The sequence below is a fragment of the Rhinolophus sinicus genome, chromosome 17 (genome assembly GCF_057876585.1).
Source record: "Rhinolophus sinicus isolate RSI-liver-muscle chromosome 17, RSI-T2T, whole genome shotgun sequence".
NCBI lineage: Eukaryota > Metazoa > Chordata > Mammalia > Chiroptera > Rhinolophidae > Rhinolophus > Rhinolophus sinicus.
In genome coordinates, this window is record NC_142517.1 from 102,960,068 (window position 1) to 103,248,425 (window position 288,358).

At 38.7% G+C, this 288,358-nt stretch overlaps 2 protein-coding genes, 2 long non-coding RNA genes and 2 pseudogenes across 23 annotated transcripts; 2 read left to right on the plus strand and 4 right to left on the minus strand.

The window, feature by feature from the left end:
- Positions 1-35,347: 35,347 nt before the first annotated feature.
- Positions 35,348-39,807, plus strand: LOC141570175 (chondroitin sulfate N-acetylgalactosaminyltransferase 2 pseudogene; annotated as a pseudogene).
- A 20,064-nt stretch (positions 39,808-59,871) lies between these two features.
- Positions 59,872-60,369, minus strand: LOC109456522 (small ribosomal subunit protein eS10 pseudogene; annotated as a pseudogene).
- A 6,434-nt stretch (positions 60,370-66,803) lies between these two features.
- LOC109456544 (uncharacterized) lies at positions 66,804-186,627 on the minus strand. Of its 12 annotated transcripts, none has more exons than XR_012496855.2 (4): positions 186,166-186,625; positions 91,991-92,073; positions 79,869-79,943; positions 66,804-79,401 (listed from the first exon to the last, which is right to left on the minus strand). It is a non-coding gene; the product is annotated as an uncharacterized LOC109456544 (long non-coding RNA). The 12 variants fall into 12 exon arrangements; XR_016019883.1 differs by lacking the exons at positions 91,991-92,073; positions 186,166-186,625 and adding exons at positions 86,378-86,549; positions 87,190-87,637 and having other exon boundaries at positions 66,804-79,015; XR_012496853.2 differs by lacking the exons at positions 91,991-92,073; positions 186,166-186,625 and adding exons at positions 86,378-86,549; positions 87,190-87,636.
- A 6,407-nt stretch (positions 186,628-193,034) lies between these two features.
- Positions 193,035-198,292, minus strand: ZIC1 (Zic family zinc finger 1). Its single transcript, XM_019748893.3, has 3 exons — positions 196,538-198,292; positions 194,881-195,044; positions 193,035-194,258 (listed from the first exon to the last, which is right to left on the minus strand). The coding sequence occupies exons 1-3, from the start codon at positions 197,517-197,519 to the stop codon at positions 194,061-194,063; spliced, it is 1,344 nt and encodes a 447-aa protein (XP_019604452.1). The 5' UTR covers positions 197,520-198,292; the 3' UTR covers positions 193,035-194,060.
- A 2,645-nt stretch (positions 198,293-200,937) lies between these two features.
- Positions 200,938-221,522, plus strand: ZIC4 (Zic family zinc finger 4). 9 transcript variants are annotated; one of them, XM_074333943.2, is made up of 7 exons: positions 200,938-201,024; positions 201,099-201,352; positions 205,025-205,109; positions 211,103-211,720; positions 215,043-215,327; positions 216,266-216,584; positions 218,709-221,522. In XM_074333943.2, exons 3-7 carry the CDS (start codon positions 205,040-205,042, stop codon positions 218,752-218,754), a joined length of 1,338 nt encoding a protein of 445 aa, XP_074190044.1. In that variant the 5' UTR covers positions 200,938-201,024; positions 201,099-201,352; positions 205,025-205,039; the 3' UTR covers positions 218,755-221,522. The 9 variants fall into 9 exon arrangements, with proteins under 9 accessions (XP_074190044.1, XP_074190049.1, XP_074190052.1 ...); XM_074333948.2 differs by having other exon boundaries at positions 200,952-201,024; positions 201,218-201,352; XM_074333951.2 differs by lacking the exons at positions 200,938-201,024; positions 201,099-201,352 and adding an exon at positions 201,715-202,045.
- LOC141571804 (uncharacterized) lies at positions 204,795-210,991 on the minus strand. Its single transcript, XR_012496861.2, has 2 exons — positions 210,851-210,991; positions 204,795-209,612 (listed from the first exon to the last, which is right to left on the minus strand). It is a non-coding gene; the product is annotated as an uncharacterized LOC141571804 (long non-coding RNA).
- Positions 221,523-288,358: the final 66,836 nt, after the last annotated feature.

Genomic DNA, 288,358 nt, shown 5'->3' on the forward strand with positions numbered 1-288,358 from the left:
ATTTTAATAAAATTTATTACAAAAAAAAACTCATTCAACTCAACACCAAATATTAAACACTTTGGGTTTAATAAACCCAAAGTGGTTGGGTTATCACTTTGTAAGGGTATAAATGTCTAACTATTACATTGTTTTGTACACCTGTAACTAAAAAAAAAAAAAAGAAGAAGAATGGGTATAACAGAAGAAGAAGAGAGGAAGATGGGCACAAAGAATCTATTCAAACAGTCAACGAGAATATCTCCAATCAATGGAAAGAAGTGGATCCTCGAAAGTAAGAAGCATATAGAACAAGTAATTACTTCAATCCTAAAAGGACTTCTTGAAGGCACATAATACTGTAACTTTCAAAAATGAATGACGAGATAATTCTCAAGGCAGCCAGAGAAAAGAAGATGGTAGCCTACAAGAAAAAGCCCATTATATTATCATCATCAGACTTTTCAGCAGAAACTTTACAAGCCAGGAGAGAGTGGAATCAAATATTCAATCAATTGAGAGAAATTACCAGCCAAGACTAATATATCCATCAAAGTTATCTTTTAGATGTAAAGGAGAAATTAAGACCTTTCCAAATACACAGAAGCTGAGGGAATTATCCACCACAAGGCCTGCATTACAAGAAATACTGAGGGGGTTATTCTACCTGAAATAAAAAGACAAAAGAATACATAACTATGAGTAGAAGGACCAACATACACACAGAAGCAGGTAATGGCAAACCCTACTCAGAATAGAGCACTATACACTTAAATATAACATAAAAGTTAAATGATATTTTTTAAAATTTTTTAAAAAGAGAAGAGGAAGACAGTTTGCTACTGCAACTCAAAAATGAACTCACAGCATAAATAGGGATAATTTGTACAACAAAAGAAAAAAGATAGAGGCCTGAATTTGCAAAGAGGAATGGAGATAAGATGCAGGCTGTAGGAAAAGGACTAGTGTATGTGCAAAACTTTCTTTTACATAAACTTAATGGTAACCATTAAAAAAAAAAAAGTCCAGAATTGAGACACCTAACATAAAAAAAAAAAAAAAGAGGAAATGGAGGGGAAAAAAATCATAGAATACCACCAAACTAAAATAACAGACAGAAACAAAAAGGCAAAGAAACAATGGAGACACTGAGCTACAGAAAACAAAAAATGGATACAGGAAATTCTCATATATCAGTGACCACCCTAAATGTAAATTGACAGAATTCACCAATAAAAATGCACAGAGCAGCAGACTGGATCAAAAAACAAAATCCAACCATATGCTGCCTTCAAGAGATAAATCTAAGCTACAGAGACAAATATAGCTCGAAGTGAAAGGGTAGAATATGATACTCCAAGAAAATAGCATCCAGAGAAAAGTGGATGTAGCCATACAGATAGCTGACAAAATACACTTCATGATAAAAAAGGTAACAAGACAGAAAGAGAAACATTTCATAATGGTAAAAGGGACAATACATTAAGAAAACATAACACTTATCAATATATATGCTCCCAATCAAAATATACAAGGTAACTCCTAACAGAACTAAAGGGAGAAACTGACAAAAACGCAATTATAGTAGGGGACCTAAATACACAATTGACAGTTATGGATAGATCATCAAAACAGAATTTTTGTTACTTTATTTGCTTGTCTTGTTCTTTTGTTGCCTTCAGTTTTATATCCCACATATGAGTGAAGTCATACGGTTCTCGGCTTTTTCTGTCTGACTTATTTCACTTGGCATAATAATCTCAAGATCTATCCATGTTGTTGTAAATGGCAGTATTTCAATTTTTCTTATTCTATTGTGACATATACCACATCTTCTTGATCCAATCATCTATCGAAGGACACTTTTGTTGTTTCCATGTCTTAGCCACCATACATAATGCTGTAATGAACATTGGAGTACATGTATCTTTACGGATAAATGTTTTCAGATTTTTGGGGTAGATACCCAGGAGAGGTATTGCTGGGTCATATGGTATTTCTATTCTTAATTTTTTGAGGAACCTCCATACTGTCTTCCAAGTAACTGTACCAATTTACATTCCCACTAATAATGTATGATGGTTCCTTTCTCTCCATAGCCTCTCCAACACTTGTTATTATTTGTCTTATTGATGATAGCCAAACTAAGAGGGAAATTTATATCATTACAGGCCTATCTCAAAAAACAAGAAAAATCCCAATTAAACAACCTAACATTACATCTTAAAGAACTAGAAAAAGAAGAATAAATGAAACCCAAGGTTAACAAAAGGAAGGAAATAATACAAATTAGAACACAATTAAATTCAACAGGAACAAAAAGACAATAGAAAAATTAATGCAACAAAGAGCTGGTTCTTTGAAAAGATTAATAAAATTGACAAACCTCTGGCTTGACTCACTAAGAAAAAGAGAAAACACAAATAAACAAAATCAGAAATGAAAAAAGGGAAGTTACAACAGATACCACAGAAATACAAACAATCATCCAAGAATACTATGAAAGACTATATTTCACCAAATTCAATACCCTAAAAGAAATGGACAAGATCTTACAAATATGTAATCCTCCTAGACTGAATCGTGAAGAACTGGAAAATCTAACTATCCTGATCAACAGTAAGAAAATTGGAACAATCATCTAAAACCTTCCCAAAAGCAAAAGTCCAGGACAGATGCCTTCGCTAGTGAATTCTACCAAACAGTCAAATGATTTACTACCTGTTCTGCTCAAGCTTTTCCAAAAAATTGAGGAAGAGGCAATACTCCCTAACTCATTTTATGAAGCCAACATTACCCTGATACCAAAACGTGGTAATGGTGACATGAAAAAAGAAAACTGCAGACCAATATGTCCAATGAATATAGATGCAAAAATCCTTTAAGAAATACTAGCAAATCAAATACAAGACATTATAAAGATTATACATCACAATCAAGTGGAATTCATTCTAGGGACACCAGGATGGTTCAACAAATGTAAATTGACCAATGTGATACACCACATAAACAAAATAAAGGATAAAAATCATATGATCATATCAATAGATGCAGAAAAAGCATTTGACAAGATACAACATCCATTTATTATTAAAACACTTAAGAAAATGTATATAGAAGGAAAGTACCTCATCATAATAAAGCCTATATATGACAAACCCTCAGCTAATATCATACTTAATGGTGAAAAACTGAAAGTTTTTCCGCTAAGATTAGGAACAAGACAGGGATACCCCCTGTCACCACTGCTATTTAACATAATATTGGAAGTCCTACCCAGAGCAATCAGGGAAGAGAAAGAAATAAAATGTGTCTAACGAGTGAATGAAGAAGTTAAATTGAAATTTTTTGCAGATGACAGGATTCTTTATATAGAAAACCCTAAACATTCCACCAAAAAGACTGTTAGAAACAATAAACAAATACAGTAAAGTTGCAGGATACAAAAATCGATGTACAAACATCCATTTTGTTCCTATATACTAACAATGAAATTTCAGAAAACAAAATGAAGGAAAAAAAAACTTGCAATTGCAACAAAAAGAATAAAATCCCTAGGAATAAATTCAACAAAAGATGTGGAGGAGCTATACACTAAAACTATGACATTATTAAAAAGAAATTGAAGAAGACACAAAGAAATGGAAAGATACCCCATGTTCAAGGATTGGAATAATCAACATAGTTAAAATGGCCATGTTACCCAAAGCAAAATACAGATGTAGTGCAATCGCCATCAAATCTCAATGACATTTTTTAAAGAAATAGAACAAAAAATCTTCAGATATGTATGGAATCACAAAAGACCACAAATAGCCAAAGTGATGCTGAGAAAAAGAACAGGCTGGAAGTATCACATTCCCTGACTTCAAATTATACTACAAAGCAATAATAATCAAACAGCATAGTATTGGCAGAAAAACAGAGAGTGGAATAGAATTGAGAACTTACAAATAAACCCACATATATGTGAGCAGATAATTTTCAACAAAGGAGCCAAAAACATATAATGGAGAAAATAAAGTCTCTTTAATAAATTGTGTTGGGAAAATTGGAAAGCCACATGCAAAAGAATGAAACTAGACTGCTATCTGTCACTATGTACCAAAATTAACTCAAAATGGATCAAAGACCTAAACATAAGACCTGAAATAATAAACTGCATAGGAGAAAGTATCAGTATTAAACTTATGGACCTTGAGTTCAGAGAGGATTTTATGAATTTGACCTCAAAGGCAAGAGAAGTAAAAGCAAAAATAAATGGATGGGACTATATCAAACTAAAAAGCTTCTGCATACAAAATTAATCATCAGCAAAACAGTAAGTCAACCAACTGAATGGGAGAAGATATTTGCGAACAACAACTCTGATAAGGGGCTAATGTCCAAAACATATAAAGAACTCACACAACTCAACAACAATAAAACAAACAATCCAATTAAAAATGAGCACAGGACCTGAACAAACACTTCTCCCAAGAAGACATACAAACAACCAACAGACATATGAAAAAATGAATGTTCAACGTCACTAGTTATTAGGGAAATGCAAATCAAAATACAATGAGATACCACCTCACACCTATTAGAATGGCTATCATTAACAAGACAAGTAATAACAAGTGTTGTGGGGGAAAAGGAACCCTCATACACTGCTGGTGGGAATGTAAATTGGTACAGCCACTATGGAAAACAGTATGGAGGTTCCTCAAAAAATTAAGAATAGAATTACCATAGGACGCAGCAATCCCTCTTTTGGGTATCTACCCACAAAATCTGAATGCATTTATCTCTGAAGATATATTTACCCTTATATTTATTGCTGCATTATTCAAGGTGGCTATGGAATCAACGGAAGTATCTTTCATCGATGATTGGATAAAGAAGTTGTGGTACATACTTGTATATACAACGAAATATTACTTGGCCTTAAGAAAAAATGAAATACTGCCATTTGCAACAACATGGATGGACCTTGAGATTATTATGCTAAGTGAATTAAATCAATCAGAAAATGTCGAGAACCATATCACTTTACTTACGTGTGGGATATAAAACTGAAAGCAACAAGCAAACAAGACAAACAAACAAACAAAAACTCCTAGATGCAGACAATAGTTTAGTGGATAAGAGGATAGGGGTGGTGGTAGAAGAGGGTAAAGGGGATCAAATATATGGTGATGGAAGAGAACTGACTCTGGATGGTGAACACACAATGTGATATATAGATGATGTGTTACAGAATTGTACACTTGAAACCTATATAAATTTGCAAACCAATGTTACCCCAATAAATTTAATAAAAAAGGAATCCCTATCTAATTTACCAAAGAGCATGACAAATTACATCAAAGATTGATCAAAACTATGATTAATTTTGTCAAACAAGCAAGTAATGATAAAACTTTGACTGTTATTGAAAAACAGAAGTCTTTATTACATTGGAATGCATTTAAATTATGTTATTATATATATTTTTTTAATTTATTGGGGTGACAATTGTTAGTAAAATTACATAGATTTCAGGTGTACAATTCTGTGTTACATCATCTATAAATCCCATTGTGTGTTCACCAACCAGAGTCAGTTCTCCTTCCATCACCATATATTTGATCCCGTTTACGCTCATCTCCCACCCCACACAGCCCCCTTACCCTCTGGTAACCACTAAACTATTGTCTGTGTCTATGAGTTTCTGTTTCTCATTTGTTTGTCTTGTTCTTTTGTTGTTTTTGGTTTATATACCACATATCAGTGAAATCACATGGTTATCTGCTTTTTCTGTCTGACTTATTTCGCTCAGCATTACACTCTCAAGATCCATCCATGTTGTCACAAATGTTCCTGTATCATCTTTTCTTACCGCCGAATAGTATTGCATTGTGTATATATACCACAACTTCTTTATCCATTCATCTATCGAAGGACATTTTGGTTGTTTCCATGTCTGCAATGAACATTGGAGCACACGTGTCTTTATGGATAAATGTTTTCAGATTTTTTGGGTAGATACCCAGGAGAGGGATTGCTGGGTCATATGGCAATTCGATTCGTAATTTTTTGAGGAACCTCCACACTGCCTTCCATAACAGCTGCACCAATCTGCATTCCCACCAACAGTGTATGAGGGTTCCTTTTTCTCCACAGCCTCTCCAACACTTTTTACTATTTGTCTTGTTGATGATAGCCATTCTGACTGGGGTGAGGTGATATCTCATTGTGGTTTTGATTTGCATTTCTCTGATGATTAGTGATGTTGAGCATTTTTTTCATATGTCTATTTGCCATTTGTATGTCCTCTTTGGAGAAATGTCTCTTCAAGTCCTCTGCCCATTTTTCAATTGGGTTGTTTGTTTTTCTGTTGTTGAGTTGCATGAGTTCCTTGTATATTCTGGATATTAGCCCCTTATCGGAGGCACTATTTTCAAAAATCTTCTCCCATTCACTTGGTGGTCTCTTTATTTTGTCAATGGTTTCTTTTGCTGTGCAGAAGCTTTTAAGTTTCATATAGTCCTATTTGTTTATTTTAGCTTTTACTTCCATTGCCTTTGGAGTCAAATTCATAAAATACTCTTTGAACCCAAGGTCCATAAGTTTAGTACCTATGTTCTCTTCTATGCAGTTTATTGTTTCAGGATTTATGCTTAAGTCTTTGATCCATTTTGAATTAACTTTGGTACATGGTGACAAATAGCAGTCCAGTTTCATTCTTTTGCACGTGGCTAACCAATTCTCCCAGCACCATTTGTTGAAGAGGCTGTCTTTCCTCCATTGTATGTTTTTAGCTTCTTTGTCAAAAATTATCTGTCCATATTTATGTGGTTTTATTTCTGGTATTCTATGCTGTTTCCCTCTGTTTCTTCTTTTATTATAGTATATATTTCAGTTCTGGATTCTTTTTGAGTGGTTACCCTTAAATTTATGTAAAAGAAAGTTTGATATTTAGAGTATTCCATTTTCTTCAGCATGCTTACTTTCTCGATTCCCATATTCCGGTTCAGGCCTTTACTCTCCCCCTTTTTGAGTTTTGGTTGCAACAAATTGTCCCTGTTAATGGTGGTCGAATAGCCTCCTTTAGTATTTCTTGTAGTGCAGGTCGTGTATTAGAAAATTCCCTCAGCTTTTTTACGTCTGGAAAGGTCTTTATTCCTCCTTCATATCTAAAGGATATCTTTGCTGCATATATTATTCTTGGCTCATAATTTCTCTCTTTCAATAGTTTGAATATTTGGTTCCACTCCCTCCTGGCTTGTTGAGTTTCTGCTGAAAAATCTGATGATAATCTAATGGGCTTTCCTTTGTATGTTACCGTCTTCTTTTCTCTGGCTGCCTTGAGGATTCTTTCTTTGTCGTTGATTTTAGACAGCTTCAATACAATGTGCCTTGGAGAAGGCCTGCTGGGATTGAGGTAATCAGGTGTTCTATTTGCTTCTTGGATTTGAGGGTCCAGTTCTGTCCACAAGTTTGGGAAGTTCTCATCAACAATTTGTTTGAATATATTCTCTGTTCCCTTCTCTCTTTCTTCTCCTTCTGGTATGCCCATTATTCTTATATTGCTCTTTCTGATGGCGTCAGAATGTTCTTGTAGAGTTCTTTCATTTCTTTTAAGTCTCAAGTCTCTTTCTTCTTCCATCAGTGTAATTTCCAGGTTTCTATCTTTGATGTCACTGATTCTTTCCTCCATCTGGTCAACTCTACTACCTAAACTGGTTATTTCATTCTTAATTTCTTCTATTGAGTTCTTCATCTCCAGAAATTCTATTGGTTCTTTTTTAAAATTTCAATCTGTTTCGTAAAATGCTCGTGCTGTTCTTTGATTGTGTTTCTGAGTTCATTTAACTGCCTATCTGTGTTTTCTTGCATCTCGTTGAGTTTTTTCAGAACTGCAATCTTGAATTCTCTGTCATTTAAGTCACATATTTCTATATCTTTAAGTGCCTTTTCTGGAGAGTTTTCACTTTCTTTCTGAGCTATCTTGCTGCCTTGGATATTCATGGCAATTACTGATTTACTATTTCTCTTCCTAGACATCTACAGGAGTGGCTTCTGCAACAGGTTGATAGGAAGAGGTCTTTCTTTTGTTTTCCAGTACTTGTTGGTAGAATGTTTTATTTTTTCTCTGACTGCAGCCTATTTTTCTTCTGCCGCACGGTAGTGCTGTGTTTTCTCTGCACTATTCCAGCTTCTCACACAATCGGGGGATTCCCTGGGAGACGGGCTTCTCCTCTGTTAATAGTTCATCTAGGTCACAGGGCGCAGTGTCCCGGTGGGTATGCGGAGAGCTTTTGATGTTCCAAAGCTCTTCCAGCTCTAGACTCAGCACCCGTGTGTTTCAGCAGTTCTGTTTACTCCTGTACGTGAATTCAGTAGTGGGCCTCTTCATCTTCCCTGGCTGCTGTGCAGGGAGTCCTTTGTGGAGTTATTGTTGTTCGATTCATTTTAAATTCCAGGGGAGCTTTACAGAGGCTCACCTCATACCGCCATTTTTATCCGGAAGTCCGTTATTATATTTTTTAATATCACAAGAAAATTTCTTTTAATAATTCCTTTTCTGAGTGAGAGATAATAGAAAATATATACAATAGTTTAGTGGTTAACAGAGGGTAAGGGGAGGGGGTTGTAGATGAGGGTAAAAGGGATCAAACTTATGGTGATGGAAAGAGAACTGACTCTGGGTGGTGAATACACAATGTAATATATATATAGATGATGTGTTACAGAATTGTACATCTGAAACCCATGTAACTTTATTAACAATTTTAATCCCAATAAACTTTAATTTAAAAAAAAGGAAGAAAATATATACAGGTCTCTGTCCCTGTTTTCTAACAAAACACTCCTGAAGCCCTTGTAATTTTCTGGGTAATATGAGTGTTTCTTGTTCTATTGCGGTGACACTAGGTGGGCCCCTGGGTGGCTCCTAGATAAGGGCTGGTCACTGGAAAAACCAAGACATGATTAAAAGTTAGGAATTTTCAGTTCCATTTTCTTGAGAATGGAGAAAGTTTGAAAATGGAGTTAATGATCAATCATGCCTACATAATAAAGCCTCCATAAAATCCTCAAAGTATGGGATCGAGAGAGCTTCCAGGTTGGCAAACACATGCACACTGAGAGAGTGACATCCCCAAACCCTCAGGGAGAGAAGCTCGTGTGCTCAGGACCCTCCTAGACCTCACCCTGTGTATCTCGTCATCTAGCAGTTCATCTGTATCCTTTATCATAGTCTTTAATAAACTGGTAACTATAAGTAAGCATTTCTCTGAGTTCTGTGAGCTGCACTAGCAAATTAGTTGAACCCAAGGAAGGGGTCATTGGAACCACCCATCTACAGCTAGTTGGTCAGAAGTATAGGTAATAACTAGGGCTTGCGACTGGCTTCTGAATGGGGTGGCCGGGGTTGGGGGGAGGGGATGGCGCAGTCTTGTGAGATCTGATGCTCGCTCCAGGTAGATAGTGTGAAAATTTAGTTAAATTGTAGGACACCCAGCTGGTGTAGGGGACTTGCTTATTGTTCGGGGTGGGTGTCCCCACACATTTGATGACCATAAGTGTCAGAAGTGAAGTGTGCTGTGTGAATGTGGTAGTAGTGTGGAAGTAAGGGAGACACATAGGGGAAGGAAGATACAGAAGGTGGAAAACTGATTTTTGTTCTTTTTACTTGGTATCTGTCAAAATACTACTTCATTTTGGAGGCAAGCAGGGGAGAACACTTTACCTTTAGATCTTTGAATGATATTTTTACAAAATTCTGTAATATCATAAAAAAAAACCTTTCAAAGTAAAGTTCTATTGAATTAGCCCAATAATTGATAAGGGGAAAAAAACATTAATGTGAAAAAAGGTATTGTTGTAAAGGTCTTTTCTTTCTTTCTTTCTTTCTTTCTTTTAATTGGGGAATACTGGGGAACAGTGTGTTTCTCCAGGGCCCATCAGCTCCAAGTATGTGTCCTTTAATCTAGTTGTGGAAGGCACAGCTCAGCTCCAAGTCCAGCTGCCATTTTCAATCTTTAGTTGCAGGGGGTGCAGCCCACCATCCCATGCAGGAATTGAACCAGCAACCTTGTTGTTAAGAGCTCAGGCTGTAACGAACTGAGCCATCAGGCCACCCCTCCAGCAGCTCGTCTCCAATCTAGTTGTGGAGGGCACAGCTCATTGGCCCATGTGGGAATCTAACCTCAATCCTGTTGTTCAGAGCTCGCGCTATAACCAACTGAGCCATCTGGCAGACCCTTGTTGTAAAGGTCTTTTGAATGCAATTCTATCTGTATGTTCTTAGTGTATTCTACTAATGCTGGACTCATTTTATTTTTGGTAGCAATGATGTAAGAGACAGACTGTATGTTATATTATTCCTTTATGTTTGTGCCTTAATTTAGCTTCAAAGTACACAATGTTCCTTCTTTAGAAAATAACTCAAAAAACTTTGTCTAAATAATCACTTTTTGAAAATATTTTGGTAAACATCAAAAATTCACATTAGAAAGTATGGAATAATAGAATCACAGAATTTTGACCATGCCATAATATAATTTGTGTATATTATGTACACAGAATCAATTGTATTTTTGGAAAAGTTTGTTTTACATTCTTTTGTGATTTTTATACTACTTTCTCTTTTCACACTAAAAGTGATTTTTCATAAAATGATATTATTCTTCCTGTTGGGAAAGATGATATTGATTCTCTATCATTCAGAACACTCCTTAAGTTATGTTTCTCATAGCAGCTTAGGTTTTCTGCTATGAGAGGTTTTCTTACAACGTAGCTTTTATCTACTCATTATTTGTATGAATATTTATTGAGCATTATTTATGCATGACAAACTGTGCCAATTGTTGGACAGGACACAAAACGTTCTCCCTGCCACCAAGAGTCCTAAAATCTCTTAAAGGAGATTAAACAGTGCTCAGATAAATTCCAGACGAAGTAATTTGTGGTAGATGTCATGTGAGTGAGACTAACCAGAGCCACAAGAGTTCATTGTTTCTGGAAGGGAATATCTAGTCTTACATTTGTCTCTTTAATCTCCTATAAGGATGTGATTTATGTTCAAAATTAGCACCATTATTTAACCAATTAAATGATGAGAACATAAATGGGAGGAAAAAAACAAACAAAAAAACTCAAGGATCTCCTAAGAAATACAGGTACCTGTTCACTTTTGAACTCCAAAGATCAGAGGTTTTATAACCGCCCTTTATGCTTAGTCCTAGCATATAAGCAAATACATAACAATGAAGTCTTCATAATGTCTGGCTGATTTCAATTACTGGAATATAAACCTACAAGAGGAATTTCTGTCCAAGTGGAAAACAACTGGGCAGCATTCTACAACAACCTTCTCTTCTGTGGCTAAACGGCCCTTATCTCCAAAGAGCTCATTCTGTATTTATTTAATTACTGTTGTCACTTTCCCCAAACCACTTTCTTAAATCCCGTTATGCATCTCTTAAAATTCTGTGACTGAACATAATATATTAAACACTAATAAAAGCCTCTGCCCACTAGAAATATCAGAATCATTATATAACTCTATTATTTACAATTATTTAAAACTGCATTTGCATTTCAACTCCTGGTAGTTTATCCTATAGAAATTATCACTTAAGGACAAAATAGTTTATTTATGGTATTTTTGTCATAATATCATTTTTGTAATTAAATCTTTTTTGATAAGTATGTAACAATAAGAATAATTTATTTCTGCTGTATGCGTGTTAAAAATAATGAGATAAATCTATATATGTTCACGTGGAGAGCTCTTAAATACATACAAAACTATATGCATTTTATAGAGCTACATGTTTGTGTATATAAACATGGAAAAGGCCTGTGATATCCTTACCAACCTAACATTGCTTTTCTATGGGGAAAAGCGTGTGATTGAGAGAAATGGTGAAGATTGACCTATTTTGACTTTAATATTTGCATATATTTTGACCATTTAACATCAAACATATATTCGTTGTGTTGTATTTTACAAACACATTCAAAAGACCGATTTGGGAGAAATCTTTTCATTCACAAATATAAATTGCAGTTTACTGTTTACAGACTAGGACTATGTATATTCCCAATAGCTTAAAACAGAGTTGTGAGAAAATATTTTATGTATTTCATAAGTAGCTTAAAAGGTCTTCAAAGCAAAATTTCCTTGCCACTCTAGAATTTTCTAATTCTCTACTTCTAAAGAAAAAAATTCAATATGAATTGAGTTCAGGAATGTAGACTAGTGATTAAAGTGGGGTCAGGTTAATTGGAAAACTCTGGATTCATTTTAAAAATGTAAGTATATGTTGGAAAGTCACTTCTTCAAACAGTTTACAAATTCTTCTGAAAATAAAAAACTTGTTCAAAAGCTGGTCCCTTAAGGAAGCCAGGGTATGAGGGCTGGGAGAAGGAGGTGTACAGAGAAGAGAATGAGAAATACTTTGGAAGAATGTATGACTGACATCTGGGTGTCTTAACAGTTCTTGGAAGTTAGTCTAGGTCCAATCCTTGGGATATGACCTGACTTGAGCTGTTGAGTAAGAGGAGTAGAGAGAAACAGGTATCTTTTCAATTTGAGGAAGAATTCTTGACTGTAGAGATGCTAGTGGCATTGACACAATCTTCTTTTTTGGTGATTGCTGTTTGGTAGTAGCAAGCTGCTTTAGCCCCAACTCAGGAAGGATAAGCATTGACTGCCACACAACAGCAAATATAGGGCATGACAGAAGATGGAGCAGATTTCTAATGGGATTGTCATTGAGAGTCAACAAGTCTACTCGTCAGCCAGAGTGAAAATCCTGGAGAACTTTATAAAGGTAATTACGTGATAAGTTTGCTACCTCAGAAGGGGATCAAAGAAAAAAAAATGATGGTGTTTGTGTTTCTTGCTTCTTCACATCTTTTATTTTCTTGTGCTCAACCACTCCTTACTGTGCAGTTATTTAAAGATTTTTGTTGAAATGAAACATCTTACTATAAAGAAACAACCAATTTCTGTATGTTATCCATCTGTGTTTGGAGAACTACATTACTAGGATATGGGACACCATGTGGCAACACCATTACCGAGGGGTCATTGCCTTAACTTCCAGACAAAGCATTGAGAGATACAAGCCTATTTTCTTCTTATTTATTTATTTATTTATTTATTTATTTATTTATTTATTACGTGTTTATAAGCCTATTTTCAAGGCTAGCCAACCCTGAAGACGTACATGCTCAGTCATCCACGTGATTGTCACGTGGCTGATGTATAACCACAACCCATGCACGATCTGAGTGATTCCCGGCTGTAAAGGAGTATCAAGGTCACTTCCATCTTTTGTTTGGTGCCTTTGCTACCAGAATACACTTTTATTGGATTCATTAACTTTGCTGTTAACAGTGAGGGTGGAGGGGCAGAGAGAGCTTGAAACCTGGTGATCATAAGGCTTTGGGGAAGTTAAGATTAGCCTCTAAAAACCTGAGAAAACCCACACCTGCTTATCTGGCTAATTTAATCAATTTTTATCAATGGTCACAGCACATAGTATGGGAGAAAATACATGTGCAAGTCCTGGCTATTTTATCACTATTTGAAATGGGAGTTGTACACAAGGTCTATCCCAGATACCCAAAGTCACTCAATTCAACTCAATTTTGATCAACTTCATTACAAGACATGGTGGGAAGAGGGAGCTTATGCAAGTTTCCTGTTATTTTATCACTATTTCACATGGAAATTACACTCAAGTTTATTACAAATAAGCAAAACTATGTAATAAAAATAATGTAAGAGGATTTAAATGTGAGTTTCTAAAGCTTTCTTAGTTTATCTTAAAGGAAGAGTAGAAGAAAGCTGTTGCCTATAACAATAAAACAGCTTGTAAATGAAGAGGTCAGGTACCAATAGTATGGAATGACACAAATCCCTTTTTAGTACTGGGAAGAGGAAAGTTATGGTAAGGGTACTACTCCTTTTATGCTAAGCTCTAGGAAACAGCTTTGATTGTGATTCATTGTTGGTGTGGAACTTGAAATAAACATGTAAACTATCATATAAAAGTACAGCTTTGGACTATGAATCAACATATTTCTGAAAGAACATGCATACAAATTCAATTCAACAAATGTTTTATAACCTCGCAGCTTTTTTTTTTTAACTCACAGCTTTTTAATTTGTTAAATATTTTCTGAACATTGTGAGACACTTGTCATCAAAAATACTTTCAATTTATGCTATAGGCATTGCCTCCAAAAATTCTTCAAAAAGCCTTTTGTGACTTCAACAATTTTAATATAGTTTGAATTTCCACTGGGTAAAATACAACATTTTTTAAAGGATGAAAGAGAAGAGTTACTCCAAACATCTCAGTCTCTCCTCAGTGACCTTCAGTTTTTAAACTATGGCTGTAAACCATGTAATCTGGAATTTACAAAAGAAGGTTATGAAAAAAAAATTGAGGCTACTTCCACACTAATTCAGTGAGCTGTTATCTAGCAAAACTTCCAAAGAACACAGCCTGTTTCACAAAAGTAACAGTTATAAAGATGATTTGGGGAAAATATCCTTAACCTTTCCACTGTAGAAACAAACTCCAAACAGCAATAAGAACTAATACTTTGAAACATAGGATTAGGATAGTTATATAGAAAGCACCATAACATGTTTCTGCCTCATAGACGATTCCATCTAGGCCTCAAAATAAGTAAATTGCTAGGTCTTTGTGTTTAAAAAAAAAACAAAAACAAAAAAAAAACAACAGGAAAATATAACTTTTAAACTCATCTGTATCAAAAAACATAAATTTACCATCTGTTTTTCATTCATTTCGTTCAATTAATCAAATAATAATAAAAATAATAAGTTCCTTGTCAGCAAAGGGCATAGGAGATTTTCAAAATAAACATTTAAGACTTTATTTTTGCAACCTAGTGGAAGAGGACGTGTTTCAGTCAGCAAGTATGGTCTGCCCTAATATAGTTTTCTGTTTTTACACTGCAAGACAATACAGAGCATTATTTTTTTCATATAAATTTAAAATAATAATCAACTCAAAAAACAATGAGCACTTGCTCTATTTTAGCTTTCATTATCAAAATTAGCAAGTGACATTTTACGTACCTCACTTTGAGTGCACATCTTTTTTAAAAAGAGAAAAAAAATTGTAGGCAATCTGGAATGTTTACCACAAAAATTAATGAATGATTAAACACTGGATAGCCACATAGCATCAGAAGAACATATTCTGACTCATACATAGTATAAAGTAGAAAATTAATATGACACATGGATAACACTTTTTATAAAATATTCTTTCTATCTCTTAGATCCCATGCAATGTTGCAGTTGGTATAGTAACTATACTTTTGTTCAGTAAGAAAATAGTTATGTACAGAATGCTTACATTTACTCACCAAATTCTCAGTGAAAATGATATCAAATAAAAGTGATGAATTAAAATTCTCAGTGGATAAGCAGTTCTCATCCCTTAACTTTAAAATTACCATCAAATAATTCTACCAAGCACATTTTTAATGTAAATATTTCTGCTCTTCATTAAATTTATTATCTTATAAAACATGGCTGAGCTGAAAATAATTTTGAATTTCTCATAATTTGGTCATTTGAGTGGAGTGCCCTCTGTTAAAAAGATTAATTACTTTAATCAATTGTGAACCATTAAATAAAAATCATATGAACATTTTAAAATTTTGGTTTTAAACACTCAGTGGGCTGGTTTCCACCCTCCCACATAATGAGTCTTGCAAACCTCCTCAATGGCACATACATTGAATAAATACCTCAACACTCTACATCTGCCAAGTTCCAAAATCAACTTTGTAAATGTCATGATCCTTAATGCTATTGTCGTATAAATGAAGAGCGTTCCTTGAGTCCATTTGGCTAGGATCGTGAACGTACTTTGTTTCCCCAAGAGAAGAAAGAAGAGTGGTAAACCATTTTTGCAGAATGTCATTCTCCCACAACAGTTTATGAAAGAAACATCTGTGACAAGAATCTCTAATGCTTTCCTCAAAGCCACAGCTGACAGTAAAAGAGCATTGCTAAAAGTGGCAAATCAATTCCATTCCACCCTTCCCAGAGCATGACACCTAATTTGCTATGTATCACATGTATTTTCCTCACATGTGCTGAGACTGTGACATTGATGTGGTGGCTTTCATCCAAGCCTCAGCTGAATAAACACTTGGGCCATGCAGTGGGCAAACTGGCATCCTTAAAAAGTCTTCTGTCCTAGGCAAGTTAACTTCACCTCAGGGAAGCATTTTTCTAAGTTTTAGTTTGCAATTTGGGTACATAAATGGAATCTCTAGCACTGTTTGGAAAACCTTAAATCACCTGAAACACATAGAGGACATTCTGTATTTTTTAAAACAGTTTTCTTGGTGTAATGCAATTTTTATGTGAATACCTGAAAACATACACAAATCCAAAAGACTAAAATGAGTACTGGGATGTAGGATTTCTAATCAAATTAGTCCATCACAGAACATGTACTTTAAAACAGAAGCATAAGAAATGACCACATTATGTAAGTCTGAAACATGTACCATTGTTTTTGTTTTCTTCTTAGTAAAGGTTTTATGGATGTATAAAATACAACCTGAAACACTCACAAATCTTAAGTGTACAGCTTGATCAATTTCACAAAATGAATACAGTTGTGACCAAGTGCAGAACATTATCAGCACCACAGACGTCCCATTCTACCTCCCCGAAACATAAAATTGCTTTTAAATTTGACACTAGAATCTTTAAAACCAGGAAGACTCCATTTAAATGATATCAAGCCAATAATAAAAGTTCTAGTAAAGAGAATGGATAACATCAAGACCCTTATGGTTAATGAAATTCTCTCTTTTTTGTGTGTCTTCTATGGGGCTTTATTATCTTCTAATAATCTGAGAAATCACCAATTACTATTACCCCCAAATTACTCCCTCCCCCCATTTTTTTATACCATGGAAGTTTTGTGAAAATACAGGGGTAGAAAAAGAATACAAGGGTTTATGCCATCTCTGCCATGAATTGTTCTGATTATTCCATTTCCTTTCCTTCTAACTAACTTTAACGTAATTCCTTTTTTCAATTTAAATTTTACTTAATAAAGGAGAATACATATTCTATAGTGTTCTCCACTTCTCATATTTCTCTTTAATATGATCATTCCCAAAGCCAAAAAAAAAGAGAGAGAGAAAGGAACTTTTCTTTAAAATCTGAAAGTAATGTAGAGTAAACATGTTCTATCTATCATGCTGTCTGACCCACAGAGTCACTTAGATGCTCTGTCAACTACAGCAAGTATGTGGTGCGGACCCATGATCACAGGAAGCAGTCCCAACATACCAGTGGCCCCACCCTGGATCTCAGAGTAGAATTTTAGTAACCTGCAGGTAAGTTTTGTATACTCCCCTCAAGAACTCAATGTGTTCAAAACTAAACAGTCCCTGTCTTGATTAACTAGCCCAGCATCTCAAACTTCAGAGTCATCTATGGCAATGTCATTTTGTCAATTTTTTTAAATTAAAGTTTATTGGGGTGAAACTTATTAGTAAAGTTACATAGGTTTCAGATGTACAATTCTGTAATACATCATCTATATATCACATTGTGTGCTCACCACCCAGAGTCAACTCTCCTTCCATCACCATGTATATGACCCCGTTTACTTTCAGCTACCACCCTCCTTCCCCCCTTACCCTCTGGTAACCACTAAACTATTGTCTGTGTCTATGAGTTTTTGTTTCTTCATTTGTTTGTCTTGTTCCTTTGTTGTTTTAAGTTTTACATACCACATATCAGAAATCCTGTGTTTCTCAACATTTTCTATCTGATTTACTTCACTTAGAGTAATAATCTCAAGATCCACCCATGTTGTCATAAATGGCACTATTTCATCTTTTCTTATGGCAGAATAGTATTCCATTGTGCATATATACCATATCTTCTTTATCTAATCATCTATTGAAGGATACTTTGATTGTTTCCATGTCTTGGCCACTGTAAATAAAGCTGCAATGAACATCAGAGCACGTATATCTTTACAGATAAATGTTTTCAGATTTTTTGGGTAGATACCCAACAGAGGGGTTGCTGGATGACATGGTAATTATATTTTTAATTTTCTGAGGAACCTCCACACTGCCTTCCATAGCAGCTGCACCAATCTTCATTCCCACCAACTCATATTCAAATGAATAGCACATTTTATAAATTCTTCCAAAATGTATTTTAAATCTGTCTGCTACTCTCATTTCTCATGCCATTTAAATCTCTACTCTTTTCTGAACATAAACTATTGCACATGCCATTGTATCTCTCTGGAATGAGTTTTCCTTCTTCTTTGCATTATAAATATGTCCTTAGTCTTCAAAGCCATCTTGAAATGGTTCCTCTTCCAGGTGTCATCTTTGACCCAGCCCACACCCTGGCAAAAAACCAATCCATCCCTTCCTTCTCTTATAGCGTATATCACCTTGTGTGATCACACAGTCTTTTGTGTCCTCAACTGCAGCAATAACACCTTGGAGTAAAACAAGTCTTCATCTTTTTATTTCCAAAGCCTGATATATCACCTGGCATGTAATGTATGCTTAACAAACAATGAAAGAATGAAATAATAAAATACAAATGCTCTTAAAGGCATGGAACATCCAGTAAATTACTTAAATAGTAAATAACCACAATCTGTCTGGGTCTACTTCCTTACCTCAAAATTAGATGGTATGTAACATGGATATAAGGGGTGGGTCACTGCAAAAATGAATTCCAGTCTAACAGATAGCACCCAATAAATACTAGGAGTTCAGAGTCATCAGGGTCTGGGAGCAACATGAGGCAGGGAATGGAAGATGAGATAATTACTAAATAACAGCCAAAGTTTCAGGACCAGTGTTGTACTCAAAGGACCCAATGCCATGTTTACTCTCTCAAATGATGGAAATGTCTATTACACAGTAGGAAGGCTTGACTTATAGCAGTTCTTAAAATGAAAAGTTCTTTTTAAAATGGAAAAAGTGAATGAGTTCAATTAATCATGTCTCTTATATTTGATGTATTGCTGTCATTAGAAAAGAAATGATCTTAGAAAACACTCATGCTTCACATATGCCACACTGTTTGTGTTATTGTTCTGGGGTGCTTTCATTTCATAACTGTATCATAACAGTCCTAGTCATCAATGTGAATATGCAGTGCTAGTGAAAATAACTTACTATTGCACATGTGTGCCTTAGAATGCCCTATGTCAAGGTAATGGGTCTAAAGGTACATATTAGACATGATATAATTGTGTTTGAAAGATCTAGTATGAATATGTTTGAAAGGGATTTATTACTCATACAAAAAAAAAAAAAAAGAACAAAACATGTCAGAGATAAAAGGTCAGAGAATGTTTGTAGTTGCAATCTGGAGCTCTTGTCCACCTGTGACATTTGAAAGTGTGTAAAAATCATTAGGCTTCCTACCCATGCCCACTAGCCCTGATTAATAACAAGAGGTCTTCAAAGGGTTTGACAGAGATCTTTCCATTCCATGTACAGTCTCTTCATCAAGGGATCCCAGGAGTCTGCAATGTCCAATTCGGAATCCTTTCTTCCCAAAAGAGAGGACTAAGCAAAAGGAAATGTACTGAATGCACTGAGAACTTCATCTGGATCACTTTTTACCCATTAATGGGCCATTATTTTCTGATCCTCAACATCAAGCCTTTTGATTTGTTATATATATATATATATATATATATATATATATATATATATATATTTTTTTTTTTTTTTTTTTTTTTTTTTTTAAAGGCTTGTGGAGGGGGGAGATGGGTTGAAAGCCTTAGGTATTCATCAGCAACACGAGCCCAGCCTGAGATGACTTCTCAGAGACACGCTAGCTTTTGAGTGACAGATAAATCTCTAGACCTATTTCACAACAAAATGACTAGTTCATATTCAAACAATACAGTCATATTTATTTTAGGAGACTCATGGTCCCTGAATTCCATGCATGTGCTCATGTTAAAAACCTTTAGTATAAAGGACTTCAAAATATCTTTCAGCAATTATTGTATGATGCTATACATGACAGGAACCTTTAATCTCTGTTCAAAGAAGAAAATGTTGCCTAAAAATTTTTTTCTTAAAGTTAAAACAAATTTGCCTTATCCTTTCTGGGACTCTGTTTCTATATATATAGAGAGAGAGTGGATGATACTTGATGTCTTTCTAATGCCAAGATTTAGTGAACTGCAAAGCATAACTCTAAGGACTGTAATAGAATCAGCCTATAAAAATAATTAAATTAAAAGCTCATTAACAGCAAAGATCAGTTCTTTTTGTATTCACTGAACAAAAATTTAGTGAGCATCTAATATATGCCAGACACTGTTCTAGATAATGAGAATACAGGAGGGAGCAGTAGTAAAAAGAAAAACCCAAAATACCTCACAATGTGGGGGGAGGTAAAGAAGAGGGAAGATAAGCAATAAACAATATAAGTAAAGGATATCATTTGTTAGATAGTAATAACTGCTATGGAAAAAATAATAAACAAGGAAAGGGAAATATGAAATGCATAAGGGTTGAAAATGTAAACACCTGAAGGATAGCAACATATAATTTCAGTAAAGGCAGATGAGATAACTCAGATCAACCTCTTTCTGAGGACATCTAAAGGGCAGAAATAAAATTGTAAAATATGTTCTGAAAAACGTCATGTTAGAAAATAAAGAATTTCCAGGCCAAAATATAGAAGATCCTGAAATATGAAAGAAGTAAGCTCAGGAAAGGAAAGCACTCTCTTGAAGAAGACACAATGATCTTGAGCCACAGATTACTTCTATAAATAATTTAAAAGTATTATAGGAAGACATTTATTATAAGTAATATAATGGCAATAAATGTGAAGATGCCAATGAAATGAGCTAATTCCTAGAGAGAAAAAAAAATGGGACTACGTTGATTTGTTTAAGAAATCAAGTCTGTGATCAATTATTTTTCCACAACAGAAACCAGATCTAAATGGCATCACTGCTAAATTCTACCACTCAAGGCAGAAGTAATTCTAAATATAGAGAATTCTCTTCCAGGGAATAGAAAAATACCCTTCTCAGCTCATTCTATGAGCCCAACAAAACCTTGATAATGACAGCACAGGAAAAAAAAATTAAGGCTAATTTCACTCGTATACCTAATTGGGAAAATCCTAAACAAAATATTAGCAAACTGAAACCTAATTATATAAAAATGATAATACATCATGATTAAGCTGGTTTTATATCAGAAATGTACAGTTAACTTACAATAGATATTCAATGCAATTTACCACATAAACAGATTAAACAATAAAATTATGCAATTACCTTAATAGATGTAGAAAATGCATTAGGCAAAATTTACTATCTGTTCGTGATTTAAGGAAAAAACAGGAAAGAAAAAAAAACTTCTAGTCTGCCAAATAAAAGGGAACTTTGAACATAATTATGTCACAAACAGTAAAATAAAGCAAATAATAATAACAATAATAATAATAATTAACTGGTGTATGATTTCCAGTCAAGATGGCAGAGTAGGTAAACGCTGTGCTTGCCTCCTCTCATAACCACATCAAAATTACAAGAAAACTACAGAACAACCATCATTGAGAATCACCTGAAGTCTAGCTGAACTAAAGTCCTACAAATTAGGACATATAGAAGAAGCCACCATGAGACTGGTTTGAGGGTTGGAGATCTGGAATGGGCTGGTCCCACACCCGAGTGTGAGCATTATAGATCGGGAGGGATATCTTGGCTGTGGAAGTGTCCCACAGGAGCGAAGGAGAACCAGCCCCACACCAGGCTCTCCAGCCCAGGGTTCCGTGCCAGGAAGAGAAATCCCCACAACTCCTGGCTGTGAAAACCAGTGGAGATTGTGACTAGGTGAGATGGAGAATGGCTAGAGTCACAGGAGTTCCTCTTGAAAGGCTCATGCATGGACTTACTTGCTGATAGACTCACTCACTCTGAGCCCCATCTCTGGGGAAGAAGCTCAAAAGGCAGCAGGGACATATAGGAAGGAACTGAGTTGTCTGGCTTCAGGGCAAGGGCTTGAGTAGCAGCTTTTTCCCAGACAGAAGTGTTGGCAGAAGCCATTATTTCTTTGTTGACCCTGGCCCCTCCAAGGAAGCAGAATCAGAGGGATCCTGTATCTGAGTCTCCATCAACCTAGGTAACACCATTCATTTGCCCCACCCTGGTGATTCTCTGAGACTTAACCCCACCCAACTTGCTGGATCACCTAAGCAACTTCCAGTGCTTTTCCATATAAATGGTTAACGCTGTGGACTTTCCTAAAATTTCTCAAAGGTACACAAAACCCTAACAAGCAGTATCTGCCCTCAGCATGCCCTGTACCATTTGCTAAGGAGCCCCAAACCTGGCATTAGTGACAGATATCTGGGTTTGTGGCTTAGCCTCTCCCAGGCACCTGAAAGCTAAATGTGAGTGGAATACTGCAGATGGTTTTGTGGCTCATACCAGGTGACCCTGGGAGGACACAGGCCAAGGCTGAACTTAGCCTGTGGCCTGACCCCTCCCAGGAAACCCCAAAGCTGAAACACCCAGTGGCTGGCTTGGACAATGCCTAAGCACCACCATCATGCCTCCACAGATGACACACCCAAAATGCACATTGAGCAGGCACCAGAGCCCTGCTAAAGGGAATTCTGCTCCATAGGGTCAGCCCCTGCCAACAGCTCCTCAACTGTTGTCATGGCCAGTCCTCACAATCAATCAGTCCAAGAGTCAGTCTTTCCCACTGACATGCAAACAGTAACCAAGGCTCAATTACAACAGGAGGGCCCACACAAGGGACACACCTGGAGCACCCAGCTCAGGGGATCAAGGAGACTGTGCAACTGGCCCCACAGGGCACCTAGTACATAAGGCCGCTCTGCAAAGACAAGGAGATATAGCAGCCCTATCTAATACATAGAAACAAACACAGGAAGGCAGCCAAAATGGGGGGACAAACATGTCCCAAATGGAAGACAAAACAAAGCTCCAGTAAAAGAACTAAACAAAATGGAGACAAGCAACCTATCAGATGCAGAGTTCAAAACATTGGTTATAGGGATGCTCAATGATCTCAGGGAGAACTTCACAAAGAGATAGGATACATGAAAAAAAAAAAAAAAAGACAGAAAACGTAACGAAGAACCAGTCAGAAATAAAGAATATAATAACTAAAATGAAGAAAACATAGAGAGAATCAGGAATAGATTAGATAAAGCGAAGGTTCGAATCTATGCTTTAGAAGATAAGGCAACAGAAAACATCCAATCTGAATAGCAAAAAGAAAAACAAATTAAAAAAAAACACAATTGGGTATAGTTTAAGCGGCCTCTAGGACAACATCAAGTGTACAAAAATTTAATCATTGGTGTACCAAAAAGAGTAGAGATAGAGCAAGGAATTGAAACCTTATTTGAAGAAATAATGATGGAAAACTTCCATACCCTGGTGAAGGAAATAGATATACAAGCCCAGAAAGCACAGAGAGTCCCAAACAAGATGAAACCAAACAGGCCCACACCAACACACTGATCATAATTAAGATGCCACAGGTCAAAGGCAAAGAGAAAATCTTAAAAGCAGCAAGAGAAAAGCAGTTGGTTACTGACAAGGGAGCACCCTTAAGACTGTCAGATGATTTCTCAACAGAAACTTTGCAGGCAGAAGGTATATATATATATATATATATATATATATAGTGATGAAAAGCAAGGACCTACCACCAAGATTACTCTACCCAGCAAAGCTATGGTTTGGAATTAAAGGACAGATAAAGAGCTTCCCAGACAAGAAAGAGTTAAAGAAGTTCATTGCCACCAAACCATTATCACAAGGATTGTTAGAGAAACCCCTTTAAGACAGAAAAGAAAAAGAAAAAAGTCAAAAATATGAATAATATAATGGCAATAACTACATATCTATCAATAATCACTTTCAGTGTAAATGGATTAAATGCTCCAATCAAAGGATACAGTGGCTGAATAAGGATAAGAAAACAAGACCCTTACATATGCTGCCTACAAGAGACTCACTTCACATCAAAAGACACACAGAGACTGAAAGTAAAGAGATAGAAAAAGATATTTCATGAAAATGGAAACAAACATACAAAAAAGCTTGGTAGTAATACTTATACCAGACAAAGCGACTTTAAAACAAAGGCTATAATAACAGACAAAGAAAGATCTAGTAATTTCACTTCTGGATATTTAGTTGAAGAAATGCAAAACACTGCTTTGAGGAGACATGTGCATCCATATGTTCACTGCAGCATTGTTTACAATGGCCAAGATGTGGAGGCAGCCTGGTTGTCTGTTGATGGATGAATGGATAAAGAGGAGGTGGTACATATATACAATGGAATATTGCTCAGCCACGGAAGGAAATGGTTTCTTGCCATCTGCAGTGGCATGGATGGACCTGGATGGCCTTGTGATGAATGGAATATGTCAGACAGAGAAAGACAGATAAAATGTGATTTCATTCATATGTGAAATCTAAAGAACAAAATAAACAAACAAGCAAAACAGAAACAAACTCATAGAGATGGGGAACTCTTTTTTACCATCTGATTTTTTTATTCTCAGACGTAATCAGACCTAGATCCATATTTATCCAAAAAATGTTTCTATGCATACATAGATGCATATCTATCCACTACAATTTTCACTACAAAATGAGATCACATGTATACTTACTAATCACACTTATTTTAAGCAACTATACAAGATTTTGCATTCAAATTATTGCAACTAAGACATATTATTGGAAAGTTTGATCTAAAGTTGGACTACTGAAAATGCAAAAAAAGAAAAAATAACCTGAAAACTATTAAGAAACAATAAATCCAAAGATAAAATATTTCTGAAGAATCCAGAAGCAAAATCATAAGAGATTACATCATGCCCACCCGAATCTCCAAAGTCACCATTACACAGAAACTCAGCAATTAGGAAATACCCATTTTGACAAAATTTTCTTTTTCAACCAAATTGCCATGTTAGTTACACTGCTTTCAGACAAACTGCCCTAAGGGCAGTTTTTTGGCCCTAAGGGCAAAAGTGTTGTCTACCTAATCACCTGGAAACAATCAGCATCATGTGACACCCATGATGTAAACTCTCCAACTGCTCCTGAATGCAGTGGTAGCTGCCTGGGAAACAGGATGATGCAGGGAACATTTTGATGTTTGCCAGATGGAAGAGTGGTTGGGTGAAAAGGGAGCAAGGATAAGAAGTACAAATCAGTTGTTACAAACTAGTCATGTGGATGGAGGAAATAACATAAGGAATATAGTCCATAATATTGTAATAACTATGTATGGTTTGAGATGGGTACTAGATTTATTGGGGTGATAGATGGGATGGGAGTTGGGACACGGGGTGCAAAAGGTGAAGGGATTAAGAAATATATGTTGGTAGTTATAAAGTAGTCATGGTTATGTAATGTAAAGCATAGAAAATATAGTCAATAATATCATGACAGCATGGTATGGTGTCAAATAGTTGCTGGAATTATGGTGATCACTTCCTGAGGTATATAAATGTTGAACTACTAGGGTGTACACTGAGGCTAATATAATATAGTATGTTAGCTAATTTTAATAAAAATCTAAAAAAAAAGAATGAAATAACAGCTGTAAAAATTGAAAAGAACAAGTAAGATTGTCATTATTCTAAGATGTCATGATTATTTACACTGAAAATCCGACAGAATTGACACATAAATTACTGTAATTAATAAGAGATTTAGTAAATTTTCTGAATAAAAAAATTAATACCTAAATTCAGTGCACTTTTATATAATAGCCACAAACAGAAAATACAATTTTAAATGATCCGCATACAATAGCATATAAATATATGAGTTACTTAGAAATAAATCTAAGAAAATGTATGTATGACTTCTACAGGAAATATTTCAAAATGCTATTGAGAAACATTAAAAAAGACAAAAATTGACATCTATCTGTGTTTCCATATTGGAAGACTGTATATTGAAACTATGTTCATTTTTTTCACGTTATTCTACAGATTCAATACAATCCAAATCAGATACCAACAAGGTATTTTGTGCAACTTTATATGTTAATTCTAAAATTTATATGGAAATGCAAAATACCATGTTTAGCTGAAACACCCTTGAAGAGGAAGAACAAAGTGGAAGCACTTGCTCCATCACTTCTGAATTAAAAAAGTATTAATGCATAAATTAGACAAATAGGCCAATAGAACAGAGCAGAACTTTTATGACAAAGGTAGCATGCAGAGCAATGGAGCAGAATCATCTTGAATAAATTGTACTATGACAATTGGAAATCTATATTTAAAAAATTGAACCCTGACCTTACATTATACACAAAATAAAAATCAAATGAAGTCATAGATATTTTTGTGTCTGGTTTAAGAAATTTTTCTACCCCCTGATCATAAAGAGACAGTTCTTAATTATTTCCTGGAAGATTTTAGTTCTCCTTTTTAGGTTATAGGGCTAACAAAGAAGGGCATTTTCTTGACATTGTGATAGAAAATATTTTTTAAACAAACACACACTCAAAACAAACAAACAAACAAAAACTCACCAAAAATAGAAATAAACAAAAGTTAAAAATTGATAAATTCCACTTCATTAAAATTAACAAATTCTGCTTTCAAAGACACTATTAAGAGAGTAATAGATAATCCACAGAAGTGGAGAAGATATTTACAACAAACATAACAGGCAAAAGATTAGTATCCACAACATATAAATAACCACAAATAAACATTTTTTAAAAAGAACTAGATGGAAAGATGGGCAAATTACTTCAATGTGTACTTTATAAAATAAGACATGCAAATGGCTCATAAGCAAAAGAAAAACTGCTCAACTTAATTAGAAATCAGGTAAACTCTAATTAAAATATAATGAAAAACATTATACACTCATCAGGTTATTTTAAAAAATGAAAAGTCCTACAATATCAAAGGTTAGCAAGGATATGGAGTAGTAGGAACTATCATACGTGACTGCTATGAATGTAATTGACACACTTTGGCAAACAATTTGTCATCATGTAGTCAAGGGCAATAATCAGTCTATACACTGTAACACAGCAATTCCAGTTTGGTGTGTACTGTACTCTGAAAAAAAAAAAAATGTGAACTGAAAACAACTCAAGTCCATCTAGAGTAGTATGAATAAATACAATTTGGTATATTCATGGAATGGGCCATTGCAGAGCAAATGAAAACAAATAATTTACATTTACAACAACACAGATGAATCTTACAAACAATGCTGGATAAAAGATTAAAAAAAAAAAAAGCAAAGAATACTTACACTGTGAGTACACTCACATATAGTTTGAAAATAAGAACATACAAAACTATAATATATTACCAAAGATTCATGTGTAAATCTTGAAACTTAAAAAAAAAAAAAAAAAAGGTTCAAAATACCTATGGAAGAGCTCCAAGATGGTGGCGTAGATATACATTGTGCCTGCTTCCTTCCCCAAAAACATTAAAATTACAACTAAATTATAGAACAATCAACCTGGAGAACCATCTAAAGTCTGGCTGAACAGAAGTTTTATAACTAAGGATATAAAGAAGAAGCCACATCAAGACTGGTAGGAGGGGTGGAGATGCAAAATGGGCTGGACCCAAACCTCCGTGTGGCAGTTGAGAACTGGAAAGGATATCTAGGCCATGGAGTTTCCCTCCTAGAGGAGCTAAAGACCCAAGCTCCACACTGGCCTCCCCAGTGCAGAGTACTTGTGTCAGGAAAAAGAGCCTCCAGGACATCTGGCTGTGAGAAACAGTGGGGATTCTGACCATCTGGGTGGGATAGAAGGCTGCAAGAAAACCAGATGTCCTTTTAAATGGCTCGAGCACAGACTTTCATTCACAGGTACTCATCTTGGGCTCTGGCAGAGGGACAGTAATTTGGGGGGCATGGGAGCAAGGGCTGGAGGTAAGCCATCTTATTATCCCTGTATGGGGTCCTTTTCCACTGAAGCCAGCAGGCAGGAGCCATCTTTCCTATGTTGAGTTCACCCCCATAGGCTAAATCTGAATCTGATTAGACTGGTTAACTCCACTGCTTTGCCCAGCTGACTCACTAAGACTCTGCCCCACCCAACTCGCCCAACACCAGGGGGACTTTCTCCGAGAGCAGCCAGCCCTGACCACATCGCACACTTTCTTGAAAAACTTTTAGGGTCTGTAGGATGCAGGTGGGCACCACCTTGCCTTGGTGAGCTCTCAAAATTTTGCTGAGTCACTCCAAGCTCAGCACTGGCACCAAACCGGAGTCTACATTAACCTGTTGACCACAACTCTTCCCACTCTAGTGACTCCCTGAGACCCTATCTCACTCAATTCATGTACTAAATGAGGCTTTATCAGGGGCTGAACATTAAGGGAGCTGGCAGGTGGCAGCAGGCCTCCGGGTGTTCTCGCTTTTTGCAGAACTACCCCAGGTCTATTACTGCTGGGAGCCATCCTCAGTTCACAGTGTGGCCTCTCCCATGTACCTCTAGGTTTAGCAAAGGCAGCAAACAACCACGGATTGCTTTGTAGCTCCTACTGGGTAATCACAGGCCAGTCACACATAGTGGGTGATCTGGGCCTGCACCTGAGCCCCTCCCAAGAGGCCCCAGAATGAACATACATGGAGGTGTCTTCTGACCACAGCAGAGCACCACCCAACTAGCCCCACAAGTGTCACACCCAAAGGGTAACCTCAACAGGCACCAGAATCCCACTCAGTGTGGTAAGCCCCCCACACTGCAGCCTGTAAGTTATGGATGTGGCCAAATCCTACAGCCAATCAGCCTGAGTGTCAATCCCATACATTGATGTTCCAATAGCAATCAAGGCCCAATGATAAGAGGAGGGCACACACAACCCACACAAGGGATACTCTTGGAGCACCTGGAGCAGGTGACCAGGGAGACTGTGCCAGGGCCCCACAGGGCACCTCATAAAGCCACCCAGCGAAAACTGGGAGACACAGTGGATCTACCTAACACTTAGGAACAAACAGAGAGATAGCCCAAATGAGGAAATAAAGAAACACATCCCAAAAGAAAGAACAGGAGAAAACTCCAGAAACAGAACGAAACAAAAATGGAGGCAAGCAACCCAACAGATACAGAGTTCAAAACAATGGTTATAAGGATGCTTAAGAAATTTAATGAGAACTTCAACAAAGAGATAGCCAGCATAAAACAGGATATAGACAACATAAAAAAGAATCAATCAGAAATGAAGAATACAATAACTGAAATGAAGAATACACTAAAGGAATCACCAGCAGACTACATGAATCAGAGGACAGAATCAGCGATTTGGAGGAGAAGATAACAGAAAACACCCAATCAGAACAGCACAGGAAAAAAGAATTTTTATGAACAACGATAGTTTAAGAGACATCTGGGACAACATCAAATGTAACAACGTTCATGTCATAGGAGTACCAGAAGGAGAAGAGAGAAAGCAAGGGATTGTGAATCTCTTTGAAGAATTAACAACTGAAAACTTTCCTAATGTGGCAAAAGAATTGAACATACAAGCCCAGGAAGCACAGAGAGTCCCAAACAAGATGAATCCAAACATGCCCACACCAAGGCACTTTATAATTAGAATAGCAAAGGTTAAAGACAAAGAGAGAATCTTAAAAGCAACAAGAGAAAGGCAACTATTAACTTATAAAGGAGCTACCATATGATTGTCAGCTGATTTCTCAATAGAAACTTTGCAACCCAGAAGGGATTAACACAAAATATCCAACATGATGAAAAGCAATGATTGCTCTACCCAGCAAAAGCTAGATTTGAAGGACAGATAAAGAGCTTTACAGACAAGAACAAAACTACAGGAGTTCATCACCAGCAAACCATTATTACAAAGAATATTAGAGAAATTCTTTAAGATAGGGAAAAAAAATCAAAATTATGAATAATAAAATGGCAATAGCTACATATCTATCAGCAATTTCTTTCATTATAAATGGATTAAATGCTCGACTCAAAAGACATAGGGGGGGCTGAATGGAACAAAACACTTACATATGCTGCCTACAAGAGACATACTTCAGATTAAAAGACACGCACAGACTGAAAGTAAAGGGATGAAAAAAGATATTTCATAAAAATGGAAATTAATAAACAAAAATAGCTTGGGAGCAATACCTATATCAGACAAAATAGACTTTAAAACATAGGCTATAACAAGAGACCAAGAAGAACCCAGTAATCCCACTTCTCGATATTTATTCAAAGAAATGCAAAACACTACTTCAAGGGGACATGTGCATCCATATGTTCATTGCAGCATTGTTTATAATGGCCAACATGTGGAGACAACCTGGTTGTCTGTCGATGGATGAATGGATAAAGAGGAGGTGGTACATATATACAATGGAATATTGCTCAGCCATGGAAAGGAATGGGTTCTTGCCATCTGTGGCAACATGGATGGACCTGGAGGGTACTGTGCTGAGTGGAGTATGTCAGACAGAGAAAGACAGATGCAATGTGATTTCACTTATATGTGGAATCTAAAGAACAAAATAAACAAACAAAACAGGAAAAAACTCAGAGATACAGAGAACATATTGATGGTTGCCCCATGGGAGGGGGTTGAGGGTGAGTGAAAAAGGGGAAATGATTGAGAAGTACAAATTGGTCTTTACAAATTAGTCATGGGGATGTAAGTTATAGCATAAGGAATATAGTCAATAATATTGTAATAATTATGTATGATGTCAGATGGGTACTAGATTTGTTGGGGTTATAGATGGGAGGGGGTTGGGGGCAGGGTTAAAAAGGTGAAGAAATTAAGAAGTACAAATTGGTAGTTATAAAATAGTCATTCTGGATGTAAAGTGTAGGGAATATAGTCAATGATATGGCAATAACTATGTATAGTGCCAGGTAATTACTAGACCAATCAGGGAGATCATTTCTTAAATTATATAAATGTTTAACCACTATGGTGTACACTTGAAATTAATATAAAATAATATTGAATGACAACTGAAATTAAAATTTTTTAAACGGGGGAAAGATGAAGGGGAATAAGAGGTCCAAATTTCTAGGTATAAAACATAACTCATGGGGATGTATTGTACAGCATGTGGAATATAGTCAATAACATGACAACATGGTACAGTGTCAGATCGTTTCTGGACTTATCATGGTGATCACTTATTTAGGTATATAAATGTTGAATAACTATGGTATACATCTGAAGCTATAATAATGTTGTAGGTTAGCTATACTTTAATAAAAATATTAAAAAATAACATTTTTTAAAGTTTCAGAGTAGTGATTAAAATAAAAGCCAAAATAATCGTTACTTCTAGTGGGGTGCATGACCAAGAAGGTACATACATGTAGCTTCTGGATGATCAAAAATTCAATTTTGTATTTGAGTGGTAGTGACATTAATTTTTTTTACTTATTGTTTGTTTATTTTATTTTATTTTTTAATTAAAGTTTATTAGGGTGACAATGGTTAGTAAAGTTAAAAGTAAGGGGTAAGAGGGTGGTAGATGAGAGTAAATGGGGTCAAATATATGGTGAGGCAAGAACTGACTCTGGGTGGTGAACACACAATGTGATATATAGATGATGTATTACAGAATTGTACACCTGAAACCTATGTAATTTTTTACACTTTATATACTTTTCAGTATATGAGGTCTGACAATTAAGTTTGTGAACTTGCCACCATGTGCTTACATTGGCAGCACTGTACAAACAGTTCGGTAAGGTTTCGTAACCTTGGTATATCAGTTGTTATATACTCACAACTATGTTCGTGTTGACATGTGTCGGTGTCTTGCTGAGTGGCGTTCATTATTGTTGCGTGTTTTTGTGTGTCATCGGGAGAATGTCTGAGCTTGAATTAGAGCAACAAATATTAAATTTCTTGTTACACTTGGCAAGAGTAGAAGTGAAATCAGGCACATGTTAGTCCAAGTTTATGAGGATAATGCCATGAAGAAAATGGCAGTGTACAAATGGATTAAACGTTTTTTTTTAGGGAAGAGACATCACTGATGAAGAGAGGTCAGGGCAGCCAGAAACGAACAGAACTGATGAAACATTGCAAACATTTGTCAAATTGTGCATCAAAATTATTGGCTGACTGTGAGAAGCATTGCAGACCAAGTAAACATCGATAGAGAAACAGGAAAATCTTAACTGAAAATCTTGGCATGAGAAAGTTGTGTGCAAAAATGGTCCCAAAGGAGCTCACTGATGAACAAAATCAAAGGAGAGTCAAAGTTTGCCAAAACTTTTTGGAGAGGCAAGGCAATGTTATGGGCCATGTTATCACTGGTGATGAAACATGGGTATACCAGTACGACCCTGAAACAGAGTCAAAGTGCACAATGGAAGTCAGACAATTCTCCATGACCAAAAATGTCTCATCAGTCCAAATCAAGAGACAAAATGATATTGTAACCTCTTTTGATATCAGAAGGATCATTCATTTTGAATTTGTACCAACTGGACAAACAGTTAACCAAGTTTACTACTTGGAAGTGCTGAAAAGGCTGCGTGAAAAAGTTAGATAACCTGTACTTTTTGCCAACAATTCATGGCTCTTGCATCACAACAATGCACCAGCTCACACGGCACTGTCTGTGAGGGAGTTTTTAGCCAGTAAACAAACAACTGTATTGGAACACCCTCCCTACTCACCTAATCTGACCCCCAATGACTTCTTTATTTACCTGAAGATAAAAGAAATATTGAAAGGAATACATTTTGATGACATTCAGGACATCAAGGGTAATACGATGACAGCTCTGATGATAGAACATTCCAGAAAAAAAGTTCCAAAATTACTTTGAAGGGTGGACTAGGTGTTGGCATTAGTGCATGGCTTCCCAAGGGGAGTACTTCAAAGGTGACCATAGTGATATTCAGCAACGAGGTATGGAGCACTCTTTCTACGATGAGTTCGTGAAACTTCATTGTCAGACCTCATATGCTATACTTTACAATTATGCAGAACTATATAGGAAAAGCATTCCCCTCAAAAGTTTCCTTTATTGATCTGTTTTCCAGGACTCTAAAAGGGAATCTTGTCCTTCCTAATTGTCCTGTGCTCTCTGAGGTATCCATCTCCTTTCATGTATTCAATCATCACCACTTCTATAATCATCTCTCCATAGAGCCAGCTAACAATTAACTGTCTATCTAGCTCACCATCTATGTCGAATATTACCAATTAGATTGTCTCCAAAAGCAACAGGTTCAAAACAAGCCAGTCACTTCTCCCTGAATCTACTTTCCTCATTAGCTTCTCCCAAAACTTATTTTACCTTCGTTTTTGGTTAATAGAGAACCTGACCCAAGCAGAGCAAATCAGAATGATCCTTTGGAATTTTTCTGAAATAGAAATAAGAGGATCAGTCCTTTGGAGTGGGTGGGTGTCAGAGGTGGTAAGACTTAGGAATGCCCAGTAACCATGTATCCTAACAGAGGAAGCCAGTCTGCAGTATGAGCGCTCTGAACTGACAGAGAAAAGAAGAGAGAAACAGAGACCTACAGCATTTAAGTTCCATAGTCTAGCTAAGGTCTAGTTTTTTTCCTTTCCCTTTTCACAAATATGCAAGTGGTGGTTTTTTTTTACCCAAGCTAGATTAACTTGCATTTTAATATAATAAATATAATCTCATTCAGAAGATCTAGGTAACCTGCCCCTACTCACACTCCTCTCTATGTGTATGACAACAACCAGAAGATTTCTGCATTGACAATCAATTATAATAATGTATATATAAAATAATGATGATTTTATAATTTATGTGTGGTTTATACCTGATACATCTAGTAAATTAATATTATATTTTTTAGACTGGTGAACTACATATAATGCTTAGATCTATTAAATTGTGTATGTAATATTTAACATGCATGAAAAAGAAGGAAATCCTACCACTTTGAACAGCATGATGAACATGATGGTCATTGTGCTTAGTGAAATAAGTCAGACAGAGAAAGACAAATACTGCATGGTATCACTTATATGTGGAACATCCAAAAAAAAAAAAAAAAAAGTCAAACTCATAGAAACAGAAAGTAGAATGGTTACCAGGGTGAGAGGAAAGGGGAGATGAGGAGATATTGGTCAAAGGGTACAAAGTTTCAGTTTTAAGATGAATAAGTTCTGAGCATCTAATGTACAGCTTGGTTACTGTAGTTAATAATACTGTATTATATACTTGAAACGTGCTAAGAGAGTAGACATTAGGGGTTGTTGTCATTAAAAAGGTAACTATGTGAGGTGATATATGTGTTAAGCAACTTGATTGTCGTAATCATCTCACAACATATACATATATCAAGTCATCATCACATTGGACATTTTAGATATATTACAATTTTATTTGTCAATTATACTTCAATAAAGCTGGGGAAAATAGCATACATATTTTTCAGATTGAATACAGCCTCTAAATAATGTTAATTCACTTAAGGTAACTTTCTAAAATTTGTCTAACAATGATTTCATACAATTTATATTGATTTCAACAATTTGAAAAGAGTAGGAAATAAAGTTTCCTTTTTTTTAGAGACATTTTAATATGTATATAAAATGTGTGTCAGTCTAACATCTGAAAAGTTCTATAGGGCACAAGGAGATGAAGTAAGAGTTCAAGCTAAAGCAAAGCAACAAAAGGAAAAGACACATTTTTAAGGAATAATAGACATCAGAACACATGCCCATTCACATCACATCATCTTATGTAGAGCCATATACTACCTAATATTTACTTAAAATGGGTGATCTCCATAACAGCCAGTGGATCAAATGATACATGAGCTGACTGTGAAGTGCAGACATTTGTATTTCTTACAGTAAAATTGATTATAAAATAAGCACAATTAATTATGGATTTCTATTAGTTTAACCTAAATATATGTGGGTAATAGATTTTTAAATATGTGATATCTAGACTGCAGTTGATGATGTCAATATTATTTTTCTCTATATTTCTTCTTCCTTTTTAGCCTCCCATTTTTGCTTTGGTGATTTAAAAGTAAAGGTTAGCAAAACTAAAGTCAATGAGAGTTAAGGTGAATGTATTACACAGAAAAATGGCTTCCAAAGATGTCTGTGCTCTAGTCTCTGGAACCTGAGAAGATGTTACTTTACATAGCAAAAGGGACTTTGCAAATGTAATTAAGGGCACAGACATTGAGATGGAAGAATTATTATGAATTATTTGAGTGAGCCCAATCTAATCACATGAGTCCTTAAAAACAGAAAAGCTTTCCTAGATGAGGTCAGAAAAAGGCTCAGAGTGATGCTACACTAATGGCTTTGAAAATGATGGCTGTGAAAATGAAGGAAGGGAACATGAGGCAAAGAATGCAGTTGGCCTCTAGGAGCTGGAAAAGGTAAGGAAAATGAGTTTCTATAAAGCAAGGCAGCCACGCTGACACCTTGATTTTAGCCCAATGCAACCTGTTGCAGACTTCTGACCTACAGAACTGCAAAATACTAAATCTGCATTGTTTAAGTCACTAAATTATAGCAGCAGTAGGATATTAATAAACTAGCTGTGATATTGTGTGCCTTAACAAAACCAATCAAAACAAGAGAGAGGAAGAGTCCCACACTCCCTCATCCCTACTGCATAGGATGTGATTTGACATATCTAAGCAAAGCAAATGTCCCTTCAAAACATTTGTGGGCCCAACCATGAATTAGCAGGCTACAACCAGCATACAAGAGCCCTGGGAATATTCCAAGGGCTTCATGAAACATTGTGTGCTCTGCCAGGCTCTGTTTTATGCCACATCAAGCCTCCTTCAACTGCATACACTATACTAAATCATAATTAAATGTGAAAACAGGCCCAAGCCTGCATGTTTTCTTTAAACAAACTACCAGGTCAGTTAAACAGAAAATGTATTTTTCCTAAGACATTTTTTGGGTGTAGATGTGTGTATATATTTACATATATTTTTAATAAGAAAAACATTTCCTAAAAAGATTATTTTTCTTTCCAAAGGGCCTTGCTCAGAATGGCTGTGATGAGAAGGGGGAGATGGAAAATTTTCACATGTATCTCATTTATATATGACATTACTTTTAACTAAAGGCATTTTCTTTTCTGAAATTAAGCATACAGTGGGTGTTTTATGTATGATATTGGATAGAACACTCTTCTTTCTCAGAATTGTATAAACAAGATTTACATCCTGGGCCCTCATTTTAAACAGAAGCATACAGGTACCAGTATAACAAAACATGCTCTATAAGCTGGTTAAATTGAGTCTTCAAAACATATATAAAATGTTTATTGACACAATTTTTTTGTTTCACTCCACAATAAAAGGAATCAAATTTGGCTTTCTCTGTTGGTTTTTAATATTTTGTAGCTATATATTACTTCATCTCAGTAATTCTCAAAGTATGGTCCAAGGACACCTGGGGTCCTAAGCTTTTTTAAGGGATCTAAGAAGTATTACCTTTTCCAGTGACATATCCTCATGAAGCCAGATTTTCTGCATTTACTTCAGTCTAAACAAAATATCCCAACAGACTAAATGCAGAAGCATATACATGAACCCAGTTCTGCAGTTTAGACAAGCATTAAAGAAATTGCAAAAATGTAAAACAATGACACTCTTATCACTATTTTTTAAATTTTGGATAATATAGATGCTGTCTTAAAGATTTTATTATATTTCAATATGTAATGGTTTATTAACGTCATTTTAAAATGAGTTAATATGAAATGATATTAATGTCACAGTGTTAACTTCTAATACGATAACTATTTCTAGGTAGAATCCACAAAAGCAAACGTTGTTTGGGGTCCTCAATCACTGTTAAGAGTGTAAACAAATTCTGAGGCCAGAAAGTTTGAAAACAACAGCTTAACCTCAACAATCTTCCCAACTCTCTGGGAAGACTTTACATTACTTTAAATGTAAACAAATTAAACATTCCAATCAGAAGACATAGGGTAGCTGAATGGATAACAGAAAACAAGACCTATACCTGTACTATATACAAGAGACTCATTTCAGATCAAAAGACACACACAGACTGAAACTGAAGGGATAGAAAAGGTATTTCATGTGAATGGAAATGAGAATAAAGCTGGGGTAGCAATATACATGAGGTCTGACAATTAAGTTCACAAACTTGTTGCAACAATGTTGCTAACATTGTTTATTCATTGAGGGATTATTCATTGTGAATTTGTACCAACTGGACAAACAGTTAACCAAGTTTACTATTTGAAAGTACTGAAAAGGCTGCGTGAAAAAGTTAGATGAAACAACCTAAACTTTTCACTGACAATTCATGGCTCTTGCATCATGACAATGCACCAGCTCACACAGCACTGTCTATGATGGAGTTTTTAGTCAGTAAACAAATAACTGTATTGGAACACCCTCCCTACTCACCTGATCGGGCCCCCACTGACTTTTTTCTTTACCCGAAGATAAAGGAAATATTGAAAGGAATACATTTTGATGACATTCAGGACATCAAGGGTAATACGATGACAGTTCTGATGGCCATTCCAGAAAAAGGACTAGGTGCTGGCATCAGTGCATAGCTTCCCAAGGGGAGTATTTCAAATGTGACCATCATGATATTCAACAATGAGGTATGTAGCACTTTTTCTAGGATGAGTTCATGAACCTAATTGTCAGACCTCATATATCAGACAAAATGCACTCTTAAAAAAAGGCTATGATAGGAGACAAGAAGGAGATTACATAATGATAAAGGGATCAATCCAACAAGAGGATATAAACCTTGTAAACATTTATGCACCCAACATAGTAGCACAGAAATACATAAGCAAATATTAACCAACATAATGGGAGAGATTGACAGTAATACAGTCATAATAGGGGACTCCAACACCCCATTGATACCAATGGACATTTCTTCCAAACAAAATCAGCAGGGAAATGGCAGCCTTAAATGACACACTACACTAGATGGATTTAATTAATATTTTTAGAGCATTTTACTCCAAAGCAGCAGAATATATATTCTTTTCAAGTGCACATGGAACATTTTCCAAGATAGACCACATGTGAGGACACAAAACAAGTCTCAATAAATGTAAGAAGATTAAAATCATATGAGGCATCATCTCTGGCCACAATGGTATGAAACTAGAGATCAATCACAAGAAAAAAAACTGAAAAACACACAGACACATGGAGACTAAATAACATGCTAGTAAATAATGAATCGGTCGACAATGATATCAAGGAAGGAATCAAAAAATACCTTGAGACAAATGAAAATGAAAACACAGTGACCCCCAAATCTATGGGACACAGGGAAAGCAGTCATAAGAGGGAAATTCATAGCAATATAGGCCTACATTAAGAAATAAGGAAAACCTCATATAAACAATCTAACATTATACTTAAAAGAACTAGAAAAAGAACAGCACTCAAAGCCCAAAGTAAGTAGAAGGAAGAAAATAATAAAGATCAGAGCAGAAATTAGAGAAATAGGGTCTAAAAAAATCAATACAAAAGATCAATGAACAAAATTGATAAGCCTTTTAACCAGATTTATCAAGAAGAAAAGAGGACCCAAATAAATACAATCTGAAAGTGAAAGAACGTAAGTGACAACTGACACCACAGAAATACAAAAGGATTATAAGACAATATTATGGGGTTGTCTGCACGGCAGTGTGCCCATCGTGGGGGCGGTGAAGCCGCCCAGCCCTGTAGGTCAGCACACCCTCAGGCTCCTACCGTGCCTGGGCGGAGGCTGCTGGCAACCCCTGTGGTTTGCAGACTGGGGAGTTGTTGATTATTGCACCGAGAGAGACAAGGGTACACAGTTTGAACTCCTCTTTAAGAAGCAGACTTTATGGAGTTTAGACTCCATAAAGTGACCTCTTCCACTCCTTTGGACCTCTCATGGAAGTGAAGAGCAAGACGATTGACATTAGATTAGTTATTAACATTATTGTGCCGCTTGCTAGCTGAAAGAACTGAAGCATTTGTGCAATTCATGCAGAACTTCAGGGATGTATGCATTCATAAGGACAAGAGGATTCGTCTTACAGTGGTGTATTTTGGCCAAGAAGGACTGTCTAAAGTCAAGTCCATCCTAGAATCTGTCACAAGTGAGTCTAATTTTCACAATTACACCTTGATCTCATTGAATGAAGAATTTAACTGCGGACGAGGACTAAATGGGAGTGTGTGAGCTTGGGACAATGGAGAGGTCTTGATGTTTTTCTGTGATGTTGATATATATTTCTCAGATGAGTTCCTTAACAGCTGCCAGTTAAATGCTGAGCCACGTGAAAAGGTGTCTTACCCTGTGGTGTTCAGTCTTTACAACCCTGCCATTGTTTATGCCAGTCAGGATGTGCCCCTCCTGTGGAGCAGCAACTGGTTCACAAAAAGGATTCTGGCTTTTGGCGAGATTTTGGCTTTGGAATGACTTCTGAGTATCAATCATATTTGCTGACCGTTGGTGGATTTGACATGGAAGTGAAAGACTGGGGTGGAGAAGACGTCCACCTTTTCCAAAAACACCTGCAAGGCGACCTGATTGTGATCCGGAGCCGTGTCCCTGGCCTTTTCCACCTCTGGCACGAGAAGCGCTGTGCCCACAAGCTGACACCGGAGCAGCACCGCATGTGCATACAGTCCAAGGCCATGAGCAAGGCCTCTCACTCGCACCCGGGGACGCCGGTCTTCCGGGAGGAGACAGAGGCCCATCTCCGCAAGCAGGCGTACAGGACAGACAGCGCCGCTGGGGGCTGATACCGCCGTGATACCTGGCCTGACACAACCAGCCCTACGTATTTAGCCTTAATCCCAGTTCCAGACACAGTGCCTGCCTCCTTCAGAGAAGTCACGCTGACCTTTTGTGTTCTTTCTGACTGGGTTTTGGCGGGGCCTCCTGTAGGGAGTGATTCCGAACAAAGAGGGTAGCATGGGTTTATGCTTTTGCTTTGTAGCATCTCTTTGTAGCATGGATCCCTATGTATTTATTATCATTTTTCCTGGTATGTTAATATATGCCACATCTGTATTTGCATTGTTATAATACTTGGAGAATTTCACTGAAGGGAGAAAAAACAAAATTTAATGAGGTATACCACAAAATCACATTGATTTAAGAAAAGGGGAGGAGGGAGATAGTATAAATGGAAATCTGAATTACAGAATATTTTAGAGATATATATTAGTTTCAGATAGAATGGTTTTAATTGAGGTATAAATTATATTAATGAAATAAGATGAACACGAAATTATATTCAGATAGGACTATACTATATTATTTTTCACACATGGATCTTTTACCATAGGATCAATTGCTAGATCCAGAAATTGGTGATATGGTAAAAAAGAATGCATAGATTTTTGAACCTTTGGATTTTAAAAAGGACCTCTGTGTATAAACCCCTGAAAATTCACAGAAGAAAAAGCATTACTCTTTTGGCTCAGTAAATCATATCACCTGAAATACAAATGCCAAATCTCTCAGTGCTACCTGAATTCAATTTTACAATAACTCTTACTAATTATTATTACAAGTTTCTTAAATTGGGGTAGCACTTAGGCTTTTTTTAAAGATGTGTAAAATGTTCTCTGCAAAATTATTCAGGTCATTGTCGCCTTTTATTATATATACAAGTATTTATTAAGAAGATCAGTGAATTACAGTATTTAAAGTGAGGTAACCTAATTATTTTTAAAGGAAAGTTGCAGCTTATTTTTTGACAGTATTAAAGGGTTGTGCCTTTTCTCCTGTTTTTTTTGCTTGTTTGTTTGTTTTTTGTTTTGTTTTTTAACTATCATAGCTTTTAGTTTAAAGATGGAAGCTAAGCAATGGAAACATTAATACGTATTTGACATTAAACAGTACCAATAAAGTATTTTATTACCAAAAGTTTAAAAAAGAAAAAGAAAATATTATGAACTTTATGTGCCAACAAATTGGACAACCTGGATGAAATAGATAAATTCCTAGAAATATACAGTCTTCCAAGACTGAGTTAAAAAAAAACAGAAATTCTGAACTGACCAATTACTACTAACGAAATTGAATCAATAATCAACAAGCTCCCAACAAAATACGTCCTACACCAAATGGCTTCACAGATGAATTTTACAAAACATTCAAAGAAGAATTAATACCTATCCTTTCCAAAAAATTCAAGAGAAGGGTCCTAAGCTTATTTTATTATGCCAACATTACAGTGATTCAAAACCAGACAGATATTACATAAAAAGATAATTTTAGGCCAGTATCTCTGATGAACAGAGATGCAAAAATCATCAACAAAATATTAGCAAACTGAATTCAGCAATACATCAAAAAGATCATACACCATGATCAAGTGGGATTTATTCCTAGGGTGCAAGTTGATTCAATATCCAAAAATCGATTAACATGATGCACCACATTAACAAAATAAAAGATAAAAATTATAAAATTATATCAATAGATGCAGAAACAGTGTTTGACAAAATCCAGCATCCATTTATGATAAAAACTCTCAGTAATATGGGAATAGAAGGAATATACCTCCACATAATAAAAGCCATATTTGCCAGTGATACATCTGATAAAGAGTTAATATCTAAAATTTATGAAAAACCCATACAACTCAACACCAAAACAACAACCAACCCAATTAAAAATTGGGCAGAGGACATGAAGAGATAATTCTCTAAAGAGGACATACAGATGGCCTAGAGACATATGAAAAAATGCACAACATCACTAATCATTAGAGAAATGCAAATAAAAACCACAATGAGATACCACCTCATTCCAGTCCGAATGGATATAATGAATAAATCAACAAACAACAAGTGCTAGTGAGGATGTAGCGGAAAAGGAACTCTCATGCACTGTTGGTGGGATTGCAGATTGGTGCAGCCACTATGGAAAACAGTATGGAAGTATCTCAAAAAAATGAAAATGGAACTACTTTATGACCCAGCAATTCCACTCTTGGGTACTTATCCAGAGAAATCCAAAACACTAATTCGAAAAACATATGCACCCCTATGTTTATTGCAGCACTATTCACAATAGTTAAGACATGGAAACAACTGAAATGCTCATCAGGAGATGACTGGATAAAGAAACTGTGGTATATTTATAGACTGGAGTATTACTTGACCATAAAGAAGAAAGAAAGCTTACCATTTGCAAAAATATAGATGGACCTAGAGAACATTATGCTAAGTGAAATAAGTCAGACAGAGAAACACAAATACCATATGATCTCACTTACATGTGTAATCTAAAGAAAAGAATAAACGAACAAACAAACTGGAAAAAAATCTGATGGTTTCTAAATGAGAGAGAGTGGGGATGGGGGAGAAAGTAAAGGGATTACAAAGTACAAATTAATAGTCACAATATTGCCAGGGAGATAATAAAGACAGTTTGGGGAATATAATCAATAATGTAAAGATTTTGTAGGGTGTCAGATGGGCACTTGTCTTATTAGGGAGACCACTTCATGGACTGCGTAGATGCCTGACCACTGCGTTGTACACCTGAAGCTGAATAATATTAAATGTCAAATATATATATGTATGTGTATATACATATATATATATATATATATATATATATATATATATATATGTATATATAAATATATATATAGTCACGGGATGTGGAGTACAACATAGGGAATATAGTCAGTGGAATTGTAATACTTATATACAATGTCAGAGGGATAGTAGACTGGGGGGCTATCACTTTGGGAGGGGTGTAAATGTCTATTACATTGTTTTATACACCTGAAACAAATAAAAAATAAAACAGTATGAAGAGAAAAAAAAACTATATATATATATATATATATATATATATATATATATGCACACATACATGTATATGCAGAGGACCTGAATAGACTTTTCTCCAGAGAGGACATACAGATGGGCAATAGACACATGAAAAGATGCTCATCATCACTAATCATCAGAGAAATGCACATTAAAACACAATGAGATATCACCTCACACCTGTCAGAATGGCCATCATCAATAAATCAACAAATAACAAGTGTTGGCAAGGATGCAGAGAAAACGGAACCTTCATGCAGTGTTGGTGCAATTGCAAATTGGTGCAGCCACTGTGGAAAATTATTTGGAGGTACCTGAAAAAATTAAAAATAGAACTATCTTATGGCTCATCAATTCCACTTCTGGGTATTTATTCAAAGAAATCCAAAACACAAATTTGAAAAGATGTATGCACCCCTATGTTCATTGCAACACTATTTTTAATAGCCAAGATATGGAAGCAACCCAAATACCCATCAACAGATGATTGCATAAAGAAGATGTTGTACATATATACAATGGAATATTACTCAGCCATAAAAAAGTGAAATCTTACCATCTGCAACAACATGGATGGATCTAAAGAGCATTACGCCAAGTGATATAAGACAGACTGAGAAAGACGAATACCATATTATCTCATTTACATGTGGAATCTAAAGAACAAAATAAATGAACAAACAAAACATAAACAGACTCATAGATACAGAGAACAAACTGATGGCTGCCAGAGGAAGTGTTGTGGGAAGCTGGGTGAAAAAAGTGAGGGGATTAAGAAATACAAATCCGTAGTTACAAAATAGTCCCAGGGATGTAAAATACAACATAGTGACTATAGTCAATAATGTCGCAACAACTATGTATAGTGCCAGGTGGGTACTAGACTAATAGGGGGATCAATGCATAAATGATATGTGTCTAACCACTATGCCATACATCTGAAACTAATATAAAATAATATTGAATGTCAACTGTAATTGAAAAAATAAATAAATAAATAAATAATTAAAAAAAAATAAAAATAAAAACTTGGAAACTACTGATTTGTTCTCAATAGATAAAGTGGTGACCAAAATTCTCAAATGCTCTTAAAAGACTTTTAGTATGAGGACTTTGATATAAAAAAATAAACAACTATTTTAATGAAGCAAACAAAAATCACAGTAGATTTTTGAAGATTCCAAAAGAGTAGTTTTGTATAAAATGTCAAATGTGTAAAATGTCTGTTTTCTTTGTGCTCCATTTTATCTCTTTGAAGAAAATGTTCCGTATGAAAGGGTCATTTCTTTGTGTGGACTTTCTGATTTTGCATAGCTAATTTTCCTTATTTCCCAGTTTGCTTTGGATAGTTCAATAACATATCCACTCACTCCCCTTGGGGAAAAGGAGGCTGCTACGTGTCACTGCATTCACATATAAATTTCAAACTGTCTTAATTATCCTTAGAAATTGAAGTAAATGCTTATAACTTTTAAAAATGGCATTTTTATTTACTCTTCCTCACTTTTATAATCTAGTGCTAATCCACATTGCCTTTTTTATCACCCAGTACTTCATCGCACATGCTCTTTGATCCCAACCAGTTCACTGTCTTCATAGACTTCATTAATTCCATTAACCATTCATAAGCTCTGGCCCTTGTCCTCTAAAAATTAGGGTCTGGTTGAAGGAAATAAACACTGTCCCAAATAACTGACATGCAAAGAAAATGATAAAAATGTCTCAAAAAAAAAAAAAAAAACATGCAAAGAATGTGCTTGTGGTAAAGACGGACAACTATCCATACCATATCCATGCTTCTCTTCTTCTTAATCTCTTAATTCCAGAATGTTATTCTGGCCCAAAATGTTCTTAGCTGTCGTTGTAGCTATGTGAGCCTTTTTACTAAGTTGACTTGCAGCTGATGTGGCCTTAAAACTCTCTGATTAATGAAATAAAAGCCAAAGTTTAGTTGAATTTTTTGGCAACCTCTTTATGGGGGCCCATCACTTTTTTGGTGTGTTTCCTGCTGCCTAAAACTTGAACAAGATGGTCAGAGCACCAGCAATCACCTTGGATGATGAGATAATCCAAAACGGAAAGTAGGAAGAGGCAGAAAAATAAAAGGAGTCTGAATCTTTGATGATTTTGACATCATAAAAAATAAACACCTATACTGCTCAGGTTATTAAGTGGTGGCAGGGGGTTCTGTTATATAAAGTAAACCTGATCCTAAATGCTATGATACTCTTGGAAATTCAAAGTCTAGAAAAAAAGCAATACTTCTATACTGGATGTGTTTAGTAACATTTAAGGTAAACCTTAAAGACTGAACCAAATTTTATCACGTGCTCAATGTCAGAGAAATCCATATAAGAGAGGATTTCAAAGAAGTTGTATGCACAATATATCAAATTTAATAAAAAAGACTCCTTCCTAAACATTTGTGCACCCCTCCTCAATTAAAAGGCCGTTATTCTTCACATCTCATTCTCCCTGTGACCTAGTTCAAAATCACCTTCCTCACAACTGCCTTCCCACTGGATTCTCAGTAGTAGCTCCTATGGAGCCAAAAGCCCACTCACTCATATGCAATCCTGCATCATTTGTTATTCAAAGATTTTGGTTTTTTTCATGTCTTATCCCACAATGTAGATAATAGGCTTTCTGATGTCAGACAGTGATCTTTAAATCCCCATCTTCATAGTCTTTGCACATCCTACAAGCTCAATCATGAAAATGCATAATTTTCAACCCTCCTCAAAATGTCTTTATGAGCAATCAGCCTGGCTTGCATGCTGAGCATTTAAGTAGAAAATAAATACATAAATAGCAATTCTATAGTGTCTGATAGCTTACAAAGTGTTTCATACCCATTGTTTTACAGCAACTTTGTGAGTTTGGTATCATCCATGCACCTTTCTGTTTAAGAAAATATAAAGTTGAACCTGATCCGTTGTGCCAGGCTTAAGTAGTACTAAGCATGTAAATAATTACAGTACAATGGAGAAGTATTCATATATTAATATTAGGTTGGTGCACCAACCTAACAGAAACCAGAGTAAGGTCCCAGGAGAGCTTAAAGGACTGAGAATAGAGCAGCTTTCTGTTGGTGCAGGCCTGAGAGCTCCAAAGACAGAATGATAGGTGAGTGGAGTTGTAAAGGATAAAAGATACCTGGAAGTTCGGAAGAAAGGGCATTACAGATGAACCGAACATCATTTGTAAATACATTGAGCTGACACAGCATGGCCCATTTGAGGAAAAGCAAGTCATTGGGCGTAGCCAAAAGGCAGAGGCAGTATGGAGAGTTTAAAGTGAGACTGGAGAATTAGCCAGAGGCTGGAGAGAAAAGACAGACACTGTGTTCTTACCAGCTCTATCATTTCTGTTTTACCAGAAGGTAAAGAAAAGTTGCAAATGGATTTTAAGCAAGGGAGCTCTGTGGTCAGATTTACAATTTGGAACGTTAATTCTGAATTCAGTGTCACAACTTATACAAGTAAACAACAGTAAAATTTTCACAAGACGTTATGACACATACGAGAGCAAAGTAGTGTTGAGTGTCCAAGCACTGAGGCACATAATTCTGCAGCTGATTTTGTATATTAAAAAATTTTACTGAGGTGCTAGCAGTACAATGAAATGCAGCTACATAAATATGATTTTTCAGGATTTCAAAACAACTGTATCCCTGCCTCTCAGAGAGAGAGAGAGAGAGAGAGAGAGAGATAGAGAGAGAGAGAGAGAGAGAGAGAGAGACTATGATTCACGAAATGGCAGTATCTGTTAACAAATCATATATATTTGCTCCTTTTTCATATTTTAGGTTGACTTGTTTATTTGTCTTTATGCCCCTCCATTAAAACTGAGAATCAATTATTTAAACTATTACAAGCTGACTAAAAAGAAATAATTGTATTTTTCTTTCTCAATTGCTCTTTCTTATTTCTTCTTTAAAAAATATAAAAACTGCACTTGTATCAATTTCAAAGGTCAATAATACTTTAGTAGCAGCAACATTAATCAAATAGTGAAAAGTATCTTACTTTTTTTATCCAGAAGTATTCAAAGGTATTTTATGTCCTTTCACCCATAAAAATAGCTTAGTGCACCATGAGAATTTATTCAAGACTGGATAAAATGAATTAACTGTCTAAATGAACCAGGCAAGTTAGAGCTACTTCCTTTGCCAACAACTGTATCTATGCTAACATGTTAATGTACTTTTTGGGAAAATGCCAAAGATGATACTATGGACCTTATTTCTTCTTTCTGCCCATATGTTTAAAAAACAACAACAAAAAAAAGTTACACTCTAAACATGTTGAATAAGTCTCTTTGCCTCAGGGGAGTGGAGATGAGTTTGTCATCTGGTATGATACTGTAGGTTTTTGAGGAACTGAAAATGAATTTTACCTCTACTATTAGCCAATTGTGAGATTGGGTAAGTTGCTTGACCTCACATAACCTGTCTGTTTGTTTTTTTAACAGTAAAATGAGGATAATATATTTTAAGGATTAAATAATATATTCTATATTAAGTTTAGCAGTGCCTTGGAGACAATAAGTGTTCAATGTAAAGTACTATTACTATTATAATATTTCTATTATTAGAAATATTTTACTTGTTTTTCTTCTGCCTACTGGGTAATCAGGCCTTCCTTGCTGGGGAGAAATTCCACTTACCACAAAACTCCTGTCAATCCATCATTTTATTTTTCAAAATTATTTTTTAAGGACAAACTATGTCATACTGGTTAAGAAATCTACTACCCTAAAATCTCATCCTTGGTTTTTGTGCGGATTTATAACTTTAAGCTCCACAACCAGTTTAAGGTGATCTTAGATGGTTACTATCCACTGAAGTATAATCAAATGATCTCAGGGTGGCCGGGTGGCTCAGTTGGTTAGAATGCAAGCTCTGAACAATAGGGTTGCGGGTTTGATTCCCACATGAGCCAGTGAGCTGCACCCTCCACAAGTAGATTGAAGACAAAAAGCTTCCGCTGAGCTTCTGGAGGGGTGGCTGGATGGCTCAGTTGGTTAGAGTGCAAGCTCTCAACAACAAGGTTGCTGGTTCAATCCCACCCAGTGGGATGGTGGGTTGTGTCCCCGGCAACTGGCGACTGGACTTGGAGCTGAGCTGCGCCCTCCACAACTAGATTGAAGGACACTGACTTGGAACTGATGGGTCGTGGAGAAACACACTGTTCCCCAATATGCCCCAATAAAATATTTTTTTTAAAAAATGATCTCACAAAAGATATCTAGACCCTAAGCTTTGAGGAATTTCAAAAATGATTTTTTCAAAATCAATGAGGTCAAAGATAGCCAAACACACACAGAAAACAATAAATAAATTGTGAGTAAAAACCAGAAGTATAAAAGTAGACTTTACATATTTATATTATCACAGATTACAGCATGACTATGCTTGCTGTGCATAAAAAAAATATTCAACAAACTCACAAGTATCGGCACATCATAGGAAACTAGAAAAATGGACAAAGCAGACTTGAAAAATAACCAAATGCAATTTGAAGAAAAAAATTACAAAAATATAATACAATAAAAATATAAAATACAAAATAATTACTAAAATTCAATACAATTAAATAAAGTATAAAAATCAAATATGAAAATTTTAAAATGTGCTCAGTGGACATGTTTGGAAGCAAACCAGGAACAGCAATAATCTGAAAGATAGGTCAAGAGAAAATATCCAGAGAGCTGCAAGTAGATATAAAAATATTAGAAAATAAAACAGAATGTAAAAGACAAGAAGATTTTAGTGAAAAATTCCAGAAGGAATTGATAATATTTCTAAATTTGTATGTACCTAATTACATAGCCTCAAAAAACAAACAAACAAACAAACAAACAAAAACCACATATTGATGGAACCTAAAAAAGGACAAATCCATACAATAGTGGGAGATTGTGATATACCTCTTTTAATGTTTGGTAGAATAAACAGAAAAATAAGTAAGGAAATAAATTATTTTAAAATATAATTAATGAAATTGACCTATGGACATGATACCCTACAATTGTAGAATACATATATTTTCAAGCACACATTGGACATTCACAAAATTGACTATATACTTGCCATAAAGTCCATGTCAACAATATCAAAGGATTGGAATTACAAAGAAAATTAGAAAGGGACACAAAATAACTTCTGAGTTTTGGAGTTTTATAGCTTACCCTGAATAGTAGTAACATGAACAACCATTTTATAATTTGTTAAGCTATATAGCCAAGTTTTATGTACTTTTTAAATATGTGATTCCTATTTCACAATATTCTGTGAACTTTGATAATTGATTTTACTTTTCAATTACAGTCTCTTTGTCAATTTTTTGGAAGAGTTTGAGGAGGATAATTATTAAATCATCATTGAATGTTTAATAGAATTCACTAGTGAAGCCATCTGGTCCTGAATTTTTGCTTTTGTGGAGGTCTTGGATGATTGTTTCAATTTCCATACTGTTGAATGGTCTGTTTAGATTTTTCCATTTCTTCGTGATTCAACCTACGAAGGATATATGTTTCTCAGAACTTGTCCATTTCTTCTAGGTTATTGAATTTGATGGCATATAGTCCTTCATAGTATTCTCATATGATTCTTTGCATTTCTGTGGTATCCATGGTAACTTCTCTTCTTTCATTTCTGATTTTTAGTTGTGTCTTTTCTCTTTTTACCTTAGTGAGTCTAGCCAAGAGTTTGCCAATTGTATTAATCTTTTCAAAGAACCAGCTCTTTGTTGTGTTAATTTTTTCTATTCTCTTTTTGTTCTCTATTTTTATTTAGTGCTACTCTAATTTTTATTATTTCCTTTGTTCTGACTTTAGGCTTCATTTATTCTTCTTTTTCTAATTCCTTAAGATATAATGTAAGGTTGTTTATTTGGCATTTTTATTGTTTCTTTAGAGAGACCTGCAATGATATAAATTTCTCTCTTCGTACTTCTTTCACTTCATCCCAATAATTCTGGTATGACATATTTTCATTCTCATTTGTTTCTATGCATCTTTTGATTTCTACTCTTATTTCTTCTTTGACCCAGTGGTTCTTTAATAGTATGTTTTTTAATCTCCACTTATTTGTGGTTTTTCCTACTTTCTTTTTGCAGTTGATACCTAATTTCAAAGCCTTGTGGTCAGAGCATATGCTTGGTATGATTTCAATCTTCTTAAATTAGCTGAAGCTAGTTTTGTGCTTCAATATATAATCTATCCTTGAGAATGTTCCATGTACACTAGAAAAGAATATATAGTCTGGTGTTCTAGGATGAAGTTCTCTGTAAATATCAATTATGTCAATTTGTTCTAATGTGTCATTTAAGGCAGATACTTCACTGATTTTGTTTTGATGATCTATTCATAGTTGTCAATGGTGTATTTAGGTCCTCTACTATAATTGTGTTTTTTTCAATTTCTTTCGTTAGTTCTGTTAGTAGTTGCTTTGTATATTTTGGTGCTCCCGGATTGGGGACATAGATATTGATAAGTGTTATGTCTTCTGGTTGTACTGTCCCCTTTATCGTTATGAAATGTCTATATTTGACTCTTGTTATCTTTTTTATCCTGAAGTCTGTTTTGTCAGTATGTACACACCCACTTTTCGCTGGATGCCATATGAATGGAGTATCGTTTTCCACCCTTTCACTCTGAGTTTATATTTGTCCTTGTAGCTGAGATGTGTCTCCTGGAGGCAGCGTATGGTTGGGTTTTGTTTTCTAATCCAATCTGCCATTTTGTTCCTTTTTATTGGTGAGTTCAGTCTATTTATATTTAGGATGATTATTGATATATGAGGATTTCCTATAGCCATTTCATCTTTTGTTTTCTGGTAGCTCAGTGTTTTCATTGTTTCTTTACCTTTTTGTTTCTGTCTGTTATTTTAGTTTGGTGGCATTATATGATTCTTTCTTCTGTTTCATCTTTTTTAACTTATGTGTTTCTGTTTTGGAATTTTTTTTGTTTTTTGAGTTTATGTAAAAGAATTTTTACATAAAGTTTATGTAAAAGAATTTTTTTTTTGAGTGGTACCATTGAGTTTATGTAAAAGAAAGTTTCAGTAGTACTTTTATGTAAAAGAAATATACAGTAGTCCTTTTTCTTCAGCATGCTTATCTCCAGTCTCCTTTGCTAGTTTACTCCTCTCTCCTTTTATGTTTTTGTTGTCACAGATTATCCCTATTTATGCTGTGAGTTCATTTCTGAGTTGCAGTAGCAGATTGTCTCCTTCTTATTATTTTCTATGTATTCTTTTTGTCCCTTACATTTTAGATTATGTTTAAGTGTATAGTACCCTATACTGTATAGGCGTTGCCATTTCCTGCTTCTGTCTGTTAGTAATCTTACTCATGGTTTTGTATCCTGTTGTCTTTTTGTTTCAGGTAAAATAACCGCCAGGTAATTATTTCCTGTAATGCTGGCCTTGTGGTGGAAATTCCCTCAGCTTCTGTATTTTTGGAAAGGACTTTATTCCTTCTTCATATCTAAAGGATAACTTTATTGGATATATTATTCTTGGCTGGTAATTTCTCTCTTTCAATAGTTTGAATATTTGATTCCACTGCCTCCTGGCTTATAGAGTTCCTGCTGAAGAATCTGATGATAACCTAATGGGCTTTCCTTTGTAGGTTACCATCTTCTTTTCCCTTGAGAATTCTTTCTTTATCATTAATTTTGGTTGCTTAATACAATATGCCTTGGAGAAAAAAAAGCCTGTTGGGATTGAGGTAATCAAATGTTCGGTTTCCTTCTTGAATTTGAGAGTTTGTTTTTTCCATAGGTTTGGGAAGTTCTCATCAACTATTTGTTTGAATAGGCTCTCTGTACTATTCTCTCTCTCTCTCTCTCTCTCTCTCTCTCTCTCTCTCTCTCTCTCTCTCTCTCTCTCACTTCTGGTATACTCAATATTCTTATATTACTCTTTCTGATGGAGTCAGATATTTCTTGTAGAATACCTTCATTTCTTTTAACTCTCAAGTCTCTCTCTTCTTCCATCTCTGTCATTTCAAGATTTCTATTTTCAATATCACTAATTCTTTCCTCTATCTTGTCAGCTCTATTTCCTAAACTGGCTATTTCATTCTTCATGTCTTTTATTGAGTTATTCAGCTCCAGAATTTTTATTTGGTTCTTTTTTAAAATTTCAATCTCTTTGGTAAAATATTCTTTTTGTTCATTGACTTTATTTCTGAGTTCATTAAACTGCCGACCTGAGTTTTCTTGCATCTCGAGTTTTTTCAGAACTACAATCTTGAATTCTCTGTCACTTAAGACACATATTTCCACGTCTCTAAAATCATTTTATGGAAAGATTTCATTTTCTTTTTTTTTTTTTTAATAAATTTATTGGGGTGACAATTGTTAGTAAAATTACATAGATTTCAGGTGTACAATTCTGTATTACATCATCTATAAATCCCATTGTGTGTTCATCACCCAGAGTCAGTTCTCCTTCCATAACCCTCATCTCCCACCCCCCACCCCCCACCCCCCTTACCCTCTGGCAACCACTAAACTATTATCTGTGTCTATGAGTTTTTGTTTCTCATTTGTTTGTCTTGTTCTTTTGTTGTTTTTGGTTTATATACCACATATCAGTGAAATCACATGGTTCTCTGCTTTTTCTGTCTGACTTATTTCGCTCAGCATTACACTCTCAAGATCCATCCATGTTGTCACAAATGTTCCTATATCATCTTTTCTTACCACTGAATAGTATTCCATTGTGTATATATACCACAACTTCTTTATCCATTCATCTATCGAAGGACATTTTGGTTGATTCCCATGTCTTGGCCACTGTAAACAAAGTTGCAATGAACATTGGAGCACACGTGTCTTTATCTCTAAATGTTTTCAGATTTTTTGGGTAGATACCCAGGAGAGGGATTGCTGGGTCATATGGCAATTCGATTCGTAATTTTTTGAGGAACCTCCACACTGCCTTCCACAACGGCTGCACCAGTCTGCATTCCCACCAACAGTGTATGAGGGTTCCTTTTTCTCCACAGCCTCTCCAACATTTGTTACTATTTGTCTTGTTGATGATAGCCATTCTGATTGGGGTGAGGTGATAGCTCATTGTGGTTTTAATTTGCATTTCTCTGATGATTAGTGATGTTGAGCATTTTTTCATATGTCTATTTGCCATTTGTATGTCCTCTTTGGAGAAATGTCTCTTCAAGTCCTCTGCCCATTTTTCAATTGGATTGTTTGTTTTTCTGTTGTTGAGTTGCATGAGTTCCTTGTATATTCTGGATACTAGCCCCTTATCGGAGGCACTGTTTGCAAAAATCTTCTCCCATTCAGTTGGTGGCCTCTTTATTTTGTCAATGGTTTCTTTTGCTGTGCAGAAGCTTTTAAGTTTCATATAGTCCCATTCGTTTATTTTAGCTTTTACTTCCATTGCCTTTGGAGTCAAGTTCATAAAATGCTCTTTGAACCCCAGGTCCATAAGTTTAGTACCTATGTTTTCTTCTAGGCAGTTTATTGTGTCAGGTCTTATGCTTAAGTCTTTGATCCATTTTGAATTAACTTTGGTACATGGGGACAAATAGCAGTCCAGTTTCATTCTTTTGCACATGGCTATCCAATTCTCCCAGCACCATTTATTGAAGAGGCTGTCTTTCCTCCATTGTATGTTTTTAGCTTCTTTGTCAAAAATTATCTGTCCATATTTATGTGGTTTTATTTCTGCGTTCTCAATTCTATTCCATTGGTCTATGTGTCTGTTTTTCTGCCAATACCATGCTGTTTTGATTATTGTAGCCCTGTAGTACAAGCCAAAGTCAGGAAGTGTGATACCTCCATTATTGTTCTTTTTTCTTAAGATTGCTTTGGCTATTCGGGGTCTTTTGTGGTTCCAAACAAATCTGATGATTTTTTGTTCTATTTCTTTAAAATATGCCATTGGGATTTTGATGGGGATTGCGTTGAATCTGTATATTGCTTTGGGTAATATGGCCATTTTAACTATGTTGATTCTTCCAATCCATGAGCACGGAATGTCTTTCCATTTCTTTGTGTCTTCTTCAATTTCTTTCAAAAATGTCTTATAGTTTTCAGCATATAAGTCTTTCACATCCTTGGTTAAGTTTATTCCTAGGTATTTTATTCTTTTTGCTGCAAATGCAAAAGGAATTGTTTTTTGTATTTCTTTTTCTGAGATTTCATTGTTAGTATATAGGAAGGCAATGGACTTTTGTGCGTTGATTTTGTAGCCAGCAACTTTACTGTATTCGTTGATTGTTTCTAATAGCTTTTTGGTGGAGTCTTTAGGGTTTTCTATATATAACATCATGTCATCTGCAAAGAGTGATAATTTAACTTCTTCATTCCCAATTTGGATGCCTTTTATTTCTTTCTCTTGCCTGATTGCTCTGGCAAGGACTTCCAACACTATGTTGAAAAGCAGAGGTGATAGGGGACAGCCCTGTCGTGTTCCTGAACGTAGAGCAAAGGGCTTCAGTTTTTCTCCATTAATTATGAGATTAGCAGAGGGCTTGTCATATATGGCCTTTATTATGTTAAGGTATTTTCCTTCTATACCCATTTCATTAAGTGTTTTAAACATAAATGGATGTTGTATCTTGTCAAATGCTTTTTCTGCATCAATTGATATAATCATATGATTTTTGTCCTTTATTTTGTTTATGTGATGTATCACATTGATGGATTTGCGTATGTTGAACCATCCTTTTGCCCCGGGGATGAACCCCACTTGGTCGTGATGAATAATCTTTTAAATGCATTGCTGTATTCGATTTGCTACAATTTTATTTAGGATTTTTGCATCGGTATTCATTAGAGATATTGGTCTGTAGTTTTCTTTTTTGTGCTGTCCTTACCAGGTTTTGGTATCAGGGTAATGTTGGCCTCATAAAATGAGTTAGGGATTACTGTCTCTTCTTCAATTTTTTGGAAGAGTTTGTGCAGAATTGGTATTAGATCCTCTTTGAAGGTTTGGTAGAATTCACTAGTGAAGCCAACTGGTCCTGGACTTTTGCTTTTGGGAAGGTTTTGGATGACTGATTCAATTTCGTTACTGGTGATCGGTCTGTTTAGATTTTCCAGTTCTTCATGGTTCAGCCTTGGAAGGCTATATGTTTCTAAGAACTTGTCCATTTCTTCTAGGTTGTTGAATTTGGTGGCATATAGTCCTTCATAGTATTCTTGGATGATCCTTTGTATTTCTGTGGTGTCCGTGATAACGTCCCCTTTTTCATTTCTGATTTTGTTAATTAGTGTCTTCTCTCTCTTTATCTTAGTAAGTCTAGCCAAGGGTTTGTCAATTTTGTTAATCTTTTCAAAGAACCAGCTCTTTGTCACATTAATTTTTTCTATTGTCTTTTTGTTTTCTATTTCATTTAGTTCTGCTCTAAGTTTTATTTCCTTTCTTCTGCTGACCTTGGGTTTTACTTGTTCTTCTTTTTCTAGTTCTTTAAGGTGTAACATGAGGTTATTTATTTGGGAGTTTTCTTGTTTCTTGAGATAGACCTGTAATGAGATAAATTTCCCTCTTAAAATTGCTTTCGCTGCATCCCAAAAATTTTGGTAGGATGTATTTTCATTGTCATTTGTTTCTATGTATCTTCTGATCTCTCCTCTAATTTCTTCTTTGACCCAGTCCTTCTTTAAAAGTATGTTGTTTAATCTCCATGTATTTGTGTTTTTTTGCGCTTTCTTTTTACAGTTGATATCCAATTTCAAAGCCTTGTGATCAGAGAATATGCATGGTATGATTTCAATCTTCTTAAATTTGTTGAGACTGATTTTATGTCCCAATATATGGTCTATCCTTGAGAATGTTCCATGTACACTAGAAAAGAATGTATAGTCTTATGCTTTAGGATGAAGTGCTCTATAAATGTCAATTATGTCCATTTCATCTAATGTGTCATTTAGGGCTACTATTTCGTTATTTATTTTCTGTTTGGATGATCTATCCATAGCTGTCAATGATGTATTTAAGTCCCCTAGTATAATTGTGTTTTGGTCAATTTCTCCCTTTAGTTCTGTTAGTAGTTGCTTGGTGTATTTCGGTGCTCCCTGATTGGGGGCATAAATATTGATGAAGGGGACTGTACAACAAGAAGACTGTTATGTCTTCTTGTTGTACAGTCCCCTTCACCATTATGAAATGTCCATCTTTGTCTCTTGTTATCTTTTTCATCTTGCAGTCTGTTTCATCTGATATCATTATGGCTACACCTGATTTTCTCTGGGTACCATTTGCTTGGAGTGTCAATTTCCACCGTTTCACTTTGAGTCTATGCTTGTCCTTGTAGCTGAGATGTGTCTCTTGGAGACAGAATATGGTTGGGTTTAGTTTTTTGATCCAATCTGCTACCCTGTGCCTTTTTATTGGTGAGTTCAGTCCATTTACGTTTAGGGTGATTATTGATATGTGAGGATTTCCTGTCATTCTATCTTTAGTTTTCTGGTAAGGCTGTGTCTCCATTGTTTCTTTGCCTTTTTGTTGTTGTCTATTATTTCTGTGTGGTGGTATTCTATGATGTTTCCCTCTGTTTCTTCTTTTATTTCAGTATATATTTCAATTCTGGATTTATTTTGAGTGGTTACCCTTAAGTTTATGTAAAGGAAAGTTTGATATTTAGAGTATTCCATTTTCTTCAGCACGCTTACTTTCTCCATTCCCATATTCCGGTTCAGGCCTTTACTCTCCCCCTTTTTGAGTTTTGGTTGCAACAAATTGTCCCTGTTGATGGTGGTAGAATAGCCTCCTTTAGTATTTCTTATAGTGCAGGTCATGTATTAGAAAATTCCCTCAGCTTCTGTATGTCTGGAAAGGTCTTTATTCCTCCTTCATATCTAAAGGATATCTTTGCTGGATATATTATTCTTGGCTCATGATTTCTCTCTTCAATAGTTTGAATATTTGGTTCCACTCCCTCCTGGCTTGTAGAGTTTCTGCTGAAAAATCTGATGATAATCTAATGGGCTTTTCTTTCTAGGTTACTGTCTTCTTTTCCCTGTCTGCCTTGAGGATTCTTTCTTTGTCGTTGATTTTAGACAGCTTCAATACAATGTGCCTTGGAGAAGGCCTGTTGGGATTGAGGTAACTAGGTGTTCTATTTGCTTCTTGGATTCGAGGGTCCAGTTCTGTCCACAAGTTTGGGAAGTTCTCATCGACAATTTGTTTGAATATATTCTCTGTTCCCTTCTCTCTTTCTTCTTCTGGTATGCCCATTATTCTTATATTGCTCTTTCTGATGGAGTCAGAAAGTTCTTGTAGAGTTCTTTCATTTCTTTTAAGTCTCAAGTCTCTTTCTTCTTCTATCTGTGTCATTTCCAAGTTTCTATCTTCAATGTCACTGATTCTTTCCTCCATCTGGTCAACTCTACTACCTAAGCTGGTTATTTCATTCTTAATTTCTTCTATTGAGTTCTTAATCTCCAGAAATTCTATTTGGTTCTTTTTTAAAATTTCAATCTCTTTCGTAAAATGCTCATGCTGTTCTTTGATTGTGTTTCTGAGTTCATTTAACTGCCTATCTGTGTTTTCTTGTATCTCGTTGAGTTTTTTCAGAACTGCAATCTTGAATTCTCTGCCAATTAAGTCACATATTTCTGTATCTTTAAGTGTCTTTTCTGGAGATTTTTCACTTTCTTTCTGAGCTATCTTGTTGCCTTGGTTATTCATGGCGATTACTGGTTTACTATTCTCTTCCTAGACATCTACAGGAGTGACTTCTGCAACAGGTTGATAGGAAGAGGTCTTTCTTTTGTTTTCCAGTACTTGTTGGTAGAATGTTTTATTATTTCTCCAACTGCAATTTATTTTTCTTCTCCCACACGGTAGTGCTGTTTACTCTGCACTATTCCTGCTTCTCACACAATGGGGGGATTCCCTGGGAGACGGACCTCTCCTCTGTTAATAGTTCGTCTAGGGCACAGGGCGCAGTGTCCCGGTGGGTATGCGGAGAGCTTTTGATGTTTCAAAGCTCTTCCAGCTCCTGATTCAGAGCCCTTATGTTTCAGCAGTTCTGTTTACTCCTGCAGGGATCCACCCAGATAGGTGGGGTCAGGGGCGGGGTGAGTTGTGAGAGGTGGCCCAGAGCAATGGCGGCGACCACCACCACAGCCGGTCCTGCTTCCACAGCTCCCTCCCATTTGCCGGAACTAGTTGGGCTGTGAATTTGTGTCTGCGGTCCACAGTTCTCAAAACAACAAATTTTCTGTTGTTTTGATCTGACACCTCTATTGTTCCGTTTCTAGCACCAGGCAGGTGGGGGCGGGGCGAGCTCTGGGAGGGGAGGGAGGGGGCGGCTGGTCTCAGTGCCTAAGGCTCTGTTCTCTGCTCGGCAGTGCGGGCTTAAACCACCGTTTTCAGCCTTTTTCCCTCAGTCTTTTCTCCGAGGTCTCTGCTGTGAGCGTTGGGTTCAGCTGTGTTATATGCTGTCCCCTCAGCCCTGTGGAGCCCTGGCGGAGCCCTAGCAGTCCGAGTTCTTCCCTCTCCCGCAGCTGCGGTGGTTCCGGGAAGCAGCGAGCTCGGCGCACTGAGCTAGGTCTGCGTCCTGCGCCCGCGCGGCTCCGTCTCCGCGCACTTCTCCCCTCCTCCCACCCCCCCCACTCACGCGAATCTCCCACCTGTAGATGATTTCAGTCGGTAGTGGGCCTCTTCGGCTTGCCTGTCTGCTGTGCAGGGAGTCCTTTGTGGAGTTTTTGTTGTTCGATTCTTTGTAAATTCCAGGGGAGCTTTACAGAGGCTCACCTTGCGCCGCCATTTTTCCGGAACTCCTCATTTTCTTTTTAATCTGCCTTGTTACCTTGGTTATTCATGGCAATTAATGAATTATTCTCTTCATGGGCATCTACAGGAGTCAATTCTACAGCAGGTTGATATGAAGAGGTTTTTTTGTTTTGTTTTGTTTTGTTTTGTTTTGTTTTGTTTTGTTTTGTTTTGTTTTGTTTTGCTTTGCTTTGCTTTGCTTTGCTTTGCTTTGCTTTCCAGTAGGTGATGCTGGAGCATTTTTTCTCTCACGTGCACTATTCCAGTTTCTCACAGGGTGGGAGATTTCCTCCATAGGTGGGTTTCTTCTCTGTGACCAGGTCACCTTGCTCTCAGGATACCACCCCAGTGGGAGGATGTGGTGGGCAATGGAAAGGTGGGGGGAAGTGGCCAGGCTCTGTGGCTTGGTTTTCTGCCTGGCGGTAAGGACTATTACACTACAGTTGTAGGAGCCCTTCTGTATTTGGTCTTTGCTCCCAGGTCTCTGCCCCAATCACTGGGTTCAGCCATATTATGTGCTGATTCTCTCAGGCAGAATTGCTGGAGCCACAGAAAGTACTCCTGCAGTTTCAATCCTCCCCTTTCCCAAAGTGAGCTTCGGGCTGCATCCTGCAGCCCCCATCTGTGTGCTTCTCCTTTCCCTTCTTCCCTTCTCCCCAATTTGCCCACCATCAGATGTTTCAATGTGCAAACTTCTCAGACATGTTTGTGTGTTAAATAAGGAATCCTTTGTTGAATTATAGCTGTTCAATTAGTTGTAACTTCCAGGGGAGATTTCAAAGAGCATCCCTCATGCTGCCATGTTTCTGACGTTACTCTTGTTTCCATTTTCTTGAAAAATCTTTTTCCATCCCATTACTTTCCGTCTCTGTCTGTGTCTTTCAATCTCAAGGAGGTCTCTTGTGGGCAGCATATGTAAGGGTCTTGTTTTCTTATCCATTCAGCCATCCTATATATTTTTTTAAATTTTCTTTCCACAAGTTTATTCAACACCAAACAATTGCACCCAGTTTTCTGAGCTTATTTTCTGTCTACAAGTTTATTCAATACCCAATCATCGCTTCAACTTTACTGAGGTGGTAGACCCATCCACCAGTTGTGAGACGCCCCCCACCAACCAATCCAGCCTTGCTCAATTTATATTATGACTTTTAAAACATTCCTGTTCAGGCTACATTATGTAAAACCAGGGGCACACATGATTATTTTCTCGCCACAAGCTTATTCAATACCAAATAATTGCTCCTACTTTACTGAGGTGGTTGACCACATCCACAACAAAATCCGCTTCTAAAGTGGAATTCGGTTGTTGAGCCAGCCCTGACCTCAGCTTTCGTTTCAGCACCAGGAGGTATAGCGCTCCATCTGCAGGTGTCTCTGTCAGCTTCCCCACATGTGAGTCTTGCAGGTCACTCACCCGCCAGAACTTTGGGCATTGTCCTGCCCGTCTTAGGCCTTCTATGGCACAAAGTGTCAGGCATGATCTCAGGGGGCAGGTGAAGATAATCACAGAAATACTGGATACCCTTCTTGGTAAGGTACCAGTAGAAGTGTCTCCAAGCAAACTGTTCCTACACATAGCTTCATGATTTGAGAGACTGCATGCCTTTCATGATGTGAAGATTAGACACATTCTTGTCTGTCAGCTCAGGGTGTTTAGGCATGTGAACATTCTTCTTAGCCACCATGTCTCTCTCCTTAAAAAGGAGCTCATAAATGGCAATCCGGTTCTTCTTGGGTATCAACATCATTACAGCTACTGCAGACATCCTATATTTTGATTGAAGCATTTAATCAATTTACATTTGAAGTAACTGTTCATAGATATGCATTTATTGCCATTTTATGATTCATATTTTTTTTATCTTTCTTTTCTTCTTCTCCTTAAAGAAGCCCCATTAACATTTCTTGTAACACTGCCTTGGTGGTGATAAATTCTTTTAGCTTTTTCTTGTCTGGGAAACTCTTTATCTCTCCTTGAATTCTCAATGATAGCTTTGCTGAGTGGAGTAATATTGGTTGTAGGTCCTTGCTTTTCATCATTTTGAATATCTTGTGCCACTCCCATCTGGCCTGCAGTTTCTGTTGAGGAATCAGCTAACACTCTCATGGGAACTGTATTATAGGAAACTAATTGCTTTTCTCTTGCTTCTTTTAAGATTCTTTCTTTGTCTTTAACCTTTGGCATTTTAATTATGATGTGTCTTGATATGGGCCTGTTTGGGTTCATCTTGTTTGGGACTCTATACTTCCCAGACTTGTATGTCTATTGCCTTCACCAGGTTAAGGAAGTTTTCCATCAGTATTGCTTCAAATAAATTTTCAATTCCTTGCTCTCTCTCTCTTCTCCTTCTGATATCCCATGATGTGAATGTTGTTATGCTTGATGTTGTTCCAGAGGCTCCTTAAACTATACCCATTTTTTTTATTCTTTTTTCTTTTTGCTATTCTAACTGGCTGTTTTCTGCCACCTTATTTTCTAAAGAGTTGATTTGAACCTCTGCTTCATCTAATCTCCTGCCGATTCCCTCTAATGTATTCTTCATTTCGTTATTGTATTCTTCTATTCTGACGAGTTCTTTTTTATGTTTTCTGTCTCTGTTTTTATGTTTCCTAGCTCTTTGTTGACGTTCTTCCTGAGATCATTGAGCGTCCTTTTAACCAGTGTTTTGAGCTCTGCATCTGATAGATTGCTTGTCTCCATTTTCTTTAGTTCTTTTTCTGGAGCCTTGTTCTGTTCTTTATTTGGGACATGTTTTTTGTCTCCCCATTTTGGCTGCCTCCCTGTGTTTGTTTCTATGTATTAGGTATGTTTCCTGATCCTAGTTGAGTGGGCTTATGTAATAGGTGTCCTGTGGGGCCCAGTGGTGCAGTCCCCCTGGTCACCTGAGCTGGGTGCTCCAAGTGTGTCCCATGAATGGGTTGTATGTACCGTCCTGTTGTAGTTGAGCCTTGGTTGCTGTTTGCATGTCAGTGGGATGAATTGCCTCTTGTGCTGATTAGTTGTGAGTACTGGCCATGACTACAGTGGAAGTTCTTTTGTGCAGGGGCTGACCCTACAGAACAGAATTCACTTTAGCAGAGCTATGGTGTGTGCCCAGTCAGAACTTTGTGTGTCACCCATAGAAGTAGCTGTGTAGTGTCCACGGTTGGTGCTTGGTCCAAAGCTGGCCATCAAGTGTGCTGGACCTGGGGCCTCCTAGGAAGGGCCCCACCCCAGGCCAAGTTCACCTGCAGCTTGTACCCTGTTAGGAGCCACATGGCTCCTAACAGATGCACACCACCTACTCTGGTCTTGGAGTTGCCTCAAGACACCAAGTCTCGAACCGAGACTGGCTGCCACTAGTGCCAGACTTGAGGTTGCTGAGGAAGAGGAATGGGGCATGCTGAGGCCAGATGCTAGTTGTTTGGGTATTGTGCAACCTTGAGAGACTTTAGAAAAGTTTGCAGCATCAGTCAACACATGCCATTTGGATGGAAAAGCCCCTGGAAATGGTGTCAGTGGGCCTGCGAGTTGGGTGAGCCAGTCTCTCAGAGAATCACCAGGGTGAGGCGAACAGTGTTAGCCAGGTTGGTGGAGACTCATATATGTGCCTTCCTGTGTCTGCATACTGGAAGGGGGAGGGTACAGGAAAGAAACAATGGATTTGGCCAGCACTTATGTCGGGGAGAAAGCTGCTTCTCCAGCCCTTGCCCTGATGCCAAACAACTCAGTTCCTCCCCATGTGTCCCTGGCACCTTTCGAGCTGCTTCTCCAGTGCTGCAGCTCAGAGCAAGTAAGTCTGTCAGACAGTATGCTCCAGTCTAAAACATAGAGTAGGTGAATAGATAAGAAAACAAGACCCTTACATATACCACCTCTAATAGACTCACATTAGATTGAAAGACACACACAAACTGAAATAAAGGAATGGAAAAATATAATTTATGAAAATAAAAACAAACAAATAAACAAAAAAATCTGGGACAGCTATACTTACCAGACAAAATAGACTCTAAAATAAAGACTATAACAAGTGACAAGAAGGACCCAGTAATCCCACTTCTGGGTAATTATCCGAAGAAATCTAAAACACCAGTTCAAGTGGACATGTGCATCCATATGTTCACTGCAGCATGGTTTACAATGGCCAAGATTTGGAGGCAGCCTGTCTGTCCTTTGATGGATGAATGGACAAAGAGTAGGTGGTACATGTACGTGTATACAATGAAATATTGTTCTGCCATAGATGGGAGGGTTCTCGCCATTGGTGGTGGCATGCATGGACCTGGAGGGTATTGTGCTGAGTGGAGCATGTCAGACAGAGAAAGACAGATGCAATGTGATTTCATTTTCATGTGGAATCTGAAGGACAAAATAAGCAAACAAATAAAACAGACACAAACTCATAGACAGAAAAAACATTTTGATGGTTGCCAGATGGGAGGGGGGTTGGGAATGGGTAAAAAAGGGAAAGGGATTAAGCAATACAAATTGGCTGTTACACAGTAGTCATGGGAATGTAGCATAAAGTATATAGTCAATAATATTGTAATAACTATATATGGTGTCAGATGGGTATTAGATTTATTGGGGTGGTAGAAGGGAAAGGGGTTGAAAAGCAGTGTGAGAAAGGTGAATGCATTAAGAAGTACACATTGGTAGTTTCAAAATAGTCATGATGATGCAAAGTAGGGCATAGGGAATATAGTCAATGATATGGTAATAACTATGTGTAGTGCCAGGTGGGTACTGGACTAGTCAGGGGATCACTTCTTAAATTATAAAAATGTCTAACTACTATGCTATTGCCTGAAATTAATATGAAATAATATTGAATGTAATTGAAATTTTTTAGAAGGGAGAAAAGGTGATGGGGAATAAGAGGTCCAGATTTCCAGGTATAAAACAAATAAGTCATGGGGATGTAATATACAGCCTAGGGAATACAGTCAATAATATTGTGATAACAATAATATTGTGATAAGTCCAGCAATCATCTGACACCATATTATCACAATATTATTGTGATAATATGGTGTCAGATGATTGCTGGACTTATCATGGTGATCACCTCTTTAGGTATATAAATGTTGAATAAATATGGTGTATCCCTGAAACTAATATTGTATGTTAACTATATTTTTAATAAAAATATTTTATAAATAATAATACAATGTGATATATAGATGATGTATTAAAGAATTATATACTTGAAACCTATGTAAATTTACTAACCATTTTGACCCCAATAAACTTTAATTAAAATAGTAATAATACATACATACATACATACATACATACAACATGGTACCCTGTGCTTGATCCTGGATAGTAAGAGGACACTAGTGGAAAAACTGGTGAACTCTGAATGAACTTTGGAGTTCAGTTAATAGAATATATACCAATGTTAATTGCATAGATTTAACAAATGTACCAAAGTTATGTAAGATGTTAATATTAGCTAAAACTGGGTGAAGGAAATATGGGAACTCACTGTGCTATCTTAGGAACTTTTCTGTACGTCTAAAACTATTTCAAAATAAAGTTTATTAAAAAAATAAAATTTAAAAAGAAAATACAGCAATAAAAATAAATGAACTAGAGCTATTCAACACAACATGGATAAATTTATAAACAACATATTGAGCAAACATGAAATACAAAGGTACAGTTTATTGGTGGGGGTTGTAGTTGTATGTTTGCTTAAAAACAATTCATTAAACATACATAATTATTAAATTTCACTATTTGAAAATATGTTACATTTTGCAATAAAATATTAAAATAAAGGAGTAGAAGGAGAAGGTAAACAAGAAGAGAAGGAGAACAAGAGAAAAAGTTAACCTAAGAAATCAGATTCAATAATTCCTATGTTCACAGAATAATATAACGTTTATAAGGTGCAAGATATCAACCACAAACATTTTCTACAAATAGTTTTTCAAATACCATGACCAACATACAATCAAAGATAACCAGATATTTTTGAAGACAGAAAACTATTTGATAGGTGTAACTACCATTCTTGTTATCTGTAAAACTAAAAGAGGATGTCAATGGAGAAAAAACAACACAAAACTAAATCATAAGTCTTGCCAGTACCTTGATTTGTTTTAAAAATTTCCATTATTGTTGTCAAAGAAAGCCACAAAGTATATCAACTGAGGCCTTCAGACAGAGTACCTACTAGCTTTAAATAGTAAATAGAACGATCTAAGTTTCTCAGTTACATAGAAAGAGTGCTGGAATATGTCATTACTGTTACATTTCTATCATAAGATAAAATCTTCAGTCTCTGTTTCAAAATAAAACTGAGCTTCAGTTGAAAATTTGCAAATTTTCAAATGAAGCAAGAAATTTTCCTCTACATTTCAAAGAAACTAAAATAAAATCAAAAGTTTTCATGAGCATTCTATATATGAGCATGAAAACTTTTGATTTTATTATAAAAGTTTCATGGGTAGACAAAGAATTCCGTACTTGGTTATGCTAGGCAAATAATTACTTGATAACAGTTTTAGAGAATCCTATTTTCCCCTTCAGTTTATAAGATAATAAAGTAAATATACTTAGCATGGAATTTGTTTGTGGTGATTCTATGATTAATATTATTTCCTACTTTTGCTAAATTGTAATTGCAATTTATTTTACTTCATGTTATAAATGAGTTTAGTTATCTATGATCTATGGAAATAACACTTAGAAATCAATAAATATAAAGTAAAACCTATCATAAGTTTCCACGGCAAGCTATTTTCTTAAACAATAAAAAAAAAGAAAGAGAAGAGAAGAAAAGGATAATTTGGTTTGCTCTCTAAAAGTGACAAGTAAGTAAAAGAAAACCAACCTTTCGACAGGAGACTGACCCTAACAATTTCATCTTCTGTTAATTCAGCTTAATTAAACTTAATGTTAATTTGGCTCATGAAAATAACATGTCGATTAGTCAACTGAGTGCTTACAAATCTTTTTTTTTTTTGGCTAGTAAATTAACAAATGACACTCAGAAGTATTACTGAGTCAGAGTGCTTAAATTTTTTATGTCATTTCACTCATAGGACAATTAATTTCCTTCCTATTCAAAAGACTTTGTTTATAATGGCATGTTGTTTCAGTCCCATTGTCAAAGTCTCTATGTCACCCTATTTTCATGCACAGAGTCAATCTTTTCACCAAGGATATACCCTAAACAGTTCAATTTCTTTAGAAAGAAGTGACTATGGTATAAATAGAACAAGGTATGTTATCAACCCAGAAGTAATTAGTAAAAACCCAAAGTGGAAAAAATTTGAAGAATTAAATTTATCAACAAAACATGAGAAATTTTCCATATACCCCAGAAATATTAAAATGCAAACTACTCAGTAGTTGCATTACCTCACAAGATTTACCTCAAATCACTTCATTTTCATTTTGGAGTAGAATTTCTCTTCAAAGAAGTTGTCATTAAAAAAAGAAGATGAAACAAGATCTAAAAAGTTAATTAAATACTTCTCTTTTTTTCCTAAAAAAATAAAAATTAAATAGTAATTATTTGCCTAGCATAACCAAGTAAAGAATTCTTTGTCTACCTATGAAACTTTCATAATTTGCATCATAAAAGTGTATGTCATTCATGTTGAATGATATCTACTGTTAGTCTTCATTGTAAGTTTCATTATTCATAATATGAAATTGTTTAAGAAATTTTTGAAAATTATGATTCCAATCTGCTGTTTTCAGTCATTCCATTTTTTATAAGGCAGTGAGTATTTAATTTTGTAGTTTGCAGAGATGTAACAGCTGATAGATTCTGAGCTCAAAAACAAGAAAAACAACTTCCATTTGCTGCAAGCTGTACATATATTCTTGGAATTTATTACTATCATACCTATTATTATTTTTTATTTTAGGTTGTCATTTGTATATATTTTTGTTACTGTTTTTAAAAAACAAACACAATATCATTATCATGTGTGAAAAAAGCAAATTACAATTACTCAAATTCATCAAAACTAGTTAGTGCCCAGTTTTCCCCAATCATCTTTTTTTTTTTTTCAGTTTAAATTGGGATCTAAATAAGGTGCAATATGTACTAATAATCCATATTACAATTGGTTTTTGTATTTCTTAAGTCTCTCTTTAAAAACTTTTTGTTTTGAAATAACTTGAGGATCCCTTAGAAGTTGCAAAGATAGTACAGAGAAGTCTGTATCTTAGGTTGTGTTTTGTTTTGTTTTGTTTTGTTTCATTTTAAATCTGCAGATTCCATTCAAGAAATCAGGTCGTTCACCTGTAGGGTTTCTCCCATTTGCTGACTGCATCCTTCTGGAGTCCTTTAATATACCTTTGTCCTCTGAATTTGCAGTAAAGGGTAATTAGAACATTCTAATGGCTTGATCACAGGTTAAATTTTTTTTTGGCAAGACTACTTCATAAATGGTGTTGGGTAATTCCATCAGGAGATTCTATTATTTGTCTTTTTGTGATGTTAATTACCAGCCATTGATGAAATTGCCTAGATAATCAATCCATCCATCCATCCACCCATCCATTAACATGTTTTAATCCTACCATTTCTGCTTTGCTTATTAGAGGAAATACTTCTATAATGAGAAATTCTTCTCCACTGTTTGGTTACTGTTTTGTAAAATTTATAATGAAAAGCAGGATAAATGTTTGATTCTTTTCCTTCATTAACCAGTCAAAAAAATCTGAGTGTTTCTCAGCATCCTCCAAAAGTGAACAAAGAACTTTAAAATATACTATAATGAATAATGGATTTAAACACATGAGTATTTTCAATTAACTTGAATTATTCTTATTGATGCTCAAATATTTATCTTTTTTCAGCAATGAGAATCTCTTCAGTTAGGCTCCAAAGTTTTTCTGGCAAGACACTAACAGTCTCTCTGTTTTATGATACATTTCCATGTTCATTTTCCACTTCAGACCTGAAATCAGTCTTTTCTCTATGAACCAAGCAAAAAAGGTCTTCCTCCGGCAATGTCTCTCTAGCACTCTGTATTGACAAAGCTTAATATTACACCAGAAAGCACAGCAAAAATAGGGGGCTCAGATCCATTTTCATAGAGCAGGCAATGAAGTTTGGAATTGAGAGCTGAGATATAATATAATGCATTGGTAATTGGCACAGTATACAGATTTTATTCACTCAGCCCCCCACTTATGGATATTGTATTTACTTCCAGTCTTTTGCTATTACCAATTTCAGCAGGATTTTAACTAATTCAGATATCATTTGTTCACTTATTTAGTATTTGTAGAATGCCAGTGCAGGCTTCATCTTTAAATGATTCATAATCTAGTAGGAAAGTGTAATTATGCAAAGTAGAATTTTCTGGGTTTGAACTCAGTTCTACCTAAATTCAGAAGAATAAGATCACTTCCAGCTGCTTCAAGCAGGAATGACTTAAAGGAAGTGTTAACAATTAAAACGGACCTTCAAGATGGTGTAGGATCTTAACAGAGGGGGGGCCATTTTAAGGAGAAAGAATGTGAGCTGAGCGTACCTACCATGTTCAGGCACAGCCCAGTTTTGCTGCAGCTTAGAGCAGAAGATCTCAAAGTATGGTTTCTGAACCAGAAGCATCAGCAACATCTGAGTTTTCAGGCCCCACCCACTTCTGGGAACAGGATCCAGCAGTTTGTGTTTTCAACAAGCCCATCAGGTGATTCTAATGCACGCTTAGGTTTGGGAACCACAGGCAGAGAGTATCTATCTGAAGTCCACAGGTAAAGAAGAAAAGTTGTCTCCAAAATTTTTATCATGTGCCTATATTGGTAAAACTTCTGGTGTTATGCTTACTAATCTATGTATATTTCTTTATAAGGCAATATTATGCACTGTTGTATTAATCTATGTAAATTATAAAACAAGTAAAATAGATATTAAAAGGAAAATAAATAGTAATATAAGCTCTTGTATATTCTTCCAGCACCTCACAGGTCATCTTACTCATCCCACTTTGGAGACCACTGAAGTAAGCATTGGCTGTGTGGTGGAGGCTCTCCTGTTCCAGATAGGGCTCGTTTCCTTCATCTTCCAACCCTTCAGTTACCCAGACGTTCTCAGGACAGGGACCAGGCCTCCCCACCACGTAGCCATCACTGCCCAGACGACCCGCTCTCCGATTGCGTTTGCTGGCTCTGCTTGTTCTACAACCACGCCAGGGTTGTTCTTATTGTCAGGGATCATTTCTTATTGTCCCAGGTTGGAGTGTTTAAATGGGAGGTCCAGAAGTAACGGTCGCCTCCAGTCCCAAAGTCAGCGCCCTCACGCCCCCTTTCCTCCATTCACTCCGCTAGAGTCCAACTATTTGTAGGATGCACCCTATCATACCTATTATTAAAACCAGACTTTTATTGGAAGCATTTGAAAAGAAATAAGCTCAATTTGTAACTTTATTTAGCACATAAGTATCATTAAAAAGCTAAATTCAACACTCAACAACTTCAAGTATTTATCATTTTATTTATCAAAAATATATTCCCAAGATAAAAGAATGAATAAACAAGTTTGAAAATAAAATATAGTATTTTGGTTTTGATATGGGGGGACATTCCCTAAGGACATTGTAGTAACAAGAAGAATAATGTAGCGATGTTACTTTAAGAAATGAGACAAAACAACGAGCTAAATTTCATAGAAACTAAAGCCAAAAAATAAAAAATCTCATTGTAGTCTATTATACAACACTACTCATGTTTAAATTGTATCTGAACAAATGCCATACAACAAGAAATATTTGTAATTTAATGTACCTTTTGTTTCACTTTGGGGATGGAATTAATTTAAAACCCTATAGAAGTTTTACAAAAAAGTTTACATCCTCATGGAAACACTGAAAGGAGAAGTGGGGAGCTGGTAGAGCAAATGAATAAGTGTCTTAATTCTAGATAAATATACTTATATTCAATGTAGAAAATAAAGCATATTATAGTTCCAACATTTAAGAAGAATTTGTTTTACAAAATTAAAATAGGTGTACATTTTCTGAAATTTTAAGCACATGCTTATTGTACAAAGTTTAAATAGAAGAGTACAGCAAAGGACGTTAAACATCACCTACCACCCCACTAGCAAGGAAGATTCACTCAATGTTTTGGGGAACGTGATTCCAAACATATTTTGTATGTATCACTCAGTACATACAAATGTAATTTTCAATGGGCTTAATCTAAATGGTACATTTTAATCTGCACGGCTCACTCAAAAACATTTTGCAGAGAGCTTTTGTTGTCAACAAATATATAGAATGACACTTGTAGTTACCAGAGTTTTGTGTTATATGAATGCATCACAATTTATTTGGCCAACTCGTAAATATTTAAGTTGTTAGTAATTACAATGTTGTTGTTCTGATATTTAAGTCATCTTTGTACATTTGCCCAATCATTTTCTAAGAATAAATTTCAACAAAGAAAATTGCTGGATCAAAGTGTGTACAAAAGTGAAATTTTGATATAGGTTGTCAAAAAGGTTATACTAATTTATATGCTCTGCAGCTCTGGAGAGTGCACATTTTCCTTTATTTTTGCTGAAACCAGATTTTTAAAATGTCTATCTTAATGGGTTTTTTCCCTAAACTGAGAGTCAAAACCTTTTTTGTTAATTTCATTCTTTTTTTTTTTTTTTAGAAATGTTAAACATGTTTTCAAATGTATATTGTCCATCTGCATGTCTTCTCTTGAAGTTTTAAAAGAATTTTTTGATGCGCATTTTGCCTAGGCAATTCTGAAATTTAATTGTTAAAAAATTTACAGAAATGGTATACAATCTGGCTTTAATAGAATAACACAACTGTATACTACTGAAACATATGGGTAGACCATAGTTGCATCTGATTGCCCTATAAATTCTGTTTTGAATCAGTTACTTACAAATTAGTTTATTTCATTCACACTTCTTCCTCACTAACTTCACAGGCAATTTTTAAAAAGAAGAAACGTGTGACTCTATTTTCAACTTTTTTTTTTAAAGTATTTCACAATTGAAGGCATCCCCCTCAGTATTTCTACTGAGGTTTTTCACTACATTTCCTTTACAATGCCATAGAACTATCTCTTGTGTGTGATTCTTGCATAGAGTCATATTAATAGCCAATTTGACACACAGTCCCCAAAGCCAGAATGACATCTTTTTATCTATCTCAAGCTGGAGTCAGAGACATCTAGAAGAGACACATCATTTCCATGCCATCTGGATGATCTTTAGCATTGCTCACCCTCACCTAGCTATGTGCAAGTCTGGGGGCTTCTAATGAACCTATTTTCTGTATAGTGCAGATGTCCTCTTGCTTCAAGACCTGAAATAATGCTGTACTAACCACAGTCCAAACGAGGTCCCTGATATTTCTTGGATGTCTTCTGCTTAACCAATACCTAGAAAATATGTATCTTCTAAAGGGTAACAACTATTAATAGTTGAAATGTTTGAACTACTAACTTCATCTGTTTTAGTTTCAAGCCTTTAAAAATAATTCTGCCTCATCTGAGGAAGGGAACAAAAAGAGCATCTTCCTGGATGCAGGGCCCTGAATAACTTTTGTTCTTAGTCTCCCTCTTTCTACACCAGACAGACATAAGAAGAAGCAAGATTCGGCCCCTGCTCAAGGTTTCTGAAGATATTGCCCCTGGAAAGCCCTGAGAAAATCAGAATGCACAGAGGAAAATCTCATTCTCCTGCCATTGTTGTTTGTACCATGACCTTAAGGCTCTAACCCAGACTCAATTGCCTCCTGGGGTTCTTTTGTTATGGGGGGGGGGGGGGGGGAACGTGTAGAATAGAATTCTCTCTTTCCAAAATCTCATTTTAAGTAAAACATGCCTGTTTTAGCAGACGTCTTTTTCTGAAACAAAGTAAATACTGTTCAAAGTTTGCCTTCTATTCACCTCCCCTGTGAAAAGAGAGATAAAGAGTCACTATATCACAGACACTTGGTTAAAATTTAGTATTTAAAATATAATTTCTACTATCCATACTTTTTATCTCCTTTCTCTACCTATTTATATTGAAGTAAGTATCTATCTTGCTTGGATTTATTTTACTCTCATCCTTGAAAGTTCCAATAAAATTAAGAAATGTATATATTTTAAAATGTATCCTTTTTTATTGCCAGGAATATACATTTTATGTGGAAGAAGGTTAGATACTAAAACTGTGAATGACTAATTTCCCTCAAGTCAGAAATAAACTTTTAAAAATTGATTGCTTAACTAAAATTAACTGAAATATAAATTTCAATTAACCTGGATTCTTCATTGAACTGCCTGGCTGCTTCATGAGAAATGATCCCCTAGAGAAGGGGAAAACAAGTTTTCTTTATTCACGTAGTATGAAGAAAACCCTGGTTTCTGAGTTCTTACTCCCAAGAACATGAATGTTCATTTTGACTTCATAGAATGCTCTACTGTGTCTGTTTAGTCATGTGGCTTAGTTTAATTGCTAATTCAGGGCTGTTTCTGAGGTACTTAGAATTTAGTAATGAAGACTCACATAATGAAGTATTATGGAGACTAATTAATGAATATATAATGCCACATAAAGCCACATAAAGTTATTGTAAATGCCAACTGCTATCATCATACATGTCAGACTTAATTTTGATTCTGAATCCACTGAGCTGGGTACTTCATTTGGTATGGAAATAGCCCACAGCTCTTCCCGAGCTCCTCGGAATAGGAACCTTCTATTTAGCAGAAAGTCAGAGACAAGTTGGATTTTGAATAAGGAAATCCACACATTTAATTAATTTTTTTAAATTAAAGTATGGTTGACATACAATATTATATGATTTTCAGGTGTACAACATAATCATTCAACATTTATATGTCTTACGAAATGATTGCCGCAATAATAATCATCTGTCACCATACGAAGTTATTATAATACTATTGACTATATTCCATATGCTGTACATTACATCCCCATGACTTATTTATTTTATAACTGAAAGTTTGTACCATACCTCTCCCCTCTGTCAAGTTTGTTTTCTATTATGTTGGTGCAAAAGTAATTACGGTTTTCTCAATTATTTTTAACCTTTTAAACCGCAATTATTTTTGCACCAACCAATCCATATTTACTTTGTTTCTGTTTTCTTTTGTGTTTTAGATTCCACATATAAGTGAAATTATATGGTATTTATCCTCTGTGTGACTTATTTCACTTAGCATAATAACCTCTAGGTCCGTCCATGTTGTCACAAATGGTAAGATTTCATTCTTTTATACAGCCGAGTAATATTTCATTATACACACACACACATGTACACACACACACACACACACACACCACATCTTCTTTATCCATACATCCATTGATGTACATTTAGGTTGCTTCCATATCTTGACTATTGTGACTAATGCTGCAATTCAAATATCTTTTTGAATTATTGTTTTCATTTTCTTCAGATAGTTACCCACAAGTGGAACTGATTGGCCATTTGGATAGTTCGATATTTAGTTTTTCGAGTAACTACCATACTGTTTTCCATAGTGGAAATTACTATGGAATTACTTCACCAGTTTGTAATTCTACCAGCAGCACATAAGGCTTCCCTTTTCTCCACATTCTCATCAACATTTGTTATTTCTTGTCTTTTTGATAATAGCTAATCTGACAGGTGTGAGGTGGTATCTCATTGTAGTTTTGATTTGCATTTCCCTGATGATTAGTGATGTTGAGCATATTTTCATGTATCTATTGACCATCTGTATGTCTTCTTTGGAAAAAAAATGTTTATTCAGGTTATTTGCCATTCTTTAATCAGATTGTTTTTATGTTGAGTTGTATCAGTTCTTTATATATTTTGCACATTAACTCCTTATTGGATATATTATTTGTAAATGTCTTCTCCCATTCAAGTGGTCACCTTTTTGTTTTGTTGATGTTTCCTTCACTGTGCAAAAGTTGTGTTTAGTTTGATGTAATCCCATTTAATTGTTTTCGCTTTTGTTGTTTTTGCCTGGAAAGACACATCCAAAAAGTACTATGTAGGCTGATGTCAAAAAGTTTACTGTCTATATTCTCTTCTAGGAGTTTTATACTTTCTGGTCTTATATTTAAGTCTAATTCATTTTGAGTTTAATTTTTTTGTATATAGTGTGAGAAGGTGGTACAGTTTTATTTTTTTTTTTTTTTGCATGTGTCTGTCCAGTGGGAAAACCATTTATTTAATTTATGATAGTTCTGCCATTTACTAGCTCTGTGATCATGCCTAACCCCTTTGAAATTCAGTGTCATGAACTTAAAATGAGAATAGCAATATTCTCCTAATCAACGAATATTGGTTGAGTATATGTCATGTTTCAACCCTTCTCTAGGCACTGGATATGACAGTGAACACAACACAACCCATGTCTCAAAGGATCAAGTGTGAAGTAGATCAATTTTCACCAATATGCCAAAATATATGCATTTGTATGGATTTGTTCCCTCAAATCTGAGGTCAAAGGAGAGTTACTTAAGTACAACTCAGTTTCATTGACTTGGAGGTATTTTCTTTCCAGATTTCCACTTCATTTGCCAAGCCTGGCCAACAAATGACTTCTGACATTTCTAAAAATTGAATCCACCATCTGTAATGACAAGCAGGGAAGAGAAAGAGGTAGGATTAATTTATTTATTTAGCAATATCTAATCAATTTATTTAGCAATAGTGAAAGACAAAAGCACTTAAAAGAATGTGCTAATGACAGAAAGTAAAGGCAGTTAAGACTAAACTATATACATTGATAACAATGTCATGTCAAAAGAGTATACATACATATAAATTTAAGAGATCCCAACATATGTTTACTATTGATCAAAAATCACTTGGCTAAGTACACAAATAACATCAATAAGGATTATCCAAAAGCAGTAATAAACTCTATAGGATAGCAACTATTATAGTAGATGCCAAAAGCTCATCAAACCTTAGGAAAAACAACAGTGGAAAGGTCAGGAATCAAAACCTTGCCAGGTCTGCAGCTGGGAAAGCTAAGGCATCTCTCACTGCTGCTTGCTAGTTCCCAAGAATGCTGCTGTTGTTGCCGTTGCTGTTGCTGTTGTTGTTGTTGGAAGTCAAGACGTCTTCTGATGTTGTAAGCTGCAAGCTACATACAAATTTCCAAAATGCTAACAAGTTCTTAAGAAGGCTAACCATGGGGAACAACACTGGAGAGGTAAGGAACCAGCCAGACCTCATTAGGTTCGCAGTTGGAAGTCAGGGTGTCTCCTGGTGTTATAAGCTGCATGTTGCTGGAAGTTTCCCAAAATGTTAGAAAGATGAAGAATCACCAATGACAAATGACAAAATTACACTGCCAACTAATGTCTGTCTTATGTATTTTTTCAGATGTACCTTAGAGCCAACCTCCTTGTTCCTACCTCCGCCTCAGGGAATGGCGCGTTCCACGAGGGTCTGAGAGTTACTGTGATAAAAATATTGTTTATCCAGCTGAAGGGCCAGTTCATTCGGACAAACAATACTTACTGTTTTTGCCTGGGACCACTGGCCCAAGGCCTTCCAATGCTTGGCAATATGCCTGTCACATCACTCTGATATAACCTAGTTACTTCTCTACCTCATCTGCTGATGTAGACAAAATAGACAAAAAATCATCTGAAAATTAGTCTGGGACAAACCGCACATGCAGTCCTTCACATGCGAGGGAACAAAAAGCACACCAGTACCTCATGTGCAGTCTCTCACATGAGGGAACTGCAAACGCAGTCTCTCCTGTGGGGGAACAAAAAGCTACCAGACAAAAGACAACATCAGCCAATGATGGCAAATTTTCTCAACATCTTCCCTACACCATCCAAACACACAACTGTATCATAAGTCATCAGATATACGTCAGAAGTTTGGAAAGGAATTAAAAAAAAAAAACTGAAACTATTAAGTTGGTGCAAAAGTAATTGTGGTTTAAAAAGTTGAAAATAATTGCAAAAACCACAATTACTTTTGTACCAATTTAAAATCTGGAGCCAATTTGTAGTATCTGCTTTCAGCTAGGCATTGTGTCAGTTTCTCTATAAACAATATTTAACTTAATTTTCCCACAATGCTATGATTAGACACTTTAATATGTTTCCATAGTAACTGGTTCTTGTCTTTGTCATGGCCCTTAACATACTCTACCTCCCACTAGATTCCTTGAGACAGGGGCTGTGTTGTATCCTCTGTTGTACCCACAGCGTCTAGAGCACAGGATAGAATACAACATATACTCAGCTAATTCTTGTTGAGTAGAAGAATATTATTATCCTTGTTTTAAAATTCATGACATTGAGTTTCAAAGGAAGGTAGTAAATGACAGAACTGTCATTTAAGTTAAATATATGGTTTTCCTTATTCAAAATCCAGCTTCTCTCTGATTTTCGGCTAAATAGAGGTCCCTATATTGAGAAGCTAGGGAACAACCGTGGGCCATTGCCATAAACTGAATGAAGTAGTAAAGATAGAAGTAGGTATCTGGTATTACGGCTAATTCAATAATGAAGACTCTAGTTGGGATACAACCAGAGCTCTACTATCTTGCTGTGGGAACACCAAATGGTACAACCACTAAGGAAAACAATGTGGTAGTTTCATATAAAGTATTTGCATACCTCGTGACCTAGCAGTCCCATTTCTAAGTATTTACCCAACTGAAACGAAAAACTATGTTTACATAGAAACCTGTACATGAATACTTATAGCAACTCTATTCAAATTCACCAAAACCTGGAAATAACTCAAATATCCTTTAACTGCTGGATAGATAAATGGCTATATCCCTACTCATGAATAAAAAGGAACAAATTACTAATAGGTACACAAAATGGATAAATCTCAAAGGCATTATACAATGTGAAAAAAATCAGATTCAAAAGGCTACTTACATATTATATAATTCCATTTATACGACATTCTGGAAAAGACCTACAGGAACAGAAACCAGAAAGAAATTGCCAGGGGCCAGGGTAGGGGGAAGGGTTGATTACAATGTAGTATAAAAAAATTGGGGGGAACAGTAGAACAATATCTGAATTGTGATGACTGTATACATTTGTTGGTGATCACAGTACTGTGAAATAACAAGGGTCAATTTTACTATAGTTTTTAATTTAAAAAGAGCAAAAAATTGAAAGAAGTAGAAAATAATAATTAGGCAAACACTTCCCATAAGACCCAGCAATTCCACTTGTAGGTATTTACCCAAGGAAAATAAATATGTATGTCCCCAAAATGCCATTATAAGGAGTGTTGGAAGAATGAAAAATAATAATATTTGTCCAGGGAGATAGGAAGATTGGCTTGGTGTGAGCTAATCCTAATCTCTCATAATGGAAAGATGATACTGTTTTAAGTTGATTAATCAAGAAATTATAGGTACCTGCAAATTATTCAGTATTAATGGAGCTAAATAAGAGAAGAACTAAACAGGAACAATTAAAAATGTTGCCTCTAGGGAGTGAGATTGAAGGCAGGGAAGGGTGGGGCAGGAAAACATTTTTTAAAATTATGTGCTCATCATTATTTGACTTTTTTTGTCTGGTCCCGATATTAATTAAATTAAAAGCCTTAAAAATCAAGAAAATTTGATATGTTTATCAAACGTAATACTAGATTAAATAGTATTTTTCCAAATTAAATCACATCATTACCAAATATTTTAATGTGTAGGATATATTTTTTTAAATGATAAAACAAATTATACACATTAAGTTTTCAGCTGCCCTTGAAACATAAATTGGGAATCATACTATTTATGAGTGTCTCTATGTCTTTAAAATTTTACTAGGCACCATACAGTGAAGTAACTACAGAGTCGAATGTAACCCCTTCAAGGAGCTCACTTTCTGACAAAGAAAACGTTTTAGGCAAACATAGGAATGCTTGCTGAGCAACATTCTCAACCAAGGTGATTAATGTCAAGGAAGAACAAACTTTCTCTTAAACTGGAAGGATGAGTAAGGCAAGTTTCTTTTTCCATCAAAACAAGCCAAGACCAGAAGAGAAGGAAAATGGGTTCCAGGTGAGAATGCTCTTAGGGAGTTTTATATGACACAAAGGAAAGCAGAGCCCATTCATTTTCCTCTCCTACCAGCTGTTCTAATGGCATAAAGTGCTGCTGTCCTACCCATATACATCTGCTTGCAGACTGGCATCTGCAGATGATTGTCTCCAGGTGTTTGCCTGAAGAAAGATCCTGAAAGTCAATGCAAGCTGGAAGCCTGGCCTCCAAGAACAGATGCTGGCCTGCAGGTTTCTGCAGACCTCTGCAGATATATTTTGAGAAATAAAGTTGACATCAAGTTCTGAAAAATAAAGATGGCATAAATTAAGAAATTGAAAAATTACCTTTAGAACACTTTATCTTTACATACTTAAAACATTTTCTTTGTATAAAGCTTCTGTGTGGTTCATGAATACAAACCTTGGATTCTATTTCTTCTCAAAGAAGAAATAGCCTGCCATTTATGCTAAACATTTTCTATTTGCTTTGACAACTGGTCTAGATACTAAGAACTTAGAGATTCCAAAGGTGCAAAATCCATACAGAATGAAGCTACTGTGAAAAACTCATAGGCCGAATGATACTAGGGATCACTACAATATTTTCCATCAAGGACTTGCTTCACTGAAAAAAAAAAAAGAAAGAAAAAAGCAAACCAACAACAACAACAAAAAAAAGGAAGAAATATCAAGTGTCACATTTACAAGCACTTTAATGAAAAATATTTCTCTAAAGAGCACTCCTGAAATGACCCAGATTAAGCTGGAGAGAATAAAGGTGAATAGATGATTAAGTCTCCTACTAAATAGAGATGAATGACATTTATTTGTGCATCCTCGTTGTCCCCATGAGGGTGCTCTTGTACTGTCTTTCTATTCTGTCAAGTGTTCTAGTAGAGTTAATTAATCAAAAATCACAATGGCAGTCAAATTTTTACTTTGTTACAAAATATTAATTATATGTATGTATACTCATGGCCACACACATTTTTTTAAAAGAATGATAGCAAGCTATTACAAAAGAATAAGAATGTTCCTGGTTTTGTGCTCTTCCCTAATAAGCTTTAGACCTTTCTCATATTAAATTTCAGATATTATTTATTCTTTCATTTATTTATTTACCATTTGTTGAGTATGACTTTTGCTCGTAGTAGCAGAAAAGGAAACTCAAAATGAACGGATGTTAATCCTGACCTCAAAAATATTAGGATCTGGGGCCGGGCCGTGGCTCAGGCGGTTGGAGCTCCGTGCTCCTAACTCCGAAGGCTGCCGGTTCGATTCCCACGTGGGCCAGTGGGCTCTCAACCACAAGGTTGCCGGTACAACTCCTGGAGTCCCGCAAGGGATGGTGGGCTGCGCCCCCTGCAACTAACAACGGCTGCTGGACCTGGAGCTGAGCTGCACCCTCCACAACTAAGACTGAAAGGACAACAACTTGACTTGGAAAAATAAAAAAGTTCTGGAAGTACACACTGTTCCCCAATAAATTCCTGTTCCCCTTCCCCAATAAAATCTTAAAAAAAAAAAAAAATATTAGGATCTGTGAAGGGACAATAAAACATGTATAAAACCTATAATGTAAATTAGAGTACAAATAAGAGAGAATCTTATGAAGCATTAAGAGATAAGGAACTGGAAACCTAACTTCCAGCTAGAAAAATTTACAGGTTTTATGCAGGAGGCAGCATTGAGAGTGGGTCTTGAAGATCGGTAGGATTTAGGGAAATGACTGTGACAGAAATGACATTACAAGCAGAAGGAAAGTTTGATATGTGGTTCCATGTCATGTTTTGTTTCCAAAATACCTTAAAAAAGCAGAAAGAGTAGATTACAACTTTCATGGTAATTAAACATTAATAAAAGAAGAAACTAACATAAATGTTCTCTAAAAGTCTAATTTGTTTAAGTAAAGATGTAGCAATGCACTTATATGCAGCATTATATTAGAGGTCCTAACTAACACAATAAGACAAGAAGAAGAACTAGAGTATAAGAATTTAAAAAGAAAAATAAAATAGTCATTATTTATAGATGATATGATTTTCTATTAGGAAACTACCAGAGTAACTACAGAAAAACATACAAAAATCAATATTATCCTTTGTAACAGCAAAAACTAAGGAGTAGTATTAAAAGGAATTGGAGTAGTGCTAATAACTCAAATATACTAAGTTCTATATCCTAAGCATGTATTATCTCAATTATTCTTTACGATAACCCATTGAATATGTGCTATTATTCCAAAATTAGAGTGAAATAAATTGAGACATACCTAGTAAGTGATAGAGCCAGGATTGGAATTCAGGGACTTGGATCCAGAAACCAGACTCTTTAACCCCTATATATTCTATACCAGGGGGAAAAACAAACAAACAAACAAAAAACATTAACCATACCAGTATAGTCAATAAGGCTGTTAGAAATAAGTCTAACAAAAGAAGGGTGGGGTGTGTATAAATAAAACTATAAAATTCTGAAGAATGATATAAAAAAGCATTTAAAAACAAGAGAGAGAAAGAATGTTCAGAGTTGGAAAGATTCAATAGCATCAAGGTACCATTTTCTCCATAATTGATCTGTGGATCAATGCAAATCCAGTCAAAATACCAAGAAGTTTTAATTTAATAGGCTTATCATAAAATTCATATAAAAGAGTAAATGGCCAATAATTACCAACACAAAAAGGTAGAACATGCTCTAGTATATATTGAGACAATATAATAATACATTCATTAAAACAATGTGACATTTGTGTACAAATAGATCAATAGGCCAATGAAACAGGACTGAGAGGCCAAAAACAACCCCACACATACATGAGAATTTGGCATATAGCATTACAGTGCAACGAATCAAGGATGTTCTACTCAAGGAAAAATTGGTTATTCACATGGGACAAAATAAGATCTCTAACACACTCCATACATCAAAATAGATTTCAGATGGGAAAGACTTAAATGCACCTTTTGCATGAGAAAAGAAGACAATTTTTGTGACCTCACGATATATAAATTTTGTTTAAATAAAACAAAAAGATCTCATATCAGAAAAAAGATTGATAATTTTGTCTCCTTTCAAATTAGGATATCTGTACAATAAGACACTATAATTATTTATACACAAAATATAGGAAGAGGATATTGGCAATGCATATAACTTAGGGGTTTTTTTGATAGAAAAATGGACAAAGGATGTGAATAGGCAATTCACAGAAGAGAAAGTTCACAGGGCAAATAACCCTATATTACTTTGCTCGATCTCACTAGAAATTAGAGAAATATAAATGTAAATTAAAATAACAATGAGATAAGATTTTATACACTTTAAGTTCACCAGATACAGAAGGACACATACAGTATAATACCACTGATATAAATTTTAAGCATGAAAACCGATATACTATTTTGTTTATAGATTGTATCCTTAAATGTATTTAAAAACATGAAAAGGAAGTAAACACATCAACATCAGAACAGTGATTGCCTTATGGGGAGGAAGGGAGACGAAGGAAATTGAAGAAGGTAAAAAAGCAATTTTAATTACTTTTAAAAATGATTTGAAGCAAACCGTCAACATCCATTGTATTTGTGTGTTGGCTACATGCATGTTTGTTATAATATTTCTATACTGTTCTGTAACTTTGAAAAAAAATTAAAATACATTTTAAATTCAGTGATGATTTTCCAAAACCATTGTATTTCCAAAGTACATACGTATTCTGATTGTTTCAGTGAATATTTCAGTGAATGTGCTTGTTACTTCAGGTCACACTGTCCAGGGAATATAAAGAATGAAATTTAATTCGTGCTCTCAGAATTCATATGGTCGTTAGATAGTTACACATGTAAAAAAGAGAAGACAATTAGTCAGTGGGAAGTTCCTGAGGTAATAAAAACAAAAAGGAAATTTTAGGAGTTAGCTTAATATATATTACCTATAGTTTTTCTCTACGTGTCTTTAAATTTCTTAAAGGAACTATATTTATCTACTATCTCTCTCCTCACTCTAATATCTTAATTTTAAGTACCATCTACGTTTTTCTGCATCTACAGCCTAAATACTGACTCCTTTTGAAAGTCTAGTACCACTGGGCCTTAAGGATGCCCACATTATTTTTTCTCCATTCACATTTTTGCTTGACTGGACCAAACCAGACTCACTAGAAGTAAGACAGATGTTTTGCAAAATAGTGAGTCATTTCCATGTGTATGAGCAATAAGGGATTACTTTTTATAATTTAACAGTAGTTTCATTCTCCAACTAGAATGATAAATGATAGCCACCATACTTCAAAGCACCACTTCAGTTATTCATTGGTCATTCCCTTTTAGAGTAAGTTCAAAATGGAGACAAATATTTTTAAAGGCAACTTAATGTGCATTTGTAGCATACATAGAATTATAACTAGAGAAAGGGAGAAGTAAATTATTTTAAATAATTTTGCAATGATATTTTATTTTTCCAAGCACAAGTGGGTGTTCATGTTCATAAGAATAAAAAGTGCCAGGAAAATATTCCAGAAGGAAAGGAAGAAAGAAACTAAAAAGAGAAAATTGAGGACAGCTAATCTAAGAATACTGAATAGGATTTTAGGAATAGATGTGGACATTTGTTATAAAAGTTTGTGGTCTAAATACATGTGTCCCTTGCGTGTTGGTTTTTGAAACTGCTTCTCAGAGAAACTGAAAGGTATTCTTTGAAATCATGGTATTATGGAACAAGATACATAAAGTTTTTTTGTTGACAGACTCTTAATAATGGTGACATGCTTCAATATAGAGCAAGTCTATTTCTTTGAAGTTATAAATATGTTCGTAACAGTTTGGTCTCCAACAAAGAACATATTGATGTTACTAAAGTGTAAAATAGACCTAAGAATTTAAAACTACTGTATAGTGCAAATTATATACTTAGCTCACTAAACCACAGCTTTCACAACTTACTTTTTAAAAACAAAAGTTGGAGGATGTTTTTAAATATGTTAACACTTGGCATAGAATTTGTACCTGGCCCTTGGTAAAAAATTGTTGTTACTAAAACTTCTCTGTATCTATATTTATGGAGATACATGAAAGATATTCCAAAAACTAAGATAAGAAGGTATTTAAAAGATAAACTTAGAAACTGATTCCTGATATTTTCACTTCTCAAATTACACAAGGTACACAATACATCAATATTCACAAAGAGATGAATATTGTTATGGCTCTTCCCTTCCCCACCTCATGTTGCACTGTATTACAAAAACAACAGACTTTCTTATGCTGGAGGGACAAAGGCCATCATGACAAGTCCTCTCTCCAGGGCTCTGGCTCAAGCCTCACGGTGTAGGGAAGAAGGCCACTGAGGACGAAATGAGAAAATGTCCTACTTACACTGTATTCAGAACTACACTTTGCACTCTCAACTAACCACAGTCCTTAGATGGAGGTAACACTTCTTTTCCATGAGATGTTGTGATTCCCTCGGGGGGGCCGGGGAGGGAACATGGCCTAGTGGACCTGTCTTCTGGAAATTTACTGTCAGCCCAAATACAATTGAATTTAATGGAATCTTAGCTGAAAATTTGTAAAAGACATACAATAGAAATAAAGATAGATAGAGTTCAATCTGGGAGAGGAGAAAGCAGGTAAAATACTTCAACATAAAATATTTAAATTAGTTATGTTCCTAAAATATGCAAAATTAAGAAACTGCCTCAATTTTTATTTTCTTTCTGCCTAATAAAATACATATGATTTCTATAACTTTTCTACTGACTTTTTCTTCCAAGTTCTCTGCTTTCAAACCACAAAAGAAAGTAGTTGATAAAAGGAGAAATCTATGTAATAAAACATATGCTCATTAAATAAATATTCAGGAAAATAGGACAATATAATTTCTATAAGAAAAATGCAATATTTCACAATCTACACAAAATTTTACGAAATTTTGTAAAAAGGAAAAATTATATACATTATTTAGATTTTTAAAAAGATTTTCTATTTCCTAAACAAAGAGTATTTTGGGATTCTTCCTGTTCAACTGTGTGACTATGGATTTGATGTAATTCAGGGTTTCTCAATTTTGGCACTATCAAAAGTTTGAGCTGTATAATTTTTTTGTTGTCTTAGGATCTACCTTTTTTACTTTTCCATTTTTCTTTTTTTTTCCCCAAATGACCTAAAATTCCAGAAGGAAAAAAATGGATGGGAGCATTAGAACCTGATGAGTTTATGAAAGAGTATGACAGGGAAACAAGTGGGTCATCCTGTACATTGTGGGATGTTTAGTGACATCCTGGACATGCCAGTAGCACCTCCGCTACTCTGCCACACCTCACCACCACCAATTTTAATAAGAGGAAATGTCTCCAAATGTTGCCAAATTTCCACTGAGGGGCATATCCAGCCCTGGCTGGGAATTCACTGATGTGAATCTTTGTCATGGATAGAGAAGGAACAAATATTTATTGTATGCTATCATAAAGCTGTGAATTATGAGCTATCCAATTGTGAAAATACAGTTTCTGCTTTTAAGGAAGTTACAATGTAACTGGAATTACAAACTGTACTTATATGATTATCTAAAGAGCAGAAGATTAAAAATATAAACTCAAAACTACACACATATCACATATATACATAGATATACAATGTCATATAGATAGATACAGATATAGATATAGAGTTGTCTAAGAAATTATCGAGACAATCTCAGTGCTGCAAGTCCAAAGGTGAGAGGACCCATAATGGAAGCATCAAGAAAGGCTTTATGGAATAATACAATTTTAGCTGAGACTTCAAGGTTAGGTATGGAGAGAAAACGCTGAATAAAAACATTTTGCCCATCTCTCTAGAAGCACAGGTAATGCAATTCTGGAAAGGAAGATTGTGAAAGAAAGAAAAAAGAGAGAGAGAAAGGATCCTTCTCTTTTCATTTTTAAAAATAATTTATGCTTTGATTATATTGGGAAATAAAAAAATATTTCTCCATAATTACTGACATTCATTTATCTGTCAAGTTTCAATCATATGATTTTCAAAGAGCCTGAAGCAATATTTTGTATTTTACATATTTTAAGTTGTAAAGTTTTGACCTTAGAAAAAAAGCAAGCTAAGAAATAGATATGTTGGATAGTTATTAAAATAGAATATAGTGTAAACTCTCAGGTAATTTTTTTTTTTATTTCTCATAGGCAGAACTCATACACAACAACTATTGCTCTGTTTTGACTCAACAAAATTTCCTTAACTTTCTGAATCTTACTGTTCTTAACCTTATATTAAATAATAATTAAAAGTTAATTATTAATGTCCCAAAAAAAGTGATAATACTATAATAGAAAGCTACTTCATCATTTGGGCTTAATAGCTACCATTATTGAGTCCTTAAGTCTAGGCCCAATACTAAAAATTTTAGTTCTTTACTCCATCCTCAATTCTGATAGATAACCAGTGTGAAAACATAAAATTTTTGAAGAAAGTAAACATAACATGTTCCACATGAAGAAAAGTTACTTTGGAAAAATAACTTACTAAATTTTACTGACCTCCTTCTATGCTGGTAGATGAATTTAGAAATAAGCATTTAATGGGAGAAAAATAGAAGTTTAGGAAAATATTATCTGGTAAATTTTGTCAATTTTTAATAAATTTTAATAGATTTACATCTTCTATTTTGTCTCTATCTTTCCTTACTTCTATTTTTCATTGAACCTCAAATTATGCTACAAATAAATATTTAATTTGCAGAGATACTAAAGCAGGCTTCCTTTTTTCTGAATTGATTAAGTAACATAAAAGTGCAATTTTTTAAAAAGAAAAAAAGGACTGAGACCTTAGTAACTTAAAATTTTAATCTGTTTTAAAGAACCAATGTGCAAAAACCTAAACAATAGCATCTTTCAGTTTAAATCTTAAATAGTTGGATTAACATATATCAAATGATGCATTATATCCTGTAAATATTGTCAACATTCTTCTTATCTGCCCAGTCTTTCAATTTTAATATGACCAAAACAACTGCAAAAAAGTGGGTAAATTATGTGTGTCCTGGCTAAATGCAAAACATCTACTAAAAAGAGTTGGCAGTAAACAATAATTTTGATCAATTTACATAATAAATTCAGGGAGAGATTGGAATGTGCTGACAAGCATTATCCCAATCTTTTAAAATTCTATTTATGGTTACACATTTATTTTGTATTTGAGACTATTCCTCCACGAAAGCAAAGGAATAGTAAAATAACTTCTTAAATTCCAGTTTATACATGAGACTTCAGATACTAGTTACATGGAAGGGCTGATAAAGAATTTATTCAAAGAGAAAACTAATTTTTTGCAATAGGCAAAATAATGAGGGAGTGAACTGTGCACATCACCATACATTTGTCAATAAAAAAAGAATTTACTATCATTATCAATGAAATTTTAAACTTTAGAATAAGTGACTATGTTTATAATTGTACATCTACTAAGTTTATATTATTAAGAAAATTTAAATATAAACTTGCTGTTGCCTATTCTGTTTTAAATGAACCAAACAAACATCACTCCAAAATTAGGAAAGTTTTGAGTATTTGATACCAAACTCATTGATCGTCAATCATTATTTTCTAATTATAACTAGAATGTACCAACAATTTTGCTAGACATGTATAAAATGTTTCATGTAAAATGCTGTCTTGCTGTTGCATCTTTATTCAACATCAAATTCCAGATGGGAACTATATTTCATGGTTCATAAAGCCAAATCCAGCTGCTACATTTGGACCTACATAAGGAATCCACATTTTATTACCTTCTCAGTGCTTATAAAACAATTGCTGTTGTTTCTTTAGCCGTGGTGTAAGTCATTCTTCTCAGTGCAAATGAGATATCCAAAAAGAACTTTTAATGTCTTTATAGTTGATTACTTGGCAGTGCTGTGGGTAATAGGATCCTGGGTTTACACCAGTTTCTAGATCTCTAAGCTAGTTAAAAAAAAAAAAAAAAAAATCTTCAACGGTAACCGTAGATTGAGCGAATTACCAAAAGTGTTCATACAATTTCCTATTAAAACCCACAATGGTTATTAAATACTTCTGTAATCTTAGCTTTATTAAGAGACAGGAAGTGCACAGTTTCCTTTCTCTCCTCACTCAGCTAATCTGGCTCTTTGATGGTCATGCGTTTGGAATAACCACGGGGGTTTCCACCACAGCATAGTCTTCCCACAGCTAAATGGAATTAACCCTGTCAAGCCAAAAAAAAGAAAGAAAGAAAAAGAAAGGAAAGAAAAGAAAAAATGTATCTCATTGTTAGAATAGCAATACACTTGGAACTTTGAGTTAGTAGCTGTTATATTAAAATACAGTCAATTTGTGCTTAGGACATTTTTAGTAGGGCCATTGATAAAAAAAAGAAAAATCAATTTCAGAAAATTGGTATTACTCAACTTGAAAAATTACCCATGGTTATGCCTTATTACTATCTATAGATGTCAAATTTGGTATCTTCTCAATCATGTTCATTAAATACTCTTTTTTTAGCTTCAGAATTAACATCTGCTACTCTTTTTAGCCAAAAGACCTAAAATACTAGAAGAGGTACAAATAGATGAAAAGTCAGTACCTGGTGAGTTAACGTAGCCGTATGACAGAGAGGCAAGTTTTCTATGAATTGGGAAGCAAGACTGTAGTGAACCACTGGATAATCCCTGTCCCGCTGAGTGGATTGCCCCCAGGTCTGATACAGCGCCAAAGCCTCTTATGCATATTGAGACAAAGCTTATTTCAAGCCGAACTCAGCTCTTCAAGCTACCATACCACTCTCTGACAACCTCCAGTAGCGCTGCCTCTGTGTTTGTGTTTCCTGCTGTTTATATTTACTTGTTCCCAAAGCCACAATAGCTACAAAAACAAATACTTGTTAAGCAGAGCTTTGCATCGATACAGGTAAAGTGCTCTGTTCTCTTTCTTACGTGTGCATAGCTTGTGCAAATAGGTTTTTAACATATTCTGAGATTAATTTGGTAATTATAAACTAGTTTGGAAACACGTGTTAAACAACAGGTCATACAGTCACCATTTCAGTTCCAGAATAATTCTGTTTTGACCCTTGAGCAAAGATGAGCAAATGTGTATTCAAATAGAAATTTATTTGACTCGTCCACTTTCTTTGCCTTGTCAGGTCCCAATTGATATTCTGTTTGGATTTTCACTGCAATCTTTTTGACCTCTGGCAAGGGATTGTGCCTGATTACCTGATTTAAATGTTTGCAATGCGCTTTTAAGTTATTCTTTTAAATTGCACTAAATAGTATATAGGTGATTTCATGAAGGTATTTTTAAGTTAATTTCTACTTATTCTTCATAAAAATAGGATTATGCTCATTGTGGCTGCATGAATACATAGCCTATAATAGTGTTTGTAGTTTCTCTAGTACAAGAATGTAACCAAAATCCTCTAATATAATCTGACAGAGGTAATAAAGTACCTTTTAATAAAAGGAAAACAAAGAAGATTAAGTTAAGTGTAATCATATGTAAAATCGTGAAATTCAAAAATGGAAAAATGGACTTTAAGCTTTCTATGATTTAAGGTTAATAAAAGCACTAAGAATAACTGGGTGGTGAATGTATTTCATATCATTTTAAAACTCTATATTCAAAAAAAATCTTTACAAAGCAAAAAGGAAATAATATTCCTGCTATTAAGATATAGTTTTCTTCAGGGCTCATCGTTCTACTTATGTTATTACTAGACAGATTATTTAAAATCAGAAAATATATAATTGAATATTAATTAAACAGAATATGTTATGTCAAAATGTTAAGGTATTCCATGAGTACATCATGGATATAAGCTTTGAGAATCTAATTGGTTATCAGGACGTACATGTCTTCTTTTTCTTTTTAGTTATTTCTCTTTTTTTCCTTCAGAGAGTTACTCAAATCCTGTATAAGTTGATATAAATTTTAAAATTCACCATGTTCCTTTCCAAAAGTAAATGTTCAATACTAGAGACTCAAGACAAAAGTAAACATAAATAATGATCAAAATAATAATCTTGTAATTCACACTTTTAGCCTCAATTTGTACTGAAAAACCCCAGGCTTATCTTCAGTTACTCTCTTTACTAAACTATCATGGACAGCTTCATAGTCTTATAACAGATACCCAAATATCATATGAAAGATGAACACTATTGAAATAGAAACAGAAAAATAGGTGTGAATTTATAGCCCAAAATAATTGAAAAATATAAATAAGCAAGGCACTGTATGTCATTCCATTTCATTTGGTTTTTAGCTTTAACCAATATATTTGGCAATTACTCATTTTATTTAAATGAATAATGTTTGTTAATTCCAGGAAGTTTACACCGACCAGGAAATATTTCAAGCCACAGTTTTAGTAATTTCCTTCTTAAACCTTTTAAGATTAAAAGTGAATGTTTTGCTAATATTCTTTTAAGTGGAAATAGCACTCAGTCAGGACAGAAGGATGAAAAATAAGTCAGCTAATAGGAGATTGGAAAGTGGTCCTATACTTCCAGAGTGAGACAGAAAACACAGTAAAGAATTGTTATTCCTTTAGAACTTATTTGCACTTTTACAGTATTACTCACATGAACATATATAGTATGATACCCTTCGATTTTCTATATCCATCTTTTCATACCAAAGGGGGGAAATACGGTGGGAAAGCAGTAAAACCAATGGTTCTCACCTGGAGGTGATCTTGCCCCCTCGAAGACATTCACAGACACTTTTTGGTGATGACAAGTAGAGAATAAGGTGCTATGGAATCTGGTGGGTAGGGGTCAGGGATGCTGCTAAACATCCTGCAGCACAAGACAATCCTCTACAACAAAGAATTATCTGGCCCAAAATATCAACAGGGTCAAGGTTGGAAGACTATAACAATAGAAACAAAAACAAACAAAGCAAAAGGGATTCTCCATTGAGATTTTCTTTCTCTATTGTTTCCCTCCTTTCTGGTGGAAGATGGATAAAATCCAGGAGTAAATAATCATCGTTATCACCATCATGATTTCATGGATGCCTCCAATTTTCCCTCTAAAATAATATTTCAAAGTTCCAAGGCTATCCTTGTGGGTATCAACTTCTGTTTGGAGTGTCATCTCTTCCTCTTGGTACATTAAATCACAAATGCTACTCAGGATCAGACACTCAAAAGCAATACTAGCATTTTTCTGGACCTAGCCCATGGGAATAATATGTACTTTTAAAATGGGAGAAAGAAGAAACGGAGAAACCAGGAGCCACAGTCCCTTAATCTCTACAAATTGCCTGGTAAACTAGGTTTACAAGGATGTCACCAAAGGAAATAAACCCTAAGGTGGGAAAAGTGGTAGAAAATTCTAAACTCATCCGCCATCCTGGGGTTTGGATGAAATTTGTTTCCCCTCATTTAAAAATGAAGAAATGAAACACAATAATCCTTTAGTCCAGCACCTCCCACAGTATATTTCTTAATAGCACCTCAAGAAAAGAATTCAATGGTCAAAACAATACTAGCAAAAATACTACTGTCATCCTTAGAGATTCTCAATAAACATTATATAGTAAAGAGTCTGAGAAATGTAGTAAAGTCTTATTTTAGAATTTTGATTAATCTAGTGCTTCTCAAACGTGACCAAAGGAATTATTTGTAGTAGGTTTTATTATCCTCATTGTACCTGTTAACATTTAGGAAGAACTAGCCCATTTTCCCTAATGTAGAATAAAACCATGCCCTTTCACACCATCTTAAGGAGCATATGAGCTTGCATATTTTACATATATCATAAAACAAAATGCTTTTCAGTTAAGATAATAAACAGTATCTCAAAGTGCTCAAAAGCCATCTAGCTAATGTGACACACACTAATTAGTAAAAGTGATAGAGAAGTTAAGTTCCCAAAACACCCTCCAATTAAAAGGAGCAATTCCAGCCAAAGCCAGGAAGACTTTCTAAAGCCATCTACTTTGTGCTAACATGAGCCTGTCCAAAGCATATCCAAATCTCAATAATCAAAATTATTTCTTTAATATTGCTGTAATTGAAATATTACCACATTATAGACGACATCATGCACTGGGTAAAAAAGAAACAAGAAATATTACCCCATTACATGTAGAACTTAAATATTGCTTATTCACACACCTTATGTGGTTATTCTTTTCATTGCCTTTTTTTTTTTTTTTTTTTTTTTTTAAAGATTTTATTGGGGAAGGGGAACAGGACTTTATTGGGGAACAGTGTGCACTTTCAGGACTTTTCTCCAAGTCAAGTTGTTGTCCTTTCAATCTTAGTTGTAGAGGGTTCTGTTCAGCTTCAAGTTGTTGTCCTTTCAGTCTTAGTTGTGGAGGGCGCAGCTCAGCTCCAGGTCCAGTTGCCGTTGCTAGTTGCAGGGGGCGCAGCCCACCATCCCTTGCGGGAGTCGAACCGGCAACCTTGTGGTTGAGAGGACATACTCCAACCAACTGAGCCATCTGGGAGCTCAGCGGCAGCTCAGCTCAAGGTGCCATGTTCAATTTTAGTTGCAGGGGGCGCTGCCCACCATCCCTTGCGGGACTCGAGGAATTGAACTGGCAACCTTGTGGTTGAGAGCCTGTGCTCCAACCAACAACTGAGCCATCCGGGAGGCAGCTCAGCTCAAGGTGCCGTGTTCAATCTTAGTTGCAGGGGGCAGAGCCCACCATCCCTTGCGGGACTCGAGGAATTGAACTGGCAACCTTGTGGTTGGGAGCCCACTGGCCCATGTGGGAATTGAACCGGCAGCCTTCGGAGTTAGGAGCACGGAGCTCTAACCGCCTGAGCCACCGGGCCGGCCCCTTCATTGCCTTTTTTAAAATTGATTTCATTTCTTTATCATTCTTGTGATCTATGTCAAGTATATCCATTTGGTCTGTTTCTGAGTAAAAACAAGGGTTACTGGATTAATAATATTAAAAAAGCATTAGGGGAGAGATGCAAGATGGCAGATTAGGTAAATGCTATGCCTACTGTCTCCCAGGACCACACCAAAATTGCAAATAAATTATAAAACAATCAACCTCAAAAATCATCCGAAAATTAGCTGAACAGAACCCCTATAATGAAGGAAATAGAGATGAAGCCAAACTGACACTGGTAGGAGGAGCAGAGACTCAAAACAGGCTGACCCCAAATCCACAGACAAAGGTTAAACACCCAGAGAGACAACTCAGTGGCAGAGGTCCCCCCTGAAGAGGGAGGGGTCCCAGCCCCACACTGGGCTCCCCAGCCCAGAAGTCCTGTGCCCAGAAGAGGAGTTTCCATGACATCTGGCTGTGAAAATCAGTGAGGACTCTGTCTGCCCATGCTGGTGGAGTGAGGGTGGCAGGAAACCCAGATGCCCTCTTGTAGAGCCAGAACATGGACTCACTCACTCACTGGCACTCACCTGGTCTCTGGTGGAGGGGTGGCAGCTTGGAAGGCCCACGGACATCAGGGAAAGGGCTGAGTTGTGTGACTTCAGGACAGGAGCTGGAGGGACAGGAGCCATTGTTGGTCCTGTGTGGAGCCTGACACATGCGTGGCTTACAGGAGGACACCATCTTTTCAGAGTCAAGTCCTCCCCCAAGGGACCAAGTGTGGGACCCCTTTGATCTGGTGGAATCCATGCATGCACACTACCTTGGTGAGTCCCTGGGTCCCCACCCCTCACACAGATGATGCTACATTGCCAGGGAAACTCTTGACTATTGGGCTGCTGGCCCCACCCCATAGGCTGTAAAAGCCTGTTTGCAGCAGGTGGATGGCACGTGAAGGCCCAGGAAATGTTTGCTGGTGGGAAGTAACTCAAGACCTGCACTGCAGTGTCTCTTGGGCAGCTCTTGGGAACTTGCATGCCTGAGAAGGGTGGTGGCTGTCCATTGTGTTCTCAGGGCATTTTGGCAGGGAAGTTGTGGGTCCAGCACAGAGACTGAGACTGCATTGACTTTGTAGAAACCGCTGTCCACACCCCTTAGCTCCCTGGAACTCTGCCCCCCTGCAGCTGAATTGCCAGTGGCACTCTGGGTGCCTGGTTGGCCGGTCCTGCCCTACAAGCCATGGAGGTCTTTTATAGCAGATGACAGTCAGCGATGGTCTGGGGAGATTTTGATGGTAAACAGTGATCCAAAACCTACAACACAACCACTCTTGGGCAGCTCTTGGGAATTTGCAAGCCTGAGGCAAGTAGTGACTGGCTCTAAGGGCATTGTGAGAAGTGGTCATAGGCCAGGCATTGCCCCAAGGGGAATAGTGGCTGGATGCAGTGTTGTTGGGGCAATGTGTGAAGTGATCACAGTCCAGGCACTGGTGTAAGAACTGAATCTGCATCAGCTTTGTAAAAACCACAAGCCAAGTCTCATGACTCCCTGGGACTCCACCCCACCCAGGTAGTGCTGCATCACTGGGGACACTCTCAACACCAGGTCAACCAGCTCAACCCATGTACCTAGAGAGGCTCTTTGGGTGGCCTGCATGGGAGCTCCACCCAAAAGACACCAGAAACAACACATATAGAGGCCAGCTTATGGGCAGCTGGCAGGTAGCAATAGGCCTAGGGAGCCCTGAGCCTTTTGCTAAGCTTCCCCAGGCCAAATACTGGTGGCAGCCAGACTCTGTTCACAGTGAGGCCATCCCCACGTGCCTCCAGGTCCAGCACAGGCAGCAACCAACAACATATAGTTTTGTAGCTTCTACCAGCACAGGTCATTGGCAAGCTTGAAATTTGACTGTACGGGAGCTCCACCCAAAAGACACCAGAAACAACACATACAGAATCCAGCTTCAGACCACACCAGAGCACTACACAGCCCCACAAGCAGCACAAAAAAGGGGGGTCTCAACAGGCACAAGAGCCTGCAGGGGCAAACCCTCCTCTGAAGGGTCAGCCCCCACACAGCAGCTCATATACTGTGGGTATTGCCAATCCTCATAGCCAGTCAGCCTGGGAGTCAATTGCACCCACTGATGGGCCAAAAGCAGTCAAGGCTCAACTATAATATGAGAACACCCAACACACTCAAGGGACACTCCCAGAACACATGTACAGGAGATGAGGGAGACTGTGCCACAAAACCACACAGGACACATACTACATATGGCCACCCAGCAAAGACTGAGAGACTTAGGAGACCTACCTAACACAGAAGCAAAAAAAAAAGAGAGAGTGAGAGAGAGAGGCAGCCAGAATGAGGAAACAAAAAAACAGGTCCCAAATAAGAGAACAGAAACCTCCAGAAATAAAACTCAACAAAATGGAGGCAAACAGTCTACAAGAGACTCTGGTTATAAGAATGGTTATTAGACTTAGGGAAAATTTCAACAAAGAGATAGCAAGCATAAAGAGGACATAGAAACCATAAAAAAGAACCAGTCAGAAATAAAGAATACAATAATTGAAATGAAGGATACACTAGAAGGAATCAACAGCAGATTACATGAAGCAGAAGAGCAAATCAGCAATTTAGAAGACAATGTAGCAGATTTTGGGTAGAAGCTCCTTAACAAACTGTGCTGTACAAACGTACAGTTCTCAGAGCTAAAGGGAGACGCTCTATGAGGATATGTTTCCTGTCATATTTTTTCTAAGGGACACTTAGTTCATTCCATGGGACTGGAACCACCCCAGGACTCATCTCTTACAGAATTACGTGCTGCTTCAGGCATCCAAGTGTAAACAAGGCTCTCACAGTTCTAATATTTTTCTTAAATATTTAGAGTGTAAAGTGTGGTAGGACTTAACATTTCCTAAATTATACGTTCTGATCTCAGTGTTTTAAGTGCAACTCTGAAGATGAATTAAATTGTGTGTGTGTGTGTGTGTGTGTGTGTGTGTGTGTGTGTTTTTAAAGACAGTGTGTTACCTGTCTGTCACAAAAGATTTGTTTTTATGGGACTGGATGATACATTGTTGATTTTGTAGAAAATTCTATATTTTCAAATTTTTGATGTCCCAAATTTAATTCTACTAACAGACGCATGGAGTGGTTATGATGATGTGGAGGTAAGTAATTGGAAGTAAAAAGGTTCACAATAATCTAATTGCTTCAGACAAAATCTCGGGAGATACCTTTGATTTTTCCCACATTTTCATTACTGCAAATGCTCTATATTCTGCTTACAAAATAAGTATTGTGATTATATTGACTTTTCTACATCTCCACTGGAGATTAAGAACTCAATAGAAGAAATTAAGAATGAAATAACCAGCTTAGGTAATAGAGTTGACCAGATGGAGGAAAGAATCAGTGACATCGAAGATAGAAACATGGAAATTACACGGATGGAAGAAGAAAGAGACTTGAGACTTAAAAGAAATGAAAAACTCTACAAGAACTTTCTGATTCCATCAGAAAGAGCAATATAAGAGTAATGGGCATACCAGAAGGAGAAGAAAGAGAGAAGGGAACAGAGAATATATTCAAACAAATTGTTGATGAGAACTTCCCAAACTTGTGGACAGAACAGGATCCTCGAATACAAAAAGCAAAGAGAACACCTAATTACCTCAATCCCAACAGGCCTTCTCCAAGGCACACTGTACTGAAGCTGTCTCAAATCAACAAAAAAGAAAGAATCCTCAAGGCAGCCAGGGAAAAGAAGATGGTAACCTACAAAGGAAAGCCCATTAGATTATCGTAAGATTTTTCAGCAGAAACTCTACAAGCCAGGAGGGAGTGGAACCAAATATTCAAACTATTGAAAGAGAGAAATCATGAGCCAAGAATAATATATACAGCAAAGATATCCTTTAGATATGAAGAAGGAATAAAGACCTTTCAGACACACAGAAGCTGAGGGAATTTTCTAATACACGACCTGCACTACAAGAAATACTAAAGGACGCTATTCGACCACCATCAATACGGACAATTTGTGGCAAACAAAACATAAAATGGGGGAGAGTAAAGGCCTGAACTGGAATATGGGAATGGAGAAAGTAAGCATGCTGAAAAAAATGGAATACTCTAAATATCAAACTTTCTTTTACATAAACTTAAGAGTAACCACTCAAAAAAACTCCAGAACTGAAATATATACTGTAATAAAAGAAGAAACAGAAGGAAACATCATAGAATACCACCACACAGATATAATAGACAATAAAAAGGCAAAGAAGCAATGGAGACACAGCCTTACCAGAAAACTAAAGATAGAATGACAGGGAATCCTCACATATCAATAATCACCCTAAATGTAAATGGAATGAACTCAACAATAAAAAGACACAGAGTAGCAGATTGTATCAAAAAACTAAACCCAACCATATGCTGTCTCCAAGAGACACATCTCAGCTACAAGGACAAGCATAGACTCAAAGTGAAAGGGTGGAAATTGACACTCCAAGCAAATGGTACCCAGAGAAAATCAGGTGTAGCCATAATGATATCAGATGAAACAGACTTAGGGTGAAAAACAGACTTCAGGGAGATAACAAGAGACAAAGATGGACATTTCATAATGGTAAAGGGACTATACAACAAGAAGACTTAACAGTCATCAATATGTATGTAACCAATCAGGGAGCACCGAAATATACCAAAAAACTACTAACAGAACGAAAGGGAGAAATTGACCAAAACAAAATTATACTAGGGGAATTAAATACATAATTGACAGCTATGGATAGATCATCCAAACAGAAAATAAATAACAAAATAGCAGCCCTAAATGAGACATTAAGATGAAATGGACATAATTGACATTTATAGAGCACTTCATCCTAAAACATCAGATTATACATTCTTTTCTAGTGTACATGGAACATTCTCAAGGATAGACCATATATTGGGACATAAAATCAGTCTCAACAAATTTAAGAAGATTGAAATCACACCAAGCATATTCTCTGATCACAAGGCTTTGAAATTGGATATCAACTGCAAAAAGAAAGCAGGAAAAAACACAAATACATGGAGATTAAACAACACACTTTTAAAGAAGGACTGGGTCAAAGAAGAAGTTAGAGGAGAGATCAAAAGATACATAGAAACAAATGACAATGAAAATACATCCTACCAAAATTTTTGGGATGCAGCAAAAGCAGTTTTAAGAGGGAAATTTATCTCATTACAGGCCTAACTCAAGAAACAAGAAAAATCCCAAATAAATAACCTCATGTTACACCTTAAAGAACTAGAAAAAGAAAAACAAGTGAAACCCAAAGTCAGCAGAAGAAGGGAAATAACAAAAATCAGAGCAGAACTAAATGAAATAGAGAACAAAACGACAATAGAAAAAATTAATGTGACAAATCTGGTTCTTTGAAAAGATTAACAAAATTGACAAACTCTTGGCTAGACTCACTAAGATAAAAAGAGAGAAGACACTGATTAACAAAATCAGAAATGAAAAAGGGGACGTTATCATGGACACCACAGAAATTCAAAGGATCATCCAAGAATATTATGAAGGACTATATGCCACCAAATTCAACAACCTAGAAGAAATGGACAAGTTCTTAGAAACATAGAGCCTTCCAAGGCTGAACCATGAAGAACTGGAAAACCTAAACAGACTGATCACCAGTAACGAAATTGAATCAGTCATCCAAAACCTTCCCAAAAGCAAAAGTCCGGGACCAGATGGCTTCACTAGTGAATTCTACCAAACCTTCAAAGAGGATCTAATACCAATCCTGCTCAAACTCTTCTAAAAAATTGAAGAAGAGACAGTACTCCCTAACTCATTTTATGAGGCCAACATTACCCTGATACCAAAACCTGGTAAGGACAACACAAAAAAAGAAATCTGCAGACCAATATCTCTGATGAATACTGATACAAAAATTCTAAACAAAATTCTAGCAAATCGAATACAACAATGCATTAAGAAGATTATTCATCACAACCAAGTGGGGTTCATCCCAGGGGCACAAGGATGGTTCTACACCCTCAAATCCATCAATGAGATACATCACATAAACAAAATAAAGGACAAAAATCATATGATTATATCAATTGATGCAGAAAAAGCATTTGACAAGATACAACATCCATTTATGATTAAAACACTTAATAAAATAGGTATAGAAGGAAAAATACCTTAACATAATAAAGGCCATATATGACAAGCCCTTAGCTAATCTCATAATTAATGGTGAAAAACTGAAGCCCTTTGCTCTACATTCAGGAACATGAAAGGGCTGTCCCCTATCACCTCTGCTTTTCAACATAGTGTTGGAAGTCCTTGCCAGAGCAATCAGGCAAGAGAAAGAAATAAAAGGCATCCAAATTGGGAATGAAGAAATTAAATTATCACTCTTTGCAGATGACATGATGTTATATATAGAAAACCCTAAAGACTCCACCAAAAAGCTATTAGAAACAATCAACGAATACAGTAAAGTTGCTGGCTACAAAATCAACGCACAAAAGTCCATTGCCTTCCTATATACTAACAAGGAAATCTCAGAAAAAGAAATACAAAAAACAGTTCCTTTTGCAATTGCAGCAAAAAGAATAAAATATCTAGGAATAAACTTAACCAAGGATGTGAAGGAGCTATATGCTGAAAACTATAAGATATTTTTGAAAGAAATTGAAGAAGACACAAAGAAATGGAAAGACATTCCGTGCTCATGGATTGGAAGAATCAACATAGTTAAAATGGCCATATTACCCAAAGCAATATACAGATTTATGCAATCCCCATCAAAATCCAATTGGCATTTTTTAAAGAAATAGAACCAAAAAATCATCAGATTTGTTTGGAACCACAAAAGACCCCGAATAGCCAAAGCAATCTTAAGAAAAAAGAACACTACTGGAGGTATCACACTCCCAGACTTTAGCTTGTACTACAGGGCCACAATAATCAAAACAGCATGGTATTGGCAGAAAAACAGACACATACACCAATGGAATAGAATTGAGAACCCAGAAATAAAACCACATAAATATGGACAGATAATTTTTGACAAAGAAGCTAAAAACATACAATGGAGGAAAGACAGCCTCTTCAATAAATGGTGCTGGGAGAATTGGATAGCCACGTGCAAAAGAATGAAACTAGACTGCTATCTGTCACCATGTACCAAAACTAATTCAAAGTGGATCAAAGACTTAAGCATAAGACTTGACACAATAAACTGCATAGAAGAAAACATAGGTACTAAACTTATGGACCTTAGGTTCAAAGAGCATTTTATGAATTTGACTCCAAAGGCAATGGAAGTAAAAGCTAAAATAAACGAATGGGACTATGTGAAACTTAAAAGCTTCTGCACAGCAAAAGAAACCATCGACAAAATAAAGAGGCCACCAACTGAATGGGAGAAGATTTTTGCAAACAGTGCCTCCGATAGGGGGCTAGTATCCAAAATATACAAGGAACACATGAAACTCAACAACAGAAAAACAAACAACCCAATTGAAAAATGGGCAGAAGACCTGCAGAGACATTTCTCCAAAGACGACATACAAATGGCAAATGGACATATGAAAAAATGCTCAACATCACTAATCATCAGAGAAATGCAAATCAAAACCACAATGAGATATCACCTCACCCCATTCAGAATGGCTATTATCAACAAGACAAATAGTAACAAGTGTTGGAGAGGCTGTGGAGAAAAAGGAACCCTCATACACTGTTGGTGGGAATGCAGACTGGTGCAGCCATTATGGAAGGCAGTGTGGAGGTTCTTCAAAAAATTACGAATAGAATTACCATATGACCCAGCAATCCCTCTCCTGGGTATCTACCCAAAAAATCTGAAAACATTTATCCATAAAGACACGTGTGCTCCAATGTTCATTGCAGCTTTGTTTACGGTGGCCAAGACATGGAAACAACCAAAATGTCCTTCGATAGATGAATGGATAAAAAAGTTGTGGTATATATACACAATGGAATACTATTTGGCGGTAAGAAAAGATGATATAGGAACATTTATGACAACATGGATGGATCTTGAGAGTGTAATGCTAAGCGAAATAAGTCAGACAGAAAAAGCAGAGAACCATGTGATTTCACTGATATGTGGCATATAAACCAAAAACAACAAAAGAACAAGACAAATGAGAAACAGAAACTCATAGACACAGACAATAGTTTAGTGGTGAACAGAGAGTAAGGTGGGTGGGGGGTGGGAGATGAGGGTAAGGGGGATCAAATATATGGTGATGGAAGGAGAACTGACTCTGGGTGGTGGACACACAATGGGATTTATAGATGATGTAATACAGAATTGTACACCTGAAATCTATGTAATTTTACTAACAATTGTCACCCCAATAAATTTAAAAAAAAAAAACTTTCTGACTCCTGTGTGGAAAATTAATTTTAGGATGTCTAAAATGGGATACCAGTGGACAAGGAAGCCATCCCAGTAGCACAGGTGACAGAACACGGTGGTTGTGTCAAGTGGAGATGTAGAAAAATCAGTATAATCACAATACTTATTTTGAAAGCAGAATATAGAGCATTTGCAGTAATGAAAAAGTGGGAAAAATCAAAGTTATCTCCCGAGATTTTGTCTGAAGCAATTAGATTATTGTGAACCTTTTTACTTCCAATTACTTACCTCCACATCATCATAACCACTCCATGCGTCTGTTAGTAGAATTAAATTTGGGACATCAAAAATTTGAAAATATAGAATTTTCTACAAAATCAACAATGTATCATCTAGTCCCATAAAAACAAATCTTTTGTGACAGACAGGTAACACACTGTCTTTAAACACACACACACACACACACACACAATTTAATTCATCTTCAGAGTTGCACTTAAAACACTGAGATCAGAACATATAATTTAGGAAATGTTAAGTCCTACCACACTTTACACTCTAAATATTTAAGAAAAACATTAGAACTGTGAGAGCCTTGTTTACACTTGGATGCCTGAAGCAGCACGTAATTCTGTAAGAGATGAGTCCTGGGGTGGTTCCAGTCCCATGGAATGAACTAAGTGTCCCTTAGAAAAAATATGACAGGAAACATATCCTCATAGAGCGTCTCCCTTTAGCTCTGAGAACTGTACATTTGTACAGCACAGTTTGTTAAGGAGCTTCTACCCAAAATCTTCTACTTCTAAATCACAGAGATGTGGCCTGCATTATTTTTACTGCATTTGGTAATTAGAGATGTTGACCCCATTACACAGAGAATCATATTCTTGTTTTTTCTAATATCTGAAATGCAATCTCATGTAAACAGTGAGATTGTTTACTCAAGTCTCCTACATTTGGACCCAGGCCATGTTTTCACTCTGATCTGCATAGAACAGAGTTGGTGTGCTTAAACTCTCAGAAAGCATTTTGGGTGAGTTCTACTTTCTCTAGAGACACATAAACATAAAATAAATTACCAGCAATGAGGACCACCCTTCGCCTCCATCATCCCATGGGAAGACAAAAATATCATATATATATATATATATATATATATATATATATATATATATAACTTTTATTTTTCAATTGCAGTTGACACACAATATTATATTAGTTTCAGGTGTATAACAGTGTTTTTATTTAATTTTGAACCTATGCTATTTTTATATTTCTGAAAAGGCTTAGTTCTAAAGATTCGTATTTCTCCTGATTTTCAGGTTACAGATTGTTTTGTCTGTACCACTTTTCTGCCTTTTCTGTTTTAACAAAAGAATCCATAAATTGAAAGCTTGTGAAGATATTTGGTGAACCTTCACAGTTAATTTTACAGTGATAATGTGGCAGCCTCGTTTTGAGTTCCAGTGTACATGTGTGAATAGTGTATTAGAATACACACATGTATTTGTCAATATTATGACCTGCTACGTGAATATATTTATAAATGTGTGCCTATCAGTGACCATTAGCATCAAATTTATGAAACATTTTATTTAGCTGCTTATTTTGTTGATTATAGGCTAACATTACAGTTTATGAAAATAAAATACTTGTTAAATATTTGCACATATATGTGATTTTCTTAAGTTTTGCATTTCCATATCATATTGCCTAACTTAGAACTATAATACTGAAATACATACATTAATTCTTGTAATTACAAAAAAACACACTTCACTGAGTTTTTGGAATAAAAAAATAATAATAGTTATTTATATGTTGTTTTCCCCTATGGTTTATTTGGTTTTGAAAACTAGTAGTAGTAAAAAATCTTAGGTGCTCCTATACTATATATCACCTTGGTAATAAAATTGCTTTGTTAATTTTTTCATTATTTTAAATAAGCCTTTAGTAGGTTCCTACATTGTACCTTATACTATGTTAAGCACTGGGGGCCCTGTCCTCCAGAATTGATTTTGTAGGAGAGAGAGATTGCATTATAATAAGTCAGTTCAAAACTAATAGTATCAAATAACTATGTAAATGTTTATGCACGATGAATATATATGTACACACACTCACACATATAACATACATATATATTATCCAACTCCATATATATATATATACTTATATACTCCATATATATATATATATATATATATATATATATATATATATATGTATATACTTATCACCCTAAACTTTACCAAAATAAAGATCCCTATCTATCACATCTTTTCCTCACCAAACATCATTCAAAAGACTATCCCTTTGCCATATAACACAGATGATATATATATATATATATATATATATATATATATATACATATACATATACACATACATATATGTGTGTGTATGTATATATAAAGCAGCTATTTTATAACTTTTATGATACATCATGCATTTTATACATATAACTTGGCATGTGCATCTTTATAATCTGTTTTGATCTATGACAAGCTTGGTGGCTTCAGGCAGTTTTTCGTTCTCTCTGAGTTTCAATTATTTATCCGTGAAGTGGGTCAATAACACCTGCCTCGTAGGCTAATTGTCAGGATTTGGTAAGATGATGTATGTAGTGGCCAAGAGCTGATATTAGAAAGAGCTGAATAAATGGCAGTTATTTCCATCAGCAGCAGTAGTGTCGTCATTGCTAAAGCAACTCAGCCACCATGTTTGTTGTCATCAATAAGTACAAGTCAGCTGGCTGGGTTGCTGAAATTTGGAAATTCAGATCTGCCACTTAAACACAATATTTTACTCTCAGGACATCAATATATAAGTGAAATGTTTCTATGCAATCAGTTCTGATCTAAACATTTTAATTGAAGTACAGTAGAATCTCTTTATCTCCCATTTATATTAAAACACATTTCATTTGCTTCTAGACTTAGTGTAAGGCCCTGGAAATACAAAGATGTGTTAAAGGAAAAGCCCTGTGAAGGAGTAAAATTTCAAAAGGAAAACATATTGGTGTACAACTAATGGCAACACCAGGTGGATAGTACTATGAGAGAAATATGTATAAGTTATTGAGACAAGGAAAGAAGTGACAATGTTGGAAGAAATAATGGTTAGGAAGAGTTCTGTAGCCAAACCTTTTATAGCCAAACCTTTATAATAAATCATTTTATAATATTGATCTATTGTGTTCTGTATGCTATGTTTGGGAAAATAATATCATATATATATATATATATATATATATATATATATATATATATCTTGCAACACATGTGCACAGACTTTTCTAAATTCAGATGCCATCCATCTCAAATCAAGCAGGGCATTGCATTTTTTTCCTGTCTTATGCTAGACATTGTGTGGCACTGGAAATATAAAGGCATAGTAAGAAATAAATGTATATATTAATGCAGCTGGCATATGTGCTTATTGTTACATACATCAACATGAAAACTCTCAGAGAAATCTTCCTAACCAATATAAAATTGTATCTTTTCACTACTCTCTAATTAGTCCACATTAGGCTCTTCATACAACTTAACACTAACTGAAATTAATTCTTAATATGTTTCTTCTTCTTCTCTCTCTCTCTTTTTTTTTTTTTTTTTTTTTTTTTTTTTTTTTTTTTTTTTTGTCTGTCTCCAAAACTAGAATGTAAACTTTAGGCAGGCAGGGACTTATCATGCTTCCTTGCTGTGTCCTTAGTGCTGAGAATCCTGCCTGACACCTAATTGGTGTCCATGAAATTTGTTAAATGGATAAGTAATGGATGCACAAAGAAATGCATGCATATATTAGCCCCATAATCCCACAAGCACAATCCCCATTCTTAGCAGCCATTAAAGTTTTTTAATTTATTAGATTTCCAGAAAATGTGTGAATTTGGTTGCCAAGTATAAATGACTCAAAAATGCAAAACCAAATGAGTTTCATGAAGCCTACTGACAAACAGAAATGAATCTTGTCTCCTGTTTAGTGTGACTTTCACAGGCATCTTTTCTATCTGTAAAAATATTTAGGTTATTAAAGCTACAGCAAACATGTCAATGGTTTATGAAACTTGCATATGGATATGAGAATATTTCTTAAATTCTACCTCACAACTAAATATGTGAATTTACATTTTATTTAGCAGGGGGAAAAATCCAGCTGAATTGATATTATAATCATATATTTATCCATATCTTATTTATACTGAAATAATATTAAAGCCTACAACATGAGTAGACTTTTTATCACGTTTCTAGTTTAGCTAGATTTTTTTTTTCCCACCCAGCCCCCAGGAAAATATTCATGAGGTAAAACTGGCAATACAAAAATAATTATTTGAAAAACATTATATGAAGTGAGTTGTTGCTTCTCTACTGGATGCCAGTTTAAATTGAGCTAATTTGTTTTACCAGTAGCTTAAGAAAACCCCAGCACAGCGGCACGACAATTATATCCAGGTGCAAGGACTTAATTCGACAAATTCTAGGTGGATCCTTCCAGCCTGCACGGTGGGCCCCATTCTCAGCTGTGGCTAAGAACAGATGCCTTGAAAAGCCTCTGTAAACATGATCCAGTCAGTCCTTGAATAGAGATGTTGAAATGTTTCCAAAAAAAATAATGAATGTGATATTCTTATAACCGTAATTCCAATATACACATCATTGAAGAAAATAACATGGTAGGATTTTTATTTTTAATATGTGAACAAAATAAAGTAATTTATTCCTTTAGAATATTTTTCTTTCACATACAAGGTACACATACCTATATTTAAAAATAATTAATGGTCATATAAATTTAAAGAGAATTTGTAACTTTATGTATATATAATATATATACTAAAACCATTATATGTAGTGTACATATATATACTATATACATAGTGTACATATATATACTATATATATATATATATATATATATTATATATATTAAACCCATTAACACCGGCATACACATAGCTCACGAGAAACAAACATGAGCCTTCGAATAACAGATACACCTGCCTGTGTTCACAAAGCAGTTTAACAGAGAGACAAAACTATAGTATTAGGGCTCACAAGCTTTCTTTTTTAAAGTCATAAATTTTTCTTAAATAAATTTCATGTTGCTTTATTTATATCTTTCTTGCTTTATTTAGTTTTTAAATAACTTTCTTCAGATGATAGTAAGTAAAAAAAAATGATATTGAGCAAAATAAACAGAAGCGTTTCATGATTTCAGAGCTAGAAATATATAGCCATATAATGAATATTTTATTTTCCCAGCATACTCCTAGGTGATCATTTTCTCAGATCCTGTTGTTATTTTTTTTTTCACTTATTGCTAATTAATTTAGGAAACCACTTCTAATTTAATATTGTAGCAAACTGCCTTTTTTCAATTGCCAAAATACTTACAGGTGTGCAGACATACTGGCTTTGGACAGAATACAAATTTACTGGTAATTATTGGTGAAAGAAGACTAGCATCAAAGTATTCTCTATGTATAGCTCTGTAACCTTCAGTTTGCCAATGTTACCAAGCCCAAATAGCTTAATAGATGACTATCAGAATTATTGCAGCTGGAGAATTATATCACAAGAAATAGTTATTTTGGCTACTCTGTCATTTCTCATTTTACCCCAACCAAAAGTTTTCTATCAAAGTCAGTTTTTTAAAATGTAAATTCTTCTTTAAAACTTCTGATCACTTCCACATTATTTTTATTTTAAAATATCTGTATTACTTTACTATTTTGTTATTAAAATAAAGTCACAGAGCTTTATTTTATTAAGAATAATTTACAAACCTTAAAAATACTAGTTAGAAGTTTGTCAGACAATTTGAATTAAACCATTGGGTAGTGCTTAGTCAGATGTAATGTGAATAGTCTGGACATTTTGAAAAACATCCAAATGGGATGCAAATAAAAAACTGTCAAAAATCTAAACCAAGTTCAGCCAGGCGTACAAGACCAGTTCCCATGAATTGAAAGGAAAAATTAAACGCAGTCAGAGGTCCTGAAAAATCGTAAAAGCTGGATAACAACTTTTCTCATCTTTTGCTAGTGGGTCCTAAAGAAGACATTAATAAACCTTAATAAATAGACTAAAATCCCCGGGGCAGAGACTTTAGATCATAATAATCTAGCAATTTACATCCTCATTATGCCCGATTTCCTCATATGTAAAAAAGTAATTTTGATGTGATATTCAAATCATAACAAAGAGATCATAATTCCATGGTGATGGCCATATCCAAATAATAAAACTTAACTCAAAGAATCAAGCCTTAATTGCTTCATTGTAAAACATTTAAGTTGTTATATAGAATGCCAACTTCCTATTTGAGGAAGAAAAGATATTTGACACTGAAAACAATTTCAAACGACATGGAAACATATAGAATGTCTGCAAAACAAATATATGTTGACAATCATTAATTTTTCTGTTAACAAATATTTCTTGAACACTAATACATGCTAAGACTCAGGTATAAAAATATATAAAAACTTAATTCTGAACCTACAAAAACTCAAATTTTCATAAGAAATAAAACACTATAATAAAATCATTACACTTTATTCAATATTTTAACTAAAAATTAAACATGATTTTTAGAGTTCACTTGAAAAAGTACGTTTTGATGCTAGTATCATTTTTCCTACTCAGGTGAATAAAAATTTATAATTCTATTCCATTTTCTACATATTTGATAAGGCCTGAGAATTAAAGATAAGAAAATTTGACTTATAAACTGTTCTCCAAATAATCAAAATAATCTAAAATTCTTAATAAGATTCTTTAACACAAGAATTTAACCAGGGGTAAGAGAGGTAATTCTCAGTCTCCTGTGGTCCTTGTTACAAAGCTTTCCATAGACGTTAAATCCTGTGAGTGACCTTGGAGATGATCAAATCTCCCATATCTCAGGAAAGAAAACCAAGGTCCAGAGACAATGAGTGACTTGCCAGCTACTTAGAGAAACAGATGTAGGTCCCAGGTCTCCTGTATTCCAATATGGAGAACCCCAACAATGTACTATGCTAATCCTCAGCTAACTTTTATGATTTTTTTCCACATGTAAAAAATATATACTGATGTTGTTGGTAGTCTAAAGAAAGAGAAATTTCAAACTGTTCAGCTTTACAAAATCAAATTGTGTCCTGTGAAAATTGTATGAACACCTATCACCACCCTCTATCCCAACTTACAGTGGGAGGTGTTATAGAAAAATTACTCTTTATTTTGGTAAACCCATAAGATAAACAGAGTATTAAAGAGTACTGAAATTGTTAAAGTAGTAAGTGATCTGGAATTTCTTACGCATAGATAAGTAGCAAGAAGCCAGTGGGGGAAAAAGACGTCTTGACAAGAATGAAGGAAATGTCATTTTCTGGTATTGAAATTTACTTTAACTTCTTAAAATCACTGAAAAACTTTACTGCCCATGTTAAGATAAATGTACCACAAATACCTAAAAGTCATACCTAAAAGTAAACATATTATGTGTCCTATCAATACATTTTACTTCTGTCTCCCACAGGATGAAACTGTAAAATGCTGCAAAAATATGTCTCTTGTAACTTATTATCATCTCAAAACTGGTGGAGATGATAATAAAATCATGGAATATTGTTTCTCTGTTGAGTTGTTAATATGATTTTTAGCACAGTTTAACAATATAGTTTAATTTTAGCTTCAAAGAACATTGTTTTTAATTTCAATTTTTTTCTGCTTATACTTCACAATAGATGATTGCAACTGTTATCATTATTGGTCATTGGCCATTAATTTGTTTCAGTGTCTGTACCTCAGTGGGCAGTAATTACTGCACAGCCTTCAATAAGATATCATTAACAAAATGAGAAGACCAAAGAAAATATGTTAATTACTGTAAGTGCTCCATTGGTTCCTCCCTGGAATAAACAAGTCTAACAATTAATATCACACTTACTTTTTGCCAGACTATATTATGCGGTGCAAAAAAGAAGGGGGAGGGGAGGGAATGCTACATAATTTGAGGAAAAAATATTTGGGGGAATTAATATTATTTTCCCTTTAAATTCAAATCAGCAGATCTAATGACCCAAAGAAAAGCAGCTTACACTAAGCAGCAATTTCATAAAAGCTCATTGTTGGTAATGAAAGAAAAAATTAATTGACTACTGTACCCTATTATAATTATGAGAATTATCTCAAAATATAGAAAAGTTTTAATATTTTTAAACTATGATAGAGCAAGTTAAATTGATTTCCAGTTAGTCCATGTACAAACAGACTAGGGAATTTTTTAAATGCTCCGATTAAGAACTTACAATATAACAGACTCACTTAGAACATAATAGGTTTTGGTGGCCAGTGTAGACTTCCAAGTATTTCTTAGCATGGTATTCACAGTGTGTTGGTAAGCACAACCAAAATATCTGTCTATTCAATTCTCTCAGGCTTTTAATCTTCATTCCTCCAGTTCATTACTCAGGACTTTCTAAGCATGCTAGTTTTTCCTAAATATTTTTTTTTTCTGTCTTCAGATATATATACATACATATACATTTCTTGTCGCTGCTCTGCAACTGCATTTTCAGTGCATCTCAGCTCCAAACCCTGCAGCTGTTCCTGCCTTTCTTTTATTGTCCTGAGCAAGACACATCACATTTCACCCTCATTCTTCTGCAGTTTCAGGCCTTTCCAATCTCCCTTCCACCTGCTCCTTTTAATAATCCACCTGGTGGAAGTCTTTTACAGAGACGCTGTCTCTTCCTGACCTCAGGAAACTCTGACCCTAAGTTGTTTATTCACTTCCAGTTTCTCTGGTCCTTTTTGACATTCTCTCAGGCCAGTTCAACTCCTGGACTTAATTGTGATTACTTATAAAATTATAGGATTGGCTATAAATAATGAAAACTTCTCACACATCATCATAATCATTAATATTTATGCAGTGTAAAATTTTATTAAGTTTAGGATGCATATACTTTAATAAGATTTGCAAATAGAATTATCTGGAGTAGTAAGATCAATAATAATTGAAGTCAAAAGACGACAAGCTAAATGGACCACTGTGGTTCATTATGGACTGCATTCCAGTACTTTTTATATTACTTATTCAGAAACTTGAAGAGCTAGATCTGGTCCTCTGTGAATGGTCAGAAGTGCCCTTAGCAATGGACTCACTTAGAAGATTTCAAAACTGAAAAATTATCAAATGCTTCAAAACACAACTAGTACCAGTACAAATACGAAACAATCTCTGATCTTTTCCTTCAGGAATCCTTCTTTGGTATTCTGGATTCGATCTCTCTCTTATGTTCCCAGAAAACCCAGGTTCACTTATCATTTCAAATTGTGGTTCTCTGTTGGCTTGTTTGTGCAGACTAGGAAGTCTTAAGGAAAGTGGACTGTGTATTTCATACACAATGTATACTTAATAAATTAATTGAGTCAAAGGCCTCACGTAAGCATACGTTTAAAAAAAAGATTTTGGGGAATTCTGGTCAAAATGGCAGAGTAAGTAAACGTTGTGCTCACTTCCTCTCAGAACCACATCAATTACAACTAAATTACAGAACAACCATTATTGAGAATCACCTGAAGTCTAGCTGAACCAAAGCTCTACAACTACAAACATAGGGAAAAAGCTGCCTCAAGACTGGTAGGAGGGGCAGGGATGCAGAACTGTCTCGTCCCACACCCACATGTGACCTTTAAAAATTGGGAGGATTATCTCAACTGCAGAGGTATGCTCAGAAGGAGTGAGGGGTGCCAGTCCTTCCCCATCCCAGGGTTCCAGCACCAGGGAGAGAAGTTTCCATAATTTGGTTATGAAAACCAGTGGAGATTGTGGCTGAGTGAGACAGAGGTGGCTGCACATCCAGGTGCTCCTCTTAAAAGACACACACACGGATTTACTCACTGATGGACTCACTCACTCTGAGCTCCAGTTTTGGGAGAGTCGCTCGAAAGGTGCCAGAGATACATGGTGGAGAACGAAATCATCTGGCTTCAGGGAGAGGGCTAGAGGGGCAGCTTTCTCCCGGATGGAGAAACTGGTGGAAGCCATTGTTTTGTTTTTGAGCCCTCCTACTCCCTGCATGCAGATGCAGGCGGATGCCATATCTAAGTCTCCATCAACCTGGCTATGACCTTTCAAGTGCCCCACCCTAGTGATTCCCTGAGATGCCACCCCACCCAACTTTTGGATACACCCAAGCTGCTTCCAGTGCCTTTTCCTTATAAACAGCCTGTTTTGGCTCATGCTGCACTTTCCTAAAATCTCTCAAAGGTTCACAAAACCCAAACAAGCTGCATCTTGCTTCTGTGTGTCCCATAACCCGTACCTCTCACTAAGTAGCCCTAAGCCCAGTGCTAGCAACAGCTGGCCTTGGTTTGTGGCTTGGCCTCTCAAGGTCACCTACAGACCCAGTGCAGGTGGTGGCCATCAGCAGATTACTTTGTGACTCATACCAGGTGGTTCCAGGCAAGCACAGGCTGTGGTTAAAATTGGCCTACAGTGGGTACCCTCCCAGGAGGACCCAAGGTTTGGTGGCTAGCTTCAGACCAAGCTGGAGCATCACTCAGCCACCTCCAAGGATGACACTCCCAAAGAGCAGATTGGGCAGACATCAAAGCCCCACTAAATTGAATCTGGCTCTGTGGTGTCAGCCCTTGCACCACAGCTCCTCCATTGTAGTCATGGCCAGTCCTCACAACCAATAAGCCTGAGGGTCAATCCCTTCCACTGATATGCAAATAGCAACCAAGGCTCAACTACAGCAGGAGGGCACATACAATGCACACAAGGGACATACCTGGAGCACCCGGCTCTGGTGACTACACCAATGGGTCTCACAAGACACTTACTGCATAGGGCCACTCTACTAAGACCAGGAGGCATTATACCTCTACCTAATACATAGAAATAAACACAGGGAAGCAGCCAAAATGGGAAGATAAAGAAACATGCCCCAAATGAAAGAACAGAACAAAGCCCCAGGAAAAAATAACTAAACAAAATAGACACAAGCAATCTACCAGAGTTCAAAATACTGGTTATTACAATGCTCTGTCATCTCAGGGAGAACTTCAACAAAGAGTTAGGAAATATAAAAATAGAGATAGAAAACATAAAAAAAGAACCAGTCAGAAATAAAGAATACAATAACTGAAATGAAGAATATATTGGAGGGAATCAACAGTAAATTAGATAAAGTAGAGGATTGAATAGGTGATTTAGAAGATAAGGTAGCAGAAAACTCATAATCAGAAAAGCAAAAAGTATCCCCCAAAATGAGGAGAATTTAAGGGGGCTCTGGGACAACATCAACTATACCATATTCACATTACAGGGGTACCAGATGGAGAAGAGAGAAAGCATTTGAAGAAATAATGATGAAAAACTTCCCTAACCTGGCGAAGTAAATAGTTATATTAAGTTGGTGCAAAAGTAATTGCAGTTTAAAAGATTAAAAATAATTTCAAAAACTGCAATTACTTTTGCACCAACCTAATACAAGCCCAAAAAGAGCAGAGGGTTCCAAACAAGATGAACCCAAAGAGGCCCACACCAAGACACATCATAATTAAAATTCCAAAGGTTAAAGGCAAAGAGAAAATAGAATCTTCAAAGTAGCAAGAGAAAAGCAGTTATTTACCCACAAGGGAGCTACCATAAGACTATCAGCTGATTTCTCAACAGAAACTGCAGGCCAGAAGGGATTGGCAGGAAACATTCAAAGTGATAAAAAGCAAGGCCTACAACCAAGGTTACTCTACCCAGCAAAGCTGTCATTTAGAATCGAAGGACAGGTAAAGAGTTTCCCAGACAAGAAAAAGCTTGAGGAGTTCATCACCACGAAACCAGTATTACAAGGAATCTTAGAGGGAGTTCTTTAAGATAAAAAAATAAAAATAAAAAATATGAATAATAAAATGGCAATAACTATATAGCTATCAACAATTACTTTCAATGTAAATGAAATAAATGCTCCAATCCAAAGATAGGGGGCTGAATAAATAACAAAATGAGACCCTTTCATACACTACCTACAACAGACTCACTTCAGATCAAAAGACACACAGACTGAAAGTAAAGGAATGTAAAAAAAGATATTTCATGAAAATAAATAAAATAAAATTTAAAAATCTGGGGTAGCAATACTTATACCAGACAGAATAGACTTTAAAACAAAGACCATAACAAGAGACAAAGAAGGACCTAGTAATCCCATTTCTGGGTATTTATCCAAAGAATCCCAAAATGCTACATTGAGGGGACATGTCCATCCAAATGTTCTTTGCAGCATTGTTTACAATGGCCAAGATGTGGAGGCAGTCTGGATGTCCCTCGATGGATGAATACAGAGTAGCTGGTACATATATACAATGGAATATTGCTCGACCACGGATGGGAATGGATTCTTGCCATCTGTGGTGGCATGGATGGACCTGGAGGGTATTGTGCTGAGTGGAGTATGTCAGACAGAGAAAGACAGATGCAATGTGATTTCGCTTATAAATGGAATCTAAAGAACAAAATAAACAAATGAATAAAACAGAAACAAACTCATAGACACAGAGAAAATTTTGATGGTTGCCCGATGGGAGGGGGTTCAGGGTGTACACAAAAAAAGGGGAAGGGATTAAGAAGTACAAATTGGTTGTTACAAAGTAGTCATGAGGATGAAGGGTATAGCATAAGGAATATAGTCAATAATATTGTAATACCTATATATGGTGTCAGATGGGTACTAGATTTATTGGGGAGATAGATGGGAGGGGGTTGGGGAGCAGGGCAAAAAGGTGAAGGGTTTAAGAAACACAAATTTGGAACAACCAATATGGTGCAGTAGGTAAATGCTGTGTTTACCTTCTCTTACAACAACATCAAAATTACAACTAATCTACAAAACAACCATTATTGAAAATCACCTAAAATCAAGCTGAACAAAAACCTTTCAACTAAGGACGTGCAGAAGAAACAACCTCCAGACTAGTAGGAAGTTCAAAGACACGGAATGGGCTGGTCTTACACCCACATATGACTATTAAAGATTGGGAGGGATATTTAGGCTGTGGGAGTCCTCTCCATCCCCCAGAGGAGTGAGAGTTCCCAGCCCCACCCCGGCCCAGGGTTCCAGTGCTGGGGAGAGAAATCTCCATATTTTCTGGCTGTGAAAACCAGCAGAGATTGTGACTGAGTGAGACAGAGGACAGCTGCACTCATGGCGCTCCTCTTAAAGGGACTCGTGCAAACTTAGCCACCAACAGAATCACTCGCTCTGAGCTCCAGGGCTCAGGCAGCAGCTGGAGAGGCGGCAGGGATGAAGGGTGGGAAATTGAGTTGGCTGGCTTGGGACACGGGTTGGAGAGGCAGCTTTCTTCTGGACAGGGGAGCTTGCAGGGGCCACTGTGTCTTTGTTGAGTCCTCCTCCTTCCAGGTGTGCAGATACAGGAGGCGGCCATATCTGAGTCTCCATCATTCATGCACCATGTCCTTGGGACTTGAGACCTGGTCCTGGCCTACTTTCAGGCACACCCAGGCCTTTTCCAGTGGCTTTTTCATGCAGACCACCTGACTTAACTCAAGCTGCAGACTTTCCTAGACTCTCAAAGGTTTGCGGAACCCAGACAAGCAGCATCTGGCTGGAGCATGTCCTGTACCTCTGGCTGAGCAGCCATAAGCCAGTGCTAGTGGCAGCTGGCCTTGGTTTGGGACTTGGCCTCTCAAGGCCCTTCCAAGCACAGCACAGGCAGCAGACATGCGGATTTCTTCCTGGTTCCTACTGGGTGGCCCTGGATGGGCCACAGGCTGTGGCTGAAGTAGACCTACAGTGGATCCCCTCCAAGGTGATCCTGGGGCTGGCATCCCCAATGGCCAGCGTCACCCAGGTGCCTCCAAGTACAACACACCCAAGGGGTAGATTGGGCAGGCACCAGAGTCCTGCTGAGGCAGATCCTGCTCCATAGGGTCAGCCCCTGCACAACAACTCTTCCACTGTAGTTAAGGCCAGTCCTCACAACCAGTGAGCCCAAGGGTCAGTCCGTCACATTGATGTGTAATTATCAACCAAAGCTCAACTACAAGAGGAGAGCACACACAACCCACACAAGGGACACACCTAGAGCATGTGGATCAGGTAACCAGAAAGACTGCATCACTGAATCCCTCAGCACACCTGCCACATAAGGCCATACCACTAAGACTGGAAGACATAGCAGCTCTACCTATACATACAAACAAACACAGGGAGGCAGCCAAAATAGGGAGACAAAGAGATATGTTCCAAACAAAAGAACAGAACAAAGCTCCAGAAAAAGAACTAAGAAAAACCAAAATAAGCAATCTATCAGATGCAAAGTTCCAAACACTGGTTATAAGATTGCTCAATGATGTCAGGGTGAACATCAACAGAGAGATAGGAAGCATAAAAATGGAGATAAAAACCATAAAAAAGAACGAGTCAGAAATAAAGGGTACAATAACGGAAATGAAGATGATATTACAGGGAATTAACAGTAGAATAGATGATGCAGAGGATCCAACCAGTGATGTAGAAGACAAGGTAGCAGAATACACCCAACCAGAACAGCGAAAAGAAAAAAGAATCCAAAAAATTGAGGAGAGTTTAAGGGGCCTCCAGGACAATATCAAGTGCACCAACATTTGCATTATAGGGGTACCAGAAGGAGAAGAAAGAAAGCAAGGAATTGAAAACCTATTTGAAGAAATAATAACAGAAAACTTTCCTAGCCTGGTGAAGGAAACAGACATTAAAGCCCAGGAAGTACATAGAGCCCCAAACAAGATGAACGCAAAGAGGCCAACACTGAGAACATCATAATTAAAATGCCGAAGGTTAAATATAAAGAGAATCTTAAAAGCAGCAAGAGAAAAGCAGTTAGTTCCCTACAAGGGAGTCCCCATCAGACTGTCAGCTGATTTCTCACAGAAACTTTGCAGGCAAGAAGGGAGTGGCAGGAAATATTCCAAGTGATGAAAAGCAATGACATACAACCAAGATTGCTCTACCCAGCAAGTCTGTCATTTAGAATTGAAGGACAGATAAGGAGTTTCCCAGACAAGAAAAAGCTAAAGGAGTTTGTCTCCACCAAACCAGTATTACAAGGAATCTTAGAGGGACCTCTTTAAAATGGGAGGGGGGTTAATGATGGGTAAAAGGGGAAGGGATTAAGAAGTACGAATTGGTTGTTACCCAATAGTCATGGGGATGTAGGGTATAGCATAAGGAATATAGTCAATAATATTGTAATAACTAGGTATGGTGCCAGATAGGTACTAGATCTATCAGGGTGATAGTTGGGAATGGGGTTGGGGTCAGGGTGGAAAAGGTGAAGGCATTAAGAAATACAAATTGGTAGTTAATACATTATGAGGTATATAATCAACAATGTTGTAAAGATCATGTAAGGTGCCAGATGGGCACTGGACTTATCAGTGGAATCACATCATAGACTGCGCAGATGCCTGACCAATGCACTACACACATGATGCTGAAGTAGAATAATATTGAATGTCAACTATAACTAAATACATAGGTATACATACTATGTTTCCCCCAAAATAAGATCTAACCAGAAAATAAGCCCTAGCATGATTTTTCAGGATGACATCCCCTGAACATAAGCCCTGATGCATCTTTTGGAGCAAAACTTAATATAAGACCTGGTCTTATTTTCGGGGAAACACGGTAGTCACAGGATGTGGAGTACAACATAGGGAAGATAGTTGATGGTATTGTAACAACTATATAGGATGTCAGAGGGGGAGTAGCTTGAGGTGTGGGATACCACTTTATGAGGGGCTTAAATGTCTGACTATTAAGTTGCTTTGTACACCTGAAACTAATTTTTAAAATGGCGGAAAAAAAGAAGTACAGATTGGTAGTTACAAAATAGTCATGGGGATGTAAAGTAAAGCACAGAAAATACAGTCAATAACATGGTAATAATTATGCAGAGTGCCAGATGGGTACTTGATTAGAAGAGGGATCACTTCTTAAATTATACAAATGTCTAACCACTATGCTGTAGAACTGAAAATAATATAAAATAATATTGACGATCAAAATAAATAAAGCATAAAAAAAGATTTTGAAGTAAACAAGTAGCTGTGAGACAACTTGAGACACTGAGAATTTTGTTTTAGATATTTTAAAAGGAATGTGAATTCACTTTTTATGTATTTGTTTCTTGTTATTGATTGTAATTATTATCTCACTCCAAGCATATAAGACATTAGTTTCAAAAATTATTCTATTATTCTTTGAACTGCATCAGGGCTGTTCTGAGTATTTAGAGACTAGAGTATCTATCTGGAAAGCATCAGATTTCTACACAACATGCATCATCTGTTTGTAGAATTGCTTATATGTCATCGAGGTGCATATACACATACCTATAACTCATGTATCTACTAACAAAGACTGTATTTCCACTTTGTGGAAATAACTTTTCCCTATACACTGTATCTCAGGAAGACACAAAGTCTTACTTCACCAAAAATTTCCATATTTTACAATAGAAAACAAACAAGGATTAATTAATGAATTTTGCAATGAATTACATACATTTTATGTATACATAAACAGCAAAAAATCTAAATCTGAGAAATCCATAACTTTAAAGATTAAACCCAAATATAATAATTTTAAATAATAGAAGGAAAGATAGTTGTCACGGAAATAAAATCAATCTATATAATTTCAGAGTAGATCCAAACATTATCTTTTTAAGTGAGCGTATTCTGATAATTAGCTACTTGGAAAACGACCATCAAAATAATGAGAAAAAGTTAGAAATCTTACAAGATACATCAAATTTTACACTTCTTTAAAAATATTCTTAATGTTTAACATTAAATTTAAATTTTAAGGTTATCTTTGTCTACTACTCACCATGGGAATTCATAACTAACAATGACAACAGTAACCTTATTATATGCATATGTTCTGTTTTTCTCAAGAAATGCATGAAGCCAAAGCTGAGGCATAATTCCGAGGTCTCCTCTAGTCATTCCCCAGATTTGCATTGCCTTTACCTAATTGTGTGGCTTGTGGTCACCTCCACCTGGAAATCATTTGAACTTACAATTTATTTCTTATTTTTCAATTACTGGTGACATTCAGTATTATTTTATATTAGTTTCAGGTATACAACCGTGGTTAGACATTTATAAAATTTATGAAGTGATCTCCCCAGTTAGTCTAGTACCCACCTGACACTATACATAGTTATTACAATATTGACTATATTTTAAGAATAAATTAACATACCTTATTTTTTAATTTGAATTTGTCATATCATTGATACTCATCCTTTATCATTTTAAGAAGCACCCTTACCTCTCCCTACTCTTTTCTGTAGCCACAGTAAAATCAAAGCATCAGTTACTGAATGGTGGAGAGACAGGAAATTAAAATTCCCTTTAGATTTTTAAATATATAGAACAGAGTACTGTTCCCCAATAAAAACAACCTAATTACTTTTTTTGGATTCCCTATAGCACAAGCCACTCAGTAGATGCTCAACAAGTACTTGGTGATTGAGTCTTTAATTCACACTAAAATAAAATGCAATGTGCAATGTTCAGCTTCCACCTTCAGAGTCCATTACCCATTACCCACTGTTAACTGGTGTGAATATAAATTTCTGCAGTCAATTTGGTAAAATGTTAAAAGTCCGTTTTTTGTTTTTATTCTTTTAAATATGTACACTTTGACCCAGCAATTCTACTGGGATTTTTTTAAGGAAGCAACCAGGCTAGTATGCAAAGGTATAAGAATGTTAGATGACTTGCATACACTCATGAAAACTGGTAATAACCAAAATGTTTAACAAGGAATTGACAAGTAAAAAAATTATCATACAATTGGATAATGTTGATATAAATAAGGAAAGAAGTTTGAAAGACATCACTGAAAAAACAGACAATATTACACAGCAGAATGTATAGTGTGTGAGACTGTTAGCATACATATTTGCTCTGGCAAAGAAGATAGTGTATTCATTAAACCTGCTTTCTCTCTAGACCGCGTACATTTCCTAGTGTAAGTACAAAGGTGGATCACCATTCTGTTTTCTGAAACTTAAAAACATCTCACTTGCCATCCTGTCTCTCTACCCACAGGCTAGAGGCCCAGCAGCAGGCGTTAGTAGACACTACCCTGGATGACTGCCTGGAGCAGAGCACTGCTGCACTGCCATGCCCACTGCTGGCACACACCCCCTCCCGCCCCTGCTAGAGTGAGAAATAAACTTGTGATAAGCCACCGATAGTTTAGAGGGCGTCTGTTTCACCAGTTATGCTATCCTGATTAATATTATTCATAAAAAAGAATAAAAAAATTATACACGTATATGTCAAAATACAGCAGTAGCAGTTGATTTTTTTTGTACTCTATATTTTTCTTGCTGAAACACCTATTTTGTAATAAAAACATTTTAGAATAAGAAAGTCTTTGGTAAAAAAAACCTTACAAATTGAATTTTTGACCCCTAAAGATATAATTTCCAAATACAGAAAAGTGAATGCCTGTCTTTCATTACCATTATACATTTGTGAAACGTAAGGGAAGTACAGAATTTCACTAATGCTTCCTAAATTATTGATGTTCTGGTGTGATCTGATTTTTCAGAAAATGATTTCAGCGTAATATATAATTACTTGCTTTATCGGGGCATTTTTGCCTTGGTTAATGTCCTAAAAAATCCGTAAATTATCCTCTTAACTGTTGCTAACATGGAGTGAAAGCTCTACTATGAGTTCATTTCCATCCCTCAAATCCTGGACCAATTAAATAACATCCTGCACCATCTCTCTGACATCTCCACATTTGACTGGATCATCTTGACTAAACAAATCAGACCGAACAAATTCTTTAGCTCTTAGAATGACTTTAACTCAGTTTTTAAGCTTTCTGACATACAAGTCAAAACTATATTAACGTGATTTACAGTTAAATTAAACAGAAAAACATAATGAAAATAATGATCAAAGGTTAAGGCCTTGAACCATAAAACGCGGAGAAGAGAAGGACATTCTTCACTCAAAAGCTCAGTGAGCCTTGCCCAGCCAGCTGTCTGGCCTGGGGGGCTCAAAGGGTCTTCTGTCAGGCGCACCTCAGCTAAAGCCAAACAATATCCACTTGAACATTTCGGAGCATTTATAATAAGTGCATAAAAGTGCTAGAAATTGTTTTGATTTGTAAAAAAAATACAAAACAAACAACAACAAAAAAACAGCATTTTTGTCTGATTCTTACTATACTTTTGCATAAGATTTTATACCTTACTTATCCTTACTCCATAATCCTCTTTACAAATGAGGAAACTGAAGCTTAGTTCACGTCAGTGTCACAAGCTTATAGGAAACAAAGATGTAAACCTTCCACTTCAGCACTATAATCCATCTCAGGCAGCTTTTCTCACTGTTTTCCTTCTCTCTCTCCCATAAATGTCCTTCTTAGCAAAATACGTCATACAAATCTGAGCTCTTGCTCACCTTGATGCTTCCTGAGAACGTCTGGCTCACCACCTTCTCCCACCTTGCTTCCCCCATCTGTGCCAGTTTAATCTACAGATGTGACTTACGTTGTCTTTTTCTCTTTGAAGATTTTTCTACATTTACTAGGCTGCATTCTCATCACTTGAAATCTTTCATCCCCATACGACTGTCTGCAAGCCGTAACGTTACCTTTGACCAATCTGTGAGCCCTCAGAGAAAAAACATGTGCTGTATCCAGCCTTATTTCTCCGGAATCTATTATAGTGTCTGACTCATTATAAGTTCTCAAAAATATATATAAATGAATGACAGAAACTACGCTTTTTGTAAAGAGATAATGAAAGGAAATTCACAATTTCTGAATGACTTCTTGGAGTGTGTCCCAACTTTGCTGATTCTGTTAGAATAATCATTTCAGTGGCTCCCTATGTATTAGAACATCTTTCTTACCCTGGCTTAGCCTAGCCAATATTAAAGGCTTTTAATTGAACCCCACACTTATTGCAAACCTGGGACTGAAAACATTTTCCTTTATTAAAATGACCCAAGTCCATTTTTCTTAGACACTGGATGTAGACATTAAGTGAAGACATGTCAGTCATTCATTCTTTCTAAAATTATTTACTGAACATCCTCCCAGTTGCAGGAACACGGATTTTAATGATGCATTTAATCCAGTTTCTGCAGTCAAACAAGTCAGAGATTGACTAGGAAAAAAGAAAGAAAGGGGAGGGGAGAAAGAAAGGAAAGAAGGAAGGAAGAAAGAAAGAAGACTGCAATGATAATGCAGTGGTTATTAAAGGTGCACAGAGATGAGCTAAGTGGAGGTCAGGACATCAAAGAAGGCTTCCTGGAGGAAGTAACCCTTGATCTGAGCCTAAATAATAAGATTGTGTTAGGTAGACAAAAATGCGGCAAAAGTTCCAAGTACAGGAGAGATGACATGCAAAGCCACTGAGATGAGGGAAAAAAAGTATGTGTGGAGAATAACAGGACCATCACTGCTAATGGAACATAAAAATATAAGAGCAGAAAGACTTAAAAGGGGAGATAGGTAAAGGAGAAAAAGCAGCAGCAGGCAAGGGATAACTGTATACCATGTTAGAGTTTAGTCTTTGACTTCAAAGAACTATTACGTACACAAAAATCTATTTCTTGAGACAAAGATTCATCATTTAAAATTTATATATTGTCTAGTCTACATGTCATGCAGGGTGTCATGCGGGGTCTCTGGTCCCGCTCCCCACATAAGAACGCAGGATATGGTGAGGCCAAAAAGGAACACCCACGGAGCCATAGACAGAGGAGTCATACCACTATATTCTCACTGGCGGCTGGGTTGGAGACACAGGAAACAGGAGCCACACTATCTGCAACCTACTGCCCACTTCTCTCTGCCAACCAACCTCACTTGCTAGCTGCAATCTGCGCTTGCTAGCTCCGCCACCATTTTCTTGTTAGCCTCCATTTGATTCTAGTGTAGCCACAGCAGTTATATTAGTGGCCAATGGCACACTGCTTACAGCTGACGGCCAACTAGCCACAGCTGATGGCCATTCAATCAAAGTTGATGACCATTTATTAGCTGAGCCAGCACCTTTCCACATGAGGCTGAGAGCCTGGAAACTGCACTCCTGGCTCTGCCCCCACACTCCACCCCTACATGCTCTCACCTCACAATCTACATGACAAGCGTCTTCCACGAGGGGTCCTGTGCGAGGAGCCCGGAGGTGAATGCAATATCCTGGACACAGTGAGGCTCTCTGGACACAGCCAGGGTTCCTCAAGGCACCACCAGTCCTTTTGGGCACAGCCAGACTTCCTGGGCTTCTTAGGGTACCACCAGTCTCCCCGGGAGTAGCCAGGGCCTCTCAGGTCACTGCCACTCCTCTCCCTGAGCACAGCCAGACTTCCTGGACACAGCCAGGGCCTCTCAGGGCACTGCCACTCTCTCTGGGCACAACCAGGCTTCCTGGGCTCAGCCAGGGTTCTGAGGGCACTGCCACTCTCTTGGGCCTCTCAGGTACCGTGCTGGAACAGTGACTCACAGTCAAGGTGCTTACATATTCTCGATGGCGGCCGGTCAAGACACAAAAGCAAACATCCGCCAGTTCCACTACATGGTGGTATGGTCCCAAGCCAACAGTCAAGAGGTCCATCAAATTAGGGATGAAAGGCAATTCCCCATAGTCCATAGTCATTCTCCAGGTCTTTCCTGGGGTTGAGGGATGACCTTGACCTCACCCTCATCTCCCACAGAGGACTCAGCAAGCATTTCCTCCTGGGACTACAAATCCTGCATCCGGGCTGCCTCAGCAAGCACTTCCAAGCCCACAGAGCAGCAATGACCTTTGCTTTCTTCAGCCTATGCTGGTTGGGGAATTGTCCATGTTTTTGCAGCCCTCCGTGGGGATCCAGCTCTCTGGCAGCTGCTTCTCCTGGTCTTCCCGAGACTGAGTGTTCATATGCACAAACTGCTCTACCGCCCTTCGGAGAGCTTCCGCCGTCACCGTACCCTGCTTGCTGCACCATGTGTCACGTGGGGTTTCAGGCGGGGTCTCTGGTCCCGCTCCCCACATAAGAATGCAGGACATGGTGAGGCCAAAAACGAACACCCACGGAGCCATAGACAGGGGAGTCATACCACTATATTCTCGCTGGCGGCTGGGTTGGAGACACAGGAAGCAGGAGAGACACTATCTGCAACCTGCTGTCCACTTCTCTCTGCCAATCAACCCCATTTGCTAGCTGCAATCCGCTGCGCTAACTGCAATCCGCGCTTGCTAGCTCCGCCACCATCTTCTTGCTAGCCCCCATTTGCTGCTAGCGTAGCCACACCAGTTATATTAGTGGCCAATGGCTCACTGGTTATAGCTGATGGCCAATAGCCACAGCTGATGGCCATCTAATCAAAGTTGATGGCCATTTACTACCTGAGCCAGCACCTTTCCATGTGAGGCCGAGAGCCTGGAAACTGCACACCTGGCTCTGTCCCCACAAAAAGAATCTGAATATTTTATGCCTAGTATTAAAATAATTTTTAAAAATAATCTTGGAAGGGAATATGGACCCCATCATTTAGATATTTTCTTAAGTTTTTGGTTTTCTTTCTAGGAAGAAATAAGGTACTTCTTAGATCCATTTTGAAGGTAACTACTATACCTAAAGAATTATTTCCTCAGTCACGTTTGTCCCATTAGTGTTCTCTCACTCACGATAGTGTTGTTTCTCTTTTTGTCTTTATCAACCCTTTGCCTTCAATGCCATTTTCATAGAGGCTTCGTAACTATCTTTGTTATTCCTGAAACAGTTTTGTATGCCAACAACATGGAATGTTGGGTCAGAATACAGCTCTCTACTTACCATCCTTATGTATCTTTCTCAGTTGTCGTGTTGGCACTCATAAACACATATGGGACCTTAGGCTGCCCTGAATCTTGAAAGAGGAGGGCATAAACCAAATTTGGGGATCCTCTGTTGATAATAACCCATTCAATATAGCACCTGGAGTGTTTTTTTATTAGAGAGAGTGAGCACTGTGCTAAGCAACAGTGATGCAGTTTGATGGAGCTGCCCCTGGAATGTAATAAAGAGCAGGGGACATGCTCCTCGGAGTGTGTTCCTGAATTAAAAGCCAATGGTTTAAGAGTTCACAGGAGAACCCAGACAGGGGGAGATGTTTACGCCATGGCTGTTGGCAACGCTGAGCATATCATTAGTCTATTCTAGTTAGCTATTTACTTCCAGGTGCAACTCAAAGTATACTGAAAAAAAATGCAAAACTTTATATTATGTTAGGTCCCAGCTAACATAGCACACTTGAGCCCATGTACCCTTCTAATAGTGAAAATGACGTTTTACTGCTAATGGGTTCAAAATATAAGAACCATGCCACTGGACACTGCATGCTTTGTGATTCCCATTTCTCCTTAGTTTACCCTTTGGAGGTAAAGTACAAAATCCTATCTTTTTTTTTTTTTTTTTTACTTGAAAACCTATAGCATTGGGAAGGGGAGATTTGAAATATTAATTTTTATTATTTTTTTGCAGTTACTAGTAAAAGTATCTAAATGTTCTAATAACTGTACAGTATCAGATGGGTAATAGACTTATTGGGATTAAATAGAGATTCCTCATATTTTTTCATGAAATTAATAGCTCTACGAATTACATTTTCAGAGTGAGAGAAAAATCCAAGAGTATTTTGAGGAAAAGTGTTTCCTCTGAACACTCAGGAGAAATTATTTGATGGTAATTTTAAATCCTAGCATCAGATGATTTAATTCAATCATGTTTTATTTAAACAAGAACTATTTCAATAGTCACTTTTTTAATACTCTATTTAGTAACTTAAGGCTGAAACTTCAATTTTAAAATACACATTGATTGTGTTATTTCTTCCACCTTTGATCAAAATTATTATAAATAATTTTCTTATTCTGTGTATCTCTGAATAATTCAAATGACTTTTTTCAAAAAGATTACACATGTACGTTAAATCACTCATCACATAAAATGGGATTCTATGCTTCAAAGCATATTGGCTAATATAGCCCTATCATAGGATCTGATTTTGAAAATTTCTTAGTTCTCTTCACTACTACTGACCTTTCTTCACTAAAAAGCATCAAAATAACTGTGAAATAGGCTTTTAAAGAATAATATCAACTATCACTATAAACTGTATTTATGATAAAAGGAAACCTGAAGAGCATAATTTGCAAACATAAAAAAATGTTTAGATGTTTCCATGAGAACTAAAACCTCAACTCATAACTTTTATAAGAATTAAATGCTTGAGCTACTAGACAACGTAGTTTGATTTCTCTGGATGCAGTCTGACATGGTACAACTCCTAAAACCCAATCCAAGTCAAATCCTATTTTAATTGATTAAAATAAATGGATTAAAAAGTACACAATGTCTGCATTATAGCTCCTATCCTTATTTCCACTTACTGATTATAAATGTTCATGATATGGCAAAATAATACATTTGTCTGCACTATTTGGGAACTTACATGTTTTCCAGATAAGTTTTGTTTTTAGTTAACATTTATTATATGACATCAGAATTTTTCTTCTTTATTATGCCAAGGAAACATAGAAATTTAGTCTGATGCTAAAATATTTTGCTCTATGTAAACATTTTCCGTGACACAAATATGAATAACTTTGTACCCTAGAAAAGTCCATTATTATAGGTAGTATAAGGTTTTGACTCCTGAACCATGAAGAATATGAGGAAACTCAGTTTGCCAAACAACAAGTGATTGTAAATATTTGTTGTGCTCCTAAACTAAAGACAGAGATTAAGTATTGTATCTGGTTCTTTTCTTTTCTTTTCTTCTTTTTTTTTTTTTTTTTTTAGTAGTAAGCTCAATTGTAACTGTTTCCTTGTTTCGCATTTATTTTTTTAACAGCTGAATTGAAGTATCCCTGCAAGGTCCATAGTGTAGACCAAATATTCTGGTCCTGACACCTAACTCAGATATCAACATCAAGGTAAATGGCAAACAAGTTAATGATATAGTCTACACCAATGCTTGTGTTATGAGTATATTCTTTGTTCATTCAGTCTTTCATAATTATACAAGCATTCACTTCCATAAATGACATGAGCTATATCTTTTAATTTATATTAAAAAAACACAAATTGAGCCACAAAACATTGAATTTTTATGACTTTTTCAAAGGGCTTCTAACTCTTCTGAATTATAAAATACTAATGGAGTAGACTTCACTTGTTAAATCATCCAAGTGCAAGGAAACAAACACTTTTTCCAAGCATTGTTAGATTCTTTACATCCAAGATCTAATATATATCTCACAACACGTCATTGAAGTATTATCCCTTCTTTATAAAAGTAGATGTAGCTGTTGAAGATTTTGTAACTTTCCACATTTACAACAGCCAACAATGGTAAACAATGACAAAAACCTCCCAACAAAGAAAAGCCCAGGACCAGATGATTTTCCTGGTGAATTCTACGAAATATTTAAAGGAGAATTAAGACCAATCCTTCTCAAACTCTTCCAAAAAAAATGAAAAAGGAAGGAATACTTTCAAGCTCACTTTATGAGGCCCACATTACTCTCATATCAAAGCCAGATAAGGACACTACAAAAGAAGAATCATGGAGGCAGGCCAACATCCATGATTAACCTAGATGTAAAAATCCTCAACAAAATATTAAAAAAACAAATTCAATAGCACATTAAAAGGATAACACACCGTCATCAAGTGGGATTTATCCCTGGGATGCAAAGATGGCTCAATTTCTGCAAATCATTAAATGGGAGACGCCACATTAACAGAATGAAGGATAAAAATTGCATGATCATCTCAATGGATACAGAGAAAGCATTTAACAAATTCAACAGTCTTTCATGATAAAAACGCTTAACAAATTAGGTATAGAAAGAATGCACCTCAACATAGTGAAGTCCACATACATCAAGCCCACAGCTTACATCATCCTCAGTGGTGAAAAGCTGCAACCTATTCCTCTAAAATCAAGAACAAGACCAGGATGCCCACTCTCACCACTTTTTTTTCAACATAGTGCTAGAAGTCCACATCAGAGCATTTAGGCAAGACAAAGACATAAATGTATCCAAATAGGAAAGGCAGAAGAAAAGCTTTTCTGTTAGCTGGCTGATGGCACAGTCTTACATATAAGAAACCCTAAATATGCCACCAGAACTAATAAAGGAATTCAGTAAAGTTGCAGGACACAAAATCATCAGACAAAAATCACTATACACTGAAAATGAACTTTCCATAAAAGAAATTAACTAAAACAACCTCATTTACAATTGCATCAAAAATAATAAAATATTTAGAAGTAAATTGGACCAAGGAAGTGAAAGATCTGCACACTGAAAACTATAAGATATTGATGAGAGAAATTGAAGAAAACAAATAAATAGAAAGATATCCCATATTCTTAGATTGGAAGAATTAATACTGTGAAAATGTACTACTCAAAGCTATCTACAAATTCAATATAATCTCTATCAAAATTCTAATGACATTTTTCACAGAAATAGAAAACCAATTCTAAAATTTGTGTGGAACCACAAAAGACCCTGTCTAGCCAAAGCAATCATAAGAAAGAAAAACAAAGCTGGAGGCATCACACTTTCCGATTTCAAACTATATTGCAACGCTATAGTAATCGAAACAGTATTGTACTGTATGTAATAAAAACACACATGTAGATCACTGGAACAGAATTAAGAGTCCAGAAGTAAACCCACACATATACTGTCAACTAATCTATGACACGGATTTCAAGATTACACACTGCACAAGTAATAGTGCCTTCAATAAATGGCACTATTTAAAATTAAATATCCACATGCAAAAAAAGGAAATTGGACCTGTATCTTACACTATACACAAAAATGAGCTAAAATGGATTAAAGACTTAAACATGAGTCCTGAAACCACAAAACTCCTAGAAGAAAACATAAGGACAAAGCTCTTTGGCATTGGTCATGGCGATGATTTTTTTGGATGTGACACCGAAAGTACACGCAACAAAAGAAAAATAAACAAGTGAGACTATATCAAGCTAAAAAAAAAATCTCTGCACAACAAAGGAAACAAGCAACAAAATGAAAGGCAACCTGTGGAATGGCAGAAAATATTTACAAACTATTTATCTGATAAGTGTTAATATCCAAAATAAATAAGGAACTTGCACAACTCAATAGCAAAAAAACAAAAAAAAAACAAAACAAACAAAACAAAACAATAAATACGATATAAAAAACGAGCAAAGAATCTGAATAGACATTTTTTCAAAACAGACACACAAATGGACGACAGGTAGTAGCAGGTTTTGATAGTATTGTACTTTTTCTTCTCTGTTATGTGATATTGAGAAATTTATAAGGATATTTTGAAATATGTATAAATAACTTAAGCATAGTTTTCTATTTTCTTCTTTAATATGTCTACACATAGATGCCATAGTCAACTTGATAGGTTTGATAGATCTTACTAGTATTTTTTCCTTTCTTAGTCTTGCAGAAGGATTAAGCTTCCCTGTACTTTGAACTTTGTCATAACCATTTAGCTTGATTCAGCAAATGAAATATGAGCAAAAGTGATAGGTCGCTTCCAGAATGGAGTCATTTAAAGCCAATGATGATTCTCCATAACTACAATTGTAAACCTTGAAAACTCATGTTGAAATGGAGGCATAATAAGATGATAGAGACTGAGTCTAGGTCCATGAGTGATTGTGAGCGGACCCCACCCCACCCCCACATTGGGATGTAGAGCTATAAACCTTTGTGGTTTTAAACTGTTCAGATTTAGAGGTTACTTATTATAGAATAACCTAATCTATCCTGACCAATAAAGTAGATCATTCTTGTGTTGGATCATTATGGCAAAAATTTTCCAAAAGCCCAATCAAAATCATATGCCTGCCTACCATAGTCAAATATGTATATAATTAGAAAAATATATATGTTATTCTAAAATTATATATGAGTTATTCTGTAACTAAGAAATTTCAGAGATATCAGGAATCCTGAGGAGCACAAGAGGGTTAAAGGGCTTTTCAAAGTCATAAAGCAATATATTCAAGGATCACAGCACTGATTTTCTTACTATCAATAAAATTACATGAAACGAGACCTGGCATCTAATGAATTGATTATGAAAGAATCAATGTGGCTAATTTAGAATGAAAGCTCACAAGTCCATAGATGCTAGTAGATTCTTGTCCTCCACTTGTTCCTAATACATAGTTGGGAATTAAGTTGTTAGCAATAAAAATAAGACATAATGGTTAAAAGAAACTGAAACAATTATTCCTTAACAGAGATACTGATCAAGTATTTTTCATATCAGTAAATAACTAATAATTCAAAACTGGACTAAAATTAAAACCTTTTAATTTTGACCCCACTTTGGTGTGGCATAGCAACTCTCTTGACACATTGTAGTCACAATTAGGTTGTAGTTCACAAATAACTCACTTTTCTTATAAATGAGACCAGATTCAAGATTATCCCTAAAATAATGTCATTGTCACTTCCATTCACATCTGCTTTCTTGAGTGGAGAAGAGGAGAGTGGGTTGGTGTGTCAAAAATGATATATAATCCACAAGCTGCAATATCAATGCAATTGCCTGTGTATAATATGTTGTTAATGGAACACAAGGTTAATCACTCATTAGACTAAGTTCCTGAGATAGTCCTACATAGTTTCAAGAATAAACGTTTTAAGTTACTATCTCAGATGGGTTCATGTTTAAAATGTCACTGTCGTAATATAAAACAATCTAGAGATTTTTTCATTTTAAGTCCTTTTTATCTTTTTATAAAATTAATTATATATGGTACCATTTTTACTTCCTAGTTTGTGAGCTGAAAAAGTCAGAGACTATGTTTACATTGATATTGATGCTTACAATATCCCACAGTACCTGACACATAGTCTGTACTCAAAGAGCATTGGATGAGTTTAATTGGATTCTTTATCTTCAACATAGTCATTCTCTCTAGTATCTTTACCTAGGCTAGACATCTGGTCCTCTTCCACCAAAAGACACATTGTACAGCAATATAATGTTCTTGCAGACAGCATAAGAAAATAAAAGGCAGAAGAAGTATTAAGTTCTATTCTCTTAGTAAAGATACTTATTCTTATTTATTGACAGGAATTGAGATGGTTGAAATGAATAACATGCAAAATACACTTAATAAACTAGAAAAATAGAACCAAGGAGAGGAGAAAAATAAATACTTTCCCAAAAAACATTATATGGTTCATATGATGAAATATCCAATTTAACTCTGAGCTTTGTAAAAGCAGGTACAAGAGGGGGAAAAAAGCTTGTAAATGTGTATAATTCTTATTAATTGAAAGTAAAAAGCATATCAATTCCTTACAGAAGAAAATTCTAATACTTAGGCTCTAAATTCTCCTATGCGATTTAACCCGGGACCTCTGAGAAAGAAATAAAATAGAAATAGAAATAAAAATTGAGAGTAATTCCACCAGGTTTAAGTTAATGTAAATGGATCTTATTGCCATTCTTTCTTCAAATTTGACCCAAGGATAAAACACATGTATCGACAGAAGTTGATGGAGAACAGGCCCTTTGACTAATGTCTCTGAAAAAATCACTTCTCACACTCAGACTTTAGATGAAGAGTGGCACATGGGAAAGAGTACAGGCTTTGGTATCTAAGAGATCCAGCTTTGACAGTGGATTTCATCTTAATTCCCTTCCCTGAGCCTCAGTTTCCCTAGTAGAAATACACATGTGAGGAATAGAGGCAAAACATAAAAACCTGACACATTCCTTGGAATAGGCAATATTTGCTGCAAGAATATAGGGAGGGACCTTGGATTCTAGATAAGCAGGTAAAACTGTTACAATTTGTATGATGTCTAAAAAGCCTATCCACGATTCTCGTTCTATGTAAGGCCCACCTACTAATTCATGGAAAACAGGTAAAGTCAGGACTTCTCTCAGGGAACAACTGGGCTCACCTTTAGTAATTAAACAAGTATTCAGTTGAGATCCCAGGTTTGCACGCTGCACAACAGTCTAACATCAACCTGGGAACTGTACAAAGCAGCCTCTTCCAGTTGCCCACATTAGCCACAGAAAAACCTCAGAACACTTCCAAGAGTAAGATGATTCTGAACTCCTTAGTTTTTCCATTAGCATTCCAGAGATAGTTAGCTGCAAATATGTGCCCAGATCATTGAATACTGAACTAGACATATAAAGACATTTAGTATTCACTATTCTAATTTCAAGAGCAAATCTTGTCAGAAAATCCATTTCACTTTACCTATTTAATATTCCCAGCAGTAAATTCTAGAGCTATTTGCTTCATGGAGTCATCAAACTGTGGAAGGATATCTTTTCCATTGTGGATGTGGTGTAAAGTTAGTTCATATAAAAATGCCAAAATACCCTGCTTAATATTATTTGATCTTTAACTCATGGAATTACATCCTCCCAGGCATGAGAAATGTGAATCACAACAAATCAAGGGATATCACTGATTTCATAAAAAACTATTTTCATAAAATAATGTTTCTTAAAATCAACTCTAAATTATATCATTTCTCTATTGATACAAAGTTTTCCCAAAAGACCTGACACTCATTCTTCTTTTATTTAAGAGCAACTGAATCCAATGTGTTTGGTAATACTTTGTTTCAGAATACATCCAACATCACAAGAAATGCAAGCAAGGGACAAACAAGGCCATATTTTTTACATATTAATATTATTTTTCTATTTATTTCCTTATACCGATTTTTTTGTTTGGCCCTCTATGCATGTTCTAATCTGAAATTAATCTCAATTCTAACCCTCTCCCTCTATCACCACCACCACCCTCCTTCAAAAGAAAAAAATTTAAGTGGAGTAAATAGTTCAAATATCCCAAGGGAAATCTTTTCCACTTTAATCCATATAGAGAGAAAAATGTATATCATTTGATCATGGCTCAGCAGCCTGTGAACTATATGGTGGTAAGCTTAGTCCTGTAGCTAGTGGCAAAAATAATCCTGCTTTGTATGTATGTAATGCTTTTCTTCTATGAAGTTTGCAGGATATTATGTGTTTTCCATCACTAATCTTCATAACATTCCCATATTTATAGGTATCAATTAAAATTTAAGGACAGTATTTTAACCTAAAAGATCATGAGTTGGGCAAAATTGATAAAGAAAGTTGCTAAACACAGCTGATCTTGTTAAGGGTACATGGAAATGTCATGGGGCCAGACTCTTATTCCCCATCACACTATACACACTATTTCCCATAAGTGAACCTTTCTTTCAATCTAGAGAGAGAGCCATGACTGAAAGCTGAAAAGAAAAAAGATTCAGTGACTAAGCAGCAGAGTGAAACCTCAGGGCCTCTGTGTTTTCTTTTTAATTCTGTTCCTAATTTGTGATGTGACCCCAAGAAACCTTTCACCCTCCTTAAGCCTCAATTGTTTTACTTACAAAATAGTATTGTGAAAACATGTTGCTCTGCATCCTGGCTCTGTCTTCCAACACTCTATCATTTGTAGTGTCCTTTGATTAATTTGTTCATCTATTCAACAAATATATTTTGAGTATCTTTCATATTTAAGGCACTGGGACAGTTGCTTTGGGACTATAAAAAAAATTAAGACATTATCTGGAGCTTAAAAAAATAGAAGATGGAGTCCTTACATGTATAAAAATAATTATATAATAAACGACTATATATTAAGTGTCATTCAATGATGCAGATGATATACTAAAAAAGGATTTGCTTCCCAAAGACTGGGTTAGCAGAAAATGCACTAAACAAGGAGTAAAACCTTAACTATAGATCCAGTTCTGTCATCTAGCTCTCTGAAAAATGGATAAAGTAGCAGAACTAACAAGGTTGTTGTGATAATAAAATAAAATATTGTAGGAGAAAGCACCTTGTAAATGTAAAGATTTTTTTCTTTTTAATTGTAACTTAAGAGAATGCTATAGGTAAAAGACATTCAGAATGATCTTTGAATGATAAAGAAGATTTTAATAGGTGGATAATATTCCAAATAGAAAGAATGGTATAAGATAAGGCATAGAGTAGGAAACATATTAAGAAACAACTAAGAAATCAAAATTTCAAAAGTCATAATGAGGTGATGAACACTTTCAGATAGTATAGGATGGTACAAGAAGTACAAATATGGAAGATATAAAATCAAGGAAGTTATGGTGAGAAGATGTGTTAGTTTAAGATATTCACATGTTCAAAATGTAGGCATGATCTAAGGAGGGGGCGGTGGTTGATCCGTGGCTGAAATGAACTGAAGCTTTAACTCAGCAAAATTGAAGTAATTCAAGAACTTTGAGTCCATTGTTGTGTTAGTCAAATACATAGAGCTAGAAATAAGATTGCAGAGTAGAGAAGAAAATTCTGAACCCTGTGCAGAAGTCATCAAAGTAGTGAGAGATGGGGGATGATAGCCAATAAATGGTAGAAATAAGGCAGATTAAAGACTAAGAAAAGTCAAGTTACAATGAATTAGAAGAAATAATAGAAAAGGTTGAAAATATAGAAAATTCCATAGTTTGTTTATACTCAGGGTGCCAAAAAAAATGCATACAAATGGACACTTTGGTCAACATTGCTAAAGCAGTTGTTCACCATAATCAGAAGTGTCTGGACACTGATGATACTTTGAGCACCTCTTGTAATTGCAGAAGTCAAATGTGACTTGTATTCATCTTTTGTTATTGGTATATATTGAGTATTATAATTTTAATAGTTTTTTCCTTTCTTAAATGTGTATACATTTTTTTGGCACCCTCTGTAATGATATTTTGTTTAGAAGTCTCCTAAAATGACATTCTTCAGCAAGTAGCTCCAATCTGCCCACTAATCTAGAAGGCTTAAAGGTCAATATCCAAGACACCATTCTCCAAAACTCAAACTCAGGACACTGCTGCTGGCAGCCATACCCTTCTTAGTGAATAATGACTTCCTCAGGACATCTGATATTCCCCTTCTCCTCTTATCCTCCCACAACATGCACTCACATATCCACTTTGATTAAGTCAGAAGTAGCTCAAATTCAGGAAAAATGTAGAGTTTCTAGCCTTCAATGTCAGAACTATGTAATACTTGCTTGAACAATATTTACCATGACATTGGATACATGTACATGATTTTAAAGTTAGTGTTTACTTATTTTGTCCATGTTGCATAAACATATAATAGCAATTGGAAAATATTCTAATTTATACATTCTCGGTAGATTCATAGTGGTAAGATTACCTCATTTCCATTATTACAAAGTACATTACAAAGCCTTCCATTTGACTTTCAGGTTTAAAAATCATTGTCTACTAACATAGATCACCATAAATTCTGTTCTTGAGTCTAAATTGATGAAAACTAATAAAATCCATGGTATTTGAATGGTAAGTGAATAAAACATTTAAATTTTTTAAAAAATCCTACATGATTAACTAATGAGCTAGGAATGAGAGATACTTTTTTCAGTTTATTCCCCATTTTGTTTTTCAACTCTTGACCTAGTTTTTCTTTCTTCTTCTGATAACTGATTTGCCTTTGGTCAACAAGAGTGAATGTTTAATGATCAGAATGCAAGTGTTATTTCAGAGATCATAGAGCAGGAAACACATTAAAAGACAATAAGCAATCAAAGGGTCAATAGTCATTATGAGAAAGACAAACACCTCCAGAAGGTATAGGATGTTGCAAGAAGTGCAGGTGTGAAAGATGTGAAATCAAGGAAATTATAATGAGGGGATTTGTTAGTTTAAGATGTTCAAATATTCAAAATGTTGACATGATCTAAGGGAGGATAGTGATTGATCCACAGCTGGAATGAACTCAAGATTTAACTCAGCAAAATTTAAGTGATTCAGGAAATTTTAGTCTATTGTTGTATAAGTCAAGCACATACAATTTCTTGATGGCCAGTCTTATGAGTGATTCAGTATTTACTGCTCCATTTAGCTAGAGTATATGGCCATACATACTTCTTGTATACGTTTTTTATTATAAAAAAAGAAAAAAATTACTTAAAAATGTGTCTTCTAGTAGATCTCCTATAGACTATCAAAATATGAATACACTGACGATTATTGTGCTTGATATATGTCGTTTAGAGTGACCACACTTCATATTTTAGATTTTCATATGGTCTAATTTCTAAACGAAGGTAATGTCTTATTATCAAAAGCATTCCAACATATGAGGTCGGACAATTAAATTCTTGAACTCATCCTAGAAAAAGTGCTACATACCTCATTGCTGACTATCACTATGGTCACTTTTGAAGTACTCCCTTTGGGAAGCTATGCACCAGCGCCAGCACCTAGTTTACCTTCCAAAGCAATTTTGGAACTCTTTCTGGCATGGCCATCAGAGCTGTCGTCATACTACACTTGATGTCCTGAATGTTATCAAAATGTCTTCCTTTCAATATTTCCTTTATCTTTGGGTAAAGAAAGAAGTCGTTGGGGTCCAGATCAGGTGAATAGGGAAGGTGTTCCAAAACAGTTATTTGTTTACTGGTTAAAAACTCACTCACAGACAGTGCCGTGTAAGCTGGTGCATTGTCATGATGCAAGAGCTCCTTCGGGACGATGTTTGCATACAGCTTTCTCATGCCAACATTTTCAGTTAAGATTTTCCTGTTTCCCTATCAGTGTTTACTTGGTCTGCTCTGCTTCTCACAGTCAGCCAATGATTTTGATGCACAATTCAACGAAGTTTTGCAATGTTTTCATCAGTTCTGCTCGTTACTGGTCGCCGTGAACTTTCTTCCTCAGTGATGCATTCTCTCCCCTCAGAAAAACATTTAATCCATTTGTACACTGCCGTTTCCTTCATGACATTATCCCTATAAACTTGGACTAACGTGTCCCTGATTTCACTTCCAATCTTGCCAAGTTTAACAAGAGATTTATGTTTGTTTGTTGCTCTAACTCAAGCTCAGACATTCTCAGACAGCACGCAAAAACACACAACAACAATAATGAATACCACTCAGCAAGACACCACCACATGTCGAAACGAACACAGCCGTGAGACACTGATATACAAAGGGTATGAAACCCTACTGATCTGTTTGTACAGTGTTGCCAATGTAAGCCCTCGGTGGCAAGCTCTCGAACTCAATTGTCAGACCTTGCATACACATATTCATTTGTTCAACAAATATTTATTAAACCCGTATTGAACTGTGTGGCAAACCATAAATTTTTGTCATATTGTATAAGTTCAATTTCAGATTAGTAGCCAGTCCTTTAGCATTCTAACTATTGAACTCTGATCTTTACAATAATTATTATCTGGTTAAGTATTTTTCTAGAATTAATTTCTTTTTTAATTTCAAAGCATTGTTTAAAGATTGGTAAACTAGAATATAATACATATAGTAAAAATATAAGTATAATATATGTAAGTATATTATGTAAGTATATACTATATGTAAGTATAATACATATAGTAAAAATTGCTCACAGAAGGAAATTCAGCAAAATAGTTCTTTTTTTAAATTTGGATGATTGGATAATTATTTTTAAATTGTTCTCTTTCTCACTTCACTATAATGCCAAATATTTTGAAAGTATGTGTCCTCTTTAAAACAAAAAATAAATTTGAAGTAACGAATAAAGTATTTACTACCTAAATTTCACAACATCCACAAATGCTAGATTTAGAAATGTCACCTGGATTCTTGCTCCTGCTCATTCCCTGTCACACTATATGCGCTAACTTTCATAAGTAAATCTGTCTCTCAATCTAAAGGGAGAATCATGACTAAAGGCTGAATACAGGAAAGATTCAGTGACTAAGCAGCAGACTGGAACCTCAGTATTTCTGAATTTCATTCTAATTCTATCCCTAATTTGTGATGTACCCTGAGGAATATCGCAGCCAGTTTCTCTCTCTCTTATTCAGCTTGTAAAATGGTGGCATTCACAGTCACTCTTCAGCCTGATTCTGCCTGGTTTCTGAGCAAGCATTGTGTACATAATTAAGACCTGTATTGGTTGTTCACAATGATGCCTAACAGAGATCACAGTCTCCCGCAGAGCTGGACAGGCAAATATGTAACTAACTATCAAATAAACACCCTTTCAGACTGACAAACAAGTTGATCAGTATCACACCATCATTTGGTTTTCATTGGAAAAGCGTTCAATATTAGTTGACTCATCTTCACAGCACTTCTGTTTCCCACAGGGACCTGGCAGTAGTTATAAGCCCCAAGAGCATTTCCAACAACAATTAGTACTTGCTGACCATATCTCCTTATCCCCTAAACACGTTAAGACTTGAGGAAAATGAAAAGTAGCTCTTCCTCCAATAAAATGAGATACCCTATGTTGGAGGTTGAGGGGCTTTATTTCACATGTTCAATGACAACCTACCACAACAGGTGTAACAAAATTCCATTTGAAAATTAAACAAATTCACGTAGCCCAAACTCAGGGATCTTAAACTAAAATTTATGGTGATTCAATATACTATATGTCCCTGTTCAATCTTCATGCCAAGTTGAAATTTATATAGGCATTTTACCACAGTAATAAAAAATTTCTCCCAAACTTCAAACTTTGTTATTGAGGAATAAACATGCAACACTATAAGAAAGTCATATATGATATGGCAACTATAGCTGCTGCCTGCCTAGAAATGAATAAGATGATGATGGTTATAAATCAAGGCCCACCCTAGTGCTGGTCCAGGGCAGGGTGGACGGGCTGTGGCAGAGCCCTGGAATGACAGAGCCCTGGCAGAGGAATCGTTCTTTATTATCTTGGCCAAACAATCTAACTTGGTAGTCCAATCTATCTGGAGCAATAAAGCCACTGATGGAATGATAATCGATTTTAAAGATGTTTGTTCAGAAAACATATCTTTAACTATAACTTCATTGGTTTTCTATTAGGAAAGTGAGGTATACTAGCCCATAATTAGTAGATACACTTCAGGAACTGTTGTTAGAATATTAACAGCCTGTCTCTCATTATGGTGCATGTTTATAATTTTTCATTCATATTCTAGCCAATAGTTCCACATTTTAATTCCCAAGAGCTTCCAGATTTCTTATTGATCATTATCTGAAGATATAACCACACTTAGTCTGCACATAAGGTTTGGAGGACTCTATGAATTTACTATTTTTTCAGAAGGTACCCAGCTATTAGTTTGAAAACACAATTTAGGAATTTCCAGTTTAGAATGACCTCTAGAAAGGAGTCACGCACACAGGTTTTTCCTGCTTTCCCCTGTAATATATAGGAAAAAAAGACAAATCCCACACTACAACTGAAAATTGAGATGGAATAAAAAACACCTAATATCAAAGTTAGGGGGGAAAAAAAACCCATAATCTATGAAATGAATATAACTGTCTTGATTTTTTTTTTTTTAGCAATCTAGACTTAATCTCAATAAATATACGCTACTTATAAAAATGGGGAAAAAATTGACTATTTTCTAACTCAAACACCTAGTAGATTGGTGCAAAAGTGATTTCGATTTTTGCAATTATTTTTAATCTTTTAAACCGCAATTACTTTCACACCAACCTAATACAATTTGTAGCGACCTAGGAAACAAGTATTAATTTCTTTGTTATACAGGTTTAAGATGCTGCATTTTTAATTAGCCAGCAAATTATTTTATATGTACACACACACTCCTCCCCATCCATACTCCCCCAAATTTGTGCACTACACCCATTTGTAAGCTATCTGGAAAGATGGACAGTAATAAGTTGCATCCTGGGATATGTGCAAGCTGAAGCCAGGTAGTATTAGTAGTACATGCATTGTCACGAGGGTGAATGATTTATGGCACACTTTAAAACACACCTTCTCTCAACCGTAGCTCACACCCGACTAACTGCAACGAACACGTTGAAACTTGTCACACACTGTTACTAAGTTTCCACACGCCAATTCCCTTATTGAAGATCCCTTTCAATACGGGAATATCTGTTGGATGGCACTTGGCTGCAATATTCATCATATTATTTGATCACAATGGAAAGGCTCCCTGTCACACATTGCTTCTGGTACAGCAATTTCTGTCCAATAAAAACATTACAACGTGTCCTCATCCACCTTATTCACTGGATCTGGCACATTGCGACTTCTGGCTCTTCTCCAATGTCTAAGTGATTTAGGACATCGAGGCAGCCAAAACAGCACAACTAAAGACACTCATGAAAGAGGACTTCCAGAGCTGCTTCAGAAAGTGGCAAGAATGGTGGGATAAGTGTGTTCAAAGCGAGGGCGGTGGGGGTTGAGGGAGACCAATGGCAATGTGCCTTTTACTGTAATAACTTTTTTTATTTAAACATTCACCATATTATTTGATCACACCTTGTATTTACAAAATGATAATACTACCCAAAGTGATATACAGATTCAATGCAATCCCTATTAAAATCCCAACAGTAATTTTTACAGAAATGGAAAAATCCATCCTAAAATTCATATGTAATATCAAGGGACCCAGAATAGCTAAACAAATCTTGGAAAAGAACAAAGTTGGAGGACTCATGTTTCCTCATTTCAAAACTTAATACAAACCTACAGTAATCAAAACAGTGTGGTACTGACCTAAGGACCGACATATAAACCAGTGGAAGAGAATTTAGAGCTCAGAAATAAACCCTCATATCTATGGTCAACTGATTTGAACAAAGGTGCCAAAACCATTCAATGGGGAAAGAATAGTCTCTCCAACAAATTTTGCTGGGAAAACTGGACAACATTATGCAAAAGAATAAAGTTGGACCCTTACTTTACAAAATATAGAAAAATTTAATCAAAGCAGATCAAAGACCTAAATTTAGGAGCAAAAACTATAGAATTCTTAGAAAAAAACATAGGGAAAAAAATCTGCATGTTCTTGGATTTGGCAATAGTTCCTTAAGTATGAGAGCAAAAGCACTGGCAACAAAAGAAAAAATAAATTAACTGAACTTCACTAAAATAAAAATTTTGGTGCACCAAAGGACACTATCAAGAGTATGAAAAGACAACTCACAGAATGGGAGAAAATATTTGCAAATCACATATTTCATAAGAGTTTAATATCCAGAATATATAAACAATACTTACAACTCAACAACAAAAAACAAAAGAGCCTGATTTTTTTTAATGTGCAAAGTACTAGGATAGACAGTTTTTCCTAAGAAGATACATAAATTGTAAATAAAAACATGAACTGACTCTGGGTGGTGAATACACAGTGCAATATATAGATGCTGATTTATAGAAATGTACACTTGAAATCTATACAATTTTACTAACTAATGTCACACCAATAAATTTAATAAAAATAAATAAATAAATAAATAAATATATGCAGTTTATTTTTAAGTCAATTATCCTTGTTTAATCTGTTTATAAAACAAAGGTTAAAAACTTGTCACTTTCTAATTATTTTGTGCTTAAAATATATATAATGTGAAATGGGTGCTTGACAAGATCTTCACTGAGGAAATAAAATTTATGTTGACCCTTGAAAGTTAGATAGAAATTAAATGAGTCCAGAAAAGGAAAGAAAAAGAGAATTCCAAACAGAATACTCATATTACCAGGTGAGTATGGAGTATGGCTGTGCTATTGGGGAATGACATAAAGAAATGGTGTTAAGGAGTCATGGGTGCAATGATACTAAATGGTTATGGAAATGTTAGCTTTTGGAAAATTTGAATGGCAAAAAGAGGATAAGAGACTTGAATTTCATTGCAAAGACACAGAGTTTTGTGAATAAGAATCAATGTCCTGAATATAAAATTATAAAATTAATGAACTACATCTGCATTATTTAAGCTTCTAGTGGTTATTTAATTTGTGCATTCTATGTATTATCACTCTTTCTATGACATATCCTGTAAGTTGCTTTGTTGAATGTCTTTTCCAATCTCCTTCTAATGTGCATTTACGTGCTACAAAGGCTAGAAAGTTAAAAGCTGTACTTCTCAGACTCCCTTGCAGTTAGGTTTCCAAGTAGCATGTTCTGCCGTCAGATGTGTTCATGCAAGACTAGAATTTGGACCTGAAGCAAATGGGAGTGAAGTGACATGAGACATCTATTTTGTTAGTGGAAACTGGAGCAGAGGCAGCATGGAGCCAGGAGCCTTCATGGCAGTTTCCCAGGTAAACATGGTCATGGCAACATCAACAGCAATCTTGGCAGCCCAGTTCAGGAGTGTTGCTCTTACAGGTATCCCTGGGAGCTCAACCTAGAGTCTGTTTCTTGAGCCCTCCCAAAGATTCAACAAGCCATGCAACATCTCTAATAAATCTTGTTCTGCTGGCACTAGCTCATTGGATTCTGTTCTCTGCAAATAACCCTTACAAATATTTGTCCTAACTGTACCAGTTTGGAAAAAATGTATCATGTAATAAATAGTTTGTTAATGAATAGCATGTGTAGGTACAAAAACACAATAACATACTTCTTTCCTTTCAAATTGGTGAAATATTAAAATTCACCACATTATCATCACACCCAATGTCTCTCCGTGCTCTTAATGAAAGAGATATACTATTTATCTAAATTGTATTCAGTTTAGAATATCAGTGTTAAAAGAGTGTGATGTATGTATCTTTTTCTTTCTAAAATACTTTTCTTGATTTATTAGAAAAGTATGAAGTAATTAATTCTGATCAGGAAATATTTATTTGGCAAGAGTGAGTCACAATTTTATTCAAAAAGCTCTTTATACTAAAATTAACTGTTGTTATGACAATAAAATTTACCAAGAAAATTCTATGATTATATTAATATGATGAGGTTTTGGGTTTCTTTTTGTTGTTGTTAAGTATCCTATTTGCAGTTTCACTCAGAGACTTAAATTTCCTGGGAAAAATCAAATGACTCCCTAGATCAATTATAGTGGCAAAAGTATGTCACTTGTTTTATGAAAAAGTAATTTGATTTTAATAAACAAAACATTCCAATGGTTGAAAACTGAAATGATAAAGCCACTTGGTTATTGTCATTATTTTTAAAAAGAAAGGGATTTTCTGTGTATGTGTGTGTTCAGTATCTGAAAACTCCTGGCTTATCCTCTAATATACGGTAAATACTGGGTATGCAGATATGTTGGTTTGCATTCCACAATTAGGAAAGCATAGAAAACTGATTTTAGCCTCTTAGCAGCAGGGTATAATCATTTTGAAAAAAATTCTGAAATGGAGTATTAGCAAACTGTATATTTTAAATTTATAAGATTGTGTTTTATATTATATGTACATATATTGCTTATGAATGCATTAGACAATTTTTACAACCACATGTCCTGTTTTTCAATTGTTTAAATCAGTAGCTGAACAAATTCTAGTAAGATTATACTAATATTTCTCCATGTATTGTCATGTTGCTCATGATGATTAAATATTTAATACATATTTCTATTGGTTTAAATATTAAGTATCTTATTTGTCTTGAAATATTATGCTTTTTATAATTGTTTTTCCAGGAAATACACCAACAGATGTTGAAGATATGAAGACTTGAGAATTGAAACTTGTAAGCAGAAATAAGTGGGGAAAAAAGCCAATTTGATAATTTATGAGGCAACTGTTACATACATTGCATTGACTTAGATTCTGTGGCTATCGAAAGATTCGCCTAACCAGCACTAAAAGGATGATAGAGGAAGAGGAAAAAAAATATTACTTCGAAATCTGAGACACACTCCAAGCCCAATGATAGTTGAGTTTTCCATACAATGAGCTATGCACCTGGGCCTCAGGGTCCCTCAGGGAAGAGGGGAAAAATGGCAGACATTCTGACTGCATGATTTTCTCCTTATAAAATCCTTTTTTATTCTGAAAGTGAGTCTGCTCCCTGGAATTTATGCTCAAATGCAATTTGGAGTTCTTAAAAACATAATCTCCTTAACTTAAACATTTTGCATTTGCATGAGACACCAGGGAATATGAAATGATGCACTAATTGAAACATGACTTAATAAGCAGTCCATGAAACCAGGAGAGCCCCTGAACTGTAATCCCAGCTTGGATACCACTTGCTGTGTTTCTTTGGTTTAATTAAATAATACACCAGAATATTCCTTCCCTATTTGTTGAAAGAAATAAACAATGAAGGTACCAGTCACTGAAAAATTGAATAAATTAGTTATTTTTTTGCCATTTTTGTAAGGATGAACTGTGCAGGAAGTCATGTTTGCTGAAAATAGGATTCACTGACTGAGAAACCTCTTTTACATTGGAAAAATCTATAGATTATGTCTTGGTTGTTGGTCATTAATTTATCAACCTAGGTTGTTGGTATATTTATTTAATTGAGTAATATGTTACTTGCTAATTCAACAAATTAAAATGGATGAGCCATTAAGAAGAAGAAGGCAGATCTGTATGTACTGATAAGAAATATCTCTTAATGTATCATTAAATGAAAAATATCAAGGTACAATGCATAATATAGATTATTCTATAAATTGTGCTTAAAAACAGATGAGAGAGAAATTGATTGTGACCCAGCCATAAGGTGATAACTTTCTTCGAGTGCTTAAGACCACCTTCTAAATACAGCACCTGTCTCAATGCCTGGTTCAAATTAGATGGTAATTAAGTGCATATGTATGCTATGACCATCAGCTCTAGCATGTCATTTAGGCACTCCATAAATAAAGTAAGAATAGTTATACCCAAAATTAATAAAAATTCTATAAACTCTTTTTCAACAAGTTCTGAAATTGTAAGCCAGCAAAATACTGAACCAGTAAGGAAAGGATGCGGTAAACTGCATTATAAACACTATCTGACATATTGTGCAGCTATTAAAAATTAGTTTTAAAAATTACATAGTTTTAAAAGAAATTGAAGAAGACATAAAGAAATGGAAAAACATTCCATGCTCATGGATTGGAAGAATCAACATAGTTAAAATGGCCATATTACCCAAAGCAATATACAGATTTAATGCAATCCCCATCAAAATCCCAATGGCATTTTTCAAAGAAATAGAACAAAAAATCATCAGATTTCTTTGGAACCACAAAGACCCTGAATAGCCAAAGCAATCTTAAGAAAAAAGAACAATGCTGGAGGTATCACCCTCCCTGACTTTAGCTTGTACTACAGGGCAACAATAATCAAAACAGCATGGTATTGGCAGAAAAACAGACACGTACACCAATGGAATAGAATTGAGAACGCAGAAGAAAAACCACATAAATATGGACAGATAATTTTTGGCAAAGAAGCTAAAAACATACAATGGAGGAAAGACAGCCTCTTCAATAAATGGTGCTGGGAGAACTGGATAGCCACATGCAAAAGAATGAAACTGGACTGCTATCTGTCACAATGTACCAAAATTAATTCAAAATGGATCAAAGACTTAAGCATAAGACCTGACACAATAAACTGCATAGAAGAAAACATAGGTACTAAACTTATGGACCTTGGGTTCAAAGAGCATTTTATGAGTTTAACTCCAAAGGCAATGGAAGTAAAAGCTAAAATAAATGAATGGGACTATATGAAACTTAAAAACTTCTGCACAGCAAAACAAACCATCGACAAATTAAAGAGTCAACCAACTGAATGGGAGAAGATTTTTGCAAACAGTGCCTCCGATAAGGGGCTAATATCCAAAATATACAAGGAACTCATGAAACTCAACAACAAAGAAACAAACAACCCAATTGAAAAATGGGCAGAAGACCTGAAGAGACATTTCTCCACAAAGGACGTACAAGTGGCAAATAGACATATGAAAAAATGCTCAACATCACTAATCATCAGAGAAATGCAAATAAACACCACAATGAGATATCACCTCACCCCATTCAGAATGGCTATTATCAACAAGACAAATAGGAACAAGTGTTGGAAAGGCTGTGGAGAAAAAGGAACCCTCATACACTGTTGGTGGGAATGCAGACTGGTGCAGCTGTTATGGAAGGCAGTGTGGAGGTTCTTCAAAAAATTACGAATAGAATTACCATATGACCCAGCAATCCCTCTCCTGGGTATCTACCCAAAAAATCTGAAAACATTTATCCATAAAGACACGTGTGCTCCAATGTTCATTGCAGCTTTGTTTACGGTGACCAAGACATGGAAACAACCAAAATGTCCTTCGATAGATGAATAGATAAAGAAGCTGTGGTATATATACACAATGGAATACTATTCGGCGGTAAGAAAAGATGATATAGGAACATTTGTGACAACACGGATGGATCTTGAGAGTGTAATGCTAAGCGAAATAAGTCAGACAGAAAAAGCAGAGAACCATGTGATTTCACTGATATGTGGTATATAAACCAAAAACAACAAAAGAACAAGACAAACAAATGAGAAACAAAAACTCATAGACACAGACAATAGTTTAGTGGTTACCAGAGGGTAAGGGGGACAGGAGGGTGGTAGTTGAGGGTAAAGGGGATCAAATATATGGGGATGGAAGGAGAACTGACTCTGGGTGGTGAACACACAATGGGATTTATAGATGATGTATTACAGAATTGTACACCTGAAATCTATGTAACTTTGCTAACAATTGTCACCCCAATAAACTTTAATTTAAAAAAATTACATAGTAAATTAAAATATTGATAACAGGAAGTTAAGTGAAAATGAAGTAGCTACTAAAACTGAACACCCGTAAACCCTATGACCCAACAATTCCATACCAAGGTATATAACCAACAAAAATGTGTACCTACAAACTGACTAAAAGACAGGGACAAGAATTTTCACAGCAACATTATTTGCAATCACCAAAAACTATTTATTTATTCATTCTACTACTGATAGACAAGAGAGAGGTCGTTTGGCACCATCACATTTTTTACTGTAATAATTTTCATAAGAAATATTTTATTGCCAACCTTCAAAGCACAAAATAAGGAATTAGAAATCTTTTCAGTTGGTATTCATATAGAATAATAATAGATAGCAGCAGTTTGAAAAGTCTTACAAGTGCTATGATACTTAAAATTTTCTGTACCACTGGACACCACAGCACACTGAGTACGCATCTGACCAGCTGTGATGGGCTGCCCCTCTGTCGTCTGCAGGCAGAGGCAGAAACCTGGCAGCACCTACGGCGGGCGTGTCTTTTCCCAGTAACTCAGTGCACAGCTCTCTGCGATACTCTAGGAAACAAGCAGGGAAAAGTGAGGTGGAAAACCCTGGCTGAAGACAGTGCTGGCAGGAGAGGGAGAAAGATGACTGTAGGAACAGCAGGGGTCAGAGACGGCAGTAGGAGCCGCAGGAAGAGATGCTGTGAACTGCTCACTTGGTATAATGACTGCCCCAAGGTGACTGCATAAAAGTAACAAATCATGACATCTCTTTATATGCTGGCTTTTGTGTCAGCCCTCAGTCAGCATGACTGACTGACACCGCTAAAAATAAAACCTATTAAAAAAATCATGATTCCCTTGGTCTCTGACACCTCAGAGTGGTGACTGCTTATGGAAGGGACAGCTGCGGCCTTTGACAGTCTCAATTACTTCAAATAACAAAATGTCACTTAGCAACTAATTTAAATAGTTTGAAGATTCTGGCAGTAACTACTTCAAAATAAAAATCCTGCCTCATGTAGTTTTTTAATCTTATCTCAATAGCGTGACTAGTAAGGAGCAGACCGGCTAAAAGGCTAACTCCACAAACACTATCAGAGAACATCTGTAAACTCCCAATGTGCAGGCAGATACCCAACCAGTTTGTTTCTCCCATCAGAAGGCGAGGGCTTCGTTCTGGATTTTCCCTGGAAGAAAATTTGTGGAAAGCAACAATATGGCGGTTGTTTCCAGAACAGTATCTGTTCTTCCTATATGAACATTGTAATTCCTAAATCATTTCACAGAAAGCTCTCCCTGACCTCTCACTATGCATACAATTAAGCCCAGCTCAGAAACCTGGATTAGCCCTAGGATACAGGTTGCTATATTTATTGATCAGGGAGCTAAATAAGAAGAAATTGCACACTTAAATTCAACTGATGTTGATGGAGGAATATGTTTCCTGTGAGTCCCCAAATGATGTAGATGATGTTGGATCTGCCAGCAGTTTCTGGGTGGAGGTCGGGATCATGTCTCATGAGACTGAAGAATGGAAACACGGACCCAGGAGAGGCAAAGAGTTTTAAAAAGAGGATAGTTTATTGAAAGCAAAGGGTTAGAGCTCCCGAGCCAGGAGGGAGTCCTGAATGGAGTTGACCCCATGACTGAGGCGAAAGCTCTTAGTTTTATACCTTCCCTTGCCTGTTTGGGGAAGGGGAGCTGTTTGAAAAAGAGAACTGTTTGAAGAAGGGAACTGGCACCTTCTAATCAAATTCATCTACCAGGTTTGTTCTGCTTGCCCATCCTAAAGGAATTAGCAAAGTAACCCACTCTTATCTATCAGATCTGCTCCATTTGTCAGGCCAAAAGGAATTTTATGATTAACCTCAGGGCCTTGTTACATTTTGTCCCTGAACAAGGAGTGATTTCAAAACCTGGATTTTTAGGATATGGCTGTCTTTGTTTATTCCTCCAGGGACCTCCCTGTCTGCCTAGGGACATGCTAGCTAACCTGTATCAATGTTAAAAGGGCTTGCTTGTAAGAGCATTAAACATAGTACAAACTTTAAATCACCATTACCCACAAAATTTAAATCACAATTACCCACAAAATAATCTCTTTGAAAATTAACTCAAGGCTGAAATTTTAGTTTGGAAATCGTTTAACAGGAGAGAATTTTATAAAATAATATATTCCTTCAAGGACAAGTTTTTAGAATTATATACTAATAGCCTGAAATGTAAGTGTATTTTTCAGTGTCTTTTTATTCTTCCATTCAACCAATGTAGCTCAGGACCTACTTCTTACAGGAAAATGTGCTAGTACTGAAGTAGATTAAAAATAAACTGGAAGCAATCAAAGTCTCCATGATTTTATAATCTAATAAGGAATGGCACACAAGATAATGACAATTCAAGGGAATATGTGATTTGTATTATCTAATGAATCCTATGGGCCTGACACTGTACCAGATGCCAAGTATACACCAATATTCTGGATTCTGGGATCTCACAGTGTAATAGAAAGGGCAGATATACAAGCTAACAAGTTGAAAAAAAAAAAAAACCTGGTAGGGCTAAATCAGAGGTACACAAAATGTGTGCTATGAAAGCACAGAGAAAGAAATGGCTAACTGTGCCAGCCACAGAAATCAAAGGGGTTGCTTACCTCTGGCACTTGGCAATTGAATTGGGTTTTGAAGGATGGATAGGATTTCACCAGGAAAGAATGGGGTTGATTACAATGGGGATATTACAAGCAAAATGAATGGTAGATACAAGTAAAATACAAATGTGAGAAATCAGTGGGATGATAGATACAGGGATCCAATTATTGCATTTGTTCTGAAATAATTATTTAATCATACCCCCTTTCACTCTTGAAAGTGCTGTCCTTTGGACAATACAGTACATGGTCAACCTAATGAAAAAGCATATCATAGTTCAGGAATACTGGGAACTTTGGAGGCATATTGGAGAAGATGAATGAGAATGAAGAACCATGTTAAGTTTTGGCACATGATGACAGGTAGCAGTCTAGTTTCATTCTTTTGCACGTGGCTTTCTAATTTTTGCAGCACCGTTTATTAAAGGGGCTTTCTTTACTCCATTGTATGTTTTTGGCTCCTTTTGCAATTGCAACAAAGAATAAAATACCTAGGAATAAACTTAACAAAGGATGTGAAGGACCTATACACTGAAAACTATAAGACATCATTAAAAGAAATCGAAGAAGACGTAAAGAAATGGAAAGATATTTTGTGTTCTTGGAAGTATCAACATAGCTAATCAATGGATTGGAAGTATCAACATAGTTAAAATGGCCATATTATCCAAAGCATAAACAGATTTAATGCAATCCTCATCAAAATCCCAATGGCATTTTTTAAAGAAATAGAACAAAAAATTACCAGATTTGTATGGAATCATAAAAGATCCTATAGCCAAAGCAATCCTAAGAAAAAAGAACAAGGTTGGAGGTATCACAACCCCTAACTTTAATTTATACTACAAAGGAGCAATAATCAAAACAGCATGGTATTGGCAGAAAAACAGACACACAGATCAATAGAATAGAATCAAGAATCCAAAAATAAAACCACATTTATAGGGGCAGATAATTTCCGACAAAAGAGCCAAAAACAAATCTACCCAAGAAATCTGAAAATATTTATCCGTAAAGATATATGTATCCTTATGTTCATGGCAGCATTATTCATGATGACCAAGACATGGAAACAACCAAAGTGTCCTTCGATAGATGATTGGATAAAGAAGATGTGGTATATTATGGAATGTGGTACACAATGGAATATTATTTGGCCATAAGAAAAAATGAAATACTGCCATTTGCGACAACATGGATGGATCTTGAGATTATCATGCTAAGCGAAATAAGTCAGAGAGGAAAAGCCGAGAATCTTATGACTTTACTCATATGTGGATTATAAAACTGAAAGCAACAAAAGAACAAGAAAAACAAACAAGAAAAGAATAACTCATAGACACAGACAACAATTTAGTCGTTACCAGAGGGTAAGGGGGTACGGGGATGGTAGATGAGGGAAAAGGGTCAAATATATCGTTATGGAAGTAGAACTGACTCTGGGTAGTGAACATGCAATGTGATGTATAGATGATGTATTATAGAAATGTAAACTTGAAACCTACATAATTTTACTGACCAATGTCACCCCAATAAATGTAATAAGTTTTTTTAAAAGAGACACATATTTTTTAGAAAAGAAGCATATTAATGAATCAAGACTTGTAGATAATGGGAATACATCAGAAATGTTTAACTAAGGATGTGTCAGAATATGTGCATTTTAAAGATAAGACTAGTTGGCTGTTTAGAAACTGAACTGGGATGTAGGCATGAATAAAGAGTCTAATATTATAGGACTAAACTAAGCTTTTAGTGGAGAAGAAAATCTAGGTTTTGGTCAAACCAATAAGACCTTAAAAATTAATCATCAGCAGAGGAAGATACCCAGAACAGCGTCTTTTCTCATTCCCCACTGAAGCAGTTTCTAAATCTTCACCATGTCCTCCAGGCCCCCAGTCATGCGTGCCAGATCCATGTGCGAGTCTGGGAACATGACCACTAAGCTCCTGGACCTAGCTCCAAGATTTTTTTCATCTCTGTTCTCTCCCCCATCTACATAATTGTATAAATATACCTATTTCTCCACCTATTTAAAAAAAAAAAAAAAAAGCTTTCCTTTAAGGCTTTTGTCATTTCTCTCATACCTGTCATCTCTATATGTCTTGTAGGAGTGATTTAACTCACCATCCCCAGTACTCTACTGTCTCTGCTCTTATGCAATTAAAACAACCACCACGATGATACCCACAATGAGCACTTATTAGGTTCCAGGCACAATGCTTTACACGCTCTGTCTTATCACTCATCCCCCCAAAACCCCTAGAATAGGTGCGATTACTATTCCTTTCTTTACTGATAAGAAGCAGATTTAGTGAGCATGAGTAACTGACCCTCAGAAAATGAGGCTCAGAGAGGTAATCAAAAAAGAGCTCCTGTCTGGGGAACATCAGCTAAAGAGGCCTCAGCCATCACCTGGGTACTAATGACTCCTAATATTAATAATTCCAGAATTGGCTCTTCTCCTGCACTCCAGACCCATCTTTTGAACCTCCTACATGACATTTCCATGTGAATGATCTGCTGGAAACCCAAACTCTACATACACAAAACTGAACCTATAATTAATAATAGCACCCCCCAAAAAAATACTTGGTAATCTATACTAGGTACTTTATGTTGGTAATCGATACTAGAGACTGAAACTTGATTCTTCCTTCTCCACCTTCCTTCCATCCTCAACCTCCACGATCAACGGTTCACCATGTCACATGAGATGTACCTCCAAAATCTCTCTCCTATTCTTGCTGTCCTGCCCCTACGCTGCCCAAATCCAGTCCAAAGCCCTGTCTTAACTATGACACCACAATAGACTCACACTTCAATCTCTCCCCCACTCCATGCCCCCTCAACACACCAATCACAGCCATCTTTCCTAAACAGATGGCTACATCTGGGGGTTTCCTACACCGCTCTGACCATCCCAGTGCTTAAACCTTTATGGGCTCAAAGCAAGCTTACTCAAATGTCAGCTCCTTTCTGCAATCTTCTGACTGTTCTCCCTGCCTGAAGGATAGTCATCACTGCCTACAGAGTTTTCCCACCTTTGTTCATATGCTAGGATAGTATTTATAGCTTAAGTTGTATTTCTACCCTCTCAGCCTTGATGGTAAGGATCTAGACTGATATACCCTTGCATACCCAGCATCAAGCATAGTGCTTAGTATCCATGATAAATAAGTATTCACCTAAATCATCAATTCAGCTCTAATCACATATTTTCCAAATATAAGGACATCCATGAGACATTTTACTACAAAAATCTCACTAGAAGGAAAAGAGTAGTGAGAAACGGTGCTAGTATTTCTAGCCTGAAGCAGAAGCTCTCACAGAAACTTTGCTACGAAGTGATTTTTCAGACCAGGATCATATTCTGAAAGGTGTAGAGGTCAGATAACTAGCAGATTAACTTCTCTAGGCACTGAAGTCTTCTCTGAGCTTTCTTCCTCCTGTCTCCCTTTGGTTTATCCTTCACACCCCCGTCATTGAAAATGTTAATAGTCTTTAAAGAAATCAATATCCTGCCACAGGGTTCTCACAGGGAGTGCAGCAAAGGTCTGGCAGGTAAGTCATTATAGACTGGTGGTGGAAACAGCTGCAAACCCTTCCCAGGGACATCAGCTGGTATGCAAAAGGGCAGAATGTGGCCTTAAGATGAAACTGAATGCAAAGTCAAAATTAATTTGATTTATACTTTATTTATGAGTCAATGAATTAATAATCAAGGATATTTGCATGGGCAAGTTTTTAAGCAGTAGAGTAGCCTTTGATTGAATTAGTATTTCCCTTCACAAGATATTTAAAATATTAGCATAATAGAGCATATTGAAGTAAAATCCAAATAATCTATTTGTGAAAATTATTTATGGCTTCAGCTGGTTATCCTAATCCAAATTAGTGAGTTGGTAAGCAAGTAACGTCATACTACTTTATATAGGCTAAAGCCCATCCATGACAAATTTTGTTTTGATAAAATTTCTTCTAATAAAATTATATGAAAAATATGGGACATATTGGTTCAATAGTTTCTGACCTAAATCAATATCCATAAGCATTGTTTTCCTCACTTATGTCTAAGAAGTCTTTCCAAGTAGGAGTCTACTTAGGTTTAAGAGTGATCAAAAGGTGGGATTAAACACTTCATTTATCAGGATATTGAGGCATACCCAAGGGGTTCTTCATTTCCCAACAAATGTAACTGTTTTAACTAATGAATCTGAAGTCTCTGTGAGCCACCCCAAACTTTAATCCCTGTTTGATGTGCACACATCCAGGTCTTTCTTCTGCAATTATTTATGAAAATAAGTACAGAAATAAATGGTGTTTGAGATATTTATGTATATGTATATGTATATGTATATGTATATGTATATGTATATGTATATCAGACTGATAACGTTATTCTGCAAATTATTTTCATTTAATCTTGTCTGTGGTAAAGAAGAGAGAGCCTAGGTTCAAACCCCAACTCTCCCCCCTAACACCTGTATAACCTCAGGCAAATTACTTAACCTCCTGCCTGCCTCAGTTTTCTTATCTGAAAGGTGGGGATAATGTTATCTCCCTCATAGGATTTTATAAGGTTTAAATGCAAATCCTTTAGAACAGTGCTTGATTCGTGGCAGAAATTCTATATCTTGTCTTATTAATTTTATCAAATGCTATTATCTCCCTTAGTCTTTTTAATTTTTGAATATTATTCCAAATTCTGGAACCACTGGGGATTTTCTCCATCTCATGCATTTAAATATCATTCACACACTGATAGCTCTCAAATGTATGTCTCTGAGCTATACATTGCCACTAAACGCCAGATTTACCCGCAAAACTGAGTACTTCACATCCCTAATAGGATTCTAATAGATGTCAGAGCTATCATGTCAAAACCTGTACTCCTGATTTCCCCTCAGGCCAGTCACTCCTCCCACTTTGCTTCTTGCTGATCAGGCCAAAGCCCTGGGAATCCTCTCAGACTTCTTTATGTTTTGCTCACTCCCTATCCTATCTGTCAGGGAATTCTAGTGGCTCTGTATTCCATATATATATATATATATGCAACATCCAAACTCTGCTTACCACATCAAGCCCCCAGCTCTGGTCACAGCTACAATCATTCTCATCTCTATTACAATAGCCTCCAAACTGATTTCCCTGCTTCTTAGTTTTCTCTCTTGCCTCTCTTCCCCTCCTATTATACAAGCTCCATTAAGGCAGACATTTTTGTCTGTTTTGTTCAATGCTTTATCTCCAGTGCCTAGGGAGTGCCTGATACATGTTAGCCACTCATAAATATCAATAATAATAAATATCAGTATAACATTTGCTAAATAAATAAGTCAAGACAGTATGACTTATTTACCCATTCCCTTGATGAGTGACATTTAAAATGTCTCCTGTAATGTGAACATCTGTGGGTGTCTTTCTAGAGTAGATAATCAAAAAGTGGAAATGCAGGGTTGAATATTCGTACAAAATCATTTTAACAGTAACTGCCCACTTGACCTCCAAAATGTTTGTATTGACTTATATTTTCAAGAATAATATATAAAAGCACTTCAAAATCTATAGTTCTTCTTTGCCTTCAATTCCCATTCTCTCCCTGGTAAAATTATACCCATCCTTCAAAACCCAATTCAACTGCCATGACCCAAAGGTAAGCAGTGCCCTCTGATTTTCCAGGGTCATGCAATTAGTCATTTCCTCCTCTATGCTTTTCTAGCATACATTTCACATACCTCTGTTTGAACCCTTGTTGTGTTGTTTTGGAATTGTTTGTGTATCTGGCATTTGCACTATATAATGAGCTCTCAGAATCTAGAATATTAGTAAATCCTTAGATGCTGGTGAAGTGTAGGCAGTGAAGTCAATCAACACAATAATATATTTCTTGAATAATGTGTGTTCTTGGTCCTCTTGTCCAGAGCTGCGGATTCATTATCTCCTAGGTAGGGCCCAGGGATATAAATTTTTTAGCACCTCAGGTGAATCTAACTTATGCAATCCACAGAGCAAACCTGAGGAATACAGTTATTAAGAAAGACCAGGAAATGTATACTGGGATTAAACAATGTAGAATTATATCCTGATGCACTACCCACCATTTTCATAGGTGGGTTTGTTAAAAATCTTTTTCAACCACTTTGTTGGAGTATGATTGATATACAAAAACCTTACATATTTAATGTGTATAACTTGATGAGCTTGGAGATAAGTAAACACCAATGAAACCATCATCACATTTAATGCCATAAACATATCCATCACCTCCAAATGTTTCCTCCATCCCTATTATAGTTGTTCAAAATCTGGGTATTATTAAGTATCTTCCCAAAAGCTCATGAATATCAGCCAATTGACTCAACAAACGATACATAAGAATAAAGAATTTACTGGCTACAATTTACCCCAGTTAAACTAAGTCAAAGAACTCAGAATAAAGTTTCCTATTGTTTTAGTGCTATGTTTAAACTTACTGAAATTAGAGCAAGAAGACTTAATATAGCTTTCAAACAGGAGGAAACAGGGGCATGTGGGAGGATAGTATGTTGTCTAACACCACTTGCACACACCAGACACACAGAATAGCTAGAAATGCATTCTTATCAACTCTCATTTTATAGATGTGAAAACTGAGATTCAGAGTTGTCAAGTAATTCACTCAGGCATAAACCCTCCTCTTAACTAGTAGAATTCAGATTTTTAACCCAGATCTTTCTGACTCCATAATTAATGCCACTTTGTTCCCACATACTCAAAGTAAAATACAGTTGAGTGTATAAAAAATGATGTGTGCTTCTTGCGGTGAAGAATTATCCAGCACTTCCATTTAATATTGTATTATCTTCTATTGGTCCTTTCACCTCTTTGGACTTCAGCTTCAGATGAGGGCAGTGCGTGAAAAGAAGCAGCAGTGCTGACCAAAGGAAGTCTATCAGAGCAAGACCAGCAGGCAGTAGCTATCAGTAGGTACCAAAGACGGATGGTGACTCCATATGCCACTCATAGGTGTCCCCAGATGAAGACTGTCATAGACGTCTCTCCAGAATGAGTGAGCAGAGAAGTGCTTAGAATGAGAGACATGTTCTGCTTTGGTGTGAGCGAGCAGTGAGGCAAAGTGCTTATGATCAATGTCAAAGTGCCTGTGTCCAAATTACAGCTCCACCATCTTACAAGCCATTTGAAATCTGACTAAGTACTTTGTCACAGCCTCAGTATCTCATCCACATCATGGGGATGAAGTACCTCCCTCAATGGGGGAATTCAATGAGTAAATGAACCTAAAGTGCTTACTCTTTCGCCTGTCACTACACAGATCTTGGTTATTATCAACTATTTTTTTACACCGTAATGTAGTCAAGTAGTCAATAAAAACATCTAAAGTTTCCATCCCCTTGCAACCCAAAATAAAATTCAATACGCTTCGGTACAATGGGCCAAGTAAGCAGGGTATGTGTACCCCATTTTGAAGCCTATAAAACTCCAGAAGTTTGACTTAATGTTTCAGTTTATGTTTATTTAATATTACATAAACACGATCTAAATAAAATTCTCAAGAGACTAGTAACTTTGCATTTTGTATGATAAGAGAGATTTGTGATCTTTTTTATCCAGGATTCTGAGTGATTAAAGTCTAGAATAACCAGTCTAGAAACCAGGCCTGGAAAAATCACATGTTCTGTCTACATTGAGCAACAATGTACATAATATTCTATTTTTCTACCTAACAAGATCGCTTATTTAACATTATAATCAATCTCTTAAGTTTTTATTCTCTCTGTGATAATACCTATAAGAGTACTTTTTACATTAATGAATGAAGATACTATAAGCAATAAATGCTTGTAATAAACTGGTATTTTTCTTCACATGAAATGTGAACCTGAACATTTCTCAATGTTCATGGTAGAACCAAAGCTTATGCTATTTAAGGAAACACAAAGATATATGTGTACATTGATGTATTTTTCATAAAGATACTACAGGAGAATTTATGCCATATTTTAAATAAGTCTAAACAATTTGACAATAATTGGTATTATATTCTACATATTGTATAGGAATTGTTGAATGCCCACATTGTACAAATATTTATAAAGTGCGGGTTCAATCCTCATACAGTACTAGAGTTTAGTTTATGTTTTTAAATTAGGCAATTGTGTAAAAACTTTCTGGTAAAATTTATTATTCACTGGAAAGCATTACTATGTAACTGAATTAAAACATTGCTTGATCTGTTAATTTTAATATCTGTGTGGCACATATACAATACTTTATTGAATAAAGGAAATTATTGTTTAAGGTTTGAGAAAGCAGGCAAATGTATTTATTTCCACAACAAAAAGTTGACAGAAGAGACATTGTATTTCCACCTCATTAAGGAATAATGACTCTGGTGTCCTGAGACTTTTTGGAAAGCTGAAGTTTTTGAGATCCATTTTTCTGAAAGATAATAATTTTGAGTTAAGTCAAGAAAACAATGTTAGATGTTATGAAGTTACCAATCAATTGCCTGAAATCTGTAAACCATAAAGGAAGTCTCCTAAGGTGTCTTAGTGTCAGCTTCAGAAGCAAGCTTGTCTAATACAAAGCACATGAAAGAATGATCAAATAATTTACCTTTAGAGTTTCCAACTATTTTAATTTCTAAGCTTTCTTATGAAAAAACAATTGAAAAAAGAGTTAATTAACTTTTTCATTCTATTAGATACCACTATTAGGTTGGCACAAAAGTAATTGTGGTTTAAAAGGTTAAAAAATAATTGCAGAGACTGCAATCACTTTTTTGCCAACCTAATAATTACAGATTACTTTTATCCACTATCTCAAAATATTTTGGAAATAGGATGAAATCTATTCGAGACCTAGTTCATTTATTTTATCTAATCTTATTTTTCATGCTATCAATGTTCTTCCACTTAACTTTCTACTTGAAAAGTAAAGTAAGTTCATATTAAAACACTACATTGCTTTGTAAACAGCAAATTTCTCGGTTGTCACTTTCGAAGACAAATGGGGTAGCAAAGTAAATTTTTTATATTTATTTTCTGTAAGAGCCAAACTTACATTTCAGTGACTTTTATTCAAACTCACTTCTGCTGAATTGCAAAATGTTGTCTTTGTCCTTACACCCATGACAGAGAACTTTATCTGCATTCAAATTGCCTACTGGTTTGTGGTATTTCAATAATAAAACAGCAGGATTGAAGGCTCATGATGAGAAATCTGACTAATTACCTGTTAGATGATAGATGGTTGTAACTCGGCAGTGCCAGTCACTGAAAACAAAACACTTCGAGATATCAATCAGCTTCCTGACAAAGCCAATTTCCCTCACATTCGGTGGACAATAAATGGGAATTTTACCTCCCCACCTACATAGTGCAGAGTTTTAACTCTAAAATACATATAATGACATTTTAATAAAGTACAGATTTTTACAAATAAATTAGTATTTAAATACCTGACATATTCATGTTTCAATCTCACAGCTTTGAAATAGATAGATGGTGGAAATAATTAACATTGTACATCTGTATTGTATTCCGTTTGAGGAGGGCAAGGTGTACTTAATAGTAGTTTTCTTGTTTTCTTTCTCCATTTACATTTAACTCATAGTATTGACAACAACTCTAATGGCTGTGTTCATTCTCTTCATTTTCTTCTAATTTTGTAGTAAATTAATTGAATGTACATTCTACATGAGATTCAAAAGCAGAATGCCCAATTAACACTGCCACACACCAGCATGTGGACAGAGTTAAAGCAAAGGAGTATCGAAGCATGGAAATTGAAAGTAGGCCCAGAGAAACACCTTTCTCCTTATAAGGAGTGATTACATAGTCAACATTTGGAGTATATGGTTAGCTCTAATAAGTTATAACCTCAATATCTTATTCTGTGATTAAAAACAAGAAAATTAAAGGAGGAAGAAAAAAATGGAGGAAGGAAAATAGATTGTTTGTTTCTTATTAACTGAAGAGAAGTTAATTTGTAGGCAAAGAATGAAGTTTGATAGTACATAGCCTGAAATCAGGCACTTCAAACGCACTTGCTATTAATGGAGGGTAAATTGATGCAACTTCAGTGAAGGACAATTTGGCAATAACTATCAAAATTTAAATGCTTAGACACAGCAATCCACTTTAGGAATGTTTCCAATAACTATCCTCATATATCTCTACAAAAGCTCACTGTGATGTAATCTTTAATAACAAAACAAAAAAAAATTTTAACTGGAAATAACAAAAGGTCCCTTTATAGGAGATTGGTTCAACAAAGTATGTTCACCCATACAATAGAAACACAGTGCAGAAAAACACAGTGTTTAAAAAGAGTGAGGTGAGGGGTGGCTGGTTAGCTCAGTTGGTTGAAATGTGGTGCTAATAAGTCAAGGTTGTTGGTTCGATCCCTGCATGGCCACTGTGAGCTGCACCCGCCTTAAAAAAAAAAAAAAAAAGAATGAGGTGAATCTGTAGATGCTGTTTGGGAACAATACTTAAGACACATTTTTAAATGAAAATAGTACAAATACATCTGATTTTTTTAAAAGGATATAAATTAAAGGGTATAAACACAAATGCATATTTGGTCATGAATAAAACATTTATGGAAAAATATGTAAGAAAATTATATCTGTGGCTGCCTTTGGGAAAAGAGTGTAAGAGACCTGAGACAGAGGGTCTGCTTACTTTCTTTACACTGCAGACCCTTTTAAATTGTTTGAAATTTTATCATGCTTTTATCTCCTTTTCAACAATAAATAAACTAATAAAGAAATAGAAGGAAGGGAGGAAAGGAGGAAGGAAAGAAGGAACGAAGGAAGGTGGAAAGAAGGAAGGAAGGAAGGAAGGAAGGGTGGGAGGGAGGGAGGGAGGGAGGGAGGGAGGGAGGGAGGGAGGGAGAGAGGGAGGGAGGAAGGCGGAAAGAGAGAGAGAGAGAGAGAGAGAGAGAGAGAGAGAGAGAGAGAGAGAGAGAATACACACACAGAGATGGGTCTGTTTGACTCTGAAGTCCATCCCTCTCTAGTTGTTTCACAGTGAAAAACTTGGGGAGAAGGTTTAAATTTTCCAAAGCAGCCTAAATCCTGCACTTTCCTCACATAACTATGAGAATAGAGACAAAAGAATGGACCAGGTTGGTATAATGAACTGATCTTGAACATGACCATCCCCTGAGGTTGACTGCTTGGTGGTGACCTAGCCAGTGACTAAGCATTGTGACTGAGTGCTTGAGGACTGCAGTATTTCAAGTTACTGGGAGAATGAAAATTCATTCTGGCTGTGAAGCACGTCAAGCTTGCACTTTATCTACCCAGCTAGGCAAAGAAGAGAATACAGAAGGACTAGAGAATTTAGAAAAGTTTGAAAAGTAGAAAACTCCTCCCCAACACATCCTATACTAGAATACTATGAAGATATTGGAGAGAAATAACTCTTCTTTTCAGGGCAATAAAATGCATGTTGGTAAATACACACACACACACACACACACACACACACACACACACGATGCTTTGTTCTTTTATGTACTCTTCGCAGGATAGGAATCAGACACCTGCAAAAGTCAGAGAAAATCTAGAAATGACCAAATGCATTATTAGAGCTAACTTTATCAATACAAAGGATAAGTCTTCAAACAACATGCAATTAAGGATCATGTATATATTTCACTGAAAATCACTACCACTAAAGGCATTAGCACATAAAACACAGAATCAGGAGTCTAAAGTATAAAAAACTTTGTCCTTAAACTGATGAAAACCAAGGTAGAAGTATAACTTATAATGACAGGCCACCTTGGAATGATGAGTTGCAGGAGACAGAGATGGACTTCTAGAGGAAAGAGGAAATTTAAAGCAAAATCTTTGCTTGTTTCCAAATTTTACCCAGGGCCAGTGCTGGGCAGAAAATTTGTAGCTACAGTAAGACTACAGACACTTGTAGGAATAACTAGAAAAAGAGTAATTCCTTTATCTTCTAACACCTTCTTTTAATTAAATACAGATTTTTTCAAAATATAAAAATTAACTAGGAAGGCCAAAAAAGCATTCAAAAATTATATTGAATATGAAAATAAAAATAGTTATGTGCCATATGAGGTTGTAGAGCAACTCGTACTCTCTTACATTTCTGACAGAAAATTTAAATGATATACTTTTGTAGTTTATACAAAAGAAAACCTATAGTTACCTATATCAATCAATAATTGTATTCTTAAGTATTTGCCCAAAGGAAATGAAAACATGTGTCCAACAAAGATTTTTACCTGAATGTTCACAGCAGCTTTACTCATAATATCCCAACACTGGAAACAACCCAAATGTCTATCAACAAGTATACAGAGAAACAAATTTATACATATATAAATTTATACACCAGTAAACCAGAATTCAGTCTATGCCTTCCCACTCAGCATTTAAAAATAAATGTTTTTTCTTAAACGTATACTTTCATGTATATTTCCAAATGTTTGTGCTTCGATATAAGATGTATTTCTTGTAGTGTACTTGTTTTGTAATAATCTACTTTGTATGAATTCTAATTATATTATTTTTCTATGTAAAAAAATATATATATTATATATATACATTTTATATATATACATTTTATATATACACATATATGTAATGGAATACTGCACAGCAATGGAAATAAATTACTGATATAAGGAGCAACAGTATGCTGAGCTAATGAAGCCACATACAAAGATATGAAACTCTAGAAAAGACAAAGTGAATCTCTAGTAACACAAAATATATCAGTGTTGCCTGGATCCAGCCCTGCAGGGAATTGATTGGGATGGAGTGATGATTGTCTTTTATATCTTCATTGTAGAGATTATTACATAGGCATATAAATTTCTCAAAACTTTCTGAAACTTTTGCAAAATGTACACCAAAAATGGGTTCACTTTATTGTATGTAATTTATATTTCAATATAGTTGATTTTTAAAACAAAGTATCTATTCCAATAATTATAACTCTGTAGAAATTATTTCCCTTATAGTTAAGTAGCAATTTGGAAGGAAAATAAATTAATGAAAAAAGTTTGATTTATTAAATGGCAGAATTATGGCTAAAAGTTTTCTATACTTTATTTAGAAATCCATCAATACTGCTAATGTTTTAAATATTTATAATTCATAAGACCGTAACACATACATATGTATTTATTTATATTATGGTCAGCAGGTACATGTAACATGTAATAAAAGATGACTTTTCCTGTCTAGAATTTAGGTCAACAAATATTTGGAGAATCTACCATTTTCAAACTCTATGTTAATACATTGATACAGAGATATAAAAAATTCAGACTCTGGTCTCCAGAAGCTTTCAGTCTAGTATGAGAGATAAATATTCATTAAGAATACATTTACTTAGTATTGCTTTGGCTATTCGGGGTCTTTTGTGGTTCCATACAAATCTGATGATTTTTTGTCCTTTTTCTTTAAAAAATGCCATTGGGATTTCGATGGGGTTGCATTAAATCTGTATATTGCTTTGGGTAATATGGCCATTTTAACTATGTTGATTCTTCCAATCCATGAACACGGAATGTCTTTCCATTTCTGTGTGTCTTCTTCTATTTCTTTTTAAAATGTCTTATAGTTTTCAGTATATAGGTCTTTCACATCCTCACTTCAGCTTGTACTACAGGGTGACAATAATCAAAACAGTATGTTATTGGCAGAAAAACAGATACACAGACCAACGGAATAGAATTGAGAACCCAGAAATAAACCCACATAAATATGGACAGATAATTTTAGCTAAAAAAGCCAAAAGCATACAATGGAGAAAAGACAGCTTCTTCAAAAAATAGTGCTGGGAGAACCAGAAAGAATGAAACTAGACTGCTGTCTGTCACCATGTACCAAAATTAACTCAAAATGTATCAAAGACCTAAACATAAGACCTGAAACAATAAACTGCATAGAAGAAAACAGGTACTAAACTTATGGACCTTCGGTTCAAAGAGCATTTTATGAATTTGACTCCGAAAGGGAAATAAAAGCTAAAATAAATGAATGGGACTATATCAAATTTAAAAGCTTCTGCACAGCAAAAGAAACCATCGACAAAGTAAAGAGGCAACCAACTGAATGGGAGAAGATTTTTGCAAACAATGCCTCCGATAAGGGGTTAATGTCCAAAATATATAAGGAACTCATACAACTCAACAATAAGAAAACAAACAATCCAATTTAAAAATGGGCAGAGGACCTGAAGAGACATTTCTCCAAAGAGGACTTACAAATTGTCAATAGATATATGAAAAAATACTCAACATCACGAATCATCAGAGATATGCAAATAAAAACCACAATAAGATATCACCTCACCCCAGTTAGAATGGCTTTCATCAACAAGACAAATAGCAACAAGTTTTGGGGAGGCTGTGGAGAAAAAGGAACAATTATACACTGTAGGTGGGAATGCAGACTGGTGCAGCCGTTACGGAAGGCAGTGTGGAGGTTCCTCAAACTATTGAGAACAGAATTACTATGTGACCCAGCAATCCCTCTCCTGGGTATCTACCAAAAAAAATCTGAAAACATTTATCCATAAAGACATATGTGTTCCAATGTTCATTGCGGCTTTATTTACAGTGGCCAAGACATGGAAAAAAACAAAGTATCCCTTGACAGATGAATGGATAAAGAAGTTGTGGTATATATACACAATGGAATACTATTCTGCCATAAGAAACGATGATATAATACCATTTGCGACAACATGGATGGATCTTAAGATTATAATGCTAAGTGAAATAAGTCAGACAGAAAAAGTTGAGAACCATATGATTTCACTGATATGTGGTATATAACACTGAAAACAACAAAAGAACAAGACAAACAAATGAGGAAACAAAAACTCATAGACACAGACAATAGTTTAGTGGTTGCCAGAGGGTAAGAGGGGAGTGAGGTGGTAGATGAGGGTACAGGGAATCAAATATATAGTGATGGAAAGAGAACTGACTCTGGGTGGTGAACACACAATGTGATATATAGATGATGTGTTACAGAAATCTATGTAACTTTACTAACAATTGTTACTCCAATAAATTTTAATAAAAAAAAAGAATACATTTACTCGGCTGTAAAGAAGAATAAAATCTTACCATTTGCAGTGATATGGATGGTCCTAGAGAACATAATGCTGAGTGAAATAAGTCAGTTGGAGAAAGACAAATACCATATGATCTCACTTATATGTGGAATCTAAAGAACTGAATAAATGAGCAAAGTAAACAGAAATAGTCTCAGAGATATAGAGGAAAAACTGATGGTTGCTAGAAGGGAGGGGGTGGGGATGAGGGAGAAGGGGAAGAGATTAGAAAGCACAAATTGGTAACTACAATATTGCCATAGGGATATGAAAGACAGTTTGGGGAATATAATCAATAATGTTGTAAATATTTTGTAGGGTGTCAGATGGACACATGTCTTATTAGGGAGACCACTTCATGGAAGGTGTAGATGCCTGGTCACTGCGCTGTACACCTGAAGCTGAAGCTGAATAATATTGTATGTCAACTATAATTTAATGTATATAGTCATGGGATATGGAGTATAGCATAGGGAATAGAGTCAATGGAATTGTAATAGATATATAGGATGTCAGAGGGGCAATAGGTTGGGGGAGGGGAGTTATTTGTAAGGGGTGAAATGTCTAACTATTACATTGTTTTGTACACCTGAAACTAATAAAAGTTAAAATATATATATTTACTCATTTAGTTGGGTTTAATATTGCTGCCCGAAGCTCAGGGAGATGTCCTAGAAAGGACTCAACCTAGAGCAGTGGTGACTAGGTTCTTATCTCCGTGCAAGAAAGAATTCAAATAGAGACAGTGGAAATGTAATGGCTGTATGCGATTTCAAAGGGGTTAGTAGATAGGGGGAGAGGGGTTATCACTGTGTGAGGGACATAAATGTTAAATTTCTAACTATTACATTGTTTTGTACATCCAAAACTAATAAAACACACACACACACAAATGTTGGCAAATAACTCAAACTTAAAATAGTACAAGTACCCAGGAAATAACCCAAATGAGCTGTGGCTGGAACTGAGGGAGCCTCATGAAAGCAAGAGCCTGCTCTAATAGACACCTGATCTCCTCCTTCAAGGGGGTAGCTAATACTTTGGTTGATTATAATATGGTTGACCATAGTCTTAATGGGTAAACCCAATGGGTTGAGAACAAAAAGCTAGGAAATGTGAATCGGGCTCTGTTAGAATCACATTTGTGTCCTCTTGCCCCACCTTCACTTTTCTTCCCCAAGGAAGGAATTTGGGAGACAGTTTAGAAAAAGGAATTATGCATGTCTGGATCAGCTCACTCCTTTCCTTCTTTTTGAGATATGTCTACCTATAAAGAACACAAGATTTGCTCTACTCCTCAATGTCTATGCTGTAAGTTTTACAGTAACTAAATCACATGCAGGAGGGTGGGGTGGGAGAACAGAGTCCACAGGCTGTTTAGCACTACCAGAGACTGTGTCAGTCCCCGAATGTTATTCAATATCAACCTTTTTCTTAGTAATAAAGCTGACATGTTATTCTCGAAAGAAAGAAAGAAAGAAAGAAAGAAAGAGAGAGAGAGAGAGAGAGAGAGAGAGAGAGAGAGAGAGAGAGGGAGGGAGGGAGGAAGGAAGGAAGGAAGGAAGGAAGGAAGGAAGGAAGGAAGGAAGGAAGGAAGGAAGGAAGGAAGGAAGGAAAGAAGGAAGAAAGAGAATTCAAGAGCAAGATAGATTCAGGAAAGTTTACTGAAACAAAAATATATCTTTGATAGGGAAGTTTGGGTGAAGTCAGAGATTGAGTTGCACCAAGGAAGTTCTGACCAAGGGTAGTTATACCTCCAGGGGGCAGGAATGGGTGATGTCCCATTGATGTGACTCATCAGTTTCTTCCCAGTAGGTGGGATCCTCAGTTTTCTGCTTTCTCTTCCTTATTTGGTTCCTCTGGAACCGTCATGGCGTATGATGGGAGCTGTAGTAACCACAGTGTAAATGAGATTATAATGACATTATAGTTAACTAAAGGTCATCCTGGTCAAGGGGATTATCCTTGCTGGATGAAACTGGTTCTTGTTCTTCCCCAGCTGCAGGTTTCTCATATAGTCAATTGTTACGTATGGAGTGAGTGGTCAATTTCCTTGGCTACTTATCTGGTCTAAGTATGGATAAAATCTAGTCCTCATTATTAACCTATGCAGAGGGGAATTACCAACATAGAAAGAAAATGAAAGACTCAATTGAAGAAAAAAATTTTAATATATAAGTTACTAAAAAAATTCATAGAACAGAAAAATATGAGTAAAACACAGAAGTAAATTAAAAAGGAGAAAATTAATACTTTTTACTCAAGGTTCTCAAATAGATAAAATACAAACTAACAAAATAAGCTCGTTTATGGAATCTATTATTTGTATTATCAAATTTTATGTGTAGCTATAATGTGTATCCATAGGTATTAATCAAAAAAATGTAAACTATGAAGAAAATTCTAACATAATAAAAGCATTTTGATTGCTTAATAAAGTTACCAGAGTTTAGAAGTTATACCTGCTCTCTCTCTCTCTCTCTCTCTCTCTCTCTCTCTGTCTCTCTCTCTCTCTCGTCATTTGCAATTCCTGAAGTTTTTCAAAGGACATAGTCACCAGAATACATATTTGTCACCAGAAATGTCAAACAAAGCTTGAAACTAGGCCCCAGGATTAGTCTATAACAGACAACAGACATCTTCAGAGAACTGAAATCTGGCAAGAATGTTCCAACTTTGTAACAAAGCAATGAGATAAATTCACCAAAAATTATTCAAGAGGTAAACCAATGGGCAAATCAACATTTGAAAAGATGGATGCAGTTGAAGGACTAGAAAAAACAAAGTTCAAAATTATCCTTTATTTTTAATAATACATATAATAATAAATTATTTTTAGACACAAATATTTGCTATCACCCTAAGCAGCAACAAATATTCAATGACTCTTGAAAGGTTCTTGAGAAATGCTAACAAAGTTTCTCAGTACCACTGCTCGGAAACAAAGAGGCAGACACCTAGTAGTGGTGGTGGATATTGGGGGGAGGGAAAGAGGCTACAGAAAAGTCAAGGTATTGGGGAAAAGTAAGTACAATTTGAAATAAAATGGGTTAAAATTAAATGTTTAGAGGTAGACTAATACTTGGATAACATTGATTTAAAGGTCATAAGAAATGACGAATGAAATGACATGGAATCTGGGATTTTCTTCAAAATAATGCAGGAGTAGAGAGTAGGTGAGAGTATGGAAGAAACATGTGTGGCCATTAGTTGATAGTGGTTGAAATAGAATGATGGCTACATGGAGGTTTATGATAATTTATCCAGTTTTTTTTATGTATTTAACATGCTCATGGCAGCTTTTTAAAAAAAGAAACAAATTTAAAAATAAATGAAAAATGGGGAGCAGGAACAATAGGGACACATAATTATGGTGTTCATATAATGTATTGTCCAAGCTGGGATCTGTTGGGAACACAGGGAATCGTAGTAATAAGCATAACTGCTACAGGCCTAAGGCAGCACTGACCTGGGTAGTCCAGGATATATGGTCGCTCTTCCTTTAACCAGCAGGTTTCACATAGCAGTCTAATGTGATTTAAGATGTGTTATAAAAACAGGAAACAGAGAAAACAATTTGTAATTGAACATTTAGATCATTAGCAACCAGTTGTTTTCCAAGTCACCGTGAAGAACCAGCTCCAAATCCTTGCCATAACCGCTGATATTTCTGGACCAGACGTCACAAACTAGTGGTCTGGGGTTGGATCCAGTTGCAGACGCGTTTGCTTGTACTGGGTTACAGAGTACTGTTCTAAAACTTCAAGTTTGTTGCCACTATTTCCAAGCTAAATGATGTCATGGTAAAATTCAGATTTCTAGCTTCTCTTGAGAAACTTGGAGTATGAAGACTAGGCAGATATTCTCACGTGGCAACAACTGACTGGAGCAGAGCATTTCTCTCCAGTCCACCCCAGTCCTTCAGTTCTCCCCAGTGGTTTCTAATGCTGGGCTGCTTTGCTTGGTGCCCTCTTGGCTTCCTACACATACTTGACTTTTCAACCTTTATATTAAATCAAGCTCTCTTCATGGGAACAATGAAAGTGAGGTTGGCTGCAGAAGCTGTCGTTTTATAAACAATTGAAAATAGAAATCTACAAACCCAGACAATTAATCTGGAAATTCCTGAAGATTTGTAGGCCTTTAAATAGGCCCAACAGAAGAAGCTAATTCAGTTTGAAAAATTACTCTTTAATTTTTCTACATTTCAGATCAGTTCATATTTCCTAGGGTAATTTAGCCTGAAATATATCAGTGGGTCTCCCAGAAATTCTCTTACTGAAAAAGACACTAGTTGATCTACAGCCCATTAGCAAAACACACAAAGTTCCCCGCTCAATGATTGCTGGCCACGCTGATTCTTTCAAGAAGCCCGGAATATCATTGGGCACATGATTGTTAGCAAAATCTTCATTAATTACAAGCCTGGTAAACAGCTGTGCAGTGTGGGAGGTTAGGGAGAGACAGCTTCTGTTTTCATGAGAAAGAACTTGAAACTAAAAGGGGTTTCTAACTACAAAGCATTCCGAAATAGGATGAGTTGTTCTGAGAATAGCATCAGAAATCAAGGATGCTTATCCTGGAGATTGGTACCCAAATTACAACTTAAAAAAAAAAAAGTTCACCCTTTAGCACATAAGAAATGAAAAACTATTGTTGGTTTCATAACCAACTAATAGAGAATTCTGTTTTGAAAAAATATATATTACTGGCAAAAGTGTCCATGGCCTGAACTGGTGTCTCTTGTGAGGCAAAGAACTGTTTGCCTGGTTAGTGTTGGTCCTAATTCAAGGAAGAGAGTTTTCACAGACCAGTTTAGGGGATTTTATTTACTATTGGTTTCCATTATGAAATCTCAACTCAGCCTGGCTGATGTCCACTCTTGTCCCTACATAGACTATTCAAAATGCTTTGGTCTCTCCCACTATCTCTGGATTTCCACTGAACATTTCCTCTATACTAGTATTTTAGGGTATGGGTGATTGATATCCTTGGTACTAAAACAGAAGACTTAAAACCTATTTAGATATTAAGAGAACTATCTTAAAAATTTTGTGGTCATTCATATAATTAAAACCTATGCAATGATTAAGATAAATGAGCGAGAGCTATAAAGAATAGTATAAATTCCTAGCATATATTGCTCTGTGAAAAGTTGCAGAGTACATAATGTTACCATTTTATTCATCCTATAAATCATTAAGTCCAATTGTTTTCCCCCTATTGTCTTCTTCAAACTCATTTCAAAGAGATCTTTATCTCCACCATCACAACCCCCTGACTATTCCTGTCAAATTACTAATAACCTCTATACTACTGAATTAAATGGTCAGTTCTCTGTCCTCATCTGACTTGCCCTGCCATCAATATTTGACTCAGCTGGTCACTCCTTCCTTGACACATTTTCTTCAAGTGGCTTCCTGGGCACCACCCTCTCCTGGATTTCCTCCTTTCTCATTTGTTGCTTCTCATTCACCTTTGCTAGTTCTTCCATATGTTCTTTGGCCTCTAAATGTAGGTGTGCCCAAGACTTGGGTCTTATACCTCTTCTCTACCATCTTTACATTAATTTTTAGGTGGTTTCATTCAGTCTCAAGGTTTTAAATAGTATCACTGTGCTGATGATTCAAATCCAACTGTCTGCTCAACCACTCCACACAAATGTCTAGCCATCTCTAATTTACATTTCCAAAACGGAGTTCCTGATTTTCACATACACACACATTAAAAAATTTCCCCTTCCACAATCTTCTTTATCTTAGTAAATGAAAACTCCATTCTTCCAATTACTCAAGGTCAAAACTTGTCAGACTTGATTTCTCTCTTTGTCTCACATCAACATCTAATCTAGAAGAAACCTCTGTTGGCTCTACCTTCAGAATCAATCCAGAATCTTGACCACTAATGACTTTTTCTCCTACTTCTTTGTCACTGTGCTCTCTTGCCCTAATCATAGCAATAGCCTCCTAACATCTGACTGCTACCAGCCTCCTTCAGACTAGTATAACACAGAAACTATAATGATCCACTTAAAATATGTCAGATCAAGTTACTTTGCTCAAAACCTTGTAGTGTTTTCTGTGTCACAGAGAATAGAAGCCAGAGGCCATAAACTTAACAAGAACCTGAATAATCTGTCATCCAACTCCTCCCTCCAGCGCCCAGCATCTGTTAATCGTTCTGACCTCACCTACTCTTCTCCAACCCTTGTTCATTCTGCTTGGGACTCACTGAACTCCTTCATGTTCTCTGAGTGTGAAGGTCACTTGCCGTTCCCTCTGTTTATGTCTTTTCTCTAGATGACCTCTTACAAGTCTTGGCTCAAATGTCACCTTCAAATTGAGCTGCCCTCTGACCACTCTGTTTATTTCCTATTTAGCTTCAGGATTTATTTTCCTGCATAACACATATGATCTTCCCAAGTACCATATAACACATTTATTTAGTTATATGTCTATCCACCTCCCCTAAAAGGTAAGTTCCAGAAAGGCAAAGATTTGTCTTTATTTTCTTCAATGTTAAATCCCCACTGCATTCAATCCAATTCAATTAAATTGGGAAACGAATTGATATAAAATTATACATTTTTCTGTGGAATGTATGTTATGTGTATATATATATATATCTTCAAACCAAGTTTAGCTTTAGAGAGACTAGTGAGCAGAGAAAGGCCAAATGGGATGATAATTGGTGTGAGTGAAAGAGGCTATCAAAATGGTACTTTACACTTAAAAATATTTTTTTTAAAGATTTTATTGGGGAAGGGGAACAGGACTTTACTGGGGGACAGTGTGTACTTCCAGGAATTTTTCCAAGTCAAGTTGTTGTCCTTTCAATCTTAGCTGTGGAGGGCATAGCTCAGCTCCAGGTCGAGTTGTGGTTGTTAGTTGCAGGGAGCTCAGCCTGCCATCCCTTGCAGGAGTCCAATCAGCAACCTTGTGGTTGAGAGGATGCGCTCCAACCAACTGAGCCATCCAGGAGCTCAGCGGCAGCTCAGCTCAAGGTGCTGTGTTCAATCTTAATTGCAGGCGGCACAGCCAACCATCCCTTGCGGGAGTCGAGGAGTTGAACCGGCAAACTTGTGGTTGAGAGTCCACTGGCCCATGTGGATATCAAACCGGCAGCCTTCGGCGTTAGGAACACGGAGCTCCAACCGCCTGAGCCACCGGGCCAGCCTACACTTAAAAATATTGTTTCAAGTTTTTAAAGGTGAGGTAGTCAGTAATTATTTGTTATATAATGGGGGATTTATTATTTGCTCATAAGAATGTAGCGTATCACAAATTCGTACTCTGTAGCCCCTATCTCCTTCTCCTGTCCTCCAGCTACCGCTGATTAGACCTGGGTATGTACCTAATTTGAGCTGGAAAAATCAGATGACTGCTCCCAGGATTTTGGAATTGGGTCACTGAGAGACTAAGCCAGTCAGAGAATGGTGAGGGCTGGAACTATAGGCCATGTGGAATTTGAGACCTGTGTCAAGCAATGCCACATGTCATGTGAGTTTTTGGAGAGACAAAGAAACCATGAATGAGGAAAGAAATCTTATGCAAGAAGAAAAACAGGAGACAAGAGGGAGCAGATGTGTAGACACAGAGATGTATGTGACCTCCTACATTTTAGTGCTATCCACATGCAGAAACTTCACTCTGTTTCCTGTCCATACTCTTTCTTATCAATAGACACCCTTTAACATGAACTACTTTAAATAAAATTCTATTTTCTTACTAGAATCTTGACTTAAATACCAAATAGCTTTTCCATATAAACACAATATCCCAACAGTTTGAAAAAAATATTAAATATGAGAAAATGCAGATTTAATGTAATCCCCATCAAAATGCCAATAGCATTTTTTTAAAGAAATAGAATAAAAAGTCATCAGATTTGTATGGAATCACAAAAGACCCTGAAGAGCCAAAGCAATCTTAGGAAAAAAAGAACAAGACTGCAGGTGTCACCCTCCTGACTTCAGTTTATACTACAAAGCAACAATAAACAAAACAGCATAGTATTGGCAGAAAAACAGACTCACAGAACAATGGAATAGAATTGAGAACCCAGAAATAAGCCCACATACATGTGGGCAGATCATTTTCGACAACGGAGCCGAAAAACATACAATGGAGAAAAGAGAGCCTCTTCAATAAATACGAAAAAATGTGCTTAATGTTGAATTCACTGCTTTTAATTAAAAAGTACAAGAAAGCTAAGATCAAGGCTGGTTTGTCTTTTCAGGATTGTTAAAATCTATATTAACTAGCATACCCTCATTATTTAATTTTAAGTCGCATTGCTTTTAAAGCCATTTAATATTTATTCAGCAAAAGCTCCTTAATTCTGCCATACATTCCCATCAATTAAAACAGCTGTTTTCAGCCTGAATATCCCAAATGCTTAGTGAGGAAAGTTGCATGTAATTTGCTATTACTAGTTAAGTATATAAATTTATGAATTGTTTCCCTTTCTCATAAACCTGAAAAGTTGTACTTTTTTGCATTCCCATATGCATTCATCAGTGGAAGAGAAAGAGGCAGGTTAGAGTCACACATTGTCTGCCGCCTATTGTATGATGTCCCAACCCATAAATTAAGATGTCAAAAGGGAGTATGTGACCCAAGTGTGAGCTTCATATTGCCACCTTCCTATTATACAGGTCACTTACTCAAAAAGTCATTCTCTGCCCTGGAGCTAAGGTATCCACCAAAAAACTATCTATCACATTGTTCCTTCTTACTTAGAATTAATTCATTTATTATTATCTGATACTTTTCTTATTTTTGTGTTTGTTTGTTTGTTCATTTGTTTATTTTGTCTTTCTTCCCCACTACGCAAGAACATAGTTTTATGAGAACTGGAACTCAGGATTTCTCTTTTGTTCCCCACCATTTTCCTAGCACCTTAGAATATGTTGTACCTGGCACAAAACAGGCACTCAGCAAATACATGTGGATAGGAATAGACGAATGGTTTCATTAGCACGTCAGGCTGGTTCCCACCTCAAGGCCTTCATATTTTCTTTCCTCAGCCAGAATCCCCCACCCCTTGGTCTTCCAATGGCTAGCTCCTTCACATCATTTAAGTCTCAGCTCAAATGTCAACTCCTCAGAAAGGCCATCGGTTGATTACACTAGCATCTCCACCCTTCAAAGCCCTCTCTAACTCATTGTGCTGTTTTAATTTAAGCACAATACTTATAAATAACTGGAACTCCCTTTTATATGTATTCTTTGCATGTTTGCTGTTGTCACCCATTATCCCACTAGAGTGTAAGATCCATGAGAAACTTTGACTTGTCTATTACTGCATCTTCAGAACCTAGAAAAGAGTCTGGCACTTAGAAGGCATTCAACACATCTTTGTTCAATGACTGAATGAAAGGTTGAAAATTGCAGTTTTAAAATATACTCCCACACATGGAATCACTCTTCTTCAGTATTGGGATACAAGCAAACTAGATCGCTAAATGTGCAAGCAATTTTTTAACAATTAAAATTTCACACAGAATACATAGATGAAAAGATAGCCAAATTATATTTCCAGATGTATTTAGAATCCTGGTTGGGCGCAAGTCGTTTATGATCAGTAGCTGGTTCAACGTCAACTAGCCTCACTTAGTTTCCAAGAGAAAAATCTTTCTATCTTTCTTCATGTAGACTGGAAAATGAAATTGCAAAGGAGACTTTGCTACAATTAAACCACAACTATTGACTTGGCAAATGTGTGTCACTGTCTAATGTATTTGTGTATGCAAACAGACACAATTTCTAAAGGAAGAAAATTTTCAATTTTCCTATGCCCTCATTCCCAAACATAATTAAGTCTCACTTCATAACAATCTCAGACCTAAAAGGGAGAAAAAGTCCTCTGAGCCATAAAGTCATAATTACAATCACCCAAAGTAATTGGTTACTGAATTAGCCCATAGCAGGCAGACTGGAACTGTCAAATATGGAGACATTCACCACTAAGAGAAATCTAGCTTATAGTCCTGCAGTTCTCCCCCTACACAACTATTCCCAATCAATCTAGAGGCACCTGTGGGATCTCCCTTACACTCATCACCTTCTGGAAATCTTTTCTTATTAACTTCAGTCAACTATTAGGACAATCATTTAGTCAACAAATATGTATTGACTATCACATAGCCACCACAGTAAGCAAAACAGATAAAAATGCTCACCCTCATGGAGCTTCCATTCTAACTGCATCACATTCACTTTAAAGACAAATAAATATAGAGATGATGAGTAGCAGGTGTTTGATAGAGGTCAATACATAGAGCTGTAGCTATAGCAACAGATACTGTGGTTGACACAGGAGAACATAGATATCTTCTATCACCCAGGGCACTCAAAAATATACCACTAGAGAACATATTTGAGATATGAATCAGGTATGTTGCCCCAATTGTTTTCCTGTAACATATCATATGTAATGGCTTCCCCCGAGCAGAAAATATGTTCTTCATTTTCTTTGTACTGTGCTCAGGGGGCAAGTTGTACAGTGCCCCCAAATAGACTATGAGCTTTTTGTTAAATAATGCATTGCATTTATAAGGTGTTTGTTTGGTTTTTACATTTTAAAAGGCACTTTCATGCAGATTATTATTATTAATATATATCATGGACATATTCTTACTCTGATAGATCAAGGAGAAGACAGCGGATTTCTGTCAGGGAAATGGTAGTAACACAGTGAGTATGTTTGAGACAACCAGCCTTGTTTGCTAAGAACAATCCAGTGTTGCTATTATTGTTGGATGTTATTTGTTTTTCTGAATCTCTGTGAAAGTCCAGACTCTTGAAAGTATAGATATCAGGCAGTTTAAAATCACAGCAATAGAAGCAGGAGAAATAAAAGAAAACTTGGGCCTAGAGAAAAACTCAAGTCCCAGGGCACAGTCTGGTGCTTTTGTCAATGATTTTTACATTTCACTTGGTTAAAACGCAGATTCCGGGTCTACACCCTCACCCAGACATTCTGACTTATTAGAGCTGAAGTGAAGACCAAGCATATGAAGTTTTACACATTTCCCAGAGGATGCTGATGGAAGTCCTCTGAAAATCTCTGGCCCAGAGAGAGCTTACCTCACCGCAAAGGTTGGGCTGGGGATGGTCAGTCAGTTCAATGGGTGGCTTCTACAGTTTGGCATGTTCAGCTATGGTTTGGTACCAGAGGTCCACTACTGCAGGCATAACACAGTGATAAGAAAAGCCATCATTGCTGAGTGCTGTCAGAAGAACCACTGCTGCTGGCGATGAACGGACCAGAATCTAATCCCAGAGAAGAAAGAACTAGAATGCTTCTAATGTCTGAGTCTCAGGGTACGGTCTGGTTTGTACCTTAGGAAATACTCGGATCCCAGACGGGAACATCGGCATAGTCAGCACATGGAAAACAAAAACGAAGACATAATTCCAATCTGTGGGCAGGACAGCTTGGAAAGTAGATAATTTTGTCACTTTAAAAGATTTACTTGTTCTCATCATTAATATTCTAGATCCAGTTAGAAAATGGGGAAGGATAACTAACATAAGCTAAAAATACAGGCCCGCTATGAAAACCCAAGTCTGAAAATCATGATTCAATCTCAAATTCCATAATGAATTACAGCTGAGGATGCTGATTTGTTTCCTGCCTCCAGCAGGAATGCCCAGAAATGAGAAGTCTCAAGGATAGATGCGTTATGGAAGAAGGAGCAATGAGGCAGGAATTGATCCTGAACTTCAAGCGTCTATGTCCTCCACCAGGAAAGTGCATGGCACAGCAAATATCCTATAGCAATAATCTCTTTTTTGAAATATTTTGTTTTATTTTTCAATGATGATTGACATATAATTATATATTGGTTTTGGTGTACAACATGGTGATTAGACATTTATATAACTTAGGAAGTAATAACCCCAATAAATCTCATACCCATCTGACACCATACATATATAGTTATTACAGTATTTATTCACTATATTCCTTATGCTATACTTTACATCCCCAAGACTATTTTGTGACTACCAATTTGTACTTCTTTATCCCTTCACATTTTTCACCCATCCCCTCAAGCTCCCTCCTATCTGACAATCATCAGAATGTTCTCTGTATCTATGAGTCTGTTTCTGTTTTGTTTGTTCATTTATTTTGTTCTTTATATTTCACATATTAGTGAAATTATATGACATTTGTCTTTCTCTGCCTGACTTACTCCCTTCACCTTTTTCACCCATCCACTCAACCATCAAAATGTTCTTTGTATATATGAGTTTGTTTCTGTTTTGTTTCTTTATTTTGTTCTTTAGATTCCACTTATAAGCAAAACCACATTTCATCTTTCTCTGTCTGACTTATCCCGCTCAGCACAACACCCTATAGGTCTATCCAGGTTGTTGCAGATGGCAAGATGTCTTTCTTCTTTATGGCTAAATACTATTCCGTTGTATATATGTACTACCTCTTCTTTATCCATTCATCCATTAATAGACTCGCAGGTTGCCTCCATATCTTGGCTATTGTAAACAATGCTGCAATGAACATATGGATGCATATGTCCCCTCAAAGTAGAGTTATGGGGTTCTTCAGATAAATACCCAGAAGTGGGATTAATGGGGCCTTCTTTGTCTCTTGTTATAGCCTTTGTTTTAAAGTCTATTTTGTCTGGCATAAGTATTGCTACCCCAGCTTTTTTTGTTCTTTCATTTTCATTTTCATGAAATATCATTTTCCATCCCTTTATTTTCAATCTGTGTGTGTTGTTCAATCTGAAGTGAGTCTCCTATACAAGTATATGTAAGGGTTTTGTTTTCTTATTCATTCAGCCACCTTATCTTTTGATTGGAGCATTTGACCCATTTACATTTAAAGTAATTGTTGACAGATATGTAGTTATTGCCATTTTATTATTCATATTTTTTAAATATTTTTCCTTCTTTTTTGTCTTAAAGAAGTTCCTCCATCATTCCTTGTAATACTGGTTTGGACATGATGAACTCTTTTAGCTTTTCCTTGTCTGGGAATCTCTTTATCTCTCCTTCCAGTCCAAATGATAGCTCTGCTGAGTAATCTTGGTTGTATTTCCTAGCTTTTTATCACTTTGGATATCTCATGCCAGTCACTTCTGGCCTGCAAAGTTTCTGTTGAGAAGTGAGCTCAGGCAGTCTTATGGCAGCTCCCTAGTAGATAACTAACTGCTTTTCTCATGCTGCGTTTAAGATTCTCTCTTTGTCTTTAAACTTTGGCATTTTAATTTTATGTGTTTTGGTGTGGGCCTGTTTGGGTTCATCTTCTTTGGGACTCTCTGCACTTCCTGGGCTTGTATGTCTATTTCCTTTGCCAGGTTAAGAAAGTTTTCCATCATTATTTCTTCAAATAGTTTTGCAATTCATTGCTCTCTCTTCTCCTTCTGGTACCCCTATAATGTCAATGTTGATACACTTGATGTTGTCCCAAAAACCCCTTAAATCGTCCTCATTTTTTAAAATTATTTGTTCTTTTTGCTGTTCAGATTGGGTGTTTTCTGCTACCTCATCGTCCAAATAGCTGATTTGATACTCTCCTTCATCTAATCTGTTGTTGATTCCCTCTAATGTATTCTTCATTTCAGTTATTGTATTCTTTATTTCTGACTGGTTCTTTTTATGTTTTCTATTTCCATTTGTATATGTCCTACCTCTTTGTTAAAGTTCTCCCTGAGATCATTGAGCATCCTAGTAACCAGTGCTTTGAACTCTGTATCTGGTAGATTGTTTGTCTCCATTGTTTAGTTCTTTTTCTGGAGTTTTGTTTTGTTCCCTAATTTGGGACATGTTTCTTTGTCTTCCCATTTTGGCTATCTGCCTGTGTTTGTTTCTATGCATTAGGTATAGTTGCTATGTCTCCCAATCTTTGTAGAGTAGCCTTATGTAGTAGGTGTCCTGTGAGGCCCTGTGATGCAGTTTCCCTTGTCACCTGAGTGGGTGCTCCAGGTGGGTCCCTTGTGGATTGTGTGTGCCCTCCTGTTGTAGTTGAGTATTGGTTGTTGTTTGCATGTAATTGGGAAGGATTGACCCTTGGTTCATCGGTTATGAGGACTGGCTGTGACTACAGTAGAGGAGCTGTGGTGCAGGGTCTGACACTGTGGAGCCGGATTTGTTTAGCAGGGCTCTGGTGCCCGCCCAGTCTGCCCTTTGGGACTGCCATCTGCAGAGGCAGCTGAGTGGTGCTCTGGCTCAATCTGAAGCAAGCCACCAGGTATGCTGACCCAGGGAACTACTCCAGGGAAGGACCCTGCCAAGGCCAAGTTCAGCTGAAGCCTGTGCCTTGCCTGGAGACACAGGTCATGATCCATGAAGCAATCTGAAGATGGCAACCACCCATGCTGAGCTTGGAAGTTCCTGAGAGAGGCCAACCCACGAACTGTAGCTGGCTGCTGCTAGTACCAGACTCAGGGCTGCTTAGCAAAAGGTACAGGGCACACTGAGGCTAGATGCTGCTTGCTTGGGTTTTGTGAATCTTTGATAGATTTTAGGAAAGTCTGCAGCATGAGACAAGACAGGCCATTTATATGGAAAAGCCACTGAAAGCAGCTTGAGTGGGCCTGAAAGATGGGTGGGTCTCCAGGAATCACCAGGGCAGAGTTTGCCAGGTTGATGGAGACTCAAATATGGTGGCCACCTGCATCTGCATACTGGGAGAAGGGAGGGCTCAACAAAGAAACAATGGCTTCTACCAGCACTTCAGTCTGAAAGAAAGCTCCCCTTCCAGCCCTTGCTCTGAAGCCTGACAATACAGTTCCTCCTGGTATGTCCCTGGTGACTTTTGAGCTGTTATCCCAGTGCTAGAGCTCAGAGCAAGTGAAACTGTCAATGAGTAAGTCCAGGTACAGGCCCTTTAAGAGTAAAGCCTTAGACTCCAGCAGCTCTCCATCCCTCTCAGCCACAATCTTGGCTGGTTTTCACAGCCAGAAGTTATGGAGACTTCTCTTCCTGGCACTGGAATCCTGGGCTGGGGATCCTAGCTCATCTGGAGCTAAGGAACACCTAGCTCATCTGGAGGGATCTCCGCAACTGAGGTATTGCTCCAAATTTTTAACTGCCACACACATGTGTTGGACTGGCCCATTCCACATCTCCATCCCTCCTACCAGTCTCGAGGTGGATTCTTCTGTATGTCCTTAGTTATAAAACTTCTGTTCATCTAGATTTCAGGTGGTTCTCAATGGTGGCTGTTCTATAGTTGAGTTGTAGTTGTGATGAGGTCATGGTCAAAGGTAAACACAGCATTTACACTCCACCATCTTGACTCAAGGTCATAATAATTTCATTTTAAAATCTATAGCTATCATTATTTCCCCCACATCCTGAGATTGGGTCTACCATAATCAATGTACAAAATAACTACAAGTAGACTGTAACAACTAGTTATTTCCAGAGATGTCAGAACAATTAGATGACAAACATTCAAGTAACTTCAAGTTTAAATTATTAAGCATCATTTTTGCTTGTATAGGTGCTAATACATATATCTTGGATATATATCTAATACATATAAGTATCTGGAAAAATATTATCTGGTTTATTTAAACCAGAAGGAATATTTTTGTACATGTGAAAACCAAAGTTGAGAGAGATCATTGGCTTTTCCAAGTACACACATAGGTTGTCCAAGATGAAGAAAATAAACTTTTTAAATTTGAAGTCCAAATATTTTTATTCTGCCTTTGGTTTCTATGCTGATAGATAAATAGATAGATGTTTTGAGGGGGGTTTCTTGACATTTTTACTACTTTATTAAGAAAAAATTTAACTATATACTGAAATAGGATATTATCATGAAAACCCCAAGTACCCATCGCCCAACAATAAAAATTTTCATTCATTTTTTACTTACTCACCATCCCCCCCAACTCAAGGTTATTTAGAGCAAATTCTAGACATCATATCATCTCATCCATAAATAATAGTTTGGCATAGATTTCTAAAATACCAGTACTCTCTTTTCAAAAATTAACAACATGTGGCTTCATATAATGTAATGAGATAAGAAAACAGACATTTATAGCACAGTGCATGAATTTATATTTATTGTTTTATCAATAATTGGGGTATTGCCTTGGGTGTTATGAAACTGAAATCCAATGTGTTTTTGTGATAGTTTTTCAACTACAATTTTTTTTATATCAGTATAAGTTCATATGATTTTTTTTCATAAAAGAATTCCTAGTCATCACATTTTTCCAAAACTCAGAAACTTTTGAGTGAATTATTCTGATTCCATTATGACTATTGGGCTCTGGGAATTTTGAGATTTTCCACTTGAAGCCTCTATCTTCTTTGATTGTGATGATAATCAACTCAATTATTCTTTTCCTCTTGAGAATTACAGAGTTTCTTGATTCCAGTGGCTTTTAAAGGTTCTGGTATTGGAAGCAAAACTGTGAAAAAGGTGGAGAACAGCACCCAAAAGCTCAAACTAGGCAGTGTTTCAGAAAAACACACTAATTGCCTTGAAAAAGCCACTCTGCTTTGTAGCAAACATTAACTATATGTTAGTTAAATAATAAATATTTACGTATTAAATAATATGATGTCTAGGACGTGCTTCAAAATAATCTTGGGGGAAAATAGTGAGTGGAAGTATAGACAAAACTAAATTGGCTATGAGTTGATAAATGTTTGAGTGATGGAGGTTTATTATACTCTACTTTTGTATATATTTGAAATTGTTCAAAGTGAAAACTTTTAATAAAGAGGATAAGAATCACATGAAAATGACAAAACAAAGTCCTCAAAAACTCTTTGCAACCTGTTGTCTGAATGCACTCACCAAAACAGCTAATAAGTACTAATCAGAGTGGTTTGGGTTGCACCACTTTTCAATTGACCCAAACAACAGCAACAAAGAACAAACAGGAATCTGAATAATATATAAACTGGTCAGTTACTTCTACTTCTTTGACTAGTTTCAGATTAGTCCTACTTAGAACTTCTAAAGAACTTGAATGCAATCCGTTTCAGAGAACATGAATTATTCCTTAGTTTCATGGGGTGACTATGAAATGTTCTAAGGAGGACATAAAATTTCCTTGGAAAATACTGCCAAAGTATCAAGTCAGCCTCAGGGAAAAGAAAAACATGGCTTAATATTTCAGAACAGATCAAAAATTCATGAAAAAGATAGTCAGTATTCAGTTCATAGTAAATATTTTTTAAATTCAATAAAAATGAACGAATGAACCATAATAAAAACAAGTCAAAGGCTTATTTGTTAGTGACCAGGGAATCTGTCTTTAGATCAAACTAATAGAAGAGAAAGAATTCCTGCACGATTCTGCAAAGTGTAATGTCCTAGTGAACAATTAGTGTCCTCTTTCCAAATACTAGCCTGGAGTTGTCAGAAGTTGATCTCTGCCTGGTCTGACCCACTTCAACCATAAAAATGGACACACTGGTTGCTGAAAAGCTCTGACTAGCCCCAAGGCCCGGCATTCACAGAGCTTAAACCCGTCCATGACAGCCCAGGCTAGCCGACTGCAGATGGGCACTCGGACAAGACTGTCCCCAAAATACAAAGGCCTGGTGAGGAGGATTCAGGCAGCCAGCTCACAGCAGCATTGCTATCACCCTGAGAAATTTCTTTGGAAAATTTCATACTGCCTTAAGTTCCAGAGCAAAGGAGAGGTGATAAGAAAGGGAAGGAGGTTAGAGGAAGGGAAAGGAGGAAAGGCAAGCATGAAGGAGAGAGAAGGAAAATTTGTGATATGATATCTGTTATAATTTTCTAAATCAGCAAGTGGTATTCGATATCTCCTAAAGACAATCAAAAAGTGAAAAATTATCCAAACAAATTTTGTTTATGCCTCTTTTATGACAAATGCTTTGTTTAACTGTATGTATCCCTCCCATTATATTTCTGTAGGGAATAAAGCATTTGGAATTTATTTTTGAAACACCATAGTCTCTATAACAATGGCCATATTTGTCTCTAATGTTTGTCGGGTTAATTAATTAATTAACTAATTGGTCCAGTCAAGTGCAGTCAGCTGACAGGTAAGTAACACCAATCAGCTGCAGAACCTACAGATTGAATAATGCACTCAATAGATTTTGCTCTTCACACTGATGCAGCAATGAGCATATGTAGGAGAATTATTTTCTTCTTATTTTTGTTACTTTACATAGTGGGATTTGTATAGCTGTCAGTGAATTAATACATATAGCAAATATATTTTATATCTACTTACATATGACCAGAATTTAAAGCTCATACTTCCCAAATGCATGTCCTTAAACAATTGAATTTAATACTGTTTCCATCTCCTATGTACCCTCTGCTCTCAGTCTATGAAAATATTCTTTATAATTCACATACACAAAACAACAGAAATGTATTTTATTTCCTTCTCAAGTCAACAGAGAAAGATAGGTTTTCTGTATCGTCACTTGTTTCACAGAATGCATATTTCTGAAAAAAGACCCTCAGGAACAAAAAACCTTGAAACGAGGTTTCACAATAGAAATTGCTAATCAATTGCATTTATAGCCAAATCAGTTAAGTAGATTTCTTTAATTTGTTTCACAAATAAAATTCTACCTTTAAAAGTTTTTTTTATCAATACACAAGAGTTAAATAAAATCACTGATTTGAGAACTATCTAAAAATTTAGTGAGGACCTTGTCTAGGGCACTGATTTCACAAGTGAAAAAGCGAAGAGCCAAGGATAGCAACTGACTTCATCTGTCAGCAAATGAAATCATGACTGCAGCAGCACCAAAAATCACATAACCTCCATATAATATTGCCTAAATTGTACAAATGACTTATTTGAAGATATGAGCATACACATAATGACCTTGAAATTTGGCACTTCAGTCATTGCCTTAAATCTGTAAATGTTTATTGATTCAGGAGCTATAATAATAGTAGCTGGCCTTTTTAATCTAATGAATATCCTGGGATTTTTTTGCTTAGCCAGAGCATTATATACATAGTCTGAAGTATATCTTAGACCCATAAGTTTTAGCCTGCTGTACCAAAAATAGCAGAGTCCTCTAGAAAGTTTTATAGTATATAAAAGAAGTAGTACATAAAATCGAAAGAGCACTAAAGTTGTTGAATGCTGATTAACTATTGTCCTCAACTCCAATTGCTTTTTTTTGCTTTGCAGTTAACACACATTTTTGGAATTTTAAATAAGTGTAGGTATTACAGGCCACTAAAATAGGTAAGAATCATGGGGAAAAAAGGAATTTTGGACCTTGTATCTTTGCTTGTGTTTTATTTACCATAAATGAGGTTCTTTTCAATTTTCTTTTTGTGTTCAGGTTACTCTTTTGCTAATACTTTTAACAAACAATTCCTAGAAATTTATTGGTGCATGTTTACAGAATTTTGTAAATTTATTAGTGTGAACTTTTAAACTTTTAAAATTATCCTTCATAAAGATTCCAATATTACAAATATATTTATATTTTGTATGAGAATGAATTCCATTTTACTCATATTTTATAAATTATTATTGCACACTTCTGAGGAGTCAGTACATATTTGTTAAACGTTTACCATATAATTATTGGTTAAAAATAAATTACTAATTTCAGAATAAAATTGTCACCATCACAGTTCTAAATCAAAAGTTGCCTACACGGCTCTAAAAGTTCCAAAGGAAATATTAAAGTTGTTTGTTTGTTTTTTCTATCTGTGAAACACTTAGCAAATTATCTGCTTTTTAATGTACTTTTCAGGATATTTCTATCACTTATAAATAAAACTAGAGAGTTTTTTTATTCTGGCCCTGTGGGTATTGACAAATACATTTTATATTCATATGTAGGAAGATAATTTTCTGGTTTTTAGAGCTACTATTTATGGACTACATGCAGTGATACATGTAAGCTTTATTTTTATGTACAGGATCTTTCATATGAAATGGCTATTTCAGTAAGGGAATTTCGAGGTCATTATTTATCACAAATAAGATAATATTCAAGATGTTTGAATTTAAAGATTATTATTTCCACTTACATAAAAATTGCCCTAATTTGGGTGAGGTTTTAGTTTAATTCTAATCTCATTTTTTTCCCCCTAGAAAATCATTTCACCATTACCTGTGGAATTCCATCCTATAGGGCATGATTTTTTTTTTTTTCCTTTTGCAGGAAAGAGCCCCAAGGAGAATTCTCCTCACAACGAACGACCCTGCTGTGCCGTGTGTTTACTCGGCAGTTATCCTCAGAGAAAGAAGTTTGAAAATGTATTAGAGCTAGACTTAAGAACTGGTGTAATTTTGAAAAAGTTATTGCTGCTTAAAATTCTACTTTAAGCCATATAAAAATACAATTATTTTCAAAACAAAAGAAAAAAGGAAAGCAAGCTACTTTTGATGTTACAAATGAAAGGCTTCGTTCCTGATACCAAATTGCACTGTTCATTTATTTTGTCCCTATGTGTGTACGCAGGATTTTTTCCCTCTCTTTTTTACTCAATAAAAACAATAAGATCCGATCTCAGACTAAGGACCTGGCCAAATGGACTGGGTGATATGAACATCCTAGATCCAACTTTCTGAAGCAATGCCCACCCCTCTTGGTTGATGGAGATGGTAAAGCTCCTCTAGCTTGAATCTACTGGGAAGTTGTAGCTATGCGTTTCGCATTTGGACAAATACTGGCGCTTCCACCAAGAATCCCCCCAAACAGGTACAAAGTGAGAAACCCATACCTACAAAAAAGTGGACCCAGGGGGCCGACCTGTACGCAGGAGGGTGCGAAGTTAGTAACTTACTATGCTTTGAGAAACCAAGTCGTTGTTTCTCATTTCATTTATTCTTTTCTTTTCCCTCCGTCACTCAAAAATACATATACATATACGTATGTATATATCAGCTCCCGCCTGGATCTGAATAGCTTGAGCTTTCATTTCGGCATCTACTGCCTAACAATTAATGATGCCTTCGCCCGGCGCCTGTGGCCGGTGCTGGGGTTCGCGCCACCGGGAGCACCTGACGTCAGCGGACCTGCTAACCTGCGTCAGGTCCCGAGCAGTCCCCGGAGGCTTGGACCATGACTGTGGGGGCTGAGGGGAGGGAGCCCCGGGCAAGGCTGGATGAAACCCTAGAAAGCGAAAATAGGGCTTCCCCCACGCCTGCCAGAAATCCCTGTCTGTTAGAATCGCGCCTTACGCAGCTCCGGAGCCCTCGCGGGCACCTCAGACTAGCCACCGTGTTGGAAGGCCCAAACCCGGGTGTAGGTCCCGGGGCTCGACGAGTGGCGTTCTACGGAAGGGGGCCAAAGAAATTCAGAGTAAGACTGCAGGCGGCGGCGAGCGCTCTCTTCCATCCACTCTTGTAAGGGTCAGTGTTATATTGTTTCCAATGGCTGCAAAAAGTGAATCTTAAAAAGAAATAGACCCACCCCTTCTACCTCAAGTTGGCACACCTTGGAAGTTGTTGGTGACCCGGGGAGCTTTTCTCCAGTGCGCGGGTCTCGAGAGATTGCAATGTTGGGGAGGTGGTGCTGGAACCCGCCCTTGGGGAAAATGAACTCGATCTCGCCACAATCTTGCCTCTCTTCCAAACTTTTCCCTCGTTCCCCACTCTCCTCTTCACTTTTTGCAAACCTTTCAAGCATGGGGAGTTCTCAAAGTTAGGAAAGGTGTGCTTTTCCCAAAGGGGGCCAGTGCTTCTGACTTCCCGAAAGTGTTCAACCGCGCAGTTGCTCTGGTCCTCAGGGTCGGGGACCAAGTTTGGCAAGGGGTCGACCTGTGCGTGGGACGGAGTCTACAGAACTCAATCTGGAACCAATCCTGTAGCTCTCCTGGGCCCTGTGTGAATTTCTTCAACATTGGCTCTTGGGGAATGATTTCTCTCCGCTAGGATCCTTAATTTTAAACTTTCTTTTAATGATAATAGGGGCTTTCCGTGTAATTTTCCATCTTTCCATCTGCACTCTGAACAGAGAGGAGTGAAGGCAGAGACTCCCTGAGCAACGATTTAGGCCGAAAACTGCTTGTTGTTACGTTTTCGCCTGGAATAAATTTGCGTCCTAGGAACCGCGCCAGCGCAGCCCCAGCAAGACCCGTGGCGCTGCGATCCTCTCTCCAGGACAGCAGCTCAAGGAAGTCAGTAGTTGGAGGACTGCAGGGAACAGACCAAGAACACGACTTCGCTTCGTCCCCCCGCCCCCCGCCCCCCTCCCGCCCCTTCCACCCTAAGAGTGGCTGGGAACTCAGGCAGTAGCGAATTTCTACCCCTCTCCAATTGAGAGCAGTTAGCAGGCTCTGTTACTGGAGGACAGAGAAGAAAAGCAGTTTCTGGGGGTGCCTTTTTTTTTTTTAAATTAGAGCTTTAATGTCAACTTAAATAAAATGACACCTTTCCAGAGTCAGTCAATAAATACAGCGGTAGCCACCGCACCTTCCAGTGGCCTCCCATTCCGTGGCCTCAGAGAAGTCCCCAACTCCAGCCTCATCCGTGAGGCGAAGGAGCTGCGGGTCCAGCCTCCATGCACCAGGCCCAGGTCCTTGTGGCCAGGCTGCCTTCCCTTTCTGGGCTCCAAAGTCCGGAGATGAGTCGAACTAAATTAAATCGAGAAGCCTCAACTTTTAAACGGCTTTAAAATCGGTGACACTTCCCCTCTGTGTGTGCCCCACTGCCTGGCAGATATAAATTGTGACACTCTAGTATCTCCAGCGAGTAAAACATTATATATATATATATATATATATATATATATATATATATATATACACATATATATATGAGATTATATATATACATATATGAGAGATCTCTACATATATGTATATATCTATATCTACATCTACATCTATATATATTGCGATACTATGACACTGCCTTCACAGCCTTGCCTGGTATCAGGACTTAGTTAGCACAACACAATTCATTAGAGGGTTGCCTCAAAGTGGCAACTTGGAGTATTTCAGGTATTATTTGGAGAAGGTATTTTGGTTTTATTTTGTTTGTTTTTTAAGGACATAGTAATGCGCTTTTTTACCAGATGTACTGCGCTGCCCTTTTGAGGCAGCAATCAGCCCTCCTGACACTTGGTTAAGCCTCAGGATTTAAAAAGATCATTTCCTCGTACACCAATTTGAGCGAAATCTGGATTCAGAGTGTGGTTTTACACGCCCAGCTCGAATGTCTAATGTATCAAATCCTCGTTAACGAACGGCCCTCTCAGTGGCCATGTCAGCCAAAGGTCAGCCCTGTGCAACAGGGCAGCGCGGTTCAAAAGCACTCTTCGGCGCCCTGCCTCCCTCTCCCCTGCCAAATCCATCTTTCACATTTCAATAATAGAGCACACGGAGTTCCAACCAGAAATGCCAAGGTTGTTTTTCTTTCCTTCTTCACATTAGTGACATGTAAACGACGTGTCCTAAGGCAACTACTGAAAAATTAAGTTTATTTTTTTTCCAGTGGGAAGAGAGTGGAGTTAGTGGACAAGGTAATTGTCGAAATGTCCTCAAGAGGCACGAATATTTGAGAAGCTGTGACTCTTAAAAATCTTCACTTAAGACAGTAATAATAATGATAACTAATGAAAAAGAAACTTCACAGCATTGAAATGGAAACCATGAGTAAACTTCGTTGGAGACCTTAGGGATTAGAAACTGCTCAGGGAAAGGGACAAATCCCCTCCCCCGATGCCACACACACACACACACACACACACACACACACACACACACTTTAGAGAGCAACAGAAAGCTTATTCTCAAAAAGCAGCTTTGGTATCCACAGGGACAAAGAGGATCCAGGAGAGCGAAGCTGGACCCCTTTCGCCTCCGCCTCACTGGGGAGCCCCGCGACATTTCTGACTACCTTGGGGTCCTCGGCGTTCATACACACCAGCCTCACAGGCAGGATTGGCGCGGCTGCTCCACATCAGCCCAACTTCTCGGCGCGCTCCTCAGGCCACGAGCGCGCGCGCAGTCGCGGGCGAGTCCGCTGGGAAGGTGGCTGGGCGGGGTGGGGAAAAAACGAGACTTACCAGGTCTGGGGTCTAGGTTTCGGGCAAGGTTGGCAGCAGAGAGAGGCCGGGCAGATAATCCTACCGGAGACGCGCAATTTGGGCAGGGACTAAGTAAGGCGTGAGTGGGGGGAAGGAAAGCGTCTGTCTGATTTGGGGTCCCTCTTCCCCTAGCTGGGGCCTGCGCAGAATAAATTCGGCCTGGCCTGGGGAGGCCCCAGAGCCCGCCTCACCGCCGTCTAGCCTAGGCATCCGGGCCTCCGGACTCTGGCGCCGACCGGGGGTCGCCGGGTAAGAGGTTGGGGGAGCGAGGAAGGAGCGTCCCCACTCTCTAGCTGAGGAGAAGGCAACTGCGTCGCCTGCACTGAGAGTGGGGGCCAAGCTGAGCAACCGGGCACGTCCACCGCGCCCGGCCACAGGCTTGCAGACCCCGGCAGACTTCCGCCCCTCCCTTCCCTCAAGCCCCTCGCCAAATGAAAAGGGTTCTTGGGGCCTTGGCCTTTTGAGGAAGAACGCAGGAACCCACGCTGGGTTTGTTCTTTGCCCAGAGCTAGGCCGAGTCACGTCTTCGTCATTAGCATGGAGTCCGTAGAGTTTAGCTTGCCCCCCCCGCCCCCCCAACGCCCCAACATACTCAAACACAAAAGGACCCAAGTTGGGAAGGGATTTCCTGTGGGGTGGCCCTTATGACGGGGTTCGGTGGATCGAGGGATTCTACGCCTCTGACGAGATGCCGGGTTCCCGGACCTCCGGGTGCCTCGGACAAGAGAACCCTCTTGTTCCGGCCCCTTTTTGTCCAGTCCCCGCTAGTGGGACTATGGAGCTTATGTCAGGCCTCCGTGGGCTCAGGTCACGATGGCTCTTCTCGGACCATCCTTGTACCATTAAGCTCCGAGACTCAGAGCCGGATAGGAGTAAAGGCTTTGTCCTGGCAGGATCATTTCCAAAAGCCCTCTGCCTCGCTCTCAGGTTCAAAGCTGAAGACTTGGTGAGTGGTAAAATGATGCTATGGCCCCTGAAACTGGCCCGGGTGAAGCTGGCCCTAGGCTGGACTGCAGTGCGAACTGGTCAGTAATACAAGGCCTCTCCTGTTGGCAGTGGGGGAAACAAGAGGAATGGAATGGGTCTACCCGTTCAGTTGAAAGTAATATCCAAAGGAGGATTGGAACCTATCGGCAGCCATTTTCTGATGTCATGGTATCTGAGATTTTGGCTAAAATACCCAAAGGCAAAACTCTATAGATGCCAGTCTGAAGAGTTACCCAGGGACCCTCCACTACCCCGCCTCCCCTTTGTTTACAAGTGTTGATCACTCCACCAGACCGGTTATGCACTCCCTCTGGAAATGCTAGTACACTGGCCACAAAATATCCTGCAACGTGCAGAACCCCAAGAATGTCACCAGGAGAGGAAGGCAGAAGCCGGCACCTGAACTCCGCCAAACCCTACACTCTCCTTGTCTCTAGGCCAGGCAGCGCAGTTCCTTCACCAGTCCTCATGTTTGCACCATGTAAGCACGTTGGCGCTTAAAACTATACCAGCTCATAAGCATGCAAGCTAACAAATATGATTTGGGAAGGGTCAAGTGAAAACCCTAGAGAAGCCATTCAAGCAAGTAGCTGCTAGTCCCCCAAGTGGGGTGGGAGGCACTGGGGCACAGTCAGAATCAGAGAGAGGAAGAGGAACCAGGAGAAAGGAAAAGGAAAGAGAGGAGAGGAAGAGGGACAGAGAGAGGAAGAGAGGGAGAGAGAAATGGACAAAGGCAGGCGGACGCTCAGGCCTGGGTGTGTGCAAAGGAAGAGGGTGGGCGCTAGGAAAACACCTAGTGTCTCACCCCCAAACACACACCTCAGGCTTGGGTTCCAAGTGCCAGGTAAGAGGGGACGTCCTTTCCGAGGAGCTAGGAGAGATGAGAAAAATCAGGGTGCCAGTTCCCAACTGGGAAGGGGACAAGAAGAGTAGGGATTTTCAGAGGCATGGCTCGTGGTCCACTAGGGCTCGCGCACTTCGCAGCGCGCGGCCCTTGGGATGGTGTCGAGGGGACTGCCCGACCCGCTCCGCTCGGGGTTTGGACGGCGGAGGCCCCAAGTTGTTCCAGCCTACGCTGTCTGCCAGGCTTTGTGAGCTCACTTAAACCAGCGCGGTTTGAAAACAAACACGTGCAGCTTCTTCGCCGCAGTATTTTGACATCCCGGCCAGCGGCTTTCATAGGCGGGAGCCTCTGAGCAGTGCCGCTTGTAGCCCATGTGGGCGGGGGCGCAGCTGCTTTTTCCTCAGCACGTGGAACCCCGGATCGCTGGCCGCGCATGCGCACTGCCCTCCCAGCCCCAGCCGCGGACCGCTGCAAACTTAGAAAGAGCCCCGCGGGGCTACAGGGTGACATAAAGAGCCCCTCAAATGTTGACCACCCGGCCTTCTGTGGAGGTGATGTGGGGGGTTGATATTCCACCCACCACACCTACCCGAAATCCTGAATGTATATATTTTCACGAAATTCTCCGGGACAAAAATCACCTTTGACGCACAGATTCACCCAACCCTATCCTTTCTCGTGGTTTCACCTTCCTCCACAACTTTCAGCTTTTTTTGCCAGAGGTTAGGATTTTCCCGGATAAACAGAAAAAAATTTTAAAAGGAATCACGATGTGAGCTTCTCTCACTGTCTTTGGTTCCTTAGGTTTTCTGTAGCATAATAGGGATTGTTACACAAGAGAGATGCATAATAACATATATTTTTTTTAGTTTGCTAATTTTGGGGTGTTTTTTAAAGATATGATCCCCGTATGTTTATATCTACGCTTAATAGTTGATTCTTGTGTATGCTGTCGGTAAAAATATCACTATGTATGTTTCAAAGCCCCTGAATTCTCCAGCATATACTTACAGAGATGCCCCACAGGCCATCACAGGCAGCCAAAATATTGTTGACAGTCGAAAGTCTCTAGCACCATCATTGCCAATGTCCTTTCCATGCTAGATAGCTAAATCCGATTTCTTAATCTTGAAAAACCCACCTCCAGTGCAGCATTAACTGGAAACTTCATACTATTTTAGCTCCTTGCTCTAAAGTGGAAATAAACATTAGGAACTAATGCCGGAATTGAGCATGCATGGTAAAAATAGCCCCTGGTTTAGCCTGATCGTGTTCCCTCTTGCTGAGTCAGAGACCCTGGAATGAACCAGCCTTGTATAGATTAGTGGAGAACATTGCCTATATTTTGTGTGCATTATGTCCTTACATTTGCAATAAACTTTGAGAGAAAGGCTCAAGTGTGACATGTTATAGGAAGTTAACATTTTTCTTATTTGTTGTCCCAAACTAGAGAATATCATTTGAAAAAATATGCTAAAAAGCTGAAAAAGAGAACACTGTGAGAAATGTGTACTTTCAATGGCTTGACTAGCACAGAAAGGAAAAATCTTCCCATCGCCACGCTATTTTCAAGAATTCTAAAACCAGAGAGTGGTGTCAGCTGTGGCTATCTTTGTAAAAACAACAGGTTTTTTTTTTTTTTCTAATATGAAAACATAGTTCTAAGATCTATACTTGATGCTAGGAGGAGGTGAGAACTCTGTACCTAGAGAGGAGAAGATAAATTTGTAATTAGCATTTCGAGTTGGAAAAAAGAAACTTAAGTTGCAAATGTCTACAATCTGATGGCTTTCTATCTAGTTCACAAATAATCAAAGGCACCAGCTCAGTGTCTTCATTTTGAGTTTGCCAGACCACATACATTTACTTCCTACCCATCATAAACTGATGCTGTTCTTTCTGGACAAGGGCCTTCTCTAAGCTGCGTCCTGGAAAGAAGTATGTTCAGGTACCAACTCTACCAGCACTATTTGGTGAGTACGGTTTTGTTGCCAGCCCTTTAAAAGTTCTGAGAAAACTTCACAATCAACAAATAAAAACATCTAAATGCCAGGCCCATCAGCAAAGAAGGTTAGTGCTATTTTCATTGTCAGCTAAAGCAAAAAAAAAAAAAAAAAAAAAAAAAAATGATAAGCATATGGGGCAATTGAAAGGTTACATCTTTCTTTTGGAGGTGGTTTGCTTCTTAAAGGTTAACTTGAATGCTTGACTTTAAAAAAATCAAAATCATCAGCTGCAAACGCTTAAAGCAGTTGGGGGAAGCTTTTGAAGAAGAAAACAAAGGATATGAAATGTTTGAAAATTACTTAGCCCCCATATAAATGATGCTTGTATATTTATATGCTTACTCTATAAATGTACACACATACCACAACTCATTTCTCTTCATTTCTTAAATATGATTGCTTGTACTCAGGCATTTTTTTGTTGACACAATATAACTTTTTAATAACTTGTTAGCTATTCTAATCATTTGACAGTATCCAGACTACAATGCAGTCAAAATACTAACCAGGACAGCTTTCTGCCTAAATCAAAATCCAAGGCTACACATAGAAACCAGTCATTTGCAACATCTTCAGCTCCTGCTAAATAGGGTCTAACAATATATTTCCCTGTTCACATTCATGTATTTCAGAACCTAATAGCCCATGAAGAAAAGTATGAAGAATACATCTCAAGAAGCAGACATTAAAGGTACCAGCAAAAATAATAGACTATATTGAAGTTTGAAGCATTATTTTAGGCTACCTACATCATTAACGACTTTTTCTTTGTGATGGGTGTTAGAGAAGAGAATGCATAAGGAAGAATGGCACAAATATTGGCTTCTATTATAAAAGTTTCTTTTCTGTGAGTGAGCTTATTCACAAATATACACACGGTACTCCTCAATTTTTTTTTAATTATTTGGGCTTCAAAGTCTAATATATATATATATATATATATATATATATATATATATATATATATAATACGAAGTAGCTTTGAAGTAAATATTACCCCTAAAATTTATCTTTAAAATACCCTACTTAAATCATTTCATAGTATATTCAATTATTATACTGAAATGAAAGAAAAGGCACAAGGTACATAACAAATAATAAGATGTTTATATTTCCAAATTTTACATGAACTACATTTAGAAAAAATGCACTCATTTACTATCTTCCTAAATGCACCATCAAAGTTACAAAAGTGCCCTGTTGCTGTTGTCATCATCATCATCATCATCATCATCATCATCATCATCATCCTCCTCCTCATATCAGGCTCCCGAACATTCTGATCTCTAATGGGAAGGGAAAGGATTATTAAGGTGTTCATCTTTCTTCCTTAGAGAAATGAACTATCTTTATTCCTCTTTCTATTTTTGTTAAGTATTAATCTAATGTCTGGAGTCACTTCAAATACTGCACTGTTAATCTATTTCAACCCCCCTAAGCCAATTGGAGCCAGATTTTGGTCTCATACATTTTGGGGGCTAGTAGCAATTCCTGCTTAGGTGTTCAACTTCCTTAAATCTGGCAGACCTTGCAAGGTGGCGCTCTTTTCATAAAAGGTAGATATTTTCTCTTACAATCACAATAACATTTTTTAAAAAGTTAAACACTACCATTTCCAGTTTTTGATGTGCTACAGAAAGTTCACCAAATTCCCTCCTTAGCCAGTAAAACTTTGTTGACTAAAAGTGACAAATGCAAATAGCAAAAGATGAAAGAAGTCAACAAATAATTTTAAAGAGAATTTAACATTTTGATTTTGTAATTGGGTAATGGTATACTCTGAAAAATTAATGTCACTTTAAAATAGATGGGAGGATCTTAAGGGGTTCTCATAGTTTTGAGGGGTTTTCCCACTTTTTTTCTCCTCGGAGTCAATATGGCCTGTGACTGTCTGAACTCACACAGTATATTAAAGAAGCAGGCCCTGATTCCTCCTTGCCCACAGTGAGGTCAGTTTCGCCTCCTGCTCTGACACATCCACACCCTTGCATCTACTGCCAAGGCCCTGATTTGTGATCTCCAGCTAGGTTGTCTGCTTAATGGGGCGATCATGCAAGCTACAACCAGAGACAAAGAAGCTTGCGTTCCTACCAGCGGTGCTAAGTTGGAGGGAGCAGCATAGCTTGCAAATCTATCAAACTAAACTGCAAGAAAGACAATCTGATTTAGAGAAAAGGCGTTCCGCTACAGTCATTAAGCACAAGTAATTTAGATTTTTTATATTGTCTCCTCATTTACAAATTTACTGTATCAACGCCAGCCAATGGAACGAATTTCTTAAGTAAATGAGAAATAAATAAAAGAGATAAAAGATAATAAAATTACATAAAATAATTCTTTTCCCTAGATGTATTTTTTGAGAGAACTAATAACAGTGGCAAAATTATAGTAATAATAACATATCACAGGAAATAATTAATTTAAATTAGCATCACGTTTGAAGAAATATAAGTAAAACGCTTTATGGACGTTTACTTTTGTACAAAGAAGGAAGGCCTGGAAAAGCATGCATCGACATCCTGAAAATTAGTTATAGCCATAAATGGTTTAATTGAAGACAGCAATTTAAAATATGATATTGTAAATCTGCAACTCTGTTTCAGCCTGGGGAATTTAATTTGGGGGGAGGGGGGAGAAGCAGCAGAACCCTCGGCCGCAAGTTCATTTGCAACGCTGCAGAGCTAGCCCTGAGCTTCTGACAATCCACCTACATTAATATTGATGTCGCCTGTGCAATCTATTTCTGTTATTTTTATGGTTGTTATTCTACGTCTGCAAAGGTCATTTAAATTATACTGCGGCCTAAAATTTGTTTCATAAATTTTGATATAAATACTAATTACACCCTCTCGGAGAGCCAGCAGGGTAGCGTTCATTTATCACGTTTATACGACCTGCAATGACAGAAAGGGAAGGCGAGGGAGATCGGAGAGCTTTTCCCGGGAACGACTAAAGCTGGCAGAAGAGGCAGCAGGTTGCTGGGGTGAAGAACAAATTCCTACCACAATCACTGAGATTTAAGAATCTTTAATAACGTACGAAAGGTTACCAAACAGTTCTGTAAACTAAAGTGTACATAACGAGTTCTTCTAGCCATAAATATTGAATAGCTGTAACATGAATAAACCGGCCCTTTACATGCGGGTAAATATGGAAACTAGGAATTATATACATTATGTGGTTGTATCTTTTGCCAAAAGCAACGGACAGTTATAGTTTATATCTTTTTTTAATATCACTTTACATAAACAAATGGAACAGTTTGACACGCAGATCCAGGCTCGTACTATACGAATTCTTGACAGGACGTGAAACAACATTTTACTGCACTAAAGTACTTAAGACTCTGGGACGAAATGTTTGCACTTTATACAAAAAAAAAAAAGCACATTAATATCAATAATATTCTGTTAGGTCGACGTGGAGACTGTAATCGTACAAAGTAATTCACATTTTGATACACATTTACTAGAACATTCTTGCCATTCAGTACAAACAGTTGGCTTTCGGCCGCCCACCCCTCCCCCCACCCTCACCCTCCCAGACCCTCCCCCTTCCCCAAATGCAAAGACCACAACGCCACGATCCCACCCGCCCGCTCCAACCAAGATATAACTATTTACAGAATCCAACAGTACAGTTTTAAGCTAATAATTCTGTATTTACAAGAATGGAAAAAAAAAAAAAAAAGCGAAGCCCGGAGAGCCTGTTCTGATTCTGCCGAGAAACTGGCCCCCGTGGTTGGCAGCATTTGGTCAGGCGACTGCCTTCTCCTCGGTCCCCCTCCCGCCCCTTAGCTACCAAACCAAGCCTTTGCCAAAAAAACAAAAAGGAAAAAATGTAAAGGGTTGGGGCTTTCTCTTTTACTCGGTCCTGGGTCTACCGGCAGGTTCAAAAAGAAAAAAAGAAAAAAGGATTGCGGGGGGGGGGGGGGGAGGGCTGTTTTGATTCGCAGGGTTCCTTCCGCAATATTTTGTATACCTGTGTGTGTTCAGTCTCTTAAATAGGGTTTTGATCGGTGTTTTTTAGATTTTATTTTAAACGTACCATTCATTAAAATTGGAAGAGAGCGCGCTGTGGCCGGCTGTGTGGTGGACCGCGGAGGAGGAGGGCGACAGGGAGCTGGCGGTCGGGTTGTCTGTGGAGGGAGACACGATGGTGGGCGGTGTGGAGGACTCGTAGCCCGAGCTGGCGGCCGGCGAAGGCTGCGAGCCCTGCGAGGAGGATTCGTGGACCTGCGGGGGGGAAAGTCGCGTTTTGAAAGAGATAAAAAGCTGGACCGGCAGCCGCCGACGGTGGGTGAGGGCCTCGCGCCCCCTGTCCCCGGAACCCTGGATCCCGTGTACCTCCCGGGAAGCCCCACCCGCGCGCGGGCCTGGGCTTGGCTGCCCCGCCTCGGCCCGGCGGAGGCAGTGCTGCAGGGAGCCGCAGCGCCCGCCGCCGGGACCGCAAAAGGCAAACAGAACAGGGAAGGGGGAAGCTGGGTTTGGGGCGAGAGCCCCAGATGGTCCCTCCCGCGGCCGCTGAACTTCGCTTGCTCAGGTCTACGTGCAAGACCCCAACTCTTCTGCCAGCCGCCAGCCACAATGCCGACAGCTTCGCAGCGCAGCCAGCCGGGGCAGCCCTCGCTCCCTGTCTGCGCCAAATTCAGTCGCGGCCTCTGCTCGAGTGTTCACTTCTTTTTACTTTTATTATTAAATATTACATTCAGAACAGCCTGGGGTGCCCATATTCCCTTTTCCAGCCCCTTTAGGCCTCCGCCGGCCCCAGCCACTGCCCGGCTGCCACTCGCAGCCCGGCCCCGGCGGAAGAGCGTGCTCCTGGCCCGAAGGAGGACAGTGGGAGCGCGGCGATTACCTTCATGTGTTTACGCAACGAACTGGGGTGTGTGTAGGACTTGTCGCACATCTTGCAAAGATAGGGCTTGTCGCTCGTGTGCACGTGCATGTGCTTCTTTCGGTCGCTGCTATTGGCAAAGCGTCGGTCGCAGCCCTCGAACTCACACTTGAAGGGCTTCTCCCCTGGCGTGAAAGGCGAGAAGGAGAGAGGTCTAAGTATAACAAATCCCGCGGCTGTTTTTTGTTTTTTTTAACGCAGATAAGTGGAAAAATGAAAACAAAATAAAAAAGGCAGCGGCTCAGGTTTAGCACTTTACAAGCTCAAAAACCGGGGTCTTCAATAAAGTCATATATATGCAGTGGATTTGTAAATATCCGAATTATTTTACTCCTAATCCAATTAGATTATTATTATTATTATTATTATTATTATTATTATTGGTAGTTTTTTAGATCTCAGAGTAGTAGCAGGTCTGGCTTCTGATTTGTCTGCCAGGGGCTATCCAGACAACTTCGGCAGTTCTACCTAGCTCTTGGTTCCTAATTTTCATTTGCCAGACTGATTCTCCTGCTGTTTTGCTCTTCTCCCCTCCCTCCACCCCCTCCCGGACACTCCTCACCCACCTCGTCGCCTCCCCCACCCCAACCCACCCCCTAACACACACACTCACATTTTATAACGTAATCTGGGCCGAGAGCTGGGCGTCGCAAATTCTTCCCTGACTGCGATGTTAAACCCTAAGTTCGAAACGCGGTTCTCAGAATCACCCGGGCAAACCAGAATAGGGAAGCAGATCGGATTCCTAGTCTTGTTTCAGCAAGGGGCCCAGAATGGCCTGCCCGACCCAGACTACTGCCCTGGGCTCGCCGCCAACTTTTCTTTTAACTGTTCCCGACTGGTTGTCTCTTTATTTTTAAAGGCCAACGCAGGGGATTTGGTATTTTGAAAACCACCTCATCGAATCTACCTGACCAAAAAAACTTCCTCTACCTTCTACCGACTCTCCCGACTCCTCAAGCCTACTCACAAACAAGTCACTACTAAAATTGGGCTTTTTAAATATGCATAACCTTCCAAAAGCTTCCTCAGGCCGACTTACTTGCTTTCACTACTCCCTCCCTCCTTTCTGTTTCCGTTTTTTGTTTCTTTCTGTGCCCCTTCATCCGATCTCCTCCAATTTCCTCAGTTCCTTCCTTTCGGAAAGTCCTCACTAGGGTGCCTAGAGAAGGATGTTGGTAGGAAGCCAACGTTTGGATTTAGACTTGTCTGCTGCTAGAGCGGCTGAAAGCTCCGCCGCCGCCGGGAGCCGGCCACCTCTGCCGGCTTCAGGCGCACCAAGGGTTCTCCAAAGCCGGATTTGTCTCTGTTCTCCCGGCCTTTTTTATTCCTCATTTTAAAATCTATATCCCTATATCCTTCCCATCTAATCCCTTCTATAATTTTTCATAATTTCAAGCCTCAAACTAAAAACCAGTGTACACTTTCTCTGCTTGCCTGCTGGAATCTGACGCCAAGATCCAACTAAGGCCGGGTGTGTGCTCCCGGCCTCTGACTTTTGTATTTCGAGTCCCAAGCCCAGGAGAGGGTGCGGGGATGTGTGTGTGTGTGTGTGTGTGTGTGTGTGTGTGTGTGTGTGTGTGTTGGGGGGGGCGATCAAGAACAGAGGTTTCCATACCTGTGTGCGTCCTTTTGTGGATCTTTAAGTTCTCAGAGCGCGCGAAGACCTTGCCGCAGCCAGGGAAGGGGCAGGGGAAAGGCTTCTCGCCCGTATGGACGCGGATGTGGTTGACCAGTTTGTATTTGGCTTTGAAGGGCTTGCCCTCGCGCGGACACTCCTCCCAGAAGCAGATGTGGTTACTCTGCTCCGGACCGCCGACGTGCTCCACGGTGACGTGCGTGACCAGCTCGTGCATGGTGCTGAAAGTTTTGTTGCACGACTTTTTGGGGTTGGCCAGCTGCTCCGGCTCGATCCACTTGCAGATGAGCTCCTGCTTGATGGGTTGGCGCATGTAGCGGAAGAAGGCGCCGGCGCCGTGATGCGCAGCCATGTTCACGTTCATGGGGCCGTAGCCGTGCAGCTGTGGCGCGGCATAGTGCTCCGAACGCGGGCTGGTCACCTGGCCATACTGCTCGGGCCGCGGGTACATGTCCCCCGAGAAGCCAAGCCTCATCTGCCCGTTTACTACGTTGGGCGACGCGTGGCCTGCCGCCTGCTCGTGAAGGCCGGGGAAAAGGAGGTGGCCCGCGGCGTCCGTGTGGCCGTGTGGGCCCCCAAAGCCCCCAGCCGAAGCAGCGAACAGGCTGTGCTGAGCGCTGGCTGCGGCCGCTGCGTCGCCAAAGCCCCGGTTGCGGAACAGAAAGTCCCGCGTGGAGTTGAAGGCTGCGCTGGAATAGGAGCCGACGTGGCCCGGGTGGTGGTGATGGCCAAGGGCCGCGGCAGCCGCGTAGCCGGGCGCCTGCGACGTGAAGGCCGTTTGGCCCGCGGAGGCCAGCTCGTGCGAGCTGGGATTGAGCTTGAAGGCGCCCATGCCGTCGGCGAACGGGTTGATGCCCAGGCCCACGTCGCGCTCGGACACGTCGCCTGCCGAGTGGTGGCGGGACGCGCCAAAGGTGGTCACGCCGATCGCTGGGTACTGGGGGCCGGCGTCCAGGAGCATCGTGGCTGCTCGGGGCGAGCCCCGACCTCCCCCGCCCCCCCCACCCTCGCCCGCCGAGGAGGGAAAATCGGGAGGAGGAGGAGGAGGAATGGGAGGCGGAAGAAGAGGAGGAAGAAGAAGAGGAGGGAGGAGGAGTCGACCCACCTCGCGAAGTCCTAGCCCGCAGGCAGCGGCGCCGCGCGCCGGGGAGCCCGCCTGGCCAAGCGCGGGGAAGCCGGACGGCTGCGGGCCGCGAGCAAGGCGGGCTCCCGCGCCAGCCGAGCAGACTCCGCCGGCCTGGCTCGCACTTTCTCGCCGCTCAGTCTCTGCCGAGAGGACCCTGCGTCAAGGCTGCCCAGGAAAAGGCATGGAGCATCTCAGCCCCCCAAAAAAACTTCCTCCCGGATTTGTAGCATAGAGGAATATGAGCGCTCGGAGCCGCGACTGCTAGCTCTCTCTCCGCTTCTCGCCGTACGCCCCTCCTCACTTCTCCACTAGCCCCTCGCCCTTTCTTTTCTCTCTGTCTCTCTTTTCTCTCAGTCTCGCCTCCTCGCTCCTTCACTTTTTCCCCCCTCTGCTTTTTGCAAAGAAAAAAATAAATAATAATGATGATGATGAAAGGGGGGAGAAAAAAGAAAGAAAAAGCCAAAGAAAAGGCGCAAATCATGCACAATATTGTCTTTTGCGGTTTATCTTCCTGGGGAGAAACTTTCACCTCCTCAGCCGGGCGGTGAGCGCGAGACTGATAGCAGCAATCATTCCTGCAGATAAATGAATTGAAAGGACGACACCGTCCCCCCCTTGATGAATGGGAGCAGGGGGAGGTGTCACGTGCTGCTGACGCGGGCGCCCATTGGTGCGCTCGCACTCCCCCCTCCCGCAGCCGCCGCGCCAACGGAGGGCGCGCCGAGGAGCCTCGCGCTGTTCATTGGCCCGCCCGCCTCATCAATCCCAGGTATTGTAAAGCGCTTGACATCCCTTTTTGACAAACCCCGCAGCCAGGAGTAGCAACTTTTTTTTTTAGCCAGATTTTTTCCCTCTTCTCATGGAAAAATAAAAAGAAAGAAAGAAAATATATATATGTATATATTTTGCCACGATTCCTTTTTCTTGCAGTCATGTACGTTTTCTTTTCTTATTCCTCTTCTCCCTCTCCTCCATCTCTCTCTGTCTGTCTGTCTCTCTTTCTATCTCTATCTGTGTGTGTGTGTGTGTGTGTGTGTGTGTGTGTGTGTGTGTGTGTGTGTGTAGCTCTATCTAGCTGTATCTCTCTCCCTCTCTTTCTCTGTTTTGTCCTTCTTCAAACCTGCTCTTGGCTGAGCCGTTAGCGATTTCGGGCATCTCGAAGAGCAGGAGGCGGGGATGGAGCTGGTAAACACAGCTAAGGCACTTCCAGAATGTCCCGATTCAGCAACTTTCTTTTCTTTCTTCCCCCCCTCTCCTCCCCTTCAAGGGCAGCAAAGGAGGCTTTTGTTATTTGCTCCTTTTGAAGTTTGCTTCCCTCTTGCCTCGTCCCCCTCCTGTTTATAATTTAAGATCTCGGGAGCACACGGACACTCCACTCTAGAAGAGATGTGATTTCTCAGGATAACTGGTTGCCTCGATTTTCTTACTTTTATCAAACCAATCAGGCTTCCTGCATTCCTCCTGCCCCTCAAATAAGCACAGGTGGATTAGAGCTCTTAACTTTCCAGTTTATTGAAGTCTGTTCTTTTTTAATGACAAATTGGAAACATTGTTGCTGATTTTTCTTTTTTTTCTCTCTCCTGTGTTATTCTTCTCTTCTCTCCCTTTTCCCTAGTCTCCCTTGTCTGCACCCGCTAACTCCCTCCTTCTGCACTCCTGTTCCTAACCGGGGCCCCTTTCATTCAGGTAAAACTGTAAATTTCCCAAAGCGCCATTGTCCTTCAGGATTGTCCAAAGCTCCCTAGAAATCCCCGAATACTTTTTTGGTATTTAAATCCCGGATAGATAGAACCAATGTAAATTTTGTGACATTCAAACCTTTTCTAGTTCACAAATCAGTCACCCTTGTCACAGTTATTGAAATTCCGCAACTCGCCACACCAGGACGGTGGAAAAAGCGGGCGCGGTCTTTGTTGCCGACCAGGCTTTTGATCGCCAGAGAAAATTTACTTACCTTCAGATGAGTGAGCAGAAAAAGAAATAACACTCCCTTTGATTTAGTTAGGAAAATGCAGACATTTGGATTCAGTGCAAACATACAACACTCGCTTGTTTTCGCGATGCGGCCCTCGATTAACCTGTCTTTGCCCAGCGCAAAGTCTATTCAACAACTGCGCGTAGTTGCTTTTTGTCCCGTCCACAAAGAGCCATTGACCATATATTAAAATGATTGTTGAAAGGTAGAGGAGTATGGCACTTAAAAGCAAGGGGAAAAAAATCCCTGTGACTCAATCAATTAAGGCGAGTAACATTTATGCATTTCAAAAAATGCACACGGATGCGGGGGGTGGGGATGGGGGTGGGGAAAAAAGGTTGCATTTCTCCGCAGCTCTGTTTAAAACCCAGCAGCCCGGGCTGAGGGTTTAGCTCAAGCGTCTGCATATTCATTAGGTCTAATTATTTTCTAGTAAGGAAAACACAAAAAGCCAAGAGTCGGAATCCTTCAATTTGCCCTTTGTTTCTAACTTCATTTGGCTTATTTGCAGCTGAATCACAGCCCTAAACTCTTTTCTCAGACAAAGAAACCTCAACTCATCCTTTCACAGGCGCCCAGTTAGGAAACTCACCAGCGCCCGAGAGAAAGGAAAATGAAAATGAATATGTTTTGCCCAGTCGCCCGCCTTAGCTGCACAGATTGGAGCAAGGCATGATCGGCGTTGGCCGCTCCTCGCCTTTCTGGTTTTCTGGTCTTTTCATGGACTAGATTCTCGTTTGGGGGTGGTGAGCTGAGCTGCCCTTTCCCTGGGCTCTACCCGCTCAAAACTCTACTTGTGTATCTGGGATGGTTTCCCGGTGTCTGAAGGAAACTGGCAGCGCATTTGCGCTTGTGCTGGGAAATAAAAATTTGAGAAAGGAAAAAAAAATCAAATGTTCTGTCCCCAGCAACAAGTCTGAGTGCAGCAGCCCAGCATTCCCCACCAACTTTGAGTGGACCAGGGTTGGGCAATGGAAGGACAGGGCTGCCACTTGGGTGGTTTTGAAAAAAATAATTATACACTTTGAGTGGTTCGGACGTATCTTTTTGAACAAACTGTTTTCTGCTGCCTACGCGGGGAACTTGGATCCTGCCTCCACTGCAGTTGTAAAAACCTTATCTGCAAGAAGTTTTCTCTAGAGGCTGTACTGCTCTCACTAGGGAGAACAAATAGTGAACCCACCTCGCCTGCCTTTCAAAAAAACAAGGGAGGGGACATGAGGGGGAAGAGTAGCCATTGGGAGGGGGAGAGGAAAAATAATTCTTCAAAAAAGAAAAGTCAGTCTTCTCCTCCTCAGTCCGTGAAAATCCAAGGGGGACCGTTGACAAGAGGGTATTTTTAGGAAACGCGTCCAAATATACATGGTAAGAGTGAATGTGGGGGGAAAAAGTTGTGGGTTGTAGAAGTTATCAAGTGGGATTTGCGGCGCTCTCTGCAGGAAACGCAAGCGGCTCCAGTTCAAAGCCACATGCACCAACGTGACATATAAGCCATTAAAATATCATCCTGACGGCTCATTTCTGCTTCATCATACATTCCCTAACTGCTTCCCGAAAGCTGGAAAAGGAGAAATGAAGGATGACCGCCTTGCTGGAACCACAAAAGAGAGGCTTGGAGGGGTTGGTGGCCCCCCCTCAGCCACCCCAAAGTGATGTGCAGAAATGAGGCGATCGCAGCAACAGGTGGAGCCGGGTAAGTGCGTGAGTCCAGGGGGCACAGACGGGACCTGTACCCCCAGCAACTGAGTAGCAAGCGCCCTTTTCGGGGCTATTGGCATCCAACCCCAATTGGGGGAAGAGGCCCAGCTAGGCTGTCTCCCCCAATCTCTTCTCTCCTTTCGCCCCCCAATCTTGGGTATAGGCCCCACCCCACTGACACTGAGGGGAGGAGGGGGGCCTTCCGCCAAGGGGCAGCACTGGGGAAGAGTCCATTCCTTCCTCTCAAGAAAGGGGGTGGGGGAGGCAAGGGGAACAAATGGAGCTCCCAGTGGCACGGGGACCAAGAGCAGCTTGTTGTCCACCCGCCCTCCCTACCTCCCCTCCTTGTAAATTGCCTGGTTGTCCCACCGTGGGCACAAGAAGGGGAATCACGACCCTGAACATCCCTCGCGCCGATTGAGCGGCCGCGCCTGGAAGGGGGCCCTGCAGGCAGTTTCCCTGCTCTGCCCCTACGAGGATGGCAGGGAGGGACTCAGCTTCCCTCCCCAGGGTCAAGGAAGCCAAGTTAGCCTGGCTGGCAGCAAGATGATGGAACTTCTCCGCCCAAACCTGACGGCGGTTGCTGGCTGGGTCAGCCGGGAGGCTGGGATCTTCGCCCTCGTGCATACTGGTCCTGCCTCAGGACGCTGACCGCTGGGATCCGCTCTCTGCGCGTCGCCCGTCGTGGGTTTGGGACTTGGCTTTCTTTCTCTTGGGTGCGAACGAGACTAGCTAGGACTAGCTCTCTGGGGAGCAGGCCGTAGTCCCCTAGGATTCTGGGCCCTACCCTAGACACCTGGAGACACTGGGGATTAGAGGCAAGAGAGGCGGGAACAGTCTGGCTCTGAAAGAAAGCTAAGGACTCCCTCAAAGGCTTGACTGGAAAGTTTGGGGTTGATGAATGGTCCACAGGGACAGCTGGGAGCCAGCGAGATCTTAGGAATGGAGAAGGGGCGTTGGAAGGCTGCCCCTTGGCTGGCACCATCTGCAGGAACCCCTTTTGGATTCCTAGGTCATATTTCTCCCCCATTTTCGACAGCATTAGCCGCACAGCTACCCACGACCAGGCACCACCTTTCCTTCCTTCATGTAGCCGCCTGAAGGCTGAATGGGATGGTTCAAAGGGACGGTTAAATATCCACTCTGGTCCTTCAGGCGACCCATTAATGCAGACTACTCTGAGCACACGGAGGTCGCCTAGCCTCCAGTCCCGAGCTGGGGAAACCCAGGCTCTTCCCTCTAGGGAGGAGAAGAATGAGAAAAGGCCGCCGCACAACCCAGCCTCGCAGCGCAATTTCCTGGTATTCGAGGGCCGGATGGAGGGGAGCCAGGGAGGTGCTGGGTGCAGCTGGTGACAGCAGACAGGGGGCAGAGGTGGGGAACTTACTTCTTCGGCTTTTTTCTTTTTTTTTCTTTTTTGTGGCTTTGGCTTGAGAGCTCCCAGACAGCCAGCAGGCCCTGCCCTGCGCCCGCACCAGCTGATCTGTGGCGGATGGGCGAGCCTGCGGTTAATCAGTGTGGGCAGCGTTGAATGCTTGGGGACTGGATCCACTGGCTTGGGAAGCAGGCTGCAGGTGACCTCTGACCTCGACCAGGCCTGCAGCTCTAGAGTGAAGCTTGGGTGTTCCTCCAAAGAAAAATAGTGCCTTTTGCATGTACCCACCGGCCTACCTTCTTGGTTCTCCCCTCCCTGCTCCATCAATCACTGAGGTTTGCTGGCACCCTTTCCTCTTCTCAAGATGTGGGAACACAGGAAAATTCCAATAAGTCTCCAGGTTGTGCTTCTGACTGGTGATTCAATGGCCACTGATGGTGCCAGCAGACAAGTCAGGAGCAATCATTTTGGGAAAATCAATCGGAGCATTTTCAGGGCTTTTAAATCCCTGGATTGGTGGGGATCTCAAGTCCAGCGGCCCAGGAACTGCTTCCAAATTCTCTCACCCACCTATCCTTCAGTGAGATGACTAGATTGCTAAGTGGGGACAGAGTTTGAACCAAAAGAAAAGATATTTACCCTGGTTCCCTGCTCTGGCTGGTGATGGAGAGCTACAGAGAGCAGCTTAAGGTCCCCGTTTCCTGCCCTACCCAAAGTCCAGGCTCTGCAACACTTATTTGCATGCCTGTGAGTTTGTAATGCACAAGACTGCCAGGACCTGGGGGTAGAAGTGACCCGTCCCAGGCCTCTTAAGGGACAAGCTGCGGCAGCATTGTGGGTGGACAGAATTCTCCTGGGAAATTCACACCCATTTTCTTCTGAAGCAAAAAAGTAAATTCTATTAGTTTCAACCAACCAGGACTTTCCCCCGTGCCAGACATCCTGCCATGAAGAAATTTGAGAGCAAGGATAGGATGCCCAGCATGCCATCCCTCTGTAGGAACCCAAAGCTGGGCCTCCTTTATCTCCTGGTTTGTCTAGAAAGGAGCTTATTACCTTTGGGGATGGATGTCTTTTGGTTAGAAAGAATCAAAAATAAATATAACCCTCTGGGAAAAGGTGAGTCTACCCCACCCCCACACCCCTAAGGCTTGGACCTAGAAAAGAAAGGAGAGGGAAGGGTGGAAACACCCAGGCTACTTCAAGCCCAGGTTGGGGGTCAAGGGAGAGAGAAAGAGATCTTTGAACATACAGAACTGGAAAGCCTTTGAGAGAGCAGAGCCTCACTTGGATTTGGCCTGTGGTTCAACAAGTTAAACAACCGCTTGATCTGTGGGCTGGAGTGTCAAGACAGGCAGACTTCCTCATTGACAGAGGGCTTGCTGTGTTTGTCCAGCCTGAGACCTTTTCAATGACTGTTTGTCTTTCTAGGCCAAATGGAGAGCTGGGGCTGGGTGGATTGCTGCTGTTTGGCTGCTCCACTGCTTTTAGCTTCCCCTGACAGATGCAGAGATCCGGGACCAGTGTGGGTTTCAGGCTTTAAGGTGGCCAAAGGCTTGCTAGCTTTGTCCACAAAGTGAATCTAATAAGGAATCAAATATCTTGGTGGGCTAGGGGTGGGTTGTTTATGACGTTCTTCACTAAGAAATGGGACAGCCAAGACCAGGTGATAGAAATTATACCTTTCCCTTCCCCCAATCTGGTGAATTTTATGTTGACTTCATTTGAAAAATCAACTAGTGATGGCTTCCAAATGGGTCGGGGGGAGGAACCCATGCGATGGATTCCACACCACCAGAGCAGAACAGGGTCTACAAATCTGCAAAGAAATTCCTCTCCTCTCAGTTACAACTCAGTCTTTAACCTGCAACCTTGCAGAGGACTCCCAGACCTCCCCCATTACATCTCACTAAACTCAATTAATAAATTTAAAGAAAATAATGGGGACTTCTCATATAATAAATTCAGATTCTAATAGTTAGAAATGTTTGAAAACTGACTGACTGAAAGGGTACTAAATTCTACCTGCAAGAGAGATCGACAAATGAGTTTCAGATAAAAATCTAGTTGGGAAATGATGATTTTAATAATTTTTATGATTAAGAATATATTATTTTGCAATAAACATGGGTAGTTCCAGGCAGAGTTCTTTTCTTTCACTTCCAAATTTGAAAGATTGAAAGACTCATTAGACCAATACCTTCTTTCATACATTCAGGTCATACAATCTTACCATACAAACATGTAGGAAATTATTTAACCAGCGACTGTCCCTTTTCTCTTCCATAACAGGCTCAAAGTCAGAAAATGAGATACAAGGCTTCCTTGGTGATGAGGAAACGATTACGGCTTTACCGAAATGCCCTGAAAGAGTCAAGTAAGTTAAAATCCTCTTTTGAATATTGATTTGCTGAAGATTTTTTCTTTTAAGTAGTTTTGTTTTGCCTTTTGCTTATGTTAGATTGTGAGTTTGGGCGTGTTTCTTGAGTTCAAATGAAACTTAGATCAACACCTTGGTGTTTGATGCATTTGCACACAAATCAGCGACACAACGTCCCACTAGCAGCCAAGTAATCCCCCTCAATGCCTACTCATCTGGACATTTTAGAATTAATATTTGACGACTCTCTCATTGAAACAACCACCCCTGACCTTCTGCAGTTTCACTGTCACATTATTCTATGACATATTCATCTTGAATTCATTTCCACACGATTTGATTGGAATGAGGTTTGACATGTATTGGCTTCCATGAAAGGAGCACACTTTGATCTTGGTGATGGGGTTTACATGATATGCATCATCTTTACCAGGGACACCAGCCTTCTGCAATGTGGTGGCGACGGCGTTCCCACAATGTGGTGTCTGAACAGGGAGTGACTGACAGCCGCTCGGTCAGGAATACCTTCATTGTGAAGAATTTAATTTAATATTCCATTTAGAATAAGCATATGATTTAGGGTTGGATGTTTCCCCTTCCAGGCGTCTAGCTTCCCTCATTTCAACTACACCACCAACTGACAGTTGCCTCCAAGGTGTTTCTTTGTTGGTAGGAAAAGCAACCTTCTTAACAAAAGTTAAATGACAACTCAGGAAATGGCTCTCTTCTATTATTTGGGGATGATTTGATGGCAGAATTCTCAAGACAGGTGTGGGTATTATATAAATTCAGTTGTTTCAGTTCCTCAGTGCTGTTCTGAAACATCTTTTAGCCATGTTTCTTAATCTTTTATTGAAAGATGTTTTGCAGAACCATTACTTGAAAACTAAATTCTATCCAAGTATATTTTTCTCTCGTACTCAGTTCCATTAATGATGATTGAAGCCCAAACTTGCATAGCAGAGGGGAAGAATATTCTCCTTTATCTCCAAAATCCTGATAGATTTCATCTCCTTCGTACAATTTGTGCTTGAACATAGGGTGGGCTCCTGGAGCTTAAGTTCTTTAATTTTTCCCCCCAAGAATAGAGACAACCTCTCACTGTAGGAATCCTGGGGTCTATTTGTGACTAGCCTAGGAAGAGATGTGGCCCTGCTTTGGGATGGTAACCTGGTCAGAAACAAGGAAGAAAAGATTGAACAAGTGACTGCAGATCTAGGTGCAGAGCATCCAGGCCACAAGGCTCGAGCTTGGCCAGGTTCTGTGCAGTGAGCAGCCCTCAGCGTCCAGGGTCCTGCTCTGGCATAAGCTGTAACAGATAATTGTCATTTAGTATTGTTTAAAAGATCAAAATGGAAAAATAGCCCAGTTATGGGCCTTAAATTTCCCTCATTTCTTTCCTTTCCAAGGGAGAGAGTTCAGGCATTCCCTCATTTAAGCCAGTGATGTGAGGAGCTCTGGCAGATGATAGAATCACCAAATGTTTATTTCTGTACAGAAGGACTAGAAAATCAGTTTAGTTTATGCTGTTGCATTGGCCTGGCTGGGGAAAACAAGGGTGCTTGGGACATGATTCTGGGCATTCGAGGGATGCTTAGGGTCTGTTGGTGAAGCCTGCACCAAACAGGCTACTCTGGGCTGCAGGATGTGTCTTTTTTTATGCAAGTCATGCAGAAAACAATGCTATAAACCTCAGAATGGTTACAAATAGAATGCTCCAGCCAAGCATTTGATATGGGGTTAGGTGTGGTGGTGAAATAACATCCTGTAAGAAAAATTCTGTTCACCACTGAGACACTACTCTTCAGCCTGCCCAATCAATAGTCAATGAAACCTGAACTCCTTACTCCCTGCAAGACTCAACAAAGGAATTGCTCTGAAAACTGAAAGATTCCTGTCTGACAGGTGTCCTGCCTGTCCTCTGTGGTTAGCTGGATACTGTTGCTTTGGTGTTTATTTCAGAGATATACCTTGAAGACCCTTATGTAATTGTCTAAAGTTTCCTGTCTATAACATTAGTGGGTGAAATGGGGTTTTTTTCCTCCCTATCTCTGTTGCTGGGGAAATGTCCCTGTGGGAAAATGCCTGGTCCCCTTGTTATGTTTAGCCAACCAAGGTGTGAACCATGTGGCTCCAAGGAACTTGCAAGGATCAGGCAACTTTAGTGACCTGCACATGGACTGACCCCTGACTACCCAAGAAGTATCTACCCAGGATGGGTCCAGATGTTTTCAGTGCTTCAAGAGAAAGCTGCATCTGGGAGGGAGCTCCATGGGGCCAGGTAACTGTCGGTGAATTTGGCTGAATCAGATGTATCTGCACTTTTGCTGTTGGCACAAAAAGCCATACACATGTTCAGAGCTTTTCAAGGGTAAAGTTAACAAGAGAGAGTGGATAGTGTACTAACAGTTTCTGTGTATAAAACCTCTGCTTCTTATCCCTAGAGTCCATGGAGTAAATGCTTAGAATTCAGGGGATCTGCAAAGTTGGATGGGGACAAAAATTGCATCTTTATTTTCACCACTTTCTAATGGAGAGTTATCATTTCCTTCTATTATGAGTGTGGGCAACAAAACACAGGACTATTAGAATCCCTGGCGTCACCAGGTTTCCAAAAGGGTCCACAGCCTGAAACAACTTAAATAACCTTGTTCTGCACTGTTATTCAAAGCTTTGATGCAGGTGGGGTCACAGTGCATATATTAAGAGATCCGTTTCTGTGCAAATCCGAGTTTTAATGTAAGTCAAAATGGATGGTGAATTTGAGAAACATCCTGAACAGTATATTATAGATCGCCTGGGTTCAGTTAGGAAAGAAAGATCTTTTAATTGCAGGACTATCCTGCACTTGTCTGAATGCTACAGGATGAGTCGACTAAATTCTGTGTTGACGGATGTTTAGAAGAAACAGCTGGGCAAGGGGTCCCAGGGAGGAACACACACGTTTGGATTTTGGGTTTTGGTTTTTGTTATTTTCTGAGCCCTTCGTGATTTCAGCCCAGACTCGCATAGACAATTGCATCATTCAACAAATACCTGCGCGGTGGGGAGCCTTGAAACCACTCAGTGAGAAGTCAGAACACCTCACTAGAGAACAGGCCTGACCAGGCTTGGGGGAAAGGAAAACAGGGTGAGAGATCAGAGAGGAAGCGCCTGTAGTCAGAGGGGTAAATCCCAGAAAGTGAGAGTGTGGGAGAGGGTGAGAGCCAGGAAAGGAGACAAATCCTCAAAGTCTAGTCTCAACACTGCTGTGGAAACCTTTGGTTTCCAGAACAGAAGGGGTTCGGCTATCAAATGCTCTCCCTCAACTTTTTTTTTTTTTTTTTTTTAATGCTAACTTAGCATCTATTGGTAGCCTAGCTTAAGCTCTCCCGGCTGGAGAAATAGAAAGACCTGCACTTGTCAAAGCCGAGGGAAATCGTTGTGGAGGTTAATCCTCGCTAAAAATGCTCCCCGAGAGGGACAATGTGCTAGATGAAGAAAGTCTCAAAGAACCTGCCAACCATTATAAATAAGTTAATTATTTTTAAAATTTAAAAGAAATCCTTATTTACTGAGCAGGAAATGTTATAAGAATAGCCCTTGGTGATGGGGATAGGTGGGGCAGCTCAATCAACCCTGAATCAGAGTTCCTTGTAATCTCTCCAATCTGCTCACCTCTGCTACCGGTGCGGAGTCTTTTAATCAATCCTTAAAACTTTTCTTTAAAAAAAAAAACAAGCTTTTCTCTGCTTTGGGGGCGCTTTCCATGGCCACCAGGGATGCCCAATTACTTAGGCTGGCATTTTCGGCCAGAGACCAAAGCAGGGGTCGAGACCAGCAGACCTTTAAATCGCCAGGCGATGCAACCAGCCCTAGCCGGTCGGCACAAACAAAGGACACTACACACCCCCACCCCCGCGCCCATTTATACCACACTCGGCTGGGCCAGAACTGAAGGGTTGTTTTGTTGTTATTGTTTTGTTTTGTTTTTCCATCGTCAACCCTCACTCCCTCCCCAAGACTGTGGAGCCCCTAGTCCGGGAGGGCATCCGCGAAATGTCATGGGCCCGCAGTCCCTCTCATTGCCTGGGCGGGGAAACGTGGCGTCCACTCTTCTTGGAGTCCTGAAGGCAAGAGAGAAGGGAGGCAGAGACTTTGACCGTGAGCAACAAGTAGCGGGAGCTGAAAGTGGAAGTGTACCCCAAGTCCCCTTTCCCAAAGGCTCCGTCTGGCGGCAGGGTAGAGAGCTCAAGAGGGAGACAGAGGGAGGCCCGGGAACAAGGAGCTGTTCCTTCTTGCTGCTCTCCCCTCGCCTTTGTTTCTTTGGCCAGTCCGCCGGCGGTTCGGTGTAATTTGTGATTGGGAGGATTCTTAGCCCCTCTCAGGAGGGCTGCTTTCGAGGCCAGCCTCTCCGAGATCATCACCGCCTCCAGCCCATTCCTGGTTCTGATCAGGCAGAATTCTTGGGTTCGCGCGTCTCTGAGAGTGCCAGGCACCCTGGAGGAGGGATCCGCAAAGCTAAGTGGGAGAAGGGAGTGGAGAGAAAGAAGAGGGGGAGGGGAGAAGAAAGGATGTAAGTAGGAAGATGAAGTGTGGTCAGGGCTTTCGGAGAAATTAGGATGGATAGATAGATAGATAGATAGATAGATAGATAGATAGATAGATAATATCGAAGAAATCGAGAAAATAAAATTAGGCACAGGGGCTGCTGGCCTAGAAGTTCCTTCGCTGCCCACCGCCTAGTCTGGAGCCTCCTTTCCTCCCTGGATTCCGGCTCTCGCCTCCCGCAGGCTCCTGTGACAAACCACCGAAGCCGTCCCTGCTCGCCAGGTGCTGCCCAGCAGCCCCGGCAGGGCTGGGGACGCTAGGTCTGCCCTGAGGACGTTACTTGCAGCCCAACACCCCCTCCCCCAAATCGTAGAGAACGGAGGCAAAATCCAGCCCCGCTCACTTCCAGGAACCGTGAGGCAGAGCAGATCCACCCAGCTTTCGGGAGAGGAGGGGGAGGAGGCTCGGGAGAAGAGAAAAGAATCCGTGCCCGGGTCAGAGCGCATGAGCAGTAGAAGCCGGAGATGCTAAGGATAGGGGGATGTGAGGGGGGAGGAGCGGGAGTAGCTGTGTGTGTGTGTGTGTGTGTGTGTGTGTGTGTGTGTGTATCCGCGTTCGGCGAGACCTGTCATCGCTGACGTCGGACCGGGCGGCCGGCCAATGGGCAACCTAGGCGATTGTTCCTCTGAGCTGGCCCCCGCCAAGGCCCCGAATCTATATTCACTTCCTCACGCGCCCCGCTGCTGTCTCTGTAGTGTTCGGGTTTCAAGTAGGCTTTAAAGACCGGGGGGGGGGGGGGGGGGGGGAGTCACAATCCAAAACTTGAGGGTGGAAAAACTTTGCAGAAGTTTTTTGTGGTGATTCTTTCTCCTCCACACTGTCAGGTGACCGTGGCCTGAGCGACCCCACCTAGGGAGCTCCAGGGAGTCCGAGCCCGGATGCAGCAGGCCGCCACTCCCAGCCGAGCTGGGCGCTGAAATTAGTATATATGGCCCGGGTGCTTCAGCACCTCCACTACCACCACGTACAACATCACCTCTTCCCTCACCCCCACCCCATCCCCATAGGGTGCCGGGACCCAGAGCGCCACGGGGAGTTGGCCGCCGCAGCGAGCTTGGGCCGCAGGTCCGACCCCTCTGGAGCAGAGCCCAGTGGCCTCCAGCAACCCACAGACTCAGCACTGCGTGCCCCACTGCCCCTTCACTTACCGCGCCGCCACCATCCCTCTCCAGCTCATGGAGCGGCAGGGGGCTCTACCCATCAGCCGTCCAGCCGGACCGCGGCGGAGGCGCTTGGCCTCTGGTGGTCCAACCGGTTTGCTGCCGCCGCAGTCTGGCTCCTGGTCCCGGTGCTGACCGCAGAGGCCGCGGTGCGGTTGGGCCGGGCCTGCCCCCCGGGGCCAAGTGGAACGCTCAGCCCACGCCACCCTTTCTCACGCTCGCTATTTGTCTCGACAACAGGTAGTAGCTCTGGACATCATGGCCCCCAGCTCGCTGCCGCCTCCTGCCCTTCGGTGTTCCCCGGCCTTCACGAGCAGCTTCCCCAGGCCTCCGCCAGCGGTACTTTGAACGGACTTCTGCATCTGGGGCTACCCGGAGAAATGTACTCGCGGCCCGAATCCTTCGCGCCGGGACCCGTGGTCCGCAGTGACACCCTGGCCGCTGCCGCGGCCCTACACGGCTACCGGGGCCTGAACCTGACCGTGAACCTCGCCGCGCCCCACGGTCCCGGCGCCTTCTTCCGCTACATGCGCCAGCCCATCAAACAGGAGCTCATCTGCAAGTGGCTAGCAGCGGACGGCCCAGCGGCCTCGCGCCTCTGCTCCAAAACTTTCAGCACCATGCACGAGCTGGTCACGCACGTCACCGTGGAGCACGTCGGCGGCCCGGAGCAGGCTAACCACATCTGCTTCTGGGAGGAGTGTCCGCGCCAGGGCAAGCCCTTTAAAGCCAAATACAAACTTGTAAATCACATCCGCGTGCATACGGGCGAGAAGCCCTTCCCCTGTCCTTTCCCTGGGTGTGGGAAGGTCTTTGCTAGATCAGAAAATCTCAAAATACACAAAAGAACTCACACAGGTCAGTATTCGGCACTATCTCATGTGGATCCTCTGGGGGAAGCAGGCGGCTTCTCCCGGGCCCTCGGGCTGGATTTCCTCAAGTTTCATCTGGGGAGAGGGAGGAATAGTTTGGTGTTTCCTGAGCCAAGTCCATAAAATGTTAGCTATGCCCTTCTATTAGAATCACAGAAGTTTCCCGAGGTTGTGTGTGGGGAGGATAGTGCGGGATTTCTTTGGGGGGGGGGGAGGACTAGGGTGAACGTGCTTGGGTCTCTGTGTGTGCAAATGTGTGTTCCCTGCTCATCGAATTTGATTTTAAAGTATTTAAAACAGCACTGTTTCCCAAAGGCGTAAAGACAGGGACAATTTAATTTTCCAGGTTTCTTTGGCTAGCACTCTTCCATCGGTCAGTCTGACAAACTGACCTCCATCTGAAGTGAGGGGTCATCAGGCCCTTGGCTCTTTAGGATTTGGGGTCTTTGAGCTAACTTTAGCCCTGTTTTGGAGCCTTGGTGACTTGACACTTGGAACATTTGACAACCGACCCTCCTCCTTTTGCTTTAGCAGAGATCCAAGGAAACTCACTCGCCTTAAATGTCATTTACCGAGCCGTTAAGTGCAATAGGGACATGTGTCAACCACATCTGTTAGTTCTAGTTAACAGAAAGAAAAGGAGCCTGCCCAAGAGCCTGTGAAGTTGAACTTCTCTGGCCCAAAGCATCTCTAATGCAATTGCAAGGAGAAAGTTTTCACACTTCCCAGAACAGCCTGTGAAGTTACATTAATTAGTTTAGCAGTCGATGTTTGTACTCTATTTAGCTACGGTTTTCTTGCCCTCCCCAAATTTAAGAAGTTAACAGCTTCCCTCCTGTGTTTTTTGTTTGTTTGGTTGTTGTTGTTTGTGGGGTTATTTTATTTATTTTTTTTTGCGGGGGTGGGGTGAGGGAGAAGAGGACCAGTGGCGAGACCAGGGAATTAAATAAGTTCCAACTTGGTGCCCCACTTCTCCTATTCCTTGGCGCTATGCCTTACTCACCTCCATTATTGGTGAAAACATTGGCAATTATTACAGTCAAAGAATTCCCCCAGGCTGGCATTGCCTGGAAAAGAGGCTTACTAAATCCTGCCTTCTACCCCAAACCCTGTAATCTTAGAGAAGTTCCGTGGCCAAGACACTGGCACACGCGGAGGCTAAACCAAAGTGTACTTCTAGTCTCCTACTTTATTTCCAGAGCATGTCTGGAAATGTATGGTTTTCCGGAGCTATTTCCACGATGCTCCGCACCCCCCGCAAGCCTTTGATCCCCGCCCCCCTCCGAGTTTTATCCCGGGGGAGGTGAGGTAGTGATCACCGCCCACAAGCCAGCTACTCCATAAACTGGCAGCAGGTACCGCGAAGGTAGACGCGCAGTCCTGAGCCAAAGAAGGAACTCATTTTTAATGACGGGGGAGGGCGGGTTAAACAAACAAACTTTTACTGCTCTTTGCCGGCCTACTGTTTGAAGTACATGAAGCAGAAAATGGTTAAATTCTTAGTGCAATCATCGACCTACAGCAGAGATGCAAGTTCAGTGCGCCCGGGCTGGCTCAGGTTTGTATCTATTCAGGACAGAATTCTAAGTGCGTCCTTTCCACTGGCAGTCCTGATTCATTATCACTGGAGTTAAAAAATAATAATAATCTACAGAACCTCGCCTGCCCCGCTGGCGTTTCCCTCAAATCCCCCTCCTAAATAATGAAAAGAAGGGGGGAAAAAACCAAAATGTTTCTCAAATGGCAATAGACCTCACTACAAATTATTAATGAAGACAGTTCTCGATTCAACAGGAAAATAATTGCCTTTTCAAATATTAATGGCGTTTCATTTCCTCGCATCGCGGAAGCGGCGAATAGGAGTTGATTTTTCAGGAGTTAAAATTCTCCTGGATCTGAATCCCGGGACTGGCTTCAGAGCCAGCTGCTCCAAGCCCACATCGAAAGCTTTCACTTTGTGGCGGTCACAGCAATCCCGGAACAATGGTGCCGACGCTCTAGCTGGTCCCCGCCGCCTGGCGCCTTCCCGGGACCCCTGGACAGGGGGCTCGCCCCACCTTCCAAGGCAGTCGGTAGAAAGAGGCAGGGGTGGGGATCCGAAGTAGAGAAAAGACTGCGCCGCCGCGGAGAGGCTCGGACAACCCGGCCCAGCCACAAGTGCGAGAAAATGGCGCTAGCGAACTTCCCAGCTACTGCTGAATTTTGTCTAGCTGGCCTGGCGCGGACCCGGGGCGGGGGGCCCCTCTCAGCTGCTGAGCCTCTGGGAGGAGACTCCGGGCCTTTCATGACTCAGTACCAGGCCCGGGCTGCAGGGCCCTCAACCAACCCTGCCGCTCCGCATCCACCCATCCAGGGCGCAGCGCCGAGACCTGGTGGGAGGGAGCAGGAGGGAAGCAGTGTGTTGCTAGCGGGGGGGTGTGGGGTGTGAGGGGAGCAGTGTTAGGCCAGGAGTCCTGGGGGCCTCCTGCAACTGGGGAAAGGCCGAGAGGGCGCGGGGTGGGGGTTGGGGGGAGGCCTCACTTGGCCTCCCAGCGGCCTTGAAACTTCCAAGCTGCCGGTATCACCTTCAGTGCCCTGTTTTTGTTGTTTTGTTTCGCCTCTGCTCCTCGTCTGGGACGAAATATTTGTTTCTGTTTTATAAGAATGTCCAACGAGGCTCTCACAAGATGGAATAAGTATGTGGGGGAATATTTGGTTGGGAGCAATCAAACTCAAATTCCATTCCTCCTCTGTTTTCTCAGCAAATCTTGTTTTCTTTTGCAGGCCCTGAATTGCATGGTTCTTGTAAGTGATTTTAGGAAAAACTGAAGGAAGAAAAGTTTTAGTTTCGCATATGCTAACAGGGATGGGGGGATGAGGAACAAATAGGGATACTGATTTATTCTGAATTTCTCTTATTTATTTTTATGTAAAACGGTACCGGTGTCCAGACAAAAAGGCGGATTCCAGCACCGTTTAATATTCCACTGTGCTAGCAATAGTCCTGAAGCAGGGAGGACGCAGCGGCCGGGCGGGGACCTAGCCCTGGGCTCACTACCGTCTGCCGCGCAGAGGTTATGCGAAAACCTCTGGCTCACCCTGAGCCTTAAGCAGGGCTTCTGAGTAGGGGCTTTGTTTGTTCAAACCTGTCCCAAAGCGCCCGTCTATCCTGGAAACGGCGGGAGAAGCGACAACAAAGGCAACAGTCCTCCAGCCCTGCACATCTTCCTCCTTGGCCAGACGCTTGGTAGCCGTTTCCTCTACCCAGGCGCCCGGCGGCATCCATTTGTCTAAAAGCGCTTAGACCCTTCCTTCCCTCCTTCACGCAGTTGCAGGTCCAGCAGGAATCTGGGCTTCCGGGATCTCGGCATCCTTTCCTCCCCACACACCCGCGAATCCAGCCGGCGGTGAGCACCGGCATTGGGGCTCGGTCCTCGGCCAGTATTTCCACCCTAATGCGCGCTCGTGCCTTCCCGCGGCTCTACAGGACATTGCACCAGGGAGCCGAGCCCCTCGCGGGTGTACCCCTGCTGCCTGCTTGCCCTCTGGTCCGCAGAGCTGGGCATGGCCTGACTGCAGCAGCTGCACTCACACCGAAGCCACCAAGCTCAAGGGTGCGATTGCGGGATAGGCCGCGGATGGGGCTTGACCGGGGCAGACCCTGCGGTGCGGGGCTCTCGGCTCAGGCACGTCAGGCTCCACTGTCAAGCGTGGGTGGTCTGGGGAAGCCAGTCGACCTCTCACAGTCAGTTCGGAGTGGGAGAGCAGGCTGCCCGCGGCAGGGTCTTCCGGAGGCCGCTGGAGCGGCGTAATAAAATAGTACTGCCAGCGCGCTTATCCAGAGGGATCCCGGAAGGTTTAGGCAAGATTTGAAGAATGCTGTTAAATGTTTGCCCTCAGGGGGTAGGAAGGAAGGGGGAGGGGGCTCCATTTCCCGTAAAAATCGCTTCTGAAGTGAATCATTGCTCAGAATACCTTTCTTACAACACAAATCCACATTATGTCCACGCCATGAGCATCGACTGCGCATCCTTAAATTGTCCCATCGCTTTGGCGTTTGCACAAAACCTACTTTAGGAAACAATTTGGGCCAGGATGGGGTGTGTGGGGGGTGGACTGCTTGGCGGGGGGCAGAGACGTTTGGCTAGAACAACAACTTTAAGTTGAGCAGATGCGAGTTCCTCAGTCAATTCTATTCTCTGGGCAAAGGTGCTTCTGGCTCCGAGTGGAGAAGAGCTGGAGGAAAACAACCGGAGTGGATCAGGATTTCCAGGATGGAAACTTAACTAAGATGGAGTCTTAGTCGCTCCTCCTCCGTACCCTCCCCCAGGACCAAGCGGGAGAGGGGGAGGGGTGGAGGCCTGCAGGAGGGAGCTCAAGGGTCGCGCTCCGAGCGGGGAAGAGAGTGCCGGACCTGAAGGGCCAAAGAAAAAGCTTTCTGAAACATTTACTGGTTCTTTTCCAAATAATGGAAGAGAAATTGGGGAAGGGCTGTGAGGCCGAGCCGGGCCGCGGTCTAGGCGCACTAATGTGTCTGCATTGCCTCCACTAGGGGAGAAGCCCTTCAGGTGTGAGTTCGAGGGCTGCGAGCGACGCTTCGCCAACAGCAGCGACCGCAAGAAACACTCGCACGTGCACACGAGCGACAAGCCATACACGTGCAAAGTGCGCGGCTGCGACAAGTGCTACACGCACCCCAGCTCGCTGCGTAAGCACATGAAGGTTCACGGGCGCTCGCCGCCGCCGCCTAGCTCTGGCTACGACTCGGCCACGCCATCTGCCCTCGTGTCGCCCTCGTCGGATTTCGGCCGTGAACCCCCGGTGGTCTCCTCGGCGGCGGTGGCGGCGCGTGGTACCGACTTGAGCGAATGGTACGTGTGTCAAGGCGCTGGCCCAGTTGTGGCTGCCCGCGCCGCGCTCCCAAGCCGGGAGCGACCACCTGGCTTTGCTGCTGCCGCCGCCGCCTTGGGTATTAGGGCTGCTGCTATGGTTGCTGCTTCTGCCTACACTGACTGCGAGTCTAGGCTGGGTCATTGAGGCTTGAAGAGAAAAGGAGGGAGGCAGGGAGGGAGAAAGAGAGGGAAGGAGAGAGGAGAGAGGGAGGAAGGAAGGAAGGAAGGAAGGAAGGAAGGAAGGAAGGAAGGAAGGAACTAATAGCTGTTAGACTTCATTGAATATGCTGATAAAATGTCCATTATTTTAAAACATAAATATGGTACTCATATTTATTCTATAATCACACCCAGTACCCCCAACTCTCCCACATACGCCCTCATGTCTGGGTAGTACTATGGAACCAGTGTTGGGGTAAAGAAAGTAGAGAAAGAGACAGACAGAAAAAAAATACATTAGGAGAGTTTATATGCAACCACTGCCGATGGCAAAAGACCACAAAGTCCTCACGTAGTTCACAAAATGGGAAATGTTTTCCTGCAGGCTTGGGCCGCTCAGATTGCCACCCCTACCTTCACCCCTCCCCCTTCCCAGCTCTCGGAGCCTCCTCCGAAGTTCGGATTGCCTAAGGTGTCAGAGGGAATTCCTGAGCCGTTATTTTATCTCCTATTTCCTTGCTTTTCTGCTTCCCTACACTTCCCCTCCCCGAACTATCCTTTGAAACAAAAATACACAAGTTCCATATCCCAAAATTTCCAATCACTTCTATAAAGGAGATAAGAAGATCTCAGCATCGTCCCCTGGAGATCACATGCCTCTCCCCCATGGACCGGCCCAAGCACACAGTATACCTCTGTCTGCCTGTCTGTCTGCTTTGCGTATATTATGTATGAACTTGGGATATGGAGTGAGTCCAAACAGCAGGAAATACAGACAAAAGAATGCTAGAGGTGCTTTAGGATTCAATGCTCTGAGGCATCCCCAGACCAATCACCATCTCCCCACCTCCCACCCTTCTCCAGTGGCTGCCTGTGGAATCTTGTGGGTGTTTGGCGCTAGGTGTACAGTGAACCAATGACGTCACTGAAGTCGAGGCCTCCACTGCAAAGCGATCCGACCTAGTCAGACAGTGTCTGGATAACTCGCATTAGTTCTGTGATGGTGTTTTTCAAAAAGCGCACAGTGTTGGTCTTATTTTTTTAAAGAGTGGGTGAGGGGACAAGAGATGAACTGCATAATAAATGTTTTAAAGGCAAACACCCAATGGGTCTAGATTGAGTGTGTATTTTATGTGCTGGGTACTAAGTCCTGGGAAGAAAAACCAGATGTTGGGGGCAAGGGAAAGGAAAGCCTGTGTAATTGTTGCTAAGGGGAGGAGCGGAATATCAGGGCCTGTTTACCCATCTGCCACCCTTAGGGGAAAATGGGGCTTCCCGGAAATGCTTGCTGAGATTTGGAGGGGGGGAAAGAAAAGGAAAAGAAGGGGAAAAAGAAACCTTCGTCAGACCCATCCCAATTCCCTAAGAATCTGAAGATAACCAGGGGTATCGTAGTTCCATAAAGAACTCAGTTTTAAAAGTTGAACCCAACAAACAAGCCCTGACCCCGCCACTCTACGGGATTTTCTTCTGCTATCTCCTCTTCAGACACATCAGACGATTCTCACTCCTGTCCCATAGCCCCACAGTTCCATCAGATATATAATGTCCTAACTGGAGTGGGACTGTTTTCATTACCTCTAATAAAAAACAGAGTCTTCCCGATACATCCTTAGTGAACCTCTCCTCGTGGAAGGAGGGCTACAACCCCCGTTTTCCCCACTACAACAGTGCCCAGAGGCTTCCTGACCAAGGGCCGGGTTGGCAGGAAATACCACGTTGCCATCGGGAAATACCCGCCCCAAGCAAGGTGCAGAGGGCATCTAGGGAACTTGAGTCTTCTGGCGACGTTTAAAAATTCTCCCCTCCCCAAACTGGACTCGTTTCTTTCTCTTCTATTTCTAGACCTCATTTTGTCTTCCACCTCCATCCAAAATAATGAAATAAAGTAAAAATGTTTGATCGGCCACTAATCGCCTTTAATTTTTCATTTGCTTGTTACAGCTGTCCACCGCGTTGCTCGCAAGGTAGTCTCTCCCCGCGCAGCTGAGCTCCCGCATCTCGCGCCTGCGACATCAAAGAGTCCGCGCACAAAGCAATGTTTCTTCGCCACGGTGCATCTTCATGGTAAGTTAGGATTTCTATGGCAATGGGCAAGTCGCACTGAAATCCTGAAAGGCCGAGCCTGGAGCCCGTCCAGGCTTTTCATTAAGGACATAATATTTACGTCTAACAGGCCTTTTTTCGTGTGTATACAAGTATATATTTTTGTTTGACGCGGACTAAATCATTTTCATTTAATTTCCGGTAAACAAAACCCACGCGAATGGGCACTTGTTCCCGATCATAATAAAAATGGATAATAAATGTGAGAGAAGAAAAGGGCCGCTTGAATCGCCGCTCAGCCCCCTTTGTTTCTGCTTTCTGCGGTGATCAGAGGGCGCGTTTGGGTTTGATGGCGAGTTTCTAAAGGCGAGGAAATGGTTTGTAAGAGGGGAAAGAAAAGGAGAAAGGTCTAATCAAGCTCGGGTTGTTCAAAGAGTCGGGTTTTGGGGTTGAAAGTGTGAGTTTGACGGTGCATCAGCATGCCGCGTTAGGATCGCCATGGAAATGCGCGCGGGGAGCGGCCGCTTCAAAGGCGGCACACTTCACTGCAGATACTCTATTAAGATACATTTGCGCTGACCTTTGCTTTCACGCCATTTAATACTGTCACTAGGTTCTCCAGTCTATACTTCCTCCTTAGGACCTGTTTCGCCAGCGTTTAGGGGTTCACCCTGCACTCTAATGTAGGGGGGCGCTTTGGAGCCAGGGACTATTTCGGGAATGGGAAGAGTCGGATTCCGTGCATCTTGGCTGCACCCCAAAGAGGCTCCAAGATCAGGAGTAAATAACTTTAGGGCAACCTCAGAAGCTTAACAAATGAGCATCCCCAGCTTGATTTTGTGCAAAGCACCTCTCTTCGTCTTGAGCAAGGTGGAGGGCTGAATTTGAATGGCACTTGCAGGGCAAGGGACCCAACTTGGATGACTTTGGGAATTTCAGACTGTGCCTTTAGGACATTTCCACTTTGGCCCCCAGTGCAGCCCATTCTGCCCCTCTATCGCAGAAGTCTCTTTGCAGCATCCCAAACTTGTTTCTCCCCTGGGTGGTGTGTATGGTACTCCTCAGGGCTGGGCTGGCCCTGGGCACAAGCTCAAGAGCCCAAGGCCAAGGGAATAGGGAAGATGGCAGGAAAGTTAGAAGTCCATGTTCCCTTAATTGTCTTGTTGTTTATTTTATCCAAGTACCCCAGTGAATAGGGGAAAAATAAACATGGTGGAAAAAAAATCAAACAGTGGAGTCTTCTTTAGTGCCAGTCCTTGTGGTTGAATAAAAAGGATGGTCCGCTTTCTATTGAGCTGAGAAATCTTTGAAGTGGGAGTTATTATCTGAGACATTCCTGCTTGTCGTCCTAACAACGCTGATGAAACGTAAAAGGTTCTTTGTCAGCGATTTGTTCTCCTCTCTGTCAAACTCCCTCTGCCCTGTTAGTTTCCAACCGTTTCTAAAGAGATAAAATCAAAATTCTTAAAAAAAAAAAAAATGCATGCACTCTACACTAACTGATAACTTTAGGACTAAATCCTGCTAAGAGAAAAAGAAAAGTAATACAGAGACATCAGGTCCAAGGCCCGTAGAAGCGTGCAGATGTTGAGTGGCCCTTTGCACAGGCTCTAGGACATGGGGGAAGAATGCAGGCAGAGCCCACATACCCCAAGCTCACACTGCATGTCAGCTTCTCTGTGCTCTGGCCTGCACTCAGTCAGTCCAAGTCAGGTCACCTAGAGCCTCCTTTGGGGACCCCTCAAGCTGCCAATATTCTTGGCCCAGATCCTTGGAACCTAATGCTATAGCCAAGTGATTGTTAATATTTCCTTCTCCTTCAAAGATAATCTCTGCTAAAAATAGACCCATTGTGTGTTTCTTCTCCCTAGCAGCAATTGGCAAGCCCTTTCTGCCATTAATAGAAAGGAGAGTGGCTTGAGGGAGACATTTTTATAATTTCCTGTTTTCATCAGAATCTTGGCAATTAGAGTTCAGAAGATTCAGTTTACAAGCTAGTGACCCCAGAGTGCATGCAAATTGCCCCCTCCCATCTAGTATGCAGTTCTTCATTTTATATGGTGCCCAGGAAAGAAACTTTCACCCTGTCCAGCTTTTCCTAAACCCCCTCATGTGGATTTAAAGGTGGTTTAAATAAGGGACATTCCAGTCTCCCCACCCTGTGTGTACTGACTAAATGATTTGTAAAGTTTCCCCAAGCTGTAACCCATGCTGTTATTATAGTTGCCACAAAATGTTTTCTCTTATATTGATTTTTATTTGCTTACTGGAGGTCCCCATATGTTTATTTATATCACTAATTTATGGGAAAATGTAATGATTGCAATGAATGTGAATTATATAGACAGGCAAATGTTTTGTAATCATAACTCAAACACACACACACACACACACAAACACACACACACACACAAGCCTGACTGAAACTTTAGACTATTTAGTACCCTCTTTACACAAACTGTTTGTGATTTATCATCTCTCCCCTTAGCATCCTTAAGTTATGAACTAACTTGAAAAAAAAAAAGTTATGTATTTGACTGAAAGTGATTGTCGAATGAAAACATAGTTGAAAGCTATGGCTTAATCTTGCTGTAAATATGTAAAAATAAATTAAAATTTGTGATTGTTTTTCCCTCCAAAGATCGTTGTGTACATGGAGCCCCATTTTGCTATTTTCTTTGGAAATAAAGGATGTGATGTTTTCTCCCTCTTTTGAATCTGTGTGTTTTATTATGGCTTCATCACCCTGGGAGAGATTTGGGACCCTCTCACAGTCTCCAGTCCTCTCCCCTGCCTTCCTTCAACCTTCACAGAAACATCTCTGACGCCTAGATGTTCAGGGTGGCAAAACAGAGGGATCCACCAAAGTGGCCATCGTGGAAGAGACCTCCCTCATCCCCAATTTCATCCCAGTGACATTGACACTCATCAACCGGGGAAGGCTACCGTCCCGCAGCCAGGGCCCAGAGCACTTTTTCACAAAGTATCTCTGTCTTGCCACAGGAAAGCCTAATACTCGGCAGGAATAAAAACAAGGAAAGAAAAGAGAGGGTAGGCTGGCTCCAATCCCTCACTAAGCCCTTATGGGGTACCTGGGGCACCGTTGGCCGCAGAAGTCTTCCTAGCTTGATTCCACCCCCTCTGGGAGTAGCGGACGCTCTGACCTCTCTACTCCCTTCAGAGAGCTGCGAAGGGCCAACCCCTAAGACTGTGTGACTACAGCACACATGAATCTTTCCTGGGCCCCGACGTGGATCTTCAGTGGGTGTTAGCATCTTATACAGAGGCTCCTATGGGGCCCTGCCACTGGAGAAATTATTTCAGATGCATCAGAGCCACCTGCATCACCAGAACCTTCTTTCCACCTCCACTGCGGTCACTGAACCTCTAGACTCCGGTGTCCCCTCTTTTATCCCTCTCCTACTGCGCAGGCGCGAGTCAGTGCCGGCTCCACCAGACCCTTTTTCAACTCAGGAGAAGTGGGTTCCCGCGGGCCTGGCTAGGGAGGAAGCTGCACTGAGTGGGAGGACCACGGCTCTTGGGGTCGAAATGCTAGGTCTCTGTAGGCAGCATCTTGGAGACCCAGCTCCTAGCGCAAGGGCTGCAGTCCTGAAGAGAAGGTTGGGGGAGGTACCCTAGCACGCAAAAGCGCTGGGGCGACGCGCGGTTGTGAAAAAAAGCGGTCACAAGGAGAAGGCCACTGGAATGGCCACGACACGTTCGGCTCGGTGGGAGCCACGAGGGAGTAGGTCCACGGAGGTCAGTGCTGAAGTTAGCGCCCCCTCCCGTCTCTCTCGCGGAAAGACCCCTTTCCTCAGGCTCCGGGACAAGTTTGAGGGGTCTCTCCTGTTGCGTCTCTCTCCCAGATCCCGCCTCTTTGAGAGAGCGCGATCATTAAGGCCCTTTCACCGACAGAATCAGTGCGGTGGTGAGCATGTGGGGATTAGGATGGAATCCGGGCCTCCCCAGCTGGCGTCTTCCGCCCCACCCCCACCTCCCACTTACCCCCAACCACCCCCAGCTCCCGCTTCCCGGGCCAGAAGCCTGGAGTCCGCAGGGCCACACAAGGAGAGATCCCAGTACTTCCACCCGCCCCACTCCATCCCACCCAGGACAGCGCGGTGCCGCGAGGGTACGGAGGAGTTGTGGCCCCGGACCATTCCCAGAAGTGAAGAGAAAAGAGAGTCTGAGAAGGGATGGCTGCCCCTGGCATCCCTTTCTGGTCTCGGAGAAGGGAAGGCCTGCCTTTGAACCTTCCTAGTCAGAGTTGGGGCGGAGGAAATCAAGGGAGTAGGGGGAAAGGAGAAGGGAAGTGCTCTGGGGCACCTCAGCGCCCCTGCCACTAGGAGAGCACACACTTCCTTTGAACATGTATTTTTGGAAGAAAGTTGAACGGTGTAACCTTTGGCAGAGGGTTGAATTCACTGGTTCCCAAGTGCCCATGGCTAGCCTCACCCTAGATAAACTCCCTGCTCTCTGGGAAAGTTACCCACCTCCCAGGCGGCAATGGCAACTCCGAGGGCAGTTTGGGGAAATCTTAGCCTGCTAATGATTTCTACTGGGCCTCTTCTTTTGGCTATTTCGAATAAGAGCACCAGGTAAAAACTGCTGGGGAGCGCAGTGGGGAGACTTTGGCTAGGAGCCAGGCTCTCAGGCGTCTGCACCTATGGCTCTGTGCCTTTGGATAAGTGATGAAACCTTTCTGAATTTCAGTTTCCTCATCTAGTAAAAGAGAGAATTTAAAAGAATCTCCACCACAAGTTTTGGAGCGTTAAATAAGATAATCCTTGAAACATTTAGAATCTACATGTTGTTAAGTGCTTGTTGATTATTATTACTATTTTATTAATATTATTATTAGTTACATGACTTCATCTCTCAGACACCTCTCCTAGCATTTTCCTGAATCAGATCTCCAGACTCCCCTAGAGAATGTGGCACTTCCAGGGACCTCAGCTCCACAGCAGGGTGTGCCTCTCCAGGCAGCCTTTGGGCTACCTGAGGGTCCTGAAACAACATGAGTTTGTGTTCTCTGAGAGTTTTAGAGCCTGATGCAGTGGAGCACTGAAGCAGAGGCATAATTTATTTTTTAAAGGCCCAAGAAAATGTAGAGGGAATTGAGTTTATTGGAATGCAGAAAGAAGCTGCCCAAACCCAATAATCTTATGTCACCCTTGTCCCAGTGAACTGTTAAGACACTAGCACTGCAGTAAACTCTATAGCCTGCCAGGCCCAAATGCTGATTTATTTTTAGCATAACTCCTTGAGGTTAGTATGAGTCTCTGGTTGACCTTTTCAAGACCCAGGTGTGAAGGGTGGGAATATGGGAGTGAGGGGAGCAGGGCTGGGTGATTAAGGATGGAGCATATGGGGAAAAGTCACACAAAAGAACATTCTCCCCAGGAAGGCATCAGGGCCTTTTTCATAATGATGGTTTCTCGTATGAATTCGCATTCTGGGATAATTAATAACAACTTAGTCACCAAGTGGCCAAGGATCCCACAATAACATGTTCCACTTGTCAACAACTTCCTGTCTGGGCATCAGACCTTTTTACCCAAATATCTTCAATGAGAAAAATGCCTGAGAGTTTTCTATGAACTTTATCAAGTTTAGACTCCAACACCATTCAGGCCAAAAAGAAATTCAGTAGACAATTAGGAGAGGTTTTGGGGTTTGCCTTGCCTCTGAATCTTCCAGTGGCTTTGCAAACATCAAAAACAGCTGCATTACAGAAACAAAAAAGATGAAGAAAACGGTTACCTCAGGATGCAATTAATCAAAGGTAAATATGACCAGGGAGATGGACTTGAAATTTGTCCTGCGTTTTTGGCTTCTTTATCCAGTGTAGACTCTATATAATCCAATGTAGAGGGCAAGAATATTGATTAATTCAAATTAAGTGAAAGTAGGGTTGAGTTCTCAACCTCAATGAATCAGCAGCCATGGAAAATGCCTATAGAAGGAAGAAACCAAAATTGGGTGTATTTCTATGGTTTTGGTTGTACCTGAAGTTGCAGAATGACTACAAAAAGAAGGAGAAACAATCCAACAATATAATCTGATGTTTCATACAAAGTATCAGAAGGATGACCCAGTTTTCTCTTGTCTGTGACTGATGGCTGGTCCATGCAAGATCCGATTAGCCAGATGAGGACAGTGCTCTTTGCCAGAACTGGGGAGAAACTGCAGACAGCTCAAGGTCCCTGGCTTGTGCCAATGCAGGGTCTTCCTCAAGGTTTAATGGATGCCTCTAGCTTTTGTATTCATCAGTGTATTCGTTGTTTTTTTTAAAACACCCATCTTAGTGGAAAGTGTGCCTGCAATGTGTATATTTCTAAGTTATGAGCAATAGGCATCTGTCCCCAAAAGCTTTGCTTATTTATTTCCTCTGAGAGATGAGGAGAGTCACCTGGTGCACGATGCATATAAGCAATTCTGAATCATACTGTACCCACTTTCACCTGAAAAAATTTAAGTGTTTCAAACATGCCATAAAAACTTCCCCTGTATTTTTCTGCCATGGCAGTTAGTAAGCAAGGATTCCATAGGATGCTTTCTAATGTTCAAAAAACCTGCCAACTTTCTTAAAAACAAACAAAAAAACTGTTGTAGAAAAACAGAGCCCCCTTTAAGTGTGAAATATCATTACATTGTAAAAAGTGGAAAAAAAAAAAAAAAAGGAGCGGTAATCCAACTTCCGGATACTGTTCTGAATTATTTCACCAGACCCTTTTAAAAGGGGATTAGCAAGGCTTTGGGAGCAAAATCCTTCTGTTTTATTCAATCTCTGATTTTATGTTATAATTACTGGTTGTAAAGGCTCTGGAATTAGTATGCAGGCACCGTCAGGACACGATGCAGGTGCTATTCTAATGGTTCAGCTTTTTAATTAAGAAAAGAGGTAAGAAAAATCGAATCATAGAAACACTTTTGTGAGAGCTGGGAACATTGCAGGGGCTGCATGAATAAAGCCTTTCTTTATACCTTCCCGTGACAGGTCAGCTACCAAGGCGCTGACTTACGACCTTTTCAGGGCCAGACAATAGTTAACAGCCTTCTCACCTTGTCCCCACTGAACCTTTTCTTCTAAGACCGATCTTATGGAAATTGCCTTAAGTAGCTTGACTTCCACAAAAGATATTGCAGTAAGAATAGATACATAGCCATATTGAAATGCCTGTTCTTAGGTCCCAGCTACAGATCTGTTGTTCTCTGGATCTCTTCTCATGGGTTGGGGAGGGGGTTGTCTGGAGGGCACAGATAGTGTATGGGGGAATGAAATCTGTCCTCAGATACCCACACTGAGGGAAGCGGAACCAACACTGAGTTAGACTTCCCTCCATCCCTGGGAAAACGAAACAGGGAAAGTACCGAGAAAATGAGGCAGAGGCTACAAGTAGTTCTGGACTTCTCTGAAATGGGCTCTTCTTGAAGGAAGAGATGGGCCTGAACACGATAGCCTTCTTGGAGGCAGCCCAAGTTAGTGGTGAGTAAGTGTTCAGTCCTTTGTAAGTGTTTAGTCCTTTGTAAGTAAGTCTTAGTCCTTTGTAAGTGTTTTCAGCTCTCAAGTCACTCTCAAATAATCATTGCCTGAGGGTAAACGTGTTCTTGCCCAGGACACTTCAAGACAAGCCCCCCAGATCTCTCACAAAAGTAATGCTGCAACTGCTCCAGCCTTGAGACACTAGACAGTTGGGCCTGAGGTTCTGGACCTTGTATCCTTGTATCCTAGGCTTTGCCAAAGCTGGGAGCCCAGATGTGGACTCTCAGGGAAGCCTCCTATCCGTCTTTCTTAGGCCCCAGTAAAACTTCCAGCCATCACCTTTTCTTCCAGAATCCGCTGGGGGTCTGTGATTAGGGACCTGGTCCACTGCCAGCAGGCCAGCAACCCAGGCCTTACTCTTGCTCAGGGGGCCAGGGCGCCACTGGGCCCGCCGAGAACAATGCTAGTATTAGGATATCAGCCGCCCTCGCAATGATCACGCGTTCAACGATTTTGTTTTCACGGCTGAGGGGGCTTTTTTCCAATGTAAATCAAGCGCTTTAGTTATTAAGGCCGAACACTAATCTCCAACAACCTTGACATAATGTGGCCGAGCGCGCCGGCCCACTTCGCACCTGCAGTCTGAATAGGGCGCCTTGTCAATGGGAGACACGCTTGTTGCCCCGGCTTGCAAAGGAGGGGAGTGAATAAGTCAAGCTTTGTCAATGCCCATGCGCGCTCTCCCTCCCGCCTTTGATCACGGAAAATGTCTTCTAATTTGTCCCTTTTTCATTGTAACAACGTTTTCAAGGCCCTTTCTATTTTTCCAAACCACATTTTTATAAAGAACATAAATCGCCCCCCGAAAACAAAAGGGGCGCGCCCTGGCCAACTAGCGCCATCACGCTTCAGTGTTTCGTGACTCTGGAAAGTTTGTTGCTTCTTGAAGCTGCCCTCACAGCAGACACTGGGCTGGAAAGCCCCCAAACTAGAGCTTCAGGTTCGGGCTTCTGTGAGGCGGGTGGTAACGGGCTGTGGGAAGGAACTGTAGAAGGGACTCCCTTTTGGGGGAGGGGAAAAGGACCTGGCCTGGGCTAGGCTAGCAGAAGGGCCAACGGACTAAGATTCATATGGTCAGAACCTAGGGGCAGATGTGCCTCTCAGGGACGTTTTGCCACTTCCTGTCCTCTCCAGAAGTCGGCAGGCAGTTCCGGGGCTCCGAGGAAGTGGAAATGGGGGATCTACCTTTTCTTACACAAGTCAGATGCGGGTGCTTACTCCACTCTAACCTCAGCGTTTCAAAACCGCTGTTTTCCGATCCTCCCAGCACTACCGCAAATGGCAGTGGTCCTGCGCCCTCCACAGAACCTGGGGAGTTGGTGTGTGTGGGGGTTATGGGTTATCTGGAGAGGCTTCCTGCGCACAAACAACCCCCCAGATTCTTTGGGGGGAAGTCAGAGCACTTTAAAAATTAAAATCCTACAAGAAAACAGACAATTATTGCCATTTTATCCCGGGCTATGAAGCAATCTCTTTGCGGAATGTGGCTTTTATTCGGGATTGCAATTCACTCAATTGTTATTATTAATAACACACAGGCATTAATAATAACTTTGATGTCTCATTTGTTGGGATATTAACTGTCAAATTGGAAATCAACGAGCACCCTCTGCTCCTCCTCCACCTGCATTCCCAACATTTAAGTATGGCTTTCCAAATGTTCCTGGGAATTTCTTACCAGGAACACTTTTATCCTAGAGTTTTAACTTCTGAATAATTTTTTCTAAAATAGAGGCAGACCAAGACTTCTTTTTTCTTTTTGCCCCATTAGTCATTACTTTAGCACAGGCTCTGGGTAAGAAAACTAACATAACCCACTAATACAGTTTAAAAAACTCTGATGTCTTGCCAAGAAATGCACTTCCTTCAAGAGAGAAGTCAACATTTGTTTTTCACATTAAATGGCATTTAGTTGCCAGTGGAAAAAAAATAATTCTAAGGACCACTTTTTAATTCGATGGATAACAACCGCAGGGGTCTAAAAGAAAATAACTACAATAGCTATAGACACAAATAACTAAATTACCAAAACGTTAGTATATCTTCCGGGTTCATTAATATGTAACAGACTCCCCAGTTAATCTCCAAAAGCTAGTGTTCCCCCTGTAAAATAGCACTCTGGGACGAATTGTACATGAGATCAATCACTGCTAACGCAGGAAGGTTTACTGCAGGAAAGGAAAAAAAAAGCTATTTACACCTTCAAATAGAAGCTTTTCAGATTTAAGAGTAAGAGCCATACATCACTAAGAATAAATGATTATGAATTGGTAAACGTGCCCTCCAGCGATTAGCTATGCGCCGCTATTTATCATTTCTTGGGTGACGATGCTGGTGGAGGTTTTTTTCTTCCTCTCCTTTGCCTTCTCTTTAAAATCATCTGACTGTCTGAAAAGAAAAGCTTGACAAGCAGAGGAGAATAATAATAATAATAATAATAATAATAATAATAATAATAAAAACACCACGGGAAAGTTTGTTTTTGCCTATACAGTAAATCATCAAAACATGGCCGTGCAGATATAAACGGGGTCATGTATGGAGAGCTTAACAGGAAACAATGCAGCCCTTTCATTGTTTCATTTGTTATTAGCAGATTGTTTGCCCATTGAAGTTGACACATCAGCAGGTATGATTTTGTAGTCTCCTCCCCTCTCTTTATTGATCCTCTCTCCCTCATTGTATCTCCTCTCTTCGTCTAGTCCTTGTATTCAGGTAGATCACCACCAGTGCAACTCCTTCTTTCCTTCTTTTCTCTCCTTCTTTCCCTCCCCCCACTCTCTCCCTCCTTCTCTTTCTTTAGAACTTTTCTTTGTATGTGCGCGAGGCGCTCCGTGTGTGCGCCGGCGCGGGGGTGCGTGGCCGCGTGCTTCTGCAAGCCCACCGCCTGGAGGCAGGCCCTGCCACAGTTGTCCAGGGAAACCGTGCTCACAGCAAGGCATGGGGTCAGGGACTCCTGGGGACCCCTCTTGCTGTTTGCAACACAAAAGCATATGCAGCCCCTAAACATTCCTTCAGAGACAAAGGCTGGAGCCGAGGACTGACTTAACCCTGGTTAAAACTAACCCACGGCCCACCGCCTTGGCCACTCTAACGCCGGAGGCAGAGGTGGGGGCGATGGAGGCGCTGAGACCCAGCTAGGGCTAGGGTCTGACAGAATTAGGCTCCAGCCTTCGCTGGGTTAGGGGTCGGTGGTGGGGGCGAGTTCTGGCATTAAAGTGAGAATCTCCTTTTAAAAAGGGAAGAAGGGCTAACCACACTCCGAATGGGTAGGGTAGGTGTTAGTGATCAGCCCGGAAGCTGAAGTCCACTGAGCTGCGGGTCTGTCTGCCCGTAGGGCGGACCTGAGGGAGGGACCTTTGGCCGTAGAAGGCGGTGCTAGATAGGTTCGCTAGAAGGTGGTAGGATTGTCAGCTGCGTGGTCAGTTCTGACGCCAAATGTCTAGCAAGAGGGGGTAGAGCTGAAGTTCATAGGCAAGGACCTCGGGAGTCCGGGTCACCGGAACCCGAACTCACCCGCCCACTGCCCTGAGAAAGTTAGCCATATTTGGCCATGGCCCACCTCTGGTAGCCGGCAAGACTCTATGGGTATGCTTCAAGGGCCCCAGCGCCTCTAAATCCATTTGAGGTTTTGGGTATTCCAACTGGGGGGGAGTGGGAAGCTCTGGGGACCAGTTAATGCGGGCTGCTGGGAGCCCCAACTGAAAGAGAAGATGGGGGTGCAATTATTACATGCTCCCTATGCCTCCACAAATTTGGATCTGATTTGTGTCAAAGGCTGTTTTTCCTTAGATTGTAGAAATTTAATATGGCTGGGAGGAGAGTTGGGCCATAAGTCTGTCATAGCAGGTAACGTTACCTAAAAGATCTTTCAAACAAACACACAGAAGGCCTTGCAGGTAGTCTCAGGTTGAAGAGTAAACCCAGGGCATGCACACCCCTCCCTAACAGGCAGGAAAAGGGCCCATTTCCAAATCTCTCTATGATTGACTTTTAAAGCTAAAGGATTTGCAAAGCATTGTGCCTATAAATACAGATGGAAGGTTCTCCACCACCCCCAAAGTTGATAAGATGAGTTGGAGCCTGAATCTAAAGTATCTAATCATACACTCCCAGTTTTAAAACATACTATGGCGTTATTACAAAATAGATTAATGTCTGGAGAATGGAAAGAGAAATGAAACGTCTTTCATTTTTATACCATGCTCTATTATGTAAACTTTTCTTCCTTTTCCCTCTATGGAATGTTCTCTCATTTTGATAACTCATGACATGCTGGTGTAGAAAATCTGCTTGAAGGATCCATTCAGACAGTACTGAGCTTCAGATAGTGGATTTCTCTTTTACTTTGCAAAGCTGGCACAATCCTGTGTTTTAGAAAAGAGAAATGGAGAAAAGGAATGAGCTCAGAAGTTTGAAACAGGAAATATACTTCCTGTTGTATTTCCCTCCCAAGAAGTCTTTAATAGTTTGCACCAAACATTGACTCCAGGAAGGAGAAAAATTGTTGATAATGAAACCTGTGAAATAAGCAAATTGTTATCATGAAGATTTAATTTTGTAACACCAGCAAAGAATATTATTCATTTACTTTCTGTTGCTCTTCAAGATTTTATTCTTAATTTTAAATTTTAATGCCATTATTTTCTCCTGTACAACTCATTTTTGAAATAAAGGATTCCCTTTATGACATGTTTTCAATAGTGAAAGTCTCTGAAGATCTATAATATTATTATTTATCTGAATTTTGTAGCTCTGAGGGCTTTATACACGATGTAATTGCTTTAACATGTTTTCATAAATTATATTCAGAAATGTGTCATAGTAAATTACCTTTGTAATAAAATGTAAAAAATGCAAATGGCTGTTGTCTTTATTACGTTTTAAACCATTGGTTTATCTGCACTATTTCACTTGTCACTTGCACAATATGTTGGCTGAAGGGGCGGCACAGTTTGATAACAGAGAGCTAGGTCCTGTGTGTAATCTTGCAGGCACGTACAGTTTGGGTCATTTCCTCATCTCCCGCAGAAAAGACATTATCCGCTCATATTTACATACTTTTCAATATTTGTCAAACAATCATAAATTATAAATTAATGAAATGTTCGACAGTCTTCAGAGATCAGACTAATGAAGACATTTACCTTTTTGGTGATTTTGAGTCCCATCTTTGTAAGTTTAATGACATTTCAACGCTCATGCTTTATTAGGCTTTATTAGATTTGTCCTTCACTCCCGCTGTCATTCAGATGTCTCTGCAGAAACATCACCTGCTTCAGGTACAAGAACAAATCGACTTCGTCCAGGAAGCCTTCAAAACAGGGACTCTGCAACCTTAGTTTGAAGAATTAATGTCGAGTTGGGTTTAAAAGATCACCGGAAATTTTTACCCTTCTTAGAAATTTTAATGAGACTGCTGTTACATTTATTTTACTAGCAAGCAATAACACGGATACTCAGACAGATGTGCAGCTGAGATACACTATAATTTCAAAGTGATTTACAGTGGCACTGTTGAGAATGAGGGCAAGCAGCTCTGATTCTGATTTCACCTTTTGGAAATTTATGAAATTTCCTTTGGATTAAGGCTAGGTGCACAGTTTGTAAATCTCTGGAGTCCAAAGGCAGGGGGCTCATTTAGAACTTGGCCTAAATCAGGGGATGGGCACAATCTCACCCCGCTCCAGTCCTAGGCAAGCAAAGAACTCCTTGTCCAAAATTCTCCCATCCATTTACTGGCTGCTGCTTTGACCCTGAATCCTCAAAGGAAACCCCAGATATGTGCCGGTGCAGCCCAGCACAGGAAAAGGATGATGTAACGGCCTTGTGTTGGTGAGGTTGACATATTTTCCTGAAAAATAATGGCTCCCCATGCTCTCATTATGACTGATAGCCATGGGGTTTTTCAATAAAATTATAGATGATGAATTTAGTTCAATCCAGAGAGGTCAAATGATCAGCCTTGACTTAAGATTCAAATAGTAAATCACATGGAACAAATGCCCATCTTTGCCCCTCATCACCAGCCATAGTCAAAGTGAGCTGGGGCTTTGGCACCCTCTTACTCTAAACAAAGGGCAAGGAGCCCAAGAAGTTGGACTGTCAATGTCTCTGTCACCAGGTTGGGTAATTTTATTAGCCCTCTTGCAAATTGTATCAACCACGTTAGTACACATTACCCCACAAGTCACCAGATGCCTTGCTTTCTTTAGCCTTGCTCACCTGGGGCACTTATCCTTTGGGACATAGTAGCATTTGTGGAGGTGGGAAGGGGCTGCTGGAAGGAAGGGGCACTCACAGCACCCCCTCCACTATCTTTAAGTAGAAAGAAATGAGTGTGTATAGTGGGGGGGGGGGAGGGAGAGAGAGAGAGAGAGAGAGAGAGAGAGAGAGAGAGAGAGAGAGAGAGAGAGAGAAAGTGGAGCAAGAAAGAGGCAATTTTAGAGGTGGTTGCCCCCTGCAAGCCTTTATATGGGTCGATTACATCCTCTTCAGCCAACTCGGCTGTAGCAGAGCACGAGGCATTCTCTGGGTGGAGAGCAGGAGAGCTCCAATTCCCTATCGGGGCATGGACTTAGAGTTTAGCCTTTGCCCTTTTATAAAATATACATCAGGAACAAAACGGCGGCCTATTAAAGACCACAATCAGAACCTATAAACATGTTGAGAGTGACTTCAAAATATTTCCAAACACTACTTTTTTAATACACATCGGAGAGTTATTAAGTGGCTTCTTGGTGAAGCGAGCATTGCTTCCGCAATCATCAAAAATTGATATGTACCGCTAGTAAAGTAATTATGCGCCATCCGGAGGATAGGGAGCAGGCGATTGTTAATCCACTTGCACACCCGTTGACTTGCAGCATCAAGCTGCAAATAGCTTAATTAAGTCATACACGTAGACTATAACCATATTGCTCCATTGCATGGTGCACACTATATCTCAATTTACTGAGACAATTAATGGGAGAACTCCACCTCGGGTGGGAACGTCATCCACACGGTGCCCAGGTTCCTTTCTATTGATACTTGCCCAGCCCGGAAAGCCAAGAACAAGTTAGAGTTAAGAGAGAAAGAGAGAGGTGTCGTGTTGGGAGTAGGGAAGGGGTTTGTTGGGAGCAAACTTTGACCCAGCTGGAGTTGTCTGAGTGGCGTGCCATAAAAGCTGAGGCGAAAGGAGGCTTTGGACAGACGACAATTTATCATGTCCTAGCTGGTCACGTATTTAAGTGGACAGAGTCCCTAATAAATTAATTAACATTGTAAAGCGCAAAGCAAAACCCGTTCATTAATCATAAGAAATTTTCAGCCTAGAAGGTCGGGGCTCTGTTAGGACACTTATTTAAATTAGCTCCGCCCTACTCCCCCACCCTCCACGCACATCTATTGGCCACAGGCAGTTTGGTTTTTTTGCCGTAAAACTACAGAAACCTTCAGGTTAAACCCAATCGATTCCCCCCCCCCCCCCCATTTACAAACGACTTAAGACACAAATTTCTGTCTGGGAGTTCCCCTCTTTCCCATCTCCATTCTTGAGGGTTTAAAATATTCCAGGTAACACGCGGCAAGAAACGCTGTCACAGCACGGGAAGGAGCTTGGCAGCAGGGGGAGTTGGGGTGAGCGGGGCTGGTTGCGTCCTAAGTCGGCAGCCCTTAAGCCCAGCTACTTCTGCAGGTGCGAGAGGGCTTTGGCGCGCCCCTTCCCTTAGGCATGCGGAGGACCTGTTCTATTTATAACTTGGGTGCCAGGCAGTGTTGTAACTTGAATCTGAGGCGCAATATGCCCAAGGTAGGCAAACCATTGACACGAAGTCTAGTCCTCAGAGTGGATGGAGACCAGGAATCAACCTTTCTGCATTTCAAACATCACAAATAAGTGGTAACTCCAAGCGGAGGTCAAAGGACTTCTCACACATAAGTGCCACTAAACGCTGGTTGATACGGGCAAGCCCCAATCCTGAGGACTTTTAGTTCGTTTGTCCCAGAGATGGGGACATTAATTTTGACTGCGTATTTCAGAGGCGTGTCTTGGATTTTGAGTTATTGCCCTGTCTCCTTCCTCCAGGGTCCTGAAGTAGTTGGGGGTCCGCGACTCTCTCTTGGGGGCCAACCCAGCCCCCCCACCCGCAGATCCTCTGGCGAGATGGAAGAGGTTTACTCCCGGCATCCTGTGCGAAAAATACTTGCGCGGGAAGACCTGAGGCATGAACTGGGTAGCTGGCCTGCATCTCAGTCGCCCCGGCATCTTTCTCCATTTCCCCTCTGGCTGTTTTTCCTCTGATTCCAAAAGGTATAAAAGCGAGCAAGTACCTTTTCCCAAAAGGTCTTCTCCAACCCAGCTTTGGAAGTTTTTTCCAGGGCCCGGGCACCTTTGAGGAACCAGGGTTGGGGATACTCCAGGCCTTCCTAGAGCTACCTGGTGTTCTGCAGCCCCGTGCAGGGAAAGGAGGGGGCGACCAAGCACCCACTGCGGCCGGTTGACGCAGGCGGAAAGAGCTGTTCCTATCCCGGGACAGTCTAGGTCCTTGCGGGGTTCCAGGGGCCTGAGTCTGGACACTTTTGTATCTCCAGAGTCGAGGGAGTGAGGGCATGGATCTGGAGAACCGCTGGTTGGGATCCTGTGTTTCGGGGTACCGTACTGACAGAGCCTATGTCAGCATTTATAGTAAAAATAACAGCAACGGCAACACGGACAACGCATCAGTAATATTTACTGCGCACTTTCTATACACACTATGCATTCACAGTGTTATTTAAAACAAACGAACGAACAAACAAACGCAAAAAACCCCACTAGAAATACATTCTATTTTTGCGCCCATTATAGAGATGAGGAAACAGAGGTTTGGGGTGGTTTAAAATACTTTGTTCAGGGTCCCTCAGCCAGGAAGTGGCAGAGCAGATACTCGGAACAGCGCGCTGCCGAAGGGCTCACTGTTCTTCCTTGAGCTGCCTCTACCTTTTGGGATGGTTGGGGCAGTTCAGATATTGCCATTGCTTTCTCCGCCAGCCGCAGCCTCGCCGAAGTCGATACATCACCAGTGCTAATCCTTGCTCTTAGGGATCTCTCTGTCCTCTTTCCCGCCCAAGTCCCAAACCCCCTGCAATTCGGTGGGTGTCTTCTGGGCTTAGACCTGGGCAGGCGGGGCCCAAATCTCCAAATCCTTCTGAAAATCCACCCCTTCCCCGCATCCAGTTTCCCAGCGTGGAGAGCTGCAGTTAGGCTAGAGTGGGTCCATCCAGAGGCCTTCCCAGAGTTGGTGGCCAAACTCACAGACGCGACTAAGTCCTGTCAAGGCAAACACTCAGGGATGGAACCTTGGGTGGCTTCTGACCCTATCCCAATCTCCAGAGGCAAAGCCCCAGGCACTAAGTCCTGTCATCTGTTTTTACTCCCCACCCCATCCATTTCTCTGTTTAGCTGATATCTGACTCTAAGAACAGGGCTCAAATAAGATACACATTAATTTCACAAAACTCCTATTCCAAAGTCGGGACGGAATCGCTGTGGCCACCCCAGTCTTTGCCTCTCTGATCCTTAAAAGTGTTATAGGAGACCCCGAAGAAGTTTAGCGGGGACACCACGCTCTGAGGGTTGAGATAGCAAGGGAGGGATGCATAGGGGTACAAGATTGAAGGGTGAGCCATGCTCCTCTGATTTTCGGTTGCGTCGGGGAGTGGGGTGTGGCGGGGCGGGATGGTAAGAACATTTTGTCCTTATATTCCAAAGCCTTAGCTGTCCCCGAGATGTCAAAGGCCCGGGCATTTCAACCAAAGACCTGACCCTGGCAAACAACGAGTGGGCCTTCGGCCTTTAGAGTTAGCTACGTACCCGGCCGCGCGCGCGCGCGCCGGCGCGCGCGCTCTAAAGTTCAACTCGATTATCAAAGGGGAAATTGAAAAGTGACTTCTGCAAATCCCAAGAAGGGGTCCCACCAGCAACTTCTGGGTGGGGAGCAGGCTGGGGGACCAAAAGAGAGGTGGAAAAAAGAGCGGGGGAAATCAATTGAAAAAAATATAATAAAGATACACGCGGGATTAAATAAACTAAGAAGCCCAGCCGGCGGAATTCTAGATCTGGGTTTTGAAACCGAGAGAGTCCCTCTACCTTTGGCCATCTGGCTGTTTTAAGCTCTGCCCCATGCTGTATGATTTTAGCTGAAAATCTCTTCCGCTGCAGCTTTGCTTTTATTGAATTCATCAAAAGCAAACTTTCCCTGAGTTTTTTTTTTTTTTTTTTTTTTTTTTTTTTTTAAGAAGGCTAAAATAATACGCCGACCACTGTGACATTCTCCGCGCCCAGGCCATTTTTCATAACGCCGCGGATCCGCTTTTGTGCCTCGGAGGCGACTAAACAGATGAATAACGAGCAAAGTCTCCCGAAAGTAAGCTAGCAGATTTCTAGCTCGGAAAAAGTTAACTGAAATGAGAGGTGCAGGTGAAAACCCACACCCAAACATAGGGGCCACACTTTTATTACCCTGAATGACAACGACGTCTTTTTAAAAGCAACTAACTCTCACACCAGCACACACACACACACACACACACACACACACACACACTTACGCACACAAACTACACAAACTTTTAAGCCTTGTGAAGCTGCCCAGGTGGAGTTTAGGGAATTTTGTTAGAGAAAGTATGAAGGAAGAAGTATTTGAGACAGATTCTAGGTGGCAAGACGTGACAAGTATAAAACTGGGCTTAATTTAGTTTAAAAAACATTTATGAAAAACACAGCTAGTTTGAAACTTGGTTTCTGGCAAGAGGACAGAAAAGGCTGCAGCACTAAAGGAAGAATCAAAGTGATAAAAGGACGCTCAAAATATAGTATTGTGGCAGGTCGGGGTAAGTTACATTTTTTTTTCCTGTTTTTCTCTTTGGTTTTGGAACTCAGTGAAAATGCACTTCTGGGAGAGTTTTCCTGTTGTTTTTAGGAACGAGAAAGTAACTCCAGGCTCCCACCTGGGATAGCTGCCTCCTGCGAGTTTGCTCTGGTTTTGCGGGTGTTTTACCGGGAGGCGCTTTCTTCCCAAGCCCTGTCATCACAGTCCCAGAAATTTGCGAGCCTTGAGTGACGGGGTTTGGCGAGCCGCGTCGGGCCACAGAGTCAACAAGTAACGCGCTGTGGCCGCGGGAGAGCGCCGCGCCACGCGGCAGCTGAGCCAGCGGCTCGCTTGACTCTCAGGAATGAATTTTGCACGTGTAAACTACTTGGCGGCCGCGCACAGCTGTGATCTTCAGGTTTATCTGGGGAAAAAGCTCTTCCCTTAAATGGACGATTTGGAAAAAAGTCAGCCATTGGTTCTCGCCAGATGATTATTGATGCAAAGTAAACCCTACGGGTTGGAGTGCGCGCGCGCGCGCATTTAACCCTGAAAGTATTCCACTTCCATTTCAACTTGAGTTGCTCAAATAGACATCCACTCAAAGTCGTTTGTATTTTTTTCAGGGGCTGGAAAAATAACTAGACGTGATCTGTGGGAGATGGTGTAGACATAGTAGGTGAGAAGCTTATTTCGCCGGAAAGCGATGCCCTGTATTCGCTGAGTTGTAGAAAAGTGACCTCAAAGAAACGCGACAGGCGGCTTCCAGCGCGCGCGCACATTTCCACAGACTTGTGTTACAAATGCGTATTTACATGCACTTTCCTGCCTCTAATCCGCGGCTCTGGGATTTGATTCTGCGGTTTGAATGATATTGTTGGTCTATGCTATATTTCACCGTATGGCTATTTAGTTAGGCACCCGTGCCTAGTTGTCGTTCATTTAAGCGCTAAACAGCTATCTGCTAGCGTCTGCCGTGAGCCAGCTCTTATTTATTATTATTGGTTTTCCCTACTCAAGAACGTGGAATAAACACGTGCTGCGCCAGAAGTTGGGCACAGCCGATCCAGATGTTGGCAGATGCGTCTTTTTCACTTATTTCTGGGGAAGCCAAGAGAAATTGACTAGGTAGCCGAAGAAATATCGATAAGGGAGCTGATCCCTGATCGGAGGCGATTTTGTTCATTAACAGTCGCGACTCCTGCTCCTGGGTCTGGCGGGGCGAGCATATAAAATGCAACTTTTGCCCCATTGGTTCGCTAGGTGAATTAGCACGTACTGGGACTGAACAGTCCTTGACCTTTGCCTTTATGTTTGCGCAAATGTTTGCCTAAAACACAATCGGCCTTGACAAGGGAGCATGCTACCGTGTGACACTGCCTATTCACCAGATAGATGTTCCCTGCCACACACGACCCCGAGCAGCCTTTTAAATAGCTTAGGTATTTGTACAAACCGTATAAATTAATGTCGGATGATTGCCAGTTGCTGGTTAAATAGAAGACAATTTAGATGTGGGATACAATTTAGATGTGTGTGTGTGTGTGTGTGTGTGTGTGTGTGTGTGTTTCTCTCAAAAAAGTCAATTAAATGATCAGGAAACAAAACTGGTAGTGGAGGAAGTTTATGTTTGGTGGAGTAAACAGAGTCTTGAATGTAGTTCCCTTACAAATGACTTCTCCACAAAGATGGGGAGTGGGTGAAGGAAGACAGAGAATAGTGGGGAGAACGATGACTGACTAATGCTGAGGGCGGTTGGTAATGGGGAGGGTTGGGAAAAGAACCCAAAGATACTGGAGGATTTATTATTCCTGAAGGAGCCATAAGAGTCAAGAGGCTCTCAGGGCCCCAGGAACCCCATGGGAATTGGGGAGTTTCCCCCATTCCTGAGCTTTATGGTTCTGAATACTTGCTCCAAAAAATTAAACACTTTAGCAGGAGGCGTAAAACATCTTGTAAAAATCTAAAATTGGTTCAAACCCTCTTTGTAACACTCACACTGCAGATCTGAAATGATTTAGAGGACTGGGCTGCCGTTCCCTGAACTTTGACACAGAAAAAAAAATGAACTTCCCTTGGCTGTTTGTAGCTGCGTTCAAAATTTTACACATTCCTTTCATTACGAGCAAGATGGCAAAACCTCACCAATTTCCAAGGCGTAATTTCTGGGGCAGATAGGACTATAGAGGCAGGGAACACACTTTATGAAAAACAGGGGCATTTGCAGTATTCCTTTAGGGAGTGTCATTCCTTTGTGAGAGAGGACTGTTTACTTTCTTCAATCCAAAAGGGTGCAGTTGACGAAAGCAGCACCAGCTCTAGCCACAGTCTGGGGATACATATTTGAATGTCTGCGAGCTGCTGTGGTTTTTCCAAACATTGACCAGCTCTCTTTCAGGCTTCCTTTAATCAGCTGCAGGTGGAGGGGTGGGTGGGTCAGTTCTGCATTGGAAGCTCTTTCTCTAGTTTTTACCCTCTCTCTGGTGGGCTATGGGTCAGAGGTGGTGGTGGGGAGTTTGTTTAGCAAAAACTATGTAGCACAAAATAGCAGAAAGGTATAAACAACAACCCCAGAATGCAAAAGAAAAAGATAAATTTAAGAACAAGAACCTCGCAGAAAATTGTAATATGGAGAAGCTTGCAAGAGTAAACTTAAGTGATATAGAAGAAAATTAAGGACAGTACCTCTATTTTCTTAATTAACAGATCAGATTCATTAGTTTAGCCTTATTATTTAATTAATAATGTGGCACACATATATGAACTACTTCAAAACAGTTCTGTAAGTTTGACAACAACGCGAATGGTAGCCTGTGTATTTTGGCTTTAGGTTTAGAAATGCAGGCAACTAGGTATGCACAGAAATCAAATTTGAGTTCTCAGAGGGTATTTGCCCATTTTTCTTAAACTCACAATCATCTTAACTATTTTTCAAAAAATTGTTTCATTTTCAAACAACCTGACTTGGGTTATTCTCTTCTCTCTCTGCCCCTTCTCACCATCCCCCAATCTTTTAGTGAATTTAGAAATTCAAGGTATAGAAATGCACATTTTAGGGCTTTATTCTCTGAGATATTCTACAGTGACCTGGAGAAAGCAAGGCGATAACATGTTTCTAGCCTTCCACAATATGCCTCAAGCTATCCTGTAGCTGTGCTTGTGATAGCTGGAGTTTCTTCAGGCTTATGGGTGAATTGGAACAGAGAATGAATACACAATCCATGATGATGACTATAAGGGACCTCGGATCAAGTCTAGTGGTTGTAATCAGTTTAGGAATTTAAAAAAATTCCAAATTTGCTTTGTTTGAAATAGATATATTTCAATGAAACACATCAAAGCAGAAAAGTACCTACATATTATATAAAACACATTTCACATATATCCTATCTATCAACAATTTGAGTATATAGTCCACATATTCAATTAGTTATTCAATTATAATGAATCAAATTGAAGATGAGAGATGATTAATTCAATGTATTGCTGACAGACGTCTAGAATATTTCTGGCAAAATACCATTGAATATTTATATTGTGGAATACATAATTAGTTTAATCTAGCAGTGTTCAGAGGACATGCAGTAATTTATTGAAGACATAGCATAATTGCCAAAACTATTCTTATTAAAATGAATAAAACAACTTAATGAAGAAGAAAGGAGAATTTTTAAAATTGTTTCTGGAAATAATTGAGATTTCATAGTAATGTTATTTTTCTTAGAACAAAAAAGGTATAAGAATATTAGTTAATAATTATATTTGAAAAATTAATATAACTGATTTATTCTTATGAGTTGAATAATGGAGAAAATAGCTGCTAAAAATTCATTTGCATATGACATTAATGTTCCTTAAAGGTAAAATGATTGCATTTAGTTGATACCAAAACTTTAAAATCTTGTAGATAACTTTATAGTATACATTAACCTCTATGTTAATAATTTTCTTACTGACTTGATTATAAAATGGCACCTGCCAATATCTGTGAAATTTTATATTTTACTATGCAGTGAAATTAAAGTGAAGAAGCAAAGTTAGGTTTTAGGTACTAGAGAGAACACTCACGACATTCCCCCCATTCTATCCCCTCCAAGGTAATTCTTTTCTCTCAATTTATGTAGACAGGGCTTATATTACTTTAATAATCTGCATCAGTTACTTGTTATTAAATCCCCTTCTACTCTGCACATGAAAACCTAACTATTAATTACCTAACTTGAGCTGGAATAGCCCAAATATGCCACCTCCAGGCATTGTCTGTGCAGGCGAATAGTCAGGCCATACCAGAGTTGAGGTTCACAGACCAGCCATTCCCTTGTTGGTGACAAATCCAGGTTTTCTTGCTACAGAGAAATAGAGTCCTTCTCACCTCCATTTTGATTCACAACGCCTGACCAAATAAATTGTTCTGTGATTTCCAGCGCCTATTGCATCCCACCTCAGGTCCCAATTACCTGCTTACTGCTGGCAAGGAGAAGGGAGAGGTTGGGGCAATACTGAGCAAGCTAGGCTTAGATTCCAGAGGGCATTTGGAAGGGGCCATGCAGAGCTTCGCCCAGGGAGGAGGTTTAACACCTGGATCTGTGGAAATTGTTCCTCTGGACAGTCATGGAAAATCCTGGACTTCAAGAACTCTGGGCCCCCATCTTAATTCCTGTTTTTGGTAAAAGTTGTGAATTCAGATTAAAGAAGAAAGGGAAGCGGTGAAGGCATTACAACGGGGTGCATGGCTCCGGGCCCCAGAAAGGTCCCCACACCTGAGAGGTATGGGAGCAGTTCTCACCTGACATTTCGTGAGTCCCATAATTTGTCAGTATGGCGTAGCCGAGCACCTGTGTTAATCTGTCACTCGCAGAAGCCGACCCCCACAGGGAGTGCGAGCATGGCAGGTACCCAGCGCGCACGGAGGGGTGGGGCTCATTCTCTGGTTTATTTGAAGCTGGGTGGTGGGGGAGCAGGCCTCGGGAGTAAGGTTTTCCTGAGTCCCGACTCTGTCGTTCACACTTCTCTGATCCCTGTTCATTTGCATTCCCTGCCTCTCTGCAGCAGCTTGAGAGAGCTTCTGAGTCGGTAGTATCCTTACCCAATCTCCACCCTCCCCACTTACCTTCTCCCACCTCCTCTGTACCTCACACCTTGTCAACCTTTCATACTCCCTCAACCCTTCACAAAGTCTCTCCTCTTCACATTCCTCTGCAGCCCATCCTAGCCCTCCCTATCTTCCTCTCTCTCCCTTCCACTCCCACACAAACTCACAAACCTCTCATGTCTCCTGCACCCTCCTTACTTCTCTCAACCCTCTCATACCCTTTACCATCTCACACCTCTTCACTCCCACACCCCGTTGTACTCCTACACACCCTCTCCCAGCACCACAGACTCCCCCCCCCTTCTGACATCTTTGCACCTCCCCTCCTTTTAATCAGTCACTCCTTTCTCTTGCCTTCATACCCCCTCACTCTCTACAGTCTTCACATGCTTCCTGGAAACCCCCATTTCTTATATTCCCAATATTCACATCTCCCACACCCCTCACACATACCCCACACTCAGACTCCTATACTCACCCATGCACACAAGCCACCCCCTCAAACTAACTGCCTTTTGCCTGGTGGTGTTTGAGTTCCTCTGTCTATTTTGGAGAACCTAGCCTCCAGCCTCTTCCCTTCCGCCCTCCTCCCTCCACAGTTTCCTTCTGTACCTGAGCATCAGTATCTCACCCTCTCCCATTCTGGACTTCCCTTTGGAAAAGAGGACATAACTGCCTCCCCTTCACCTTTTTCACCCATGAGGACTTACAGTCAGAGCCACCTGGGGTTCGGCAACTATAGCAGTCACTCCCCAGTGCCCCAGGCTAGGCCAGGAGCAGATAGGAGCCAGAACCTCTAGTCTTCTGCTCTTAGTCCTCAGCTTCAGAGAGCTTCTCCTGAGTTTTCTTCCAGATTTATCTTCCAGACTGCAGGGACACAAACTTATAAGTGCAACATTTTCATCAGCAGTGTAGGTTGTAGGGTTCTTTAATCTGATGGATCTTCAACTTGATCAAGCTTCACAATCACCCAGAGTCTGTTAAAAACAAACAAAACAAAATAAAACAAAACAACCAGAGATTGCTGGGCCTGTCCTCAGAGCTTCTGACTCAGTAGACCTGAGGTGGGACCTGAGAACCTGCATGAATAACAAGTTCCCAGGTGATGCTGAGGCTGCTGCTCAGGGACCACATTTTGAAGAAATTTTAACAATGTCTCAGCAGTATAAGTGAGCTTATTGTACAGTTAGAAGATAGAGAGAAGGCCAAAGAACGTAGGAGTTCAATGGCAGAATGATACTGGCTAGATGGAAATAGCGCCCCCAAATTTTTCTGAGCCAGAAGATCCTTTGGAAGTGTGAATGCATTCTAATGAATATTTAGTTTCTCAGAAAATAACCACATCATCTCTGTAGTTAGGGCGTCTTCCATTAGAGGAAAGGAGAAAGAAAGGAGGTTGTGTCCAGGACATGTCTTTTCCTAAGTTCTCACTGACCATTTTTCATGAGGGCAATGATGTTTAGAATTGGGGGAAATTGGGTCTTGGTTTACTGAAAGTGCTAGTCACTGGGTAGGTTTACTGTTTGTGAGCCTTTGGGGGTGTGTGTGTGAGTTAGAGGGTTTGCTGATTACCTTTCTGGTTAGGTTTCTTTCTAAATGGACAGGAGGACCCAGGCCCTAAGAATCACCTACTCTACCCTGGGTAGTAATTACATGGTTACTTACAGCTCCTTCTCCATCTGCTTCTGAAGAGGTCTCATAGATCTCTTCCTTCAGTCCTTCTTTTTTTTTAAATAATATTTTATTTTTTCAATTACAGTTGACATACAATATTATATTAGTGTCAGTGTACAACGTAGTGGTTAGACACTTGTACAACTTACAAAGTGGTCATTCCAATAAATGTACTACCCTCTGACACCATACATAGGTAGTTGCTATAATATTATTCACTATATTCCCTATGTGATACCCTACGAACCCATGACTGTTTTGTAACTATCAATTTGTTCTTTTTAAGCCCTTCCCTTTTTTCACCCATCCCCCTTAACCCTCCTCCCATCTGGCAACTGTCAAAATGTTCTCTGTATGTATGAGTTTGTTTCTGCTTTGTCTGTTTCCTTCAGTCCTTCTTGAAAGCTAGAAGGTGGCCCAGGAATGTTCTGCCTTTTCAATTGTCTAGGGAATGGTTTTCTTCATTTATTTGGAACTGCAAAATTATGTGTATAAAGGAGGAAAAACATAAAGAAGAAAAATTTAAAATCCTTCAACTTCAGTGTGTGTGTGTGTGTGTGTGATATGCTTTATCAGTTAGAGAACATATACCATAAGACCATAAGTAGTCATGATGCTGGACAATGGTTTCTTTATTTTATATTTGAGTTTGATACTTGACAATATCAATTCCGAAGCCTGGTCAGTTGGGCCAAGAGAATATACATATTTGTCTCCCAGCTGATTTTGCCAAAAGTCTCATTTTTTTCTAGGTTTAGTGACCAGAGCAGAAATTTGTAGTCTTGTTTTTGGAGATTAGGACTGGGGATTAGGATTCTGAGATCTTTGCCAGAGCTTGTATAGCCCTTTTCATGTTCACAAGTCATTAGCAACACTTCAACACTTGAAAGTTTCCCCTCTTCTTTTCTCATATTACAAACAATTATTCTGTGCTAATATGCATTAGGAAAAACATAATTGCATTAACACATTTCTTTATAATCCTGTTATTAAACATGACTAGAATTTTGTTAATGTATAGTTTTTATGCTGGTTTGAAAAAAAATAAATTTAATCTTGTCAAATGTCCATTTGTTAGCACATTTTCTTAGTTGTATTCTAGCCAAAAACATTACAGACTTTGCTAAAATGTGTCAAGTGCTCATCAGCACATCAGCTCCTTGAGCAAAGTTAGGCTAGACATCACTCTATCAAAGTAATTGAGTTGTACAGATTTTAAAGGTCTCAAGTTGGTCATGCTTTCCTTCTCCCATTTTATGATCTCTATACATTATTTTCTATTTTATTTTAAGTTGGAGCTTTTACCAATTTTACTTCAAATTGGAGCTTTTTAATATGGAAAGGCCAGAAGTTGCCAACAAAATTAAATACTTAATGTCGAATCCAACCTGGATACATTTTTGAAGTATATAAAATTCACTTTTCATATTACTTTGAAATTGAGTGTAACACAAATCTATTAATATTTGCATTTTCTGCTGAGTAGAAAATTCAGTAGGACAAAATCAATCTCTAAACATGTTATCTGTGTATTAGACCCAGACCTAACAAATTCAGTTAACATTGCTACTATATTTAAGTTGTTAGTGATGAGTATATTATCTGAAAAAATGTTCCAAGGATCTCAAGGTTGAGGATTTTACAATGGTCTTGGTTTTAGGAAAATAATCCAGATATATTTTAGCTCAGGTATGGTCGCATTAGATATATATTGTGGCAAAAGACACCTGAACATAATGATAGTATTAATGTTACTGTCAATTTGGGAAAAACAGAACAACTGAGTTTAGTGTCTGTTTACAGATAGTTTGGCATCTCCCCCAACAATCTAATCATTCTTAATGGCAGAGTATGGCCGTTGGGTGTTTCACTTGTAGTGTCTAACCACTTCCCTTCTCCTGCCCCCTAGCGGAGGGTTTGGCAGTGCACCCGCAGCTAGGACAACCAGCAATTATTTATTGATAACCTGCTGTGTGCCAAACACTGTGGAGGATGGTGAAGTGTGTCCAGATCCGGGCAGAGTCCAGTGCCACTCAGGGGCTTTGTAAGATGATTTAAGATTGAGCAGATGTTCTAGCATTGGGTCCTTGTGGCTCCTCACCTGGGGGCCTCTTCAGAACCCTGATCTCACCGATGTTGCACGTGGACCCTGAATGGAGGCATTTCTGACCACCAGAATCTGCTAGCTACAGCCAGGTTGGGACAGCGGCTGGCCGCCCCTTGGCGGGCTTGGTTATAATTTGCGTCCTCTTGTATGGAGATGTCCAGTTTGACCTGTAATTACAACCAACCCTCCTGGATCAGCATTGTCAGACCTCGGTTCCATCCCACTTTGAAGAGCCCCATTTTGTGCAGTGGCAGCTACAACAAAACCCACTTTCCTCTCTGACTTTCTTCTTTTTATTTTTAATAGATCAAAGACGTGGAGGGGAGAAGGAAAAGCAGGAGAGGAGGGGAAAAGAGAGGGATTGTTGGTGTCAAGCTGTAGCGCCCATTTGAGGCCACTAGTCCCATTAGAAGAGGAAAGTGCTGAGGGGCGGGGGGGGGGGGGGGGCGGGGGGGCGGGGAGAGGGCGAGAAACCTGCCCGTTGGCACGGCATTGTTTGGGGGATTGGAGCTGCGGCACAGTACAGTCTCCATGGCAACGCAACCTGCTGCTGCCGCCGCCAAAGTTGAAGGCCCTTGAAAGGACTTGAAGAGACCGGAATCGCAACCTATTTCGGTTCTCCGGAACAACGGGGAGAAAATGAGGCAGAGAAAGAAAGGAGGAGGAAAGGAAGAAGGAGAGGGGGAGGGAGGGAAGGAGGGAGGGAAGGAGTGACTGAGAAAGAATGAATATGAATGAATGAATGAGAGAGGGAGGGAAAGAGGAGAGACTATGAGAGAGAGGGAGGGGGAAGGGCTATGAATGCTAGCATTGTCCCTTCTTTTCTGAATCTGATTTACCATATCATAACCCCCAGGAAGAAGAAAACATCAATATCCCGAAGGAATGGAGATGTTTCTATGGAAAACCTAGGAATTTTAGTCCATAACAGATCTGGTGTAAAAAAATCAAAGAGATCAAAGGGAGAGCTCCCTGGAGTATAGATGCGTCTCTGAATTAAAGATGGACGATGCAGACTACAAAGTACTTTTTTCTTCTTTATTCAGTCCTCTGTTTCCATTTGAAGGGAGGCGCTGGCCTCGTCATATCTGAACTAGACCATCATTGCAAACAATGTCATGAAGAGGAATAAAAGGGGGGTGGGGGGCATCAGGAACTCGGTTTCCTCTGCCCTGGCTGGGTTTCCAACCATCTTCTCCAGCGGGTATCAGCGGAGGTGTCAGCCCGGCCCTCCTCATAGAAGGGGCTCCTGGAGAAATCCACCCCCACCCTCAGTCCTACAGGGGCACTTAGGCAACATGAGACCCGCTGAAATCATAAAAGTGGTGTCAGGCTGGCTTCTTGCATCACCAAATTAAGCTCAGGACAATATGGAAAGCTCAGCGTGGCAGTTGTGGTGTGGGAAGACAGCAGGATCGTCTGGCCTGCATGTGGACAGGGGTGGGGTATAGGGCACCCTGAGTCCGGGGGACTTGGAGGGGGCAGCTCCAGCAGTTGTCTTTGAAGATGTGGGTTCCTGGAAGCTCTTCCAAGAGAGGGGCCCCAAAGGGGAGGACCCAGTTAAATGGGACGTTGGGGAGGACCAGTTAAATGAAGCATCTCTTGGCCTGACAGCACCTCAATTTGCACATCGAAGAAACAAATTCTAAATGTTTTTTTAGATACTCCTGGCAAGAAAGACTATCTGACTTCCACTTTTCTTTTTAAACCTAAGGCAAGTTGGAAAGTCAGGGATGGGGATTCCTGAGTGTATCGTTAGAGGAGCATGGAAACATATAGACCACTAGCGGCAGCAGTCCTAGGTGAATGTCTTCTCCCCGTGCACAAAGAAAATTCTCTGGCCTGGCCTGCAACCTGTGTGTGTGTGTGTGTGTGTGTGTGTGTGTGTGTGTGTGTGTGTGTGTGTGTGCGTTGGTGTCCAGGCCAGCGCGAGCTCAGATAAGAGCCACTCCCATCCGCGCGGAGCGGCTTGTGGGCTTGCTGTCCAGCTTCTTCCGGACCGTGTGGCTGGGAAATTAAAACAGTAAATTTTCAAAAGCTAGAGACTCTCCAGTTCCCTCAGGAAGAAGCGAAGATAGTCAGGAGGTCTGGACGTGTGTGTAGGGTGTCAAACCTCCAGAGGCAGCTGGCCTTTGCCCCGAGAGTCTCCCCTTGGATTTCTCCAACGCCAACGCCAGCAGATGAATATTAGAGAAGTCAATTAAGTTGTTTGCAAACATGCGCGCGCGGGCCAGGGAAGACCACGGAAGGGATAAAGCGAGTTCCCAGGGTGGAAGCAGCATCCATACGGGTCGGTGAGCGGCCTTGGGGTCAGGCCCGACACTAAGTAAACAGTGCTGGGCCGAGGGGCTCCTTTGTAGCGGCCGCAGCTGTCCAGCCGCCCATTGTCTGGCCAGGCCTGGAGAATCCCTCGCAGCCCGGCACAATCTCTGTGCACAAAAACCGAACAGGGCGAGACGCATGTCGGCGCTCCCCACCCCTCAACCCCAGCCGCCAGGCCTTGTCTTCTGTGTCTTCTTCAGCAGCCCAGCCTCTAGAGACAATTTTTTCCCCACTCCTTAAGTAACACAGAAAGAGTGCAAAAAAGTCCTGAACCTGGTGGAGTGAAGGGGAAAGGCAAAAATACCATTCCCAAGAATGGGGGTGGGCAGAACAACACAGAACAAAAGAACAAGAGGATGGAAATCACAATAAAACTGAAAGCAAGAATGATCTTGTTAACCAGGGAATCTTTTTTTTTAAAATCCGAATTGTCTGTGTTAGAGAAGTTGGTGAGTGTGTCAGATGACAGAAGGGGTGGTGGTGGCAGGGGCCAGGTCAGTACCTTTCCTGAGATTCGGGGTTGGCAGGGTGGGGTGGGGGGGTGAGTGTCTTGGGTTTTGACGGCTCACTCAGGGGGGCAGACATAAATGCCCCAAGGCTGAAACCACCTGGGTGGCTCCATTGCAGAAGTGCGTTTCTTGGAAAGGTGAAACTGGAAATTCCAGCACCCTCCCCCAAGGACACCTGTTCCCTCCAAGAGTTGGGGAGGTGCTCCAATCACCGGGGAGGGGTAATGGGGAAGGTGGGGCCTAAGTTTTATGCTGGTTTTGTTTGACTCAGATTCTCCCAGAACTACCCTGTGATTTCAACCTGTGCCTTGGAGCCAGAGCTCCTTGGGATGAAATGACTTTTCCGTTTTAAAGCCCAGAACCCCATAAAGGGGTGCAGGCTCAGGGGAAATTTGCAGAGCAGCTAGCAGTTGATGAAGTAAGGAGGTGGCTCCTGAGATGAGACCTCTCACAGCTTCTGAAGCTTCTCCAACCAAAGCGCTCTTCAGAATCTGTGGCCCCCACTTCAGAGGGATTTGTGGAGTTTGCTTCTGGGATTTTTGGCCTAGGCAGCAAAGTAGGAGGCTTGTCCAGCTAGCTGCCTGGGGCCTGCTTTTTAGGCCCTTACTGAGTCTTTGACTTGAACTCAAGGATTTCAAAGACTCAAGCTCCTGCTATCTTTTCATTGATGCTCAAGAAGTTAAATTGTTAATTTTTTTTTAAAGGACTGACGGAGTGAATAACGGAGGTTTAAACGAGAGCCACCGTTCTGAGTAGCAGAAGCTACTGTGTTTCTGAGGAGCCGGTGTTGGAGAAAGCGTTGAGGTCTGAACTTCCACCCATGGAAGTTTGTTAGAGTTTAATTAACATGAAGAATGGATGAGTTTTAAGTATTCTGACCTCCGCTCTGGTGGCATGCTTGTGTGAGTGATTTGCTGTGTGTATGTGTGACCTCAAATCACCTACTAGATTCCAGGAAGCTTGTCTTCATGTTTCCCAACCAGGAAAACTGTAGGAAGTAAAATAACACTTTAGCATGAACGCGCGAGCCTAGGTGCTGGCCAGCTGGGAGGGGATGTGGCAAGACAGCTTTTCTTGTTAGTCAGTGCAGGGTCCCGCGGGCAGATTGCAGGGGGAACCATGAGCCTCCCAGTATCTTCAGGTGTGTAGAAGCTTTTCAGCAGTTCTTTTTCACGTTTACCCGCAGGTTGCAGGGTTTTGTTTTTGTTTTTGTTTGGTGAGACATTTGCTGAGGACAAACCTGATGGCAAATCATTCCTAAGGCGGTTGTCCAAATTCTTCAAAATAGCTGGCGCTCGGGGGCGCACGCGGCAGAAGAAGCTGGAAGCCGCACCAGACTGCTCAGCCTCAACTTTCCAACCGCTGCGCTTCTCCTCTGGGTTGGATGCGAGCCTGCTCAGCTCGAGAGGCTCCCCTACGAGTTGGAAGGGATGTGGGAAAATGTTGGGTAACTTTGCCATATTCCCAACAAATAAACAGGGCAATTAAAATGCAGATACTGGTGTTGGGCTTTTGCGGTTTCTGTGATCATTAAAGGCAGCGACTTAAAAAAAACTTAATTAAGTCTAATCACGGAGCTTTTCTTCTCTTGAATAGATGGCGGGTTAAGCCAATTAGACACATTCATCAAATTCTTTCCACCAAGTTTTATGAACGTTAGGATATGTTCTCAGTACAGCGCAGAAACTCGCACACTCTTAATTGCTTAGCGCCGAGGCAGGTGGGGTGGGGTGGGGGGCGCCCAGACCCGAGTTAAGGAAAAGCGTTTTCTCCAGCTGGTCCCAGGAGGCTGATCTCAGCGGGGCCAGGACCGTTCACACTCGAATTTTTCTAGTGCAGCACTGGTCCCTTTCCCACCCAACTTCTTTTCTCCAAAGTCTCTCAAAATTAACGAAGTTTCCCTTCTTTAAGTTTCTCCGCGTGGTCAAGATTCTTTGGTGTGGGTGTGTTTGGCGAAATCTAACTCTTCTAGGCCCGAGTAGGGCCTAGAAAAGGCGAGAGTTAAAAACCCTCAGAATGGAAATCAAATAATAGGAAAATAATATTAACTCTTGTTCTGTTTTCACTTCCCCTTGAATCTTCTGCGGAGGCCAGAAGTGTTTCCAATGGTCCCAAATCTGCGAGGAGGGGAATGGGGTGTGGGGGAGAAGGGAGCCGCAGAGAGAGCAAGTATGGAGGATTCACCAAGCACTGAGCGCCCCAACAGCCTGGCCACCCCAGACGAACTCGGTGAGAGATGATTTTTCACGAGCAGATTTGAGATGTAATGTCTTCCTCAAGTTGGAGTTCGGACCCATCCTCCCCCTAGAGCTGTTGCTTTCCGGTGGCATGGGCTGTCCCGGCCTTCTGTGAAATAGGAGTTCCCTGTGTTGGCTCAGAACAACCTGTGTCTACTGTTGGAAGGAGGACTTTCGTTCCATTGCCATGGGAGTGATAGGTAGTGCTGGGGCTTGTGAGAAGGAAAATGAGAAACGATTCTTTGCGCCAGGTTCCTATTTATGGCGTCACAGGCTTTTCAACCACGGGTGGAAGGGAATGGAATGCGGCTTCAAAGCAGATCCTAGTATCTAATATGGGTCATTTAACATATGCACATAAGTGTAACATTTATATATACACACATTCTTATTATACATAGATATTTCTATATTTGTATTTATCTCACCTAATATATATCACTGTATTTGGTGTGTATTCATATGCTTTCATTTTGTTTTTTACAAGAGTACAATAAATGATATATGTATTTGCATTATGTGGTATATGTTATTTATTAGGATATATATGTATATATGATGATATTATATTAGATGTATATTGCCATTTGGGAACTATACTGTATTTTAAGAGATGACAAAATTGCATACAGGGACTAATATTATATAGCAGGAAGTGTATTATATGTTAGGTGATGTATACTAGGCTGGAGATGTATATGTATTAGTTTTTGGAGTGTGGACTTACAAACAATTTTGGACGATGCAGAGTGGAACCCTTCAAGCTCCAGCTCTAGCAAGGAACTAACCTTGGCTGGCCCTCAGAGCCAAAAAACAAAAACAAACAAACAAACCCCCCAAAACTCTCCTTTGTAGTGCCTTTCTAACCACGTTTCTTGACCGTATCTACTGCACCACCTGCACTACTTTGATATAAGTAAGAAAATCATAAAAATAGGTAGACAAACAAACCCTCCAACGTTCTTCCCAACGGGCCAAGTATGCTCTTTCGCCTCAAAGCTAGTTTTTTTTGGGGGGTGGGGTGGGGAGATTTAAGCTGGCTTCAGTGTCTGCACGGTCTGTTCCTCTGCATGACGGCTTTGGAGGGCCAAACTCGGACTTGGAGTTGGTTCTGAATCCTGGGGCTAGGAGACATGGTTCAGACCTAGGCCTGCCCCCAGGAACTGTGGTAGTCGAAAGGGAGGAATAAAATTCAGGTTGAGAGCCAGCATTTGGATCAGGTATGTGAGTAGAGTGCCTAGATGAATTTTTTAAAGAGCCAGGGGTTCTCGAATTGAATTTGAGTTTGTGACACCAGGCTGCGGATGAGTAGCGGAGCAGGGGGGAGGAAAGTCTGAAAAGCTTCGATATGCAAGAGGACAAACTTTTTGAACTCTCCACGCAGATGGTGCAAACCTGTCTAATCATTTTTCAGCTCATCCGGAAGCTGCTCTCCAAGCAAAGTCCCAAAGTAAATAAACACTCCCTCCCTTCCCGAAGTCAGACGGCCTTTAAAGGGAACACCGTCTACCTAATTACGCTTGAATTATGCAAGGAGCTTCGCGGAGGAAGGAACTTTCGACAAATAATTGCGCTTTTATGCGGCTCTCCTAACCTCGCGCGGCCGCGCTCCGGTTTTCATCACTCCGCGCTCGGAGGCGGCGGGGTTCGCAGCCACCCGAAAACCGCCGCCCGGGGCTGACCCAGAGACTCCTGCCTAATTAACCTACTTTTCCAACCGGCGGACGTCAAGATTTTAGAGAAAAGTGTTGGGAGAGAGAAAAGAGGGACATCAGGGGTTCCCTCCCCGCCCCCCAGAGTTGAAGCAAAGTTGCTTTGCTATTTTGTTGGGATTCCTTGAAAGCTTTTGCACTTCGGGCAAAAATTTGAGCTGTCCAGGGAATTGCTTGGAAAAGCTCCGGGACTATCATGGGGAGCCTTAAGCAGACGGAACGTTTTGAAAAATGAATGTCTTCTCTGTCTTTCTGCAGGGATACAATAAATCTTCGCGGTCGAACAGGTTCTCAAAATTCGGGAATAAATGGGGGAAATGCGAAGACCCCTGTCATCTCTAGATGAAGAATTACTTTTCCAAATAACAATGCATTTACTCTCAGATATAATTTCCTGACCGAGTAGCAAAAAGCTAGGGATTTTAACCCAGAGAGAGGTTGGTAAGAATGACTCTGCTGATCACCCAGCTGCAGTTACTTATGATATTCTATTACTATCGATTTCCCATTCAAAACCAAAAAATTCATTTCCGTTTACTTTAATTTGGCTAGGACTGCAATTGTATTTTCAGGATAGAGCGTCACATATTTGGATCTTGTTCTCAAAAAATGAAATAGATGTCTATAATTACCTCCAAGCCTCATGAATTCATATGGAAACTAAAATGATTGAATAACACCCTTATTAAGTCTCTTCTTAAATATTTTTTTACATAAGCAAAATTCACAATATACTAGCCCTCTATGAAGGTAATTTTGAAAGAAAGTGTACAGACTTTGACATTTACAGAGGCTAAGGGCTGAATGAACATTAAAACAGAAAACTAAGCGTCGTTCTTCTAGATTGTTAGGAAGATTTAAAATTATATATATATAGATGCTTTACTATTCAATTAGTTGATCCCCTCCAGCTTTCAAAACTCCACAAGACTCTAGCTAAAGGTGTACACAAACATTTCCCCAGAGGGCTTATGTATATTTATTTATTCATGAACCCAAGGCAACCAGTGTTTTATAAGAGGAGATAGCAAAGCAGTGAGGGGCTGGGGGAGGGAAAATGCTTCTGAAGTGAGTTGGAGAGAAGTAAGCTCCTCAATTGTGTTCTTTCTTCAGGAATATTCCTTATCAGCACACAAACATTTCAGTGAAAATAGTCAAGGTGCCTTGAGTTAATGGGTTATGGATCCAACAATTAACTGTACTCTGCATTTTTCAGACCTTTTTCCCCCTAGCCACATGCACACAGATAAACCTCTGTGTAACACAGGCATATAGACAAACAGAAAATATACCCAAAAGATATGTCATAAATACAAGCATGAAAACAGAAGGGCTGGGGCAGAGTCAGAGTAAGTAACACAGAATTAGAGAAGATGAGGACTGTATGGATTGTCAGCTGAGTTTGTGGCTTTAGAAAGTGCTATTTATGAAATCCTGCCTGGCCACAGGTGTGGGAATCCTTGGGTAGCCCCTGACAAGGTACCTAGGTCTTGCAGAAACTGCAGAGAGAGTACAAGGCCCATAATATGTGCTTCCTCTAGAGTAAGAATTAAAATTGGGAAAGTGGTTCTAATCTCACATTTAATAAACACTTAGGTTTCTAGGAGGCCTAGCAGGAGTTGTTTACTTGAGTCTACAAAGTATTTGCATTGATTGCCATTACTCTCCCTCAAACTTCTCTGTATATAATTTTCTGTTTACTTAAAACTCCTGTAAATTTTTATGGGAAATACTTGATAATCTACACAAACCCTGAAGCTTTTATACCCGACCTCTTGATTATCACTTTAAATAGTATGATAGATTTATCTCGAATAATTTAATTCCTAGATTTATACAAAGATTTACATTTTTTCTATTGATATCCATTAATTACCCCTGAATTGCTTCCTCTATAACTCTCTTTTAATATAAGGTTAAGTTTTAGTTATTTCTAAGTATGTTTATAGCATGGCTCTTTGATTAAAACTTATTTTTATTCTTAATGTTAGTTGATGATAATGCCATTTCCTGAACACAATAAATATCTGTAGCCCTTGAAATTTCATGAAGTTCTGATCCACAGTTATGGTCAGAGACTCATAGAGAATTTTTTCCTACATTATTATTGTTTTATATTTAAATAAATTAGTAGAACCATTATTTGATTATTAATAAGATGATTTTTAAAAACACCATGAAACGATTTTTTTCATATTTCTTACAAAAAATGTTGCTTGTAATGGCTTAATATGCTTTCTTTTAGCACAGACATCCTCTCTCTCTTATGAAGATTTCAAGGCCAAATCATATACACCAGTTGGAATGAGGACGATATGGCAAATAGAGGTTCCTAAACATGAGCTTTAATCTGTGCTTGGTCAGATTATAAATGAATGCACATAATTGTCTAAGCTTATAGGTAGTCTGAGAGAATACTTCAGGCAAGTTTTAGTGTCCTAGTATGCTTAGGGATGAGGATGGAGAGTTAATTATAATCCCTTTCCCAAAGGAAAAATTTCTCTGTAATATTTGTTGTTTTCAATATCAACAACCTTATATTGGAAATCTGGGTGTTTGACCTTAATCACCTATGGTGGAGGAATAAACAGTTTGTATTATCTTCTTACACTATGCAATATAAATATGAATTAAATTAAGTTAATTATTCAAATAGCCAACGTTTTTAGAAATATTAGCTTTATATATGTTTCTGTATGTATATATATGTACATATATATATACACACACATATATACATACACATAAAAACTGAAATAAAATTATGAGTTTAAGACCTTTTTTATAGATTGTTAATTTTTACAAAAGTAAAGATATCTGTAATGAGATAGTCTTTAAAAACTTATTTAGTCCAAGTGACAAATGATAAAATTAACTATTTGCAATGGAATAAGTTTGATAAGAGATTAGATTTCAAAATTTAGATATTCTACTGTCTTACTAAACAGCTTCTCTTGCAAGAGCTTTGATTTAGATATTGGTTGAATCACACCTTTAGCATATTGGTATCTATTAAAAAACATAATACTGCATTTCAGTTGCCTAGGAATAGGTTTTATATATGTGTGCTTTTGTAAATGTGGGAAATAGTTCTTCACAATGATCTTCTTTATAGCAACATCTTAACTATTTTCCTACCCAGTGTACTTAACAGATTTTAAAAAAGACATGGTTTTTGCTTTAGCACAACTATGAAATTAAAAACAGAAACCACCAAAAGCAGTTTATTCACATTGGCTGCGGTGATATTTACCTCACACTAGACACATTCTATTTTGGAGGTGAAGCTGCCATCCCAGAGCATGTTGTGCCAACACTGAAATGCTCTGCAGCGAAAACAAGGGTGTAACTCTCCAACCTGCCTTCCTGGGAGCAGGGAGACGTACTAGCTGCCACTTTGTTTTTCAGGTGGTGAGTTCACCCTCTTTTTCAGTCATGATGAACCTGATGAGCTGCTCTTCTGTGTCTAGTCTCTGAAAGAACACTCAGGCCCTTTGGGTTCTAACAGAGCAAATATTCTCCCAATTTTCTATAGTGTTGAGAGTTAAGAAAAACCACAATGATTTCACATATAGAATTACTCTGATCAGCTCTGTTTATAATCACATATTTACATTATATATGTGTGTGTGTGTGCACACATACAGTGTAAGATATATATATATATATATATATATATATATATATATATATATATATATCTCCAAGAGAATGTTTTTATACCCTCTCAGAGAGAATCAGAGTTAGAGGATTGGACACATTCATTGTTTTATTTTATTATATTGAAATAATGATTTAGGGAACTTTTATAAAATTAACAATGCCTGACAGAATTTGAAGGGGCACATCTACATTTAGGGATGTATTGGGGGAGAGGTAAGCATTAAAGCCTACTAAAACAAAATATGAAAGTCTAAAGGGTTTCTTATCATTTAAGCAACTTTGGGAGTAGTATATTATAGTATAAGAGAGGCTTGTCTTTGGTGGAGATTTGGATATAACTTATATCAGGTCCTTCGTTTTACAGATGAAGAAAATACGGCTCATGGAAATGAACTGATTCTAGTCTAGGACCAGATCTAGAGACCTGGTCTCCATTCAGCTTATATTTATGAGATTAGGCACATGAATGATAACTGTAATCTCTTTGGAAGGCAAATCTATGCCTCTCACGTACCTGTGCGTGCCTCAGAACAAAAAGCTCTCAATGCAAACAGTGAAATTGAAGTACTGAATCTGAACTGTGTTCCTTAAGGACGGCAAGACCAAATTACTCCCCAGAAACCTATTTAATTCTAGAAACCTCAGAATATGGGTGCTGTAGGTATGATATGGGAAGACACTATTTTAGTGTGCTCTAATTTGAGAGAAAGGGAGGCCCCTAGTCCTTGGTCCCCTGATAATTATGATTCCAAGGCAGAAATAAGTGATACAACATAGACACATACTTGAAAGGAGCTTTTAGAAGCCCTAAGAACCAAGATTAGTGCCAGAATCTGTATATAAGTAGGATTTGCCCAAGGACAGTATACACAGAGCAGGTAGAATTCTGGAAGCACAATTTAGCATAGAATACATTATCCAAATTTGTGCTTAGTAGTATATAACTTAAAATATATACTTCATCATTGTTTTATTTTTCTGTATGTCATTTAGGGAGCAAAAGCGCTTCAGTGGCCTAGAAAACAATGTTGATTGCTTTGCATTTGATTTTAACTCATTTTGTAATGACTGAACAAATTAGTAAAATTTTGCCTTAAAAATAATATGTTGGTCTTATTCCCAGTTTTTAAACTGAAAAAGGTAAATACCCACAAGTTAGGTCATTTCCCCAGAGAAATCTTGGGAGAAAACAATATTTGATTAATTAATGGTTATATAAAATGGTTTAAAGATTACGAGATTTATGATAGCTCTGGGGAAGTGATTTGTTATCTGAAATAAGTAAATGCTGATAATTTTGATGCTTTGGCAGTCTAGTCTAAACAAACAAAAAAATATCTGGACTATATAGTTTGAGTAGGGAAAATGCTGTCCTTTCTTGCCCATCAGACAGTCAGGCATTTGCCAACATTTGCCTTATGTGATGTAAATTTATTGCTCCATTCTGGGGGGCTGGAAATTTGGTATATGTGCTGCCGAAGCGAGCACGAGGAAATTTGGAAAGATAATTGGTATGCTGCCCCCCAAAAGTCCTTCCTGTTGGCTTGATAATTAGTCTGGCTGTCTTAATACCGAGCCTAGAATGGGATATTTATATCAATACCTGTATTTGGGGCAAACATGATCTTTTGGGGTTTGAGGATTCTGCTTATCCTGCTTGGGTGCTCCTGGGTTGCCAGCTTACTTTACCCACCTTTTAATACATTTTATCCCACTGCAAAAGATGTTTCTCATTGATGGTATGATAGTGCTACAATTTAGATTGATACGTCTTTTCCAAATTTTTTGTTTTGTTTTGTTACTTGGAGAAATTATTCCTATTGCTGTTGGCATGCTTTAATTAGGATTTTTAAAAATTGCTGAGCAATACAGAATTAAGATTGGTTCATAAAATCAGTGGAAGATAGCAATACCACAGAATACTGTCACAGAGAGGCAGTGTTTTGGGCTTTTCCACACAACAGAAAGAGTGATTTGATTGGATTTGGATGTGGGATAAAGCATCAGAATATGGGAAGGGATTCTTTCTGTCTCTGGTGACCAGTGGCCCTTCCAGAAAATGTTACATTTTGGATAATATTTAGAAAATGTGGATAGATTGTATAGTGAATTGGATTATAGGTTACTGAAACCACTAAAAAACCCAGATGTTTATATGTATGTGAAACACTTTTCTCCTCCTAGTTCATCTTCGATATCAAGGCAGCTTTAGGGCTGTCATCCATTCAGGATAAACCAGATGTTCGGTGCTGTACATAAAATATCCCATTTAATTCTCACATGTATCTCATTCGAGAGGTGTCTGTTCATTAAAGCAAAAGGGGGGCTTGATGAATTGAAGAAGCTTGCCCTAGGACATGCAAGGGAGTGACCATTTAATTTCTCATTCAGACGGAGACACTTTTGAGCCTGAAAGTGGGGAGGGGTACTAGGAATAATTATGCCTGAACAATGGGTGCAAAGAGGAATTCTCCAAGACAAACTGGGATGCAAGGTTATCCATTCAGTATATATTTGACTCAACCAGTGTTTCACACTAGGTCTGTCTGGCAAGACGGGACCATGAGGGGAGTAGTTGATTAGCTGTGGATAAAAAAGAGGAAGGAAAGAAAGAAGTTTGTCCTTTGATGACCACGTTATCAAAGGTCATCCAAAGAAGTTTGTCCTTTGATGACTATATTATTAAAGGTCATCCTACATGGATCTTCATGTAGGAAGATCCACCCCATCTCCCACCTTCATGTTAAGGAGATAATGAATATCCTTGTTGTTTAAGTCATTTTATTTGGTATTCCATTACTTGAGGCTGAATATACTTCGATATGAGGAAGGACAGCAAATTGTACCAGCAACGGCAATAATGTGTGATGTCTGCTAGGATAGGGGATGCGCAGGACACTTTGAGAGATCACTTAAAACCACCAGATTGAATCTTGTGCTAGTGTGTATGTGAGTGGTGGGAAGATGGTGGAGGAGAGATTCCTGGAGGAAATAACATAAAACAGAAACTTGGGCATTGAACTGCATTCTGTTTATTTGTGGTTTTGTATGTGTGAGACAGTAAGTTTTCCATCCCAAGAACTTTTTGGTACCTGTGATTTACAAGTGTTTTGCTTTGTAATTTTGACAGGCAAGTGACGTGAAACTGAGTTGCCAGGGTCAAAGCATGTGGGGATTCAACTTGCAAAGGCACCTGCAAGTTTCGCTTTTATTTGATTTACGTTTTCATTTTCAATAGTTTGTCTCAATTTTCTTCCAAGCTTGATAGTGTGAAGTGTTGAACTAATTATTTGTTTGCTTCTATTTTCCCTTTGTAAAATCTCCAGCTTTCTTTGGGTGATTTTTCTGTTGAGCTAGCGTTTTTAAAAAAACGGAAGACCTCTGAATTCATGAGTGATTTAATAAAAGCAGAAATATACTGAGCAATTCAGAATTATATAAACAATGCCAATTGTAGGAAGACCACCTGTTCTATGATAGACCTCAGAGATTTTAAACACACTTTCTTCCCAGCCTTAATTGCCTCAGGATGAGGCAATCCTGTGTATCTGTTCAGAACCATTAATAACCTACTTCACCTGATTGCAGAGAGTTTTTTTTTCCCTTCAGATTTGTCAAATGGTAAGTGGAAGGACTGTATCCACTGATAAACAACAAAATTGACCAAATTTAGCAGTAGGTCTCAGTAAAAGGCAATTTTTTCTTTCATCTTCCATCTAATTTGACAACTAATGGTTTTTGAAAATTTAAAGCTGGATGATTTCTCCAGCACACTTGATAGATTTTTTTTTAAATTTAATGGTGAATTGCTAGATTTTGATTAAATCAAGTATGGTCTGTTTCTGCTTTGTTTTGGGGAATTTTCTCTGAGTGTATGTCTTCCTATGTTTGTGTGTACAGATGGACAGATTTCCGCCTCTTTGTCTTATGAAGATATGCTGCTCATCTATTCCACTCTTGGATTATTTCTAGTATTATTTGATTTGTGCAACATTGAGCAAGTCCTACAACCTCTCTGTGCTTCAGATTTATTATTATTTGTGAAACAATAATGAGGAAGCTAATGCATAATCGGATATATTTTATGGGCAAGTATCTTTAGAAAATCATCAGGTCTGAAAAAATTCTGGAATTGGCACACAGGGACCCACTCTATTTACTTTGCTTTCCAACCATTCCTAGAGCACTTTCTTCAAGGGTGGGAGGCTTTACTCCTGTGCTTCTCTCAGCCCCGACATTTTATGCAGGTAATGTTCATTTTTGAAGAATTTTAAGCACAACTTTAAAGGGAAAAGCAAATATAGACCAATCACCTAATATTGTTTTTCTTTTGAGAAAACAGTGTGCTTTGTGATGTTGGTGTGGGAGATGGAAATGAGGTTTGTGGATTCAGGGAATTCACAGAAACCCAGAGCACTTCTTGCATCATGCTTTGTGTCAGGGACACACAGCTGCGTTCGTTTCCGTGGCTCTGTACCTAGAGACTTAAGAATGGGCTTCTTATACCCTATGCAGAGGGCAGGGTGTCAATAAATGTTTAATTTAATCCATGTTATCATAAAGATCTGGTCTTTGCAAATGAAAAGGTAGCAACGCAGACCACGCATAGTTAAGTGACAAAATGAAAGCGAAAGGACAGAGTTAGAAAGCAGCGCATAGAAACATGGAATTGTGCCAAGGAAGACTAGGGAAGCCCATGAGGTGTGATAGTTCAGGAGCAGAGAATAATTTAGATGTTGCAAAAAGGAATCTTGAGTAGTTTGCAAGAGATTCCAAAGCAAGTCTACTTTAAAGGTGTATTAAAAACAGGAAAATTACTGAAAACTCATTTGGGTTCTTTATTTTAAGAGTAAAAATGTGCATAGAAAACGGCTGAAGTTATCTAAGTCATTATGACCTTTCATGGTTTGCAAGGCTCTTTGTCATTTATTTTGGCTCTAACACTTGTGACCATGTGCAAGTTATAAGGCCCTCTTCTTGCCTCAGTTTTTCTCATAAGTAAAACAGAGAAAATAGTACTATCTCCAAAGGTCTTTGTAAGGATGAGATGAAATTATAACTAAAGTATAATTTAAATATAAAAGTATAATAATAAGCACTCATTTAAGGTTAACCACTGTTATTATTATTATTTTCACTGTTACTATTATTATCATCATCATCATCATGGAGAGATGCTTTGAAAGCACGGACTTTGGAACCAGATAGCTTGGCTTTGAATCCTAACTTCATCACTTGCTACCTGTGGGTCTTTGGTGAAATTGCTTAAATCACAAGGTTGCTGTTTTCTCATAAAATGGGAAGAATAGAATTTCTTTCATAGGGTTACCGTCAATATGAAATGAATCAACGTATAGAAAGGGTTAACAACTCTAGCTCGCTCGTATCATCATTATGATTATGATTTTTCTGGCCTCATTTTATCCCATTCTACCCATCAGCCACATTGACTTGTGTTATGTTTCTTATGTGCAGGCTCTCTGTTTCTTTTTTTTTTTTTTCAATTAAAAAATTTTTTCTAAAAATATTTTTTTATTGGGGAAGGGGAACAGGACTTTATTGGGTGGGAACAGTGTGTACTTCCAGGATTTTTTCCAAGTCAAGTTGTTGTCCTTTCAGTCTTAGTTGTGGAGGGCGCAGCTCAGCTCCAGGTCCAGTTGCTGTTGTCAGTTGCAGGGGGCGCAGCCCACCATCCCTTGCATAGTCCAATTGGCAACCTTGTGGTTGAGAGGACGCACTCCATCCAACTGAGCCATCCAGCAGCTCAGCGGCAGCTCAGCGGCAGCTCAGCTCAAGGTGCCGTGTTCAATCTTAGTTGCAGGGGAGAGAGCCTACCATCCCATGCGGGAGTCGAAGAATCAAACCAGCAATCTTGTGGTTGAGAACCCACTGGCCCTTCTGGGAATCGAACCAGCAGCCTTCAATGTTAGGAGCACAGAGCTCCAACCGCCTGAGCCACTGGGCAGGCCCCCTCTCTGTTTCTTATGTTATTTCTTTTGCTTGAAGTTCTTTGCCCTTGAAGTCACTTCTTCAGCCAGGCTTTGCCTGACCACCCTGTCCCTTTTGCTCCCCACCACAGGTATTCTTCAGGTCAGTTTCTGTCTCAGTTTTGTCCCAGTGTTTTCTATCTGACATTATCTTTGTGTATGCATTGCTTCTCTGATCATTATCTGACTCCACCCACTTGTACAGAATATAAGCTACATGCTTTGTTTGCGACTGTGTCCCAGGGCCTAGATCAACATCTGGCAGATAGTAAGTATGCAAAAATAGTTGTCCAATGAATGGGCATAATTGCGATGGAGTCTAAAGTGATTTAGAAATCAGGAAAAACCACTTCCTGTCCTTAACAGCAGTCTAGAATAGGGGTGCTCAAAATGTAACATACATGCGTGACTATGATGTTGGGTCCAATGTTAGTGACTATATACTCTGTCCAAACAAGGATACTTTGACAATTAAAGAGGGTCCTGTTAGTAGTCCTGTCGGGACAGCAAGCAGAAACTGGGATGGTCACCAGGGGAACTGTATCCACGAACTAACTGCATTCGAATTACAGGTGGGGATGGATTCATAAGAATGCAGATTCCTGGGACTCACCTCAGCTCCACAGCATCAGGATCTTTGGTAAAGGGGCCCTGCCTGATATCCATATTTTAGGCACTCCCCGGGTGATTCTGAAATCTGCCAAACATGCCAGAGTTTGAGAACCACTGGGGCTGAGGATTAGACATCCTCCTTGGGGGCTTTGTCCTCAACCCAGGAGGCATCCCTAGAGGTGTTAAATACTTATTAACACTGTTGTGTGGGAGCTGCAGTGGGGAGATTGCTGTGTGTGGGAGCCAAGTGCTCATTAGCACTTGTATAGGAACCTCTGCCTGTTCTTGAGAGTTAATTTCTTGGCAAACAATGAGAGTCTTCATGAAGCACTTCTGCAGAGTGAGGACAAATTTGGAGTAATGTAGTGCAAATTGTAGGAAGTGAGTACATTAGCACGAAAGAGATTTAATAAGTCTGCAAAAGAGATTTAGTATGTCTGGCAAAAAAAAATATACATTTGGGGGGAAATGGCGAATTAAAATAACATAAATAAAGGGTAATCACAAAGTTGAACTCTTTCTTAAAAAAAATTACTTTTGAGAGAATGTAGATCAGACTGACACCTGTAAAATGAAATGTTTTGTGAATTTTTGCCAAATGTATCTTATTGTATCTTAGGTGGCATGGGCAATATTTTCTGATCATAGGGAATAGTAGTAAAGAAAGTCTTTACTACCCTCTGATTTTTTATTTCTCACTTCTATTGAGAATTCTCCTCCACGTCAATTTCATCTCCCTATAGTGGGAGTGAACTATTAATAACCCTTTTGGGTTTTCCTCATGCCATCACTAGTCTTACTTCTTTCCCATCCTTTTCTAAACTCTTCAAATTCATTCACCTTTTGAGCATCCCTGATGCAGAAAGATAATGTATGAATTTGTGTATTTATTAATTTAAAGCCCTACAGACAAACATGTATGCTTGGTTTTTAACTGTTTCAAAGCAAGTCTTCATTTATACTCCAGTCTGTGTTAAATAGCTTGTTAATGCTTTAAACAAAATTCATTAAGCCATAGCAACGTCATTTTATATAGAGACATATTTAAGAGCTATAGAGATGTCATTTACACATCGTGGTTTACTATCATTTCGCATGAAGTAAAAAGAAATGGAAAAAGTATTCTTGTGAAGTCTTCATTTAAAATAATATAAAAATAAAAATTCATCCACAGGCATGTTAAAACAAAATCTGAAAGTGCATCTTCCTCTCATTGACTGCTTTCAGTTTACATTTTATTTCTCACTATGTAAACCTAGTCATGGGGTGTGGCAACTACTCCAAGAATCTGAATTTTAAAGATGGAAGTAAGAGATTGTAGTTACAGTTATTTCCAATGCCAGGAATGCTGTATCTGGAGTTCATAGATATGGTTCTCATAATTATTTATATGTTAGGCTTGCAATAATAACAACAACAATAATAATAATAACTCCCCCCAACCCCCGCAGTATCACTGAAAATTGGGTATATGTGACTTTAAAAGTTTTTGGCTTGTAGCCAGCCTTTCACCAGTAGGCTGACTACTTTGGGTAGCAATTGGCAACTTCTTTCCCAGGTTTTCCAGTTGATGCAGTTTTAAACAGCAGGAGGGTGACCTTTCTGCATTCAGAACACCTAACAATCCCTGTTCAAAACAGATTTCTGCCTCTTCCGCTTGCCTAGAAAGAGTGTTTCTCTGAAATCTCCTCTAGAGACAGGGAGCTATCTTAATTACTTCTAACATTAGCTGAGTATTTAAAATATTACACATTACAATATCTAACTAACAGTGTTTCAGTGCCTCCTCCCCCAAATAAATAAGCATCAGTACGCTGAGACAAATATCATGGTATTTGTCAAACACAAACTTTAAGTAAAAAAAAAACTAATATTTCTCAGTGAAACATGTTTGCTATGGGAGTCAACACATTCATTCTAATAATATCTACAGTTTTCAGAGCCAAGCTGTGGTTGAGATGCGGCCTCTGAGAGAAGCTAGATTTTGTAATAAGGATTTCTCACCCTCTCTCCTCACCACTTTTTAATTTATTGCAGTTAGACTGTAATTGCCTTCAGGTTTTTGTTTGGAGACTGTGGTCTGGGTGTGTTGGAAGTATACATTTTGCCGTAATTCAAAGAGCACACCTGAGGCTGCTGTAAGCTCCTGGCTGTCATCTTTTGGGAGCTGGAGCAGAAAAAATACGCATTTAGTAAAATCAGATTGAGCACCATCTTTTTTTTGTAATCCTTGTGGGTATAGCTGAAAATAATTCTTTGCATAGGGCTTCCTCTTGGATACAATCTGTAGTTTAATTTTTAGTATGACATTAAAATTATACATTAACCAATACTATTTCATTCATGGTATAAATTCCAATGAACTTTTTCAACAAGACTATAGTGTTAAACTTAAGATTTTTGTCTTGGTTCCAGGTTAGATAATTACAAATCACCTTGTATAAAATTTCTCTTATTCATGATGACAATTTCTCCTTTCAACTCATTTTTACTTCTAAAAATGGGCAGAAGTCACTTAAATGTTTTATGGTGACCAGACATTGCATCTAGTATTTTTATAGTTGAACATACAAAAGGAGTATCAGATCTGCTTGATACGTTTATTGATGATTTCATTATTCACATGGTATATTTTATACCGAGTTTAATTCCTAAAATGTCTTCCTTTTTTTTTTTTTTCTGACCTCGCTAGGGAAAAAAATCCATAAGGAATAACTAAATCCCCTTCTGGCTTGACTATTTCTTCTCTGAAAGCAGTGGAACAAAATAGAATAATGAAGACAATGGGAATTTGAGATTCACTTCATAAGAAATCTAAATTCTCCAAATTTTATGTTTAAAATATGATATTTTTCTAAGTAGGATAAATCATGACATTTGGTTTTTGCATCTAAAACGTATATTTCAACATTTTTTTTAGAATTTGAAACACACAGACTTTGAAATAATTATTTTCCACTAATGTTTGTACAGTTTTTGTATTTATGCTGATTTGCCTTGGTCAATCAAAAAAGAAATTCAGAGTCATGCATTAGAGTCATCTAATTATTCAAACTTTCCTAAATATAGTTTTAAAGCAATTTAGTCAATCATAAAATATACGTTGTTTACTCTGGGTAGAGTGCTAGAAATAATGAGTCTCAGAAAATAATATCAACACATTAGATATTCAAGAGAATAGTGGTGCAGTGCTAGGAAAATAGAATGCAGAAAGACAACCACCTCTAACAAAGACGTAGGGGATAATGAAGAACAATTTAGACAAAGGACAATAGCTGTAATGTTGATTGTGGCAAAAACAACATTACAAAACGATGACTTTTGGCCCTTCTAGGAAAAAAGTTAGGGACAACTGAAATATTGCAAACATATGTAATTGAAAGAAATAAAAATTCCTTCCTGAAAATTGGAAAAATGAATACAGGGCTCCAGGCATCAACTAAAAGAAGATAATGAGGACTACATGAGAGTGGAATGCAAATACAGTGAATTTGAGAGATGATACCTTTTATTTGTATTAATTTCTATCAGCATGTTCTAAAATAGAAGGATTTGTATAGTAGGAGAGATGCTTTGCTGTGTAATATCTTATGCTAATTGGATAGGATTCCAGTAGATTTTCAAATTCACTAACTTCCATCCAGGGTATATACTAAATGCCTCTATGTGTACATTTGAACTGGAAAGAAAAACTGATATCTTCTCCTTTTACATGTTTAGAGCTTTTGAAAGTAAACATTATAAAACACAAAGTAGGTTAATGGAGTTCCAGAAGAGGAAAGAGAGAAGGACATATATTTTACTCTGCAGGACTGTATAGCATCACTCAATTTTAGATTATGGGGTGGAAAACTGGATTTTGACTGACATAGGTGAGCAGGGAGAGAGGTTACCAGGCTGATGTGAACCACATCAAGAGGAGAGAGTTCCTTAGGGGTGAGAAAAACAAAAAGGACCTGATGAAGGAAAAACTGAAGAAGAAAAAAGATAAACAGGATGAAGATGGGAAAAGGGAAATGCTCAAAGGAATCTAAGCTCAAACAATAATACTATCTCAATTTGCACAAATTATTTACTTAATTGAAATTAGCGTCCTGACCCTATTATGCCTGTAGCTTATAGCACATACCAGGTACTCTGAAGCACAGTGGAGAATAAACTGAAAGAATGAACTTGGTAACTTACTCTATGGGGCTATGAAGCACCAAGCATCTTGGCACTGCTTGGTCTCTTTCACCGTTGTCCATTGGTCTGTGAGAAATAGGCAAACTAGATCATCTCTGTCTACGCATCTGTCCAGTGACCAGTGTCTTGTTAGGATTCAGCTAATTTTATCCAATCCAAATTTACCTATTTGAACATTACAAACTCCTTATTAAGGTTCTTAAACTTGTAATTAAAAACGGATTGTCTAGAGAACACTCTAAGGACTCTGTGGAAAAACTCTTAACTCCATTTACTAAATAAGAAATCAAACATGGCAATTAATTATAGACAGTGCTAGGGCAACCATTTCTCTGACCACATTACCTGCTGTCACATGGGGAGTGTGTGATGGTAAGTGGTGGCCTTACTCTCCCCATCCGTTGTTCCATATCTCTTCAGTTCCCTTGGCCTGAACATGCACTTCTGTGGTTTTGAACTTGGGTTTTCTTGTCTCTCATTTGTCAGATTAATGTTCAATGACTGAGGTTTTGTAACTTTCAGTGCAAATCCCCACAAGTTGGTTTGCCTCTCCTTTCCCTTGTGGAATGGCTTTGTTACCCTTATAGAGTGCCTCTCTCATGCAAGTCTCTCTCTTGGCATTTCACTATGCTGCTCTAGCTTCTTCTGTCCCACACTTCACCTAGGGCTGCACACCGAGTTGGGCCAATATTTCAGGGTTCACCTCTGCTTGGTGACCCATGGCAGATACCCACTCTTCCCTCATAGAATCATCCCATAGTTGGAGAAGGGGGATTCTTACATCATGGGGGTGGGGTGGGATTCTAAGCTCTAGAATCATTTCCTTTTTTTTTTTTTAAACTTTTATTTATTTTAAGTGTGTTTTTCCAGGACCCATCAGCTCCAAGTCAAGTAGTTGTTTCAATCTAGTTGTGGAGGGTGCAGCTCACAGTGGCCCATGAGGGGATCGAACTGGCAATCTTGTTGTTAACAGCACTGAGCTCTAACCAACTGAGCTAACCGGCCGCCCCATCATTTCTTTTTAAAAAGGATAATTCTCAGGCTATCTGGCTGCCTAGAAGGTCAGCTGCCCCTCTGATTTCACTGGCCACCTCTTTCTGACTTTCTTCCTTTCTTTCATGGCAAGGTCTGTTTCCCTTCCTTAAGAGATGGAAGCTGGAAAAGTCTAGTTGCCTGCAAGGCGACTTAGATGCTTCTGTCCATTTTTCTGACTCACGAAGCCAAATAAGCACTGTCTGAATGTCACTTTTGCTTACTGATTGTGTGACCTAGGGTAAGGTACTTAATCTCTCTGTGCCTCAGTTGCCTCCTCTGTGATATATGGGTAATGATTTCACCTATTGCCCAAAGTTGAAATGAGTTGTGTAAGAAAGAGTGACGATGAAATGAGTGTCTTATGCTCCTAGCACAGTATTTGGCACACAGCAAGTGCCATGGAAGGGTTACTAGTTTTATTATTGTTCTCTTAAGAGCAGATTTATGACTATAAGCGGCATATCTGCTTGTTGGGTGGTAGGCCTAGAGGAAGACATTTTAATCACTCATATTATAATATGTATATTATATCCTGAAGAAATAAGAAACTTAATTTAGTTTCACATCAACATATTTTATAATGACATCTTTAGGCTGTGAAATATGTTTTCTTTCCTGAAATAAGGATTGAAATTACGTGGCTTGAACTGATGCATCACCCAAACTATAGAATCCATATTTTCTGAGGTGTGTGGTATACCACCTTGATTATTATACTTGGATAGTAAACATTTCGCAAAATGGCCTGCATAAGGTTCAGGATTCTTAACAGATATTTCCACTTTCAACAAAAGGAAACTATTGCTCACAGTAGAATTGTAATCCTATGATGAGCAAGTGAATCGTTTTTTTTTTCTTTAATTTAGATGTTCATATGATAAAATAGAGAAAAATAGAAATATTGAAAGGTTTTTGGTACTATATGAATTAGACTTCACTTTCAAAATTTGAAATGTTTTGAAGAGAAGTGACAAAGGAGTTTTGAGTTTTGCTCAAAACATAGCTTTTGAAATTTATGAAACGATGAATAGATTTCTTCCTAATTACCTAAATTGTGGTGGTGGGGATGGTGGGGGAGAAAGTGAAAGCCTTTTGTTTTGCCTTTGTAAACACATGCCTTCAGAGAACAATACTACTTTTTATTGTGAGAGTCTTCTGTTGTCATACTTTATGGTGTGTGTGTTTATCTGTTGTTTAAAGCTTGGCATTCTCATATGCATTTGTAACCTGTTATAGGGGTAAAAGCTGTTTTGTTGGTTATAATTGACATGGAACATGTTGAACTATAAGCGAGTTATATGAAACTAATAAAAAAAGAAAAAAAATGCTAGTTATAGTTTTATATGTTTAGCGTATGTTATATAGTTTTATATATTCCCTTTCAGATATTTAAAAGCTCTAAGGTATTTTAATGATAAAGGGATATTAGATAAATATTTAACCTACTTTTTTTTTCTTAAAAATAACACATTTAGAATTTAAGATGCCTGGTATGTTGATCTTTTTATAAATTATTTAGAGAGAAATAACAAGTTTTAGGCATTTTTTGAGGCTTCACAGGATCAAAACATGTGCAAGTAAGCCTACGTCTTCCCAATGAGAAGGCTGAAGTTGTTTCTACATTGCAGTGTCAGTATTATATTCCAGACACCAGGAAACATTGTTTTAGTAATTTCCTCCCTCTTTCTCTCCCTCCCTCCCACCCTTCCTCTACCTCCCTCATTACTATTACCCTCCCCTTGTTCCCTCCCACCCCCGCCACCCCATTTTGGGGCAATAATGACAATAATCTGTTGAACTTTTAAAAGGAAAGTGTAATTTTACCCTTTAAAAAGTTTAAAATAATACAACTAGCATAGGTCTGTGCACCATATCAGCACTTAAGAAAGAATTATTGTATGGTTAATAACACAACCACTCTGGTAGACAGAGAGAAACTTTAAGGATTTTTGTTATAGAAAAAAGAAGCTGCTGGTAAACTGTAAATCTATTAATGTTTGTATGAGTAATAGTCTCCGAAATAAATGTTGCTCTATAGGGATAGAGCACTGTAGGCTAAAACGTTCAGGAATACATTTTTTTTAGTTTTATGGAAGATGATTTAATCTTGATAATAAAGAGCTACCACATTATGTAATTCGATCATAGTTCAACTATTATGGAATATAAAGACAATTCTATATGACACAGTTTAAAACAAAACCTATGCTTGACTTTATTAGTACTGAAGCAATTTATACACTATGAAACCAAAAAGTAATTTTGGTTTGAAATAGCAAATGAATTAAAAGACTAATCACCAAGTCATTACCATGTATTATTTGATTACTCCCTACAAAATGCAGGTACAATTTTCCAATAGATGGCAGTTCTGTTTTTACCTGACAAAATAAAATGGACGGAGGTAATCCAAAAGCATCGAAGGCAACTAGAAATTTGCCTTCCAGGGCTACTGAGAAACATCATTTCATTGCCTTTTCTTGTGATCACCATAGGAAAAGTCCAGGTATGGGATCACATTTAATTTGAACTGCAGAAAAGAATAAATCATTAATTTGTCTAATGGTGTGAAGAAGGATTGATTGCCTTTATTCTGCAATTAATATTTCCAGAATTTGAGATTAGGAACATTTGACATTGGAATATGGGAAATTAAAAGAGAAAACAATAGAAATACTTTTTTTAGCCAAAGGTAAATCTCTAATTATAGTGGAAAGTGGAGAAGCAAAGATTCAGTAAATAAGAAAACACATTTCTATCTTTTAAATATTTCTGAAAGTTATTGAGTATGTAGTAGTTAAATATCACACATTTACTTCTAAATCTGCTGTATTTATCTGAAAGGGTTAGGATATTATTATTGTTATTATTGTCATTGTTATTATATAGGAAAAATATACTGGGCAGTGTGAAATTTACACAAAAATCCATTTTCTACTCTAAGTTTGGATGTTTATAATATCAGGTCAATTACAATTAAAGTCACTCATGTGTTTTCTACATATCAAAGCAAACTACATTTTCCACTTTCTTGGTTGTAAATATGTGTTCTAGAGGTGAGCAACAACAATATTACCGTGAGAATGTATAGAAATTGTTTGCTATTATACTCTGCTTCAGTTTGCAAACTAAAAACGTTGAGTGCCATAAGAGGACATCAAAGACTGGCCGGCTGTCATTAAAAGACATCAAAGGGCAGTCTCTCTGAACCTTTAAGTCTTATGGCAGGTGCCTCGTAGAGATGTCAGGTCATTTTGGGACACGAGGAGAAGTCTCCATCTAAACTGGGTTGTCTTTTGTTCCTTTCATCTGTTTGGGAAGGTAGGTGTCCTGAGGTAGAAGGAATTTTGCAATGATTTGAACACTGGACATCAAACCTCTCTGATTTCAGCTGCTCTCAGCATGGAGGCTGCAATCATGGTCTCTCCTGATAGACACATCTGGGGCACAGAAAAACGATCCTTGTACTAATGTCATTGAGTGTCTATGAGCCATGGAGGCATACACCTCTTTTTTGGTTCCTCTCAGGATACAAACAGATGGGCATTTTTGGTTTACTTAAGCAGTTCAGGATAACTTTGGAGAGGGACTATATCCAAATTCTAATTCACTACTCTTGTTTGCTTAACATGTGGCAGAGACCTTTTCTACAGAAGAGACTAATGGGATTTCTATTTAAACAAAGTAGCACAATAAATCCAGATTTCTTTCTTCTGGTTAAGCCTACTCATATAATTATTCCCTCTATGAGATATTACAAAACCCTATATGGAGAATAATACTTTTACAATCAAATTAGGGGACAGCAATAGCTAATTTTTAGCTGGTTAGAGAAATGCTTGTATTGCACATGAAAACAAATACTTATGGTGTTAGATTACTTAGATGTTTTTATGATTTGTTTTCCAGCCACATCTGTACCATCTCAGGGTGCATTAATTTAATTTTGCTTAACAAGTATATCCTTTGTATTGTCATAAGGCTAAAACGTATCTTGGTTAATTGTTTCTATTTTATTATGACCAAACAAAATCTATACAAGAACTAACAAATTACCATGAGCTCTGAAGTTTTATTTATTTGTTTGTTTGTTTATTTATTTCTAAAGAATTAATATATTTAAAGAATGCAGTTAAAACCATTTTGTACTGCTTTGATCATTCACTTACATGTCATTAAGTAGTCCAAGTATTTTATTATGAAAAGGCTCTGTTTACAAATTAGACCAAAGAACACGTTTCACACTGAAGATCAGCATATATATTGTATTTTATTTCAGATGCACATGACACAACCTTAATATTAGAGCCAGATGATTAAAAGAACATTACCTGAGCCATGAGAGTCACTGAATGAGCTATGCTAAATTGGTTGTTTTCTGTTTTGTGATTAATTGTGCTTCTAAACCATATTTTAGTGTGCTTTGTTTTTCTGTCCCCAGTCATCCCATATTATTAAAGAGAAATTCTGCATATCTCTCCTGGAGTCCAATTAAGGATTTGCATCATGACTAGATTTTTCACTTTAATTACTGTATATAAAGTAGGTTTTGACTTATTTCCATATTTATCAAACTATGCAGAAGAAGCAAAATTCATCAAATAAACAGATATCTGTGGCTATAATTGCAGCCTGCATCGAGCATGTAGGAAGAAAATATGAGGGTCCAAATTTCATTATGTAGAACATAATAAACATCTGAATAATTAAACTGTGTGTAAATCATAGGCTTGGCACTAGTAAGAATAGGAGAGACACCTTCATTTGATCCAAAAAATATTTTACACATATTTCTAAAAATACATCCTGAACATTAAGACAAACAATGAGCTGAAAAATCTTTCATCTCTTATCAGGTGAAAAATATAACATCATGATTATGTGCATTCAGAAATTGTCTTTTTATTAATTATATGATGAGCTTTCTGTGTGCATACATTTCCAAGTCCTCTTTTTCTTAGCAAATAGAATAAAATCAAAGGAAAGTTAATATTAGCAATTTTTTTTGATGATTTTTTTCTTTATAAGTAATTAGTATCAGGGAAGTGAGTGACCAATCAATTTCTAGGACAAAGAAAACACTCCTGCCTTCTAAATATGTGTAACTTCAAACTCCAAATAGTCATTTAGCCATACTTCTTTTTCTGTGTGCTTATTTGTGTGTTAAAGAATTTGTAATTAAATAAATACAGGGATAATTATTTTTATTATGTTAAATATTTAATGATGAGAAGTACATTAATCTTATGACCAAGATACTAACCACTTGTCACAAGTGGAAAACCCAGGGCTTTTCATTTTAAGCAAGATTCTTCAACTTTTAAGACATTCAGACAAAATATTTTGAAAATTTTTCCTTTGGTTATTTAATTTGCATATTAAAGAGACAAAAACTTAAATTGTCTCATGTCACAAATGAATTGGGTATATAATTTCAAAACTTTCAAAAAGACATTTTTTAATTTAAAATTTTACCAGAGTTAAGCTCCTGACAAGGAAAGTCTGATTCTAGTTATTGTAAGGTTGCTAAGGGTTTTGAATTAATTTATCTTGTAAGCCCTGCTGTGAATATAGCTGGTTACTTTTGAATTAGATATTTAAGGACAGATAAAGTGATGAAACTGCTTGGCTCTATTATGTGAAGATTCATCATATTTTGATTTCCACAGGCTCCCAGAAGTGAGGATGTCTAGAAAATGGGATCTGCTTAATGTTGTCTGGAATCACTAATTTCTCTCTTGCAATTGATATAGAAATTTTCTTTTAACCTTTAAATATGGTACAAAATATGAAAAGGTGGCCTTTTAAAGCTAACTACAGCTAATTATAACAAGGCCGTAGATTATAGTCCATCTAAATAACTTAGGTTCCCATGTGCAACGCGTGGGGGCTGTGAATGTACAGCATAGGCTACGGAGGGATAGTGTGTGCTTTTTTATTTGAAGGGAGGTGAGGAAATAGGTTTGAGTTCACTCAAATAATGACTTACTGTACTTCTCTTTGAAAGAATTCTGATAGCTATGTGAATACTTTCCTTGATCCTTTTTAATGTTTCAGCTGACCTTCCTGGGCAGGCTCACTATTCCTCTCTTAATGTTTATATGCAGGGAGCTGTTGCAAAATAAGAACGTAAAATCCCAACAGATTTTATGTGAACATATTAAAAGTTATTAACAGAATTGAATAGAATCAGTAACTGGATGTCTGACGGCTTCTCATCAGAAATAACTAGATGGTTGATTTAGAACTGTTTTCTTTTTTTTTTCCATTAAAGTTTAGTGAGGTGACAGTTATTAGTAAAGTTACACATGTTTCATGTGTACAATTCTGGAATATCAAACCCATATCTATGGATAAAGTCATGTAGATGGTTGTAACACAGGGACATCACATCATGAAACTAGGAGAAAAAGTTTCAAACTATTTGTCTATTGTGAGGTGGATATATTATTAAAATATTAAAGGGGGTGATTAGAAAGATAGAATTTATAGATTTTATTGGTGCAAGTTACAGCTTGGTATTCTGAATGGAGAACACTTCAGTGCAGCATTCTATGAGCTAAATCTTCACCTAATGCAATTTTCAATAGCATTAGTTTTCTAGAATTAGAAAAGCTATAATTGACATCCGTATTTCATAGATAATTCTGAAATAGTTTCTCATTTCCACTCTGGTTTTTGACTAGAGTGACAGTGTTAAATGTATAATAGGAGGAATAAGTATTTTTTTGAAGAAAAAAATTTTAGTTTTAATTTACAAAACAGATTTGCTTTGTAAAAATACCTAAGACAAAATCATGAATATAGGTCATTTTTCCTCCTCAAAAAGAGAATGTGGTCCTTTTATCTGTAGGTTTCTTCTTAAAGGAAGCATCTGCTGGTATCTAGAACTCTTCTCAACTCAGACAAGGGATTTCATTTTGTTTATTTTTCTCTTCTTCCTTAATCAAATCTAAGGCATCCACTGTAGAGAAAAAGTAGGTGTTTCAAAGAGAGATTGCTGGGCTTCACCCCACAGCCACTGATTTAGAAGCTGAGGGAATGAGGCCTGGAAATTTTCACTGTAAACAGTTATTTTAGACAGTGCTGTGCTGGCAAATAGATAACAATTTGCTCCATGAAAAAATGCACACACACACACACACACACACACACACACATATATATATATAAATATAAACTTAAAATTTGTAAGTTTTATACCAAAAATTTATATCTATATATCTATATATCTATGGATATATATAAACACACATGCACATGCACATATATACATATATATTATTATAAAGATAAAATTTTGTTTTATATACAAATTATGTATATATACATATATGCATATATATTATTCAAAACTTTACAGATGTACAAGTTAAAAATAATAAAATATACAATATTCTTTGTTGTAAATTCCATATAATCAATTGATCCCCACAGAATGATTTCTTAAGTTTTTGCTGAACTCTTATCTGTAGCCACACTATGATTGCAACTGATGAACAAATATAGTTCCATGAATGTTGGTTGATATTTTTGTTTATGGAAAGATGAAAATGAACCAATGGAGAATATATTGGCACTCACTTGTTAGTCAATCATGTCAGTAACTTCTTTGCTGAATAGGATAGTAGTTTTTAAATACTGAAAGAATGTTTCTTTGATTTTATGTGTTACCACAATGTCTTGGTTATACACATGACACACTTTTAAGTTTAATCTGCATTAAAGAGCCTACACATCCAAATCAACAAAATAATAAGGCCTATTTTGTGGCATTTTTTTCCCCCCAAATTTCATGGTGCAAACACTCCAACTTTGGTAAATTTCAAGCTACCAATGTGAGGTACTTAGAGCAGTGTTGGGAAGGGATGCCCAGTAGTGCACAATTATATACTTCCACCATAGTGATGTGACAGATGTAAATGACCTGGAGAGCAAGATATTACTAAAATGTGGTAAGTAACTAGGAAGTGATGACTTTTGAGTATTTATTACCTTTATTTTTTAAGGTTACTTATTTTGATAATTTTAAATATTTAAGATAATTTATATGTAAAACAATTTAGTGTTTAATAATGGCTGTATTTGAAAACTGACTTACAAAATCCCTGCAAGTTTAACAATTTAAACATTAATTTAAAAATTATAATCAGAAAGAATAGAAATTTCTCAAGACAATATATAGATATACAGACAGATGACTTTTATAATGGATTGAACACAGGTTACATACATAGGCATGTAGTAGGTTGCTGTGTGCATGTATTAACATCAAACTGTTAAGTGTTTACCCAGAGCCCTCAAGGTACTCAGCTTTGTGTTAATTAATATTTGTGGGAAATGCAGAAACATAATATATATATATATATATATATATATATATATATATATATATATATATATATATATATATATTTAAACTTCATGTATAATTGCAAGGCCCTCATATATAATTGCAAGAAAATATATTTGCAAGAAAATGTTAAGATAATAGAGTGATTAGTAAAGAATGAAATGCTCAAGTTATGAGGGCAGATGGTAACTCAGTGACAACTCTAAATCACATGGAAGGTATCTTGGAAGAGGTGGAACTTAACCGGAAACCTGAAAAATGGGTATTCAAATCCAGATATTGGTTTCATATTATGGAGGAAGGAAGAGCATATCAAGCAACCAAATTATCTGAACAAATGCAAAAAGTATAGATGACGTATTTGCCCACTTCTTTTCTTTCGGTTTCAGTGGTATAATCCAACCCATGCATAGTCAGAGGATGTTAGGATTTTGAGAGTGTCTGTTTACAGGATCTTTCATTCTAGTCTCTTGGGGTGCATCCTTCACATCAGATCTGTTTCCTCAAGTTACACTTCTTCTTGGTCCTTTAATATATTTGCTTTTCTCTCATATTGCTCCACTTCCTCCTGTGAAAGTTGGTCCATTTCTACTCTTTCCAGTTCTGTTGGACAACGAACAGTAAATCCTATAGGATCAGCAAAGAGTTCATTGGCTTCTGCGTTGGTCTGTGGAACAACAAATTTTCTTTAATTGTGTAATGTAGTCACAGTGAAGTCAGAGTGGGGGTCACACTTCCTTCCTCAGTGAACACACAGAGGTAAAGATTCTCACAGAATGTAGATAAAACAAGCTTCAATGACACGACCCATCACCCACCCAAGATGAAGTAGGGAGGAAAGGGGGTACCCGTGACTCCTAGGGAAATAAAGTTAGGTTCATGGTTTCTCAGCATGCCAGACCATGTTTATCACACAGAAGAAGGCGTATGTTTCTGTCAGATATTGCTCTGAATAGTTGCAGAAAGATGGGTTCTCAGTCATCTGGCCATTGGAGGCTAATGCTGTCTTAATACTCATCCTCCAACTTATCAAAATTTCATGTTTCCCTTATTATTTTTACTCTGTAAGTATTGTTCAGTCTTAAACCAAGTAGTATCCCATGATTACATATTTATTATGTAACTCTTTTCCCCTGGAGTTAATAGTTGTCTTACTTTTTTTTTATTTGCTCAATTTCTTTGTACCTTTAATATTTTTACACAGCCAAGTATTCTTATGCCGTATAAAAGCTGTGTAAAATGCTTCCCATAAGTAACTTCTCCTCTGTGTTTAAGTCTTCTCTTTCTGAATCTCATAATTACCTCATTTTGATTCATACTTACATGTTGGCAGAACACATTTTCCATTAGCTTCTTGAGAGAAGGTCCAAAGGAATGAATATATTTGGGAATTTGCACGTGTAAAAATGCTTCTATTCTATTGCCATACTTGATCACTAGTTAGACTAGATATATAACTCTAGTTGGAAATCTTTTGATGCTGAACATATTTGAAATTGGTTTTGCCTTTTATTTTATAAAAAACTTATTGGGATATTAACATTATTATTAATATAAAACTTCATAAAGTGCAATTTAACACTTTTAAATGTACTTATCATGTAGTGTAGCAAAAGGCACCTCAAATTCAACAGGTTCAAAACAGAACTCATTCTTTTCTTCCCTGATCTACTCCTAGTTTTCTCATGCTCAGTGAATGGTACTACCATTTGTGTAACTATACCTGTCAGAAACAACTCCATATGCAATTTGTCATTAATTCTTATTGATATCACTTCTGATATATCTCTTTAATATATCCACTTCTCTTCCTCTTACTTCTAGTAAACTATTCCAAGAAACTATTCCCTCTTACCCCCTGAAATTTCCTAACTGATCTTTGTATATTTACTCTTATCTTCTTTCATTCTGTTTTCTCCACTACAGCTAGAAGTATCTTTTATATATACATACATATATATATATAATACAGTGGTACCTCAGTAGTTTTGGAACATCTCCGTTGACAAACATTTCGGTTTACAAACGTCGTAAATTTTATGGATCTATGGTACCATTAGATAGTAAAATTCATGCTAAATTTGCAGTTTTAGGGGTTGATTTTACAGGTCTGGAATGGATGAATCCATTTTGCATTACTTTCTATGGGAAACCGCACCTCAGTTTTCGAATGTTTCAGAACTCAAACGGTTTTCCGGAACGGATTATGTTTGAAAACCGAGGTATCATTGTATATATTTTTAATTGGGGAACATTGGGGAACAGTGCGTTTCTCCAGGGCCCATCAGCTCCAAGTCAAGTTGTTGTCCCTCAATCTAGTTGTGGAGGGTGCAGCTCAGCTCCAAGTCCACTTGCTGTTTTCAATCTTAGTTGCAAGGGGCACAGCCCACTATCCCATGCGGGAATTGAACCAGCAACCTTGTTGTCAAGAGCTCATACTCTAACGAACTGAGCCATCCAGCCACCTTAGAGATATCGTTTTGAAATGCACACCTGGTGATGTCAAATTTTTACTTAAAACAGTCTTCCATGACAAATGGCCAACAGGCACATGTAAAGATGTTGACCATCACTAATTGTTAGGAAATGCAAATCAAAACCACAATGACATATCACCTCACACCTGTTAGAATGGCTATTATCAACAAGACAAGAAACAACAAGTGTTGTAGAGACTGTGGAGAAAAAGGAGCCTTCCTACACTGCTGGTGAGAATGTAAATTGGTATAGCCACTATGGAAAACAGTGTAGAGGTTCCTCAAAAAATTAAGACTAGAATAACCATATGAACCAGCAACCCCTCTTCTGTGTATTTATCCGAGAAACACAAAAACATGAATTTGAAAGATATATACACATATCATTGCAGCATTATTTACAATAGCCAAGATATGGAAACAACCTAACTGTCCATCAACAGGTGAAAGGATAAAGAAGAAGTGATACACACACACACACACACAGACACATACACACACACACAGACACACACACACAAATGGACTACTACTCAGCCATAAAACAAAAAAGAAATATTGTCATTTGCAACAACATGGATGGACCTTGAGGGTATTATGCTAGGTCTGAAATAAGTCAGACAGAAAAAGACATATACCATATGATTTCACTCATTTGTAGAATATAAACAAAAACAAAACAAACAAACAAAAAAACCCCAAAACACACTCATAGAGGCAGACAGCAGATTGTTGCTTACCAGAGGGTAAAGGGGGTGGATGGAGGACAAAACAGGTAAAGGGGGTCGATTGTGTGATGATGCATGGAAACTAGACTTTTGGTGGTGAGTCTGATATAGTATATACAGATGTCAAGTTATAATGTTGCATACCTAAAATTTGTATAATGTTATAAACCAGTATTTCCTCAATTAAAAAGAAAATAATCTTCAATGGATTTCCATTATTCAGATTTATCTCAATGTACAGAGACCAAGACATTGAAGAAGGTCCATAAACCTTGTGTGACCTAGTTTTGACTTAAATCTCTAGCATCATTTAGCAACATAATTCCATGCCATCTTGTCATTTGTTTCAGTGCCTTTACCTTAATCTCTAAACCAGCCATAGGGCCTTTGCACATGTTATTTTATAGGGAACACTCCTTAACCTTCTCCTCCTCCCGCCACCAAATGTTAAATCTTAATTCTACTTTCATTTCTTTAGGACACCTTATCTAACTTCCTGTTTTAAATTTTCGTAGAAAACTCTTGTATCATGTATCAAAATTGTAATTTTATATCCTTTATAGCTTTAATTAATATCCGGCTTTTTAATTAGTCTATGAACTTCACAAAGATAGCAATCTTGTCTATTTTTGTTTATCAGTATATCCCTTGCACTTCACCTGCCACGTAGCATGCTATAATTAAATATTTGTTAAACAAAGGCATGCTTTTTCCCTTGTCTTCTTTTCCCTTCCTTTCTCTTCCATTCCTCCCTCCCTCCTTTCCTCTTTTCCTTCCTTCTCTCTCTCTCTCTCTCTCTCTCTCTCTCTCTCTCTCTCTCTCTCTCTCTCTCTCTTCTTCTTCTTCTCTCTTTCTCTCTTTCTCTCATTCTTGTTCTTTTGGGGGGTGGTGGCCATGAATGATAAATAACTTGATTTTATTTGGATTAATCAAGAAAACAAGCCAGATAAGATCCATAAAGTAATTATTTTAAAATCTCTTTGAGTTTACAGTTAACAAAATGGCTATAATTACAGTGGGCATTGTATTATAATAGCAATGTTTAATTTTGAAGTATGTTTATTTGGGAGTTTACAGTGCAAAATATGTTAGGTTTACAAAAAAGCAGCGAAGGGTATTATAAACTTTAACTTGACAACATTTAAAAATGTTCAAGATAGGCCAGTTATTTTGCTTAAGGACAGTAAACACATTCATTGAGGAATGATGCATTTATTCTAACAGATCATTTCTTACTTCCTGTTTCATAAGTAATGAGACTTTTGTTCAGTTTATTTGAGAAAATTATCTATGTAACTCATGATTTAATAAACCATTTTTTTATAGATGCATATAGGTGGGCCTTAGCTTTCTACTTGGGAACTACAGATAGCAAAATGTAGTATGCCTGGAAACGATAATGATCATATTTTGTGTGCTTCCTTGTGGGACCACACTTATAACTGAGGAGGCAAATTTTTTGTACATCCACCCATATTTTTATTTGTGACTATTTTATTCTTTCATCTTTAAAAACTTGATTCATGTTTTATTGGATAATAGCTTTCTGAATCAGAATATGGATTGTGCTATGCTCCCAAAAGGCAAATTTGTGAGTTTTAGATAAATGTCACGTATTTTTGTTTAATTATCTCAAAATATATGATACAGCAGGGGTGAATGACAGCTGCTTGAGGATGTATATATTCAAGAATCCTCTTGCTGGTTTTCCGCAGAGCCTGATGTAGTTCTAGTCTCTTTGTTTACCATGTGCAAAAGGCTGGGTCAACTTTCAAACACTTTATTATGGTTCAATGGGGGAATCATTAGTAGATGAGCTTAACAGACCCAAATGCTAGACACTTAGTGGTTTATTTTTCAAGATTAAAATAATGTCTGTTTCTAACCTTCAGTAGTTTAACGCAAATTTGCATACAGCTGTATCCAGTTAAGTGCCTTTCAGACTTCTTGTTACATTAAGAATGTACAAGCATTAAGAGTGCTTGTAATACAATTGACTTTAGGCTGAATTTTACATTAATGGCCCCCTTTGTTATTTAGCTGGCATTAAAGGCTTAAGTACAAGAAAATCCATGTACAAAGCATATCATTTTTATTTTAATTTAAACTCCCAAGAAATTTAGTGACTAAAACATCCGTTATGCCATTTGGAATGATTTATTTTTTTTCCCTAAAGCTCTTTGTAGCAAGTGACAAATGTTAGCAGAATCCTGAAATGCACGGTTACCTCAGGATTGCTGGGCAAATTGATAAAGACTACAGTGATACAGATTGGAACCACAATGGCCAGGGGACACAGCGCTGAGGGGGTTTGGGCTTAGCAGGATGCTGTTAGGAAAAGGGCCATTAACAGTGGCCAATAGGAAAAAGGGCTGTGAGAAGGATGATAACAAGTACAGCAAGGGAGACTGGAGCTGCTGCCAGACAGGAAGTGATTCCAACCAGTCTCTAAGGGAAATCCTCTGGACAATCTTTTTTTGACAAATGCCCAGAAATTGTGCTGTTTACATGACATCTACTTGCTTCTTAACTTCTTTAATAGGAACTAGTCAATGTTAATAAAATCTCTACTTCTCTAGAAATGTTGGGCTATCCTAGGTAAGTGAATTTTATGGTTCACTTTAACATTAGAATTGTGCAAAATATGCTAGTCAGCATTTGATTGTATTCATCAAAAATTAGGCCATGGCTGCACAAGGCGCTAGGCCAGTTTTCCTTTCTTAGTAAGTGAGGAATGCGTTGACTATAACTGTGCATTTCTTTGATGACTAGCATTGCCTCCTGTGGTCTCCATCATGAATATTTATACTCACTGAAAATTAGTTCAGAAATGAATGTAAAAGGTGAAGGAGACTACCCTGAAGTCTACGATTACCTCTGGAAATATATACCTTTGTGTTCAAAACTTTATTCCCTTTAATTTACTTCTTTCTATAAGAAGTAAAGTGCTAAGAAAACTTTGATTAATTAAGGAAACTGGATAGTTGAGTTCCAAATACCTGAGCGTTTATCACACACTTGTCTTCTCTATATGTTTTGGTTATGTTTTTAGAAGAGTGCTTCTTGAAATCTATCTACTTAATATAATTTGAGACCTGACTCTTCAATGCCTAGTGAATTAAAGATGACAAAAACAGATGGGAAGAGACTGATGTAGTGATACCTGTTTGCTGGGATTGGTATACTACTGAACTGCTATTGAACTTTAAATCCACTGGGAGGCAAATGAGTATCTTTCCTTTGGCCAACTATGGCCAAAGGAAACATCTGGTAGAATAAATAAATATAGCCAGGACCTCCCAATAGGTGGGTGGAAAATAGCAACTTGGGAAACTGGCCATGCTTAGAGATCCCTGTGCTAGACGTGTGGGAGAATGACACTTATCGTGGAAAATATTCCAGAAAGGCTGGATAACAAGATGCAACCACAAGAAGCAAGGCAAGAATTCAACTCCCCATAGTAGATACAAAATCAAGGCTGGATTTGAGGGATAAGGTAGAAACCAATACTGGGGCTTACAAAGTTACAGGACCTCTGGGGATGCATGTGAGTGAACTTGGCCAATGGAGACTATAGCAAACAAAGATCTCATGCCTTATCTACTTGGTGAAGTGATTATCTGTTATCTTCATGTGGAAATGCAGGCCCAGTGTGACCATATGTTATAATTTTTAAAGAGATAGCAACAATTTAATATCCTGAATTCTAAATGTTGTAATTAACACACATTTAAAAATAGAAAGTAGGTCAAAAAATTGATAGACCAGATCTACAAGTCTTCTATATTTATGTGTATTCTTAGAATGACGTGTAATACCTTTACTTCTCCTCCTCTCCCACTGTGCTACTACTTCATCACTCCACACCAGGGACACTTGCTTTTACATTCTTCAAATGATTCTGCTTCAGGAATGCTCTTCAATCATCCTCTTTGGTTATCTCTTATTTATCCCTGAGATCTTAGCAAAAATGTCACCTCTCAGTAAAGTTATTCCTGACAACCACCCCCACATTTGGTAAGGATTACTCTCTTAGGACTTTGAACTTTTTGTTTATCATACCTATTCAGTTAGTATTTGTGACTCTTTGAGGGGAGGCGTGGTGAGAGAGTCAAATTATTTGTTTAATGTCTATGTTTCCATTGAATTATAAGGATCACAAGTATGGGGCCTGTTTTGTTGAATGCTGTTTCTTCAGAACTTAACATAGTGTCTATATAGGACTGCAAAATATATTTATTGAATTAATCAGTGGGCTACCCCCTTGGCACAACAGGACTACTGTATTTTGCCCAAATTTGTGAGGGAAAAATAAGGAGGCTTATTATACGTGGGTAGTACTAATTCCGTATTTATATAAATGTTTTTAACTCTCTTATTTATGCTTATGACTTAAAAGTATAACTCCAGAAATCAATAGTAATAATATCCGTATGCAAAATAATACCCTGGAATATGATAATTTGGTTTTGTTAAACTTACTATGAACTTGCAATGACGAATTTGGCTTTCTATGATGTGTATAATAAATACCGTAAATTTGTTACTGGTACATAAAATTTTTTGTACCTTGTATCTGTTCTTGTGTTTTATAATTATTTGTTACATAAAATTTTTATGCCATAATATGTTATATGCTATAATTCCTTTATGATACAAAATATGCTATAATTCCTTTATGATACAAAAAAGTACCTATATGTAAGCAAATAAAAATTTTAATTAAAAAATTACAGTGAAAGAATTTTTCCCCTGAAAGTTTGGGCCAGAAACATGGGTGTGCATTGCACACACGAGTGCATTATAGACAGCAAAATATGGTAATATATTTTGTGAGAAACTGCGCATGAGATCTCTCCAGGGTCCTGAAAACTATTTGTAAAAAGACATGGCCACTTGATTGAAACATTTTAGGTAAGGGCATGTATCACATTAGCACCAACCAGTAACAACTGGCCAAAAAAGGAGAAAAGATGAGAGAAGAAAAGAGAACTAACAAAAGCTACTAATATTTATTGAGCTCCTTCTACATCTGTGATTCTCTGCTTTACATACATATTCATATTTAATCATCACAACAACCCACTAACATAGATAATTTTGTCCTTGTTCTGTGGAAGAGGAAACCAAGGCTTAGAGAGATTAAATAGTTTACATCAGTCCCAACTCTCAGAAGTGACTAAGATGACATTCCAATAACAGTTTGTTGGATTCCAAAGTTCACTTTATTAACAAAAGATTCTGGGTCATGTGGTTGATGGAGCTTAAATGCTTCTGGTCTAAAGGAAGGATTCGTTTTGTAAACTGATAAGAAATTAAACTTGTTGGTGTGGCAAGTGGCCCATCTCAGTTGCAGGGAGAAAAAGGCAGCAAAGTTTATGAATTAGCCAGAATCTATAGTATATAGCAAATAAGGGACAACCCTTGGCTTTTCTACGATGAGTTTTTAAATGATAAAAGCTTTTTTTTTATAGTAAATAATGAACATATTACAATAACATTAGTTACTGAATGTAAAGAATGTTGCTCTTTATTATCAGAAGTCACATTGTAACATCTTTGCTGTTAATCCAGTGAAGAAAAGGTAATAATTTCATGATTGTAGGATTTTCTTTAGGTTGAAGAGCAGCTGAAAATGCCTAAGAGGTGTATTCTGTACCCTAATGATATTAAGTGTCTGAGTTATTCTCCCAAATATCTTTATTCTGGAGCTGGTGATGCATTAATTGGAAGGGATACTCACACTGTGGAACATTTATTTGCACTTGCAGTGTTTGAAAGGAGCGAATTGTGTAGCTATGCACTGGGATTCCTTCAGTATATTTATGATTGGAGGCAGGGATGGAGCCTGTGAGGGATGGATTCAGGTGCAAGATGACTAAGCAAATCTTAGAGGGGGGAAGAGAGAGAAGAGAACATGATGATGGTCCCAAGTTCAAGTTGAAAGTGAGACCCAGGAAGTGGCCCATGGGCATAGGGTGACTCTGCAGACATACCCACAAACCCCAATCATGGGAGGGGCCGAAGCAGGAGATGTATGATTATGCCTAATGCCCTGTGCATGTAGCATCACTCCTTCTAGGTTGTTCAGATGTTGTAGGTAAACATCTGTGCTGGTCATCCTTTATTTTTTCTTTTTCCCCTTTGGAGACCTCAACTTCAATACATCCTCTCTCTACTCCCTTCCAGCTGCAATGTTATATACTGCGTAAGAATAGAAACTACGACTTGGCCTGGGCACTGATTATTGCTGGAAGTGGAGGAATCAGAGAGTCCTTAGGGTACTTGATAGTATCTGTTTCTGCAAGACACACATAAACATCCTAAAAAGGCCAACTAATGAAGTAATAATAGGCTTACCTCATTTATTCCAGTGAGGATGTTCAGATTCAGTTTAAGAATCTGTTAAATTGTTCTTATTTCTCACTTGTTTTAGAATATGCACTCAATTTAGCCTTCAAAGTGTCAATTAAAACATCAACTACACTGGTTGATATATTTAAGTTTTCCAGAAATAATGATTTCTTTGTGTCTCATTGTGTAGTCATTTAATTCTGCAGTTTTTGTGACATTTCTTGCCTATAAAAAATAACAGGTGGTGGCCGATTAGCTCAGTTGATTAGAGCGTGATGCTAATAACACCAAGGTTGCCAGTTCGATCCCCGCATGGGCCACTGTGAGCTGCGCCCTCCTTAAAAAAAAAAAAATGACAAGGATGTAAACATCGTAGGTGGAAAATTATGGTCTGGAAGTTGGGATTCTAACAAGTAGCTATTAATTTCATGGTATGAAGGTGAAGAATATAATATGTATCTTGTTTCTTTCTACTTATTTCAACATGTGCAAGGTAATGAATATGGTATACATTTAAAGTAGATGGCTTTTCAAGTACAGGGTTTGACTAGAAAACAACATGTGATTCCCAAAGTTACTGTTCTGAAGATGGCATTTTCACAAACATGGGCTAGCATGAGCATTCACACAAGACAACAGTGCTTCAGAAGCAATGGCATTAGAACAACAAGCAATGTTAGCCTTAGTGAAATAAAATTTGTCATCCTTCTGTGATTTAGATCTGCTATAAATAGAAACTGTTTAAAAGGTGTTATTTAGTAGTTTCCATTATGCAGCTGTCTATTTAAATCATTTAATTTTGGCATCTAATGTAACTCCCAGTCTTCATCAGAGACAAATAAGAAACCATATGTGAAGGCATCTGTGGAAATCTTCCTTTTATTTATGACAACATTAAAGTAAGACTCTGATGTAAGTTACTTAACAATAATAGACGCTCCTTTGCACCTATAGTGCTGGGTTACTTGGGAATATCCCTCAGTGGTATCTTACACCTACTGCTGTTTGCTTCATTATATACAGATGCACAGCAGTGGAGACAGTAATAGTCTTTCTTAATTAAATAAAGCTAAATGTTAATTAGTTCAAAAAATTGATTTATTTTCAGTGCATGAAACTTTTCATACTGGGCCTTCGCTTTTAAAGAACAGGTTGTATTCTTACTTAGAATTTTACATATTTTCCCTTTATTTTGGGTTTGTATTTGGAGTCTTGTGGTGGGCTCTAATCGTCATAGAGAAATTATAGGTCTACAGATGTTTTCAAGATGTTCCTCTGTCAGTAGCAGATTATCCCCTGTAGCAAAATCTCATTAAAGTGCAATTTACAGAGCTCTGCTGATGTTGCCATCAACCAAAATTAAAGGCATTAATTTTTCAAAGTTCACAGAAGTCCTTACATAAATGATGTAGCAGTTTGCAAGAACAATTTACGGAAGTGTTATTTGCGGAATTAACCTACATTAACAGAACAAATGTTGTAAGGATGTAAGAAAGGGCTGGGCAGTGAAATTGCAGCTGTTTCCATTTTACATTAGGTGCTTGATGTAAAGAAGTGTTGAAATGTAACAATGACTGCTTGCTGGGTGAAAAGTTGAGAAGGAAAACCGGAATTTGAACGACCTCGCTAAAGAGTTAAGCTTACATTTGGAGACACCCAGTGAGACCTTAAATTCTACTTGGAAACATCTGTAGTCAGTATCTTTTAAAATATTCTCATTTAGAGGATGAGTTTATGTAGCTCATGTTGTGAGTATTTCTCTTCAATAAACTGCCAAATGTTTTAGAATGTATTATCTGTACCTCAACGATCCTAGCTAAATTATGTGCATACGTAGTAATGTTTGTGGCTCAAGATATTAAGGTGTGACTTTCTCCTGATAGAAGAGGTATACTTTTTTTCTATCATTATTGTATTTCTTGTCCATATGCTGATTTTTCTCTAACAAAATCTTGACTTCTGAATTTAAAACATCATTGTTGAAACTTCAAAAAGGATTAGAAATTTCAGAGATTAAAGTCAGAAAAACAAAAAAACTTTCCATTTGAAATGGTAACTATTTTGCTCCCACATTTGTTTCAGAACAGTGGGTACAGTCCCTAAAACTCATTAATCTTTACTAG

Bases quoted from the DNA above. Each gene is read 5' to 3' on its own strand.
- ZIC4 (XM_074333935.2), top strand. From the start codon at position 210,631: ATGGCCCGGGTGCTTCAGCACCTCCACTACCACCACGTACAACATCAC. The intron at 211,721-215,042 runs GTCAGTATTCGG...TCCTTCACGCAG, and splicing joins ACACAAAAGAACTCACACAG to TTGCAGGTCCAGCAGGAATC. The intron at 215,328-216,265 runs GTGCGATTGCGG...TGCCTCCACTAG, and splicing joins CGAAGCCACCAAGCTCAAGG to GGGAGAAGCCCTTCAGGTGT.
- ZIC1 (XM_019748893.3), bottom strand. From the start codon at position 197,519: ATGCTCCTGGACGCCGGCCCCCAGTACCCAGCGATCGGCGTGACCACC. The intron at 195,045-196,537 runs GTATGGAAACCT...CTTTCACGCCAG, and splicing joins CCACAAAAGGACGCACACAG to GGGAGAAGCCCTTCAAGTGT. The intron at 194,259-194,880 runs GTAATCGCCGCG...TCCCCCCCGCAG, and splicing joins CGTTGCGTAAACACATGAAG to GTCCACGAATCCTCCTCGCA.